We start from the raw sequence: 244,106 nt of genomic DNA, 5'->3' as shown, positions 1-244,106 counted from the left end.
TTGATGTTTTGCAAAAGTTCATTCTACAAATCATATACTTTGAAAACTTGCTTTATTTATTGTTGTTAATGAGTTATAGTTTTAGAAAAGTGTTGTTGTTTCAGCCCTCTTTACAACTTAAAGCAATAATGTGTGATTTGCATAAAGAATAGATTCTTATTTAAATGTTTGTTTTCACTGATCACATTATCCCATTTTAATTTTGAGCCTTATTATTGCAGATTCGTGTAAAATGACATGTTAGTAGTTTCACACAAGATTCACCAGACCTTGAAGGAAAGAAATATTGTATTCTTTAGTAGGCCCTATACGTCTGATCTTGTCCGGACATTGTGCAATGAAGATACACGTGTTACTACCAATGTGGCTTCTAAACTGGCCTCAAAAAGAAACTTATAATTTTTCACAAGGTCATATCTTAAAATCCTGTGTATAAAAATGAACAAAAATTACACACAGGATTACTTCAATACTCTACTCTAAACACATGTCAGCGGGCATGTCAGTAACCAAGCAGTTGTCCAACTGACACAACAGCAAAATGCACTGACATGGAACACCTTCCTGGACCACATTCACAGCCCAACAGATTTCTTTTGTGGTCCCGGAAGCTGTTCCGTGTCAGTGCATTTTACTGTTGTGTCAGTTGGACAACTGTTTGGTTACTGACATGTGTTTAGAGTAGAGTATTGAAGTAATCCTGTGTGTAAGTTTTGTTCATGTACTGGCGAATAATTGGAACCCAGCAAAAGAAATCTGTTGGGCTGTGAATGTGGTCCAGGAAGGTGTTCCATGGCAGTGCATTTGGCTGTTGTGTCAGTTGGACAACAGTTTGGTTAGTGACCAGTGTTTAGAGTAGAGTATTGAAGTAATCCTGTGTGCGATTTTTGTTCATTTTTATGGAGAGGATTTTAAGATATGACCTTGTGAAAAATTATAAGTTTCTTTTTGAGGCCAGTTTACATTGATCAATGTGGATATCCAGGACTCATTGGTACATAATATGCGTAGATGTGGCTGGAACATAGATGTATTTACTGATGACCAGATGAAAAAAAAAATGTTCACTCAAATATTAGGTCTAGGTCCATGACGATTGTGGGCAAGTATGTGGGCAATAAACGAGAGATTGCTTTTAGTTTGTCTCCTCCCTCATTTGTTTCTTCCGCATCATACTTGCCCACAATCGTCGTGGACCTAGGCATAATGTTTGATTGAACATTTTTCATCTACCAGTACTAGAATACGAACATGCCCCGGGAATCGTGTGCAATGTGTCTTGAAGCTGCTCATAAAAATCTTCCACCGCTTCATTTGAAGTTGATGTACACAGTCATGTATAATTGGTATTGAAAGGATGACTTCGTGGTCTCAGGGTGATAGTCTGTTGCTGGTTGGATTAAAGCCCATGATTAAAGATTTGGGTTTCCTGTTGTCCATGATTATATGCCATCACCATATGCTCCTTCGACCTAGTAGCTTTTTCCCAGTCAACAACATATTCATCTTCAGTTGCAAACGACCTTGATCTATTCTCCCATATAACCATGTTTTTGATACTGATGCATCAAGAACACGGATGTCTTGCTCTTCCTTGCCAGTGTGACAATCTCCACCTTGCATGCACTCCGTGAATGAGTAGCTACATGTATTATTGTTTTAGGTTTCCCCAAGTCCGTACTGATCGCGTACAGCCATTGACGTCCCGAAGCTGTTTGGCCTGCGGGTCCGGCCATCGGATGCCGGTCCTTCATGGGCAAGATATTGCACGCTCTGCATGCAGACAAGTGACAAAATGATGATTGTTTCAAATTACATACTTTAATATATTTTGACCAGAAACAACCAGCCCTACATGAAAAGTAATCATGGTTTTATCCCAGGAGCGAGTTCCTTCGTATACAGTTTGCACTATGTTGATGATTTCTTTATTTCGTACTAACGAATCATCAAAGTATTTCATCACATTCACTTTTCTGATGATTTCGTTATTTCATGTTAGGACTAATGTTCGTTATTAAGCTCCGTTATGTTTCATGTAATTTCATTATTGTTATTTGCAGGCTAAAGTGAATGTTCAGATATGTTTCTGGGTAACGATGGAATAAACGGACAACACCAGGCATAATCGGCAATTTAAATATGGCACAGTACTACACGGTTTCTTCAGCACAAGAACTGCAGTTCCACGTATCAGATGAATATGCCGAGTTGGCATCAAATGAGACTAGTCATGGGCGAATACATCTGACAATACCGACAATCTTTGCTCTAATTGGACAAATATTACTTATTATATTCAACATCGTTGGTAACACACTTGTCATTACAGTTTGTTTGACTGTCAAAAGCATACGAGAGAAACTTTTCAATTGGTACATTTTAAATTTGGCCATTGCAGATTTGCTGGTGACCATTGATATGCTCACAAATTTACTGAAATGGTATCATCGAGGCTGGCCTCTTGGAGGGGGTATATGTACCACTTTTATGGTATGTGCATACACCGCAATATACATGTCTGCATTGATGATCACTATCATGAGCTTCGATCGGTATCTGCGCATTTGTAGACCAATTAAATATAGATTTTATCAGAGTTCGACAACAACGAGAAGATTCGTCAAGATAGGGCTTGTTTGCACGTGGATACTTGTCTTCTTGTTTTATAGCATTCTTGGATTTGGTTGGACCGCCATGACTGGAGAACACCCTATCAAGTACGATACGATATGTGAAATGCAATACGTTGAAAACGTTACCATGAATATCGTGTCACTTGGAATTGAATTCTTTGTTCCCTTCATTCTCTTGTTATTTTTTAACATTAAGGTATATCTTAAGGTAAACAAACAGATGAAAGTATTTCAGCAAACCCATCCAGATTACAGGCATGATCAAGAAGACAGTAGTTACGCAGAAAGTCAAAGTTTGGCCGGGAGTTTGGCTAGTGGTTTGGACAATAGCCCAGAAGAGAGTAGGCAAAATGAGAGCTCACCGAGATTTAAAAGGAAGGTACAAGTGCAACATATACCTCTATCACATGAAAAAATAAAAAAGAGAATAAATAAGCGACGGGCAAGGGAGCTCCATAAATTGAGAAGATCGGCGTTATTTCTCGCCATGTATGTGGTGGTATTCATTTGTTGTTGGGTACCATACTATGCTATGATAATTGGTATCAGTTCCTGTACCTCATGTCACCCGTCTGTGAATACACACATAATAATGGTATACATTCTAGATATCAATTCTGTCATCAATCCGATCTTGTATGGAATAAGTAATAGACAATTCAGGCAGCATATTAAAGCTTTATTCTGTTGTAAAATACACGCATTCTGGAGAATTCCTGAAAGGGGGTTTCAACGTACCTTAAATACTTCAGATTAGTGAATGCAGTTCGGTTTTGGCCCCTTGTTGCTGGCTCATGACCGTATATTGCACAGTGTCATCGTCCCGATATCTTCATGCAAGAAATGATGGTAGTCCGAATCCACTAGGTCTTCAACAGCCACGCATGGCCAGTTTGTTCCGACCTATATAATAGTTTTGAGACTATGGACCGAGGGACCTCTGACTAAGGCTATTGACAATAGCCTTAGCTTAGTCAGAGGTACGCTTCTTTTCCACTACGTATGCGCGGCAGCTCCTCATGTCATCTGATTGAAGGATTCATTTTTGTTTTCAATACGCAGACAGAAGTACCATATTCTTTCAACATATATATTCAAGTGCAAGCCTTACAATTGTTTTTTATAGAAAACAAAAATAACGGGAGATATTCATCATTTTTTACCTCGGTTTTTAAATCTGAATAGCAGATACACCACTCTACGTCATACACAACTCGGCTAGCTCAATTGCCTTAGCAGGACAAGAGCGTGATCACAACCATTTAATCGTTCAGGTATTCTAGAGAGACAGTGAGGTACTGCTTTTTTATTGTCCCCCTCAACAATAGAGTTTTTATAAGGTAGTTATTATTGATTAGAAGCGAATTTTGGAAAGTCAACTCTATTTTGTAACTGGCGATTAATGGTGTAATAGCAGATACACGTGATTCGATACAGGGTGTGTTTACTAAAATCAATATTTACCTGGTTTTGACGCTGTCTATCGTCGTGATTTCAGCAAACTGACGAACTTAGTCCCTTATAACGTCGCACTCTATTGAAAATAAAAGGACCGGTTTCTAGCTATTTGTGATTCGTCAGAATGCGGTGATCAGGCCGGACGACTTACCGGGTATATTATTTACCAAGGTCCTTCAGCTACTCTTCCTGATTGTTGCGTAAAAGAACCAGGTCACGCACGCTTGGGTCACGCGATGCTGCGCAGCTTGATCGGCAAATGAGGTGCCAATAGGATAAACACATGATCATAATGATTCAATTACTCCGCAATCTCAGAAGCTCACGCCAAATCGTCCGACTGCTGAAGAACCTTGCCCAATCTATATTAAGACTAATAACCTGTACTTAATTGTACTTAATTATTTTAAAATAAGTACCGTATTTAACAAAGGAAATAACATTTCAATCGTGTGTATGTACGTGTGCAAGATTTTTACTGGATTTGTTTTAAACAAAGTTAACAAATGCTCAAGGAAGTGCAATTACCTTAATTCGTTATATTCGCGTAAAATTATTTTACAAAAACAAATGTACTTTATAGATAGCAGTTTATGTATTGTTGAATTTATTTTTGAAATGGCAAATGTCCTATATATAAAGGTATATTTTCTTACACAGTCCCTGATATCCAGTTTTACTACAAATAGTCGTAATAAAAATAAGAATCTATCGAGTCATATAGTAGTCAATAGTAGTCAATTACAACCATCATGTAATACTTCATCTTGGCGAGATAGTGACGTAAACGCGCTGAGGCAGCCATTTCTCACGCGCATCTGCGTACGATTTGAAGCGGCGTCCAATGATATGCATAATTATGTTTTGATGAATCCAAGTGTGTGTAAACACTGGATCCAACACAATGATAAAATTGGATGCTTTACGCCCATTATTTATTGGTCTCGCTATGAGTTTTAAAAACCAATAAATATGGGCTCAATCGATCAAATTTTATATCACACTGACGTCACTACCTTGCTGAGGTAAAAAATGGTATAATAGCCTGTGCCACAGCCTGAGAAATGTTGTCGACCTACGCGAACTATGTGAGAAAATAGATTGGTAACATGGTGTTGCTTTCTCAGGTTTTTAATGTGCTGACCCCATTGTAGATTTCTGCAAAGTGGCGAATACCAGCCAGGTTAGACCAGTGCAGCTCCGGATTTTTGGAAAGGGGGAATCAGATTCCCGGCGAGCGTTACGGTAAATGTCATCCTATTAGATAGATTGCGATTTCCATACGTACGAGTCGAACCATGGTGGTGAACGTACATGGAATCTATTCAATATCACTCCGCTGTGACAGGATTTTGAATAGATTCCACGTTCGATGCTACGTTTAAAAATTGCAATCTCTCATTGGCTATTCTGTGGAGCCGTAACCCCCTGGAGTCGATAAAAGGGCACACATTCGGTCAAAATCACCTACAAATTTATAAATCATAAGGGCGGCTTCGTGTTTTGGAAAGGGGGATGGGGTCACTCATAAACAAATTCCCGACGCGCATTATGGTAAATGCCACGATATTGGCCATTCTGTGGAGCCGTAACCCATTGGAATCAGAAAAGGTGCATAATGTGGTCAAAATCACCTACAAATTCGTCAATTCGTTAGGGTTTTTTTTTCGAGGGGATCCACTTTTGGTTAGCCCTACCTATTACATGTATTATGACAAAAACGATTGTGCACTCCAAACATTCGATAACGTCGTCCTCTAGCTAGAGACTGTTTATAGTTACCTGAGGGTTCGTCAATATTAAGATTCAAAATTTACATGTCGTATCTATCGAAAGTCAGGACGATTATGAAAACCCACTTTTGTTAGATTTTCGCATAATACCGAATAATAGATCGCTAAACCCACGGTCCCTAAAGAAGCGTACTGACCGGGAGAGCTATGGGAGCAAGTTTGCTCTGAATACTGGAACAAAATTGACCAAATGAACCTTGTCTTGTACAATCTTTCTTGTGAGTCACAACTCACAAGCGTTCTAATTTGGGCACATTCTAGTTAAAATTGCAAATATTCGCGTGCATTTGTCCCGGTTAAGTCATTTTAGTAGCGACTCAGCGGGATGATTGATGTTGCCCCTCCCGGCTCTGCGGCCCTGGTATATCCCATCCCATGGAATTGGAAGTGCATTGCGTGATTCGCCAAGTGCGAGTAGCAGCCAAAAGGTTCAAAAGGGTTGGCACTGTTCGGTACCGTCACCCTTAGTAATCAGAATACAAAATGTGGATGGTTTCTAGTTGCCTGATATATTCAATACTAAGCAATGATATCAAATGTGTATCAAATTTACATTATTTCAATCCAATTTGATTAAAAACAGGGAAAATATGACACAACATCCAATGGGGGGAGTAACATAAGACATATAAACAAAGTTAAAAACCCGACGTTTCGAAAAGACAAAACTTTTCTTTCTCAAGGGATAAAATGAGAGACCTGCTCATAGTGGAGACAAGCTCTGATCAAAAATCCAATTTGAGTCCGTAATCAGCTACTGCACTCTAAATTTTGCAACGGTTAATGTAGTTGTGAACAAATGGTTGAACCGTTTGTTGCACTCTCTTGATGCTATGTATTATACTTTGAGCATGCTTTGAATAAACCTGTGTACATGCAGTGCTTATAATATGATATAATTATCATTAAATGACCATGTGTCAAAGTTAGTCTTTTGGTAAAGGGATCGTAATTGTTAGAAGTCAATTTCTTTGCTCTTTATACAAATTACACCATGTATTTTCGGCACTAACACATATAGTTGTCCCGAAAAGTATGCGTTTGTATTTTCGGGACAATTATTATGTTAATAGCGCAATATAAATAGCCAAGAAATTACTTTTACCAATTACGAGCCCTTTCCAAAAGACAATTGACACCTATGACCGTTTTATTGGATTTATATTGTCATATAGGCACTGTATGTACACAGGTTTATAGTATCAAGAGAGTGCAACAAAGGGTTCAACCATTTGTTCACAACTAAACTCCTCAACAAAAGTTTGGAAAGTTTTTTCAAGCATCTGTATCTCAAATTATTTGTGACATATTCATATCGTGTTGCACATCAATGGATAGCTACAATACTCCCCTTTACAATGACACCCCATTGGAAACAATAACATTCTTCACGGCTGAGTACACGCCTTGTGAATGTAGTGGGGTCTCAAAAAGAATTTGCCAAATTGACCATTATTCTGTGCAGCAAGCTGCAATCCCATATCTTCACAATCTGGGACCTCATCATAAATGCAATCCTCCAAGATGACACCGCTCGCCCCACATAGCCACGGTAGTCAACGACTACCTACAGAATATGGGAGTAGAGAAAAAATGGTCGGCCATCCGGCCAGACCCGGGGGCCAGACCTCAACCCGATTGAACATTTGTGGGACCAGCTTGATCGTGCTGTGCGTGCCAGAGAAGCCCATATGCAACCACCGTATTGAATGACCTGCGACGAATCCTTTTTGAAGAATGGAATGCCACCCCACAGTAACGTAACCAGGTCGGTGAGCAGCATGAGGTGACTATTACATAATATCCGTTGCAAAATTTAGAGTGTGACCAATCAACAATCAGTGGTCAGTGGTCAGCAATCAGTGATCAGTCTTTTACACCTGCCGGTTGCCGGCGTGCCCTGTCCGGCCTTGTTGGTCGCGCACTGCTCATCATCCATCGGTCAATGATCGATCATCAGAATCCACAAAATTTGATACGAAAGATTCGCCGTAAAAGGTATCATGATGCGACGCTACTACTCCAATACATTAATTATAACTCACAATTTCTATCTACTCCTCAATGCAAAAGGGGGTTTTCACGTCCAGGCTTATTTTATTTTCTGATATACAAATAATAACTTTACAGAATGATGTCTGTGTATTGTTTTCAATCCTCGTCTCCTGTTTGAATTATTATATACATTAATTGTGGTACGTTATACGTTTGAAATACAATCAAAACCTGTCGCGAAGCCAGCGGGGAAAGAGGGAACAAATGCAAGAGGCAAGTGCCCCTTTGACAAAAAATGAACATGAGCAAATTGGGAAGGCAAAGGAAAAGGAAAGGGGCAACGAGCCCGTTTCTCACCAAAATTCACCCCGATCACGGGCCAAAGTAGTGTAAAATACCAAATGTTTACGCACGTCACATGTACATTGTCCCAATAAAGCCATTTGGAAGCTCACAGACTTATGTACAGTCTCTCTAAAAATACTTTCGGTTTTGCCCCCGAAGTTTTTATTTCCCCCGACCAAAGAAAGCTGGCTACGCCCCTGATCAAAACACTTTTGATGACGACTTAAAAACACAAAGCCAGAAATGCAGATTTCAAAAACTCGAGATCAACATAAAAAAAAGCCAGCGCTACAATGTTTTGCTTGGGTAAATATTGTCCGGTTTCCTATAATCGAGAGGTTTCAGATACGTGTCCGCTTCATGTTGAAATCCTGCTGTTATTTGCGTGACGGTGGTGGTGATGCTGTATATAGAAAACACAAAAGTCGATCGATCAATCAATAAATATATCAATCGATTAATCAATCAACCAACCAATAAATAAATATATCAATCAATTAATCAATCAATTAATCAATCAATCAGATAATCAAATTAATTAACCAACCAATCAGTCAATAAGCACAATCAATCAATATTGAAATAGAGGAAAGTATCCATTTATTTATGAGATTTCAATTAAAATGAAGTTCCAAAAGGATGATCTATTTTGACGGGTATGGGTAACAGCCACATCAATCATAATTATGTTCTTGTTTAGTATAATTCGCCATTTAGTTGCCGCATCTTAAAGAGGAAGCCCCACCAGAGCAGTTCTTTTGGGGTGAAGTAAACCTGGTTATCAAATTAATCAGTGACAAGTTTATCTCTGAATTTGACAGGTGCTAATTGATGTTTTAATGTTATTGCATCAATTAGCACCTGTCAAATTAAGAGATAACCTTGTGACCGATTAATTTGATAACCAGGCAGGTTTGGTTCACCCCAGAGGAACTGCTTTGGTGGGGATTCCTCTTTAAACCAAACTAATGAAACCAAACTTACTTGTATATTCTGTTATTACCACTGCATTACTTCCTCTGTCTCCTGAAATAGTGACGACGGAAAATGTGTATTCTGTATTCGCAGATAAATCTCTTATTTCAAGTTCTGTCATGCTTGTTTTGTGTTGACTATTGGTACCGGTTGTACAGACTACCTCAAATTTACTGTACGGTCCCTCCAATGTGTCCCACTGCAGAGTGATTGAGTTGGGTGTACTTTGTTTAACTCGCAGTCCTGACACTGGGTTTGGTACTGCAATGACAAAGAGTACGGCAACTGTTAAGTGACTGCAGCTGGTGTCGACAAGGCTGTTGTCGACAATATTGTCGACAAAGCAATTTTCCCGATTGTCGACAAGCATGGATCAATTGTCGACAAAAATTAATCATTAAAAGAATATAGTATACTATTGAAAAAGGATACAACATGATCATTCAAATCCTGCTCATTTTTCGCCAGCCCATAGGGCTGGTACCTATTTCTGAGATGGGATTTGTGTACACTAAAGATTAGCTAAGATTATAGCCTTCTTCTATTGGTATGAATTTTTTTTTTTTTTTCTTGTGGTGGAAATGTTTTTGATGTCTGCTAATTAGATTTGCAAGGAAAAGAAAGTATGTTTTGCCGTTTCAACGAACGAAAACGATTGAGTATTGCCAAAGTTATGTTTGAATTAATTATGACTTAAAAAATTATCATAGGTTAGGCCTACACATTTAAACACAAACTTGTTCAGCAATCACACAGCATATCAAAGAAAGGACATGGTCAACAATTAGTAATTAGCCGGGAATGATCACTGGAACGAGGTCATATCACTATCAGTGGATTACTGAGCATAGCATGATGTTTGGTTGCCTGTGAGTGCATAATTGATATGTTGATAACAGATCTAATAATGTTGTAGAATCAAAATCTTCATTATATGGACCACAGTCAAAGTAATTATCTATCCTATCCTGTATCGTTTTATGGATTGACTCAAAATGTTATTGATGATATTATTGCTATCTTTAACATCAGTTTTGTCTTTTCAACGGGAAAAATCTGATGGAAAATAAAGTTTTAGGGCTAGCTATAATATTGAACAATATATCCCATATTTTGACATGCACTTATAGAAAATAAATAAATTATTGTCTTACTTTATAAATTATAAATACTGTAAAATGACACATAACTAAAGTGAGGCCACTTTCTATCTTTTTTATTTGATTCATAAAATTACATTCAACAAAATGATTGAAGACTGAGAAAACACACAATGCAGACTATTACAGAATGGAGTAGGTAAGATGCCATGTCCATAGCTTTGCAGGAGTTTCGGACTAATCAACACATTCAAAAAATACAGTTTAAAAGTGAAGATTGTAGTGAATGATCAGTCCTTTATCATGTGCTTGCCACTATCTACTTTATAGTAAACTATACATTGCGAAATAATATAAAATCATTTTAAAATAAAATGTGCATGCAAGTTGAGTTTACATAGCGAATTAACTAACAACTGCAGTGTATTTCTTGATTTTAATAATAAGCATGGGTAAAAAGCAGTAAAGACAAAAATACAGAACAATTTATGAATTAAAGAGTTGACAGGAGTTATAGGAGTTAATGCTTTTTGCTGTTCAGTGTGCATGTTCTCACCATTGATGGTTTGGTGAACTGTCATGTAACATGGATGTAAGCGTGATCCTAAAAAATGCCTTTCACGGTGACCCAAACTATTTACAAGACCTCTTCTGCATTAAGGCTGGCCTTCCCTTTTAAAGGGAATTTTTATTATGGTCTTGTCCTCTGCACCTTAGGGGTCAGTTTAAACCGAACTGGTTAGAACAACTTTAGGCTACTCTTCATCTTCTAAGTTCCGCCCTTCTTTCCTTTCACATATAGGCAAAAACCAGAAAGGGGTTAGGGAAGGTTAAGATTGGTCTATTTCAGGCGATTTTTATTTGCTGTCGAATGCTTACCTGCGTAAAAGCATTCAACACCGAATAGTCCTACAACTACTATGGATTTTTTTTTTATAGAGTGTACATGTACCAGGCCAAAAATGCCACAATTGCAACAGAGTTAATACAATAATATTTTACACTCTCGGTAATGCATAATTTTGTGCTGGTATTATAAGGCCACCACCTGCACATAAATACGATGTTTTGTGATGAAATTTTACTATAAATCACATAATTCAATTACCACAGATACATTCATGACCAATTTCTCACTGCATTACAAACCTGTGGTTACAGTTGCTGTGGCAAATTTGTTGCCCGTCGTTGTCACGCCAGTTACGTTGTAAGTTTGCCCTGGTGTCAGACCGGTAAAGGTGTAAGAGTTATCTGCCTTATCAGAGAGTACAACATCTTTTTGATGGATTCCGCTGGATGATTGTAAAATGATCTTTGGTTTTTGGTTTGTAAGGATGTCGTCAATGCGGGCGTCAATGTTCCAAATAAGTTTGATAGTAGTGTTGGTAATTCTCCTGACGATGAAATCGTTCTCTGGTATTCCTGGAACTAAAAGTTTAACAATAAAACAATTAGAACTGAACTACCAATCGATGAAAAAAACATTGGATGAAACCAAAATTCGACCAGCCGTCCGGTTGCGGCCGGTTTCTATTCTAAACAATGGAACGCGGTGCGGCCGCCGGTAACAGCCGGTCAACCACTGGTCGAGTTATGATTTCATATGAAAGTAGATTTCTTAAAATAATAATCATTATTTTGACATATTTGACAATTTGTTTTACTTACAAACTGATTAACTCGGACAAAAACCAATACCTGTAAACGTCCATGATACTGCGTTGCTCTCTGTCCGTAACAAGTAATCCATTCCAGAAAAAGTCTTGACTGTTACCATGTAGTCCTTCTGTCCAGCATCGAGTCCATCAATAGTGACCTGCTGACTAGTTTTATCTACTTGTATGGGAGAAGTTTGATGACCATCGCTGGGTACATACGCCACCAAAAATCCATCGTATATACCAACCGATGTAGGTGCTCGCCATTGGATTGATGTTTGGGTTATTTTATTCATTGTGATTTCAGGCGTCGCGGCGCTGACAGATTCAGGAGGGTTCGGAACTGAAATAGAATTGCATTAATATCGGATATTAATAGCCAATCCTCTTGGCCCTTGCATCCAGTACGATTTTACACCTCTCCCATTGCAATAGATATGCTTTACTACATTTCATAATCTTTCTTTGCTTACTATGCTAATGTTAAAATTGTTTTAAAGAAGAAACTTTTTATAACGGTTATATTTCAGCACATCTCATCAAAGCACCCATTTGGACGCACCGGGTTCCTTTTTAAAGGATTTTTTACTTTACTCTGCAAGTACAGACGCACTTCATTATTTCTACGTCTTGATTCACAGAAGCATCCCACATAGACCCCCTACCCCCTACCCCGGGCCCCCACGAAATTGGAGAACTTCCAATCGTGCAATAATGAAATTCCTCATTCATGACATTGCAGGATTCGGAAAATGCAGCATTTAGGCCTATCATTCTTTAAACTCCTTCAACTCGTTAATATCGGGGGACAAATCGGAGGAAATCCTGATCGTTTATACCCTGCACATAAACAGACTAGTATAATAGTAACCAATAATTAATTCCACTCCCGGGCTATTATATACCTGTTCTGGCGTATAAGACATCAAGTAATGTTGGGTTTTCTCCACCTGGAAGTTTGGATATTTGAATACGGTACAAAGTTCCAGGTACGAGATTCAAAAACATGTGGTGTTCGACCTCACCGTCAGGATTTATATATATATCAGGACCAGGTAGTTCCACAGTAAACCTGCATTGATAATGAATGCGAGAACATTTTAGTATGAATGGAAATAATGGAATGCATTGAATATTAAGTACCACATGTAGTATACAATACATATCATGATACTGCACGGTAGGGGTAGGCCTATAGATTGGTAGGATAATAACAATTATGAAACAAAAAAGTCTAAAAAACATGAACGCAACTATTGAAACAACAATTATAATGACTTTATATATAATAACAACGACACAAGCAGCCATATTAACTATACGAAATACAGTAACACCTATTCCTTACTGTAGGTTCTTCTCGCCATGAATTTGAAGCCACAGTCTTTCATCGGATTCAGGCAAACCAACAGTTATAAAAGCGGTGTTTATTTCTCTTGTTTGCAAAAAAGTAGGATCTGGAAGAGAGTGAGAAGATGAAATAAAACGATGAAAGACGGAATGCCCCGTTAAATAAGCAATCTACAAACAAATTTTACTATAATACTACTACGCACAATTAATACAGATAGCCCAAGGTCCAAATCGCGGTTTATGATGTATAAACAATAAGGGTCCCAATATTGAACCTTGAGGCATACCAATTTTCATAACAACTCGAAGGAATGAATGACAAGTGAACAGACTACCTGCAAACAAATACACAAACAATAAACGCCAATACACTCACGTGTCATCACCCTCTCAGTACCCCGAGGCTTGCTTGCTCTGTTTCCGCTGATCGCTTCAACAAAGACCTCATAGTCGGTTGTTTCCATCAAGCCCAAGATGGCATAATCGGTCACAGACCTAGCAACCAAACCAGCTAGAATGATGTCGTTGTTGCCAGCTGCCTTGTAAGTTATTCGATATTTGTGAAGGAATCCTTCAGATGCCACCCAGCTAATCCGGATAGATTTCGAGCTAACCTGGTTTATTGTAATATCGCCCGGTTGATTCGGTACTGTAATCAAAGTGTAAAGGTATTTAATAGTTTTGTTATTAGCAGCAGATAGTAAATTTACTATTAGCAGTAGATAGTAACTTTGCTACCCGCAGTTTAAAGTATGTTTGTTACCAGCAGTAAACAGTAGATTTAAAGTCCCATTCAGTGATCCCAGCGAAAATGTAAAAAATACATTATAAAATTGTTTATAAATTGGTTAAAAGTGAAGTCATTCAAATTAATTAAATAAGTCATTCAAATTGTCATTTGATAATTTTGAAATGCAAAATTTGGCAAAAAGAAAAAACGAAGAAAATACCACCATTAACCTAAGTTGAAGTCCCATTCAAATACACGTATAGCTAATTTATATACTGTCAGTATATAAATTACAGATTCATGTAAAATGCCTTTTTTTTGTCTTAAATATACGGCTTTCGGTTGAACCACTAGCAGGCTATGTTAGCACATGAGCAAATCACTGAATGGGCCTTTAATATCAGCAGTAGATAGTAAATTTGCTATCAGCAGTAGATGGTAAATTTGCTGTCAGCAGTAGAGAGTAACTTTAGCTAACGTCGCTGCTATAAGCAGTAGATAGAAATTTACTACTAGAGTAGATAGTAAATTTGCTATCAGCAGTAGATAGTAAATTTGCTATCAGCTGCAGATAGCAAATATGCTGTCAGCAGTAGATAGCAAATTTGCTATCAGCAGTAGATAGTAAATTTGCTATCAGTAGTAGATAGTAAATTTGCTATCAGCAGTAGATAGCAAATTTGCTATCAGCAGTAGATAGCAAATTTGCTATCAGCAATAGATAGCAAATTTGCTATCAGCAGTAGATAGTAAATTTGTTATCAGCTGTAGATATCAAATATGCTGTCAGCAGTAGATAGTAAATTTGCTATCAGCAGTAGATAGTAAATTTGCTATCAGCAGTAGATAGTAAATTTGCTATCAGCAGTAGATAGTAAATTTGCTATCAGCAGTAGTAAATTTGCTATCAGCAGTAGTAAATTTGCTATCAGCAGTAGATAGTAAATTTGCTATCAGCAGTAGATAGTAAATTTGCTATCAGCAGTAGATAGTAAATTTGCTATCAGCAGTAGTAAATTTGCTATCAGCAGTAGTAAATTTGCTATCAGCAGTAGTATATTTGCTATCAGCAGTAGTAAATTTGTTATCAGCAGTAGTAAATTTGCTATCAGCTGCAGATTGTAAGTAGATATCAATTTGGTATAGCAATATAGTAAGTTTAAAATCAGCAATATCGTATATCAAATAGTAAATTTGATGTCAGCAGTGGATAGCAAATTTGCTATCAGATGTAGATAGTAAATTTGCTATCGGCAATAGTAAATTTGCTATCAGTAGTAGTAAATTTGCTATCAGTAGTAGTAAATTTGCTATCAGCAGTAGTAAATTTGCTATCAGCTGCAGATAGTAAGTATATATCAATTTGGTATAGCAATATATAGTAAGTTTGAAATCAGCAATATCGTATATCAAATAGTAATTGATGTCAGCAGTGGATAGTACAAATTTGTTATCAGCAGTAGATAGTACATTTATAGCAGTAGATAGTCAATTTGCTATCAGCAGTAGAAAGTAAGTTTACTACAAGTAATAAATAGTAGCAGATGATAAATATGCTGTCAACAACAGATAGCAAGTTTGCGATCAGCAGTAGATAGTAAATTTGCTATCAGCAGTAGAGAGCAAATTTGATATCAGCAGTAGAAAGTAAGTTTGCTACCAGTGATAAATAGTGAATTTGCTATCAGCGGTTGATAGTAAATATGTTATCAGCAGTAGATAGTAAATTCTCTATCAGCAGCAGATAGTAAATTTGTATCAGCAATAGAAACTAAATTTGCTGTCACCAGAAGATAGTAAGTTTGCTATCACCAGAAGATAGTAAATTTGCTATCAGCAGTAGATAGCAAATTTGCTATCAGCAGTAGATAGCAAAGTTGCTATCAGCAATAGATAGCAAATTTGCTATCAGCAGTAGATAGTAAATTTGTTATCAGCTGTAGATATCAAATATGCTCTCAGCAGTAGATAGCAAATTTGCTATCAGCTGTAGATAGTAAATTTGCTATCAGCAGTAGATAGTAAATTTGCTATCAGCAGTAGATAGTAAATTTGCTATCAGCAGTAGTAAATTTGCTATCAGCAGTAGTAAATTTGCTATCAGCAGTAGTAAATTTGCTATCAGCAGTAGTAAATTTGCTATCAGCAGTAGTAAATTTGCTATCAGCAGTAGTAAATTTGCTATCAGCAGTAGTAAATTTGCTATCAGCAGTAGTAAATTTGCTATCAGCAGTAGTAAATTTGTTATCAGCAGTAGTAAATTTGCTATCAGCTGCAGATTGTAAGTAGATATCAATTTGGTATAGCAATATAGTAAGTTTAAAATCAGCAATATCGTATATCAAATAGTAAATTTGATGTCAGCAGTGGATAGCAAATTTGCTATCAGATGTAGATAGTAAATTTGCTATCGGCAATAGTAAATTTGCTATCAGCAGTAGTAAATTTGCTATCAGCAGTAGTAAATTTGCTATCAGCTGTAGATAGTAAGTAGATATCAATTTGGTATAGCAATATATAGTAAGTTTGAAATCAGCAATATCGTATATCAAATAGTAATTGATGTCAGCAGTGGATAGTACAAATTTGTTATCAGCAGTAGATAGTACATTTATAGCAGTAGATAGTAAATTTGCTATCAGCAGTAGAAAGTAAATTTACTACAATTAATAAATAGTAGCAGATGATAAATATGCTGTCAACAACAGATAGCAAGTTTGCTATCAGCAGTAGATAGCAAATTTGCTATCAGCAGTAGATAGTAAATTTGCTATCAGCAGTAGAGAGCAAACTTCATATCAGCAGTAGAAAGTAAGTTTGCTACCAGTGATAAATAGTGAATTTGCTATCAGCGGTTGATAGTAAATATGTTATCAGCAGTAGATAGTAAATTCTCTATCAGCAGCAGATAGTAAATTTGTATCAGCAATAGAAACTAAATTTGCTGTCACCAGAAGATAGTAAGTTTGCTATCACCAGAAGATAGTAAATTTGCTATCAGCAGTAGATAGTAAATTTGCTATCAGCAGTAGATAGCAAATTTGCTATCAGCAGTAGATAGCAAATTTGCTATCAGCAGTAGATAGTAAATTTGCTTTGCTATCAGCAATAGAAAGTTAATTTGCCATCAGCAATAGAGATTTACAATTTGGTACAACAATAGATACCATACTAACTGTGCTATCAGCAGTAAATAGTGAATGGTAAATTTGCTGTCAGCTAATTTGATATTAGCAGTAGATAGTAAATTTACTGTCAGTAGAAGATAGTAAGTTTGCTATCTGCAGTATATAGTAACTTTGCTATCAGCCCTAGCTAGCAAATCTGTTCTTAGCAGCAGATAGTCAATTTACTATTAGCACTAGATAGTAAATTTGCTATCAGTAGTAGAAAGTAAGTTTGCTACCAGTAGTAAAAATGAATTTGCTATCAGGAGTAGATATTAAATATGCCGTCAGCAGTAGATGGTAAGTATGCTCTCAGCAGAAGATAGTAAATTTGCTATCAGCAGTAGAGAGCAAATTTGCTAGCAGCGGTAGATAGCAAATTTGCTATCAGCAGTAGAGAGCACATTTGCTAGCAGCGGTAGATAGCAAATTTGCTATCAGCAGTAGATAGCAAACTTACTATTAGCAGTATAGATATCAAATTTGTTGTCAGCAGTAAGCAGTAGATAGTACGTTTGTTATCAGCAGTAGATAGCAAATATGCTATCAAGCAGCAGATAGTAAATTTGCTAACAGCAATAGTTAGTAAATTTGCTATCAGCTCTAGATAATCTAGTAAGTTTCTTATCACCAATGGATATCAAATTTGCTCATTAGCAGTAGATAATAAATTTGCTGCTCTAATTAGTATAGACGATGAATTTGCTATCAGCGATAGATATTTTAATTTGCTATAAGCAGTTTGCAGTAAATGTGCTACCAGCAGTAAGTTTTCTATCAGCAACAGATAGTAAATTTGCTATCAGTAGCGATAAATAATAAATTTACTATCAGCAGTAGGTAGCAAATTAGCCCTCAGCAGTAGTTAATAAATTTGCTATCAACAGTACAAAGCAAATTTGATATCAGCGTAGTAAATTTGCTTTGCTATAAGCTAGAGTAGAGAGTAAATTCGCGCTATCAGCAGTAATATATAGTTAATGTCATTTGTTATCAGCAGTAGATAGCAATTTGGAATTTACTACCAGCAGCAGATAGTAAATTAGCTATCCGCAGTAGATAGCATTAGATAGTAAAATCGATGCTATCAGCAGTAGATAGTTAATTAATTTGCTATCAGCAGTAGAAAGCAATTTAGTTGCATGCTCTCATCAGCAGTAGATAGAGTTAGTTCACAAGAGAAGAGGGGATTGATGGTGCAATTATTGTAAACCAAAGATACTACGAGTAATTTACCCTGGTTTATACCTATAATGTTGGAAGTAGTTTTTCGTATCAGGTATAAGCGACTCACAGCTGTAGTTTTCACCAAAAGGAATTGTGATATTCCAGTTCAATCCCATATGCATTATAGAAGACTTGGCCCTAATCTTCCTCACAGGGGCTATGAATTTCAAAGGGGGTTACCTGAATGGGAGGGGTCCATTATTTTATAGTCTACACCCTCGTTAAACATGTTCAACTGTAACTGACTCAGCTCCAAAAAGATAAATAGTAACTTGACAGGAAAAACATTAAATTCAACTTAGGGATGAAATCAAAACTCGACCGCGGTTATCGGCTGTTGAACCGCATTCCATTGTTTGCAAAAAATAAAATTCGGCTCCAACTGGACGGGCCGCCGGTCGAGTTTTGATTTCATCCCTCATATTTCTTCTTCATACCCACCTGTTCGCACAAAACCAGATATGCCTGCTACCGATTCAGAGCTAGACACCACAATATTATAGCCATAACCAGGAGTCAATCCTGTCAGATTGTAGGCTAAGGCACGGAGTCCACTTCCAGCCGGTCTCCTCGCGGCATCAAGATAGGTCTGTCTGTCACCGTATTCATCTTCAGTATAAATCCCGTAAGAGACATCTATTGTTGGACTTACGTCGCTTAATACGGCCCATGATATGAATAATGTTGTTGATGTGACGCGATCTACAACGATTTGGTTTGGAGGTCGACCTGAAAAAGTTTTTGTAAAAGTTTATCAGTTTTTTGTTTTGCTTTGTTTGTTTTTTTCATTTTGAAAAGTCTAATCATAATGAATAATTCTGTCACACGTTAATAACAAATAATATTCGACTTGTAAGGTTATTGATACGAAATTCGATATTGTCTCATTTATCAAATTTTAGTCGCTCAACGCTATAACTGAAGTATAAATTCAACATCATAATTACCACATCTTACCTTCTGCCTCGACTGTAACAGTGAAATTACATACAACCTCATCCTCCTCGGCGTAGGTCACAACCGTAGTCTTCCCCGCAGGAAAGGTGTCGCCCGATTTATGACTTCTTGCCAGCCCTCTCAGCTGTCGTGAATTTTCGTTCCAACTGACTTGGATCTCTGATTGTCCGATACTGGCACGCCCAGATTGATTGGCAGGACAAGAACTAGCTGAGAAATCTTGATCTAGAGCGATAGTAAATGGTAAAGCGTTTTACGTATAGGAGAAACTCAGCAAGCTGGATTCTTAAAACATACATTCACGAGTGGGGCCTAAACGAAGCAGATAAAAAGGAGGTGGAGGTGTGAAGATGTGAGAAGTTTAATAAAAAAGAGGAGGAAAAAGGAAGAAGAGGAGGAAGAAGAAGAAAAAGGAAAAGGGAAAGAATAGAAGAAGAGGAAGAGGAAGAGGAGGATAGAAGAAACGCTCTTTCCTCAGCTCAGCGGGTCTTGTGGTTCTTGAGTTAATATGACTTTGTGTCAATGGTACTTTCAAACTGCACGTGCAATATTTGAATTCATTGATAGATTATTTCATCTAAGGTGCACAGAGCCATTGTAAAATATCTTTATATACATCTTAGAATATCATCAAGAACCTGTCAAAAAGGGCGTTTTTATGATTAAATGCCTCCTTGCCTCCGACTTACCGTTGAATCCTGCATAATACACAGCTAAAACTATCATGATGAGAACCAACAATATGACAATTGCAACTAAACCTAGGATCCATCGTTTGGACCGTCCTGATATAAACGTTGGCATCAGTTCTGATAAACGTCTGAAATATTCTGTCATACGTTGCGATACACGTCTCCAACATTCTGTCACACGTTCCGATCTTGAAACATGTCTATCATTAGACTGGAGAACAGGGTCTTGGGATGGATTTCTTGAATCGTTTGAATAAATAGCGCCTCCTGATGTGACAAATTCTGAGTATTTGTCATCACCAGATTCAAGGTCAATATATCCTCCTGGAGCTCCCACTATCCCTGGGGGATACCTTGTTCCTTCAAATTGATTGGGTTCGGCGTAAATATGACCACTTGGTTTTTGTGCCTGATTTCTGGTCAATCCTTTGAGGAAATTACGAAATTTCTCTCCAGAAGAGTTTCGCCCTTTCTTGTAATTGGTGCCACTTGGAGCACCCTGAACATTTATTTGTCTCGGCTCGTCATAATCTTCGTCACCCGATGGCCCCGCAATTGGGTGTGTCGAATATATAGCGGAATTCGATGGTGCCACTATTTGAATGGGTTCCAAGTAACCATCATTAAAGTCAGTTGGATGGTCTTCATCTCCGCCACCAATTCCTGGATTCAAAATTTAAATTGATTTATTTTCCATCAAAAACAACAGACTTTGTCACAAGAATAACTTTAGAATATGGAATCCACCGCAATCTGAATCCCAACTCTGACTGAAAAACTTATCACAACATCAAAATCATTATGTTCATTCTCATCCCAATCCTTTTGCTAAAGCCTCAGAAAATATTTGACTCGTGTTCAGAGCGTGTGAATTGACGAAAGAGAAAATTTTTCGAGCAAAACTAGGCATTGTTCGGTTAGGGTTAAAGCAAACTTAAACCATACAAGTTATTATCATTAACAGCTATTAAGGGGGTACTACACCCCTGTGGTAAATTTGTGACTATTTTTGTATTTTTCTCAAAACTAATAACACACTGGTAACAAAAGTTATGTATATTATTGGGGCAATGAATCCAATTACTACACTGAAATTTCAGTGACTCAAGACAAGCGGTTCAGTAAATATGATAGGAAATGAGGTACATCCTAGTGGTACCTCATTTCTTATCATAAATAACGAACCGTTTGTCTTGGGTCACTGAAATTTCAGTGTAGTAACTGGATTCCTTGCCCCTATAATATACATAACTTTTGTTACCAGTGTGTTATTAGTTTTTGAGAAAAGTGCAAAAATAGTCACAAATTTATCGAAGGGTGTAGTACCCCTTAACGCTCCTGTCAAATATTGAATTTTAAAACTACTTACCAAAATGAGATATTATGTAGTCTGAAAGGTAGAAAGATGCACACGGAAATATTTTATGCCGAATTTAGTCAGCTATTTTGACCCCAACACTCAAAGAAATAAAGGTACTAAATAGAACCTTTTTTGTCCTCTCAGGAGAACTCTCCCTCTTGAACCTCTCAAAAAGTTCTTTAATTTTAGAGAACCCTTTAAAAAGGTTCTCCAAAGAACCGAAAACGGTTCTGTATCACATCACTGAGAGGACAACTTTAGAACATCTTCAGAACCTTTTCAACCATTCCCACACACCTCCACATACACCCCCACACACCCCAAAATCTCCCGCACTCTTAATTAAACATTTTCTTCTTACCAAGCCTAGGTTCATCATATACTGGTGACTGGGTGCGAGTTAGTGAAAGCTTTTTCGTTGTATCTTTCACAGGAAGAGCTACTGGAGGCTTCTTCTTCTGATCCATTATTGTGTCTTAACTTTATTTGGAAATGTTGTTTATTATACTTTCAATAAATTGAAAGGCTCTTCATTCATATATAATAATCATGAATATAAAAGTTAAAGCGTTGGTGCCCAATAAATGGCTGCCCAATGGTAGTGGTCCCGGCTTGAAGGTATCTTTGCATTATCAGGGTCATTATCCTTCGGTTTTAAAACTTGGCATATTTCTCATTTATAATTAGCAAGTCCAATATCTGAAAAGAGAAAACAGATTTTGTTTGATTTTCTAATAAAAAATACATAAAGCAAGTCAGAAAAAACACCACCCAATAAATCACATGCTATGCACGCTATGCTATGCACGCTATGCACGTAAACCAAACATCAACTATAATAAAAATGAAAAGACTTTTGTTAAATAAATTCCATAAATAGAATAAGGAACAAGAAAATGCAACTCGACCTGCATAACTGTGTCATAAACATTATTGAGGTTGAATGGAAAAAAAAAAAGAAACAATAAGGGATTCATTGCCGACTATGCGTACAGGGTGATTCAAAATGAAGTAAACTCATGTTTGTGGCGCTTTTGTACGAAATCTAGAAAATAACCGCTGTAAATGAAAATATCATCGAAAAGAGCAGATTCTGAACGTCTAAATTAAAATATGAATTGTTATGTTTGCTTACACCAAACTCGAGTTTAATATACTTATTTGAATAAAACCAACCATTTTTGTAGCTACACACGGTTTCACTTACCATGCGTGCAGTGATTGGTATATACATTATTCAAATGCAAAATCCACGACGGTGCTCAAGTTTGTATGGATACCACCTCGTATAACCATGATAACTCTTATAACTCGTGCAATTCAAAGTCTTCAGGATGGTCCGACTTAAAACTTGCTTGGGAAATGTTGCGAAAAGGGGGTTGCCCCTTGAGCTGCTGATCTTAGGGTCTATTTGCCTAGCAATGCTTACTTGTGATCTAGTAAATGCTTTCTCCTTTTTTGTATTGTGCTAGAAACCGATCAAAGAAATAATGTCGCCATTTATCAGAACCAAATGCAGAACCGAATAAAATTTAGAAGCCTAGTTTTGGGAATATTTTGGAGAATCTTGTATAACCGAAAACTGTTTTGTTATGTTCGATATCTTGACTACATACATTATTTCTCAACTTCCTGCCACTCACTATCCCATTTCATTTTCACTCCTAATTGAAGCTACTGTTGCAAAAACGAGGTTTTTCGCCATTGATACGTCCGAAATTTCAGAGGCGACGAGCTTGTTTATCATATCATCTTTAATGACACTATTCATATAGACAAATCCAATTTCACGCATTCCTATACCTTAATTGCTGCCAAAGTTGGGTCCCCGTCGGCTCAATCTTACCTAAAATGTGACATAATGCGGCCTTGGAGGGTATTTTAAACTGCATTCTATCACCCGTGTTACACGTAGACAAAAGAATGATGACAGTTTACAACACAAAAGAATCTAACATCGATTTTAAGCGGCTTTTTGGTGTTGCGGGGACCCAAAGATGGCCGACCAAATCCTGACCATGACTTGGCTCGTTGGATTCGTCTATAGTCGCTTTGAGATCAACTCAAACTGTTGAGCGTTGAATATTGGTTACGGGTTCGAGTCCCTGTGTGGTCAAATTCCCATTCATTTCCTTCTTTCTTTCTTCCCTCATTTTTTCTTTCTTTCGTCGGCACTTCTTTCTTTCCCTTCATTCTTTCTGTCGGTCTTCTTTCTTGTTCACTTCTTTCTTTTTATCTGATAGAATCGTGACTGCAGTGATTGTTTCCCCAGGTTTTTATTATTTAATTCAGAAATTATCCCAAATTTGATTTAAAATTAATAATGGTTGTCGGGTTTATTATTGATGTTGTAGTTATTGTTGTATAATCAGGTTAATAACAGCATTGATTTATTTCACCAAAGAAGATATCACCCAAGGATAATTTTAAATTTGAAAAGTTAAAAAATCACATAGCAAAATTGCCGAAAAACGGCTGCCATAAATACTGCTGTATGCACGGGGGTAACTTAGCAGCCTTTGTATGTCACTTATGATTCTATAATTTCAAATCTATATAGGTCTATCAGATACTGATTTATACTTTCAAGCAAAATGATTCCGTATCTTTCCAAAGTAACCCTTGCATATCGCCGTTTATACCCCTTCGGAATCCCCTTTTACATTTATGTATTTCACATACGCGTAAGCTACAATAATTAACCTCAATGAACATAGAAGCCGACTCAATTGCGTGTCAATTTTTAAGTGAAGAAAATGTAGACTAATGTAGATAAGGACATATATAGATCAAAAATATTCCTTAGTTATTATGATTGTTATTCAACATGACAGCTCGACCAAGTCAGTACAAACAATAATTCGAGGGTTGACAAACAGAAGGCCTTAACTCAAAAAGTTTTTATGAGAAAAACGAGTAACATAATATTTTGCATTTGAAATGTGACCAAGTATTATTGTGCTATAGATGCAATAGGAAGTTGATTGAGTTAAGGCTTTATGATTTTAAGAATTTGTGGGTATTACAGACTATTTTGGTACCAAAATCTCAAAATGGCCAAAAGTGAGTTACGGGCCTTCTGTTTGTCAACCCTCGAATTGTACAACATCAAGCAAAATGATTCCGTATCTTTCCAAAGTAACCCTTGCATATCGCCGTTTATACCCCTTCGGAATCCCCTTTTACATTTATGTATTTCACATACGCGTAAGCTACAATAATTAACCTCAATGAACATAGAAGCCGACTCAATTGCGTGTCAATTTTTAAGTGAAGAAAATGTAGACTAATGTAGATAAGGAAATATATGTATCAAAAATATTCCTTAGTTATTATGATTGTTATTCAACATGACAGCTCGACCAAGTCAGTACAAACAATAATTCGAGGGTTGACAAACAGAAGGCCTTAACTCAAAAAGTTTTTTTGAGAAAAATGAGTAACATAATATTTTGCATTTGAAATGTGACCAAGTATTATTGTGCTATAGATGCAATAGGAAGTTGATTGAGTTAAGGCTTTATGATTTTAAGAATTTGTGGGTATTACAGACTATTTTGGTACCAAAATCTCAAAATGGCCAAAAGTGAGTTACGGGCCTTCTGTTTGTCAACCCTCGAATTGTACAACATCAAGTGTTCTGTGGAAGGTAACTGTGGTTGGGATTACATCTAGTATAGGGTTAGTGTTTAGGGTACGACCAGGGTACGACTAGGGTTAGAGTTAGTATTACTAGGGCTGTGGGACATACATTATATTGCTATATGCCTACATGATATACATGATACAACCTGTAAAGTTGTACTATGGCTAAGACTGGCGCTCTGCGTAATCATGGTAATTTAAAAGTCGTTTAAAATAATAATTGTGCATGGTTACTTACCTATTAAGCTTATAAAGTAAATCCAATCACAGCCCCCAATACGTTGGTTACTTTCGATCGTAGTATTATCAAATTTACACAAACCATGGTATATCGTTTCATTCGATGAGTTCTGTCACTATGATAATAATTGCAAATGTTTACTCTATTGCTATCTAATATCTACAGCAAGTACCGTGTCTGCTTCGTCCTTCGAGTTGCTGAATATCTTTCACAGTGTCCAGTGGAGCGAATAACTTAAAGTTCAAATGGCCCATGAACTTCACAAACAAATTAAAACGATATTGTGCCATCTCATGGTCGCTATTCAGTCATGATTTAATATCTTTTCAATGTATAACTTCCTTGTGAGTGACCCGACTCACATGAAGGAAACTCTTTTCAAATATGTTCAGATCCCAGATCCCGGGGTTCAGATAAAATACAAAGGAACACCAGACACGCCAAATTGCATTATGAATACGAAGAACGTCCTCCTGATATCAAATCATCATAAAAGACTTTTCATCCCAGCTACATACAATTAAAGCACATATCATTAGATTTGATATAGTTTACTTCGAGTACTGTTAAATGTCTAAAATGTAATCTTTTAATAATTATATTGGGAATTTCTAAAAAAAAAATCCAAATTATTTGATACCATCAGGGCATTCCTCGCATTCAGAATGCAATTTGGTGTGTCTGGTGTAAAGGTGGGTGACAGATCCTTTAACTTTACATAATTTGTCAAATTTGTTGGAAGATTGGACGGATCTTAAGTTATGAAAACACGAATAGAAATTACAGACCTACTCAGTCTTACAACTTATTATTATTATTATTATTATTGTTGTTGTTGTTGTTGTTGTTGTTGTTGTTGTTGTTGTTGTTGTTGTTGTTATTGTTATTATTATTATTATTATTATTATTTTATTATTATCATTATATATAATATCAGTAAATATGTTCATTATAATTTGTATTTTAAACATCTTACAAGGTTACGACATGTTTGGTTTTTCTTTCCTACGTTGAATTGAGTATAGGTCTAAATATGTTTTGGAAAGCTATACCGTTTCATGCATGTGTAATTTTTTTTGCTAATTTTGCTGAATAAATTAATATTAAACTTCAACGAGACTTCTGACCTTGACATTAATTACTTAAATTAGTGATCAGGTGAATGGTTAAGAACGACTCTACCTGAGTCGCGTTGACAATAGATCAGTACGTTGTCCTTTTACACCGATTGCAAAGGGCAATTGTTATGTGGTTCACTTTCAACTGAAAAGAAATGAGGAAAAACATATCTTAGACAGACTCAAACATAAAAGAACCCCACTACAATATGCTTAAACCTATAATTAGACCCTTAAACATATTTTAGTAGTTAGGCCTACAGAGTGAGTTTAAACAAAGATGTTTGTAAGCGCCGGAGTAGTAGCTATTGTTATTTAAAATGTCAATATCAGCATTTCATAGCTACTTCGTCAATACCAATATCAGAAGTAGATAGCTGCTTCAATAATACAAATGTCAGCAGTAGATAGCTACTTCATCAACACCAATATCAGCAGTAGTTGGCTACTTCATCAATATCGACATCAGCAGTAGATAGCTACTTCATCAATACCAATATCAGCAGTAGATAGCTACTTCATCAAAACCAATATCAGCAGTAGACAGCTACTTCATCAAAACCAATATCAGCAATAGATTGCTATTTCATCATTACCACTATCAGCAGTAGATAGGTACTACTTCAATACCAATATCAGCAGTAGATAGGTACTTCATCAAAACCAGTATCAGCAGTTGATAGCTACTTCATCGACACCACTATCAACAGTAGCTACTTCTTCAATACCAGCAGTATATAATTTAGTTACTTAATCAATACCAATATCAGCAGTAGATAGATTCTACTTCAATGCCAATATCAGGATAGATAGATAGCTATTTCATCAAAACCAATATTAGCAGTAGATAGCTATTTCATCAAAACCAATATCAGCAACAGATAACTACTTCATCAATACCAATATCAGAAAAAGTTACTTCATGAAAACCAATATCATCAATATAATATCAGATAGATAGATAGCTACTTCATCAATACCAATATCAGCAGTAAATAGCTACTTCATCAATAGCAATATCAGCAGTAGATAACTACTTCACCAATACCAATATCAGCATAGATAGCTATACAGCAGTAGATAGCTACTTCACCAATACCAATATCAGCAGTAGATAGTTACTAAATCAAAACCAATATTAGTAGTAGATAACTACTTCATCAACACCAATGTCAGCAGTAGATAGCTACTTCATCAAACCCAATATCAGCAGTAGATAGCTACTTCATCAAAACCAATATCAGCAGTAGAGAGCTACTTCATCAAAACCAATATCAGCAGTAGAAAGCTACTTCTTCGATTCCAATATTAGCAGTATATAGCTACTTTATCAATACCAGCAGTATATAAACTGAGCTCAAAAAGAAACTTATAATTTTTCACAAGGTCATATCTTGAAATCCTGTCCATCAAATTGAACCAAAATTACACACAGGTTTACTTCAATACTCTACTCTTAACACATGTCAGTAACCAAGCAGTTATCCAACTGACACAACAGCAAAATGCACTGACATGGGACAGCTTCCTGGACCACATTCACAGCCCAGCCCTGTTTCATGAAAAAAGTGTATGGAAAGCAGAAAGCAGCACCGTTTTATCATCTGTGCAAGGATCTTGTGTACATTCTCAAAGATTTTTTGTGATGGGTGCCAAATGTTGGGCTGTGAAAGTCAAGGAAGTCCAGGAAGCTGTCCAATGACAGTGCATTTTGCTGTTGTGTCAGTTGGACAACTGCTTGGTTACTGACATGTTTTTGAGTAGAGTATAAGGGTAATCCTGTGTGTAAGTTTGGTTCATTTTGATTGACAGTATTTTAAGATATGACTTTGTGATTCACAAGTTGTAAAAAATTATAAATCCAATATCAGCAGTAAATAGCTACTTCATCAAAACCAATATCAGCAGTAGATAGCTACTTCATTAAAACCAATCTCAGCAATAGATAGCTACTTCATCAATACCAATATCAGCAGTAGATAGCCACTTCATCAATACCAATATCAGCAGATGATAGCTACCTCATCAATACCAATATCAGCAATGGATAGCTACTTCATCAAAACCAATATCAGCAGTAGATAGCTACTAAACCTAAATCGGTAGTAGATAACTACTTCATCAACACCAATATCAGCAGTGGATAGCTTCTTCTTCAAAACCAATATTAGCAGTTAGCTACTTCATCAAAACCAATATCAACAGTAGAGAGCTACTTCATGAAAATCAATATCAGCAGCAGATAGCTACTTCTTCAATGCCAATATCAGCAGTATTATACAACTATTTCATCAATCCTGAAGTTTTAAATTGCTGTTCCTTCTAGTATCATACAAATATCATACACATTCCACACACTGATTGTTTTGAGTAAATATATTTATTTTGTTCTTTTCTTTTATAAATAATTTGTTTAATGGTATGCACCTGTTACGCTTAACTGGAAAGAAAGAACAACTTTCGCACATTAATTTACGAGTAATTTACGTTTGCATATCTCAAAATATCAATACGGGAAAGCTCTGGCTATATTGTTTATGTGCCAAAAAGTTCTTGCAGATCCATTCGCTTGAAAAAATATCTTCAAATTTGTATTTATACGTTCTGGTTAACAGAAATATCAAACACGGTGCCTATGGAGCAACGTAATACACATAATCATGCATAATTCGCAAACACCAGTTCGGGGGCACTGCTAATTCAAAGACGTCTCTGATATCAAAGACTCTTCAGTGCCGAGACACCTGACAGTATCATAATTCAGAGACGTCTCATAAATCACATACTCCCTAGTCTCAAAACCCAGCCGCAAACGATATTAGTAAATGTTGGTGAACGTGAACCGGCGCAGCGGGAATAATTTTGCGAGTAGGCCTAATCAGGGTTGTAGCTAGCCCAAGTTGAGTGCCTGCTAATTTTACTATCCAATTCATGAATTAAAGCACAGGCTCGGGGTACACTCTTTATATTAAACGTGCGAAATCGGGGAATGCTAAAAGAAATTTTGTTGCTCTTTTTCATAACTTTGAGCTTAAATGCTGCAGAATAACTGTGCTTCCTCGACGACATTTTGCAGACTTTCATTTCTCCGTACACATCAAAACTCAACATGTGGTGATGAATGCACCAAAACTTTTACATTAATATTTCATAGAGTATTTATACTTGAACTGCAACATTATATGGGGAGTAGTAAATTAATTGTTCAGGCCCCGACTCATGGAAACAATTTCAACCAATTCAGTATCGAAGTTACGTAATGTTACTATGTCAACGGGATCACGCGCTAGAGTAATGAACCACGATCGAAATGATCACCACATAAAGTATATGGCACTCGAAGGCATACCAAAGTAGCGTGATCCGGTAACCAAGAGAATTACGTAACCACTTCGATGCTGAATACCAAGAAGAAACTATATAGAAACATTTTTATTCACTATTTCATTAATACATTTTTATTTCCCAAAATTATTATCATCGTTATTATTTACAGGGCGTTTCTAGATTCCGAGACCGCCGGGGGCTGAACTGAACAAAATTTCAAAATGTTAAACATCGGCGTGGCAGCGCCGCTAGGGTTGTCTGAGGGGCGATGTGCCCCCTCACCCCTCCGAATTAGACATTTTTTTTTTAATGTGAAGGCCCCAATAGAGCCATTTGGTGCAACATGTTTATTGGTTATTTTCGGAGCATATACTTTTTACAGATTTCCAACTGAGCTGCAAATTTTAGTGAATAGGCCTACTTGTGCTCAATAACTCCTACAATTCAGCCTAAGTGTAGCCTTTTTTTTTGTTTAACGCAAGGGGTGCTTGAGGGGGATCTGCTATAATAGGCCTATAGGCATATATCTATGAAAGATAGGCCTGTAATTCATAACAAATTTCCTGCGGACCTGACTTCTGGGCCGCAAATGTTATGGGTATGAACCTGCTCAATTAGGCCTATATGGATACTTGCAAGTTAGCCTTTTCTTTTTGACGGAGAAGGGTACCTGAGCGAGGGGGATGTGCTCTCTCAGAAGTTGGGGAACTTTTCAAAAAATTAATGAAAGACACAATAAAGTCATTTTGTGTAAAAGTTTACACTTATTTATTGGTATTATTTTCGGCATAATAGATTTCAACGGACCCGAGTTGTGGGGGGGGGGGGTATTATCCTCAAACTAAAAGCCATTTGGTGCAACATTTTGTTAACTTATTTTTCCGACCATCATGATTAAGCATAGCCTATAGGCCATTATAATCATGTCATGCTAATGCATAATATGTATTTTTAGAACGGATTTCCAGTGGATGCGATTTCCGTGTCACAAATTTCAAGCATGAACATATGATGCGCAATAACTCAGATCGTACTATTCTTCTTTTCTTCCTTGTTTTCTTTCCACTTTTCTGCCTTTCTTTTGCCTAAAAATGCCCGGACATTGAAATGAGGCTGGGTGGCTGTGGCAAAACAAAATTTTCATCCCAGTTTTGCTAATATTTTGTGCCGATTTTTGTAACATTTCCGGTATTGGTATTATTTTATATTTGTTTTCAGTTTTCGGGATATTTCTTTCTTTCAATTTTTGGGAAATTAGACCGAAAAAGTAGGCCTTTTCCTTTTCCCTCCCTTTTCCGTCCCTTCGATTTTTTAGGGGGCACTGTCTGTATACCTTACTGCCCCACTGGCTTTGCCCAGGCCCGTACGCAGGGGGGGGGTGCAGTGTGGCAAAAGGGAAAAAATAGGTTTTTTTATGCTTTTTTAGTCAAAAAAGTCCAAAGTTTTGGGTAGAAGGTCCACTTTTTACAAAATCGCACCACCCCTGGAAAAAGGTCCCCTTTAAAATCAGCACCCCCTAAAAGAAATAATGCGTACGGGCCTGGCTATGCCACTGCTCTGTCCCCCCCCTTCCTCTTCCCACCCGCTCTTCCCTCTCCCTTCTCTCTCTGTCTCCCTCTTTTTTAAGAACCGGGGGCTGCATGCCACAAAGCCTCACCCCATGGGTACGCGCCTGGTTTACCGTAATTTGTTGATCTATTTTGAGCCACCTGATCATAACATAACCCCACCCTTATTAATAAAATACAAGTGTCCATATTTATCCAAATTCATCCCATGCATGTGTACCAGAGGAGTCAGGCCACGAGGTTAGGCCTGAACGTTTCCGTAGGGGCCTACCATTTTTCCCCAAGTAATTTTTGAACATATTTTTGAAAAGGTGCCGCCAGCGTGCCGCCACAATACGTGCCAAAAATCGCTCCCTTCCCCTCGTTGACTGGCAAAAATTCCTTGTCCCTCATTTTTGCCTTGCCAAAATATTCACCCTCCCCCCATGAAATGGGATTTTTTTACTTCAAAACGTTGAATTGGGCCGTAAATGGCTCGATTTTGCAATCTAAGTATTTTCTGAGACCATTTGTCAGAATTTGCACAGATAGATATGATGTTTGCACAGATAGATATTTCCTAAACATAGGAAAGCATGTTCTGATACATTCACCTTCGTGCCGATGTGCTGCATCTAACGCCGAACTGTCAAAAAAGCACGACGTATGTGATATCACAGACCCCCGTATGTGAAATCACTGACCCGTCTTTGATATCAGAGACGTCTTTGAATTAGCAGTGCCCCCGAACTGACACGGAAGTTTTATTTATCGGAATAATTTTAGTATGTACGAGGTATAGCCAAAAAACATGCACCAGACATACAGAAATTCCGCAACGGGGGGGCGCAAATGTTTTTGTGAGCTAGGAAAGGTTCATGAAAATATATATATAAAACATTGAAGCTTAAATGGTCAAAGTATGAGATTAATTTCGTCAAAATCACATGAATACAATCGTTTCTTTTCTACCTTTCTTCCATTTCTCTTCTCTCTTTTTTTTTTTACCAGGGGCGCGCGCCCGTTTAAAAAGGGCTATACGCTACTGCCCCAGTGTTTTAAAAAAAATTTTTATACATTTTATAAAACCGAAACGTGATCACTCTATTGCTCAGTTCAGTTCAGTTCAGTTCAGTTCAGTTTATTTCATCCATTCAAAATACATGTTAACATAATACAGAATAATATTTTCTTGTATAAAACAGTGTGGAACATTTTAAATTATATGACAAAAGTATGAGAAACAGAGGATGAGGATGCCACCAAACGCACAGCGTGATGACGTGGCACCCTATACATAGTGTTTCAATTTTACAATAAGCAAAACAAAATTTAATACATTAGGAAAAAAACGAACAAAGACAAACAAGCCTTGTAAGTAGAGAAAATACAAGATTTACCAATGCAAAATTCAAAGTATACAATGCATATTAAATAAGAAATAATTTTATAACCAGTAGGCATATCTAGAATATTAAGTCATTTTAGGCAATTTCCAAAATATTACATGAAAAAGATTCATTATAGCTGTTGATAATACTAGCGTTTGACAAATGAGTGAATGTTCTTAGTCATCCAGTAGTTTCAAACAAGTTTTGGAATTAAATCTAATACTGGAAAATACTGGTGACCAGTCCAACGGGTCAGTTGCCTGATGAAGTCTGGTGGTTCCAGACGCAACGTCGCAATAGTTGCAAAAAGTAAGTTCCAGTATTAGATTTAATTCCAAAATAATAGCGTTTCTTTTGTGGAAAATTATGATGAATATTGGAACGTAGTTACTGGTGTTGCTTCATATGAAAAGATGTGAATTAATAAAGTGAGATAGTGGTATATAATAGGTATATTTTTCTAAACGAAAAATTCGCAAAAAAGCCGTATTAATCAAGTTGAAGCCACATTTGTCTTTAATACTCGGCCTTTGGCTTAACCACTAGTATTTTATATAGTATGTTACTGTTAGCACATCTATGACGCTAACAAAGTTGCCGAAATCTGAATTTTGATCATTTTTCGATCATCCGGATCCGGATGAGCAAATCACAGAATATGTCTTTAAAGAAAGCCTCACACCATTCTTGATACTTGCAAACAAAAATATTATAGTACTCTCATTTTAATTTAGAGTTTAACTCCAAAGTTGCAAATGCCCCTTTAAACAACTCCTTTGATATTCATTTAATTTAGATTTTATAACTTTAAAGTTCCGAATACCCCTTTAAATAAGTCAATCAACGTCTAAAGCGCTCCTCAGATTTCCGAGTATTAGACGTACAATATTGTATGTAACATATCTACGTTATTTAATCTATTGCCATTCTATTTCCAGTAATGTTTAAGTTCTAACGAATGTTTGATGACGAAAAATCAATAATATGTTACATATGATATCTAGCAGAAATATATTATCGATTTTACGTCATCAAACATTCGTTAGAACTTAAACATTACTGGAAATATAATGGCAATAGATTAAATAACGTAGATATGTTACATACAATATTTTACGTACAATAAAAAGTCTGCATACTGCTTTACACCTTAATGTTCCTTTAATAAAGATTAACTAAAGTTGCAAATGGCCCTTTAATATTCGTTTAAAGTTGCGAATACCCCTTCAAACAAGTCATCAGCAAGTTTGTAATCCATTCAGTAATCAGCTCCTGACTACCAATCAGTAATCAGGTAACCATTCAGTTATCAGCTACTGGACGATTAGTGATCAGTCTAGTGAACAATCAGCAATCAGCTACTGATCAATCAGCAATCAGCTACTTATCAATCAGCAATCAGCTACTGGTCAATCAGTAATCAGCTACTGGTCAATCAGCAATCAGCTACTGGTCAATCAGCAATCAGCTACTGGTCAATCAGTAATCAGCTACTGGTCAATCAGCAATCAGCTACTGGTCAATCAGCAATCAGCTACTGGTCAATCAGCAATCAGCTACTGGTCAATCAGCAATCAGCTACTGGTCAATCAGCAATCAGCTACTGGTCAATCAGCAATCAGCTACTGGTCAATCAGCAATCAGTTACTGGTCAATTAGTAGTCAGCTACTGGTCAATCAGCAATCAGCTACTGGTCAATCAGCAATCAGCTACTGGTCAATCAGCAATCAGCTACTGGTCAATCAGTAATCAGCTACTGGTCAATCAGCAATCAGCTACTGGTCAATCTTCAATCAGCTACTGGTCAATCAGCAATCAGCTACTGGTCAATCAGCAATCAGCTACTGGTCAATCAGCAATCAGCTACTGGTCAATCAGCAATCAGCTACTGGTCAATCAACAATCAGCTACTGGTCAATCAGTAATCAGCTACTGGTCAATCAGCAATCAGCTACTGGTCAATCAGCAATCAGCTACTGGTCAATCAGCAATCAGCTACTGGTCGATCAGTAATCAGCTACTGGTCAATCAGTAATCAGCTACTGGTCAATCAGCAATCAGCTGGTCAATCAGTAATCAGCTACTGGTCAATCAGCAATCAGCTACTGGTCAATCAGCTACTGGTTAATCAGCAATCAGCTACTGGTCAATCAGCAATCAGCTACTGTCAATCAGCAATCAGCTACTGGTCAATCAGCAATCAGCTACTGGTCAATCAGCAATCAGCTACTGGTCAATCAGCAATCAGCTACTGGTCAATCAGCAATCAGCTACTGGTCAATCAGTAATCAGCTACTGGTCAATCAGCAATCAGCTACTGGTCAATCATCAATCAGCTACTGGTCAATCAGTAATCAGCTACTGGTCAATCTTCAATCAGCTACTGGTCAATCAGCAATCAGCTACTGGTCAATCAGCAATCAGCTACTGGTCAATCAGCAATCAGCTACTGGTCAATCAGCAATCAGCTACTGGTCAATCAGCAATCAGCTACTGGTCAATCAGCAATCAGCTACTGGTCAATCAGCAATCAGCTACTGGTCAATCAGCTACTGGTCAATCAGCAATAAGCTACTGGTTACAATAGTCAGCAATAATTCAGTGATTAGTCTTTTATACCTTTTATATAAATATATAATTTATATTATTATTTTATTAATTTATATTACACGAATAAGGCTATCATGATGAGAACCAACAATATGACAGTGACGACTAAACCCAGGATCCATCGTTTGGACCGTCCTAGTGCAAACGTTGGCAAACATTCGGTCATGCGTTCCGATTTTGAAACATGTCTATCATTAGACTGGAGAACAGGGTCTTGGGATGGGTTTCTTGAATTGTTTGCATAAATAGCGCCTCCTGATATGACAAATTGTGAGTATTTGTCATCACCAGATTTAAGGTCGATGTATCCTCCTGAATCTCCTACTATCACTGGGGAAGCTCCTGTTCCTTCAAATTGGTACGGTTCGGCGTAAACAATACTTGGTTTTTGTGCCTGATAAAATTTCTCCCCTGAAGAGTTTTGTCGTTTTTGGTTATTGGTGCCACTTGGAGCACCCTGAACATTTGGTGGTGCCACAATTTGAATGGGTTCCAAGTAACCGATATTAACGTCAGTTTGTTGTTCTTCATCTCCGCCACCAATTCCTAGATTTAAAAAAAAGTTCAAAAAGAAAGTTTTTCAGGCGAAATCGGCATTGCTAACAGTTGTAAGGCTTTGCATGCTTGAGGAAAACAAGAAGGCCTTTTTATACTGAATTATATACCCTCTGTATAAAATTATACTTGAACTGTATACGTTCTCTACTAATGTAATTAGTTATCGCTATTATAATTGTGCAAAGTAGAAAGTCAAGATAAATTAAGGGCGTATGTTAAACGAAATTAAACTTTTTTAATACTATAAATCCGGAATTATTTATCCGCAGTAGAATGGGTAGACAGCAAACACATTCAGCAATGAGCAGTAAATTTGCTATATAACTTTTCTATCCGAAATAGAGAGTAGGCTACGGCTTTTGCTATCAGCAGTAGATAGTTAATTAGCTCTCAGCGGAAGAGAATAAATTTGCTATCAGCAGTAGAAAGCAAATTGGTATTTGCTATAGGCAGTAGCAATTACCATGAAATCTCAAAATATCGCATACATTATTCCATTAAGTTATTTATCATCATTTACGCTCCTTACAAATATCAAATTTAACAAAATGAGATATAATTTGGTCTAAAAGGTAGAAAGAATCAGAATCAGAATCAGATTTTATTGACATTCATCTTACAACAAGATATGGTCAAAACATATATAATAATATATATAATACAAATAAAATACAAGAACAATAAAGTTTACAACTATAAAGAATATAATATAAATTAACTAGGCATAGGCCTAGGCCTATTATTTAAATCCCGTTTTTCAAATGCAGTATAAATGAAATTGGCAACTACATTGGTGGTGTGAAAATCATTGGCACCTATGATAAGAAGAAACTTATCATTTTCAGTTGAATTGTTTGTAACAAAAAATATCATATATTAACGTCATAAATCTATTACGGATATCGTTATATAAGGAACATTTCATAATGAAGTTAAATTCGTCCTCAATTTCATTGAGATTACAATATTTACAGATTCTCCGTTCTGGAGGCAATTTAGGTGAAACATATCTATCCATTTCAATCCTTAATTTATGGCAACTTATTCTTAATTTACAAAAAGTAGATCTATGCTTACGTTTTTCTAATGAAAATGAACGTTTGAATTGACAATAAGTTCGAAATTTAGTCTGATGGTTTTTATAACATTTAACCATGAATTATTATAAACAGTTTTTCATTACGTTTGGGTTTTGGAAAGAACCTTCTGTTAAATCATGCATGACTCAATTACAAATCTCTACATCCCTTTCTTCTTGTCTATTGATATTTTGAATAGTGTTTATCTTTCCCTAATAGATAGCGCCCTGATCGATTCTTCCTGCATGTCAATATGTTTCATTTACATTACATTACAGAGATCGGACACTAATCCCTACCATAACAAACCATGTATAGACTCTACATGCAAATACAGGTGATATAACAGGTCTATATTACAGGATTAGATTAGTAAACTATGATCTATTTGCAAGTATTATATTGATTGAGCAGTAAATATTTGTATACTATTTTTTTTGTATAGTAGTCTAGTTGCCGGCGTCAGGTATACATAGAATTTTTTTTTATGATGATGACATGTATATGTCATCATCATCCTTAGGCCCAACTCATAGGTGTTGTGCGTTTCAATTGCTCAAATACCTCTTTTCAAATATGTGACCATCCATCTCAAACCGCTCGTAAAGTCGGCAAATTGAATTTCGAGTTACAGTCCAAAATGTGCATAAAGCTTGTATTCATAATGTACCTAATAATTGTCCTACAAGTTTCTCATTTCAGTCCAGTCATATACCAATCTTTAATCCTATTGTTGAAGAGGATAATAAGCTTATACTTATAGTAAATAGATTTAGTCTTTTAAAGATCTCAAGGCTGATAAAACTATCTCAATTTTACCTGCTGATAAAGGCAGAGCCACGGTGGTGTTGAATAAACAGGATTACATAGACAAAGCTCAGAAATTGCTTGATGATCAGAACACGTATGAAAGGCTTACCAAAGACCCTACTAGCCAGTACAAGACTAAGCTTGTCACTATACTCCAAAGACTCTTAAAGGACAATGCTCTCACTTATCCTGAGAAAAGGAAATTGCATCCTACATCTGCTGATATCCCCAAGTTCTATGGGCTCCCCAAAATACATAAGACTGAAGTCCCTCTTCGGCCCATTGTATCATGTATGGGATCTATATCCTACGATGTCGCAAGGTTCATCGCGGATATTATTGGTCCCCTAGCAGGGAACACCCCGTACCACCTCAAGAACTCTCAGGAGTTAGTTGAAAAGCTGAGCACAGTCACGATTGAGGAGGATGAGGTTTTAATTTCATACGATGTGTCGGCTTTATTCACCAGCACGCCAGTCGATCAATCTATTGACATCATTCGTGCTTTGTTAGAAGATGATGACTCTCTCTACGAACGCTCAAACCTGAACCCGGACCAGGTCATTGAACTCTTGACTTTCTGTTTAAAGACAACATACTTTCAGTTTAACGAGTGTCTTTATCGCCAACGTGAGGGGGCGGCCATGGGCTCCCCCGTCTCACCCATTGTTGCCAACCTCTTCATGGAGGATTTTGAAGAGCGTGCCATCAAGACAGCGCCCCATCCACCCAAGATCTGGTACCGCTACGTGGATGACAGTTTCTGCATCATGAAGCGTGCGCATGTAGACGAGTTTACGCATCACATTAACAGCATCAATGGTGCCATCAAATTCACCACAGAGTCGGAAGTTAATAACTGTATCCCTATGTTAGACACTCTAATCACTAGACAGCCAGATGGGTCCTTCACGTGTGGTGTATACCGTAAACCTACCCACACGGACCAATATCTTAACTTTGGTTCACACCACCCCTTGCAACATAAGTTGGGTGTTGCCAGGATTTTGACCCACAGAGCCAACACGATCATTACCCGCGACGAAGACATACAACATGAGTTGAACCACATCAAACAGTGTCTCCACCAGTGTGGTTATGAGCCATGGGTTTTCGCTGTCAGTGATAACAAAGAAAAGGACAAACAGAAAGCTAAGTATCAAAACAGACCACCGGCCAAAGGTAGTGTGGTGATCCCCTACATACAGGGGACTCCGAGACTGTTGCTCGCCTATTCCAAGCCAAGGGCATTCGCACACACTACAAGCCGGTTAACTCCGTTCGTCAGAACCTCGTCGCTCCCAAGGACAAGACAGCAACTGAGCAACGCTCCGGAACTGTTTATCACATTTCATGTGAAAATTGCCCCGCTGCATATGTGGGTGAATCTGAACGCACGCTTAGCACTAGGCTGACGGAACATAAACGCAAGAGCAATGCCTCCTCGCCGGTCGCTCAACACGCTCAAGCCGCGAAACACACCATCGCGTGGAAGGACGTGAAAGTGCTCGATCAGGATTCCAACTGGTTTAATCGTGGTGTAAGGGAAGCCATCAACATCAGACGCCACCCCAGTTCACTCAACAAGGACAAAGGCCGCCACCAGCTACCTCCGGTCTATGAACCTGTTCTGTCACATGACATCGTCAGCTCGTCATGTGACATCCCAGATCAATAACTCAATCACCATCAGTTTGAAAAAGACACAGAGTCGTCGTGTCGAAAGCTCACGTAAGTGAACAATTTTAGTTGTGTGTATAGGTTTAAACTCTACCAATAGATTTAGTCTTTGTTTGCTTTGGCTAAATCCTGTTCAAGTGGTGGGTTAACCAACAATTAACAATGAGAGGACATTCCTGAACCTCGTTGACTTGGGGATGATTTGAAGTGACCGCCAATTATGACCATTTGATATTTAATACCAGCAATGTAGAAAAGAGATATATTGTAGCACCAAAATAATGTACCTTTTTACTGAAGGAGCAAAGTTTAACAAGCAATAACTCCACTTCTGGATATCGTTTGAAGTCAAATGATATATCATTGTAAAGCTTATGATATATATTTTCTAAACATGAAAGAAAACAAAATTGACCAGGGGCCGACTTTACGAGCGTTTCGATGTGGATGGTCACATATATCAAATTATTTACATAAATAAACAAAAATAAATCAATCAATAAATAAACGAAAAAAATAGAACAAATTGTAGCGTAGCTGGCATTGCTGGCAGGAGGACTCGAACCAACGATATTGACATTAGCAGTCTGATGCTCTACCATTGAGCTATGACAGCATCTAGTGATGAGAGTCGAGTTTTTAGCTTATACAGTGTTTGTCTGTGCCGCCTCGTGAAAGAAAGAAATATAAAATCTCAATTTTTAATTTAAATTTATTTGATAATTTTCTAACCTATATTTTCTTTAGAGCAGGGACAAATATTTCCCCTTTTATCCAATTTGACCGCTAAATAAGAATCTATATACTTCTTTTATTACTAATTTAATTCCGCGATTTGTTCCATTAAGCAATATCAAAGATTAATGTCAAGCATCGCACAACAGATATTTAGTTGGCTTAGTAGTCTTGCACAGTGCTTTTTAACCGCGAGGTACCGAGATCGATTCCCACCGCTGCCTGCAATTTTTTTTAAAGACTGGGAAATAATAACGTGACATTCGCCGCTGACATTCGTACTGCAGAAGCGGAGTTATAACTTGTTAAACTTTGCTCCTTCCGTAAAAGGGTACATTATTTTGGCATTACATTATTTCTTTTTTTCCACATTGCTGGTATTAAATATCAAATGGTCATAATTGGCGGTCACTTCAAATCATCCCCAACTGAACGAGGTTCAGGAATGTCCTCTCTTGAACAGGATTTAGCCAAAGCAAACAAAGACTTTTAAGGTTTTTACTAATGCTATACATAAGTATAAGCTATCCTCTTCAATAATAGGATTAACTAGACTTAGCTGTGGTCTAAGACCACGAACACAGCCGTGTTGTGACCCCTTAGTGACCTTTGACCCCAAAATCTACGAAAACCCCACAGGCATTGCCTTATGTCAATGCATGTGTGCACATAGTATCACTCTGCCATGTTATTTGTGACAGGGATATTTTGAATGTTTTTGTCCTGGACCGGAAGTGATCCCTTAATGACCTTTGACCCCAAATACAAAATATCACATATACATTGGTTAAACATAATTCATGTGTGCACATACCGTCATTGTCCTATGTTTTTCTTAGCTAATAACATTTTTGAAGGAATTTGGTTTTATACCGCAAGTGACCCCTTAATGACCTTTGACCTCAAACAAAAAATACCATATATACATTAGGTAAACATAATTCATGTGTGCACATACCGTCACTCTCCTATGTTTTTCTTAGCTAATAAACATTTTTGAAGGAATTTGGTTTTATACCGGAAGTGATCCCTTAATGACCTTTGACCTCAAACAAAAAATACTACATATACATTAGGTAAACATAATTCATGTGTGCACATACCGTCACTCTCCTATGTTTTTCTTAGCTAATAAAATTTTTTGTAGGAATTTTGGTTTTATACCGGAAGTGACCATTTAATGACCACTGACCTCAAATCTGTGTATGATTCATAGACACTGTGTAATAGCAATGCATGTGCGCAAGTTGCATCACCGTCCTGCGTAATTTGTGGGAGAAGTAGCATTTTGAAGCTATTTCGTTTTATACCGGAAGTGATCCTTTAATGATCTTTGACCTCAAACAAAAAAATACCACATATAAATTGGATAGACACAATTCATGTGTGAACATACCGTCACTCTCCTATGTTTTTCTTAGCTAATAAAATTTTTTGAAGGAATTTGATTTTATACCGGAAGTGACCCCTTAATGACCTTTGACCTCAAATCTGTATATGATTTATAGACACTGGGTAATAACAATGCATGTGTGCAAGTGGCGTTACTGTCCTGCGAAATTTGTGGGAGAAGTAGCATTTTGAGTTGAAATCACGTTTTTGACCCCTGTGACCCCTACGTGACCTTTGACCCCACGAATTTCATGTGAGATGTAGGGGCATGGTCAGTGATGATTGTGACCAAGTTAGGTCAAAATCGGTACATGCATGAGTTTGCTAGAACAAATGTAATGGTCGGCAGAAGAAAGAACTAGACTTAGCTGTGGTCTAACCCACGAACACAGCCGTGTTATAACCCCTATATGACCTTTGACCCCAAAATATATGAAAACGCCCATAGACATTGGCTAATGTCAATGCATGGGTGCACGTGGCACCACTTTGCTATGTTACTTGTGGCAGAAGGGGAATTTTGAAGGTTTTTCGTCTCAGACCGGAAGTGACCCCTTAATGACATTTGACCCCAAATAAAAAAAATACCACATATGAATTGGGTAACCACAATTCATGTGTGAACATACCGTTACTGTCCTATGTTTTTCTTAGCTTATAAAATTTTTTGAAGGAATTTGGTTTTATACCGGAAGTGACCCCTTAATGACATTTGACCTCAAATCTGTGTATGATTCATAGCCACTGGGTAATAGCAATGCATGTGTGCAAGTTGCGTCACCATCCTATGTAATTTGTGGGAGAAGTAGCATTTTGAAGGTATTTCGTTTTATACCGACAGTGAACCCTTAATGACCTTTGACCTCAAACAAAAAAATACCACATATACATTAGGTTAGCATAATTCATATGTACACATACCGTCACTTTCCTATGTTTTTCTTAGCTAATAAAATTTTTTGAAGGAATTTGGTTTTTACCGGAAGTGACCCCTTAATGACCTTTGACCTCAAATCCGTGTATGATTTATAGACACTGGGTAATAACAATGCATGTGTGCAAGTGGCGTTACTGTCCTACGAAATTTGTGGGAGAAGTAGCATTTTGAGTTGAAATCACGTTTTTGACCCTGTGACCTCTACGTGACCTTAGACCCCACGAAATTCATGTGACATGTAGGGGCCTGGTCAGTGATGATAGTGACCAAGTTAGGTCAAAATCGATGAATGCATGTAAATGCTAGAGTAAATGTAATGGTCGGCAGAAGAAGAAAGAAAGAAGATCCTGTAAGAAAAAAGACACAGCCGTGACTAACGTCACGGCTGTGTAAGAACTAGACTTAGCTGTGGTCTAACCCACGAACACAGCCGTGTTTTGACCCCTAATGACCTTTGACCCCAAAATATATGAAAACGCCCATAGACATTGGCTAATGTCAATGCATGGGTGTACGTGGCACCACTTTGCTATGTTACTTGTGGCAGAAGGGGGCATTTTGAAGGTTTTTCGTCTCAGACCGGAAGTGACCCCTTAATGACATTTGACCCCAAATAAAAAAAATACCACATATGAATTGGGTAACCACAATTCATGTGTGAACATACTCGTTACTGTCGTATGTTTTTCTTATTAAATAAACATTTTTGAAGGTTTTTCGTTTTATACCGGAAGTGACCCCTTAATGACTTTTGACCTCAAACAAAAAAAAATACCACATATATATAAGATAAAAATAATTCATGTGTGCACATACCGTCACTCTCCTATGTTTTTCTTAGCTTATAAAAATTTTTGAAGGAATTTGGTTTTATACCGGAAGTGACCCCTTAATGACCTTTGACCTCAAATCTGTGTATGATTCATAGCCACTGGGTAATAGCAATGCATGTGTCCAAGTTGCGTCACCGTCCTATGTAATTTGTGGGAGAAGTAACATTTTGAAGGTATTTCGTTTTATACCGGAAGTGACCCCAAATAAAAATAAACCACATATACATTAGGTAAGCATAATTCATGTGTGTACATACCGTCACTCTCCTATGTTTTTCTTAGCTAAGAAAAATTTTTTTTGAAGGAATTTCGTTTTTACCGGAAGTGACCCCTTAACGACCTTTGACCTCAAATCTGTGTATGATTTATAGACGCTGGGTAGTAACGATGCATGTGTGCAAGTGGCGCTACTGTCCTGAGAAATTTGTAGGAGAAGTAGCATTTTGAGTTGAAAACACGTTTTTGACCCCTGTGAACCCTACGTGACCTTTGACCCCACGAATTTCATGTGACATGTAGGGGCATGGTCAGTAATGATAGTGACCAAGTTAGGTCAAAATCGATGCATGCATGTAAATGCTAGAGCAAATGTAATGGTCGGCAGAAGAAGAAGAAAGAAGAAAGACTAGACTTAGCTGTGGTCTAAGACCACGAACACAGCCGTGTTGTGACCCCTTAATGACCTTTGACCCCAAAATATACGAAAACCCCACAGGCATTGCCTTAAGTCAACGCATGTGTACACATAGTATCACTCGGCCATGTTATTTGTGCCAGAAGGGACATTTTGAATGTTTTTTGTCTTGGACTGGAAGTGATCCCTTAATGACCTTTGACCCCAAATAAAAAATATCACATATACATTAGGTAAACATAATTCATGTGTGCACATACCGTCACTCTCATATGTTTTTCTTAGCTAATAACAATGTTTGAAGGAATTTGGTTTTATACCGGAAGTGACCCTTTAATGACCTTTGACCTCAAATCTGTGTATGATTTATAGACACTGGGTAATAACAATGCATGTGTGCAAGTGGCGTTACTGTCCTGCGAAATTTGTGGGAGAAGTAGCATTTTGAGTTGAAATCACGTTTTTGACCTCTGTGACCCCTATGTGACCTTTGACCCCACGAGTTTCATGTGACATGTAGGGGCATGGTCATTGATGGTTGTGACCAAGTTAGGTCAAAATCAGTGTAAGCATGTCAGTGCTAGAGCAAATGTAATGGTCGACAGAAGAAGAACTAGACTTAGCTGTGGTCTAAGACCACGAACACAGCCGTGTTGTGACCCCTTAATGACCTCAAAATCTACGAAAACCCCACAGGCATTGCCTTAAGTCAACGCATGTGTACACATAGTATCACTCGGCCATGTTGTTTGTGACAGAAGGGACATTTTGAATGTTTTTTTGTCTTGGACTGGAAGTGATCCCTTAATGACCTTTGACCCCAAATAAAAAATATCACATATACATTAGGTAAACATAATTCATGTGTGCACATACCGTCACTCTCCTATGTTTTTCTTAGCTAATGAATTTTTTGAAGGAATTTGGTTTTATACCGGAAGTGACCCCTTAATGACCTTTGACCTCAAACAAAAAATACCACATATACATTAGGTAAACATAATTTACGTGTGCACATACCGTCACTCTCCTATGTTTTTCTTAGCTTATAAAATTTTTTGAAGGAATTTGGTTTTATACCGGAAGTGACCCCTTAATGATCTTTGACCTCAAATCTGTGTATGATTTATTGACACTGGGTAATAACAATGCATGTGCGCAAGTGGCGTTACTGTCCTACGAAATTTGTGGGAGAAGTAGCATTTTGAGTTGAAATCACGTTTTTGACCTCTGTGACCCCTACGTGACCTTTGACCCCACGAAATTCATGTGACATGTAGGGGCCTGGTCAGTGATGATATTGACCAAGTTAGGTCAAAATCGATAAAAGCATGTAAATGCTAGAGCAAATGTAATGGTCGGCAGAAGAAAGAAAGAAAGAAGAAAGAAGAAGATCCTGTAAGAAAAAAGACACAGCCGTGACTAACGTCACGGCTGTGTAAAGATCCTGTAAGAAAAAAGACACAGCCGTGACTAATGTCACGGCTGTGTAAGAAGAAGAAGATCCTGTAAGAAAAAAGACACAGCCGTGACTAACGTCAACGGCTGTGTAAAGATTGGTGCTTGGCTGGAATTACGTGCTAGTGTCATTGGTTATTGTTAAAAGGCAATAAGGTGTGTAATTGCAATATCTCCTCTGAATAGGAAAGACTCTCTACATCGAACCATGGATGCTGATGGTTCGCAATACTGATATTAGCTGTTATTTAGGGGAAGGTATCTTCCAACCCCAAATTCAAATGTAGACTATCTACAATTAATGTGTTCAAATTAGCCTTATTAATCACGGTAGGTCTATTACATTCATTATACCGGTGGACCAAGAAAAGGTGTTTAGTTTCCTGTTATCAGTCAGAGCCTTTGTTACAAGAGAGGTTGAAAGATGCACACGGACATGTTTTGTGCCGAATTTATTCTGCTACTTTACCCCTCCACCACCACTTCCACATACACACACCCATCCCACCCGCAATCGTTCGCACAATTTATTTCTTCTTACCTAGCCTGGTTGCAAAAACTGCATTATCATATACTGGTGACTGGGTGCCAGTTAGTGCAGGCTTTTTAGTTGTATCTTTTACGGGAAGAGCTACTGGAGGCTTCTTCTTCTTCTTCTTCTGATCCATGGCGTAAACACTTACACTTGGTTTTTGTTCCTGGTTTCTCGACAATCCTTTGAGGAAATTACGAAATTTCTCGCCTGAAGAGTTTCGCCCTTTCTTGTAATTAATGTCATTTGGAGCACCCTGAACATTTGCTGGTGTCACAATTTGAATGGGTTCCATAGTTGGGTGGTCTTCATCTCCGCCACCAATTCCTAGATTAAAAAAAAATCAAAAAGAAAGTTTTTCAAGCGAAATAGGCATGATAGGCAAAATGAAATTTGGTCTAAAATGTAGACAGATGCACACGGAAATGTTTTGTGGTGAATTTATTCTGCTATTTTGACCCCCACCACTCCCACACACCCATCGCACCCTGCAATCTCTCGTAGACTCGCACACTTCATTTCTTCTTACCTAGCCTGGGTGCATTAACATGTGTTCCAATATCTGTGGTGCGAGTAAGTGCAGGCTTAATCGTTCTATCTTTCACGGGAAGAGCTACGGGAGGCTTCTTCTTCCGATCCATTATTATGTATTATGGAAATGTTTTTATTGGACTTTCAATAAAATGAAAGGCTCTTTATTCATTATAATCATGAATATAAAATAAAAGTGGAAGCGTTGGTGACCATTAAATAGTTGCAAATGGTGGTGGTTCCGGCTTGATGGTATCTTCAAAGATGATAAAAATAGGTTTGCATTATCAGGCTCATCATCCTTTGGTTTTAAATCCTAGTCTATTTCTCATTCATAATCAACAAGTCCAATATCTGGAAAAAGAAAACAGATTTTGTTTGATTTTCTAATAAAAAATACATAAAGTCCGAAAAAAATGTGAGTATACGTCTTAAGAAACTTTCATAAATGGGACCAAGTTTAAAAAAGGGTGAAAAGCCACACAGGAAAGATTTTTAAAACTTTGTCCCCTTTTTACGTTTCGAAACTTTTTTGGTAGATATAATATACATGATATGCTTGATATACTATACAACCTGTTAAGTTGGCTAAGGCTGGTTCTCTGTGTAAGTCGTTTAAAATAATAATTGTGCATGGTTACTTACCTATTAAGCTTATAAAGTTATAAATTCAATCACAGCTCTCAATACGTTGGTTACTTCGATTGTAGTATCATCAAATTTACACAAACAATGCTATATCGTTTCATTTCGATGACTGAGTTCTACCACTAATAATTGCAAATACCGTGTCTGGTTCTTAGATAAAAGTAAAATTCCCCACATGACATCGCATGATAAAAATATTTAAAAAAATGAACGATAGGCCTGTGGTGATGTTTAACGTTGTTTTTATTGACATAAAAATATATAATGACGTAATGTGACATTTCGTACTAAAGTAAGCCTACTTTATCAAAGTGTCTGGTTCGTGTTGCTGAATATCTTTCAGTGTCCAGTGGAGCGAATAATTTTTAGTTCATTAAGGGATGGGGTATGAACGTTTGGACAGTATTTATTGTGGGACATTAGAGTACATCAAACATATCCAATTGCATTCTGAATACGAAGAATGTCCTTCTGATATCAAATAATTTTGATTTTTTGAAATTTGAAATGTATTACAAATTTTATGGCAAATCGTTAAAAATTGATATTTTTGATATTTAACAGTACTCGAAGTAAACTTTATAAATCTGATGATTTATACTTGAAGTGTATGTAGGTGGGATGACAAGCCGACGACCAATTGAAAATTTAGACATTTCGTATTGAAGATATGGATTTTTTTCCCAAAACACCCACAAAAATTAGGTCTTTTGGGGAAAAAATCCATATCTTCAATATGAAAGGTCAAAATTTTTAATTGATCGTCGGCTTTTTTTAAGAATATATCATTAGATTAATCAAATTTACTTCGAGGACTGTTATATATCAAAAATGTGAAAAATATCAAATTTTAATAATTTGTCATAAAATTTGTATTATATCGTAAATTTCAAAAAATGAAAATTATTTGATATCAGAAAGACATTCTGCGCATTCAGAATGCAATTCGATATGCCTGATGTGCTCTCATGTCCCACAAAAAATACTGTCGAAACTCTTAAAACGCTCATTCCAGATCCCTTTTAATGGCCCATGAACTTCTCATGATCGCTATTCAATCATGATTTATAAATATTATATAACTTCCCTGTGAGTCATCCCACCCACATTTGAAAGTAACTCTTTACAATTATGTACAGATAAAATAAAAGGTGCAGCAACCTTTGCAGTAGGCCTATTTTTTTGTGGGACATGAGAGCAGATCAGGCACACCAAATTGCCTTCTTCAAAACCAATATCAACAGTAGATACCAACTTTATATTCAATACAAATATCAGCAGTCGATAACTACCTCTTCAATACCAATATCAACAGTAGATAGCTACTTCATCAGACCAATATCAGCAGTAGATAGCTACTTCATCAATACCAATATCAGCAGTATATAGTTACGTCATCAAAAACAATGCCAGTATTAGACAGCTACTTCATCAAAACCAGCATCAGCAGTAGACAGCTACTTCATCAATACCTATATAAGCAGTAGACAGCTATTTCATCAAAACTAATATCAGCAGTCGATAACTACCTCTTCAATACCAATGTCAGCAGCAGATATAGCTACTTCATCCAAACCAATATCAGCAGTTGATAGCCACTTCTTCAATACCAATATTAGCAATGAATAACTACTTTATCAAACCAATATCAGCATAGATAGCCATTTTATCAATACCAATATCAGCAGTAGATAGCTACTTCGTCAATACCAATATCAGCAGTAGACAGCTACTTCATCAAAACAAGTATCAGCAGCAGATAACTACTTTGTCAAAACCAATAGATAGCTACTTCATCAAAACCAGTATCAGCAGTTGATAGTCACTTCTTCAATACCAATATCAGCAATGAATAACTAATTTATCAAACCAATAGCAGCAGTAGATAGCCATTTTATCAATACCAATATCAGCAGTAGATAGCTACCTACTTTGTCAATACCAATATCAGCAGTAGATAACTACTTTGTCAATACCAATATCAGCAGTAGATAGCTACTTTGTCAATACCAATATCAGCAGTAGATAGCTACTTTGTCAATACCAATATCAGCAGTAGATAGCTACTTTGTCAATACCAATATCAGCTGTAGATAGCTACTTTGTCAATACCGTTATCAGCAGTAGATAGCTACTTCATCAATATTAGTACATAGCTACTTCTTCAATTCCAACAGTATATAGCTACTTAAAGCCATATTATAACATTTGCTGAGAAGAACGCCCTCAAAAAATTTTAAATTCAGGTTTTTACACGATTGTAATGTACTCGATTGTAATGTTGATCATAACACAGTACTACGAACACGGCGTGCGGGACACACACGCCAGAGGATCGTACTGTATTACAACCGCCGGAGTAACATGCATTGGCGCTAGTAGTAAATTCCAATTTTCTTTGCTTTACCTCACTTGTGCGGCTCAAAATTAAAAGGGGACATATCTGACAGTAAAAGCTAACATTTTATGGAAAATAAATACTAATCTATTTTTAAAGAAATGTTATAATATGGCTTTAATCAATACCGACATCAGCAGTAGATAGCTACTTCATCAAAACCAATATCAGCAGCAGATAACTACATCAGCAGTAGATAGCTACTTCATCAAAACCAATATCAGCAGCAGATAACTACATTAGCAGTAGATAGCTACTTCATCAAAACCAATATCAGCAGCAGATAACTACTTCATCAATACCAATATCAGCAGCAGATAACTACTTCATCAAAACCAATATCAGCAGTAGATAGCTACTTCATCAAAACCAATATCAGCAGTAGATGGTTACTTCATCAAAACCAGTATCAGCATTAGATAGCTACTTCTTCAATACCGACATCAGCAGTAGATAGCTACTTCATAAAAACCAATATCAGCAGCAGATAACTACTTCATCAATACCAATCAGCAGTAGATAGCTACTTCATCAAAACCAATATCAGCATTAGATAGCTACTTCTTCAATACCAATATCAGCAGTAGATAGCTACTTCATCAATACCAATATCAGCAGTAGATAGCTACTTCATCAATATTAGTACATAGATATTTCTTCAATTCCAGCAGTATATAGCTACTTAATCAATACCGACATCAGCAGTAGATAACTACTTCATCAAAACCAATATTAACCACGGATAACTACTTCATCAATACCAATATCAGCAGTAGATAGCTACTTCTTCAAAACCAATATCAGCATTAGATAGCTACTTCTTCAATATCAGCAGTAGATAACTACTTCTTCAATACCAATATCAGCAGTAGATAGTTACTTCATCAAAACCAATATCAGCAGCAGATAACTACTTCTTCAATACCAGTATCAGCAGTAGATAGTTACTTCATCAAAACCAATATCAGCAGCAGATAACTACTTCATCAAAACCAATATCAGCATTAGATAGTTACTTCATCAAAACCAATATCAGCATTAGATAGCTACTTCATCAAAACCATTATCAGCATTAGATAGCTACTTCATCAATACCAATATCAGCATTAGATAGCTACTTCATCAATACCAATATCAGCATTAGATAGCTACTTCATCAAAACCAATATCAGCATTAGATAGCTACTTCATCAAAACCATTATCAGCATTAGATAGCTACTTCATCAATCCTGAAGTCTTTAATTCCTATTTCTTGTTACTTTAGTATCATTCATATATCATAGACATTCCACACTGATTGTTTTGAGTAAATATATTTATTTTGTTCTTTTCTTTTATAAATAATTTCTTTAATGGTATGCACCTGTTATGCTTAACTTGAAGAAATAACAATTTTTGCACATTCATTTATGAGTAATTTAAGCTTTTTTTTCAATCTGAAGTTTTTTAAATTATTTAGTCACACACGGGACAGCAAGGCTGTGATATTTTTCAACAATACTTACACAAAATAAAACAGTTATAGTAAATTTGGTTGATTTTTACTTATATGTTATTTTCAATATATGCTTTTTGAGGACAAAACAGATGGTTCAATATCATCAGGTAACAGGTTATAGTCGCATCTTTAAGACTACCACCAATGGGGGGGAATAAAAAAATAGGAAGAAAAATCACACATGATGAGCATATTTTGGAACAAAAAAGCTAATGAAATTTAAAGACATCCAATTGCCACCCCTCCACTAAGTCGCATCACTAAACACCTTACCAGTTCCGAGAAATTGCACTTGCAACCTTGGACGGACGGCATGACGGACGGACAATCAGGAAACATAATACCTTTGGTGGAGGCATAAAAACAATTTTAGTGAGGATAAATTCAATTATTGCTGTGTGCAGTTCTTAGCATTTGTCACCCATAATCCATGCATGTGTATTCTCTCTGTCAGTGATACAGGTATAGTTTTGTTCTAGTGCAGGCAGTGACATCAACCCATCGAGTAAATGTGAGCAGATTAATAAGCCCAATCGCCATTAAAACTTCCCGTTTTTGAGAGAAGTTTTGGGACAATTTGACCTCTGACATATCGGGGAAATTGCTGTAATTATTATTAATTAATTTAATATTCTCATAATGTTATCATTAAAAATATTTAAATAAGTGTTTTTTGGGTTTGTTTTCATTCTTGTAAAACATTTTAGATTATATTTTGAAACCATTTTTTTAAATTTTCCCAATAAGTCAGAGGGCTAAGTGTCCCAAAAGTGCAAAAACTGTCCCACAATGCATTGCAAACTTCCAATGCCGATTTGGCTTATTAAACATGGGCATGTGTACGACAGTGCTTTGAGTAAATGGACATGATTTGAAGATGTCGTCGGTTGCAACACATAGTGGCGTACGTGAAGGACAAAATACGTTTCCGATCAAAACATTTTTGAAGGATATGCTACTAGCAACGAAGTCGATACTCCTCCACTGTTATCTCTCAGTGGCCCGATTCCATTTGTAATTAAAGTTTAAGGTTCAAACTATTAAACTGTATCTTTAAAAGTTAACAAGGAATAACTATTAAAGGATAATAGCTAGCTCTAAACCTATACGCCACTATGTGAAACAGAAAATTTTGAAAATCACTCTTCGCCACTATGTGTTGCGACCGACGATGTGCATTATGCAGTTTGCTCTGATGTCGCTGTCTGCACTTGGCAATCACGCCGCCCCTTTGCCCTGATATCAGATGCAAACTAGTCTTTTTAGCTGGTTTATTTAATGCTCTGCTTGCTAGCCATAAGCTTCGACATGAAAAGTCAAAGTTTTGAGAATCAAGAATCACTGAATCAATTGTACTCATTTTAATGCACTTTTCATGCTGATTCCAAATATGGTCATGAAAATGTTCAATTCTGAAATTTTTGAATTAAAAAAAAAACATTTGAAACTTGTTGCCTGCAGTCGACACCCACATGGAGAGAGTTAAGTTTGAAACAGCTGCATAATTATGATACATGAGTATCAATGTTTGCTTTTGTCCATTTGTCTTTGGTTTGTATTGGTCAGCCATGATCCAAGTACTTGTATTCTGTCTGTGAGTGATGCTGGTATAGCTTGCCCAGCATTAGAACACCATTTCTGTAGTACAGGATGCGATAGGCTTGGTTTGGCTGCAGATAATTGGAGAACCGCATCTGTTGTATACAGCTGCACACACAGGGGTACTGGGAAAATAACAAGCCAATATGAGTGTGTTAAGATTACGTAATTATTCAATCTCCCTATATCGTCTGCTCAGTGCCAGAAGTGGGCAAGTGCAGTAGCTGCCATGTGTAGCTGCCATGGGTAGTGGAGTGCAATATACTGTGCATAAATTGCCGAAAGGTTCACAGAGCAGCTATTGCACTTACCCATTTCTGGCACTCAGCAGTCGATATGTACAAGATTTAAAAAAACAGTCCCTGATGTTCTCCCATTTATGGGAAACTTGACCAACTAACATTCCATGACAGCGACATAACCTTTGACCACCAAGTTCAAGTTTACAGTCAAGCTACTGATGACTACATCCTCTGAATTTCATTAACAAAAAATGACATACAGGGCAGTAAATTCCTTTTGGGGAAGAACATTACTTGTTTTAGAATGGTCATAAATAGTTGGGTTGCTACGTCATCATTTATTCTTATTATTACTATCTCTTTATGTTATACCAGTGTGATCTGATAAGATGCCTTCTCTGGGGAGTTTGCTTCAGTCTTGGAATCTGTTTCTACTATGTAAAGTCCCAACTTTATTTAGATCAGGATGTTATTGAATGGAATAGCAAAGTTTGACTCGGAAAGTCCCTTTCATGTTGCTTTGGGTCATCCACCAAACCTACTTTATCAACTTGTGTCACTTGATAGTAGAAGTACAATACAAAAGAGTCAAACATTTTATTTTTCCTTTCATTTTTTAAATTTAAATTTGGGCAAATCCCCCTAGATCCACCATTTACTGCAACTAACTGGTGGTGGTGTACATGTTATCAGCCCCAAATCAATCTCAAATGAATGAGCTTAAATTGTGACTTTTGTTTATTGTTAACAGCATCTTGGATGTTGGGCTATTCCAGTTGAAATCCATCAACCCCCTATGGAAAATATTACCTTAATCTCCTACACAGGGAGTGTAGCTTTCAAATGGGAGTCACCCATTCAGGTACATGTACATGTAGACCCATTTTGAAATTCACACTCCCTGTGTGAAAAATTAAGATAATTTTTTTCAGAGAGGGCGGATGGATTTTAATTGGAACAGCCCATTGTTAACTTACTGATATTAGACGGTTGCTGTAGGACGGCTAACAGCATCTTCATCACTTCACTCACAGACTGCTTGTTCTTTTTCAGACCAAGAACACCAACATTGGCTGTATGGAAAGAAGCACAATTAATGTACAATCCGTTTCAAAACTGATTTTTTTTTTCATATCTGATGCCATCAAGCAAAATCAGTCGAAACTCTGAAATTTTGACTTTGAGATATATCCAAACAAAGGAAATAATTCCTTTTGTTTCCTATTGTTTTGGAAACTCTTTAATCGTTCATATCTTTGGAACTGGTTATTTAATTTCAATGGGGTTTCTGCAAAATGCAGGTTTGTAAATGCTTTTTACTATCCTATAAGAAACTGAAAATTTAATATATCTAAGTTCCGACTGATTTTGCTTGATCGCATCACATATTTGTAATGTTTACACATGTCCCAACTTACATCTAAATGAAATCTGCCAAATTTGTTGTGTTTGTAGTTCAGTAGAGCAATTATACTTTTAGAATTCCTTGTTAAACGGCCAAAATAGCCAATGGGGTTTCTTTCACTTCACCATGTTATTTAAGCTTAAAATGGACAGAAAGCCTTCCCGGCAGTTATTATTAATATTGTTTCAGCATTTTGGGTAAAGAACACATAAAACTAAAATTTGATGGAAATCGTACATTATGGCTTTAACATTAACACATATTTTCACAGCTAATAAAGATTATTTGCAATGTGGAGAGAACCATGACCCATTCTTTAGTGGCATGATATTTATGTGATATTTATTCCATTTAAAATCCACACTACCCCTGTGGATGATTTTGGAAATATATTCCACAGGGGGAATATGAATTTCAAATGAAATAAACACATGAGACAGCTCTGTTTAAATTACAAACATCCTCAGAGAAAGATTCAACTTGAATTTTCCTCAGAGGGAGGGTGAGTTGTAAATGGAGCTGTTAATGTGTTCATTCGATTTGAAATTCACACTCCCCTGTGGAAGACATTTCCAAAATCTTCCACAGGAAGAGTGTGGATTTTTAATGGAATATCCCAATCATCCTGCATCTGAATATTTTAAATTCTAACTTTACAGTAATTATTCAAATTACCGAAATAGCCCCCCCCCTAAAAAACTTAAATAAAGTTTGATTAATTACGTTGTTCTGGTCCAACAAAACAACAGCCATTGAGGCTACGGTCTTACCTATGATTTTCATAACCAAGCACGCTGATCCGTTCTTGATGCCATTTTCAGAGCGCAAACCTACAGTCCATTTCTTGAGCACTGGCCATAGATGTTCCCTGATCAGTACGTCATTAGTCCATTCCCACCCCATGACCACAGCTAACAGTTCCATGGCTTTACTTAACTCAAATGCCATCTGACTGAGTGTTGGATTGGGATCATCTGAAATGTAGACAATTCACACAGCAAATTAGTACACATGGTAGGGATATCCATGTAAGTATGCAAGATCTACAGGTTAGCAGGCCTCGAAATAAGGAGGCAAGGACCCTCAAAAATTAGTGAGGGCCCGCAAAAGATACATCCGGCAGCCCAAAAGGCCTGCAAAAAATTTACCATTTTCCTCACTTTTTTATGGGGTTCATAGGTTAAAAAAAACCAATGGCCCAAATTTGGGCCCACACAAATTTGTGAGGGCCCTCAAACATTTAAGATCAAGGGCCCAAATGGCCCTCAGAAATTCTGGATTATTTCAAGGCCTGCCTGCAGGTTAGGTATTTGTCCAAAAAGATGAACACAAACATACTCACACATTTCAGACAATTAACAACCAACATCACCCACAAAGCAGTACAGGGTAAATAGGTAGATCCAGTACAATATATGATACAAGTTGTTAACATGGTTAAGATATTTTATGTTTAATGTTGTATATATACATACATAAGTCTTATTAGTAAATGTAACCAGACTCTTTGGATAAACAGTAGAGTCTTACATTTACCAGAGAACTCATAACCACAGACCTGCCAACCTATCAATGTCAGAAAGAGGGACAATGAGACCAAAACCATGTACATGTACACAAACCAGGTACCGACAATTTCAATGATTTGAGGCGTGCAATACTTTCAGAATTCAGAGGTTTTGCAGGTCTGTATTTATTATAATAGACTAAAGAGAATGCTATAGCAAAATTTTAAAGTGAAATTTGCATCATTTTCTGCTGTTCTTACATTTAAATTTGCCATCATTGAAATTTTCAGAAAGCAGGACTGTCCCTCATCTTCACTTTGATAAACCCCAAATGTGGGACAGTCCCTCAAAATGAGGCACAGTTGGCAGGTCTGTAACCAATACAGAGAGAACAGAGATGACCCCAGCTATGAAAAATTCGCATACAGGAGACATGTAAACAACACCTACTCAGCCTCGCCCAAAAAGTTTTGGTCTTTCATCAAAGCTTGAAAGTTGATATTGTGGGTATTCCTACCTTGCATAAAAGAAGGGAAGCTTGAGTCTTATAACAAACAAAAGACATACTGAATTAACAATTTAGATCAGTGTTTACCCTAGAGAAACTGCACCTTCCTTGCATGCCTGCTTTGAACAACCCCATTATACCCAATAATGAAATATCAGTTGAGGGTGTTAGGAAATTATTGCAGGAGCTAGACCCTAGTAAAGCTTCAGTCCCCACCAGAATCCTAAAAATTGCTGCTGAGGAAATAGCCCGACCTTGTTCATTATTTTTCAAAAACCATTCGATTCTGGAGAAGTTCCATAATCATGGCACTGGGCTAATATTACACCCTTGTTTAAAAAAAGGGATTGCACTTGTGCCTAAAATTATAGGCGCATTACTCATACATGTAGTTGTTCCAAACTACTGGAGCACATTGTTCATTCTAGTATCATGGCCAAGTTTGATATGTACTACATTCTGACAGACAAACAACATAGTTTAAGAAGCAAACATTCTTGTGAGAGTCAACTGATTCTCACTGTCCATGATTAAGCTAAATCTCTTGATAAAAAATCTCAAATTGATGGCCATTATCGGATGATTATGGCCATAATGGATTTCACAAAAGCTTTTGACAGTGTTCCCCACAACAGGCTCTTATTTAAACTCAAAAGATAATGGAATTCACAACCATAGATAGATTAGAGACTTTCTCACACACCATGTCCTAAGGATCGTAGTTGGTGGCAAACATTTGACCTGGACTGACGTTGTTTCAGGCATCTCTCAAGGCATGGTGCTGGGTCCGTTGCTATTCCTCACATCATTAATCATCTTCCTGACAACTTACATTCGTCTGTACGTCTGTTCGCAGACGATTGTGTTTATGAATGAAATCAAAAATGACATAGGTTCTGAGGAGCTTTAAGAGGACTTTTAAACACTCTGCTTAAATGGAAAAAATTGGCAGTTATGCTTCAACCCATCCAAATGTTATGTAATGAGTCTAACTCATTCTAGATCTCCAAAACACTGTGAATACCAACTGAGTAACTCCGTTCTGACAGACGACCACCCATACCCGGGTGTTCATATCACCAACAAGCTCACTTGGAACAATCATATTCATCAAATAACCTCAAAAACAAACCAGTCTCTTGATTTCATCAAATGAAACCTTATTGCTGATTGGTTCAAGAGTAACAATCTTACTTTAAATGCTAAGAAAACCAAGTTTATGGTCTTTGGTACTCGTCATATATTAGAAAAGTTCAAAAATGTTCACATATATTATAATAATGATAACATTGAGCGTGTCAAGAATTTAAGTACCTTGGTGTCACATTTGACCCTATCTTGTCTTGGTCAAATCATATTAATAAAATGTCTTCTTGTATTTCCAAACGTTGTGGTATTATCAGACGTATTAAATATTTTGTTCCAAAAGATACTCTCATCATGCTTGCTAATGCACTTGTCATGCCAAACTTCGATTATTGTAGCTCTGTTTGGTCAAATTGTTGTGCTGATCTTTCAAACACTCTTCAAATTCTGCATAACAGATTAGCTCGCATTATCCTATCTGCTGATATTAGAACACCTGTTAATGATATGATGAGTATCTTCCAATGGAACAAACTAAATGATAGATGGTCTAACCAAATGTTGGTTCTAATATTCAAATGCCTTAAAGGTATGGCTCCAAGTTACATATCATCTCAATTTAATTTCATGTATAGCATGCATTCTAAAGGCACAAGGAGTCAAACCAAATTTAATCTCCACGAAGTGTCATGGAATATTAATGCAGGGAAAAGGACTTTTAATTCATGTGCTGCTAAAATTTGGAACAGTCTTTCTGCTGATATTAAATGCAATTATGAATCCATGAGCCTCTCTCAATTTAAGCATAGGATTCATTCTTCATAATTTTGTTTATTCCATCTGCATCATAATCTATTTGTGTGCTCATATGTAATTTTAAGTTGTATCGTAAAATAATTTATATATTATTTACATGTATGTACAGTATTTATATGTAATTTTAAATTTGTTTTAACTTAAGAATGTTGTACTTTTTGATGCAGGGCCTCCTTGGAAATCAGTGTTTTAGCATTGAAGGGCTACCCTGCCTAAAGAAAGAATAAATAATAATACTCCTGTCCAAAGATCACCAAGGAAGCAGCCTACAAATCTCTTTTCAGATCCCTGGTTGAGTATTCATCTGCAGCCTGAGATCCCTACACCAAAGACATGTCAAATCAGATAGAAATTATCCAAAAAAAGAGCTGCACACTTGTCTGCAATGATTATTCATCTCGCTCACCTGGTTCAGTCACCAATAAAATCAACTCGCTTGAGTGGGACACATTGTCCAACAGACGAAAGACTCACAGATTGGCTATTCTTCAGCAAGCTCGTTTAGGTCACTTATCCCTGCCAAGCGGAAAACTCCTGCAGCTCGTCCAACCTCAATCACAACATCTACAATCTAACACATATAATTATTCTACCATCCCTACAAGTAAAGACTCCATGAAATATTAATTTTCCCACATACTGTTTCTGATTGGAACCAACTACCAGAACACAAAACTACCATTGAAACAATACCCAATTCAAGCAAGCTGTAAGCCACCACATACGTCAGGACTAGGAATGTATCCTTGCGCACACACTTCCTGACCTTCTCAATCCATCAGGATTGTTGGCCAGTACCCCAACAAGAACAAGAACCCATCTTGCTTGCTAATTAGTATGCCTATACTGGGACAATGCACAGGCACAGTGGAGCAAACAGGTTAATGGCTGAGAAAAATGTCTTTTGAATTTAGAGAAAGCTAATAATGCCCTCTATTTCTAATGCTTTCTATTACGAGATCATGAATGAATTGACAAAAAAAACAGTGTGTGCATTTTACAATGTGGTCACTAAATATGAAAAATTATAATCTATAACTGATTCAAATTGCTATTGTATAGTAAGTTTATTGAGTTTGCTTGCTACATGTTTGTACTGTTTTTTAGTAAATATGTTTTGGCTTTTGTTTTTTGGTAGTATTTTTGTAAGGTAGTATTTTTCTCAGTTTTGTATAGGGGGTCAACATTTTGCAGCCTTATTGCCTTTTGTTGTACCGCCTCCATCTTATTGTATTTTGTATGTTTTTTAATGATTTAACTATGAACAATGTAGTGATTGGGTCACATATTTATAGATGCAACAATCTATTAAACATGTTGCGGTTTCATGCTCGAGTCATGCGATCAGTGTACTTGGTCACATACAGTCAAGCTAACATCCAACAAGTGCCCGGCAGAAGAGCGTTTAACATTATCTTGCTGGATGCCGTCAACTCCAGAACCACTGTGAGATTTGCCCATTGGATATGTGCCATGGAGAACCATGAACATGGGGGTGTCCATTTTCATAATGCCTTTCAGTTAGATCGCCAGCAAAGATGGCTTGCCATACGCAATCACATAGATGATATCCACAAAATTAAAGTGAATGCCACAGATGAACACTTCAATTATTACAGCCCATGGCGCTATGCTGTAAAGGAACATCAACAGCCTCCTTTTTCAGACGGTCATCCAGACCTGTTCATTGCACCACTGTGTACAATGGCCGCGAACGTTGTCTAAAACACGGCGAACAGAGCGTCTAAGGAATTTGTCTCCAGCATTATTATAAGTAAAGGAATCAAAAAGTTATTTAGAGCTACTTGCTCTATCCAAATTTCAAAAAGACGTTGGCAAATATGACCTGATGGAATTCATCATGAATAAAGGTAGATTTCATGATACAAGATAACATTCTTCTGAATTTTCAAAACATTATAATTCTTAAAACCAATGGAAAGAATCTTCTGTTGCAGGGCGGAAAGCGGTAGAGGAGATCATACATACATCATGGCATATAGAGCGGGCACCACAGAGACTGGAAAGAGCTAAAATGGAGCTCTCAGACACCGGAAGAGCTGTGTGTTTGCGAGGGATGTGGCTCAAATTATATGGCTACAAATGTTCTGATGGAAAACAACATAGAGCGCAATACCTTTGCGTAAGCCGTGCAAATGATGCTGCTTAATGCGCGCGTGGCAAGTATCGCAACATTCTCTTGACAGGTCCAGCAAATTGCATGAAAACCTTGTTATCATCTACAAAACTATAATGGGAAGAATCTTCTATATTTCAGTGCAAAACGCGGTGAGGAAATTATACACACATCATGAGATATAGAGCAGGCACCACAGAGGCTGGAAAGAGCTAAAACAGAGCTCCTAACACTTTTGCCTCAGGCACCGGAAGAGCGTGTGTAGGCGAGGGGGCGTAGAGCTCAAATAATATGGCTACAGATGTTCTGATGGAAAACAATATAGAGCGCAATACCTTTGCAAGCTATGTAAACGATGCTGCTTAATGGGTGTGGCAAGTATCGCAACATTCTCTTGACAGGTCCAGCAAATTGCGAGAAAGCCTTCTTGTTATCACCATTAAGCAAGATTTTCCAATGCTTCCAAAACTCTGCAGAAACATTGTTTCCATGGCTTGGTGCAGACTGCAGAGGATGCGTATTATTGTCCTTAATGATTTTAGGTGGGCGCAAAAGGTTAGTATTTGGAAATTATAGATCTAGAAATTCATACACATTTTGCGACTGGCAGGGGTTCTATCCCTCGTAACATCCTGGTCACCAACTTTGAAACTAACAATGGAAAAAGCCCACGACAGGAAAGAAACCAAGTATGCCCATTTTATCCACAATCTCAATGATAAAGGTTACAAATGTCAGCTGTTTTGTATTGAATTAAGCAGTCATGGCCTCGAAACTCATGAAAACGAAAGTCTGAAATCCATCTTACAGACTAGCACGGAGAAAGTCAAACCTGTGAAGAAGGAGGTCAGTCAGCTAGCCCTCCTTTCAAGCTATACCATCTGGAATGCGTGGCACAATGGTATTTGGGAGAATTGCTCCTACATAATATGCTGAGCTCCTTTGAAGGATTTCTCTTTCTTCTGCTTCATCCATGCCCTTCCCAGGATTTCAGGTTATCTATTTGTTCTTTGTTTTTTAATTGTGTTTTAATTGTACTGTGCTGTTGTTTGACGTAAACCCTGCATTGGTTTGGGTCTTCTCTGTGTTTTTATGAATAAAGAGTGATTTAATGTAACTTAATTTGAGTAAATTACCAAAAACAGTGAATATTATTATCTTAATGGGAATGTTGAATATATGGACAAGTGTGTTATAGTTGTAAGACCAAACAGAAAATCATGTTACAGAACCAAAAGCGAAATTTGGCGAGGCAGAACGGCATTTCGCAAACTTTATTTTCTTGGTTGTTCTTCACTTTCACACTAAACTTAACTGTTTACCTTACAAGCAAATGTTGATATTTTTCATTATAACTATACGGTTCATTATATTCTTCATTTTGACAGACGGATCGCATGGAAGGACCTGCTGTTGTTTCTGGAAGGCGAACCTGTTCATCTTCCAGCACCAAAAAGTCACTTCACTACAGATATCCTGTTGGACAAAGATACACCAATTATTGGAACATCCAAGCCAAGCAATAGCTCTTATCCGGGGAGGACAGACAGATAGCCAGAGATGTACAGAGGGAGGGTGACACCCTGTGCAAAGGGTTTTCCAGGATTTATCCTCGATTGAATCATAATTGAATGTAAATGATAATTGGTGGATGTTAAAATCATTGTGTGGATAGGTTTGACTCAATCACTTTCGTGAACTTGTTGTGCTCCACTGGCTCCCCATACAGCATCGCATCATTTTCAAAGTCCTCCTTTTAGTCTACAAAGCTGTCTCCTTGTTACATCTCTGATTTGCTTCAGCCACAACCGGTTCGTAGACAACTGCGGTCATCAACATCATCTCCTCAGTTTCTTGAACTCAGAACCCATAGTGTGTCATTCGCAGATAGATCTTTTTCATGCTTTGGACCAAAAGAGTGGAACAAACTTCCCATCCATATTAGGAATGCTCAGACTGTTGGCATTTTTTTCAAAAAGCTGCTAAAATGCCATCTGTTCCAACAAGCCTATCAGACTTGAATTCTTGTGTCTGCCTTTCAGCGCCTTTGAACAATTGACTTTTTGTATATTGGCGCTTTATAAATTTTTGTTGTTGTTGTTGTTGTTGTTTGTGCCTGGTTTAGGCTGTAACTGGCCTACTTGAAGCGATCTGATTGTTTGTAAACTTGACTTAGAAAGTCTCCTGACCCCAATTGCAAGTTTGAGAATGACTCAGGTTATGACCCGTTGCCCACAGTAGATCCTTGTAAGTTAACTGTTAAAGAGGAAGCCCCACCATAGCAGTTCTTCTGGGGTGAACCAAACCAGGCTGATTATCAAATTAATCAGTGACAAAGTTATCTCTAAATTTGACAGGAGCTAATTGATAAAATAACATTAAAACATCAATTAGCACCTGTCAAATTCAGAGATAACCTTGTCACTGATTAATTTGATAACCAAGCAGCTTTGCTTCACCCTAGAAGAACTGCTCTGGCGGGGCTTCCTCTTTAAGGGTTAATATCAAATGAGTGGGTAAAAGATTCTGTGAAGTTATTCCCCTACACCAGTCTCATATAACAGTTTTGATGAAAGCTTACAGGTCTTACAGATTTTACTTAGCAACACTTTGTGAAATTAACCCCAGGTATACTGAATGAACCGGCGTGGTGGCCTAGTGGTTAGATCGTCCGCCTCACGATCGGGAGGTCGCGGATTCGAATCCCGGCCGGGCCATACCAAAGGCTTTAAAAATGATACCTACTGCCTTCTTGCCAGGCGTTCGACATTGAAAGAATGGAGTAGGGAAAGTTAAACACATGGCTACCAGTGGACTAAACCCCTGCTGTAGCTTTTCTGCTTGCAGACATGTGGCCTAGGGTTATGAAACTGAGATATGCGCCGCCCAATGGGCCGAAAGGCTTGGGAAAGATTTAACTTTAACTTTTTTGGGAAAGATTTAACTTCAACTTTTTTATATTGAATGACTTACTTTCATTGATTAGCTGGGTATAGATGGCATCTTGTACCATAGCAACCAACTGGTGGGTGATGTTAGTGATGGTATCAGCTTGGTGTTCCTTCCAGCCACACATAGCTATCAAAGCTTTCTGAGTCTGAAATCAAAATGAAGGAGTAGCTATATCATAGATGATTTGTCTATTTTATTTATTTATCAATCGGATATCACATCCGCAGTGTCTCTCGTTTTCTAATAGAGTTTTCATGTTTAACAATGTTTTATCACAACTAGTTCAAAATTTTCCATAATGATACCACAAAATACCACGATGAAAACCACTGCATATGCATGAATCCCAGGGTCTCAAGATTATATGCTCAAGGAATCGCTGGGGGGGCTGGGGCTATGGTTCAATCCTGGGGTGCCAAGTGACTTCTTCCTTCAATTTCTCTCCTTTTTCGTTTCTTCTTTAACTTCTGATAGCAAAAAGCAGGGTTGGGTGCAAGGGTCAATCGGACTGACATCAGATATCGCACAATTGTGCAAAATTAATATTATCATGGTAGTGTGAGTATACAATAACATTTTTGGCAAAGTTCAATGTCAGTCTCTTGAAGGCAGGCTATTGGACTGAAAAAGTCAAGCATGTGCAACTTTTCAGTCATGTCTTCCAATCTGAGAGCTGTTTGTGCTTTCTTACCATTTCTTCTTCAGGCATTATGGACAGTCTCTGCATCACAACAGCCTCTATCACAGACCCAACAGGGGATGCTTGAATACTCTCCTGTCAAGTAAAACAACAACGTTGTTATTTATTGAAGCTACATTCACCTTGTTGTGGTTTTAACTTTTAAACTTGCTATAAAAACATTTACTAATTTGTGAAGTCCAAAAGGTCACATGAGTAGATGTTTCATGTATCAAATGTGCCCACATTTTGTCCAAAGTTTTAACATATAATTCTTTTAACATAATACCTGTAACTTACACCTCTGTTTAGCTGCTCAAATTTTTCTCGGAACAAGTGGCAGTGATCAAATCATTTCAATCTCTGAAACTCATTGTGAAATGCATTTAACCCTTTTGGTTGCCACATAATATTCTACAGCTTGGTAAAGGGTGACCAGGGCCCAATCAAATTCAGTGCTTACAAAGTGAACTATACACAAACTGAACAAGATATAATAGAGTATGTACACGCATATACCTGCTTATATAAGACTGTTGGCCAAGATGATGCGACAGCCACCAGGAGACGTTCTAAACAGGCATATTCATTACGTAGTAGGTCATACACAAACACACGCGCACACTGAAGATTGTCTGGAGAAAAAATTAAATGAGATACATTATAAGTTCTTGGGTGAGATCAATTCAAATGATTGGTATTTAGTATCACGATAGAAAGCAAGAAGTTGAATCTTACACTACAGATTCTAAACATGTACTTAGCTTTGTGCTTCTCTTGTATTATTATATTGATCATGAATGAGTTCATGTTTACACACCATAGCACACTTACTTTGCTTGTGGGCTAACAAACAATTAATTTTTTTGGTCTAAAGCATCTTGTTGCTACATATAAATTAACTTACAAAATGTTGCACTACACACCCGCTACCTCAACAATGAGCTACTCATTCAACAACACATATCAACTGCTCAGTGCCAGAAGTGGGTAAGTGCAATAGCTGCCATGTGTAACTGATATATGTAGATGAGTACAATATACTGTGTGTTAATTATCAAATGTTCACAGGGCAGCTATTGCACTTACCCACTTCTGGTACTGAGCAGTCGTTATATGAGCTTAGATTACTTAATGAAAGCCCAGTATTTATCTTACCTGTCTCAAAACACAGAATTGTGTAGAGTCGACAAAGTGTGCTATTTATAGCAAACTTTTTCTGTGGTGTAATCTTAATCTTATAACCAGACATCAAGGTTGGCATATCTATGACTTGACGCAAGTATGCCAGCAGGAAATCAATTAGTGTCGTCTGAGAAAAAAGCAACAACAAAATATTGGTAAGCAGACTACCATCGCACAACAACATTTTTCAAGATCTTGAGAACCCTCGTAGAGGTAGCATTTTCAAAAGTTACATGTACATTTTACACAAATCTGTAATTCCTTTTATACTTAAGTAGAGAAATTAGCTATGATGTTTTTGAATGGGGCTACAAGTTTGTCAATACTGTTTTCTTCATTTTTTCCTCCCAAATAAAAAAAAAAAAAAACACCTAATGACAATTTGAATGACTTTTTCTTTACTCTTAATGCAAATTCTAATTTTGTTTCACTTATGCTGGGATCACTGAATGGGCCTTTAAGCATCAAAATATGATATCTACATTTGTCCATACTCGGGATGTTCTACTCAAGTGAGTATTACTCGCATACAGAATATTGAAAATAAATTTACCTGCAAGAATGGCCCAGCCACCTGTCAACCATTTCCTGCATAGCGCATCCATTGGGCTATTCCATTTAGAATCCACCCTACCCCCTGTGGAGGATTCTGAAAATATCTTCCACAGAAGGAATATGAATTTGAAATGGAATTAACAGATTAGCAGCTCCATTTGAAACTCACTCTCCCTCATGGGAAGATTCAGGTTGAGTCTATGTCAGAGGGTGTATGAAATTCAAATGGAGCTGCTAATGTACTCATTCCATTTGAAATTCATACTCCCCCTGTGGAAGATATTTCCTAAATCTTCCACAGGGGTAGTGTAGATTTTAAATGGAATAGCCCAGGTTACAGCTAGTATACTTACACAGTTATTCTTCTTTGTCCAGTCTACAACTGCTGTGATGATTTTATCTTCTATAGGTGTAAGTACAGGTTCTTTGGAGGTATTCCCAGCCACACATCGGGCAAACACTACCGGCAGCAGGTCTATGGCATTGAACTGGAAATTCTGACATACAATAAGAAATGCAAATGTCAACAAAAGTGGGGAATACTGTAGGTATGCCTAGTTGCCCATGGGTCAACGATATTTCATACACTTCCTATATCAAAGCAGCCAATCAGAAAAGCGGTTAGAAAAATACGAAACATGCATTGATTGTGTATATTGTGCACTCTGCATACTACGCACAGTGTTTCTTGCGCGTTCGCGTCGCATAGGATTGATTAATTTTTCGGGCGGGTTGATGCATTTATACTCGTTCCTATTTTCCAACATTTTTAGTGAGAATACGTCATAAAAACAGAAAAATAATGTGTTTTTTCTTCTTGTGTATGAAATAGGTTAATAAACTTGTATTACTTGTTGCTCGAGAAATTAGACAAAATAATACACTTGCGCTGATGTTGATGCGTCTAATGCACTCCACCCTTTGGGGCTCGTGCATTAGACTCATCAACATCAGCGTGTGTGCATTATTTTGTCTAATTTCTCTCCCGACAAGTAATACGCGTTTATTAACCTATAATTGCAGGGTTCTTTAGGGAACACAAAAATACCACAAATAGTGTGAAAAGGGAGTGGCGCATAAGCACTGACAAGTTGAGCGCTCACAGACGTGCGATGTCACCAGGTCAAAACACTGTAACAGTGTCAACTGATTCAAGCATGATCAGAGGGCACAGGCATCGAACTCTTCAATCTACAAAAATGTATGTATTTAATAATCTAACATTTTAACATTTAACATTATAATGAGTATAGGAAATAATTGATGTACATCACAGACACAGAAATAGATTGGAGAAGGCAGATTTACTTCCATGTGAAACCTAGATGAGAAAATCTGCCCTATTGTATTGTCATGAACAGGGGTCAAATAGTTCACATTAGGCTGACACTTACGGATAATTGGCATCTGAGGACTATTTGTATACCATGTTATTTGTAACATTGCATTGCACTCTGAGTGTAAACAATCACACACCAAGAGCAAGGTTTTCATCACATGACAAAGCAATCAAAAGACGCACATGTTGCTCACTTATAGGCAGGAGGTGAATTTGATATCTTACCATTACTGTTGAACATGCAGAGTTTCAGCTAGTCACCTGTCACTTTGGACAGACACTTTGCTCCTTGGACAGGTAAAATTAATGCCAGTGACATGCTAAAGTCTAAAAAATAATGCTTGAATAAATTATGTAAACCAAAAACAAGACCAGACAACAAATCAAGCCTATTACAATAGTTATTTGAACTGACTGAACCCCCCAAAGGGGCAGAGGTCTGGTGTTTGTTGTCAGGGTCAAAATTTGGATAGACAGTTTTGGTGAAAATGACAGGCACTTGTCAAATCCTAGCTAAGATCCTGCAAACATGTACTTACATATACAATTCTCTTAGCCAGCCTAGTAGCATTGGTTCCCATCCGATACTTTGCAATCATTTTTAAGGTGTCTTGGACATGGCCATCGTTCACTTTGTTCTGTTCCTCTCTCATTGGTTTGGTATAGGGCATGGTTGTACTGGGTGTGTCTGATTCCTTGAAGGATGGATGGCAAAAAGAATTACTTGCTTCAATGATTATTCTTTATATGAAGAGCTTATTTCCAAACCGTGTTAAGTCCACTATCCCATGTTTCTGATTTCCTTGTGTGATGTTGCAATGTTTTGTGATGCTAGGTATTATAATTTCAGTTGGATGCACCATTACAAAGCAAACAGTGGATGGACGCACAGTGACAATACTGGTGAGGCCTTTGTTTCCCAAATGAGAACAATAGTCTGCATATTGTTATGTAGCATTGTTATGGTAATTAAATAACGGCTTGTTGATGGTACAACTCATTGATTGCTAATGTTAAACTTGTCAAAGTAATTGTGTATCACACAAGTAAATGAGACACACAGGGTTGTGGACTTAACACGGTTTGGAAATAAGCTCTTCATATAATGAGTTTAAACTAGAATCTATTCATGAGTAGGATTAAGTAAGTCATGAGTAGAATCCTACATTCAGCAAGTCAACTGTGACTAGGTTTACACAGAAGCGATATTATACTACAGGTAATAAAATTCTCTGTACCTTTGTAACAATTTTATTGTTCATTTTTCATTCTTTACCATTAAAGGTGGGAAACCTGATTGACAGCCTCACCCCCCCCCCCACACACACACTTTATCCCCTCAAAATCAGTGGCGTACCGTGGCCGCTCCTACCCCGGGGGGCTGAAGAAAATTCAATTTTGCCGTCCCTTCCTCAACAGCCCGAAAAAGTTGACCCAATTTTTTTGGTGGTTTCAAAAAGTGAAGAGCAAAAATTATGTATAATATAATTTTTTCTAAATTTTTTATACTTTTCAAATTTTTCCGCCCTTTTTCTCTACTGAATTCTTTTTGCCGCCTTTCTTCTTCCGCCGCCCGCTCGCTTTGCCGCCTTCTTCTACCACCGCCTTTCGTTTTGGCACCCCTGCTTTTACCCCGAGGCTGGCGCCTAAAGCCCCCAAAATATGCGCATGAAAATGCAGATTTTGGTATGGGTGAAAGCTCATATTTTTCTCATTAACATATTGAAATTAGGTGTTCCAAATTGGTATATTTCCGGAGAAATAATAAAAAATACTGTCGAATTAGTCTCAACTGTGGTATACCACGTTTGAGACAAATTCAACAGTTTTTTGTTGATATCTTAGGAAATACACCAATTTGGAACTCCTAATTTCAATGTGTTAATTAGAAAATTAGGATCTCTCATATTAATTTATTACATGATCATGATGATTACCATTAATAAAAGAACTGTAGACAACCAGTATCACGCTGTATAAATTCCATAAGGAATTAGTCACATTTACGTGTTCTTTTTGCATGAATGCTTGAAAGGGACAACATTTAATGTTATACGTAAGTTCAAGTTGTAAAGAATTTGATTTTCCAAATATATCAGGTCACCTTCTGTTCATTATTCATGTCATGATGGATGGGTAAAATATTAGTCCAATATCTAAAGCAAGAATGTATAATACACTAGAAATTACATTTTAATGAACACAGCTGTCAATAGCATTACGATGTACACTGTGTGATGAACACCTGTGTGTGTGGCGTGGAAATGAATCCAACCATGCCAACTCACTTGTGATTGGTTAGTATTTTCATTAAGGTTGTGTGTTTGTGCTGTACTTTGAAATATGCACAGATGCGATCGCGGTGGGGTCGTGTACAGCTGTTGGCAGCTGTGTTCATTCAAATGAAATTTCTACTATTAATGTCACTCTTATGTATGAGATAGCCCTACCTTGAATTTCTTTTGTTTGGCAGCAATTTTATCCGGCATTTGCTTTTTTCTTCTTCGAGATGCCTCTTGCTGATCTTCTCCACTCACAGTAAAGTCTCCCCAGGCAGCGGCTACACCCCTTCCTCCTTGCTTTCTCTGCTCCTCTGATCTATTACCAGTTTTATCATCATCACTAATTGCACCCATCCTCTTGTTTCCACTATGTGCCGTCTTGCACATAGTGTTTTTCTCCGTCAAAGATTTCCAGACTTCAGTGGCCTCTTTTTGCATTGCTTTTTCCGACTTCTTATGATCCTTGGCTATGTTTCCCCATAGACTGCCAATTTTGTTGGCTGATTTCTGAGCAGTTGTGGTAGCTTGTGGTGTGGCTGGATCAGTCTCACTGGGCTTAACTTCTGCTTGTCCTTGAGACACATTGGGCAAATTGGTGGCAGATATACCAGGAGAGTGACTTGCTGAACTTCCTGTGGCTTTGCTAGTTGACGTTGATGATTGTTGACACCTACTTGAGGAATTGCTGTTATTTTGAAGTGTGGTAGATTGTTTAACTGTAGAAATTGCCCCGCCATGGACTGTAGCTGAAACTGTATCACTACGGTTTAATTGAGTTGATACAGAGATAGATTGCCCCTCAACTACACTAGATGAATTGGTATCACTGGTGCTACTTGATTGCACTGATCCCCATTGCTTGTTACTTTCATTCACCGGTGTCACACTATGTTTCATTGAAGGCTGCAACGTCTCCTCCTTAACAGACTTACAGCTGGATTTCTCACTGGAGTTAAGTGCACCCTTTCCTCGTTTCATTCTGAAATTACTATCTTTTGGTGGTGAAATAGTTTGGTTTGTTGATGCGACTGGGGAAATACCGGCTGCTGTGGATGGGGAAGATTCATCCATTAGGTGTGATGTCACTTTGATGGCACTTGCACTTTTCTCTGCTTTGGTGACTACAGATGAAGAATTTATTACTTTCATGTCACTTGCAACATCATCCCCTTCTTTGGTTCTTCCACTATGCCCTCCAGTTCCAGGAGACATACTGGTGACCTTCAGTGCTGACATTTCTGCTGATGGGAATAAGCTACTTGTCTCCTTGGGTTTAACCTCGGTAGCAGCAGCATTATCAATTTGAGCTTTATTCACTTCCGATGACCGTCTTTGCCATGACCGTGATCGTTTAAATCCCGACACCCTCATCTCCGTTGCTGGATCATTATCGCAGTTCGTTTTGAAGATGCTAGAAGATTGCTACATGGTTTTGTACTTACTTTATGCTTGACATTTTCTGATTTAGATGCAGTTTTTGACATCCGACTTTTAACATCATCATCATCCTTCTCACTTGTGACGACGCCTTGCTTCTCCAGTACTTCTAGTAAATCTTGATTTGTTTCTGGTTTTTTTCTTGATATTTTTGCGGGTTTAATTGCACTTTTCCCCATCTTTTCTTTCTTAACCTTATCAGGTTTAACACACTTGACCACATCTTCATCTATATTGCTTTCTTTTGTTTCATCTTTACCACTATTTGTCCTTTTCCTTGATCTCATGCCAGGTGTTACACCACCATCTTCTTTCGTACGCTCCTCTGGTTTGACACACTTATCTAATCCTTCTTTGGGTACATCTTTGTCTTCTGATGAGGAGGTATGTCTCATTGACCTAGTGCATCTTTTCTGTGGTAGACCATCTGCACTTTTACCATCTTTTTTAATGTGACTTATTCTTCTTCTTCCTCTTGTCATGATCAATGGTATTGGATCTACATCATTCTCATCCCCATCTTTAGTGGAGATATCAACATTTGCAGACTCTTTGTTGACACTGTCTTTTACTTGTTTATGCTTTCTTGCATTTCCTCTTTTCTTTCCTCGTTCACCATCATCTCCCCCTTCTTTCTCTGCATCCACAGTTTCTTCATCAGTATCCTTGTCATTAACAGCATCTTGGTAAGATTTTATGGGTAGGGTATCAAAAGTTCCATCATCTTTATCTTTCTCAACTGAGTTGGTGTCTTCTTTTTGCTCGTTCATTTTTGCCTGCTCCTTTTCCTCTTCTTTTCTTTCCTTGTTCATCACCAACATTTTCTTGATCAGCATGCTCATCATGTTTAATATCCGTTCCCTTGTGGCAAGATTTTACAGTTACAGTACCAGAAGTTTCATCAGACTTATCTTTCTTGACCGAGTTGTTGCTTCCTTTTGCTTGTACATTTTTGCCTGTTCCTTTTCCTCTTCTATTCTTTCCTTGTTCATCACCAACATTTTCTTGATCAGCATGCTCATCATGTTTAATGTCTGTTCCCTTGTGGCAAGATTTTACAAGCACAGTACCAACAGTTTCATCAGACTTATCTTTCTTGACCGAGTTGTTGCTTCCTTTTGCTTGTTCATCTTTGCCTACTCCTTTTCTTCTTCTTTTCTTTCCTTGTTCATCACCAACATTTTCTTGATCAGCATTCTCATCATCTTTAATATCTGTTCCCTTGTGGCAAGATTGTACGAGTACAGTACCAGAAGTTTCATCAGATTTATCTTTCTTGACCGAGTTGGTGCTTCCTTTGGCTTGTTTACCTTTCCTAGCCCCTTTCCCACTTCTTTTCTTTCCTTGTTCACCACCAACTTTGACATTTTCTTGATCAGCATTCTCATCACGTTTCACATCATGGCAATGCATTGTGGGAAGGGCATTGGTGGTATTTTGATTATTTTTCTTCTCAGTGTAGACTTCATCAGCAGCATTTTCTTGCTTATTTTCTGCATCTTTTTTCTTCCAACTTTTATTCTGCTCTTGCACGTCTTCTTTGGAAGTATCATCCATCTCTGTTTTGACCCTTTTGTGATTCTTGTTCTCATCTTTATTGTTTAAAGAGTCACTTTCTTCAATGGGACTTATGTTCCTCTCAGTCACTTGTCCTTCGTCAGATAGCATATCTGCATCATTTGCTTTCATATCTGGAGAACCATCACCCTGGCTTTGTATGACAGACATATCTTGCTCAGCCGAGGCTTCAATGATTGCATCCGCATTTTTAACATCATAATTGGAAGCACTAGTGTTACTTAACCTCTGATTGATCTGTGATGAAGGCACATCTCCAGTGTCAAATGACATCCGATTGTCTTCTGATGAAGGGACCTGACCAGTGTCATCAGACATTTCACTGTCCTTTGATAAAGGCACTTTAACATGGTTACCTGAATTGTCATTGTCTTTTGATGAAGGTACCTTGCCACCAGCCCTGCTACCCTTTTTAGCAACAGTATTGATGCCACTTGGGCCAGCTATCTCCCCATCCTCTTCAGTAAAGTTATCTGTAAGACAGCGTGCAGCCTGAAACAAATGTCCTGTTGGATGCGGCGGAACGGCAACTGCATGCCTCGGGGCTACAGCATGAAAGTTCCTTGGAGAAGGAATGAGGTTAAGTCTTTGTTGAACAGTATCCATGCTGTCATCGTCTTTTAGTGGTGATATTGCATCTGGCATAGGAGGAGTTGGGAGAGGCGATATAGCACGTGGCGGAGGAGTAGTCAAGGGTGATACCATTCTAACTTGGTTTGACAATCTACTGGTGCTCCTTGTCAAGAGGGATCTCAATGGACTTGGTGGCAATGGAGTTACAAGTGGCGGCATTGGTGGTAGATCAGGTAGACTCAATGCAGACAATGGTCTTTCCATTACAGGTGGGGTTTCAGATGGTGAAATTGGTAGTGGAGATAACGACCTTTCCCCGTCAAAATTTTGAAAAGGTTCTGGCAGAGGGGACACGGGCGACATATGACGATGTGCATCTCGTTCTTCAAATAATTGTGGTAGTGGAGACACTCTTCCTTGGGGTAAGGCATAATTCTGGAATGGTTCTAGAATTGGTGGGTCAGGGGCATTCAATCCTGGTGATGGTGTGTTACTCCTAGCTAGTGCACTCTGGTCACCGAGTTCTTCATGTTCATTATCATCATGATTGGAGGCATTTCCTGCTCTGTTTTTGAATGAGCAAGTTCCTTCAGACTGGGCATTTTTAAGCTTTTTGACTACTTTTCCATCTCTACCAGAATTGTCTTCATTCTTTGACCTCGTTCTTTTGGTGTTCAGATTCCTTTTATTCTTGTTGCCATCTTCAAGATTGTTGCAGTCTTCCCTTGGTCTTGCATTGGATGTATTACTTCCACTCTGTCCCGCATTGGTGGTTGAATTCTCTACATTTTGATTAAGTGCTTGCAATCTTGTTATCCTCTTACCAGGGGCAGGATTCAAGGGTTTTTTCTTTGGTTTGCCATTAGAGTCCTTGTTAAAATCTACATTCTCACTATTAAGTTCCTTGTTCACCTTTCTCAAATCTGCCTTCTCACCATCAAAGTCCTTGCTTGTATTCTTCATATCTGTTTTCTTACCATTAAATTCCTTGCTTTTCTTCTTCAGATCTGTTTTCTCATCATCAAATTCCTTCTTTATTTTCTTCAAATCCACTTGTTCATTTACAGATTCCTTTTTCATCTTCTTTAAATCTGCCTTACGTGGTTCCGACATGGATCTCGTAATCCGTACTTGTTTTGGAGGATCCTGCCGCCGAGCTGACATTGAGCGAGTTCTTCTTTTGGGTGCTTCTACGCTATTCGAATCAGTCGTACTTTCCAGAGAGCTTTGTTGCTCAACAAAATCCGACTGATTTGACACGTCTGAACATGATGATGTTGATGACATTGATCTTGTTCTTCTTCTATTATAAAAACTTCTAGTTGATATAGGTTCTGCAAACTGAACCTCCTCTTTCACTTTTGTATTGCTTTCCACTGAGGTTTCACCAGTTTGAGCAACATTTTGGACGTCCTCATTATTTTGATTCTTTTCTGCACTTGTTTCTGATTTCTCTTCTTCACTACTCCTGCTATCTGGTCTTCTTGATCTTACAATCCTGGGAAACACATCTGCTTCGTCATCATTGTTTTTAACTTGATTTTGAGCCAACTCATTGTTATTTTGATTCCCTTTCTCAATGTCTAACGGTATATCATTGGCACTGTCATCTGAACTTTGAGACTGCATTTTTGTCTCAATCTCTGTATTGGTTACATCAAGCTTTGTCTCAACAGCAGATCTTCTTTGCAACTCCGAACAACTAGCATCGTTACCAGAAGAATGTTGATGAGAACTTTCTAAGGAAGAACTATTTCTTGTTTGCACATCTGCGCCATTGACATCAGTACTGTCAACATCAGGCTTTGCTTTAGCAGCAGATCTTGTTTGTAATCCAGAACAACCAGCCTCTCCTTCAAGAGATTCCTGGAAAGAACTTTCTAAAGAACTACCTCTTACGGATTCAAAGGATGCAGACAGATTCTGTATAGAACTCCTTGTGGATCTTACAGGAAAGAAAGGATTGGTACGGGTATCTCCTGTAGGCGTGTCATCTCCAGAACTACTGCTGCTGCTGAGCTTCTTCCTCGGAGAACTGCGTACAGGCGATATTGGTTTTAGAAACTTTTTACGGAATGCTGAATCATCTGGTGAGAGGGCAAGATTTTCTGCTCTGATGGGAGGACTTGATGGAATCTTCAGGAGGACACTCAAATTGGATTGCTTATTATCATTGGCTGATTCTGTAGGTGATAGAGATGTTGTCAACTTTTCTCTTTCAGATGGTACTCCATGCTTGGAGTCACTTGTGGATTCCTCTTCCTCATCAAAAATTGATGTGGGATCACTTCTTGCACACTTTTCCGATTCTTTGGTCTGTTCATCCTCAGATTCATCAGACGAATCGTTCAGTTTCTTTGCTTTCTTTACATGTTTCCTAAAATCATATTTTTGCCTGTTGTGTGTATTGAGAGGTTTATCCCCATCACTGTAAAATGCTCTCGTTTGGACATCTTCATCTTCTGTTGTTTCATCTTTATCTTCTGTTGTTTCATCTTTGCATCGTTTTGGCACTCGCTTTGATCGGCGAGGATACCGTTTTGTTTCAAACTCTGTGTCTGTATTTCTTCTCTGCCGTGGTAACATCTCCAGCGCCTGTGATTTCTTATCTTGAGCAGAATTGCGTGCTACCTCATCACTCTCAAGTTCCTTCTTAGATGCCTCCTTTCTTGTTGAAGGCTTATTACTGGTAGCACTCCCTTCTTGTTCATTAGCTTGCCAATCATCGTCTGATGAATCACTCAAAAAAGCTTCATCTTTACCAGGTGCTTTGTCATTATTTTTTCCTGCACATGTTTCAGCTTCATCCTCATCAGATGTGCCGCTTAATGTTGTTTTGATATTTGTTTTCACAGGAACTTTTTCATCATTTGGAATCTTCTTTTCATGTGAGTTGTTAACTTTCCCCCTACGTATGACTTTTTTTGTTTTACCAGTTTCCTCCTCTGATGTGTCACTCAAAGTTGCACTAGCTTTCATGTTCTTCTGCATAGGACCTTTGCTATTGCTTGATGGCGTCTTTTCGGACCCGCTAGTACCCGACTGTGATTGACTTCTCGTCCTTGGAGGACTCTTCCTTGATTTTCCTCCTTCATCATTAGAAGTATCACTGTCTGTGCTTGTCTCATTTTTCTTAACCGATACATTCTTTTTCGACAAATGTTCTCTCGTCGACTGCCTTCTTGAAAACGACTTCTTTGATTTAACAAACCGTGTAGTTTTGTTTGCTTTAGTAGTTTTGTTTGATTTAGATACAGTGGATTTATTTTCAGGTGATTTTTCAGTGCTACTGTGACCTGATTGAGATTGAGTTCTTGTTCTTGTCCTAAAAGCAATAGATGCCTTAGCCTCATCATCATCAGATGAATCCATGTCTGTGGTAGATGTTAACCTATCACATTGTTTTATGTTCTCTGCTTTCCCAGCTGGTTGCTGTCTTTGGGAACCCACATTTGTATTTGGTTTTGCCACATCTACTACCTTCTTCTCTGATTCATTCTTTCTTATACCTCGCTTAGTTCCTGTTCCTCTAATCTCCTTCATTACAGGTCTTGCATTGGTGCTTGCAGTTTTTCTGGATGTCTGAAATTTTCTTCCAACACGCAAGCTTCTTGTTTGCATATCCAACGTCTTACCACGGAGGGCAGATGTGTTCTTTGTATCTTCTTGATGAGGTTTGCTGTCACCTTGTGACTCTGTCAACTTGAGTTGTGCATCTATTTCATCTGCTACATGAGACATCATCTCGGAACCACTCAGGTTGTCCTCACTGCTGCTTTCTTGTTTTACCTAACAAGTAAAAAGTCAAAAGGTTATGAAAAGAACATTACAATTTTGTATTATGAAACAGCCAAGTTAAACATGCCCCCAGCCACATGTATTGTGTTTCAATCGGGGTACACACAAGTAACAACCGGGGACACTATTTGTCTACATAAGTGGGGACATTTTGAATACACACTTCATATTTTTTGGGTACAGACAAGGAGTTGGTGTCCCTGGTTGATTTTATTGCATTTTTGAGCTTTTCTATGGGTAGTGTGTATGCAGAAATAGTCTCTACAAAAGGGGGACGTCTCCAGTTGATAAATGTCCTTAGTTGTGACGGTGTTTACAAGCCCACCCACACATTTGCAGACATGCATCCATGTGAATTGCCTTCCATTTACAACAGGAGGAAGCAAGTGCGGACTGTGTGTATCAATTACACATCAACATGCTGAGGAAAATATCACCCATTTCTTGTAGCAAACACTACTACACAACAAGCAGCTGAGTACAGGGCCTTACAATGGCGGATGTAGCGCTCAAATGCATTGCAACAAATTTGTTATGCCATTACAAATGAAAAGAAATCATGGAGCCTCTCTGTAGCAGGCATGATAACATGTTTCAGACTTGTTTGGTAATACTGCAAACCAGCCTGTACAAACTTACATAGCCACACATACATTCTCTATATATGTGACATGATCAAGGGGAATGAGTCACATGTCGACCCTGGTCGAAAATGAGGTTTACATGTTTCTAAAGAGGACAATTAGAGCTTTCAGAAACTGAAAACCCAATGTCGATCACGGCTTTTCTTTGCAAAGTTACGCAATTTATCAATCGCTGAAAACAATATAAAACAAAAGAATTTTAACACTTTCTTTGCCAATATCTCAAAATCAATATAAGTGACATCCGACTCATTTCCCTTGATCGTGTCACATATATGCATACTTTTGATTTATCATATCAGAGACTACAGTGATTTTACCTTCCTCGAGTCAGTAACAACAGTGCAAACATCAGTGATCACATCATTAAATCGTTTGAATTTAATCAAAGCACTGGCGTATAGACATGCGCGTTTGAAGGCGGTGCGTAAATATGTACGCCAAACTACGCCAAACTACGACCTGCACATTCTGACGTCACTGACTTGAGGAATACAAATAGACTACAGCTACTCACTTTCTGGCCAATGACTCCAGTTTTCCTTGTCAGAGGCAGCGGTCCGTTGGCAGCATTTCTCCTTTCTAGTATGCTTTGTATCTTCCTCCCATATGGGGTGTCATGCTCCTCCTGTATGTTCACTGGAGTTTCTGGTTTTTTCTGAGTGTTGACATCATCATCTACATCACTGACTGACTCCATGCTCACTGTAAACATAACAATCAAACGATCATTGAATCAATGAATCATACAATCCATTATACTCATCTAATCAATCAAAACAATCATTCAAAATCATTACTTGATATCAACCATCAATCAATCAATATCCAATCAACCCATCACATAGACTTCTCCATAGTCCCACTTGCTCATCGTTCATACTCCAGCTATTGTATTATACATAAACCCTGATTTGTTTTAATTTGTGCACTTCAGCTTTAATACTGTAAAACACTTTAATTTTGTGGGTACTTAATTTCGTGAATCGCTAAATATTCGCCATTTTCGCGAGTACTTAATTGATAAATTTTCCACATCTGATATTTTCAGCAACCATACTACCTCCATTTGCTGGCTCTCGGACTTTCATTTGATTTTTGCTAAAATGCTTAACATGGGTGTTAATGAAAAAGTTATCCCAGAACTGGGTCTGGCTTGTAATTGGTCATCCAGATCACAATGATTTAAAACCTCCGGGTATATGCCATAATTGCCATTACCCAAATCGATTTATGACAGTCCCAGGAATATACCTGGTTTTCACTAACTACAGTGTACACAACTATCTGTGGATTTTGCGGTGCTTTTGAGTTGGCGCGAAAGTTAAACTCTCACTTGATACTTGTGCTAGTTAGATTGGACTAATACAAACCGTTTATGATTATTTATTGAATACTTTACTTGTGATAAATATTTGTATAATTTCTAGTTCAACTGAATGCGTTCATTGAGACTAATAACACATTTTCAATATCTCAATAATCGACTATGGCATATAGTCCGTCTTGTCTCAAGTTGGATTTTGCAGTGGCAGATTCGAATTGCGCACACTAACCTAATCCAACGGGGTGTATAAACACAAATAGAAGCGCTATTTGTCCGTACGCTGGTGGTGCAACCGCAAAAATGCACTGATTAGAATCTGCCAGAGTTCCCACAGACCTTCTACTGTAATAAGACCTATTTACAAACTTGAAGACCAACAGATAGTACACTGTACTGGAAATCATCTTCTAACCACTCCTCACCAAGCCAGCATGACTGGCTCCCTTCTTCCTGAACAAATGCTGTAGTTTTCATTTTCATTTACAAAAATGAGTCACAGACAGACACAAACACACACACAGGATACTTACCATCAGAGTTGTCAGCCATCTCCTTCACATCACCTGCCTTTTTGGGTAAGAACTGTGGAGCCATACGAGGCACACTTATGTTATGCTCAATCAAGCGAGTCCTTAGCCGTAGTATCGTTGCCTACAAGTAAATCACATCAATAGTTTGAGTAATGCTGAAGAAAGGTACAAGTCCTCAAATAATTGAAAGATGCAAGTTTCGGTCTATTTGCATCAGATTTTATGTGAAAATGCTTAAAATCACACTCATTCATGTTAAACCAATTGGAAACTTTTGTGTGAAAACTACAAATTGATTCTATACAGCTGTCAAGAAAGTTATTATTATTAAAGCTGAATTAATGAAAAATTGCTTGAAACAGAAAATATGTAGTGAAGCCCTGGAAATCATCTCTTAAGTTTACAGCTAATAACAGATATTAAAATAGTGGTCCATGTTGCAAATTGGCTTCAACCAATTAAACCAAATGAGAATATCAGAAATAAACAATTACAACAACTACAAAAACAATGCTATAGCCAGATTAGGCCCAAAAAAATTGTTGTGTTGCCCTCAGCAACCGACCCTAAATTTTTTTAATGATGATTTTTACAGATATGTTTTTAAAAAAAATCGATGTTTTCACTTAAAATTAATATTTTACATACATACATACATGAGAGCTTTTGTTACACCCCATTTCAAAAGATCACAGCGTGAAAAACCAAAACATATGCAAAATATATACAAGAAACAATTGAAAAACAAAAGAAAAATGAAGCATGAAGCAATCAAAATTATGTTTGCGGAAACAGGTGGGTTTTGAGGCCTTTTTTAAAGGCAGAGACTGTTTGAGCACTTCACACAGATGACGGTAAATTGTTCCAGATCAGAGGTGCATTGTAGGTAAATGCCTTGTCGGCAGCGGATTTAAAAGTCCAACTGCGTATGATCGGCACATTCAAACGTGTGCGATCTGAGGCGGATCTAAGACTAGTCTTAAATTGATTATCTATCCAGTATCCAGTAGTCAAAATTGACAAATGTCCCTTAAAAGCATTACTTAATATTTGTGAGGATTTTAAAACTGAAGATTAAAAAAAAAAGGATAATCGACCGAATCGAATCCAACTTTCCCATTTTTCCCACTTGAGGGCAACACAACAATTTTTTTTGCCTTAGGCCTGATAGAAAGTCTTTGTCAATTTTGAGGAAATGAATCTTAAGACTTGATTAATTACCTTTGCTTTCTCAAGGCTGGTTGCCATTGTTCTCGTCTCTTTTTTCACTTGGGCAATCTCATTTTTGTGGTCTTCTGAGTTGACTGTCAATACAACAAAATATACACTTGTGCAAGTAATTCTCATATCACACACACACAAAAGCCATTCAATAGTATCATTACTAACGATACACACACATCCCGGCAAAGCCATGTTAGTAGCGGGTCAGCGGGACAGTTTTGCAATTTTTCCAACCTTGGAAATGTCCACTGATAACAAGCTACTATGACAGCGATCAAGCACGGATATATCACAACCAAAGTTCCACATAAAACAGAATGGACAGGTGCAGCCTGTCCTGCAGACTCGTTGCTTTTTGCCTGAATTTTACACACTGCTTGTAGTCTTTGCACAATCACTCCCAAATGTTTGAATACCAGAGATTCGTCTCATCAGTGATTTTCAAACACCTGCTACTATGCTACAATATTTACCTACATGGCTACCTATAAAATTAGCTTAGTTCTAAACTTTCTCTCAGCATGTAACTTGCAGAGATATTTTCTTTCACATAAGACTATAGCTTAATTTTAATTCAGTTAATGTAAAGTAAATCTGACTGATATACACATGCTTCTAGTATATATATATATATATTTGGAAGAAAACTATTTTCAAGAAATCTTGCGGATATAAAAGTTACTTACATTTCCTCTTGTCTAAAATTGCTTGCAGGTTTTTCACTCTGTTAAAGAAAAAGGAAAAATAAAGGTAATCACTATAATCAAATTAAGTAATTCTTGGCCAACACACGCGAATATAGCGTGGTACAGAAGAAAGTATACACGCGCCTTACACTGCGTACACGCTTAGTACACTACATGGACGAAACGAGCATGTTCCAGTTTGGCCAAGAATTACTTAATTTGATTATTGTTGGAACATCCAAGTGAATGAACGAATGAATAGATGGATGGATGTACAAATGTATGAATAAAGAATGACTAAGTAAGTAAATAATTGCTGTAAGTAAATGAAAGAGCAGTCTTACTTGATCTTAGCTTCTGCCGCTTCTTTCTTCTGCATTGTCAGTGTCTTCTCCAGTTCATTTATCTGGATCCTATATTGTTGAGTACCAGCCTGCAAACAAAATCAATTTAAGTACAAAATTTATCATGAAATTTGGCAAATTTCCTCTATAATATGCCCTAACTACAAAACAAATTTTGTGTTCTTTTTGAAAGTTTATTTTCAAGACTTAGGCCTAGGACCTGGTGTGCCATACAAAAGTATATTCCAAGGAAGATACTGTGAACAATTTTTTAAATGCTTATATCATAATTGCTGATTTTTGCATTATGACGAATATCACTTTGCTGAGTGCAAGTAGTGATCAAGGCAAAAACAACTTTCACTGTTAAAAATATTTGGCAATGTTGCCCTGTTTACATAATAATATAATAGCTATGGATTTGGATTCTATTCATCAATATACCTTGATCGCAATTATAAAATACTTAGTAGTAAAATCCAAGATAGATTTAATTTGTTGACAATGGCATTCACTTATCACAGAGATGCCAACATTAACATCCAGAAATAACGCTTTCAATCCCATCAATTGAAAAACCAATTTAACCCCTGCAGAATAAATGCTGTGGTCCGGCGCGTTGGTAAGGCCTATTGTGTGAATTTGTGTACTGTTGCCAAGTCACGTGGTACACAGGCGATGTTTTGCATTCCGATCATTTCTTGTTTCGTCATTATTTTGTCAGATTCAACAAGACTAGGTTGTGTTTAAAAATTTTCTTTTCGGAAGTTTTTAGTTTGCATATTTTTACAATTTAACCATCGCTCATAAGTAGTAATCCCAGTAGCTTTATATATTAATTTGGAAGTGTATTTACAACAATATTTTGTATGTGGACCGTGTTTTCATTGATGGTTTTCGCCGGAAAAATACAACAAAATATATGCGGGCGGTTTGGAATTTCAAGAACTTTGAGTGGAACATTGGGAGAAAAGGAGCCTACCACCAGCTGGATCGAATTTTATGTATATTGCGCTATCACCGAGAGCATCTCGCCAGGTGCATGGCTGATAATTCATCAGTTATGAAAGTACAAGTGCGATCATAGGCTAATGATATAGTCCAGTTTGGTTCCCTTACGATTCCACAGTCTTTTTTACATGAACGGAAAATCGTTGTTGAATTTACGCACGAAACAACTAGCTGCAGCAATCAAGTAAAGTCATCAATATTATCATAGTGATGGTATTGCGGCAAGTGGAAATTGTGACATTGTCTGGGATTCTCTTAAATATTTTATAAAATAAACCCGAGTGATAGAGAGGCGAAGTTGCTGGTATTTTAAATGCGGAATGTGACAATTTTACGTGAACGGGTCACCCAGCGTCGGGCGTTATCCGGCAGCGGTGTTGAGAGCAGTCAAGATGATGAGTTGATTCGGTGAGAAATTTGCTTTTATAATCAATCCCGGTTTTAGTAGCAGGCCTAGGCCTAAAGCCTAAAAGGTAGAACACATTTGTAAAAAATGGGCATTGGAAGTATAAATAACATTGGGTCGAAAAGCGATTTATTTTATAATTTCACTTGACACGGTTTTTAAGTTTTTCAAACTGTGATATTCACACAAGCAGAACGCAAAACCCGGGCGCAAAACCAGGTTGCCAAAAAATTTCTGCTTGAATTGCTGGCCAAATAATCAAAAAGTCTCCAAAAATGTTTTAATTTGGTTTAACTTTATGGGAGCCAAATGTTAAAAAGTCGCAAAAATTTTCCTTAATCATTGGTTTTTTGAGACCAGGAAATTGTCAAAAGTCGCAAAAATAAATATAAAAAAAAAAATTAATAAATAAATAAAAATCGAAATTCGCCCAATTGCGTAAATTGTTTACCGTCAATCAGTCCTGGGGATTTTGCAAATAGCCAATTTCTGTATGCTATCAACAGATTATTGATCAACCCATTTACGAGAAATTACATAAGTTATTTATTAATGGAATGACGCTCATTCGAACATGTATCACATAAACAAAGATATTTACATTGTTGAAATTATGATATCAAGTTGTGTCCGAAACGAAATTTGAGTGCCAATAAGGAGCAGTTATGATTAAAATGTTTATTATTTAGTTTAATTATGGGTTTTCACATATAATTTGCATCGCTCACATAATGTATCAACTTAATTGAGAGAAAAACATCGGACTTCTGCAGGATGAAATAGGCGTGTGTATAGGTTGCAGAATTCACATGCTTGATTTTATCGAATCCATGGACGGAAAGATCAATGCCTGGTTAAAAACACATGTGTCAGTAACAGCAACCATGGGATATGGGTTTAAAAACTAACTGTATTGTTGTTGCTGCAATAAATTCCAGGGCATTGCAGGGATTATAAAATAATCCCAGGGTTTCAGTCCTGAAAAGGTAAAGAGGCGGAGCCATGCGAGATGTGCTGTGACTCCTGCTTTGCATAATGCCCCTGCTTTGTCCAATCGTGGACAGGAGTCATTCACAGGCAGCGCTTTTGGGGCGCTATGATTTTCGGTAGTTAGTGTCGGGAAAATTTACAAGCAGTTTGTATTCCCATCCGAAGTTGAAAATAATAATAAAATAAGATAAAATCTAGCCAAGATATGGCCAAGAGATCGTAAACAGGTGTTGGGCGATATGCAATATAGTAACATCGCTTGTGGTGCATTAGTGATGCGCGGTATATGATATCCTGATATTACAAGTGGGATATTCGTGAATCATTTAGTCTGATTAAAGAATGTTAGTGGCTCTTGGAAAAGCTTGAATTACTGGAAGTCAAATTTTGGTTGGATTTTCATGACAATTCCTGGAAAATTGTTTAAAGCAATCGGTAAGGGTTAGGATATGTGAACAGATTTCCTTTCTGGCATAAAATACTAACATCGAAGGGCAGCATTATAATTTAACAATTTTGGAGGTCGTTTTTCTGACAGATGCAAAGGTTGTTGGATTTTGGTCATTCAAGGCAATCGGTGAAGGTCAAAGTTAAGAGTCCTTCGTATGCAAATTACAGAAAATATTAACAGTGAGTAGCAGCCCTATAATTTAACAATTGGAAGACCGTTTTATGGGTTTTCTGACATATGCATAGGTGTTGGCATTTAAGGAATTCATAGAAGATGTATCATCAGGAAAGCAAAATTGTAGAGTCATCTGATGTAAAACAACTAAACAAGTTTGGTAGATCTTGGTACGATTCCTTTTACTTGCCCAAATTAACTCGCATAGTTTTTACTAGATTTGGTTTTACTACTTGGCAGCATCTTTGTGAAGCTCGCCTAGATAGTGGGAACAGAGCACACTGCCTTTCCACTTGGACCTTCTGGCATATTTAAAAAGTTGAAAATAAAATAAAGAGGTAAATAAATAAACAAAATAAATGGAAAAATAATCATGTTCAAGATCAATTCAATTTTCAACTCCTTAGTATATAGTAAGGTAGTTTTATTAAGCTTAAGCTCAGTTGTAGCCAAGATATTCAACAAAATGATTCTCAATAGGATCAGGCCTGAAGTAGACAAAGTGCTTAGGATCAACCAGAATGGTTTCAGGGTAGGCCGAACAACAGTAAGCCACATACTGGCCCTAAGGAGGATCATTGAAGGAGTGAAGGCCAAAACCTGCCTGCAATAATAACTTTCATAGACTTCAGGAAAGCCTTTGATACCATTCATAGAGGAAAGATGCTGCAAATTCTCAAAGCCTATGGAATCCCTAATCAACTTGTGGAAGGTATAGCAAGAATGTATGAAGATACCACAGTAAAAGTAGTTTCTCCAGATGGAGAAACTGATCTGTTTGATATACTTGCTGGTGTACTGCAAGGAGGCACCTTGCCCCATACCTCTTTGTGGTGGTTTTGGACTACGCATTGAGGGAGGCAGTCGAAGGCAGAGAAGAGCAGCTTGGATTCCAGCTGGAAAAGAGAAGAAGCAGACGAATAGGACCTGAAGTGCTAACAGATTTAGACTTTGCAGACGACATAGCCCTACTTTCAGAGGAAATCCACCAAGCACAAGAGCTACTGCAAAGGGTTGAATCATCTGTTGGAAAAGTTGGCCTCAAAATGAATGCTTCAAAAACAAAGTTCATGTCTTTCAACCATAGTCAAGAGATATCTATGCAGACAAACAATGGCACCAAACTAGATGAGGTGAGCGACTTCAAGTATCTGGGTGCATGGATGGCTAGCACGGAAAAAGACGTAAAAACACGCAAAGCAGCTGCATGGAGAGCATGTAACAGCCTCAACAAAATCTGGAGGTCAACTCTCCCAAGGAAATTCAAGACTCGTTTATTTTCTGCTACTGTCGAATCTGTACTAACCTATGGATGTGAAGCATGGACCATGTCTCCCAAATTATGTAAAGAACTTGATGGTTGCTACACAAGAATGCTTAGAGCAGTTTACAACATCAATTGGAAGCAGCACATCACAAACAAAGAGCTGTATGGGGACCTACCAAAACTTTCACAGAAGATCAGAGAGAGGAGGACACGCTTTTGGCTGGGCATGCATACAGAAGCAAAAATGAGCCTGTAGTAAGCTGATCCATTGGACACCAAAACATGGAAACAGAAAACCTGGCAGACCCCCTCTAACATACGTGGATGTATTGAAACAGGACACTGGACTGGATGTTATGGATTTGGGAACGGCCATGCAGGACAGAAGGGTTTGGCGTGCTGTTGTAGTTCGAGGACACCACTCATCTTAAGCAAGTAAGCAAAGTAAGTTTTATTAATAATCAGGCTTGTATATATGCAAAAGCCTTTGCTTGCACAATTTGCTTCCCTTTTTCTGTTTTCTTCATTGCAGATTATATCAGGTAACAGGAGGGAAGACGGTTGCTTCAACTTGCTTGTCGTGGAGACTGGAGATTTGTTTATGACCACAATAATATTTGACGGTGATCTCTTCATCAAGCATTTACCTATAATCATGATAATGGGTTTACTTCAGTTAGACATGGAGCCACGTAGCAGCTACATTGCAGCAATCAATGACTTATATTTGCACATTTTGAATTAACACTGAATGTTGTACGTTGCTTTATCTACAAACTACCTAAAATGGAAGAATCATGTCAAGTGCTTAAAAAAAAACATAAAATGGTGTACAATCTGGTAAGAATCACAAATCACGTACAATTGTACGCCGTCGTTGTCTTGTGGGTCATAAGTAATATGACTGACCTGGTATTGTGATTTAAGAGTGTTGTTTCAACTCTGCCTGTCCAATCCAAGATGTTGCATGTTGAGCATTCACAAGGGACAGTCTATTTGGTTTTTGAATGTCATCTGACCAATAGACCTCTGTTCTCAAAGCCCTGCAGTTGCTGCAATCAATCTTCTGACATTCTGAACATTTGAGAGGTATGTACACTTGTACAGCGTCATCAATTATACTTTCAGTTGTTTACTCAAAATTGTTTAATGAAAGTATGCATAACATTTGGAATGCACACTGAATATGTGCACATGATATAGTGGATTAAGGAGATGTAAATTTAAGGCTAAGTACAAGAACACTTAAGAATTCAATTGTCAGATTGGTATAAGTTAATAAGCAAGGAACGTGTCTAGTTGCTGCTTCAGAAGCATGAATGTTTGTTTTGTTTTGTTTTGTATTGTTTTAAACGATCATCTTGTTCAGAACCATGAATTGCTCTATTGTATTTTATTTAATAAATATTTATTGAAAGCCGGGTCTAGCATGTGGGATTTGATCGATTAAGTTTGTTAATACTAAGGAAGGAATCAACTCCAGGTTGGCATGGGATAGCCTAGGCAGGGGCCAAGTACTATGCCCTCAAATTTTTCTTGTTCAACAAAATTCAAAATCAAAAAAAAAAAAAAATTGTGTTCAAGTTTTTTCGTGAGGTTGCGCAGCCGCCTAGTTATCACGTTGATTCAAGAAGTATGTTGACCTATTGTATTATAGAATAGGCATGTTATCCTAGTTCTCTGTACACTTTTATAGCATGGCACACTTCTCGCTTGGATAACAAACATGGTGCGGGGCTTAGATGTACCAGAAATATAAACAAGTGGCACACAAAATTTGTAGAGCAGAGTTAACGTGTCATTACCCACAGATATAGTTCATCCAGATATGCGTAATATTGACAAAACCACTATGGGTAGGGGATTACACTCACAGTCACCGTTTGGTCTCCTATATATCAGGCAAAAGAACATCCAGAGAGCTTCCCATATCCCCCAGGCTTAACTGATGAAAATTAAAGAATAAATAGAATATGTTTATAAATCTGGGGGGGGGGGATTGGGAAGTTTATTTCTCATTCAGTTCTTGCATGATCCATTAACTTCTTTGGCAGAGATTTTCTAATTTGAAACATATATCTATTTAAGTATGGATAAGAAATGCACACAAATTAAAGTATGTAGACATTTTAGTATGGATCAAGTATCCAATTTAACCTGTCAGGGATTTCCCCTATATATATGAATGTACGATTCCTGGAAACCATCTTACAGGAATATATATTATATATTTTGCATGCACAAATATTGTTAAAGGTTTCTGCCCATATCATTTTATATTACTGGCTGTGCTCTTTGTTTGGATATTTATAATCTCCCCTTTTTGTAGTTCACTGGGGATGTGATTTCAGATAGGTCATCTGGGGTGCTATATTAAATATTCCTTATTTTATATTTATATTTTCTATTAACAAGATATTATTCAGCTCCCTCTGTAGGGGTCACGAGGGTGGTGACTTAAGATAGGTTTCATCTAGGTCCTCTAAAATATTCTTGTTTATTTTAAGATATTTATAAGCCCTTACTGTGTAGGTCACTGGGGTGGTGACTTTTGATAGGTCATCAGGGTCCTTTGTAAATCTAAATATCGCTTTGCTAATAAGTCCAGGTTTTGGGTGCTGATTCCTTATATGCATGCTATATATTTGTGTTACATACTTATTGCAAATAAATCATATATGTCTGTTGAACGTCTGACAAAGGCGCAAATCATTGCTTCCAATTTCATTATTTTGTCTGGGGTTAATAACGTTTTCAATCCCATCAATTGAAAACCAATTTAACCCCTGCAGAATAAATGCTGTGGTCCGGCCCGTTGGTAAGGCCTATTGTGTGAATTTGTGTACTGTTGCCAAGTCACGTGGTACACAGGCGATGTTTTGCATTCCGATCATTTCTTGTTTCGTCATTATTTTGTCAGATTCAACAAGACTAGGTTGTGTTTAAAAAAATTTCTTTCCCACCCACCACTCCCTTTGCAATTTTTCATATTGAGAGTATGGTAGTGGTGGTGCGGAAAAATTTATAAAGAAAATTTTAAGTTTCTATATTAAAGTTAAAGAAGCAATTCTAATGTAATTGATAGAGCAAAGATTGGGTCACGATATTCGTGATTTGATGATTGGTTTGGTGCAGTCGCCTAATTCCTTTTGAGAGCGTGTAAATTGCTCAAATCATGAAACTCTTGATAGGTGCCTTCCTTTGCTATATCAATCAAGAACTTCCTGCGGATAGTTGAACTTCATCGTAAAATGTACATCTCGGCGAATCTCTCTCCTTGGGCTAATAAGCATATAGTTAAATGTTATCTCATATGTTATAGCTTTTTTTTTTTTTTTTAAAAGAAAAGGTAGAGATAGCTGTAGTTGATTAAAAATACACACGTCTAACCATGTCATTTGAAGTGAGCAATGCTAAAGCATTAGCATCAATTTAAACAAATTTAAAATCCGCTGGCAGAGATTTTCTAATTTGAAACATATATCTATTTAAGTATGGATAAGAAATGCACACAAATTAAAGTATGTAGACATTTTAGTATGGATCAAGTATCCAATTTAACCTGTCAGGGATTTCCCCTATATATATGAATGTACGATTCCTGGAAACCATCTTACAGGAATATATATTATATATTTTGCATGCACAAATATTGTTAAAGGTTTCTGCCCATATCATTTTATATTACTGGCTGTGCTCTTTGTTTGGATATTTATAATCTCCCTTTTGTAGTTCACTGGGGATGTGATTTCAGATAGGTCATCTGGGGTGCTATATTAAATATTCCTTATTTTATATTTATATTTTCTATTAACAAGATATTATTCAGCTCCTCTATAGGGGTCACGAGGGTGGTGACTTAAGATAGGTTTCATCTAGGTCCTCTAAAATATTCTTGTTTATTTTAAGATATTTATAAGCCCTTACTGTGTAGGTCACTGGGGTGGTGACTTTTGATAGGTCATCAGGGTCCTTTGTAAATCTAAATATCGTTTTGCTAATAAGTCCAGGTTTTGGGTGCTGATTCCTTATATGCATGCTATATATTTGTGTTACATACTTATTGCAAATAAATCATATATGTCTGTTGAACGTCTGACAAAGACGCAAATCATTGCTTCCAATTTCATTATTTTGTCTGGGGTTAAATAGGAGGATTCAAACAAAAAATAGGGACGTTTTCAAAATTACATGCAACTTCAATGGCACATAACTTGTCAGAAATAGGGAGATTGCCAAATTTGGGTATCAAAATGGACAAAAATGTTTCCAAAAATAGGGAGCCTCCTAAGGGAGGGTTGGCATCTCTGTTATCAGCTACATCCACTGATATGCTTTTTTTTGTCTTTCTTTAAGAAATATATATGTAATGATCCCACTGCAATAGCACAAATTGAAATAAACTGAAGTAACTGTATACTAAAAGCATATAGCACTAGACTACGTACGTGATTGGCCATGAGGGCATCCTGAGCTGCTGCTAATTTTCTCTTGTTGTTTTCATATTCATCCATGAATTTGGTCTTTTCCTGTAGAGAAAATATCATAATCAGTCAAATTAGAATAGAAATACTCAGAGAGACATCACCATAAATCTTGTGCAGAATGATTGCAAATATACGATATCCTATGTTTGTGCCACCAATAAAAAAAGGTGTTTTGATATTGGGAACCATGAATCTTGTTCTTTCTGTAGGTTTTGAAAATGAGATTTTATATATATTTAAGCATGAGTTATTTGTGGCAATTATATCCAGAACTAAATGATAATCAGAATTCAACCAAGTTTACACCTTGTCCGCAGAGTACTGGAACTAAATGCTTTGAAACAGGGTTATCTGCATGTAAAAATGTAGGAGTGTAATTGGATCTGTTTTGGTGATTTTGTGCAATAGTGAAAGTGCTGTTATCTCCTCTGCGATCGCTTCTTCCTTATTAATTTTTATCATCTTTGCAAATTTGTGCTAACAAGGAAACCTGATCAAGCAAAATAACAAGAAAATTGATAATTCTCAATTTTGATTCTTGCACAGAGAAGAAAAAAAGTATTTTTAATGATTGAACCAATGTCCACCAAAATGTGAGCTGAGACGCTCAAGTTAGAATGTCAGCTGTTGGAATGAAACCAAGAACACAATGTCTTTAAATAACTTTTTTACAATGGCTATATTCCATTTAAAATCCACACTACCATTGTGGAAGATTTAGCTTAAGTCTGCCACAGAGGGAGTACCATTTTTGAATAGAACAGACAATTTAGTAACTTCCATTTGAAATACTCCAGTTATGGAAGATATAGGTAAAGCCATAATCAGGCATGGGACTACACATTTATGAAAAAGTCTGGAAAAGCTGGAAAAGCGAGTAAAATTGGCCAAAAACACCTGAAAATGGGCTGAAAATAAATAAAACTGCGGGAATTTTGACATCAAAAAAGACTGGTTCCAGAGTTTTGACTGGAAATTCTCATACCTGATAATACAGAGGGAGTGTGGGTTTCAAAATGGTTGACTCTGACCTATTACATTTGAAAAACATACTCCCCCTGTGGAAGATATTGCCAAAATCTTCCACAGGGGTAGTGTGGATTTCAACTGGAATAGCCCATTGTCCTCATTTCCCTTAATTGGGTCACCAGTGTCTTACTTACCCTTTTCCATGGTATGATTTCTTTGAGTGTCTTGGCAAGCTGCTCTTCTAATAATTTGCAATCTCTGAAAACAAAAATAAAGTATCTGATAGTGTTATGTCATAGTCCCAATAAACCACATCACATTAGAAAAGAAAAACGAGCAAGGTACACCAACTTGATGTGGGGAAACATGTAAAATACAGACTAGATAATTATATGCAGGGGGGGGGGGCAAAACCAGCAAATGTAGGCATAGTAAGTTTGATAGCCAAAAATTACCAGTTCCAAAGCTCACAAAAGTGCTAAACCTGCAAAAACAACAAGGATCAATGATGTAAATCACTGTGCACACTCGGTAAACCAAACAACCAATGTAGGTACCAAAGCAGGCAAAGTTCGATGGCCAAAAATTGCCAATTTCAGAGCCCACAGAAGTGTCAGCAAAACAGTACAAAATAACCTGGAGCAGACAAACAAAACCAAACAGACAAAAACAAACCCGATGTTACGAGCAGATAAACTGCTCTTCTTCAGGGACAGACAACAAAATATAAAAGCAAACAACGAAACTACATGCTGTAGTTCAATTAGTCCATTTTTGTAAAGGATGGTTGCCATTATCGGGCACAAAATTGGAATTGTAATAGTACCATCTTATGTTTAAAAGTAGATTAAATTGATGTAGTTTATTGGGACCATGACGTAACAGATTATGTTTAACATAATACACACTTATGATTTAAGGTGGTACAACACCCCTTGATAAATTTGTGACTATTTTTGTATTTTTCTCAAAAAATAATAGTAACACTGGTAATAAAAGTTATGTGTATCATAGGGGCAAGGAATTCAGTTACTACACTGGAATTTCAGTGACCCAAGACAAGCGATACATTATTTATGATAAGAAAAGAGGTACCGCTAGAATGTACCTCATTTCTTAACATATATAATGAACCACTTGTCTTGAATCACTGAAATTTCAGTGAAGTAATTGGATTCCTTGTCCCTATAATATACATAACTTTTGTTACCAGTGTTTAGTTATTTTTTGAGAAAATGCAAAATTAGTCACAAAATTTATCAGGGGGTGTAGTACCACCTTAAGCATGTAAAAACTTCGAACGATTGTAGCGCAGATTGATAACAATACTACTTCTGCTTACGTGTCTTCTTTTGCCCCAAACAAAAGTATACCTCACTCATACATGCATACCTGTACCTACCATTTGCATAAGTACATTTTACTTTCAATATGGCTAGTCATAGAAGCAAAGGGGTTGATGGGATATGTAGACTATTCTGTGCCCACGAAATGATGATACCATGTAAATATTGTATCTGAAACCTCTAGACTTCATCAGGCAAATGACCCATTGGACTGGTCAGGCTAGATAATAGTAGTAGATATTGTGCTTGATGGTCCGGTTATAGTGTAGTCCTTCCTTTTTGTTCAGAGATGGTTGCTCAATCGCTCCCAGATAACTTTTTGATGCCTCTCTATGTCTGTTACCGTCACATGACCAGCCCAACAGGTCAGTTGGCTGATGAAGTCTGGAGGTTTTAAGACACAATGTAGCAAGTCTACAAAAGGTTAAGTTCCGGTATTAGATTCATTGCCAAACTTTGCTGATTTCAACTACAGGATAACTGGGAACATTCACTCATATACAAGCAATATGTCTATAAGATTGATAAAGGTTCTTTTTCAGAGCCAATAAAATGATACTACTCACTCAGAAATATTTCAATTCCTATCAGGAATCTTGTTCACTCTGGTACTGGTGTTTCTAGATGTTTTTAGCACCGGCAACACTTCTGTCTGGTTTTGATGACGTCCACCAAACTTTCTTGTTGCCGGTATTTATGACCTGGTCATAAATTTTGTCCAGTCGGTAGGCCCCCTCGTCTTTATTCATAGTGTCTTTTCCTCTACTCCTGATCCAGATTGCTTCCTTTAGCCAGCGTGTAGTTTTGTCAGATTCTTGATCAATAACCAGGTCATAAATACTCGGCAACAAGAAAGTTTGGTGACGTCATCAAAACCAGACAGAAGTGTTGCCGGTGCTAAAAACATCTAGAAACACCAGTACCAGAGTGAACAAGATTCCTGATAGGAATTGAAATATTTCTGAGTGAGTAGTATCATTTTATTGGATCTGAAAAAGAACCTTTATCAATCTTATGAACTATGAACGATCCTGATGAATCTGTTTCAAGAAGCAATGTGTCTGTGGTTTCATACATACCTTTTAGATGATGCAAGCTTACGTGTAAGTTCTTCCACCTTCCTCTGTTGTAGATCATACTGTGCTAAGAAGTCAAGGAATATCCTACTTTATACAATCATATATATGCGCTAATGCATATAGTTGTGATATTGTATATTTGTAATAATACATGCAAGAACTGGGCTAGGTAGGATGCCACCCAAGGGTCGCGCTAGGCTGTGTTTTTGCGTCCCGGACCCACCAAAACCCGAATCTCACGCATGAATATTGCAAAAGCAGTGAGTTATTGCGTCCCGTCGTACGCAACAAAAATTCCCACATGTTGTTTTGTAAATCCAGGTGTCATAAAACTAGGCTCAAAAGTTTCCTCAACTTGCATTATGCACATCATTTTCGAAGCAACTGAACCCCTGAAATACCAAATTATGGCCTAATTTACTTCAATAATTAATATTATGCACAGTAATACTGCTTTGTGAGTGAAAATTTTGACAGCAAAACAGCCGTGATATCAAGAAAATACGGCGAGATCCCTGTGTTTACATGGTTGACAAGTACCTGACAATAGAGGGCTCCCAAGGGACCCCTGAGCTTTTGGACCTAGCGCTACCCTTGATGCCACCTTAACAAAAACATGATGGTGTGGCAAATTGGACTATTCCAGTTGAAATCCATATGCCCCTATAGAAGATGTGACCCTAATCTCCCACACAGGGGGTATAGATTTCAAATGGAGTCACCTATTCAGGTAATCCCAATTTTTTTTTTGTTCTAGCATGGGTCAATATCCATTTGGTCACATAAACAGCCAAACATTTCTATGTAATGTTTGAATACCTCTAAATCAAATGAAGTAAGTTTTGAACAAACTCATGCACTCTTTAACTATGAAACAACAACAACAACAACAACAACAACAACAACAACAACAACAACAACAACAACAACAACAAAAAACAAATACAAAAAACCCCAGATAAGGCCATCTTAATTAATAGTTCGTTTCAAAGCCTCGCGCGCATTAGTAAAATCACCCGGCTTTTGGGTGTTATTCTTTTTTTCTGCTTTATTTTTTTTCAAATCCACCACGCAAATCGTAAATCTCAATAAAATTCTTCACCTTGACCACAGTGAAACCTCCTTGAGAGATGAAAATGTGGTCTATTCTTGTCAAAAGCTTGTTCCACAGATAAAAAAAAGGTTTTTTTAAACTTGGGTAGGACTTTGAGACAAACTATTAAATCTAAACAAGCTACCCCAAACAAAATAAATACAATGCACAAACGAAAACACTGTCAATACAGCCTTAATTATATATATATAAAAAAAAAAAAACAATATTGAAGTACCGTACCCAGAACACAAATGTATCCATCACCATGCCTTACCTAAACTAATATAAAGTACATGATTCCATTGGAACCACTTACAGTAATACTAACTACAAACCTTGACCCACTGGATATGAAACACTTCCTTGTACCCATTCAATAAACTGTACTACTTAATCATTGTTGTCTACATGCACTCTACAGCATACCACAAATTATTTAAAATGTGGGAAACAAAATGAAACATAATAACAAACAATAACGAAAAGGATATCTTGGCATTTCGTGGTGTATCTTCGGATCAAGGCACTGAAATGAAAGAATAACAAAAATTAGCATTATTTCAATTGATAGATTCAAATATTATCACATCAACTGAAATCAAAATGTATGACACAAATGGCATTAACCAGGAGCTAGCTATTCCAAGCTTACCAGTTCAAGCAACTTGGCTTATACATGTAGTGCCCACTGCCTTTCAACCATGACTTTGTTTACTAATCATCATTTTAGACCTACCTAATGCACTTGTTAGAAATCATTTATTGATAAAGCTGAGACAGTTAAGGGGTATTACACCCGTGCCCAATTTTATGCCTATTTTTGCATTTTCTCAAAATTATAGCGCATTGGGGACAAGTAAGATATGTATATTATAGGGGCAAGGACTACAACTACTGCACTGGAAATTTTATTTCAGCACAGACAACAGTTGTGGAGTTACAGTTAAAAATGAGGGAAAACCATTATTTGATCAATAAATCAATAACTACTTGCTTTGAGTTGCTGAAATTTCAGTATAGTAGTAGTTGTCCTTGCCCCTATAATATATACATATCTTACTTGTCACCAATGTGCTATAAGTTTTGAGAAAAATGCAAAAATGGGCACAAAATTGGCCAGGGGTGTAGTACCCCCTTAAATCATTTATCTGGATCCATATTAAAGGTCCAGTGTATAATATGTGTGGTAGGGTGATTCACAAAAAATAAAATTGGTATTTTTCAACGGGACACCCCCTCATTTTGTTCATTTTGGTAATAAAATTATACCTGCAAAATATGAAAAAAATTCAAAAAAGTTTAGGGGTGCTACCGGTCAATGAACTTTTGTACACAAAGTCAATGGGATTTTTTGTCAAAATTTCAAACGCTTATTTCAGGGCCTAAAAAGTCTACCAGGCTTGCAAAACTGAAGTAAATGTTCAATGATATACCTAACTTTGTGAAAACATGGGTTTTACCAAATTAAAGTTCATAGTTGACTGTAATAATAAAAAATGTTTCAAAAGTGACAGAGGGAGTGTAGCTCAAGAAAAGAATACCCTGGGATATCCCCTGGAATCCCACCAGGCACCCCAAATTTATACATTATTGAACTGAACTGTTGATAAAAAAAAGATTAAAATTCTTCACATATTAGTTTACCCCAATGGTGATACCAGCTTTTGAAATCTTATGTAATAGTAACTATCAAAATCCATACATCTGTATCAGCATGATCAGGGGTGGTCATTATGGCCATACCTGATGAAGATTTGTATTGTTTGAATTGAATGACCACAGGAAGGATTAGATTCCCCATGGTTGAAAAGAAATGTATATAAATTGGGGTCACAACATTGGATAGTGGCCAGTTCAAAACTACACCTTGTGCAAGGTACTTGTGACAAGAGCTAGAGTGGCTAAGACATATTTACTACTGGATTACACATTAAACATTACACTACACTTACATAAAATTACAAACCTACACACATTCAACACTTGAATAACATAATTTACAGTTACAAACCTACATACATTTAAAAAAAGAAAAAAAGAACTAGAGCCCCATAAACACAACTTTATATGAGCCAAGTACAATAATATTTTGGCTGTTCCAGCAACTGCCTTGCCCCAAATGTAACAGTTTTCACAAAAATGCAATTTTCTGGAAAGCGGGTTAACATTTTACAATTTTCTTTAGCATTTATTTTAAGGACATTACTCACACTATGATCAAATATTTTTGGCACAATCAGGGAAAATTAACATGGCTTTTTTGTGTTGTAAAGAAAATGGCTCATAAATCTCATTGACTTTGTGTACAAAAGTTCATTGACCGGTAGCACCCCCTAAACTTTTTTGAATTTTTTTCATATTTTGCGGGTATGATTTTATTACCAAAATGAACAAAATGAGGGGGTGTCCCGTTGAAAAATACCAATTTCATTTTTTGTGAATCAACCTAATGTGTGGTGTATAATATGTGTAGTTCAATATTATTGCATGCTTTTTCCTGATGCGACAAACGATGTGGTTTCAGTTTTATTTGCTGTGATTTTGATCATGCAGAGATTTTCTGTTGAAAAGATTAGCTTTGTTTGGTACTTCCTTGCTTTCACTGATGTTGTCAATGCTGATGTATTTTTTTTTTACTCTATATGATGCTACGTTTGTCACAATATGCATACAAAAATCGACCAACTGTAAATGCAACTTACTCAGTTAGGGCTATCTTCTTCTTCAGATCAGAATAGAAAGCTTGCTCCTTCTTGTATGCAATCACTTGCTGCAAAAATCAATGAACAACATAATGCAGAAGAATTTACAGTTCCACATGTCTTGCATTATCTAACAAAAATTATGCCCAAAGTGGCACAAAAATGTTTGCCTACCATTTAGTCGTTTTATTTCGCAAAGGGGGATACTGTTTTGTTAATCTCAAGAAATTATGACAGGATTTGTCTGGAATCGGGATTAGATAAGATAATTATATACAATACACATTCATTTTCTGTACCATTTTTTACAAGAGCACCAATGGTGCTGTAGCACATTTGTTATGGGTTATGGTCTAACAAAAATTATGCCCAAATTGGCACAAAAATGGATTTTGGATGATTTCATATAAAAGCACATCTCAACAATGATACCACCAAATAAAATAAAGGTTTTGGATATTTCCAAAATCTTCCACAGGGGTGGATATTTGTATATTTGAGCTATACCCATCTTGGCACTGTGGTCTTATGAAATGGTACCCTATAAATACCTTATAATGTACAATACATGTAAGTGCACCAACTTTAAGCTTGTAGTACAAATCTGCTATGTTAATGCATTTTGAGATAGGGCAGTGTAAGATGGGGAGTTTGAAAAATACCAAACTGTGTTTGAACCTACTTGCTGTAGCTGATGACATGAATCACAGCCATCTGGAGCAGATGTCACCGCATCAGTTGCCATAGTGATAACCACACCCGTGCTGCCTTCCCCATTGGTGACTGCTGCTGCTGGCAACTCTGTACTGTTATTGGTGGTCATCCTTACATCTTGGGATATATACAAACTGAAAACAATAACAATTATGCTCTCATTTTATGTGATAAACTTTAGTTTTTGATTGGTTATGAAAGTGCACATTTTTTAAAAACAATTTCAGAAGTCGATAGGTTACTGTTAGTTATTGAATATATATAGAAAATACTCTTACTGGAGAAGTCTAGCTTTAAATTTGCACATGATTGTTGCGCATTCAATGCTAGAGTACGGTGTTATTGTTTTTCAGTCAATCAGTTTTTACATTTTTGCAACGGATGTTATTTATCCTGATATCATTGAAATTTGAATGAATGTTATTTTGATGAGTCAACTGTATCTTTTGAGTGAAGATTGCCTATTTTGAACAGCCCAAAATTTTGTTGAAGTGCAATATAAGCAACATTTTTGATGCGCCCGTTGTGATCAGCTGAGTTTACTTCTGAACTTCCATTATTTTACACAGTGTCATGCTTCAGCGAATGCAACTAGATTTTGAATACAATGGTCTCTAGCCTTGAATGTGAAGCTCATCGGTGAGCAAATTTCTGGCTAGACTAGCGATCATGTTGGTGATCAAATTTGTGGACACGTTTTTAAAAATTCGGACACAAATTTCAAGTATTTTGCATCCATGTCATATGCATGTGGATGTAGACAAAACTTCAAAATTAAATCATTAAGGGGGTACTACTCCCATTGCATTTTTTTGTGCATTTTGTGAAGAAATGAGAAAAAAAAAAGTGGTACAGCTCAACTTACCGTACTTTTCCTGACCAGACAGTCCATGCCAAAATTGTTACTACACCTTTACATTTCATTGAATCTCTTTTTGATGTCTGTCATTTTGAACATCACACTTGAAAGATGTATGCTATGTAGAAACTTTATTTTGCAATTTCATAATTTGCATATTATTAGCATATTTGCATATTATTAGCATATTTGCAAGAAAAAACATGAAAATCAATAAATACCTATATTTTTCACAATTTCAATATTTTATTAGAAATTAAGCATGTAGGCCGTTTGTTATGATTTGATGAATAAAGCTGTTAAACAGATTTTGATATTTTTGCTTATTTTTCCTTTTTTGCCCCAAAATGTGTAAAAATCACAATTTTTTGGATTACCTATATTTTCTTTGAATATTTATAAAAATTTCTTAATTTAGGTATAATACAGTGCAGAAAAAGATGTCAAAAAATCTGTTAAACAGATTTCAAAAATAAATTGTTTCATTTTCCATTTTGGGTTAAATACTCAATTTTCATGCGGGATATTTGAAACATAAAATGAAAACATGTCCATTGCACTTTTTCCTCGAGATATACTATAATATCAAGGTTACGGATATATTATAATCCATTCTTATCTTCACTGATCCATCATATACCTATTGTTATGAATGATCAATGTAAAGGTTCAGAACTGGGCTACCAATGGTCTGTCAAGTATCTATAGTTATTTTCATGACTGTGTCAACTCAAAAATCATGAAAGGTCGAATGTAGGAAAAGTATGATCAGTTGAGCTGTATGCAAAATGAAGGGGCAAATCTTCTCATTCTATTGGTGGCATCGGTATCAATGTAGCTTACATGCTTTTAATTTAAAGGTAGAAGCCAAAAGGTGGTACATCACTGATGTTTTAAATTCACTTCATTTTGGAAAGCTTACTATCAACGGATTTCGTTAAAATTTAGGATATGTGTTGACTGTTGCTAACACATTAGAAATTAAACAAAACAAAAAAAACCCTAAACTCCGTAAATGATGACTGGACTCAAGTTGCACCCTATTCGGTAATTGTACCTACATGTAATATTTTGTGAAGAACGAAGTGATTTTGTGAAGTGGGGGATTAAACCTGTAATCGCCGTATACAGCGATACATTGACTGTCGCCCTTTGCGGCAAGGTCACCTGGTTGAGCGAGGTTTACCAGGTTGCCCTATCGAGGGCTATCCCCGACTGATTGGTTAGGCTAATGAAAGTTGATCCCCAGTTTCCCGTTACATAGTTTTTCATGACTGGGTAGGTGACTGTTTCATTATTCATTATTCATTATTTTCAAACTTTCATTATCGGTGCAAAGTTAATTATGGAATGCTATGTTTTGAGGCCCAAATAAAATAATAAAGTATAGTTAGTAATGACCATGCTTCACTTCAAAACAAATTTTAATTAAGCACATCTTCTTTGGAATCTTCAAATTAACCTATAGGTTGTGCAACATATGAAAGCACCAGAAGTCCATGATAGTCTTTGGAGAACCAGTTTTCCATATAAATACACTGTGTCTGTGTGTTCTATTGCACACTACTTTTTACAAACCAAACTTACTCTCCACTAGCACATCTTTGGAAGCAATATTTATACGGGAATTAGTTTGTCTACTTGCACAAACTGGAGGTTGCTGGTAAAAATCATCACAGGGTGCACGTGTTAATAATAAAACAACCATGCAAGAAATTGACAAATAAATCATTTTATTTATAAGTTTATTTTATTAAATACATATATTTGTAAGAAAAGCAGAATAAATTTGACTTCAAATTTTATTTATTTTATTTATTTTGATGTTGTCTATATATAGCGCGCTACATAGTGCACGGTAGAAATGCTTTCATATTTGTTCATACGCTGGTTCACGCGAACTTGGCTGCCTCTCTTTGTGTTCGGTCTATCCATTTAGTGGTAGGAGAAACTTAGATGCAGGGAATTGCTAGTCTCCAGTAAATGCGCCCTACGATATCGCCATTTTACCACATAGTTTAACCCAGCGTTTGCAAAGCCTATTCGGGCCGGTCAGGGTCGGCGTAAAAGTGCTTAAAATACGTGTCGGACGTGAAAGATGACATTAAAACTATCCTTTTTTCTTAAAAACTTGAAAAATGTGAAATAATGAAATAATGGAAAATAATGAAATATTTGATCGGCATTTTTTTCTGACCGGAGTCGGGTAACGGGAAACTGGGAGTCAACTTTCATTAGCCTTAGCATTAATATCCAGGCAAGTCATGGGCAAGGTCAAGCTGTGCATTTTTGTTGTAGTTTGAAATACACAATATAGATTGCGGTTCTTGTAGGTTTACTGTCCTACCCCCCAAAGTCGGGACTATAGCTGAAATAATAATTTCTCGATCATGAGAGCTTTTAAGCTCTTAGCTGACGCAATTGTCATTGCGTGCCTAAAATAGGCACGCAATGACAATTCGTCGGCGCATCGACATACCTACCACACGCTTTGGGTAGCGCTGCATTTCCTATGCGTGCACAATCGATCGGGCTATCTTATCATTCCACTGAACTTGCAACATTATGCTGTGCACGCAGTACATTCAAATCTGGGTATGCCCTAGGCCTGGCATTTTCGGTAATTTTGTACCCGGGTACCAGCGCGCATTTTTCGGCGGGTAAACCGGCACCAGTGAAAAAAAAAAAAAAAAAAAATATTTTTTTTTAAAGTTTTTTTTTTTTGGTTTTGGAGAGTCCCTGGACCTAGACCTAGGATCATTCATGGTTGACCTAAAAAAAAAATATCAAGATGTTTTGTATTTTTAATATGAAAATTGATAATTAGCTTGAGGTGCATTTTCCCCCACAGGTGTCATTCACTCTATTCAGTAAGCATTAAAGGTGAACCTCATTGAAAATAAAGTTATATATCAATGGAAAGCTTATGATGTCAGGAAGCAGAAAAGAATATTTTTTATTTGCATAGCGTACCAGGCTAGACATAATCTCCATGCAAAGATTGGATATTGGCACCCCCTAAATTACAAAAGCGAAATCGTTCAAATTGGGCGCTTTCGTTGATGGCGTCAGCCAGGGACACACAGTTACTTCCGGGTTTGATTGTAAACACAATGTCCGTGTATTACTGTGGCATGCATCGGGCCAATGCACCAATTCAGTCATTGTCAACTTACTTTACATGAAAAATATCTTCAATAAAATGAAGGAAATATCATGATCAAATTAAGAATGAAGTTCCTGAATAAAGTGTGTGGATTTAAAAATGGGAAAAGTGCTGGCCGGGGTGATTTGGGATAGGCCAAGCCATCCACGATATGCATAGGGAATATTACAGTAAAGCACGCGAAGCGAAGATTCGCCAAAGAACCGGAATGAAAACAGATTACAAAAAAATAACTGCTAGTGCTACCAGTACAGATCGTCACACCAAGTTGAGATGAACTTATCACAATGAGAAAATGAAGGAATAGAATAAGGTACATGTACAGGATTTTTAATTATTTCTTAGCTTTACAACCGGTCATGTATGATAGGCGAACTCGTATATAGATACATACGGGATGAGCTCAGTGACTGACTGAGTCTCACTACGCCGAGTGTTCAGTATCCGCGACTGTAGGACTGTACTTGCAGACAAAATGACCAATTTGATATTCACATTCTGATATTTCCAACTTATTGCTACTTCATCAGCAAAATTTATTCCTGTAAATGTTCCAAATATAAGGGAACGATTGATCAAATTTGCTGAAACACCCCATGAAACACGGAGGACGAAGCCCCGATGCGAGTCGCTGTGTTTGTGCATATCCGTCCCTGCACTTCAGCAGCAATTTACGCATCGTGTTCCGTAATCCATAAAACATGAATGTTTCACTTTTTCAGTACCGTACACTGATTGTACTATCATTAAAGAATCATGACACAAGTGACAATATTTTAATTTTATTCAGATTTCAGAATTCCATAAAATAACGGTCTACTAAGCCTAAATTGTATTTACTTTATAATAAAGTATCTGCCCGAGTATCTGTTTCTTTCAATCGCGATTGTGTGGAAAGTATTACCGCAATACGCTAAATATGAAAACCTTTATATGGACTGGATTTGATGAAATTGGCGTTTTTTTATTAATTTTTGGATTACTGCAAGAAGATTTTTTTTTTTTAATCATGCATTTTACAATGAATCAAGAATATATAGGGAATGTCACAAACAAGTATTTAATTTGTTATTCGATCATGTTTATTCAGTCCATGACATGAACGGTAGCAGCAAGCATTTGCGCATGGGACTGATCCCAGCGCGAAATTCAAACTCAATTACCCAGTTATACCCAGCCAGTGATGACTGATTTTGTCAAAAATTTACGGAAAATTTATGTGTTGACAATAATTTTATTATTTCTAATATATATAGAAGGAACCAGCAACTTGAAGATTCCTCTAATTTCAAGCTTTATTGTGAAAATCAGACTTGCCGGGCAGCTTCCAAAGTACAGGAAGCAAGTCTTGTTTACACGTTTCCGAGTAAGATCACGTGATCAAGTAACCCTGAGCTTACGCCACGAGCAATCCCAAGGTCATAGACGATTGATTTGGGTGCTTTTTGGGCGCCTTAAAAAGACCAAAAATTCAATCATTTTTTAATTTTTCAGCTTTATTGGCCATCAAAAAATCGGAAAAATAATTTTAATATCCTGACATCATCAGCTTTCCATTGATATATAACTTTATTTTCAATGAGGTTCACCTTTAAAATTGGCAATTCATTTAGAAATCCTTGTGATGTCACCGGGGTTGGCGGCATAGCTAGAGCTTGGGGTGCATTTGCCCCCACAGGTGTCATTCACTCTATTCAGTCAAGCATAAAATTGGCAATTCATTTAGAAATCCTTGTGATGCCAAAATTCAAGATGTTTTGTATTTTTAATATGAAAATTGATAATTTGTATTCATGTCATAGTCTATTAATGATTTCAAAATGCATTGAATTTGAATTTTTTAGGTCAACCATGAATGATCCTAGCATTTAGGTCTAGGTCCACCCAGGGACACTACAAAACCGAAAAAATAAAAACTTAAAAAAACAAACAAAAAAAAAAAACAATTTTTTTTTTTTTTTGAATTCGGTACCGGGCAGGGTATTTCCTGCCCGGTATTGTAATCTCGGCGGTACCCGTTACCCGCCTCAAAATGCCAACCTTAGTATGCCCTGGAGGTGAATTTAAATTTGCCATCAAACTGCATCATTTTATATATCAAATTAAAGCCCTTGAGTAAAGAAAGCCAAAACTGAAAACCTTTTGCCATAGCACTTTCCGTGGCAAAGTTGCATCTTTTCAAAGATTGACTTTCATCAAAAAGATTCTGCTAGCAAAATTCCCCAAAACAGCATTACGGGGGTGTTTCTAGATCTTAGTCTCATGCAGGGGCAGTGCCACAGGGGGGGGCAATTGCCCCCCCTGTGATTTGCAAAAAAAAAGAGGTAAAAGGAAGGAAAAAGAGAAGGAGAAGAAGGAGAGAAAAAAGGGAGGGGAGAGAAAGAGAGCAATGGGCAATTTTTGAAATTTTCTGACTGAAAAAGCATAAAAAACTTTTTTTTTACGCTCGCTTACGCTCGCAAAGTGGACCTTTTTCGGCTTTTAGTGATGGAGGGAGGCGACTATACCTCCCGCCACGCCCTGATTAAAATATTTCCAGACACGCCCCATTCATATCATTTTATCGTGCCTATGTTAATATAAAAAACGGCATATCATAATACAATGCAACTTAACATAGTTGCGACCATAAAGACGTAGATCGCGGGGTGTGGGTTTTGATCCCCACCCAATATTTTGATAGGGTAGATGGTCCATACAATCATTCCCCAATGTTGACGCCTGTATGTGGGTTTCTGACCAAAGTAACCTCATATGTGGCCATTTTAGCCTACAAAGTGCCAATTTTTGCGCGCTTTGCGCGACTTTATTTAACTTTTCCACCATCACCAGTTTAGCTTCAATATTGCGCACTTCGTGCACATTTGTACCATGAACTTATTCTGTTGCCAAAAGGTGCTAGATTTACTACATAATTGAGTAGGTCCATGCCTAAAACCAGCGGGCCGAAAGTCGGGCCCATGAATGAAATCCATAAAAATATGCGGTTGGAGAATAAATTTATAACCCAAAAAAGGGTGAAAATGGTGCATCAAATGGCTTCATTTGTGCTTTCATTTTGACAATTTTCCAAATTCTGAGGAATTCTCAGACACCCCCTGCGTCGCGCAAGCGCGACGGGCTGCGCTGTCGCGCCACGTAACAAATCTCAAAGTTTTATTGCCCCCCCTATCAAAATACCCTGGCGCCGACCCTGGTCTCATGATGATAGCAGCTTTTTTTAATGGAACTGCTATCAAAATCCCTCTAAAATTCCATTTGTGAGTGTCTCATCACCATAAAAAATCATATATTTGGTTCAAGTGAAGTATAGAAAACATATTTATGTAGGTTTCCTTGACCGACCTGTTCTTGAAAAAAAATTGAAATTTCTATGTAAATATGTATTGTGTTTGGTCCCCGGTCTAGGCGAATTTCGCTGACTAGCAAATGTGTAGTCCGAATAATCAGACCCAGAACAAAATATTAATTTCTGACATGATCGTGTTCTGGGTCTTGCACTGTTTTCATTCGAAATCTTGATGGCAAAGTGGACAAAAGAAGCACATGGTCCCACTTCACAGTTTTTTAATCCCCTATTCATGTTGCGTGAATCACTCTATTCACTATGTGGACTATCCTTTTGATACTTGAGTATTTGGACAAGCGGAACAGTTTTGACAGGCCCTTTGTCTACCTCACTGTTTGTAAACAAACGAGGAGGTCGAAATCGTCCTCCTCGCCGAATACGAAAGTCAGCGTAATAGTACGGCACTAGCAAATGTGTTAACTAAGGTTTGCCTGGCATACCTACATAATCTAGGTATGCCAGGTGAATTTAAATTTGCCATCAAACTGCATCATTTTATATAACTGCATCATTTTATATATCAAATTAAAGCCCTAGCTTGAGTAAAGAAAGCCAAAACTGAAAACCTTTTAGTCATAGCACTTTCCGTGGCAAAGTTACATCTTTTCAAAGATCGACTTTCATCAAAAAGATTCTGCTAGCAAAATTCCCCAAATCAGCATTACGGGGATGTTTCTAGATCTTAGTCTCATGATGATAGCAGCTTTTTTTAATGGAACTGCTATCAAAATCCTCTAAACTTCCATGTGTGAGTGTCTCATCACCATAAAAAAATCATATATTTGGGTCAAGTGAAGTACATAGAAAACATAATTATGTAGGTTTCCTTGACAGACCTGTTCTTGAAAAAAATGGAAAATTCTATGTAAATATGTATTGTGTTTGGTCCCCGGTCTAGGCGAATTTCGCTGACTAGCAAATGTGTTAACTATTAAAGCTAGCTAAGGTTTGCCTGGCATACCTATAGTCAAATGCAGCAAACCTTTGACGAGCGCGACTACCGTGATTTTGCAAATTCGGCGCTAACAACGCACAATCAAACTTGCACCATTTGCACTGTACAAGAGAACACACCAGGTACCACCACCATCAGACAGGGTAACGTTATTTCTATAGATCTGCTGCGCATTCAAATTGCATTGTATTGCATCGTAATTTCATTTGTGTCTATGCTAATTATGTTTACACAACATGAACTCACATGTTTTCAAGCAAAGTCGCCGATAATAGGTGATCAAAAGCGATCGGAATGTTACAAAAGTACAGATCGCATTCATACAGCTTACTTCATATGAGATGATCCTTGGAAAAATACGGCATAATTTGTCTTGGTGTTTGCGGAATGCCATGCAGTAAAATATTAATACATTGCGGCAATTCATGATTGACAACTAACAATCGGCGTGTCCTTTGTATCCTCCACTGTCAATTTCTTATCCACTCACTAATCCTCACAAAAGCTTTGTGTTGATTACGTAATGTGTGGAGGCAAATTGCAATAAGTACAATGAAATAATGAGTAGGGCGGGCTCCGAGGCGGGTTTCTTCTTCATCTTACGTAACAGTATTGTTCTCCAAAAAACCCGGAAGCTTGTCGTTTGGAGCTCTAGCTGAAATACAGCAAGATAATGTAAGATAGTAAATGTAAACCTGTATTTTAGCTAGAGTATCTCGAGCTAAATAACCACCATGATGATCAATTGCACAGTTGGGAAACCACCAACCAACAGTACACACAGAGCTGTTCACATTACAACCCCATGCACTGAACTGACCAATCAGGTGCATGGATTTTCAAGAAAATGTGTTCTGGACTATGAAAAATGCTCATGCATATTATGTTTGTCCATCAACATTTGACTGTCTCCACTTGTACTTCCTACACAAGTAGCTTGAATAAACCTTAAACTTCCAGTAGAAAAACTTTGAAAATTTCCAAAAATTTTTTTACAAAAGGCCTTGAAATTTGAGTAATGTTGGTTCCACTTACATCAGTTACATGTATTTAAATGGGATGTAATTTGAGCTGGTGATGTCATTGGGTTATAATGAGCTGTGGTTGATTCATTTGCATAAGTTGAATTTGTACAGAAGTTTGCTTGTGCAACGCGTACGGCGCACAGTTCATTCATAAATTTCCACTCAGCAACAACATATCGCCTTAGCAGCCAATCAGAGACAAGTGCGCAGTAACGCAGTAAATACGCTGATGTATCCTTACAATACGCCATACGCTCAAAGGTTTACTGCATTTTAGTATGTAATAATACATAATCGCATGATCGAGAAATTATTATTTTAGCTATTTACGTACAAGCTTGCTCGAGAAACACTAGCCACGAATTTGCTCGCATTCGTGGCTAGTGTCCCTTCGCCCGGAATATCGGTCGGTAAACAAATTACCTAAGCTTACCGTTACGTAATGTCATTGTAATAACAATAGGCAATTCTGAAATACCCTCTAAATACCTCCTTGTACATAGCTTTACATACCAATTTGTTACTATGCGTGTTGTTGACGTAATTCTCAGTTCTATGTGTCATTTCAGGTGCATTTAGGTAAATATTTCATTACTATTTCTGGAGAAATTGCTCCAATATTTTCCGGCGATCGGCTAGCTTCACCATTTTGTCAGGAAGTAATTCAAGTAAAAGGTCAGAGAGATGCAGGTGGTGAACGCCGTGCAATCTCTAAATTCAGTAAATTTCCTTTGTCAGCCGTGTAATTGAATGGGATTATTTTGAAATTTAAAAACGCTTAAAATATCACAAACAAGTAGGCCTATGTTAATAAATATTAATAAAAGCTAAAACCGTTGAGGTAAAATTTGATTATTACTGGATGAGAGTCACTCTGACGTAATTCGCCGTATTGGTTAGGCTCCGATCACTCAGTGTGCAAATTGAATGCCGCGTACCAGTGATCACGGCAGCTGCGAAATTCATTGCACTTGTGTGGAAAGTGCCATTATGTGCAGTGTGCATACGGCTGAGCAGTTTTGCCGTCTCTCTCTATCATGCATGTCATCCGCCGCCTGACTGAGGGCAGCAATCTAAGTCACGTCAAGTAAGCTCACGTGGTAATAAGATACTCTCATCTATAGAATCTGTTAGCCTATGACCTCCCAGTCATTATTCATGAATATTTACCTGCATCAAATGCCCCTACAGGTTGAGGCTAAATTTCTGCCATCTTTTCGTCGGCTGTGCAGTCAGCAAAAATCAGCTTATAATTGCTTCCAATTTTTAGGATCGTAAGTATCGAAAATGTAAAAAGGTAAGGCGTAATACATGCAATAGAATAAAGCTTATAATGACACGCTTATGAAGTGTGTTTGTGAACTTTGAAGCATGTTTACATCCCGGTGCAATTTTATGAACCGGACTATGCACAAGTCAAGGATTCCATAGTAGCCATCTCTAACAGCAATGCTAAAGCATTGCGTGTTAGAGAATACATGTATGCTCGAACAAGTACAGGCTACAGCTGTTGAAAGCTGCATTCATTTAATTGGAATTCCTGCTATAGGTCCAGGATGCTATGACATGTTTTTAATGATCATTAATTTCATCATTCATATTTCATTGGTTTTTGCATGCATTTCAATTTCATGCATGCATGAATGATTTGTTTTGATTTCCATGATTTCATCATCATCATCATGAACTCGCATTCCCCGAGACCACATGTAAACAGACACGAGTTAAACACTGCCAGTGCAAACGTATAACACTTCACATTCAGCAAAGCTTAATTATTAAATTACACAAATACAGACTCACAAATATAGAAAAAAGCAATAAAATACTCACGTGCTTTCAACGTTGTTTCCGATATTTATTTTCTACACACAATGACCTTTGAACTTTGACAGCTAAATCACAAGCTGATGATGTAATGTAATGCTAAGATATAGCCAGCCAAGAGTGAAATAAGAATTATAAAACAAAATATTATAGCATTAATTATAGTACAAATATTTTGCTTAATTAATAATTAAAGGTTAAAAAATAAAATTGTACTCTTATTTTTATTATTTTGTATTAAAACTGAAATAAAACATCCGAATCATATATATAGCATAGTACATCAACTGCGCGTCATAAAATAAATGGCAGGTAATTGTGAAAATGGCGTCTGCTTTCAATTTTGCTAGATGTTTACAAAATGTTAGGTGTAGAAATTTGGCAATATCTCGACTATCGGCCACTCTTTCGCCGAAAAGATTATACTCGTCTAATGTTTGTATATTAAGTGAACAAGATTTGTGGCATGAGTACAACGAAGTTAAAGGATTTTGCGAAACCTACGGTAAGCTTACCATGATCATCATGTCCACGCAATCACTGCAATTGCAAATATTGAAATAAACAAAACAGGCATTCTTTTACTGTAAATGTAATAGCTGCCTCCTGGGCGGGTTAGGGTTAGGGTTATAACACTGTACTTCCACAAGGCAGCTATAACATATAGAATAAAAAACCCTAAAGTAACATGGTAAAGAAACGCCAATAAACAAATGGGCAGTGCATGCCATGAGTGATGGGATACATCACAATGGCAATGAATGGTAATTCTCTAACCAAGCTTCAGTTCTTTCTGCGTCTGGTGTTCGGTCCCATCGCATTTTTATTTTACATCAATGATTTGTCCTCTAACATCACTTCACAAGTACGTTTGTTTGTTCGCGGGCGACTGTTTGTTGTACACAGCTACAGAGGTGGATAATATCTCGCCCTCTCTTCAAAAAGATCTGAAGCAGCTTGAAAAATGACAGGATGACTGGTTAATGTCATTTAACCCAACCAAGTGTGTCACCATGACGATTGGGACCAGACATCCTCCGAAGCACACTTACAATTTCTGTGGACAACAACTTCAGTCAGTTGATTCGCACCTGTATCTTGGAGTTTGTTTTAACAGCACTCTCACCTGGAATGATCACATACAAGAAATCTCTAAAAAAGCTCAGCGTGTTTTGGGTCTAGTCCGGCGTAACCTATGGGGATGCAACGAGAAGGTTAAATCATCTGCCTATACCACCTTGCTCGAGAACTCTAGCCAATAATTTGCTCACCGATAGCTTCACATTCTAGGCTAGAGACCTTTGCATTCAAAATCTAATCGGATTCGCTGAAGCATGACACCGTGTAATTTGGAAGGTAAGAAGTAAACACAGCCGATCACGACAGGTGATTGCATCAAAAATGTTGCTAAAATTACACTTCAGCAAATTTTAGACTGTCCAAAATACGCAAATCTTGCTCAAAAGATACAGTTGACTAAAGCTTTGTGTTGATTACGTAATGTGTGGAGGCAAATTGCAATAAGTACAATGAAATAATGAGTAGGGCGGGCTCCGAGGCGGGTTTCTTCTTCATCTTACGTAACAGTATTGTTCTCCAAAAAACCCGGAAGCTTGTCGTTTGGAGCTCTAGCTGAAATACAGCAAGATAATGTAAGATAGTAAATGTAAACCTGTATTTTAGCTAGAGTATCTCGAGCTAGAGTCGCGGGGTCATAACAAGAAACTTCGGCAGATCTGCTACAAGACCAACCGTTATGGAGACTCATTCTTTCCTTCCACAATCCCCATCTGGAACAACCTGGCTGCATCAGCTGTCAACGCCGTTACCTCAGAAGCCTTCAAGAACCAAGTCACCAAAGTTTACGTAAACTAAATTAAAATTAACATGAAAAGCATCCATCCAAGTTGTGCTCGTTAAATCTAGGTTGGTGATGTTACCTGACAAAGGAGACTCTACCGACGTGACAAATACAGATACAGATATATCGTATTCATTCCAATAAGCACCCAAGCAGAGGCTGAAAAAATGTTTTTTTCCCTGCAAGCAATCCAGAATTTCCCTCCAGTTTTACCAAATTTCCCTCCAGTATGACATACTTCCCTTATGTATTTCTTTATTTTTTTGGTCAAAAACCAAAAATTTCCCAGCAATGAGCTTCCCGTATTGCCCACTTTTTCCTGCCATGCGTGACCCAAGCCAGGGCCCTTAACAAAGTCATTTTGGGTGGGCGCTTATTTTTTACCTGGTTTACCTAATTTTTTCTTAAGGGGCGTTTATTAGAGACAAATTTATGTACATTATAAACAGTAAGATTTGCGAGAATCTTTAGTTTCACAGGTCTTACTTTTTAGTTTCACAGGTCTTACTTTTTTCTCTTTAGTTTCACAGGTCTTACTTTTTTAATAAAATAGGGCTTAGGTCTTGTAGTTTTGTTCTGGTCTTAATTTTAAAAGTCCTCTTAGTTTTGCAGACATAAGGATCAGTTTATGGATTTATGGATTTGACTTTATATCTATGGTTCCACAAGGTTCAATCCTTGATCCTTTTTTATATGTTTTTTTTTCTTTCTCATTATACAGCTTCTAAACATGATATCAATGTTAACTCAGCCATGATATTTGCCAACAATGAAATGAACCTATCTGATATCCAGGTATATGGATTTGACTATGACTACACATTAGCATGTTATAAAGATGCTCTACATAGACTTATATATGACCAAGCTTTGGAAAATCTTGTGGGTGAAAAGAAAGTAAGTGGAACATTGTTTATGAATAATTGGTAACAACTAACAATTTATGAGAACAGAAAAGTTTGTTCTGGTGAACTGACATGTAAATTGAGAAAGTGTCAAGTGAACAAATTATAACAAAGTGGTGTCTTGGGGATCGAACCAGCACACTCGATTGTGTTGGGTTCAGTGTATAGCTGTAGAATTGAAGGATCAATGATTTAATTTTACTATCAAATGTCTCAAGCACATGCTCTGAGTCAAGGAGTACTTTTATCTATTTTTACTGTCACCCAATTATTCTACACATTACAGCCAATGCAATACTGTGTACAGCTTTCCTTAGAAGATCGTAAAATCATGGAACTAGCTTTCTACCTTTTATTTTACATGTAATTTGAACTAAACATTTGTTTTATCATGTTAGGTTTCTTATCAAATTCTTATTGGCCATATTGAGGTTTCTGTAGTATTCCTCAAGGTCCTTCAGCGGTGCCATCCTTCTCTTCCTGATTATCGTGTAAAAGGGACTATGTCACATGTTGCTACGCAGCTTGATCGGCAAATGAAGTGCCAATGTGATGATGATGTGATTCAATTAACCAATCAGAACCCCACTTTCGTCATTTCGCTATAAACATCGCCAAATCAGTGACTGTTAAATAACCTTGTCGAAAACTACAGTAGCCTCAAAAGTTACAGCCTGATATAATTGGTAAATTCCAGTTGAAATCCATACATCCGCAATGGAAGACATGACCTTAATCTCCTACACAGGGGTGTAGATTTCAAAATATGGAGTTACCCATTCAGATAACCCCATTTGAAATTCACACTCCCTGTGTGGGAGATTAAGGTCATGTCTTCCATAGAGGTTGTGTGGATTTCAACTGGAATAACCCAATTTGTTTCTATATGCTTCAGTTCCCAGCAGGTATCAAGGGCATGCCATATAGACCCGAGTTTGGAATCAGAGGATTACATTTTGACCGACGGAAGGTATGTAGGATATTATTATTTTTTTGATATTTCCTTTTACAAATTAAGCGTACTGCCAGCAGTCCAGCGCGCATTATTTTCCACAAGGTCCTATGCACACGCTTGACGTCGCGTGCATATACGCGATGGTTAACACATAAAAGGAACCTTGCAACAGATAATACTAATGTTCAAAGTTAAGACTTATGTTTCGCTTCATTTTGTGATGGTTCAAAAAACTTCCGGACATCACACTTTAAGTTTGATGGGTCTTTTGGTTCTTGGCATGTGAATCAAAACAATTTGTAAAGTTTAATGGGTCTACTGTGATGGTTCTAAAACTTCCAGACATCACACTTAAAGTTTAATGGGTCTTTTGGTTCTTGACATGTGAATCAAAACAACTTGATAGTTCAAGACATTTATTAACAGCTATCCTTCTAATTGGGCCACCATATAATAAATAATTAAGCTGCATATTCCAACTTTGAGTATGACATTGTTTTCTACTTCTTAGGGCGTGTTGATGAAGCTTGACACATTCAACAGTATACAGATGGGCACTGTTCATAGGTAAGATATTGTAGCTAAACATTCTACCAGTACATTGAGGGGGTTTGTATGTAATATATTAACAGAGAGAAATGATGGACTCAAATTTGCTATTGAAGCATGGTGGCCTAGTGGTTAAAAGGGATGTGCTACCGTGTTGGGGTACCTTTTAAGCGATTTCGGTATATTGATGGGTGTGTTTTCAGTGGAGACCAATGCGCCCAATTGCAAAAGTGACCCTAAAAGCGCTCAATTAGGGCAGATTTTGGTGGTTTTAGGTGTTTTTTTCTTGCAAAATTGTTATACTGATGGGTGGCAGAAACAGCAAAATGTACATGTAGGTATAGAGAAAGTCATCATTTTAAAGTCTGTGTGGCTCATTCCCGTACAAAATTTGTTGAAGACCCCCTTCCCCCGGAGTCACATCGCAGCTAATATGTTGCATCTTTGGGCAAGGCACTTAATCCTGTTTACTTCACTCCACCCAAGAGGGAGCTGTTAGGATAGTCATACCAGCATTGTTGTTGGCAGCTGCATGGTGGGATATGTTAAAAGTGGCAGCAGAATAAATGCATGTAAAGTCCTTTGATCTAATTGAAAAGTAACTGTAAATGTTGACATGCTAAATATGAAATGTACCCATGTATCTACATCTAGGTGTATGATTGGATTTGTGTATTTGTGCTGTGTTCTGGTACAAGTTTGATAAATGTGGCAATCCCTACATGTGCAGGAGTTATTACTCATTGATTTCAATTTGTTAACCGTCTTCCTTATCCAGGGGTCTAAATCAATTATCTGATAAAGAAGTAGTAGAACTTTATGGTGGTACACACATACCAGATGATCATCTCAAACCTGACAAAGTAAGTACCAGTCAAACGTATCCTGCAATTTTAATAAACATCTCAGAAAAAGAAAGTGGTATTTCAAAGATTGTTGAAATCACCCAGAAGTGAAGGAGCTATCGATGAAATTTTGTAAGTGTATCATTGGTCCTTGTACATTATGGTGCAAAAATGTAAGTACCGTATTGTTTGTAATAAACGCTCCCCCTCTAATAAACGCCCCCCTCCAATGTTTCTGCGAAAATTGACAAAAATGCGAACATTTCCATGACATATCGTGTAGGTAAGCTTAAAACTTGCATCAGTCATGTCAGTCACGATCGCTAAATTGAATGGACAAAACCTATTATGACTCAACTCCCATCCATTTCATTGCCTAATTATGGTAGAATTTCACTAATTCCATGCACTTACAGGTGTAATTTTGTTGTATTCCCCACGAAAATATCATTTTCCGTGGGCGCCGCCATCATGTATAGTGTAAATCCCTCCTTTTAATAGGAGCACCATCGGGAAATTGAACACAATTTTTAAGCTTATTTCACTGACAATTCACTTCCAATAAACGCCCCCTTTTGGAAAAATGCAACGCCCCCGGGGCGTTTATTACAAACAATACGGTATGTTTACTTTCTTTACAGGTGGCGCTAGATGTCAGTAACATGCTGCCCGGTTAGTCGGTTACCGCACATAACCTATAAGATGGAGAAAATTGAGGCATGCAGCGTGATCTAAGATCCTGCTTTTGAAGGGTTACAGTGCCTAGAAAATCTATGATGAAATGAAAGATGTCTACGGTGGTGATTGTCAAATGGCACTGTTGCTTTTTGGAAAAGGAATTTCCAAACTGGGCACATGTCCCTCACAGATGAGCCAAGAAGTGGACGTCCGTCACTTACGTGCCTCAGTTTTTCCTTCTTGCTGGTTTAATATGTGGTTACCGAGACAGGTTACTGACATTTAGCGCCACTGTAAAGAAAGTAAACATACTTATGAGACAATTTTTGTACCATAATGTACATAAGGACCAGTGATACCTTTTTGATACCCCTAGTACATGTTTAGTATGTAGTCAAGTTTTTCATCAGGAGAGGTAACAGTAGACTTATTGGGACACTTGGCTATCATGTCATCTTCATATGTAAAGGTTACAGTTCTCGGATCCCACTTGAGTTTGCCATGCAACATCAGTGTATACTGTGTAGCATTGATAGATATGCTAGTGTTATGTAATATGTAGGTTTTGTTTCTAGAAGCCAAATTTTCTGCTGGTCGGTATGAGAGTGTATTGCTGGTGGGTTTAGTAAAATGTGCATTTTTTGTTCTGCAGGAACTGTAGTCTGAAACTGATCAAAACACCCAGTACCAATTCTTACTTAGCATATCTTCTGTTTGTAAACCTTGCTTGAAGCGTGAATTATATGTGTGAGAAAGATACTGGTAAGAGTTAAATGCTGTCTCTTGTACACTATGTAATCAAATAGTTGTTTGGTTTAATAGTCATGAGAGTGCATGGAGGCCAGGAGATGTAGCAGAGATGTTTAGTATGTAACAAAGCATCTCATTGGTCCTGCTGTTAGACATCACAATCGCTGATTTCTCAGTTAATTGACTCTTATCTGTGATAATGTTATTGGATCTTGGATGTGACATAAAGTAATGACAATACATTTATTTTCAATACCCAGTGACAACAAACATTTTTACCAATTAAACTTTGTAACTTAGCCTTTGAGAGATTCCGCTAAAACAAGTTATACTCTGGTGTTTGCTCATCGTAAATCAACACCTGTTCTTATCAGTACATAATACTGGGTACATATTGCCCACCATCATGTTACTTTTGATGGTTTAAATTTATCCAAAGCTTAGTACAAGTAACATATATGTAGGTTAAATGCCAAGTTTCCCATTTTAACAGTGAAAATCCATTGAATATTAATGAAAATCAGTGAAAATATGATAGGCCTACACATACCAAGAATACATGTGCTGATGTAGACTGACCCCTGCCTTACCCTGACAGTGAATATCATGTGCTATCTGGAGTAATGCATATCATGTTACAAACTGATTGAAGAGTATATTTATTTTATTATCAATTTTTTGAGGACTCTTCTTGTTTTAGGTACTTTATAGGTGAACTTGGTGAATTGCTACAAGAAGTCACCCAAAAATGTTATTGATATTCAGAGTTGGGCAAGGAAAGAATGCTCAAAAAACACATTTGTGACCAGGATTTGCACCTGTTACCTCTGGGACTCTCATGAGCACTAACCTAATGATCTATTGATGTTTTACAGTTCTTATTTCTCACAATTTTGATTACTTACCAAGAGAGGAAGCTTTCATCCAGTTTACTCTTGGACGCCATCAGCCCCAATATCTGACATGTGATCTGTTGATGCTTTCTGTTTGTAGGATGATTTCCACATCAGTCAATTAATGGATCTCTTCAACATCCCTGAGATGACACTACTTTGTAATGTTATTCAGGTAAGCATTGGATAGATGGGCATCCTTTTAACTATTATCAGTTTCAATTTTCATGACATACATTTGTGACCTGCTACCACGAAATCAGTATAAAGTCGCAAGGTGTTAGTCACTCAAAACGCCCTGGCTACTGCGTTGGTGTTCACTCACCTGTTAAAGCCAATAAGAATGTCTCTATGTCCTTTGTGAATGGGGGCACAATGGGCCATTCACGAAGGATAATACTACTGGCTTGTACAGGTGGCGGCAAACAAAGAACATCAACTTAGTCAGACCAAATATCTCGAAACTACCAACTCAATAAAATGAGCATAAAGTCGCGGCGATTTTGTGGTAGCAGGTCACATTTGTGGCCAAAGTATTCAGTGGAATGTGACTTTGAATCAAACATGGAGCGAAGAAGATTATTGGTACTAAACCTAAGGATAGTTGGTCATCATGAAATAATGTTACATGGTAGCACTGTATATTCATGAGTCAGTGCACATCACAGTCAGTGGCCAATACAATAGACCTGATTACAGGTGACTTAGAGGTTCAGCTGTACCAAAATTGCCAAAACTGTCCCACAATACATTAGGAAATGTGATGCCAATATTGCTTATTATAAGAAGAATCTTGCATTTAACTTGTGTACATCATGGAACATTCAACTACGCTTATTACCCCACGAACAAACAACGTAATACACGAGGGTACAACGCTACTCTACGCTTCCATATATGCGAGGTTATCTGCGTACTATGCACAGCCATGCTAAGAGTATGTTCCACGATGTACACAAATTACAAATTGAATAATTTGTCTGTAATAATAGAAGTTACAATATTATAACATCTCACCCTCCAACGTCAACAAGTAGAGTTCAGAAAACCAACTTGGAGAAGAAATAAGGAATACGTAAAACTTATGACAACTTTTTATTTAAACAAAAGTAGTTTTGAAACTTTCAGCGAAAACTAACCTTGCTTAACATATTGTTTGTTTGTTTTTTTATTTCACAGTATTTAATTGATCATGAAATTGATTATGATCCAGAGTATCTCTTTAATGACATCAGGGTAAGTGTGTGTTTGGTTTAAAGTTTGTTGTATAGCAGGGAATCATGTCCTCCCTGCACATCTTATTGAATTCAGAGCTGCCTTTTATATAACCCACATGTAACTCCAGAGAAGATATCTTACACTTCCCACAATGCATTTCTTCCATTTTCTGATTTGCTATTTGGTGCAACATGGGCCGATAGTGACAAGAAATACCTCAATTGAAAGATCTGGTTGAGCTCTGTTAATTGTAGTTTTGTCACTATCGACCCATGTTGCAATGGAGAGTAAATCAGTACAGAGAAGAAGTGCATTGTGGGTAGTATAATATATCTTCTCTGACATAAACCCATACTTTTGAAAACTTAAGATAATTATTTTGACAATGCTAATAGTTTCAAGATGTGGAACTGACCTTTGACCTTGATGTATTAACTCAGTTGCTTGTAAAACACTGTGGGCAGCAGATTTGATGATCTCTTGTGATGTTGTATTGTAGTGAAATTGTGGGAAGACAACAGAAACTGCAATCAGATTTTAAATCTAGTCAGGATGTTGTCAGTGCACATTATGTGATGTGATCTGTGAAAACCCTTCACATGCCGCAGTATGCTATTTGTTTATAAAGAGAATAAAGGCAAAAACTCTTGACGATTCATTTTTGTTCAATTCCTCTTTGCTCATGACTTTTGATGAATGAAGTTAAAGGTACAAAATGAAAACAGTTTTGAAAAGAGCTATAAATTGCCATATTTTCTTTCTAAAGAGATCAAAATGGTCAGTTTCATCATGTGAAGACTTTTCACAGATCACATCACATACGAGGTAATGGTTTAGCCCTGACAAAGTCAGTCATGACTTTGATTCGGCCATGACTTGTACATGACTTAATGATAATAGAGCATCCTTTTAGATTTCATAATTTTTCACATAATACCACTATACTATTTGTACACAAAAGTGTTAAATCCAAATAAATTTGTAAAGTTGGTTCCTGGATCAAAGCAAATAAGCTCTCATTGAATGTCAGCAAATCATTTGATTTTGGTATATAAGGAAAAGTGATACGCTACTCATCTCTTTGGTAGAAAACCTTGTGGCTCATATTGTTGTGATTTCAGCATGCTGATGAATATAGATTATTATTATACCTCATAAATATTCATGAGCAAATCATGTAACTTTATTGGTCAGTCGCAAACGGCACAACCTATTTCCCTATCTATGACAACCTTTTCCCCACAGCTAAAGTCGGTGTGATAAAACAAATACTACATGGTTTATATTGGGGAAATAGGCAATTGTTTTTCCCAAGGTACTGGTTACGGGCCAATCACCCCCACCCTCCGGGTTTGGGGTGATAGGCCCTAAGCCAGTACCTTGGTCAAAAAATGTGCCCTATTTCCCTCTAACCATGTAGTATTTGTATATTATAATGGTCCCTTAAGCTATATAACCTGTGAAGTGTGTTACTTGTACATGCGATTAACTTAACATGCGCAATTCAATACTGTGATCAGCAAAATCTGCAACAAGGTCTTAGCTAGCCACCCGTCTGGCTGTCATTTTAGACGGCCAGTTTGCTCATGGGACGGGCAAAATTAATGCCTTTGACAGATGCTATATTATAAATTGTATGTTTTGAGAAGCTAATTGCCCTTTTTAGTAGATCAGATTTGTAGAACAAGGTCATATCAGCACATATTTGAACTCTTTGAACCCCAAATGGGCTATAGATGTCTGGTAAATGTTTTAAAGGTCAAATTAGGACAGGCAATTTTATTCAAATGACGGGCAACCCTCAATTTCTAGCTAAGACCCTGATCTGCACCTATGTCACGTGAGCCAAAGGCATATTTGATTTGTCTGTTATGCAGTAATCACAAGAATAATGATATTAACCCCATGGGTACTACCTGCTGATTGGTTACAAGAAGACTATTATGATTTATTGAGCCAATCAGCAGCATGGTTAGAGCGGTGGTAGGGCTGAACTGGATTGAGCTTAAATATTTAGAAGCTGTATTTTAATTGGTCACTCAAATGAATTTATATTGCATTTAATTGACCAATCAGAAATGCTGTTAGATGGTTGTTCTTAGGGGGTCAAATGACTAATAATAATTTGTTTGTTTTCACAGAAATCTGTCAAAGATGTCCATATATTTGGGACCATGCACAGGGAGGTAGCCAATAATGTTGGTATGTATACTACATGACAACGATTTTATAATTGGTGTTTCATTTCAAATGTATTCGATAAAAAGTCATGTAAATATCAGTTTGACAAAAACAATTACCTTCAAAGTGAGAAATTTGTCAAGGTGATTATTGACAAATTTCTTCTACAGAATATCTAATGGGAATAACCTGAAATAACAGCAAGAGTATTCAACACTTCTCATTGTGTGATCTCAGTCAAGTGCATGCCTCGACAAGCGTATGCGACCACGGTTGTCGATCACCTGATAGACAACACCCTGAAACCAATTAAATTTGATGCTTACCAGCTTAACCACACCCACTGATTAAGAATTGTTGGTACATAATGATAGTGGCAGGTTTTCAAAAGCAGGGAGGTTCTGGTCTAAATTCCCCCGACTGTTCAAAATTTCTTAACACGCTTCTCTTCCCGTAATAGCTAATTCACATATTTTCCCCCGACTAACTGAAAAATTGTGGTGGCATAGCGGTACGGGCTCTACCTCACAATCGGAGGGTTGCGAGTTTGAGCCCCGGCCATCGTGTACTTGGGCAAGGCGCTTTACCTCACTTGCCTCTCTCTACCCAGGTGTGAAAAGGGGAGCTGATAGGAATATTGACCATTAAGTGCCGCCCAAAGGTATGAGCATGCCTTGGGCATTATATGGCAACTGACATATTCTAACGACAGCGGAATAAATGTAAAGCACTTTGATACATGCGAAAGGGGCTGTATATATGTCAACATTTATTTATTTTATTAAAAAAATGGGGGCACGGGCACCCCAGCGCGCCTTTGCGCATGCCACTTGCATAATGATCATCTGACCATGACTGCTATCAAAGGATTATGACATTCCATCATGTCTTATTCATGTTTTGTCATCCTTTCTTTTTACAGAAAAATATCTTGATGCAGATAAACAAGTGGCAAAGTTGATTAATAAACTACACAGTAGTGGCAAGAATCTTTTTCTCATCACAAATAGCCCATTTTGGTTTGTGTAAGTATACTTTTGTTTTGGATTTTTGTCCCTGTTTGTTGCCTGTGTGTATGGATATATGTGTGTGTGTGTGCAAAAACAATGTTAACTGTGGCCTCTTTTGATGATTTCTCCCACATGCTTTGATGGATTTCAGTGGGACCAGGACATAATGACCCTTGAGTAAATAATATGTGACCATCCATCACAAATGGCTGTAATATCAACAGAGCTAGTTTTGACATATATGTTCCATTGAACCTTTAAAAAAACAAGCAATAGGAAACAAAGGATTTTTCAACCCATTTACTGAATTTTTACTATCTTCCAATCAAGGAATAAAGACATGTAATATATCATTGTAAAAGCTTTTTTGAGAAGAAGGTTCCTCTCCAATATTTTCAAAATTAACCAAGTTGTGGGGCGAGCACTCCGTGGTAAAAACATATGTCCACAGTAAGCTAAATAAAAGTTAATGTGTGTGTCTGTAGTTGGATAGTGAAAACTTAAAAGTGGTGTATCCATGGTGTTGGGGTAGTTATGCCAACAAACGAGGACACACACATAACATAGGTATATTCGTCTCACGGGGCCATCCTCTGTTTGGAGGTGTGCAAATGGCCACAATTGCATGTATAATGTATTTGCGACACACTGATTACTCCCTCTGTATTGTGCATTAAATATACCGTCTGCAGTTGCAAGGTAAAATAATTGTATCTCATACACATACACACAAAACATGGCAGAAAAGGTCCATGGTTTGTCGATTGAATGCGGTTTCAGATGTCCGCGTTTGCGTAGTCCTAAACTGTGTCCACGTTTGGAGGCAAACACCCTTAGGTATATGTAGGGGTGTGACCTAATGACCTAACAAGAGGTATGTTGTGGTAGTAAAAATATGTACAAAGTTACATTATGGGCATAAATGGACTGCATGGGCACACACCCAATATGCAGCCTCCTGCCAATGGCAATCAAGTGGGTAGATAGAGCCTTAAAAACACACCCATGGGGTTTGATACAATTTCCCCCACAACGTTGCTTCCTACTAATAATACACCCACAATATTGCTTTGTACATATTGTACATACACCCACAATGCACATACAAAAAATACCCCCATAATGTAGCTCTTGTATAGGTTAAATAAAACAAACGAAGACGGGAAACAGTTGTACAGCAAATTTTCGGTACTGGGCGTACCTTCTTCAGGCTTTATTACATATGAAATGATACAAGAAAACAATCTAAAAACAAGCAAGAAAATTAATGCGTAACGCGTAAAAAACAAGCATAAAAAGATCGCGACTGAAAAACAACGCAGTGTGAAGGCGCATCTATAAAAAAAAAAAAAAAAAAAGAGGGGGGGACCTATTCAATAAGATTAAGGCCTTTGGGTTGAAGGGAATGAAGTTTGTTGATCCAGAATTTCTCGCTGCTGACGCCTAAATTTGGATTGGCGACCAAGTGATTCAATGACCGGGACTTTGACATCATCGATGCTATGATCTGGAAGGGAAAAGTGCACGGCAACTGGCTTGTCTGCGTATAGGTATGTATACATGTGCATGTGTGCATTTTGTTGCTTTGCCTATTGAATGATTAGTTTTGTTGGTTTTTTTTCTTTCAGAGATAAAGGTATGCAGTTTTTAATTGGGCCTGACTGGACTGATATGTTTGATGTGATTGTATCCAATGCAAGAAAACCTCTATTTTTCAAGGATCAATCAAGGTAAGGTGTATGAATCAAAAACACAAACCATTGATGGGTGTGTAAAATAACTAGAAAAAATACAGGCTGTTAATAGAATTCCATCGGATGGACATTCAGGTTTTTGCTTTATCTCATACTCTTAGTTCCCAGACCTGAGTTAAATTTGCATAATAGTAGCCCAATATTAGAGTGAAAACTGTTTGGTTGCTACTTGCATTTTGGGACGGCTTACTATATAATGATCACCTCATAATAGGCCAGAATTATTTTGGTTTTGTTTTCAGGATTTTCTACTACATTCTGGATATTTCACAAGCTTTGAATCACACCCTGGACTATGATCATCCACATATTTATCATACCATAGCCCCATCTCATATGACAACCTAATCTTTCTTTCTCTTTTCACATTTGTGCACAGACCATTTAGATTTATCTATCCAAAGACTGGCACACCTGCATGGTCTAGAGTTACAAAATTGCAAAAAGGAAAAATATATATAGAGGTAAGAACATTTGGGTGAAGTACCATGCCTATAACGAGTTGCTCAGACAAGAACCAGTTTTTAGGGTAGTTTGTTAAACTTTTTCATTGTTTTTCTTTTAATTTACAAATATATGTCTTGCAAATATTTGTAAATTAGAAGAAATGAAAAAGTTTTAACTACCCTAAAAATTTGTTCTTGTCCAAGCAACTTCATAATAGGCACTATATGCTTATTAATGAATTTTTACAGTAGTACTAAATACTCTTGTGTTCAGAAATGAGCTTTCTTATTGTCAGCACAATAGGCACAAACATGACAGCCATACTTAATCCAGCTTCACTCTATAGACCTACGCATTTACTTTGATGAAAGCCAAAATATACAACAGAATTGTCAAAATCATCTGATCCCATGGATTTGTTCATTCCAAGAAAGCTTGGTTCAAGGACAAATGTCTTACGATAATGTAATAAGATACCATGTGATAGGTATTCTGCAGGTAGGCAAAGATTGGCAAAGTGCGGAAAAAAGAGACACTGTGAGTAACCACATTGCGGCGTGGCCCGTTCAGTGAATGATTTACTGATATTTCATAATGTCCTTCAATTAGACAATTGGGACTCCTGTTCCATATTTATGCAGTAAGTAATATATGCTGATACTGGGTGTAAGAAATATTTCCCTAAACCTGATCCTTGACAACACAAGTTGAGAAAGGTATTCTAAAGGTAGGCCATCATTTGGTTATTCCATTTAAAATTCACACTACTCACCCTTGCAGAAGATTTAGGAAATATCTTCCACAGAGGGAGTATAAATTTCAAGTGGAATTAACACATTATGCAGTTCAGTTTGAAAGTCATCCTCCCTCTGTGGAAGTTTGATTCAGATTGAATCTTTCTCAGAGGGTGTATGACATTTATATTGAGCTGCCAAATGTGTTAATTCCATTTGAAGTGCATACTCCCCCTGTGAAAGATGGTTCCAAAATCTTCCACAGGGGTAGAGTGGATTTTAAATGTAATAGCCCATTATTTGTATCATGCAGTCATGATGATGATTATGATAAAATTGTATTATTCATAATTAATAATTGTCTTTGATTTCTAGGGAAATGTGCAACAATTTACCAAAATGACATCATGGGACCCATCTCAGGTACTTTACTTTGGAGATCATGTGTACAGTGATTTAGCTGATCCAGGACTCAAGAATGGATGGAGAACAGGTGGTGTGATCCCAGAATTGGCGGTAAGGTCGAATGGTACAGGTGTATTCAGCAGTGTTGTAGGTCTCGAGACCGGCCTCGGTCTCGAGACCAGCTAAGCCTGGTCTTGGTCTCGGTCTCGGTCTCGGACCTGCTGGTCTCGGTCTTGGTCTCGGTCTCGGCCCTCCTGGTCTCGAGGTCTCGGTCCGAGACCGGCTTCGAGACCAGTAAAATAGCACCATTCTGGTCATTTGGCAGTAAAAATTTAATCATAAAAGATTTAAACTAAATCTCCAATTAACATTCTCATTTTTACCTCAAGATCTACTCAATTATTTATAATTAGGCCCAATTATTAATTAAATATTCTATAAATTCATCATAAACAAACTCTATCTCGATGCCCAGAATCCTAGATTATATTTACAGCTCCGTTAAAATCTATTTTCAGCAAGACCTCATATTTCTTTGCATTTGCCCAAATGGTTTTTGGTGCCTTGCTTGAAAAGAATATGGATTTTATGGCCCATCTTGTACCAGTCACTGAGATAATTATCAATTTATCATTCATTATTAACATAGGAGTCAGAAGCGGGGATGAGGGACGCGCCCCCTAAATATTTGCAAGGGTAACGTCCCAACGTCCCCTCTAAAAATCAAAATATAAGAAAAAATAAAGCAGGATTTGCCCTGTGTATCTTATTTTTTATCACAAAAAACACTGTGTTTTGGGCCCAAATAGGGTGAAATTGCAACATTTTCTGCGTAATGACCCATCAAAACACACCTTCATTAACGGCTAAAATAGTCTGATATTGATTTTTTAAAGTCTCAATACTGAAAACCGACCAAAATAGGCATATGATTGTTCCCAACTGACCCCCCCCCATTCTAATGTTTGCGGCACCACTGTTCATTGATATTACTTTCAAGCCCGGTCTCGATCTCGGTCTTGGTCTTGGTCTCGGACTGCCTGGTCTCGACTACAACACTGGTATTCAGGGCATAATATGTGACATGATCAAGTGGAATGAGTGACATGTTGAAAATTTTCAATTAGAAGTTTTTTACATTATTATCTTTCAGTTTACAAATGCTAAGTTTTAATGCAAATCCCATCAAAATCAGACATCCGGTATACCGAGTTATGAGCAATTTATCAATGGCTGAAAACAATATAAAACAAAGGAATTGAACATTGTTTTTGCCAATATCTCAAAAATAATATCAGCGACACTGGATCGACTCATTCTCCTTGATCATGTCACATTTAGCCGGTATATATTCACATCACATCACATTTGGCTACATGATCTAGCCTAAGTTCAAAAAGCTACAAAAATACCTGTATCTCAAAATGGCTTTTTTGCACATAGGGCTATCTGGTACCAAAATAATCCTTACAACACTGGGCACCTTATGATTGTTTACCATAAACAAGTTATAGCCACAGAAACTGTTATCAGTGAAAATGTAAAGCCCTAAGTACAACACTAATGCATGAAATGTGTGAGGCCCTAAGTACAAAAACGCCTGTATCATTACTGGGTTTTTTGTACTCGGGCCTTTTGGTTCTGACCCCTCGATATATAAAACCACAAAAAAATGAACACCTCTAAAATATCTTGCTATTAAGCTACTTGCAGTTCCGCCATTATGCACTATGTGCGGGAGAGCCTCGAACTGGCAGCATACATGAAAGGAAGAATTATGTAACCTTACACAGAACGTTATGACTAGTTCAATTCCCATTCATGTATGCTGCCAGTTCGAGGCTTCTCCTCCGCACATAGTGCATAATGGCGAACTGCAAGTAGCTAATAGGGTAGATGGCTTTGATTAGCATCATAACTAGACTGTGATTGTGACACACTCCAGCGCTCAACCATGATCAAGGACTTGAGCTCCCTTCATTATATAATGCCCTAATCCGATCAATAGAAAGGACATCAAAGGTCGAGAGCAGGACATTCAACTCCATCAGTTCATCATGGGAGCCCTCCTGATGAGGAATTGAGGATGTGTGTTGTACCATGGAAATAGTAGATAAGATCTACTATTTTCATGGTTGTAGACATTGAAATATTGAGGTAACTATCTCAATATATGTTTGTGTTGAATGACAGTTTAAATCTACTTGATCTAATATGATGACACTGTTGCAACTCAATTGTCTGCAAAGTCAAAATATTCTAACCTTGATAGATTTCTTATCTTTTTATACAGTGTGTATTTAAATAATGTTTCAATCTTAAGACAAAACACTAAAGATATAGGGGCTCTCTTTGTTTTCGCTAACTCATAAAATATGTCTAGGAAGTTGAGATGCTTTCTTTTACCTTGCTAATATACAAGAAACACTTTTGGAAGGTTTTAAGATCATTAGGAGGGGCCTACCACTCAGAACAACAAAATAAAAAAGGCCTCCTCCTTTTTCCAAAAGGCCTCCTCCTTTTTCCAGGCATTATTGTATACCATAAAAGTATGGGTCCCCTTTTCCTCCTTTTTTTGACAACCTGGACATGAAATATGTTTTCTTATTTTACTTGGCCTTAAAGGTACCAGTTCCTATACAAGACTGATGGCAAATTCATCATCCTATCAAGAAACTGGAAATACACTATTGCATTCCTTTCTTTAAACTTAAATACATTTCTGGCTGACACTTATTATGAAAAACCAGATAAATGAAAACCTATTGTTATCTCACATCATGGGTTTTTGTTTCCTCTTTCCTAGCAAACCTTTATAAACAAATAGGATCAAGCAACTTGATACAACCAAAAACAAAAGGGTCATGTATTGACAATGGAATTGATTAACAATATAATATAAATGTAGGACAGATTTTCCATGGATTAGCATGTGTCCCTCACGGACCAAGCTGGGTAAACAAACATTTAAACAGGATCTTGATAAGGTGTTGATTTGATTTGGACTAATGACATATTTTCCAACTCTATCCTGTTGGTGACAGAGATAAACTATTCCATGTATAGACTGCCCTCGCATGAAATGTGCATATCCCTGAATTGCATTTAAATGTTGGCACAATGCATTGTACTGTGATTTCTAGATTTGTAGATGTGGATATTATTATCAATATTGTATACTTTGTATTTCGCTATTTTGCACACTGTGTTGCAGGAAAAGGTGTGAGTTCTCATGATGGGTTGTGATTACTCTTAAAACAAAAACAAATAATTGGTTTGAGTGATGAAAATTATATTAATTGAAACATGTATGAGATAAAAGATGCACAAGTTTTTATCTTTGTCAGAGTATTTATCTTTGTCAGAAGTACAAATGTATAGGCAGGTCCAGTATTTTGAATGTAGTGGATGCTGGTGCAATATTATGTGGGTGTGTGCAGGGTTTCACCCTCAAAATTACCACCACAAAGTCCTGCTTGATCTAATAAAATTGGTCCGAATTGCTGTATGCAGAGAAGAAGAGTATGCAATATTTTCAAAATTCACTTTGATAACAGGCCAAAATTGTGTAAAATTGCAAATTTGTGCCCACTTTGCATGCAGTTTGCCCCAGTTAATTTATTTATTTTTGCCACCCCTTTCACAGGGTGACCCCAGGGACACCCTTTGCTGGTGCATTTCTGATTTAAAAAAAAGTCAACCAGGTAGTACATATATCAGCTAGTCAGTAGGGAGTGTTAATTAGGTGCTTTAATTAATGACATTCTTGCTCATTAGCATGGAATCCTATTACACATTAATTACTTCCCATGACTACTCAATTAACATGTCAGTTTGGGTGCAAATCAACCACATTCTGATGATGTAACCAATTCTTGGAACTCTTGCAAAATAATTTCATAAACAAAACAAACATGTAGAGTATCACAAAAAGTTGACTTGAATGAGTTTGAAAATTTTGATGGTGGAAGAAATCAATGACATAGTGGAAAAAATCAACACAAACAAATCAAATACAGTAGTAAAATTGGTAATTTGCATTGTGTGTGTAGTATGGGGGGATGACAAAGGGGGACATTGCCCCCCCCCAATATTTTCTTGCCCCCCCCCCAGTTACATCCTCCAATAAAAACCCAAAATTACTGAAATTCATTTTGATACCCCAATGCCTCCCGGCAAAAATTCATGGGGACGCCACTGCCAGTTAGGTGGTAAATAATTGTCTGTGGTTAATACACAATGCTTTACAGGGTTTTTGTGGGTGTGTGTGTCCTCGTTTACAGGTGTTTATAAATACACCCCTCCCTATATATACCTGCTCAATATCATTCTTCGCTATGATATTGGTTTACAATACAGCTTTGCTTTCACCATCAGGATACACATTAGAACTGACTTGACCGAACCCTAGCAATGGAAATGGGCTGTTTCCTGACTAACAATATTAACAAAGATGGTGGCTTAATTGATTTGGGTTACCTGTAATATCGCATAAATTATTGACCAACCTACCCTGGTGGGTTCAGTCTTCACTGACAATGGGTATGCATGATGGTTCCAATTAGGGGTACTTTTCAAGAAATAGCCGCGAATTTTCTAGGACAAAATTGTTTGCGATTGTCCAAATTAGGGGTGTTTTGAAGCAAAATTGTCCTTGAAATGAAAAATAGGGTGTATTTCTAGGACTTTAGTCTGTGTTTTACCGCTCTAGTTTTTGTTTTTTGTCTTTTTTCTGTCCATTTTTTAGTAGTTCCACACAAAAATTGATAGGGTATTTTTTTTGAAAAAAATTGTCCTCATTTCCTCGTGAAATAGGGGGCAAAATTCAAAAGCGTCCTTGAAATGGTAAAAATAGGGGTATTTTTTTTGGAAAAATGTCCTCGGTTCCCCATGATAAGGGGTGAAATGAAAATGCATCCTCAAAATGATAAAAAATAGGGGTGGTATTTGGGGGCAAATTTTCCTTGATTTCACGCAAAAATTCCTCGTGAAATAGGGGGTCATTTTCAAATCCTGGAATGGTCATACGTCCTATTTTTAAATACAAACTGAACCCACCGGGCAACCTATGCAGTATTGCACGTAGTCTGCATACATAAGCATGTCCAGGAACCGGCTACCGGGTGGGGGAGCTGAGTGGCGAGTGATGTGCCAAAAATAAGCTCAGTGTTTCTTAGAAATTGACCAACCTACATGCAGTATTGCACGTAGTCTGCATACATAGGCATGTCCAGAAACTGGCTTGGGGGGGGACTGAGTGGCTGATGTGCCAAAAATAGGCTCAGTGTTTCTTAGAAATTGACCAACCTACATGCAGTATTGCACATAGTCTGCATACATAGGCGTGTCCAGAAACTGGCTTGGGGGGACTGAGTGGCGAGTGATGCAGGGGCTATTTTAGGAGAAAAAAGTCACTGCACGTTGGCAAATGTAAAGTTTCAATGATCAACCAGCAGTGACGAGCTTGCGGGGAGGGGTGGAGGGCTGGTCCTTCTCCAGCTTTGGCGATTTTTAAAAATCATGCATTTTAGTCATTTTTTACTTTACCTGATTGGACACTTGACACTCATCATATAGCAATACTTAATCTGCAAACAAAAGTGCAAAATAGGTCTGAATAAAATTTGAATAAAAAAGCAACTTGGCGAAGGTCTAACATATTGATTTTAGAGGGAAAATACTGCAGTCAAACGCTTTTCTCACTTGTAGGGCGTTTAGGACTATTTTACTGGCAAGTTATCAATGTTATTAGCTCAAGCGGGTGGGGTCCAAGGATCCACCTTAGATCCTTTGGTGGAATCCATCGTCAAAGCCCCTTGCTGGGGCAAGGAGTAGAGTCTCAAGCTCACAAGTTTTTTAAAGGCCTTTTTTATTAAGTTTTCATGATTAACTTGGAAAGCGTTTTCTTGAAGTCGTTTAATAACGCCTTCGAGATTTACAAGTTCATCATATCATACGATATTGGTGAGTGTAGACAATAATTTGGTTTAATTCATTGAGTTAAAAATTATTTTATTTTATGACCACTCAAACAGTAAGAACTTTCTTCTGTTGAGGTGTTTATTACTGACAACATAATGCCCACTATTTTGTTTCCAAACCACGCACAGTCACATCACGGAAGAATACATGGATTTGTGCACAAAAGATCTAGATCCTGAAAAGAAACCACAGGTAACCTACTTTTAGCCTTGGTTCAAGGCGTTAGGCTGTTTTTTCACACCACTATTTTCTTTAAAATTGTTTAGTTTATTCACCATGGTCTAAATGGCTTTACTGCTTAAATATTGTTAAACTATGTCAAACCATATAGTCGGGTTGGGAACATTAGATTTGGTCGGGAACCTGGAATCGGAGTATAGGCCTAATTTCAATTTTTTTTTTTTTTTTTCTTGATTATTTTTTATATCAGCCATCTTAAAAATCGTTTTTAAGACCGTAACCAGACATCTAGATGCTATTAAAAAGTTTTGACCAAAACCAAAACGCGTTTATAGCATATGTTTAGAACGTTTTCAAAACATTTGACCTATGTCTCAATGTCTCACTGAGACGAATCCAATTTCACGCATTCCTACACCTCAATGGCAGCCATAGCTGGGTCCCCCCTTAGGTCTATTCCACCTAAAATGTGAAATGATGTGGCCTTGGCGGGGATATTAAGCTGCATTCCATCACCCGTGTTACACATAATAAAATTCACCATCGATTTTTAAGCGGATTTAATACCGCCTAATTGGGCAGTAAGAACACAAGTTTTGTGCAGACGGGACCCAGTAATGGCCGATTGAATTCTGAACTTCACTTGGCTCGTTGGATTTGTCAATATATCTATTTGCCGAGATATGGGTTAAATTTGCTTATTTTAGAGATATTTCGACTCAGTGACTACATTGCAACTGTAAAGAACTATGTAACAAATACACAGCCTTCTGCTTTTCCATTTTAAAAATGTTACGTCCATTTCACAGTGTTTTGGTAGGCTTTGAAATTACTCAATGATGACAAGCGAGTCAAGGTCCAGAATTTCATTCTAAGACAGTGTCAGAGGATCAGGACCAACAAAGGAATTGCAACGATACTATAGCCAAAATATTAAATTCTCGATCATGAGAGCCAACTTGGGTACGCACAGTTATTTGCGCCGAGCGTACTACGCAAATACCGGCGCTTACGGCGCAAACACTGCTTTTGAGAATTGACCAATCACACGGTCGTTGCTAGGCAAGGTCAAGGTTCGGTCATGCAGGTCGCGCGATCGTGTTATTCTATGAAAAGTACGCTGACACAGAAGGTACATCCTCTCATGATCGAGAAATTGTTATTTTGGCTATAGCGATTATAATATTTATAACCTTTTTAAAAATCAAAATTAACGATTACACATTTTGGATTTTGTTTACACATTTTTGGCCCTAAAATTATTCTCATAAGCCGTTTAATGTAGATGGCTACTAGTTACTGGGAATGATATATATTTTAAGTAGCGTAGGCAGGAAAAAAAGTAACAAATACAACCATCTTACATGACTGTTTTAAATACATTTTTAACTAATATGTCTTTTGGGTTATTTTTGGTCATTTTGGTGCCCCAAAAGAGGATTTTGTAAACATGTTAATGTCATTTATTGACTGGTATCTACAAAGAGTAAATTGTGACAATCGAAGCGAGAAAAACATTGAAGGCAATATGATTGTATTATTATTTTCTCAATTTAAGGGGTACTACACCCTTCGATAAATTTGTGACTATTTTTGCACTTTTCTCAAAAACTAATAACACACTGGTAACAAAATTTAAATATATTATAAGGGCAAGGAATCCAATTACTACACTGGAATTTCAGTGGCCCAAGACAAGCAGTTCGTTATTTATGATAAGAAATGAGGTACTGCTAGGATGTACCTCATTTCCTATCATATATACTGAACCGCTTGTCTTGAGTCACTGAAATTTCAGTGTAGTAATTGGATTCTTTGCCCCAAAAATATACGTAACTTTTGTTACCAGTGTGTTTCTAGTTCTTGAGAAAAATACAAAAATAGTCACAAATTTACCACATGGGTGTACATTGTAGTACCCCCTTAAATTCAATTTGAGTAGTTTTTGGTAATAGGTGATATTTCTCAATATATCCAAAGCCCAAACTTCATCATGTTCACCAGGCTACGCCAGTGAGTCAGAAATAAATTACTAACAAACTAGTAAGGAACTATTACTACATTTCTGGTCCTTTTGGCCAAATTTTATCTCTAAAATGAGTGTCCTAAGCATTTTAATGCTATTTGATGTTTGATTATCTACTTGCAGTAGATGTGGTATACTTAAAATCATGCCCTTAATCGAAAGCAATTACCATTGGGTAAATGTCAGTCATTGTACATGTAGTCATATTTTAAATAGCTCAGTAATGACAAATTGGCATGTCGGATTTTATGTCAGGACATGTCACGTCAGAGAATCAGAAACAACAAGATAATGTAACTATAGACGAATCCAACAAGCCAAGTCATGGTCAGGATTTACTCGGCCATTACTGGGTCCCGACTGCACCAAACTGGTGTTATTACTGCCCAAATGGGTGGATTAAATCCGCTTAAAATCGATGTTGAATTGTATTGTGTTGTAAACTTTCATCATTCTTTTGTCTACGTGTAACACGGGTGATGGAATGCAGTTTAATATCCCCGCCAAGGCCACATCATTTCACATTTTAGGTGGGATTAGACCTAAGGGGGACCCAGCTATGGCTGCCATCGAGGTGTAGGAATGCGTGAAATTGGATTCGTCTATACTGCAATTCCACGCTCACCTCAAATATCCCCTGACTACGGGGTTGGAAAAATGTCTTGAAGTACAGCGAATCCCGCACGTTTGACGACATAATATAAGTTTATTAGTACAAATGCGCACGCAAGCCTTGAACATTTTGCTATATTGAAGCTAAAATGGTGAAATATGGTGCAAAAGTAGAATAATTTGAATGAAGAGCGCAAAAAATGAGCACGAGGATAAAATGACCAAATGAGATTAATTTGGACAGAAACCCACATACAGGTGTTACGTCAACGTGGGGGTGATTGTATATACTGTGCCCTTATCAATTTTTGGTAGTTGCACACTCCAACCCCATTTGCCACGCAGGTTGACAAAATGGAAAGTTGCCAGAATTTTTTTGATAGTAAACACTATATATCATGACTATCGTGAGCAAGGCGTGAGGGGAGCAAACTATGTCTATAATATGCATGAGGCCCTGTGAAAATTAAAGAGTTTTCTAGAAACATGAGAAAAGGGGTAATGAAGTGTAAAGGGCAAGGGCGGCCAGCGCAAAACCTTTGCCATTTCATCTGAAAATGACCATACGGTAGATGCTATATTTAAAGCATCCATATTGAGTTTGTCGAATAGCATAAAAATATTTTAAGCACGGATTTTTAATTCTCACTGCACAGATTTTTAATCTCACTGCACAAACGTGCCAGGAGGCACGTTAAAATAGCCCCTGGAGTGATGTGCCAAAAATAGGCTCAGTGTTTCTTCGAAATTGACCAACCTACATGCAGTATTGCACGTAGTCTGCATACATAGGCGTGTCCAGAAACTGGCTTGGGGGGGGGGACTGAGTGGCAAGTGATGTGCCAAAATAGGCTCAGTGTTTCTTCGAAATTGACCAACCTACATGCAGTATTGCACGTAGTCTGCATACATAGGCATGTCCAGAAACTGGTTGGGGGGGGCTGAGTGGCTGATGTGCCAAAAATAGGCTCAGTGTTTCTTAGAAATTGACCAACCTACCTACATGCAGTATTGCACGTAGTCTGCATACATATCGGCGTATCCGCTACCGGGTGGGGGCTGAGTGGATGAAATGTGCCAAAAATAGACTCAGTGTTTCTGAGAAAACCTGGGAGGCTGAAACCCTCAGAGCCAACCAGGACATGTCACTGGTCTGCAAATGTTTCATTCTTGATTGCTCATATTTACACAGAAAATTATTCATTGTCATTAACTTTAAATTTCAATAGTTCCAATAATTGGAACTCACGGCTCCGACTGGGAGTTCCAAGGAGCTATGTGTATGTGTCGCCGCAATTTAGCATGCATTCATCACCATATTCACATGTACATAGTCGTGGAGTGGACTTTTCGCTGCTCATAAAAATCACTCAAAATCATCTTTTTAAATATTTCTTTGGACAAAAGCTGATGTGTAGAATAAGTTGAGCAATCACAGATGACATACATCAGTGACACAGGTTTCTAAAGTGAGTATTTTACTTGATATACTAATGCGAACTTGCCAAAATTAAACCCTGGAGGCACCCTACGGGAGTACCTACAACTTGAGAACAAGTCCTCAAACGTTCGAAATTTGTAGTTACTACAACTAAATTTCAATATCTTTTATACATCAATTTACAATACCCTTTATATATATTGCTAGAGGGTGAACATTTGCAATTACAAAAAATCTTACTATCATGATGGAATCAAGGTGGTACTTTAAAACTGATAGTGCTTTAAAAACAGTTCAAACAACTTCAAACTATACCATTTTGTTTGACATTTAGTTAAAGTTCTTTGTTCATCTGTAACTGCCCTTTGTACCCATGTTGGTTTCATAGCATACACATATTACAAGTTGGTTGACCTAGTTGCAGCATTATCATGCACTTGGTATTGATTATTCACATTGCTTCCTGCATTTGGTGGTATGATTTCTTGTTTCCATATAAATTAGCATAACAAAACATTGAACACACATTGTTGGTGCTGTGATCATAGACCCTAGAAAGGATTATGGTCTATGCTGTGATACAGAAGGTGGAAGTTGAGCTGTTTTATAATAAAAATCCCTTTAAAAGGGATGTGCACTTGTGCAATGATAGAGATTTACATAGTTTTAGTAAATTGACAAATTGACTTTTGAGCACTCCTATAGTCCATTTACCTTCCTCAAGCCAGTAACATCAGTGCAAAATACCGTTATCGCAGCATTAAATTGCACACATTGAATCAAAGCAATGGGGTACAGACACACATGTTTATTAAGGTGTGTAGATACGCAAGTGAAACAAGATGCATGCGTTGACATCACTGACTTGGGGAAGGCAAATAGACTTTTTAATCCAACATGACAAAAGACTATATTGCTAAAGCTTAAAACGATGACGATGACTTGCAGGATGGCTTGCTTTTCTTTGTGTGATATTAGAATATATATATACAGTGGGAATTTTACAAGTCCAGATTTTTGAAATAACAGAAAGCTTGCAATTTTCAAATTATTTTTTAATGTGGTATTATGCAATGAATTTGTTATTTATGTATGTATTTATTTACAGCATATATTCATAGTTAGTCTACCTATTGAATTGAGTGCTCAATCCCAAGAAGGGAGAGCGTATAATTTAATAAAAATTCAAAGTTTAGACCTTCCAGAATAGAAGTCATTACTCTGAGTCATTTATTTATTTATTTTTTCAGGATGAAATAACAATTTGTAACTCAGTGCCATTCAAGAGAGCAGTAACATGGCTAGTAGCTCTGCAAGATCTTATAGAGAAACATCAGGTATGTACACAGTACCACAATAAACTTGTTGTGGCATAGCTTAGGAGGGGTGGAGAGGGTATGCTATTTAAAAGACCAGTAACATGGCTAGTAGTATAGGGACAGAAAAATGGGTTCCCATTAGACTAATGAGGGGAAGAAGTTGTGAAAATGTTCTTTTGTACTTTGTAGGGTGCTGCCTCAAAATCACTAATTTATTGTAAGATCAGTGCAGAGTAGGTTAGATATAAAAATGGAATTACTATACACCTGATCCGTGAACTGTGTCTTTTTGAAAGACTCTTCTTGTTTTGTCTAACCTTGGGAAATGTGGGGATCTCCCATGGAGTTTTTCATAATGGCTACCAAAATACCATTAAATGACATTCGAAGCCTAGGATATAAGATCATACATGGCTTTAAGAATAATAATAACCAGGCTTGGAAAATGTGAAGAATTCTAGCTACTATAGATGGCGGTTTCAAAATGGCTGCCAAAATACAGTTAATTTTAAATGATATTTTAGAGCTCTAGAAAAGTCCTTTACTAGTATATGCCGACTGATTTTGTTCTTTATTGGTATGTGGTGCTGAAAAAGATTTTTGTAGGTCCAACTTTGGGAAATGTGGGGAACTGCTGTTAGAGGGCATTTTTCAAAACTTGCTTCCGTAGTAAATTAGTTTTATATTGAATTTCTTTTAGGTTCACAATAATGCAGCGTGTCAAGCTGTTGTACAAGAATGGCTAAATGAAAGGCAACAACTGAGGTAAGCAATTCAAATGAATACCTGAGTGGAAGAAGGGCCCAACTCCAATTTTTTACAAAAATGAGTTAGACCCAGCATTTTATTGTCAACAGACTGTTCTTCCTTGTGTATGAAAGATGAGCCAAAATCCACTCTCTAAATAGTCTTCCACGTACACTTAATCATGGTTTTCGTGGAAGAAAGGCCCAACTCCATGGAGTTGGGCCCTTCTTCCACAAATATAGGGTTAAAGAGGTATTTTGTTCATACATGAAATCTGCTTTTCACTACAATAAACTTTCTTGCTAACATATTACATGAGTTCTACTTGTGCAATTAATGGTGATTACCTAATTTCTGTAGCTATTTATAACACAGAACTGGCACTTGCAGTATATTAGTGGAAGAAGGGCCCAACTCCAGCTCAGTATTAAGACCTCTACCGTTGCCATATATAATTTCGAATGTATGTACTATTGTATGTTCATGTAATAAAGGTCCCCTGAAGATAAAAACGTTCTGTCTATAAACCTTTTCCAAATATTAAGTTTTTTCTTAATATCTCAAAAACAGTTTTGATGGAGTTGGGCCCTTCTTCCACTCAGGTATTCAAATGTTATTGTAATCTTAGGTCATTTTGATACTAGGTTAAAGCTGGTGTTATTTTAATGCAGGGGATAACCATGTAATAAAGAAAGAAGAGAAGAATAAATGTTTGATCGAATATGATTTTATAAAACAAACTATAGTGATAGTATTCTTGGCTATTACAGGCGACAGTCTCTTTGTGTCAGTAAGTCGTAAATGCCATAGAAATTGGACATACCATTCCAGAGATATGATAAATTTTATTCTTGTGAAAAAAATTAAATACAATATTCTTGGCTGTTTCAGGCAACAGTCTCTATGTCTTCCGAAAATGCCATAGAAATCGGACATATGATTCCTGAGATAAGATAACTTTTATTTTCCTGAAAAAAATGATATACTTATCAAATTGAATGCGTGTTTTGGCCCTGTCAGAGTCTCAAAATCTTTGTGTGTTCAGTCAAATCACTTTCATGGATGACCTAGCAAGGAACGGAGCCTCGCCTCATACATGCTCATCTCTCAGTGCATGGTTTATAATCCTGATATGCTTGTATACTGATAAAATGACCTTTGCTTACACTGGATACAAAACTGTATACTCCACAACTATTTTGGGTATGATTTTTGAAATGGGGGCCAGGGGGTTCTCAACTTTGGTTTGGGTGGGGATGTGGTCACGTGCGGCTGGGACTCAGAAAAACTACCCGACTTGAAACCAAATTTGACATAAAATAGACCAAGATTTATACAATTTTTGAAAAACTTTCCCAAATTTTGAGAATATTTTGAAAAAGTACTTTGTTAAGCTACATTTTCATGAAATTGAGGACCATCAATAAACCGAAATGGCTAAAAATGCACCTGAACCTAAACTAAATGGCCGTGAACATGCACCCTGAATCTACCGCACATCCCCGCACTTATTTCCACCGAGAAACCCAACCCCGAATTGGGGTCAGTAAATTTAGCCATTAAAATGAGATTTGACCATAAAGATTATACATTGTGTGAATTCTAGGGACCTGTGTTTGGTTGACTGACCAAGCATGGAAGTATTAGTTGTCTTGTATCTAATATTTGAATAAGAGAATAATAGATACATGTCTGCATGATATATCTTATTGTTATAGCAATACAATACATGTACACATAAATCAAAATACAATTTGATCCCAAGTTTGTGATCATAGTACAGGGCTTTAGATAATACTCTACTTTTTTACAAATATTTTGTTTACAAATAGTTTCCTCTTCCTCTAAATCCATGTAAAGTTTTAAATCTATTTTAAATAATTCCTGTTTTTTTTCTTCAAAACTTCTTATTAAAATTCATATACTTGCTTCAAATGGAATGCTATTTGGTTAGTGAAGCTGAAAAAGTATAACTTAAAGGCCTATTAATATAAATATACAGCCTGTCTCAAAAAAATTGTGCAAGTGAAAAGCGCCCTCTTTTGCAATTAGAAAATACCGTTGTGGTATGGACGTAGTCTTAGCTCTCAAATACCATTTGTTCTGTTCAATTTGCTTGTTTTAGTCTCGAGATATGTTTAGTTAACAATGAAAGGGTAAAATCACAATTGTGCCACTTTTACTAGGGAAGAGGGCTGTACAATCAATGATAGGACTGGTGGATTTTGTAATGTCTGAGAGGGGTTGTCATGCACGGTCCCATATACTGATATACTACTCACCGAACAAGTGCTACAACACATTGGCAGTTTTCTTTTATTCATTAAAAGTTCATTGTAGTGGGGTGAATATTGACTGATTAAAAACAAGACTGTCTGGAACATACTTACCAACCTTGAAACCTCATTAATCATTTACACAGTGTCTGGCTAGACCAGCAGTGTTGCCATAAAGGCTAATAAACCACATTTATATAAAGAAAAACACATTTAAAATAGACTTGGTGATTTATTAAAAGTTTTACCAAGATTTACCAAGTCTATTTTAAATGTATTCCAGCTCCCTTCTTGGTTGAGCACTTTACTGTGGATGATTTACCTTACTTGGATTTATTTATAAAGAAAAACATTAATTTTTTGGTGAATATATTGACAATGACAAAATTACTTGTCAGTCTATTTCAGTCTGACATGCTTTTTTTTTTTCAATTTATTTATGGAAAATGAGGCAAATTTCCAAAAAATTATCTCTACTTTTAAATAAGTTTATGAAAACCTAACAGAAAAAAATTCTACTCCAAAAACTTGGGGTAAAAAAAGTGTATTTTTGGGGAAAAATCTAAATGTAACCATATGATTCCTGGACTTATTTGTAATATTTCCTTTCCAAAATCTGGATGTACTTTGGAATGAACTCTAGAAATAATGAAATCAGAAAAGGTCACAAAATGAGGTCACATAATAATTGTGGCAACTCTGTGTCTATGTCTGGCCTGTGACCTCGAATGACCACATCCAACCATGAAGCTTTTACTTTTCCAATAACCCCAACAACATCTGAAGGTCTAACATGATTGGCCTATTCAACTGGCTGGCTTTATACAGGAAATAAATGCCAACAATTGCAAAATGTTACTAGGATTTGGGCAGGTAACCATGTCCTTTAGGGGCGCACCATTAGATTTCCAGGGGGGGGGGCATGGGAGTTTTTTGAAAAAAAAAAACTTTGCCCACTAGTGAGAAAAAAAAAAAAAACTTTGCCCACTAGAGAAAAAAAAAAAAACAAACTTTGCCTCACTGATGAGTAAAAAAAAAAAATTTCACCCACCCAACTTTGTATAAAAATGTACATTAAAATTGAAAAAAATCTTACAACCGGCGCTGTAAAAAAATTTGGTGCTCTTGGAGGCAAAAAAAAAAAAAAATTCCGCTGCCTTCGGCGGCGAAAAAAAAAAATTCTGCCTGACCCAAACTCCCATGCCCCCCCCTGAGAATCTAATGGTGCGTCCCTTATACAAGTTACATATCACAATGTTAATAGATGGTCAGGACTAGCCCTACTAGTAATAGGGCCTTTTGACTGTGGTGATCCAAAACCATGCTATCAGAAAACCTGGCTATATCCAGAGAACTGCTAAACCCAGTGACTGCTAATTCTTGAGAAATTTGGGTGGAGCTGCTAGCTGCTGTTAGTGGGTTTTTACAGTTCTCGGATATGTGTACATCCATATCAAAACGATGCACTTGTCGGCTGCTACATGTGTCTCATTTCGCATAATAGCTAGGAATAAATACCAGACTCATCTCCGAAGTGGAGGTCACTTCAAATCATCCCAAGTCACATGTTTTAGGAATACAGAGAACATTCCTTATACAATTTGACTTGTGGATGATTTGAAGTGAACTACACTTGATATGCGACTGATATTTATTCTGAGCTATGTGAAATGAGACACATGTAGCAGCCGACAAGTGCATCGTTTTAATATGGATGTAGGCATATATTGTGTTTAAAAGGCTCTATAGATAGTAGGGCTAGTCATTTAAATAATACCTTGTGGAGTTGGACACTTTTATTATCATGGATTATGTAAAATGCTGAGCTTGTGTAACACTCAATGAATAAATCCAGTTATGCTGTTAACTTGGGTGTTTAACTCTTTAAATTTTGATGTTTTAATTATAATTATATATTTTATTTTGCTTGAGATATTACAAATTTACAGAAGCTTTTAGGCCATGAAAAAAAACCTCCCTGTTCTACAGGCCAACGGACATTTGAAGTAGGAATGGACAGGCAGGCTTTTTTTTATATTATAAATACTGTTTCAATGGTAGGCCTCATTCCAGAACATGCAAAATGGGACCATACCTTGTAATAACAAGGTGGTTTATTTGATCATGTGTCTGGTGGCTAGTAGGTACTTTAAATGTTTGATTACAATTTAATAGCATTGGTAGAAATGTTTGAAATTCAACGTCCATGATCAAATTTGTTTTTGAGGTGTAAAAGGGAGTTGGTCGCTCAGTGTGGAGACATGCTTGGGTCCTGGCCCGCCACCGCACTTTGTGCATCAGCGGGTATCCGGGTGGGGGGGTTTGGGGTCACTCCCACTGTGGCCTGTGCACCATCCACGATAATCAACTTTTGAAAAGCACCCTAAACAAGGATTTAACCCTGGGCTAAAATGATATCCTAAACAGGTAACACACGCCCGTTTCACACCCTAAACAGGGATTTTAATCCTTGCATCAAATTTCATACCCTAAATTTCATTTCCGCGTATTAAAAATTGCAATTTTGCTACCCTTTTTTTTTTTTTTTCATGTTTTTGACACCCAAAACATGATACGCGCGTATCGTGCCTACCCACGAAAAACTACCCTTTTTACGCGTTTTTATTATCGTGGATGGTGTGCAGGCCACAATGGGAGTGACCCCCCTGGGTTACAACAAACAAGCAAACATACGATAACAAACACAAGTTATCTTTAATACAATTAAAAGCATAGTCTGCATTTTATCACCTATGAGATGGGTTCAAGTTCATCATGGTTTGTATCAAGTTCATAGTAACACATTATACATTACAACATAATTATAAGTGTGAGTCCATAGGTAGGCCGACTTCCTCATCCCATTCCATGTACACACTGATGTATGTATATCCTGACCCAATTACATTTTATATTGGATTGGTGATGCATGATGACTGTCATTTAATTGTTATCAAACTAAATATTGACAAAGAAGATAATGCATAACAAAGCATGAACATGAAATGCTCAGGCCATGAAGTGGCCTGGATTTTATGACCTTTTCCTAAATAAATTTGCTTACATCTCCATTCGGCTTTTACCTTTTCAGACTATATTGAATGGTTTAAGGGGGTGGGGGTACTACACCTCTGCCCAATTTTGTGCCTATTTTTGCATTTTTCTCAAAATTATAGAGCATTAGGGACAAGTAAGATATGTATATTATAGGGGCAAGGACTACAACTACTGCACTGGAAATTTTATTTTAGCACAGACAACAGTTGTAGAGTTACAGTCAAAAATGAGGGAAAACCATTATTTGATCAATAAATCAATAACTACTTGCTTTGAGTAGCTGAAATTTCAGTACAGTAGTAGTTGTAGTCCTTGCCCCTATAATATACATATCTTATTTGTCACCAATGTGCTATAATTTTTGAGAAAAATCCAAAATGGAAACAAAATTGGCCAGGGGTGTAGTACCCCCTTAACATGCAAAAAGTATGGTCCTTTTCAGTGATTGTTCTTTATAATTTGGATCTTCTTTAGTACATTTCGAAGCCTTCAAAGGGAGCTGCTAGCTGTTTAGAGCATTTACAATAGAATGTAAGGAGAGAATGGTTAACTAAGGAGAGCTAAAGATCACTCTCCTATATCATATTTAAGGAGAGCAGTAGAGAATTGCTCTTGCTCTCTTCAAAAGGTAGTCCCTGAGAAGGGGTGTTTCCAAGTGATAGGATGCGTGATCAAAGTATGGCTAGAATACTTGGTGTGATGATGATGTGATATGATTGGGTTAGAGGAGTCTAGCATGTATGTGGGATCTAGATTTGCAATAAACATGGTAAATGTCTAACCAGAATATCATAAATATTAGTCTCTAAGGGGGTTGCCATTTTCTCCTGGAAGGGGAGGGGGGTGTTTCTAAGTAACTGAATGTGTGAAGATGATGTGATCATACTTGATGTGATATGATTGGGTTAGAGGAGTCCAGTGTGCATGTGGGATCTCGATTTGCAAATAAACATGATAAATATCTATCCAGGATCTGATTAATAATAATCTCTAAGGGGGTTGTCATATTCTCTTGGAAGGGGAGGGGGTGTTTCAAGTAACAGGATGTGTATAGATGATGTGTTATGATTTGGTTAGATGAGTGTAGCGTGTATGTGGGATCTTGATTTGCAAATTAACTTGATACATGTCTAACCAGGATCTCATAAATGACATTCTCTAAGGGTCTGTCATTTTTTCTTTGGAAGGGGGTGTTTCCAAGTATCAGGATGCGTGAAGTGAAGATGATGTGTTATGGTTTGGTTAGATGAATGTAGCATGTATGGGATCTGGATTTGCAAATATGATAAATATCTAACCAGGATCTCATAAATAATAATCTCTAAGGAGGTTGTCATTTTCTTTTGGAAGGGGAGGGGTGTTTCCAAGTAACAGGATGTGTGTAGATGATGTGTTATGATTGGGTTAGAGGAGTCTAGCAATGTTTGTGGGATCTCGATTTGCAAATAAACTTGATTAATGTTTGACCAGGATCTCATAAATGCCAGTCTAGGTTGTCATATTCTCTTGGAAAAGGGGGGGGGGTGTTTCCAAGTAACAGGACGTGTGTAGATAGTTGTAGATGATGTGACTGTGGTAGTTGAGTATAGCATGCATGCCAGATCTTGATTTGCAAATAATTGTGACTAACCAGGATCTGAATGCATTTGAATATTAATGGTTTCTGAAGAATAAAATTTATTTTGAATTTTGCACTTATTTGAATTTTGAAATTCTGCACGCCTCAATCCCTGCCGAGGAACTAGAGCCTAGTTCTAGTCCAATGCTGTTAATTTAAGAACTATGCTAAGTAAGGATGGTACAGAAGAAAAACGCCTCTTTTACTGTGAAATCAAGCTATTTTATAGCACAGAATGGCCACGGATCTGTGCGGATACATTTTTATTCACAGGGATACTTACAGGTATTTTTTCTGAGTGCCCCCCCTGGGAAATAAGGTCATTTTGGTCATAATGTGACCAGGATGTTGGGTTCTTGGATATGTTTTGCAAATGATACCAAACAGTTGTAGGATATGGTTGTAGCCATGGTTACTAGACCAAACGCATCACATTCATGATATATAATATATGCAGTTCCATACGAAATATATTATCAGTAGGGACTTCTCAATGGCAAAAATTAGAAAGGTGCTAAAATGCTAATTGCACAAGAACCGGGCATAAAAAGTGCTAAAAGGAAACAGTATTGGACACATAAAAATAAAACTACAATAAATGGGCAACCCAAAAACAACCGCTACAAAATTGTCTGATTCAGCATTTACTGAGCTGTCAAATTGTTTTGGTACATGTATAATTAGCCCTACACCTGTACTATCAAAGAGAAGTAGTCCTATTAGGCCAAGTAAAAAATAAAACATGTTTCACGTCCGGGTTTTCGAAAAAAAAGGAGGAGGAGGGGGCTTTTTATTTTCTATTTTTTATCGCAAAATTGGTGTAAATACCCATACTTAGAGCTGTTTTAGCGTATACAATAATGCCTGGAAAAAGAAGGAGGCCCTTTTTTTTTTGTTGTTCTGAGAGTTACACCCCCTCCAATGATCACAAAACCTTCCTAAAATGTTTCTTGTATCTTAACAAGGCTATAGAAAGCATTCCAACTTCCTAGACATATTTTTTGAAAAGTTATAACTGAATTTCAAAAATAAAAATATATTGAGGAAACCTCAAAAAAGGAAGCGGGAGGGGACGTGAAACATGTTTATTTTTTTATTTTGCCTTAACTTTTCTTTTAGTGTGTGTTCCTGCCATCTGAGGTGGGGTAACATTGATTAGAGAATGCAAAATCAGTAATAATATTGTGTATTGTAGTTTCATATTCAACTTGTATTGTGTTCATTTGAAAAGTTGTATGCATATACATATCTTGTGGGGTAGTGTGATGTGGAGGGGCATAGCTAGAATATCTCTGTGATAAAATACTAAGATCTTTTTAAATATTGGTAAATGAGCTGGGGGCGCAAAACACTTCTCCCCTAGGGGGCTTATGTCCCATGTTGACTGACAGGACTACATATGTACTACCATATAGTGGACTGAAGGTAGGCTGATGTTAAAAATCGGAAATTACTTTCTTTCAAGTTTCCTGTATTGAATTGACCAGGCCCGTACGCAAGGGGGGATTTTGAAAAGTATGCAAAAAGTCCCAAAATTTCAGAATTTGCAAGCATAGCGAGCAAAAAAATCAGTTTTTTTACGCCTTTTTTTTGGGGGGAAGAAAGTCCACTTTTCACAAAATTGCCCCCCCCCCCTTTGAAAAAAGTCCACTTTTTTCAAAATCAGCACCCCCCAAATGAAATCCTGCGTACGGGCCTGGAATTGGTTTTCAAGCTTCCTGTACTAAATTATTTGACAAGTGTTTGTCGATTATATTGATAAGGTTCACCTAATACATTGTACAAAGCAAAATAAAATGAAGGTAACCCACGCATCTATATTCAATACAAGTCAACAGACTTTTCTTATGGTGTGATCATTGAATCATGCAGGCTTGACATGGCAAAAGCAGAGAATTATGAGGTGATCAAACGATATGAAGCATTTGTCGCCGAACTTGGTTATCAGATACAGCCACTTGTAGCGTTTCATTTCTTTTGTATTTTATTGTTTGCAACAACTTTAAAATAATCATATTTCAGTAATTCAAAGACTTAATTTGTATGAGATTTTGGTAACTTGAGGTGTATGCTATGGGAAAGAATGTTGGAGTTAAAAATGAAAATTGACCTAACTGCACAAATGAGTTATTTTATTTGATTGTTTTGGTTTACTGTCCAGGCCCCATGTCTGGTTTGCATGCATGGCTCACCAGTCAGGGTTACCGTACCTTTGGTTTACCTGGATATTTAAAAGACAAGCTCAGCATGCTCAGTGGCCCCATGAGAAATATGTAAACAAGGGTGTGAGCTGAAAAGACCTGGGAATAAAGCCCATGCAGTGAAGGAAGAAGGAAAGAAAACACAATGAAAGAAAGATTAGTCTATGAAATGAACAAATGAATAAAGTTAATTCTAGTCGCCACAATACAAGGATAAAGATAAGCCAAACATTTTCTGCTTTATGTCAAATTCTGCTTTCTTCTGCTTTGTAAATTTTGCAATTTTCAAACTTTTTACTTTGTTCGCAAAAAGTTTTACGATTTTGGCCTGATGTATTAGTCCATACTGTATGGTAAAACATTCTTTATTGTGTTACATTTTGAAGTTGATTTTAATATATCATTTTATTGATAAGATTGTTCATTATTTCGTTTTTTGTGGGGTTTTGATGTTTCTTATTCTTTTTATGAAAACTGCCTTTTCTGCTTTTCATCGTAATTCTGCTTTTTTCACAGAAAATCTGCAATGCAGAAAACTTTGGGCTTTAGATAAAGGTACAGGGCAGTAGCAAGTGGGCAGCTGGGGAGGCCATGGCTTGATATTTGCATTTCATCCCACATTTTACAACCTTGCTAAGGCCCTGTAAAGTTATGTTTTATGCCATTTTTACAGCTTTCCCCAAATTTTTAGTGAGGAAATTTTGAAAATTTGAGTACAGTGAGGCAAGATTTTACAAAAATTATGTAAAAAAATGATAAGGGGGTCATTAGATAACATGAATTTTCCTAGATTGAAGCCTATGTTAACCCTAACACCCATAAATACCACAAAATACCACAATGAAAACCACTGTGCATGCGTGAATCCCAGGGTCTGCGATAACGCAATCACCCTAAGTGCTACATTTGTATATGCTCACAGAATTGCTGCCCTTGGTTACCCGTGTGGCTACTGGTCGGTGATCGTGTGCTTGGCATGCGAGGGGTCTAAGGTTCGAATCCCGGGGGTGCCAAGTGACTTCTTTTTTCATCTTCTCTCCTTTTTCATTTCTTCTTTAACTTTCGACAGCAAAAAGCAGGGTTGGGTGTTAGAGTTAATATACCAAATGGCCAAAAATGCAACCCACGTTTGTGTCACATCCCTGTATGTTCATTCATACCGATTATCCCCCTGAAATTGCATCTCATGTACCATTCTTTTTTCTCTTCATTTCAGAGTGACCACCAAGACACTATTCAACCCTCAGTTTGGAAGTATCTTCCGTACCTATCACAATCCGTCCTACTTTGTCACCCGTCTGTGTCGGTTTGCTGATGTTTATACATCATCCGTGTGCAATCTTCTCGACTACTCACTGACGCATACTTTTTATCCACGACGTTCGGCTCTACCGCATGAAATCAGCTACAGTGCATTGAGTGCAATCAGTGCGAGTCGGAAAATTTCCAGTTAATCAGTGGCGTAGCCAGGATTTTTCCAGAGGGAGTGGAGGAAGTGACTTAAGTATCATTATGCTTTTGAAGGAGATGAACAGGGGCAGAAGTATCTTAAGAATAATTTTAAGAACACAAGTACCAGTACACAAAATTGCCAAAGACATGCTATATATTAATCATTATTCAAGCGTAAATATTTTGAGATTCTCAGTAAGAAATTCTTTGCTTTTCCTGCTACCTCAAATGGGCAATTCCAATTGAAATCCACACTACCCATGTGGAAGATTTTGGAAATATCTTCCACAGAGGGAGTATGTTTTTCAAATGTAATTGAAACCCATACACTCCCTGTATTTATATGGCTTTACCTATCAATTATCTTCCACAACTGGAGTGAGTATTTCAAATGGAAGTTACCCAATTGTCTATTCTATTATTATTGCCCCAATTCCCTGATTGCCCTTAATTAAGGGAATGGGTAGCAATGTTTGCTCAGTATTTTTTGTGAGACATGTGAACATGAGAGTGCATCAGACATATCAAATTGCATTCTGAATACGAGGAATGTCCTTCTGATATCAAATAATTTGGATTTTTTTAATTTGCAATATAATACAAATTATTAAAAATTAGTATTTTTGTAATTTTTGATTAAAAAAGTCTTTGAAGTAAACTTTATAAATCTAATGACATGTACTTAAAGTGTATGTAGCTGGGAGGAAAAGCTGTCCATCAATTGAAAATTTTAACCTTTCATATTGAAGATACATATTTTTTTTCCCCAAAGACCTAAATTTTTTAGAAAATTTAAATTTTAAGAAAATATTTTTTTTTTTTTTTTGGGTTGGTTGAAAAGCGCAATACACATTCTTTTAGGCCTAATGTGCACATGTGTTCATATTGAACACATCATTTGCAATGAAAAACATTGGAAATGTGGCTGTAAACATTTTCTTATACATTCCATGATGCACTAGTGGTAAGTTAATATTGTTGGAAAAGTTGTATGGTGCAATGTGTGACAGTGACTGCCCACTGACAAAAAGTGAAAGACAAATGAAAGATAAAAGTGTCCCCTGACAAAAAATGAAAGAGAAAATTGGGAAGGCAAAGGAAAAGAATAGGGGAAAGAAGCATGTTTCCTTCCAAAATGCAATGCATCCCAAGCATGGGCCAAAATATTATACCAATTTTTTACTCACATTGTCCCCCCATGGTATGTATATATCCCACCGATAATGCAAATGATGCTATGGTTCCATAGGTTGTTGGTTCGAAGCCCGGTCTCTGGTAGAATTTTAGATCTAATATATTTTGTTTCTTTTTGTTAAGTAAGAGGAAACAACGCAACGCTAGTAAGCATTCGTTAGGTGTGAAGCACTCTGGAGTGCTTGTTAGGTCCTTAATCAAGGCGTGCTAAAGTGTGACAATAAACTGCTCATACAGTATTAAAGTGTGCCATTGGAAATGGAATGTAAGGTGGACAACTGGTTCAGTGTGTTTTATATTTTACATGTTTTATGTGGTATTCTTAATCTTTAATATTGTAAAAATGTATATCATTTTGTCTTGAGTTGTAATAATTAGCAGTAGGGCTGTCGTCGGCAAGCTTTTGGCTTGGCGACATGTAGGGAAAAGTCAATCCCGACGTCGACACGTTGTTGACAAAAACAAATCAGATCAACCAAATTGACATACAGGAATTCGCCCCTGGAAACCATGGCAGTGCAGGGATAATAATCATTCAAGATTTTGGTCACGCAATGCTTGCTTATTAACATAAAATGCGCTCGCAAATAAGGGCAGTTTGGAAAAGATGGTCAGGGGAGACAATGCAGTGTTCTATTTGCCGCTATAAATATCTTGAAAACACATTAAGTTGGGAGCTGTACAAAGTTTGGTGGTATAGAGGTGAACATTGACTTGATTATATTTTAAGCCTACTTAATTGGGTTGTCCTTGAAAGTTTGCCTGGTCAACTGGATCCCCTTTTGTAGCTTATCTATAGCAATCATTTTGTGATGCTGTCATGCTGGACCATACTGCTACATGCCTGGTAAATATTTTTTCCTTCTTGCTTGTCGACAATTTGACTAGTATTGTCGCCTGACGGGGTGCCTTGTCGACAACATTTTTGACAAAGGCCTTGTTGACGACAGCACTAATTAGCAGTATTCTCTTTGTCTCAGGTTTGTCAAGTACTATTGTGAAAAAGATTTTAAAATCATGTAAGCACAAAGTAATGTTTTCTGGTAAAATCACTCCTGTATTCCTAGCATGCTATGAGCAGAGCTGCCAACATTTGAATCTTGAAAAAAGGGAGATTTCCTGTTGCAATCAGGGAGATTTGTCAAAATGTGTACATCTTAATGGACAAAACCATTTCCTTTTCAGGGAGATGACCAAAAATTAAGGGTTCTGAAGGTTTAAAAGTAGGGAGTCTCCTGCAAAAAGAGGGAGAGTTGGCAGCTCTGTATGAGTGATACAGTACACAGAGGGTCTCTACAGATTGTTTAATATTGTAAATTATATATGTGTGTGTGTAGGGGGGAGGGACTAAAGGAAAGAGCTGGGCTAGAACTAGTTCAAGTTCCTCGAGGGGGGGGGGGGTGCATGAAGCTCCGTGCATGCGGCATGCGGCCAACGAGGCGCTAGGACTGGTGGATTTTGTAATGCCAGAGAGGTTGTCATGGTCCCATACAGGCACTGAACAAGTGCTAAGCTGGGCACCAACTGATCTTCCTGTAAGTAGCTGTTGGAAGCCGGGCACCAACTGATCTTCCTGTAAGTAGCTGTTGGAAGCTGGGCACCAACTGATCTCCCTGTAAGTAGCTGTTGGAAGCCGGGCACCAACTGATCTTCCTGTAAGTAGCTGTTGGAAGCCGGGCACCAACTGATCTTCCTGTAAGTAGCTGTTGGAAGCCGGGCACCAACTGATCTTCCTGTAAGTAGCTGTTGGAAGCCGGGCACCAACTGATCGTCCTGTAAGTAGCTGTTGGAAGCCGGGCACCAACTGATCTTCCTGTAAGTAGCTGTTGGAAACTGCTTAGGCCAAAAAATAAAGGTTTGTCTCATGTCCCCTGCACGCTTTGGATTTCTGATAGTGAAAACGTTCAAAAATAAAATTTCATTCACAATTTTTATTTTTTCCCAAAAAAATTAAGACAAATTGCATTGGCAAAACATATTGGCCCAAACCGGTACGTTTTCAAGGAGGTAACCCCCATGAAAATCTTGATTTATTGATAAAATTGTTAAAAAACTCATACCGCATTTGTAATCGTTTGGAGACATGAGACAAACCTTTTTTTTTTGGCCTTATCCACAAAAATGGCCTATGTAGTATTTTTAAATAGAATATGTAGTATTTTTATATTTATTAAAGCATCTCTCTTTAATATTTTAGGGACATTTCCATGCTTTGAATGCAGTTTTTGACATTGAATGGAAAGGTCTGTTACTGTTAGGTCATAGCAGTGGCAGATGAATTTGACCCCCTGAGCACTACCTGACGATCTAACATTGCCTCTGATTGGTCAATTACATGATATCTTCATTTTAATTACCAATTTTAATTACCAAATTTTTGTGTTGTGAAATTATTCTAACAATGTTGCTGATTGGTCCAATTGAGAATGAAAACTTCTTTTTGGCCAATCAGCAGGTAGTTCTCATGGGGTTAAAACATGGTATAACATTTTAAAGTACTTGCCTGTAATTATTCAAGTCAGTGCAGAATTATTTGTATTAAGACTTCTGTAATTTAGGATGGATCATATATTGGTCACATCTTTGCAAAAGAATCTTGCATCAAATTTTAATTTGGTCGTAATTACAGCACCGTAGGTCTTCGGTTTCCAATTTGTGGACCTCCCCCGGGGAGATCACTCACATAAATGGTCTGTACGCAATACGCATGCATGACCAAAAAAAACAAGTAAAAGGGGGTGGTTTTTTTAGGCAAGGCAAACTACGCGCGTGACGCGTTTAGGGTCTAAAAAACAGTGATTTTCAAGAATAAGGGTAGTTTTCTGAAACTGGACAACTTGTTTAGGGTACCTTTTCAAATCTGTGCTAAATTACGAGTCCAAAAAGGGTATATTTGTTGCATTTTCACCAGCCAAAAACTCATTAGGGGGTAAATTCTACACTAAATTACCTTATTAACCTTATTAAGGGGCTAAATTTGCCGGGAGGGTAAAACTCGTTTAGGGGGTGTTTGAAAAAAATTTGGTCACACATGCGTACACTGTCATATTTGAGTGCCCCCCCCCCCCGGGACCTCCTCTTGAGTTAATCTTGCAATGATTATCATGATCATGGCTGTCATGATCATGGCTTAAAGATTCAGTCCACGTATGGTTTCAGCACTTATGGTTTCAGCCATACAGCTCTATGGGTTCAGCCCTGCCCATACGTTTAATCACAGATTCTATGTTTTATATGACCAGTAAGTCTGTGGATGTAACTTAAATAAATACTTGGGACCCAGCACCTACCAAGCCAAATGGGCTCTAGATAGCTTTGAGAATAGGTTGAACCATACACAAAAGCCCCCGGATAAACCTCATCACGGAGGTAATCCATATCTCCCATAGGAGTGGTAATGAAATAATTACTACAGTAGTGAACTTCGTACGGTATTATATGTTAAAATAAAAATGTGCACAATTGATTTTAGTCATGTTAGTATCTCGGACTCGAATATTTTTATATTTAAAGCAAGATGAAAGTACTGTTAATTCAATGTGCAATAAATTGCCAACATGTGTTCAGATTAAAAACTTTTTATGTGGTGTGACTTTATGTTGTGTAAAAAGGTAAGGTAGGTCCATTTAAAAGTTTGGCCAGTGGCATAGCGTCATGCCCCCCCCCCATTCTAAAAAGAAAAGAAAAAGTAATTAAAATTGTAATATTTTTGACAATTTTGACCCCCATTTCCAGTCCCGAGTTGTTTCTTCTATGTCTGGCGGGGGGAGTAACATTGTCAAATATTGTGCCAAAAATTGCCCCTTCACCATAGATGATTTAGGGAATCCGGATCTGGTATCCACTGAGCCCCACTGGAGACTGAATTTCCAGTCTGTCCTGCTGCTATCATCATCCGATTCAAGAGATTCTGAAGTAGAGGATCCGGGTTGTCCTTCAATGAGATAAAGACCCCGTTTACACAGAGAGAAGTCGACTTCAATTGCGACATCGAATTCAGATTGCGACTAAGGATTAGCATAAATTATTTCTTGACGGGGTGTTTACACGGTAGTCGACTTCAAAACAAATTATGAATTCAAATTTTATGCCATCACTTGCTCATGTTTCAAATTACCATTATGAAGTCGACTTCTAATTCAGGTGTTCGTTTACACTGCAAAAGTCGAGTTTGAAGTCGACTTTGAATTCGACAAATGTTGATCCGTGTCATCATTCGAAGTCAACTTCTGAAGTCGAGTTCAAAATGCGACGACCCTGTTTACACACAAATGAAGTCGAGTTCAAAGTCGGCTAAAGTCGACTTCAGGCTCTGTGTAAACGGGGTCTATGTTATTTGTCTTTTCTCTACATGAGGCAGAATTCCAGATATTTTGGCATAAGGCCTATACTCTTTCTGGGCTATACTCTGTCTGCATTATTTCATGTTGCTGAAGTCTAAAATACGTTCTTTGCCATTTTGACATGGGGGATGGGGTTGAAAAAAATTCTTGAAGTCGGTGAATCCAATACCTTTTGGCGACAGAATAAAATGGTACAAATTCACGAAAAAGATTTTGCCATATTGTAGCTATTGGCGAAATATGGCGCAAAAGTGGAATAAATTTGCGCGGAACGCGCCCACTTTTTTGGCTAAAATGAGATTACTTTGGTCAGAAACCCACATACAGGCGTCCACACCGGGGTGGGGGGGTGATTGTATGGACCATCCCCCTATCAAAATATTGGGAGATCTATCCCCTATCACCCACCCAGGATTTCTACGCCTATGGTTATTTGCCTGTTTGCTAACCATTTGCAGCGTACATGTACTGTCGACAATTTGCAAAAATGTTAAATGGGAACAAGCACTGTCTTTAAAAATGACAACACCACAAACGATTATTGCGTTTTATAATTTTGTACGGTACTAAAATTTCATGGATAACACTTTTTTGAACACTTATCAATATTATAAACATGTTTATTTCTGTACTTCACATGTAAAAGTATACGAGGCGTTGCTTCATACGATTAACACTATAATGCGTTTACATGGGTATGTTCAGTGGGGTGCGCAAAGGGCTCTTGTTGGTGATTCGGCGGAAAAACATCCAAATTTGCTCCTGATCAGACTCCATTCGGGGGAACTGAACAACATGGCCCCACCACTTTCAATGTGCTGCGCACGCCACTGGGTACATGTATTTTATTATCCTTACACCCAAATGTGTCCGAGGCAGTAAAAATGTAAATAATGGGTATGGTACACACAAATTTAAAACCAAAATTGTTAAAATATGAAACAAATGCATGAGCCTGATGCGAAAATTTATGTTTAGAATGAATGTGGTTCAATTTTGGCCTAAATTAGGTCAGAATTGATCATTCATATGGATAACATGCTGGGTGATTGCATGGACCATCCCCAGGGATTTACGTGCATCGCCTATCATATGGGGAGGATGCTTTCGACCCAAATTTAAACACAAAATTTTGAAAAATGATACCGATTTGCAAGTGTAAGTAAATTTTGTGGTCAGGTGCGTGTACTCATTAGGCCTATACACTTGTGAAAATATATTAGAAAGTACGAAAGTTGCAGTGGCGTAACTCCTATGGGCTCAAGGTGTGCAAACCCGCGGGCACCCGAGCTGAGGGGGCACCCAAAGGGTGCCCCTCAGCTTGGGTGCCTGTTGGTTCCAGCTAAGATTTCCCTTATCAGTGGGGCACCCAGCTATTAATGCCCATGGGCACCCAAAACCAAACTTACGCTACTGGAAAGTTGCATGCTAGTCAAAGACTCTTGAATGCACATCTCTTTTTTTTTTGCAGTCCTGCTGTCCTTTCTTTGCTTCTTCGGGCTGAAAAAAAGCGAAGATACCACAAATGGCCCAGCTAAAAGCAAATTAAAGGTACCTTTTTTTGGGGCCCGTAATAAGCAAATCGACCTTTGTGGTTCCGGAATAAAAGAAAAAACATACTGTAACATGCTTAATGCCGGGGTTAATGAGTCCGTAAAAATGCAAAGCAAGGATAGCGACGATTTCATATTTTTGTGGCCCCTGAGAGCACATCAAACATATCTGATTGCATTTTGATAATTCAATAATTTGCCATTTTGTATTATATCATGAATTTCAAAAAAATCAAAATTATTTGATATCAGAAGGGGCAGAAGGGGGGAGAGGAGGACATTCTTCGTATTCAGAACGCAATCGATATGTCTGATGTGCTTTCAGGTCCCACAAAAAGTACTGTGCAAACGTTGGAAAACGAGATCTTATAGTTGGCCTGTAAAAGCAAATCGGATACTCTACTCTAAAGCATGTTAAGGTATCTTTTCTTTATTTTTGGCGGCCCCCATAAGATCCCTTTCCTTTGTTTTTACGTGGCCATTAGGGTATATTTTCTTTATGCCCCAAAGAGTTAAGACCCTGGGTGTAACGCATCTCTTAATTGTTGGCGGTACTTCTACTAGAAGGGGCCTTATACTGTACAATAAATGGAAGCACAAGTCCAATAAAAAATCCTAACAGGTGTGATACTTTTGTCATTTTCTTTATTTTTTTTTAAATCTTTTTGTTTTAACTTTTTTTTACACAATTACTTATTACACAATACATGTTCATAGAATCATAATCAATAGACAATAAGTTTGCTTATACTTTGTTACATATATTACAATGTATACAAAAAGTTCTTTGTGCATTCTTTTTTCGGTACAAAAATTATATCAATTAGAGCTTTTTTTGAGAATGTATTAATGACCAGGATACATGTACAGGATTTCCTCTTCCCCTGGAACTTGCCATTAATACAATATTAAATAGGAAAGTTGATGAAGATCCAAACTGCTGATTTAGCAAGTCATGAACGAACGCACGCTACATTGTATGTTAGTGATGAAATCAAAACTCGACCGCCGGATGAACCACATTCCATTTTTTTTAACAATAGAAACCGGCTCCAAATGGACGGAACCGCGCGGAACTGGTGGTCGAGTTTTGATGTCATCCCTTTTACTAACAGAATAATTCATACTAGTCCAAATTACAAAATTACAATACCGGTACCTATCTCAGGAGCTCTACAATGTATTCTGTACAACCACTTGATAAAATAATTTGTCAATGAATTTTGTTGCAAACATAAATTAATGTAAACAAATTTCTAATTTAATTAGATTTCAAGTTGAATTGCATGATTTGAGGGCAATTTTTGTTTGTTTTGAACACAACTTCATCATGCTTACTGTACACATTGTAGCCCCTACATGTACACTCTAAGAAATAAAGGTTTTAAAAGGTTCTAAAGTTGTCCTCACAGGAGAACCCTTGGGGGGTTCTCTAAAGAACCAAAAACCATCGATAATATGGCCCCAGAAATGTGATACAGAACCGTTTTTGGTTCATTAGAGAATCTTTAAGGGGATAAAAAATGTTCTATCTAGAACCTTCATTTCTTAGAGTGCAAACTGTTTAAGCAACAATCATCATTATGATCATGTCAATTGTCATGGCAAAATTAAAACTTTCTTATAAATTTCAGGCAGCCAAAACATGCTCCACATTAATGGGTATTTTCCTGGGTATGGGCAGCATCAGGTAATTTATTCAATGCAAGTTTATTGTGGTGGAAGCATTAAAATTTAGTGAGGGTGCAGATTTTACTGCAGGACAACATTTTGCGTCCGAATAATTATGTTAAAAATACCAGACTATTTCGGCACCAAATAAAGGTTAATTTGGTTTTTGCTGGACCACTGCGCATAGCCATAGAGTGTGTTAAAGTGTGCAATTTTACATAAATTTTGGTCCAAAACAATGTGTTAACTTTAATCGGGTTTCTCCGGTAGACCGTGGGCGTAGCCAAGAATTTAGTAAGAAGAATGCTATATAATTCAATCAATATTACAATAATTTTCTTAATTGCACGTTCCTTCTTCCTCCAAGATTATTGGTTTCCCATCAAGACAATCACTTAATAGGATGCACCAGTTCAACTCTAGTTGGCTACATCCTGGACTGTCCCTTTAACAATTTTTCTCTCAATTTAATATGTATACAATGTAGGCTATACCTGTGCAAAGAATTTGAGTAATTTTCAAGAAAATGAAATTATAAAACATGTACGAAAACAAATAATTATACATCACGTTTGGCACATTTTACCATACAGTTACAAATACAAATTAGCACCCTTAATTTATGAAAAGATACTTTTGTGACAGTCTTTTGTTTGAATTATATGTGACTCTTGTATGAACCCTGTGTGAAATAAACTTCAATTTACCAAACCTTAAACTGTCTAAAATTAAATGATTCGTCAAAAAATTGATTTACAGTGCACTTTCTAAAATGCCTGCATATAAACCAGGGAGTAGTGCCACTTCAACCCATGCACACTTTACAGAACAGAACTATCATGATGTATAAAAATAATTGAGATAAAAGTTTACACAAGTTTATACACTGAAATACCAGTCAATAAAGATATTGATCATTGTTTAAATTGAGCAAGTTTGAACAATGATAAATGATTGTAAAGATCCATCACTGACCTTGACCTGACAAATACGTGAATATGTCAAACCATGGACCGCTTATTTTCTGGGAAGTAAAAGATTTCTACAGACCATGGTCGAACTTGTTTTCCATCCATTCTTTCAGTCTCATCATGTTTGAGTAGAAACTTCAATAAAGTTTTCATGTTTTAAAAATGTCATTCCACAATAAATTAGATGTGGCACCGCACAAACCAGGTTTGATATGACCAAATAAAACACTCAAATAGTCAATATTTTGTTCATGAAAATGAACTGTTAAGATAGTATTTTAGATAGAATTTTAAATTCAAAATGTGAAGAAAACAGGTGTTAAACTTCGAGCTTTGGGTATAAAATGATCTGAGGAGGGTGACCACCAGCATTCGATTTACTTGGTGTAGCAGAGCAAAATGCTCTACATTTTGGACAACCTGCTACACAAATTTTAGTTTAAATATCATTTTTTTGCAACTATTGTAAACATAATGCAAGCTAATTCTAAAGAACATCACCTAAATTGTGTTTTCGCTTAAAATTGCTATGCAAGTACATTGTAAATCGAGCCCTAGTGATCACTCACCACATTGATTGCATCATCTGCATCAGCAGTTATGTACATATTGACCTACAGGTGGGCCTAAATAAATATAAAAGACCTACATCATACATGTTTTAAGGCCTTGCTTGGATAGCAACGTTTTCACATATTTTTGTGGTACCCGAGAGCAAATAAAAAAAATTGATATTGGAAGGACATTCCTCATATTCAAATCAAAATGCAATTCGATATGTCCGATGTGCTCTCAGGTCCCGCACAAAAAAAACATGTAAATGTGAAAATGTCGATCCAAGACCTTAATGAAACTTTCCCAAAGAATAGTCTCAGAAATCTCAATGAAAGCCGAAATAATGAGAAACACATTTACTTGGTCAAGCTTTCATGTCATGATTTTAGTAGTATGAACTGGTTTTCTTCATCAACCTTCTCTTGACCTTTTAGTATTAGACAAAACATGCAGATGATGATGCAAAAGTCATCTCTAGCATGTGAAAACAGAACATAAATTTATATATAACATAAAATACATCAAATAAAATCTTATCACACACAAACAACATAAATAAATTGTACAGTTTCAACGACTGGTAGAATATTTCACCAATATCCCATCCTGGACACCACATTTTTTACATGGAGAATGCTTTGGGTCTGATGCACGATTGGTTATCACCGAGTTCTTCTTGATATTTAGTGGTCAATGTCTTCGACATATCTGTTAATTGTTCCAGTACAGTGAAAAGTCCGTGCAAGTGTTCTCTAAATGCTTTGGCGGTTGCTTTTTCTAGTTTCTGATCCGATTTTGGAAATGAGTTATTTTCGTCGGTTGTTCCATCTTCTGACCCAGAGTCCATAAACAGACCCTCGTCATCTTCATCATCTGAGCTTGGTCCGCGTACAAGTTCGGTTTTCACTGCTTTTAGCATTGAATAATAAGCATGTAAACTTGGTTGCTGTTCTTGAGATGTTGAAGATGGAACTAATGGTAAATCTTCTGTAGTTTGGTCTTCTCTCGACACAGGACTAGGAGTTGTTGAATCTGATTGCATGTCCATCAGTCGACTTGGTATAAGGACAGTTTCGTCCATGTCATTCACAGCATCGATGAAATTTTTCATCACTCCAAGGATGGACTGGTTACGTTGGTTCGATTTCTTATCGTTAGGGACCGTTCATTATTTATAGGGGAGGGGGGGCCGGGAGGATTTCAAAATTGAGTTCATAAAGTTACACAACCCCCCCTATTAGCAGTATCTAAAATTACATAACCCCCTATTGCCGCCAAAAAAATATGTAACCCCCCCAACATCGAGAAATACATTTTGCTGGTATACCATGCCCGGATTCACCTTTTGATGGCCCCTGGGCATGGCAACATGATTGCCACCTCTGGCTCTTCGTATAGAAGACACCCCTCTCCCCACAATTGTAATCCAAGTTTTGTCCCAAGCTGTCCCCAGAAAATATGCTATTTCAATGCTAAAATTCAAAGAGAGATGTATCGGAGTCACCGAGCCGGGGGAGGGGGGCAAAATTTCCAAATCGTCCCACTGATCTGCTACTAAAAGAACATTACCTGGACAAATGCGCTTGAAGCGCGTGAAAAAACAGCTAAAATGAACAAACTTGAGGACAATATGTGGCCTAAAATCATTCTAAAGGATGATGCATATAGGGCTTTCACAACTTTTGGTTAATTTAGTCCCAGTATACAAGTTTTATGCTGTTTCCAAGCATCAGAGGAGCTGCCCTAGCACTCATATTTATGAATTATAGAATGGATGGAATTATACATTGTAACTCTCATTTTGAGATTCGTGTTCAAGTTCAAGATGAAAAAACACCAGAATTTACAAGGGCACGTACGTCTCTCAGGTCTACTCAGAGAATGGTTTTTCTGAGATAAATGCACGCGAAGCGTGCGGCAATTTGGCATTTTGATACTAAATGGGGTTAATTTAGGGTCTAAAATAGACCAAAAGGAAGATGCAAATCATAAGTTTTGTCACAATACATCTGTCGACTGATCAGGGAGGGACTGACTTGCCACCCTGCCATATGGCTAATGTGCTGATGAACAGTGGCGTAGATTTCTTTATGACATGAGGTGGTTGTAGTATTTGAAGTATTTTGAAGTATTATGTGAATCCAGCACCCGTTTTTTGGTGAGAGAATAAGTTTATGACACCAATGCGTGCGAAGCGCACAAAAATGTTGCCATATTGAAGCTAAAATCAAAATATGGTGTAGGAATAGATTCGCGCGAAGCGCGCAAAAATTGACATTTTTGTGGCTAAAATGGCCAAATATGAGGTAAATATAATCATAGTGAATAATTTAATATTAAATTTCACCTGACCCCCCTATCAGGAAAAATAAAATCACATAACCCCCCTGTTTGTTAAAGTGAAAATCACATACCCCCCCCCACATTTTTCCCGGCCCCCCCTCCCTGTAAATAATGAGCGGTCCCTTATCGCTTAGTTGAAGCTCCATCGTCATCATTTCTTCCAGCAATTGAGTTTCAGAATCCTGCATATGAACCAAATATAGCTAGTTTAGCTAATGTTCACTGACGGTGTATATTTGATATAGAAAAATATGGCAAACTGAGGCATGTGTACGCATGCATCCAACTTTGATCAACTCTGTCTCTTTTCCACGGTAACCATGCGATATTTATGCCGCTTGGATTTCAATCGTCCACAAAATATATGATTTGTTCTTGCTTGCTGATACATTGGTGTGCCCAATAAACAGGATTCGGTAAACTTTTGATGAATGTAAATAGACCCAACGATGCCGGTTGTAGCATGCACTACCGAGATACCAGGAAAACACACATACACACAGTGTTGCCAAAACTTTTCAGTGTCAAGGCGCGGCGCATTGACTCGCCAGGCCGCGGTAAATGATTCTCAAGTAGCCCAATTTTTTAAGCTTCCAAAAAAGCGCCCAATACCGGATATTTGGGCGGATTTGCCCGAATTTAGAACGCAAAACACCCAATTGGGCGGAAAAGCACTTGACTTTGAAACTTCCGGTACTTACTGGGAAGTTACTGACCGATCAATAAATGGTCACAACAAATCCCATTGTAATTTCAATTTGGAGCTTCAAAGACTCAAAACCTTTATAAATCGGCTAAATTGAAAGGAAAATACATCAAATTAGTGCCGCGGCCTGAGACTGGCAAAAGTAGCCCAATTTTAGACAAGTAGCGGCATGCTTTTTTGAGTAGCGGCAAGTGATCGCCAAGTAGCCCAATTGTGCGCCTAAGGCGCGGCGTTGGCATCACTGCATACACATCGATCAAAATTCACACAGCTGATTAAGGTTCCATAATGTGATAGTTCTCCTTTTGTGTGCAAAAAGTCGTCACAAAGACACAATGATGAAACACGGGAACCAGCTAAGTTGTATCAAAGAATCGGGCTAGTGATGACGAAATACTAATCATACGATCACGCCAGGTTCCAAGTCACTGATTGGCTAAGAAATCAGACCCATAATGTTATTTGCATATCCACGATAACAACATGCGGGCACCCTTGGCCACTCGTCGCAACACGCGGCCGGCTTTAAAAATGTATGCAGTAGGGTATGGACAATTTAACAAACCGGGGACCAATCCAACCACACAGCGTGCGATTTAAATGCCTGACTGGGTGCGACGGTAAACTATAAAATCGGATGTTGCATCAGAAAGTTTGTTGACATCCAGCCGGTCAACAAACTTTCTGAAATACTGTGCGTTATAGTCTCCTTCGCAGCCAGGTTTGGTTACGCGGCTCCAGGCTCCACGCAATCATGTGTGTGTGGGATCGGGAACCAAACTGGCTGCTGTGGAGACTATGTTCACTATGGCAGACAGGCGGCGGAAGTGGGGGTGGGGTCATGTTTTTGCTGTCGAATTTTTTGCAAGGGGACGGTCCCCTTGAAAAATCAAAGGCTAGGCCCGGCCGCTTAATTTTTTTCTGCAACCATAAGGGACCGTTCATAAACACTTGTAGGTTTGTGAATACGTAAGGGACCGTTCACGAACACTTTCACGAAAATTACAGACCTCGAAAATTTCAGGGCCCCCCCTTTTTGACATGAAAATTATCGGTCAACCCCATAGAAAAGCATATAAACTCAATTTTCCCAGAAAAATTTGTGGCTATTTTTTCAGGCCCCCCCTAGGAGGGTCAAAAATTTTCAGGCCCCCCTTTTTGCATCAGACCCCCCTTACAAGTGTTTGTGAACGGTCCCTAATCATGCTAATGTCCACTTTTTACATCAAAGCCAAATTGTACGGAAAAACAGGTCTACATTTCCAAAAATCCAAACGCCTGTAGGCCTATGCCATTATTTATCGCTACCCAGTAAATTATTTTCCATTATTTGAGGGCAAAAATAAATTAAATTGCCCACCCAGTAAATTATCCTTATTTACCTCCCTGACCCATAGGAACACATAGGAAAGGGTTAGGGTTAGGGTAAGTGTTAGGGTTAGGCTTAGGGTTAAGATTTAATAAAATTTGCAGAAAAAAAATTTACGCGGCCCGGCCCCCTATTTTTTTGTTTTTTTGTTTTGTTTTTTTTTGCTCTTTAAAATAAACAGAGCATTTATTATCTCTTGCAGATAATTGTTAATTTCTGTGATAATTGATAATTTCCCCACGTCAAGTTGGTATAGGCCTACTTTTGCTCTTTTTTTTTTCCATACTTCGAACACCATGTTAAAATTGTTTAGGTCTAAACGTTTTGTGTGTTTTTCTTTAACTTTATTTTAAGTTTATCTTTAGTTGCAGTTTGTTTTATATTTATAGTTGTATTTAATAATATGTAAAGTTTTCTGTGTGTTACTTAGTATTTTGTAGGCCTATGTTTGGTATCAGTGAAGTTTGATCAAACTTCATCTAAATCAATGCAAGAGGGAGCTATTCAGAAACCCAGAGCCCTGCCCAGAGCCAGACCTGCCCAGAGCCTGAGCATGCCATGCCTCAGACCAGAGCGCAGCAAGGATATTGACGGACCATTTGATATCAGGAGGGGGGACTGGGTATAGTTGGGGTAGTCCGACGAGTAGGACCTGTTTTTTCTTAGTTTACCAACTATACTCTAACTCTGATCGCTCAAGAAAGATAAACCACAAAAGTCCACTATCCTCCCGAAAAAAATGGGGGGCGCGGTCACTGGACTTTCGCGATTCGTCTTTCTTGCGCCATGTGAGATAGTGATCATAGTGTGAAAAGTGTATAGTCTGGTAACTTGGAAATAAAAGGTCCTACTCGTCGGACTAAGTTGGGGTTGTGACAATTTTTTTAGCACCTTGATGAAGCAAATTCTTTTTTTTTTTTTTTTTACTCCTCGGTGAGATAACCACCTAAATTTTGTGTGGCACGAAAAACACTTTATTTCCAGCTTTCTATAGGGGACAAATTTACCATCAATTTCATTATTTCAGGAATTGTCTTCATGTTCGGTTGTTTGTGGTACTTCGGGCATTTTCATCCATCTTACTATAATTCATCAGAATCTGTTTGTTTGTTTGTCTGTTTGTCTGTCCGCCTCTTTTGAGACTAGCAGGGGTCGTACGTTCCTCAAACTTGGTGGGTGGGTGTATCTTGACCCCAGGCAGAACAAGTTTGTAGGCTATTGGTTAGTGGGTCAAGGTCACCCAAGGGTCAAATTAGTAAAAACTGTTTTTCTCGGAGACTGGGGGTCGCACGTTCCTCAAACTTGACGGGTGGGTGCGTCTTGACCCGGGACAGAACAAGTTTGTATTGGTTAGTGGGTCAAGGTCACCAGAGGTCATCTAGGGGTCAAATTAGTAAAAACTGTCATATGGCATGGAACTTGGTGGGTAGGTGCATCTTGACCTAGGACCGGGCCTAGACAGAACAAGTTTGTATTGATTAGTGGGTCAAGGTCACCCAGGGGTCATCTGAGGTAAAATTAGTAAAAACTGTTTTCCGCCTATTTTCTCGGAGACTAGGGGTAGCACGTTCCTCAAACTTGGTGGATGGGTGCATCTGGACCTCAGACAGAACAAGTTTGTTTCAATTAGTGGGCCAAGATCACCCGAGGTCATCCAGGGGTCATCTGAGGTCAAATTAGTAAAAACTATCGTATGGGCATGAAACTTGGTGGGTACAGTCAACTTTTATAGTCAAATTTTTGGAAGGTCATTTTGGGGTCATCCAGGGTCACCCAGGGGTCATCTGAGGTCAAATTAGTAAAAAATGTCGTATGCGCATGAAACTTGGTGAGTTCAGTCACCTTTTAGAGTCAAATTTTGGAAGGTCATTTTGGGGTCATCCAAGGTCAAATTACTAAAAACTGTCATATGGGCATGAAACGTGGTACAGTCAACATTTAGAGCCAAATTTTGGAAGGTCATTTTGAGGTCACAAGGGGTCATCTGAGGTCAAATTAGTAAAAACTGTCCTATGGGCATAAAACTTGGTGAGTACAGTCATCATCAGCCAGGTAATCGCGACAGCCGAGAACCGCCAAATACGGGTAACCGCCTAGTAGGCCTAGTCATAATTCACAGGAGCTAGGAGTTTTTTCATGGCTTACATCTCTCGGGTGAAAAGGCAAAACAAATTCATCAATTTGACCCGGTTTTTCGATGGGATATAGGCCCTATGTACCGTACCGTTTTAGAGAGACTGTAGGCGTACACTACATGCCCGGTGTAGGCTACATGATTATAACTCTGCTAGGGGCTGTGCAATAATTATGAGCCCCCGGGGGGGGTAAAATTTTCGAACGGCTCGCCAAAACTTGCTTGCCCCCCCTCTCGGCCTGCCAAAAATCGCTTGCCCCCCCTTTCGGCCCGCCAAAAATTCTTTGACCCCCTTACACATGCCAAATTTTTGGGATCCCAATTTGCAAACCTTATTGTCTTGATATAGGCCTAGGCCTATGTTGCGAGCGCAGCGAGCAGGAAAATGTGCATATTAAAGCGTTTCCGTACTGTTTTTCTAAGCCTTTTTAGAGCGTTTTGTGCCAAATATCGCTTGCCCCCCCCCCTCTCGGCTGGCCAAAATTGCTTGCCCCCCCCTTTCGGCTGGCCAAAAAATTCTTGCCCCCCCACCCCCAATTTTACCCTCCCCCCATGGCTCATAATTATTGCACAGCCCCTTATGACTATGTGCGCGCGTAGCGGTCAGAGCTCAAGACGCAGGGTGTCACTCAGATTATTTTCCCTGATCAAAATCAAAAATTGTAGGCCTACATAATATCTATAGACTAGGCCTACATGGATGTCATAACATCATTTTCATTATTTTGTAATTGAAAAGAAAAGTATTTGGGTCTTTTATATAATTACAATAGTAGGCTATTTTCCGTCCCTGCTTTAAGGGATCCAAAATGAGCGTTTATTGCGTTTCGACAGTATTTTTGTGGGACATGAGAGCACCTCAGACCTATCGAATTGCATTCTGAATACGAAGCATGTCTTTCTGATATCAAATAATTTTCATTTTTTTAAATCACAATATAATACAAATTTTATGACAAATTATAAAAATTGATATTTTTCAAATTTTTGAGATATAACAGTCCTCGAAGTAAATTATATAAATCTAATGCTATATTCTTAAAGTGTATGTAGCAGGGAGGAAAAGCCGACGGTCAATTGAAAATTTTGACCTTTCATATTGAAGATATGGATTTTTTTCCCAAAAAGACCTAATTTTTTTTGGTGTTTTGGGAAAAAATCCATATCTTCAATACGAAAGGTCAAATTTTTCAATTGATCGTCGGCTTTTCATCCCACCTACATACACTTTAAGTATAAATCATCAGATTTATAAAGTTTACTTCAAGTACTGTTAAATATCAAAAATATCAATTTTAATGATTTGCCATAAAATGTGTATTAAATTGCGAATTTCAAAAAATCAAAATTATTTGATATCAGAATGACATTCTTCATATTCAGAATGCCATTCGATATGTCTGATGTGCTTTAATGTCCCAAAATAAATACTGTCCAAACGTTCATACCCCAGCCCTTAAAGATCTAAAGATGATAAGCAATCAATTTAGTCTCCTCCGCAGCCAGTTTGGTTACGTTCCCTCCACACAAACATTTGTTTGGAGGGAGCGTAATCAAACTGGCTGCGAAGGAGACTACAATCAATTAAGCTGAGTTTATATTTTATCGCTAAAGCGACAAGCGATCCGCATTTGTCCAATGAAATAGCGCACTTTTCCCAACGCAACAAAAAGCGCTCTATCTCATTTGCTAAAACTAATCGCTTTTGCTTAACGATGTAGTATAAACTCAGATTCAATGATAACAATATAGAAACACACTTTGTTTACCATGTCAGCGGCTGATCAACAAATCGTGGGTTAAAATATCGTGGAATTTCCTGTTGTTGCAACCTTTGGTCTGTGAAATACCCGCGTTTCGCAATGAATTCGTACACTGGCGGGTTGGCAAGAAGTGGGAGATCGTTAGAGAAGAATCAAGTGAGACGAAATCCTCAAAAAAATACAGCGACAATTCGTCAAGTTTCGCTTTCAGGACGCCAGGATCGGGAGAGTCATGAGAGTGGAAGAGGCAGACTGCAGGCACAGAACAAACGAGTACAAAGTGAACATGAATCAAGAATAGTGACTATATCAGATTTAAAGCTAAGTCATGTAAGTGATGGTGGTAGTAAGCTTACAAACCCAAAACAACAATCTAAAACCAGCAAAGTTTTCCCATCAAATTATAGAAACTTTAATACAGATGTGAGTACAAAATTTGCAAATAGGACTGATCAACCAAGTAATTCAAGAACTTCATCCAACTCGTGTCGTAGAGGCAATATGGCATCATCATATTCACCAAACTACAGTAGCAATGTGCCTAATCGCAGACCTCCAGCCTCAAGTCAGTCAACTGGAAGGCCTGTTGGTAGACCAGCCTACAGGGAAATGCCAAATGCACCACCAGCAGCAGAGCAAACGCCACCTCCTAAGGCCGGCTACAATGCGTGAGTATTTTAGTTAATTAGCTGAGGTACATACTATATATCCATACCTCTGTCATGTCCCACATCTTCATCATCCCTATATCTTTGTGTTAAAAATTGCTGTGATAGTAGTAAGTACAGCGAATCCTCTCGTTTTTTAACAGCTACGCATCGCGATTTTGTTCGAGATAGGCCGAGCGACTCAGGCTAAGCATACCATGACTGTCATCAGTGCCGTACTATTACGCGGACTTTCGTATTCGGCGAGGAGGACAAATTCGACCTCCTCGTTTGTTTACAAACAGAGAGGTAGATAAAGGGTCTGTCAAAACTGTTCCGCTTGTCCAAATACTCAAGTATCAAAAGGACGGTCCACAATAGAGTGATTCACGCAACATGAATAGGGGATTAAAAAACTGTGAAGTGGGACCATGTGCTTCTTTTGTCCACTTTGCCATCAAGATTTCATATGGAAACAGTTCAGACCCAGAACACGATCATGTCAGAAATTAATATTTTGTTCTGGGTCTGATTATTCGGACTAGACTATCATATGAGATACCACAGCGTTTCTATATTCTACACATTATTACGATTTGTGTATGCTCTAGTACCCCATATGATGTTTCTATTACAAGAAAAAAAGTTTTTTGTTTCCAGTACACTCACTCGAAAATCAGTACACTTAAGTGGCATATTTTCTAATTTCCTGCAGACGTGAAAGATGAAGGTCGGCCGCCATCAATAATATTTTGGGACATTGATAGGTTTTGATAACACTTTTCAATCACGACACTAAAAAATTCTCTGGAGCCCCCGTTAAAAAAATATGACCACCCCTAAAAATCGCTCCAAAATCACCTAAAATATGTTTTAAAAGCAGTTTTCATCACATTTCCAGGAAATATTGTAGGAAATTCCATAATTCAACAGGTCCCAAACAAATTGGTATTGAAAATACATATATTGGTGAATCTCCTCACAAATTTGCAGAAGCCAGCAATTTCATTAAGGTGGATTTTTCATAAACTCAATATAGCCATATTTTCAAAATGTCGAAAATGAGAAAAAAATGCAAATTTTACCTAATTTCTAACTTAATTATTGCCTTTATTCAGGCTGAGTTTGATATAACCTTTTTAGATAAACATTTCCCATCCTTTGCCTATAGAAAAATTCTTTCTCTATTGTGGTATCTTTTTCCAATTTTTTTTAGGGTCTTTAAAATATTGCATTTTGCATTAGTTCGTAAATCAACAAAATCAAAATGAGCATGTTAATATTGCCTAATACTATTTACAATGTGTATTATTAAGAAAGAAAATATTATATAACATCAGTATGTAGATTATTAATAACAACTGAGTACAAGTTTTTACCTAGAAGTGACTTTTTAATGTCCAAATATCCCATTTTTGGCTGTATTTGGTCAATAATTTACATTCATATATATGCCTATATACATACGCCGCCACCTTACGGTAGCGCTTGATTGTTTGAGACAAAACAACAGCGATATGGCCCAGCGTTTAGGACCGGCTGATTTACGTGAGGATTTCAGTTGGAGAAATAATGGTATATGATGAAGAAATAGTATAATATCACAAAATGTTCTGTGGTATAAGCGTGGTTTTCATGAATGAATCCCTAATAAATTAAATTTGATGTGTGAGAATTTGTTAGATTTTACTACATCCACTTGGTCCCATTATCATTTGGTACAATAACCATTTGCTTCTATTTACCATTTCGACCAAAACCCAATAGTCTAAGGGACAACTGTGCAGGGAAATTTTTCGGGCCCGCCTTTACAGACCTCAAACATTTCAGGCTCCCCCTTTTTGACATGAAAATTATGGGTCAACCCCATAGAAAAGCATATAAATTCAATTTTCCCGGGAAAATTTGTGGTCATTATTTTCAAGGCCCCCTCCCCCCTCCAGGAGGATCAAACATTTTCAGGCCCCCACCTTTTTGCATCAGCCCACCCTCCCAACAGTGTTTGTGAACGGTCCCTAATAACCAAAAAGTCTAAAACCATTTATTCCAATGAACCATTTGGTCTAATCCCGGGGCGGGGCACATAGTCGAAAATTTTTGGTGGGTATGCTCCCCGAATTTTGAGGTGGTGGGTCTTTGGGAGCTGACGGCGCACTGCAAAGGGGGTCTTTCGAGCTGCGAACCGAGCTGTGAACAAGTAAAATGGGGTCTTTTGGAGCTGCGAAAAGTCAAAATCAAGGGTCTTTCTTGGCTTTTTGGTTGAAAATCGCCTGAAAAAACAAGAAATATGAGGAATGAGCAATTTTGGGGTCTTTTAGAGCTGAAATTATCAAAATCAAGGGTCTTCGGAGCGTTATTTTGGTCAAATATAGGGGTCTTTCGAGCTGCGAAACCCCAAAGGGGGGTCTTTCCGGGAGCATACCCGTATGGTCATTTGTGTTGAGTGCCCCCGGTCTAATACCCATCTGATCTATAACCATTAAGTCTAATAGCCATTTGGTCTAATATTACCCTTTTGGTATACAAACCATTTGGTCTAACAAGCATTTAGTCTACTAATTAATTGGTCTACTAACCGATTGGTCTAATAGCACGTGTGAGGCTATGTAGGCGCAATGATGCTACTACACATGATGAGGTCATAGGCAAGTTACCGTGGTCGTATAAAAAGCAGGATGCCTTTGCTTGTTTCATAAACAGGGATTATATAAACAGGCCTATAATACATGTAGTATTCCAACTCTATGCAAATGACGTAAACAGGCAAACCTATTTCGCTTTTAATGTTTGGAGTTGCAGGTAACTCAGTACTGGCCCATGTCCCATGCCTGTGGCACCCCGGTGATGCATGATGAGTCCAGTGTCGGTTATATTATTTATATACCTTGTAAAGACCAGAAAAGAAGCACAAATAGCCCGGCAAAATGTAACTTTCAATACATGCAGGCCACATGTCTTCTTCTTAATTTTTGGTACATTATAAACAATAATAAACAATATTAATTCTGAGAATTCCGAGGAATAATGCATAAGTTTTGATGAATGTAGTATGTTTATACACATGCTCGTCTCATTTACATATATTTACAGCCCATAACCAGTTGTAGACGAATTTTTTGGCAAATACACGACATAGTATTAGACTAAACTGGTTATTAGACCATACGGTTAATAGACCTAACGGTTATTAGGTCAGAAGGTAATTAGGCCAAATTGTTCATAATAAAATATTAGACCAAATGGTTATTAGTCTATATGGTCAGTAGACATATTGGTTATTGGACCAAACAATATTAACTAAATGATTATAGACTATATGATTATTAGACGTGGTAATTAGCCTTTCTGGTACTAGACCTTTTGTATTATACAGACTTGATATTTAGTATGGAATATTTTTTGCAAAATTCCAAGACTGGCCTGGAAGGTGTCTGCATAAACCGCACAGACTAAATATTAATCAGGGTGTGTCGGGAGATGGTGTAACATAATTTTTTGACAGAAAATGTGCTTTCCAAATTCCATTAGTTTACATTATGGCGCTCATAATGTAGTGAATTAGTCTAAAATGGCGGTTTTAAGGAGGCTGAATTGGATTTTTGTGGGGGTAAAATTTCTGAATTTGAGCAACATTATTGTCAAATTTATTGAGGTTTAAGGTGATGTTTACTGAACCTTAATACCAATAAGTGTTCATTAGAACTGAAATGCACTTGTAATTTACCCGTTTGAAAGTGGAAGTAGCTTTAAAAATATGGCTCTTAAAAGTGGTACGCACCCAGAAAGTTTGAATGCCCCCCTGGGGCCAGATGAAATGTTATAATCTTACTGTACACAAAGAAGCAGCGTGAGTTCATTGGACAATAACAAAACAATTTTGCATAAAGTCCGAAATTCCAGCCCAGTTCTTGAATTTTGTGAGAAAATATTCCATACTAAATGTCAAGTCTGTAGATAAAATGGGTATTAGACCAAATGGTATTAGACCAAATGGCAATAGACTTGATACCTGATAAAGTCCCTGAATGCGTGAGTTTCACACTCAATGAGATATTGAGATATTGTAAACGTACATCATTACATGTACATATTCAGATTCAATTTTAGACCATGCTTAAAGTACCTGTACATGTTATTTGGTAAATTTGCCTTTGAAAAGAAATGAAAATTCCATTGCATTGGTAGTAGATAATATGATGTATGGTGTGGTGTTTGTTTTGTTTTGTTATAAATGGTTTTTTTTAACTACAGATTAGTCTATTTTATTTAAAATATGATTTATTACCTAAACAGTGTAATGTTTGTTGCAAATGAAATTCCACTTTCGAAAATATATTAAAAGACACAAATTCCTTGGAAAAAACAAATTCCATTAACACAAAACAAACACATTCTGTTATTGGAAACATATATTTCTAAAATCATTAATTAAAATAATTTATTATCATATCAATCTAGGAAACCCAAGTTTCATATCATTAGTTTGCAGGGAGATTCATATGCAAATTCCATGAACATTAACAAATTCCACTATAATAAACGAGCAAAATCCACTTGAAAATACTTATCAAACTCAAATCAATAATAACCTTGGTTGAGAATTGAAGCCGTATTGTGAATGTAAAATAATTAGTATGTTTATACAATCGAAAACGTTAATTAAGTCTACAAAAAAACAAGCAAAAAACGGAAAATCCACCAAAATCAACAAACTCCCCTGCAATATAGGAAAAAAGTACCACGCTAATTTAAACATATTTCAGAAGTACAACATGTTGGTTATATTATCCAAAAGGTTTGATCCAATGTTAGCCTGAATATAGCAGAAAATGTGATTTGAAAATGTTCTTTTTTCGCTGCTTTCAAAATTATGAAAAATCCTGTTTTTGCCCAAATTCCACCATGATTTTACGTAATTATATCAAAAGAATTAATTTTTTCTGAATAGGTCATCTTATAAAGCATGGTTCAATTTCAATATGTTCAACTTTCTGTCAGACCCAGGTTATTTCAAAGTACATTTTCATGAGTTCAAATGTTGGGCATTTTTAAGCCATATCAATTCTGAGGCAGGTCAAAAGAGGGCCAATTTTAGGGGGTCATGGAATTTCCCCAAGGGGTCACCTGATTTTTTACTATCATAGTTGTGAACCATCTGACCTAACTAGACTAAGTACCAAATACCATTGGATTTGGCTGACCTTCATCTTTCAGCTTTGTGTACAGGCCACATGGTGCTTAGAAAATATGCCACCAAATTAGCGGGGCCTTGCAGCTTGCTGTGGATATCTTTTACTGCATTTTTAATGTAAAAAATTTGAAATCCAATGTAAAAATTGAGATACCGTATTGTTTGTAATAAACGCTCCCCCTCTAATAAACGCCCCCCTCCAATTTTTCTGTGAAAAATTGACAAAAATACAAACATTTCCATGCCACATCGTGTAGGTAAGCTTAAAACTTGCATTGGTCATGTCAGTCACGATCGCTAAATTGCATTGACAAAACCTATTATGACTCAACTCCCATCCATTTCATTGCCTAATTATGGTAGAATTTCACTAATTCCATGCACTTACAGGTGTAATTTTGTTGTATTTCCCACGAAAATATCATTTTCCATGGGCACCGCCATCATGTATAGTCGTAAATCCCTTCTTTTAACAGGAGCACCATCGGGAAATTGAACCCAATTTTTAATCTTTTTTCACTGACAATTCACTTCTAATAAACGCCCCCCTTTTGGAAAAATGCAACGCCCCCGGGGCGTTTATTACAAACAATACGGTATATTTAATTTTGAGAATGACATTTATACTATAGGTATAAAGGAACGCTTTAGCCCATCCAGGTGCACGCCACTAACACAATGCATATGTAAACTTTCTTTATCTGTGTCAATAATAGAATATTGATTTCAACAGAGTATTGAGCTGTATGGAAAAAATATTTATAATACAGGGGCGGATTTAGAGGGGGGCGCAGCCGGCGCGCGCCCCCTCTATTTTTTGACTAGCAACGGGCGCCGGCCTAACTTAAAATACAAAAAATTAAAGAAATTAAAAAAATGAACAAATTCGCCATGAACAGCAAACAATGGGCCAAAACCGTTGAGTTTTCGAGGGGGTAACCCCCTTAACACCATTTTTTTTTTTTTTTTCAAAAGGCGCCCCCCTCTATCAAAAATTCCTGGATCCGACCCTGTAATACAGGGTGTTGACACTGTGTGTCCGCAACTACGATTTCCACTGACTATTCACATCTTTATATGGTGAGGAAGGTGCAACTACAGTAGAAATTTCATTTGAGAGTAAACGCGGAAATGAATACAACCCCCGGGACCCAACTCACACACTCGATCGTGACTGGTTATTGTATTTTCGAATTTTTTCGGGTTGTATTTTGAAATATATGCAATTATACGATCGTGGTTGGATCTCATATATATACAGTGGTAGAAAGCTGCATCTTCAATCTTCAAATGAATTTTTACTGTAGTCTGGGGCCATGATGTTTGCTGACTGCACGGACCAGGGTCTTAGCTAGAAATTGAGGGTTGCCCAGTCATTTGAATAAAATTGCCTGTCCTAATTTGACCTTAAAAACATTTACCAGACATCTATAGCCCATTGGGGGTTCAAAAAGTTCAAATATACAGTTTATGGCCTTGTTATACAAATTGGGTCTACTAAAAAGGTCAATTAGCTTCTCAAAACATACAATTTATAATATAGCATCTATTCTAAGGCATTAATTTTGCCCGTCCCAGGAGCAAACTCCGGCCAGACCGGTAGCTAGCTAAGACCCTGGCATGGACCATGGTTGCAGCCCGGGGGTTAACTGGAAAGGAATAAAAACTAGTACACTGATATAATTCGTTGTCGAAGTGACATAATAATCGGATTAACTACCATAGCAATGGATGAATACAATTTTTGACTATCGCCTTGTATCTTTGAAAAGAGCGGTATTGTATTCAATCTATGATTGCAGACCACACCACTCCACGCCATACATAAATTCTCCCAGTCACATTTCCCCAATATGAAATTTTTAAAAAGTAAAATTTTAATTTTAATTCTTTTAAATTTTGTCAGAGGCGGGGATCGAACTCACGGCTCACCGCTTTGGCTAGTATCACGTGATACCATACGTCCAGCGCCTTTAGACCGCTCGACCACGAAGAACTTGATAGTGTCATCGTGAAAATTTATACCTATAATATTAATAAATCGCAACTTCATTACTGCATCATATTTTGGAATTTTATCTGCTTAAAACATTAATGTGTATTATAATAAAGCTACCATTATTTATATTGTTGAATTCTCAAGCGCATAGAGACAATTAATACGAGGGTCCTATGAATAGGCCTACATACACAATACATAAAATCGATTTTGATATCGGCCATGTGCTCTGCTGTGCATGTGGTTCCCGCTGTGGCGGAAGTTGTATTACGAAGTGCATCCGAACTCCATTTTGAAGCAAATGATTTTGACAAGGCATTGGATTGTTCCAGTTTGCATCCTAAATCCACATTAAACCCCTAATTTTATTTACAAAATCAAAAGATTAGATTATCATAACAACAAAACGATAATCTTTTGTCGGGTCTAATGTGAAAATTACATTTAAAAAATGCAGTTTTTACAGAATTAATTTTCACTTAATTCCAAAAAAAAAAAAAGGCGATATAAGATTGAAATAAATTCTCTACCTTCTATACTAGATCAATTGTGACGCAAGTTGTTATCAAAAATTGTTGTGATAGATGTACAGTTAATATTCATATTATCCATTACCTATCTGATGGTACAGTTTTTACACAGAAAATATTTATTTGAAAAACCTGCCACTCGGCTTTTTCCGAAAAGGTCACAGGGTCGCCGTGACCTGTGCAATAATTACAATTAAAATTTTTCTTATTCCAACAGCAAGCGTTTCTAGAATATATTATGGCGAAATGTGGTGTAATTGCAGACATACACAGGTGATGAGTGTAACCTGCTTGTAGTGCAGGGGGATATATTCAAAATTGTATTCATCCATTGCTATGGTAGTTAATCCGATTTATTACGTCACGTCGACAGCGAATAGCCATGATGTGTAATTTGATTTTTCAAAGTGAAATGCTAATTTCACATATTTCAGTGCATCCATTCAGTGGCCGCCCTCTCGGCCCGCCAAAAATCGCTTGCCCCCCCCTCTCGGCCCGCCAAAAATTCTTTGCCCCCCCCCCTCTTTTTTTTTCTAGTTATTTATATAATAAATATAGCTTAAATGTTTACTGCCCCCCTTGATAAATTTGTGTCTATTTTTGCATTTTTTCTCAAAAACTAATAACACAGTGGTAATAAAAGTTATATATATTATAGGGGCAAGGAATCCGATTACTACACTGGAATTTCAGTGATCCAAGACAAGCGGTTCGTTATTTATGATGAGAAATAAGGTACCGCTAGGATGTACCTCATTTCCTATCATATATACTGAACCGCTTGTCTTGAGTCACTGAAATTTCAGTGTAGTAATTGGATTCCTTGCCCCAAAAATATACATAAATTTGGTAACCAGTGTGTTATTATTTTTTGAGAAAAATGAAAAATAGTCACAAATTTACCACAGGGTGTAGTACCCCATTGCTGCTTCCGTGCCGCTTTCCTAAGCCTTTTAAAGCATTTTATTAAAAGGTGCCCGTGAATGCGTGCAAAAATCGCTTGTCCCCCTCTCGGCTTGCCAAAAATTGCTTGCCCCCTTTCGTCTCGCCAAAAATTCTTGCCCCCCAATTTTACCCTCCCCCAGTGCTCATAATAATTGCACAGCCCCTTACTAACCTCACAAGAAACTTTCAACCCCTTAAAGCCATAATGTACGATCTTCGAACATGAAATTGGTTAATTTTCTTAAAACCTGATCGTGTACATAAAAGTTTACACATGTCCCAACTTGCGCCTAAATGGAATCGGCCAAATTTGTTGTCTTTGTAGGTCAACATAGCAAAGTTCGACATATTATCATAATTTAAAAATTATGATAATATGTCCTCCCATAGAACTGCGTGTTAAATGACCAAAATAACCAGTGGGGTTTCTTTCACTTTTTACTTTGTTATTTCCACCTAAAGTGGACATCAACCCTCCCCGTCAGTTTTTACTGATATTAAATTTCAACATTTTGAATAAAGAATAACATAATCAAAATTTGATGGAAATCGTACATTAAGGCTTTAACCCCCCGCCCCCGGCCCCAAAAGAAAATTGCAACCCTCTCTACCCCAAATAGTGTGAAGTTGAAAATTGGCAAAGTACACACAAAATTTAACCTTTATTTTGGGCAAAACCAGTGTAAAATTGAAAATTGGCCTGGTAAACGCAAAATTTCACCTTAATTTTGACAATTGAAATATCCTGATGCATGTACATCACTGAACATGTAAAATATTTTGACCCCCAGAAATTTTTTTTAAATGACCACACTCCTAGCGACTATCATGGGCGACAATCTTGGGGGGCACAGGGGCACGTTTTCCTCCACCTTTTGGTAAAATGACAAATTTTTTGTTCGTTTCAACCACTTTTTGATAATTCAGGTTGCAAATGGCCCCACATTTCAAGAGGGATTGTCGCTAATAAAGACTAATATTATTGACGATTTTTAAGCAAATAATGACCAGTTGTTATTTTTCTTTCAACAGACAAGGTGGCTATACCTTAATTCATCCAAACCAAAGTAAACGAACAAAACTACAAAACCGTAAGTACATGCATGTGCTTTTTTTTTAATCATCTGATTTAGTAAATTCTATCAGGGAGACTAACTAAAAAAGACAGTTATCAACCAGGATTTCTTTTTGGGGGCTGATTTTGAGAAAGTGGACTTTTTCTTCAAAATTTAGACCTTTTTGACCAAAAGGCATAAAACCCCTATTTGTTTGTTCAAAATGGGACTTTTTAACCCAAAAAGGGCACTTTTTGGGCATTTGGTTAGGCCTTTGGGTGGGGGGGTATCTTCCCCAGCTACCTAGTTATGGTATGAACTTTACTAACAAAACTGAATTTTTTTAAAGTTTCCAAGCAGCATGTTTATGAAGTGGTTATTTTGTTAAAATTGTGGTCTTTATAATTTGGACCTTCTTGGGAACAGTTTTACATTTTCTCCCTGAAAAGTGGCCTTTTCCCCCAATATGGTGTGTGTGTGTGTGTGGGGGGGGTGGCTATTGGTCCATAGAGCCTAAAAAAAATCAGGGTCTATGCTGTATCAGTCATTTGGTGAAAAAGTGGTCCAGTGAAACCTTGTTAATTGTTCTTTATCATTTGAACCTTTTGGGAACAGTTTTACATTTTTCTCCGGAAAAGTGGACCTTTTTTTTCTCTTTCTCTCTTTCGCAAAAAGTGGACCTTTTTATAAAACTGGGGGCCTGTGGTTATTGTCCTTTGTCACAAAATCAGTGTTGATCAGCAGGTCATGTAGGCCGACTAGTCCCTGATAATTGAGTCACCCAACTCGACAGGAGTCATTGAAGTGTCGAGTTGAGTCGAGTCATTAAAAGGAATTGAAACTAGATTAGAGTCAAAAGTCCTAAACTGTTGAGTCAAGTCCACATTGCAAGTCTTATTGACAGGAGACAGTCCGGCTCAGTTTTCTATAAAGTTTAAATCTCAGCATACATGTACATCTCATAATTCATGTCTTAATTGTTTATTCTTTTAGAAGCTGCGAAAGAAGAAGCAAGTTATAAGAAGTACAAAGAGCAGCATCGTGTCAATCATGTGTCCATCACCCCGGCAGCAGTTGGTAAGACTAAATAGCGTAACTACTTGGGTTTAATACCCCAGATACATGTAGGAGGTTCAAACTCCAAAAAGGGTGTTGAGCTGGCATACACCCACCCAGCAACAGGCTATATGCAGATCCTTTGATATGAGTTAAAACAAACAAGCCACCAGCCCTCAAATTTTAATTTTTTGAGGCACCTGTTTCACAGACCTGGACACAGACAAAGAAGAGCAAGGCCAACCAGTGATGAAGAATATGCTTTGAAGTTGACAAAGATCTGGGGCATCGTATTTAAACCAATATGAAACAGTAACCCGAGTAATTGGGGCTTGCTTGCTTGCTTATTTCGGGTGGTTTTCCCGAACCACAGGTGGGGCAGGGGACCTAATTTATGTGAAATCAGCCCATTTGGTTACTCTGTCCCCTTTAACTGGGACAAAGTTTTCAAAGACCTGGCTTCTGGTCTGTTGAATGCCAAGGCTGCTAGTGTTAAGCACCTGGCCATTTAGCATGTTGATGAAAATGTTAAGTTTGAGTCCTGCTGTTATGTGGTCTTAATTTGGTAAAATTCAGTGTTCCATGAAGGGAGATAGATTTTGTTGTCATGTAATAATGATACACTATACAAGAAAGCCAGTGAAAAACAACAAGTACTTTTCTTTTTTTTTCTTTCAGGTGGAGGGAGAACAAGTCAGTATGAAGCCAGGACGAGGATGCAGAGGGAACAAGAAAGTAGGAAATATGAGAATATTGTGAGTATATTTATAGTGATGGGGTTGTATTATTACATTTGTAGTCTGTATACCTTTCTCAAGTCAGTAATTTAGATATTGTTTTTTTATTGTATCACTAAATGTAATGATTGATGAGACATTTATAAAATATACATTGTTTAGAAAGGAAATTATGCAAGGAATCCAACTAGAATAACAGATTCCTGAAAAAAGGTTTTTTTTTGAGAAATGTTATAGCCATATTATTTTGATAACATAGATCCCAGGTATATCTTTAGTATTTGATGCTTCATTTTCAGAACTGTTGTAGCAAGAATTTTTACAGTTATGCAAACATTGCAGAATTGACTTCTCAGCATTATCCTGATTTTGGTTTTAAATTGATACAGGGTCTAGGTGTTAATAAAGAGAATTAGGCCCAATTCCAGTTAATATCCCTGAACTTATAAGCCTGAGCACTAGTGGCTGCAGAGTTACCCAGGGATAATATGAACTCACTGACTGTCACAGCTCACAGTGTCAAGGAGGATCAGTCCGAAAGGATATACTGGGATTGCATGAAGATAATACCAAGAGGATCATTTGGAGAGTGGCCCTGGTGGACGGGTTTATTGCTCATCCTACAGGGCTCATTGCTAGGGAGTGGTAGTCAGAAAAGTGACCCAAGGAGCCCATGGGCTCATCCCATAGTGCCAGGAAGAGTCAGTCAGAAAGGTGATGCAGGGAGTTCAGTACATTGTCAGAAAGATTTAACTCATAAGCCAGAAAAGCTAACCAAGGAGCACATGCATGTCAGTCATGTAAAGCAGTTCAGTTAAATCAATTGGCAAGGTGCTCGGCTCTCATTTGTGATGGTAAGAGTTTGAGCCCCTCAGTGTCAATTTCTGTCCATGTGGAAAAGTTGTGGTTCTGATGAACAAAGAATTGTTCCTGTCTACCTGTACGAAACACCAAGAGCTGATCATTGCTGTGATGGTTAATCGATTCATGCTTGGGCTGGTCTTGAATAGTGCATCTCTGGAATGAAATGATTTGGGTCACCGATCATGGTCAGAAATTTCTGTAAAGTGTGCATCCTTCCTGGGCAGCCTTGTGGGGTATGGCAGTAAAGATCATAGCCGTGAGGTTGGCTCACAGAATATGGTGAACAATAAATCGAATGAATCACTTATTTATTTTTTATTAATATTGTACCAATGCTATTGGACCAGTGGTAAATATAAGCCCTAGGTGAATATATTCAGTCATTATTTTCTTTCATTGCAGAGAAAGAGGGAGCAATGGGCCCGGGAGAAAAAAGATAGAGAAGACAGGGAATATGCTGAGAAAAAGGAAAAGGCAAGAAACCAGGCAGAGAAAAATGCAAGAAATGCAAAGGCAGAAGAAGAAAGGAGAAAGAGGATGAATGATAGAGACCATAAAAGGTTAGACTTTTAATTGGACCCTTACAGATCTTGAGTCTTAAAATCATGGAATTAAATTTTGTTACCTATTTTTCTGATGATCTGTATTTTTTTGCATCTTCAGCACAATCTGTTCATGTTGCTAAATCTATATAAATCTGTATTATACTATTAACTCTTTCTCGAGGTTGATACCAAATGTTGTTGCAGGGAAAATGAAGCATTAATGTGACTTGGCCAATTTTCCTCATAATCTATATTTTTTTTGCATCTCCAGCACGATCTGTTAATTCTTGTTAAATCTATATAAATTTGTATTAATATTTGTATAATACTATGAACTGTTTCTTGAGGTTGATACCAAATGTACTATTTTCTCCAGGGCAAATGAAGCATTCCTAAGGCGATTTGAGAGCAAGCAAAGGACAATGACTAAAGGTAAGGTAACATGTAAATAACTGAACTGACTTATAAGATATATATTAGACTTTATTTCAACACGGAAAGCTCAATTCAACAAAAGTTCTTCTTCCCTGGGGCCATGCAAAATCATTTTGTTTGATTGAAACAAACTGAATTGAAACTGAATTGATCAAATTTGATGAACAAATAAGTTGTAATTGGTTTCATTCCTGACTTGTCAGATGTGATACAGGAACTTGATTCACATGAACCACACAGCATGTGCATATTTTGTTTTTTGTTTTAACTACAATCTCATAAATCTTGTTCAAACATGGTTCACCTGTTGTCTACCCCTGTCCAATGTTGGAATGCACAATATGCCTGCTCATCACCATATAAGATATTATAAATCTTAGTTACAAAGTGACTCAAATAGTAAGCACAGTGTGGTAAGAAGAAATGCAAATTAAAGCCATATTTAAAAGTCTGTTTTTTACACAATTGTAATATACTTTATACTGTGCAAAAATAAGAGTTAGGTGCTGTAGTTTTGTCAAAATCCAAGATTTTGAATAAAAGGCAGGAATCGTCATTTACTTATGCTGGAAATATTAGTCTAACATGTATGTGATGTTCAGAACACAGAACATACATGGCCCAGCAAGTTACAACAATTGGAATGCCCGGTTGGAATGCTACATATGAATGAATTTTGATGTTTCCATTTAAATTATTTTGTCTCATTATGTTTTATATAGATCAGTATTACTAGTCACTGTTATAAGGGAGGAACCATGGATGACATCACCATACCAAACCATTGGGCATGTGTAATAAAGAAATCAGCAGTTGGTGAAAAGTAGGCCAAGTAAAATGATGTTGTTGATGCCTCTCCTATATGTCGAGCACCTTCCTATTAAACTGTTGTATCAGTGGCTTGGAAAACACCATGAAACACTGGTGTGTCTTTGTTGAGCTCAAGATTATGTAAAGTGGATTTACTTCTCTGCTGCAGGCTCCATTAATGTACCATATAGATATACAAGTTGCCTAAAACTCATATAAGGTGCAAGTCAATCCATCTGAAACAAAGGTGTCTGATACTACATTCGTCCCTATAGTCCATCTAGTTGAGAGTAACGCTGTGGTAGATTCGAATCGGTGTGTTAACATCATCATCTGCTCTTCTATTAGCGTGTTTCTATTGAGTCCCCTGCATTTTACCGGTAAAACTGTTCGCCGTCAAATAGCGGTGAAAGGCGGATAACGGTCAGTTTCCATTGCACGTTGTTTACCGGTAAACACTTGATGAACAGCGTCAATTGACACACCTTTAAAGTTTGCCGGTGAAAGGTCGTGCACTGGGGTCAATCCCGGGCCAATCGCATAAAGCATTGTGGATTTTAATATTGTAGTATTTTCTTAATTGTTTGGCTAAAAATGAGGTAGCAAACATCATGAACATGAGAAAAGAAGACTGAAGAATAATGTTTTTTATTAGCGTTTTCATTCGTTCTCGTACATCAAATTACGCCATTGGGAAATCCCCTCAGTGATATCGACGTGAGTACTCAGTATTGTTATGCCGCAAAAAAATAGGTCTTGGAATTTCATCTTTCACAGTTTAATTTCAGTTAATTCTTTTTAGCGAATAGTAACATCGACAACATAATATTAAATTCATGAAATCTTTCTAATTTTCTGAAGCACACACCGCCGCGGATCCGAGTTGATTTCTATTTTTTTTTTCGCATGCACAGCTGGATTCATCCGCTGATGTTGTTGTTGTTATTTTATTTCATGGCTTTTACTAGGGTCATAAATCATAACTCATGTTAAATATTTAGCATAATATGTATAATGCAGGGATAATGCATATTGAATATTTCTTCCATTTACTTAATTTATAGCAAGTGAGTCAAATATTTGTATGTGATTAGGCCTAAGAATTTTTGCGAACGGAATGGTATAAGCTAGCTCATGATGCAGAGGTCAATTTCGCGACTCAACTTCCGTTTTCTTCCCTGTATGCGCATTCAATCGGAACGGAGTGAGTTTCTATTGACGTTATCGGTAAGCGTCCCGCTATTTTCCTTCCTCAAGAAGGAAAACGTTACCGTAAAAACTTCGCCCTGTTTACCGGTAAATAGCGGGAAGGTCAGTTTCTATTGAGCAGAAATAATCCCTTTACCGTCTTTTTACCGGTAAACGGTCCCAATAGAAACACGCCTTATGTGTGTACGGCCTGCTGGATTAGATTAGCGTGCATGATTCGAATCTGCCACTGTGAAATCCAACATGGCTTGAGACGTTGGGTCACATCATTTATGACAATCAAGTTATGCCATTGTACATGATTCAGGTTTTGAGATAAGGGAGAGCAATAAGTTGCCATAGTTCTCCTTAAACTATTATAGGTGGAGTGATATACAAGTTGCCTAAAGCTCAGGTAAGGCGCAATTCAATTTGAATCGCTTCCCAGCCTCAGTCAGGTCTCCTAAACTTCAGCCATGGCTGATCTGCAATTTGTAATGTTTGCTACAAATGTATATCTACCATGTTTCACCCTGAATGTATAATAGGTACGTAATGACTAGGTTGAAATGAAAGAAAGAAACGGAGGTTAGGGCTGGTAGTATATTACTGTGATTCAATTAATGCAAGACTTTTAAGATTATATATATTTATGTACCTATTTGAGCCCTGTGTATTGTGTGCTCTTCTTGATTGAAATACTTGATTTGCAGCTGTTTTCATTTGAGCATTATGTTGAATAATGTTACCAACAGCAGACAAGTAAAATCAGTGTCGGTAACCTTCATGTTTGCTATATCTACCATGTTTCACCCTGATGTGGCAATGACATCAGTGCGCATTTTTTTGGGAGTAGCTTCAATTTGCTAGCATTTAGTCAAAGCGCTGGTGTTCACACACATGCGCTTTAGAAAGCAAAACGACTGTCTTAACTCGTTGACGTCACTGCCTCATCGGCGAAAAATGGTAGCGTATGTGTCTCATCTCAAGTTGAAAGTAACGTTATGTTGGATTTGGTAGTGTCAGATTCGAATTGGTGTATTTATGTGGTTGGGTCACCAGTGTATGGACAAATTACCATTCTAGGTGTATGTATATGCATGCCTTGGGATTAGGTTAGCGCACGCAAAGTCAAATCTACCTGCCACTACGAAATCCAACATGGTGTTACTGTCAACTTGAGCTGACATGGACTGTATATAGTGCATAAAAATACAGAATATGGCATGATGTATATTTGGTATGGGATGCTGATGATTTACTCTCGGCAACTTAGTTCTAAAGCAAGCTTTTATATACTTGTATTTGAATGGTGGATGAAAGCAAGCTATGTATTACTAAGCTAGGGTGCAGAAAGTTAGGTTGACAAAAAGTTAGGGTCATCCGCTTTATTTTCTCTTTTCTGAAAATTACATAAAAAAGTGTGGGTGGCAATTATTTTTGAATGGGTTGGGTTATGGCAAACAAACTATTTATTTGTATGTTTAATTAGTGATTTAGTTTTCTTAATACTGACAAAAAGACAGATTAATCAAGAGACTTGTAGCTTGAAAATCACATTGTATATATTACAGTTGAATAATTGGGTTTGTATTCATTGTTTTATCATTCATACTACATGTATTCATATGGTTTTATTTATACAAGTTGTCAGTTTTCTTAATTATAAAATTATTTTACTATTTGAAGATGTCTTTCTTTATTTTAGAAATTTATCAGTGCTATACTATAATCTTACACAAAAGCATTTAACTTCTATATTTCGAATTTTATAATTTGTTGTTTATGTTTCTCAGCGATGACAAAACATTTCAAAATCATTCACAAAAGGTTAGGAGATTATGTACATACCTACATATTTTGAGCCCTGTATATTGTGTGCTCTTCTTTATTGAAATACTTGATTTGCAGCTGTTTTTATTTGAGCATTATGTTGAATAATGTTATCAACAGCAGATGAGTAAAATCAGTGCCAATAACCTTCATGTTTACTATATCTACCATGTTTCACCTTGATGTGGCAGCGACGTCAGTGCACAATTCATTGGGAGCAGCTTCAGTTAACTAGCATTGGGTCAAAGACGCTGAATAGATGCACAAGCAAAATGACTGTCTCAACTTGCTGACGTCACTACCACATCAGGTTGAAAAATGGTATAGTGTATAATCTGAAGTTGAAAGTAATGCTATGTTGGATTTTGCAGTGGCAGATTCTTTGATGTATTTATGTGGTTGCGTTACTAGCATTACAAATTGCCCGTCTATGCATGTGTACACATTGCGGGATTAGGTTAGCATACACAATTCAAATCTACCTGCCACTACAAAATGCAACACGGTGTTACTGTCAACTTGGAGACAAGATGGACTATATAGTGCATAGCATAAGAAATACTAGAATACGCTATGATGTATATATGGTATGGGATGCTGATGATTTACTCTCGGCAACTTAGTTCTAAAGCAAGCTTTTATGTACTTGTATTTGAATGGTGGATGAAAGCAAGCTATGTATAACTAAGCTAGGGTGCAGAAATTTAGGTCGACAAAAGGTTAGGGTCATCTGCTTTATAATCTCTTTTCTGGAAATTGCATAAAAATGGGGGTGGCAATTGCAACTATTTGTATGTTTAATCAATGGTAACACTTCAGACACCTATCTGTTTAGTTTTCTTAATACTGACAAAAAGACACGATTAATCAAGAGACTTGTAGCTTGTAAATCACACTATATATTACAGTTGAATAATTGGTTTTGTATTCATTATTTTATCATTCATACTATTCATATGGTTTTATTAAGACAAACTGTCAATTTACTTAATTTTAAAATAATTTTTAAAGGTTTTTCTTTATTTTGAAATTTATCAGTACTATACTATAGTCTTACACAAAAGCATTAAACTTCTGTATTTTGCATTTTATAATGATGTAGGTCTAATTTGTTGTTTATGTTTCCCAGTAATGACAAAACACTTCAAAATCATTCACAAAAGGTTGGAAAAGGGTAGCAGATTATATATTTATGTACATATTTGGAGCCCTGTATAATGTGTGCTCTTCTTTATTGAAAAACTTGATTTGCAGCTGTTTTTATTTGAGCATTATGTTGAATAATGTTACCAACAGCAGATGAGTAAAATCAGTGCCAATAACCTTCATGTTTACTATATCTACCATGTTTCACCATGATGTGGCAGCGACGTCAGTGTACATTTCATTGGGAGCAGCTTCAATTAACTAGCATTTGGTCAAAGATGTTGAATAGATGCACATGCAAATTGACTGTCTCAAATCGTTGACATCACTGCCACATCAGGGTGAAAAATGGTATAGTTTCTCATCTCAAGTTGAGAGTAATGCTATGTTGGATTTCACAATGGCAGATTCGAATTGATGTATTTATGCAGATGGGTCACCAGCATTACACATGTGTACGCATTGCGGGATTAGGTTAGTATATGTAGTTCAAATTTACCTGCCACTACAAAATCCAACATGGTGTTACTGTCAACTTGAGATGAGACGGACTATATATAGTGCATGAAAATACTAGAATATGTATATATTTGGTATGGGATGCTGATGATTTACACTCAGCAAGCTTTCATGTATTTGAATGGTGGATGAAAGCAAGCTATGTACTAAGCTAGGGTGCAGAAAGTAAGGTCAACAAAAAGTTAGGGTCATCCACTTTATTTTCTCTTTTCTGGAAATTACTTAAAGAATGGGACTGGCAATTATTTTTGAATAGGTTGAGTCATGGCAAACAAACTATTTATTTGTATGTTAAATCAAGGGTAACATTTCATATACCTTATCTGTTTAGTTTTCTTAATACTGACAAAAAGACAGATTAATCAAGAGACTTGTACCTTGGAAATCACATTGTATATATTACAGTTGAATAATTGGGTTTGTATTCATTGTTTTAATCATTCATACTTCATATGGTTTTATTAAGACAAACTGTCAATTTACTTAATTTTAAAGTAATTTTACTGTTTGAAGATGTTTTTCTTTATTTTGAAATTTATCAGTACTCTACTATAATCTTACACAAAAGCATTAACTTCTGTATTTTGCATTTTATAATGATGTCGGCCTAATGTGTTGTTTAAGTTTCCCAGCAGTCACAAAACCTTTTCTAAATCATATGCCAAAAGGTTGGAAATGGTTGTCAGAAACGCTTTCTGGCAAAAATGTCAGGTTATATAAATAGTATAAAATGCGTTAATAATTAACATTCACAAACATTTTTGAAAACTTGCTGCAAAAAATTCTAACATAATGTTATTTAAAGGTTGACAAACTATTTTGCAAAAATGATTTTACAATAACATTTTGACATTTTAAAAATGATGTTGTATTTTTTTACTTCAGAACATTTTAAATGCTTTCATGATATATGATAACAGAAACTCGTTATTGTGTTTGCTGGGAATGTTACAATAGGATGGTGATAGGTTGTTTTTTCAATACATGCCCATGATGTGACTTGTTATACGTAATTTTAGTTGATAAAATGCCCTTTTGATGCAAAAGAGAAGATATTTCATCTTATCATTAATGGTAATGGTATGTGTACCAAACTTATGTTTGTCCATATATAAACAGTAGTGTGCTAGCACTCCCAGTACCTCCAACAAGCTCATAACTCTGAAGACCTTTCACAAATTCAGCAGCTCTAGTTTGCGTACTGGAATCATACATGGCCATAGCAGCGTGACAGAATGCACCCCAGCCGACATTCACAGGCTTTAAGATGGATTGGTCTATCAGATCTGCTCCAGGAGCAGACCAGGGGTCATTGGCCCATTCACAGATATTCTTAACACTTGCAGCCCATTCCTGTTTTTAGATGTATAAAAAACAGTTATTACACTCTTAGAAACATGCAGTCATTCTGAAAAGATTTGCAAATGACAGTGGCATAGCTACTTTTTTCGTCAATTTTTAGTTTTCCTATGGGATTTTCTAAATTTTTTAATTGGGGACGGGGTGGGATGTGTCTCTATGATGCTACACCACTGAGCCATGAACATTGCTTTTTAATGTTTGAGCCACAAGTAGCGTGAGGTCTTTGTGGATAGGTGCATTTACATTGCTTGTGTTGTTTACAGTTTTTTGGTGAAAACCTCACTACAAAAATAGCGTCAATTGTTTTTCTTTGCTGAACTATGACTGTGTGAGTAGAGCATTTCTACTAATTAACATACAAGCGTGAAGTGCTGAGATTTTGGACGCACCAAATGCATGAACCCTGCAGAGGCTAGTACATCGCATTGGAGTGCTGCATTTCTCAAGCAGGGAGTAAAATACAATATAAATTTTGTAGATCAAAGGACTAGGGGACACTAGTGTATCTGTAAATTAGTTTGCCCTACTCTAGCTTTCATTCCATTAATTTATATATCCATCTACATTCAGTATGTTACATGCAATCTAGCCCATGATGTACTATAAAGTCCTATTATGTGCAGACTTTAATACTTTGTTGCTACTACTGACATACATTCTGGAAAAAGCCATTTACTATCATAATGGTGCATGATAGTAAATGGCTTTACTCCTGGTTATTGGAGTAGCAATTAAAAATGTTTTGTATTTCATTCTTTTATTCTTTCTTTCATTCATTCATTCTTTCATTCATTCATTCAACATTAATTTAATTTCACACAGGTGTGAAAATGATGCTTAAGGAATCGGATAGCAATGTTTGCAAAGTATTTTTTGTGGGATCTATAAGAGCACATCAGACGCACCAAATTGCATTCTAAATACAAGGAATGTCCTTCTGATATCAAATCATTTTTTGAAATTTGCAATATAATACAATTTTATGGCAGATTATTAAAAAGTTATATTTTTATATATTTAATAGTCCTCAAAGTAAACTTTATCAATCTAATATGTACTTAAATGTATGTAGCTGGGAGGAAAAGCCATCCATTATTTGAAAATTTTAACCATCTGTATTGAACATAATACATTTTCCCCCAAAAAAGGTCTGCTTGGGAAAAATGTATATCTTCATTCACTTTAAGTACATATCATTAGATTTATAAAGTTTGCTTTATGTTTTTACTATTTATTAATTTGTATTATATCGTGTATTTAAAAAAATCAAAGTTATTTGATATCAGGAGGACATTCCTTGTATTCATAATTTGATTTGATGTGTCTCATGTGCACTCATCTCCCACAAAAAAATACTGTGCAAACGTTGCTATCTGATTCCTTAAATGCAAAATTGAGGTTGAAATGTAAAATAACACACATGATTGTTATGATTGTCAAAATGCATTAAAATTACTTTTTAATATTTTTGTTACAGGACATAATTATGTTCTTAATCATTTTAAACTTACCTGGTCCATATAAAGGTATGCAATTGAAGTAATAGGTATAATTTGAATACCTACTAAACATGCATGGCGCATTGGGAATTCAAAGGGGTCACATGGCCAATTTAATGTGTAATAAAAGATGGCATCTTCAGCAAATTGACCTGAATGTAAAAATTAAAAAAAAACACCAGAAAGTACATACTATGTATAATTTGTAGTTGTATTAATTTATTAATTTATATATTAATTTATTACATGTATATCATGTTGATAGCTAAACCACAGCGCATAGCACGTTTTTTTAAAGTCGTTGTATGTAGATCAATTATGGTCTAAGGCCTTTGAAACTCGATTTCCTGTTTCCCATCACCTGTGTGCATTATGAAATTCGCCCTCATTTGTGAACCAAGAATCCGACAAAATTCATTATTTGGTAAAATTGTACTTTAGAATATTTTTTTCTAAATATTGTAGTGTTCTTTGAAATGAAAAAGGGCCACAAAATTATTTCTGAAGCAGAGAATAAACAATTCAGTTTTTTGGGTTTCATCCCCTATTCGCTGCTGTAATGCACGTTAGTAACCATTGGTTACTGGTTCAAGGCTAGGCTTATACACCTGTTCCGAATTTTGATATGCCATAGGCTTTGTGTTGTGATCATTTCGATTAGTGGTTCGTAACAAAGAAAGTGTGAACCAATTGACCTAGCAACGGTCATATTCTAACATACAATACAACAGCAAATTCACTTCGTTAGCTTCAAGTGTCTCGTTTGCGTACAATGCGTATGTATGGGTGGCGCCAAAAGGGTTAATTTTTGTAAGAAATGGAAATTGCCAAAATAATGATGAATAAGGAAAACCTTGCATCATTATGAGCTGAAAAAGTGTCAGGAAACAGTAAATCGAGTTTCTAATACTACCGGTATTTTAAAGGTGGTCACAATAATTTATTTGGTGGTGGGACATTAGCTCACCTATACAGCCATAATCCTGGATGTATTGTGGAAAGATATCTCTGTTGTAGCTCCTCACATGCCAGTAATGACGAACTGATCGGATTTCTGTGGCTAAAGTAATTTGGCCAATCTGTGTCATAGTGACGTCACCAAGGGCCCAGCCAAGAGCAGCCAATCCATGGTAACATGCTATGGCCTAAAATGAATAAAACATCACAATAATGTGACTAGTGTGTCATAGTGACATTATGAAGGGTATCACTAAAGAGCATTTAATTATACTTTATGTTGCATCCAGCTTATATTGTAATCAGGCAGCTACCAGTGTCTCTAGGTGGATGACCCGATTTCTAGGCCCCACTTTACCCCATCAAAAATAGTTTTCTTGTACCCCATTCAAATTCTGGGTCAGGGTACATTGCCTTTACATCATATCATCGTGATTACTGCATACAAATCGCTGGAACGGTTGAACTCGAAACAGGGACTAATATGTAATAAGAATTTGTGGAAGCTCTCTCAAACCTTTTGAATATTTTTAATCAAAAGATTCATTTTTTGCAAAAAATCGTTTTAACTAATAATTCACTTGAGTGATTTAAATTTTTAATCAAAGTGAGTGATTCTCAATCTTTTAGCGAATGAAGTTTGGAGCAAATCTTTTCCGATTGAATATTCAGTCGAAAGGATTGATTTTCATTGTTTTTCAATCTTTTACCAACTGAAGTAAAGGACAAATCCTTTCCAATTGAAAAAAATAAAAATTGAAAATAGTCATATATTTGAAACCTCATTCCGACCATATGCAATACATGCCATTTGGCGGTAAAAGTTGATCCAAAAATCGTTATCGTTTTTCTTTTAGATAAAAAACAAAAGCATTATGCAAATGTTCAGGGCCATCGGTACCTATCGGGGTCACCGATAGTGCTACAGGACATTGTACCTAAAGCTTTGCCATTGAACGGTTTTTAATCATTTTTTATGCAACCTTTTTCAAAACCTAATAGTAGGCATGTCCACTAAAAATTGAAGTACTTTTAAATTGATTCAGACCTAACTTATTGGATGGGAATTGATGAAAGAAACATTTTGGCATTTAAATAATCTTAATCGGACGTTTCATTCCAGAGATATGGCCTTTCGAGTGTCACGGTTTTATATAGGGCTGCTAGAACATGTTAAAAAGTTAAAAGTCCAAAAAGGAATACTAACAGAAAGTGCAACTTTAAGGTACTTTTTCTTAATGTATTTATTAACTATCTGATCTGGAACATTATATTTGCTTGTAACAACATGAAAATAAGATCATCCTGAAAATTTTATCGATTTTGTTGACATACAACAAAAATATAAGACCTCAAAACCCATGGTTTGTTTGGTGAAACCTCAAGCATGATCATAGATGGCCGCCATGGAAAATATCTCCATAGAGGAGATGAACAATAAGTGCATTATTTCAAATGAAAAGCGGTAGTCTTAAACATTGTTCAATCTTTTAAGGTCAGCACATTTTATCTTCAAAAATTATTATATTTCATCATGGCATAAGTTTGGTAACATTAATCACTACCAATTTTGAGAAATTTGCTCCAACTCAAAGGTTATCTTTACTACATTGAGCAATACTGTGTGTGCATGGAAGACATGATGGTCCCCGGTTTTATACTCCCTATGAAATGGACATGGTAGTGAGAAGTGCACGGGGAAGTGCATGATTTGAGATGGGCGGCGGTAGGCTTAAACATTCTTAAATTTCTTAACATCCTACACATTTTGTCTTCATAAATAGTTAAATTTTATGAGTATGTAAGTTTGCTTGTCTGATTCACTCCAAATTCGGAGATAATTGCGTTTGAACACCTGATGCACGGAATGGTGTCACTTCAACCTGTTGTAGTTCTCATCTCATTAAATTTTTCATTAAAAAAGTTGATCTCTTCATGCAGGAAGGTCCTCTCTATTTACTGACCAAACAGGAAAAAGTTTGGTTAATGTTTTCTGGTGGAATCAGGAATTTCTTGAAACACCCTGATATAGGCCTACATTTGGATCAAAACAAGTATGTACGCCATTTAACAGGCCTGGGATTTCTTGTATCGATCAGTTTCTCCATAGACAATACGTGTGTGAGAGCACGCACACAGTAAATGAAAAATCGTTCTAGTTGAAACTCTATTGAGAGTGGGCATCCCTACTAATAGATTACAATGATTTAATATTAAATTTTCGGGCCATTCTGCCTTGAAGTGTAATATGTTACTGTTGTCAATGGATAGCCTATATATATTTAAATAAGACAATACCTCTGTTGACGATTCTGCTTGTCTAGCTCCACCGATAACACCTGTAGCCCATGACATTCCCATAAACCAATCCTTTTGTCTTACTGTAGGAAAATACGCATCTCGCGTTGACGGATTGCCAACATCACGAGCAATAGCGTAGATACGTTGACGGGTATCTAAATAAAAAGTAAATTACAAAATTACAAAGTTGGCTTATTGCAATGTTATAATATCCACTACAATGATTATCATTTCAAATGACCCTACCAATTTTTATTACCAAAAAGCTATGCACTACTTCGAAGTTTTAAGACTATTTGTTGAAGCTTGCGGCCTTGATATGAGGGGGGGGGGGGGCAGGGTCAGCAAAAAAACATCAAGGCTGCAATGCAAGTCCGGCAGGGCTGAGGTCCGCAAATCCGATAGTGAGGACTTGCAACTAACGGAGTTCTAATATAGAATGACCCCGCAGGGCCAGAAAGCAATTTTTGAGCGCTTATTGTTTTTTGTAGAACAAATATTGTCTCTGAGCACTATTGTGTTTTTTTACGGCCGATACCTCCACAACCTTCCCCATACCATATAGAGAAATTTTACTCATCAAATCACTAGTTTTTATATCTGTCAAAAATTCTTCAAAACGTTGCATATACCCGCAAAATTAAATTAATAACAATAGAGGACGCTATCACTTTTTAGGTATCTTAAACTGCCGTATATGATTAGTTTAAGATCATGTGTAAACTGACTATATATGGCAATTGGGAGACCAGAGTGGTACCGGGGTTAGGTATTCTATAATAATCATGAGATGGCATATGGGTCCTAGAGCGTAAAGTTTTTTGAAGTTGGCATGTGCATTCTAGACTGTCGACTAAGTCCAGATTTGGCGTATAGATATATGTAGACCAAATCCAGATTTGTCTGGCAATGTAGAAGAGATTGACAGAAAAACGTCTTACCACCAGCACTGACCCAGGCCGGATAGTAGTAAGCATAATATCCCATAGCATAGAGGAAGTAACCAAGATGGAAATGATGATCACTGTATAGACCAAATCCAAAGTTTGCGTGTGGATCCAATGGCTCGCCTTCTTTAGCTCCAGAGATGAACATACCGCCCCACACTGTATCGTAACTAGAAAAATAAATCATCCGTCAGTCGATAAGTGTGCTTTCTCTCATTGATTGAATCACTATTATCCTTGACTAGTTGTGTCATTTGATTAACCGCATTAACATCCGTAATTGACTGTTTATTAAAATAACATTATATATTCATGAATTTCAAATTTCGCAATTGACATTACATTAAAATTGAACCACCATTTTAGGATTCCCATAACTTACTCAAATTGGTTCTCTACTCCTAAACCGCTTTTGATATTGAGCCAAAGATCAAGGCATCTCTCAAGAGAGGTGTCAAGTGTCTTGTAGTGATTTGTCCCAAATGCTCGAGATATGGAGGCAGCTCTGGCAACCATAGCAATCTCTTTGCCGACGCCGTAACTATTGCTGTACACACAGATATCATCTAAATTCTGTTGGGATTCATCCTTGTCTAAACCATCTAGAATGTCCTATGTTATGCAAAGAAAATAAATGTAGACAATGAAAGATTAATGATATCGTCTTGATTTGCACATACTGATGAATACCATAGTTACTATTAACCGTCCTGTCCATTAATTAGGCCAAATGTTAATTAATTGCTCGAGATATGGAGGCAGCTCTAGCAACCATAGCAATCTCTTTGCCGACGCCGTAACTATTGCTGTACACACAGATATCATCTAAATTCTGTTGGGATTCATCCTTGTCTAAACCATCTAGAATGTCCTATGTTATGCAAAGAAAATAAATGTAGAAAATGAAAGATTAATGATATCGTCTTGACTTGCACATACTGATGAACACCATAGTTACTATTAACCGTCCTGTCCATTAATTAGGCCAAATGTTAATTAATTGCTCGAGATATGGAGGCAGCTCTAGCAACCATAGCAATCTCTTTTCCGACGCCGTAACTATTGCTGTACACACAGATATCATCTAAATTCTGTTGGGATTCATCCTTGTCTAAACCATCTAGAATGTCCTATGTTATGCAAAGAAAATAAATGTAGAAAATGAAAGATTAATGATATCGTCTTGATTTGCACATACTGATGAACACCATAGTTACTATTAACCGTCCTGTCCATTAATTAGGCCAAATGTTAATTAATTGCTCGAGATATGGAGGCAGCTCTAGCAACCATAGCAATCTCTTTTCCGACGCCGTAACTATTGCTGTACACACAGATATCATCTAAATTCTGTTGGGATTCATCCTTGTCTAAACCATCTAGAATGTCCTATGTTATGCAAAGAAAATAAATGTAGAAAATGAAAGATTAATGATATCGTCTTGATTTGCACATACTGATGACTACCATAGTTACTATTAACCGCCCTGTCCATTAATTATATGTACCCGCGGGGTGAATTCTCAAAAATCGCCTGCCCCGTTTTTGTAGTGCAAAAGGGGAAAAACTCTTTTCGACACATTGTCAATGTCAAATCATATCATACAATGCAGACAATTTTGAGAGAAAGTATTTTCGGTATCAGTTGTCAAGGCTAAATACCGAGACTTTGAGGTCCAAGACCGAGATAAGGTCTCGAGACTGAGACTGCAAAAACGTGTCTCGAGACTGAGAACAGGTCTCAAGACCTACAACGCAGTAATCGGGATATGGTTAGATGTCTTGGGAGCACTGTCGCTGTTGGAATAGATTCTTACCGTGCGAAGTTCTAATAGTCTCTTACCTGCAGTTTACTAGGATCAGCTTGGATGTCGTTAACCGCTTTAGAGTCGGGAAGCATTGTTGCTGGTGGAAGATCTTCTTCCAGTAGCCAAGAGTCTCCAACGAAACCATGAAATCCGAATGGCGTGTTGATAAGTGTACCGGATGGTTGAAGTAAAACGTCCTTAAGTATCAAAGTGATTGAAAAATTGTAATGAATTAAAAAGAATGGATATTTAAGAAGCATAATATGAATATGTGAAGAGTAAATTGATGTTGGTTAATATTAAACTCGGTATTAATTCCGACCTGCTCAGGCATTGTCAAGGTCACGCAATAGTAATATAAACGGTTTCAAGATCCCATTGCATGATACCTGTATTTTTAATGGAGCAGGATCTCAGATTAATGGAAAATGTAAAAGCTATTTGGCTAATGTTTTACTATAAGGTATGCCAGGGGCGAATTCACATATGAGAAAATCCCCTCAAAACATAAGAAATTAAGCTTAAATTGATAAAAATTGGTCAAACATTTTTCGGATTAATAATGACCCTCCGGACACACGGTCTGTTTCCTCACGGGATCTTACCTGATGCGGCATTACTGTCATTAACAGGTTCTGCGCAGGATTCCACCCTCCTGCCATATTAGCCGATTTCTTATTCCATTCAAAGTTAATGTAACCGTAATCGTCTTGGACACAGTAGCTCGTTTTTGGGCTATAACTGTACACGCCAGCGTATTGGTCCATATAATCTGCGGCTGAAAGATCTCCACGAGGTGTACTGCCTACATAGGCGAGCTAAAAGTAACACATAATTGAGATTATTATTGTTACAATTAAACACTGATACTACAATTATACATATACAATGTATATTATACATGTACTAGTTATTGTTAAACATAATTTGATTGATTGATTGATTGTTTTAGTCGGCTGACAAAAATCGTATTGTTTTATGCAAGCAGATGATTGACAACAATAAAATTGTCCAAGCTCTTTTCAAAAGGTTAATGAGTTTATTAAGTGACAACACATCGTGGGATACACCGATTATGGTTCTGTGTTTGATATGTTTTACGTTTGACAGTATGCGTCGACTACCTTATATTTACAAATTACGTATTTATAAATACGCACGTGACCACCTCCGCGCTGCCATAACAGCTTGTAGACAGTAAGTCTCGAAGTGACCCTAATTTCTACAAAGCGGGTGGTCTTGCTGTACATTAGAATGCAAAGTCGGGAGGCGGACAACACGAGACTACTGTGCAGCAAAATTATCTATTTTGTTCAACTTTGTGATTAAATTGTAAACGTTTTCGTCGGCAAATACTTTCAAAGTGTTGTTTTTAATAACATTACAAATTCGGAATTCCTCATGTGTAAGAATTTTACTATTCAATAAATAGTTAAATTCGATGATATTTATCTACAAAGTTCTTATCCTTTTCTGTACAGTGGATAATGGCATGAGGAATTGGTCACGCCAGCTGGTTTTGGTATACCTATGTCGTGCCCATGGGTCACGTGCGTATTTATAAATACGCATTTATAAATATAGCCGAAGCATACTGTTTGAAGATACTGCGTTAATGTTACTTAGAAGATTATGCTTACCTGCATTACACCAGTAAATTGTCCCCCTGCTGCTGGACTGAAGTAAGCGCCATCTGCCTGTACATCGAGTGTCATGATTTCAGAGAAGTAGGCCACAAATTTCCTCGTTTGACCCGGAAGTTTATCTCCTGGCTCATCGAGTTCAAAGACAAAGCGGTCGTCTGTCCATCCTGTACCTAAATTTGAGCAAGAATTGTAGGACCCATCTTAAATATAAACTGGGCGATGGCGTGTCCTTGGTTTTACGATATATATAATCATATATTCTCGAGAGATCACGACATTAAGTAGGACAGATATGTAAAGTTGTCTTTAAATTTACGGCGACGACGACAACAGAACAACATTCTTCATAATATTACAAGCTCCTCTGGACCTACCCGGTTGACCTACGTTGCCCTTCGCTCTCCTCCGAGTCATACTCCAGTACGGTCTGCCTAGCGCTAGACTTTCAACCTTCTGAGCATTCCTAAATCTTGACTAGCCTCACTTGGTCTTCCCATCTTGTTGATGATTGTGAAACTCGTCCTGATTATCTTGGGACACTGAAGTCAGTCTTTGAGTGAGATCGTTGTAGGGGCACTCTGACGACAAGCACGAACCATCTCATTATTATTTCTGATTTGGGCCATTATAGCCTTATCCCAAAGGATTGACCAGAGGCCTAAGTTCTGGAATCCGGACATCTTTCATAAGAAACTCCATAATAGGTTGAATATGCATAGAGCAACTATGCGAGTAGACTATGTACCATTTATATGGAACATTTGGTTTTTCTCGTCAGTACATTCTCTCGATGAGGTTTACCAAGATGTTATCCACTCGAATCTCAAACATTACCGTAACTTCCATAAGTGATTTTCTCCAGATATAGATGGTTTCGAAAGCTAGTAAGTCAACAAAGCTCCAGTGAACTTGGTATTTGTTTTTCCCTCGCCTTTTCTGTAATTTGACGACTAACAAACTCGGCATCTGTGATACATCATGAGCTTACTTTCGGAATATCCATTGCTGTTCCTCCATGACGTGGTCTTGGATATAGAAAATCTTGCAAAGGAAAGAAGATTTTATTTCAAACTCTAATGGTGACCCGCAGGTCAAATTGCTAGAAATGTACATTAAATACACCTAAACAGACACAATGCAATTTGCAGGCAGCAGCTTAATCAGCGCCAATATTGCAACATTGAAACAAACAACTATACAAACATCCAATCCAATGCAACCCAACATCCCCCAGTAGGCAATGAGGATAAAGTGCCTTGCCCAAGGACACAACACGTTGGCACGAGCGGGGCTCGAACTCACAACCTATGGATTATGAGTCGGGCGCCTTATCCACTCGGCCACACATGCAAAGTACCATCCATGTGATGCGACAGTAAGGTGATAACTTTAATTTAGCTATAGGTCTAGTTTATTCTTCTTCTTACATTCTGGGTCGTCGGGTATTTCCCCTTCTAAGCAAGCCGAACTGTTGTCTCAACTTCTCAAGTTGAAGAAGGCCGGTTGTTCAGACGTTCCTCCAATCTTGGCGCTAAACTCTTCTTCACAGGGTTGTTAAGGCTGTTCGGACGTATGATGTTTTTCGATGTAGCCGAGGGCGCAGATGCTGGTCATTCAGCTGCTCCCTCTGTTAAGTCTTGCACCCTCTCATATATTGATGCTAGTGTATATTTGCGTATTAAAGTGAGCATGTACACTATGGTCTATAGTAGTTGCTAGTCTCTGCTCTCAACACAATAATGAGGTACGTGGCTTAATAGCCATTGGAGGATTGGAGCCCTATGCCCCCTCTAGAGATACGCGATTTCTACTGAATAATAGGATGGAATATTCATCTTTGGTGAGTGCCCTGGCGTTCCAATTACATTCTGCTTACTTTCTGGGATGTACCACCAGTTTTTGCTTTATCCCAATCAAAATCCAAGTTTGAAGCCGAAATTGCCATTTGTAGGCATATATCAGAATACGTCGCGTGTTCACAGTTGCCGACTTCGAGAGTTGTCAATCTACCGACTAAAGGGTTTACAATTGAGTCGACGGTGAATTGAAAAATGCAGTCGGAGAAGCGCACGTGTTGCCACCCGCGGAGTAAACGATCATTATGTCACGGGAGATATGTGAACGCGTTGCAGCTCTAACCTTTCTAAATAACGCAAAGGCGACGTATTTCCGACATGTATTCGTCGAATAAAGGAATACAATTTTCTACTCGACTCTCTCATGCAAAGCTCCTTCAAGTTAGGCGTCAAAATAGCACTGTTTTCAGCCCGATTCGCAAATATTCCGCTCTTCCATTGGTTTATCAGGCCGTTTGGATCTCGCGTGTTACGATCGGGACCTGAACGAACATTGTGTTTTCACCGGCGTACGTGTCCAAAGTTCTGGCTATGCTTCTTGCATGTCTTTCGCTGCATACTCGAGTACCGAAATCTGAGGTCTTCCACAAAGACCAGACGATTTCAATCTTTGCACACCAATGATGCTTGTTCACTCTGCAGATTGTGCTCATTGGTACAAAACGCATACTTACGACATGAGATAGAGACTATGACTTACCAGGTGGATTTGTAGGTGAATCTGTTGTGGATCGGTTGGGTCTGGTCCTCCACCGCCACCACATGTATACGTGTACGGATGATTTATCCAATCACTGGGCATCACTATCCAACCAATTATGTTGTATGCATACCTTAAACATGTTAAAAGGTCATACGCATTTGCTAATTGTCTTCAATATAAAGTATAGGCCTACAGCAAAATAGGTCATCATCAATATGTCTTTAAAGAAAGTATATGGCAATCACAATATTATGTCTTATATGTTAAGCAAATAATTATCAAGCACGAATCACTCATATTGACCGTAAAATTGAATCAAAAAAGCCATCTCTTATCACGCGACCGAAACGGTCTGGTGCAATGACGTGCCAGTAATGCGATGAAGGCTGACGACAATCGAGCACAAATAACAATGATTAGACAATTTCGGCGCGGGAATTTTGAATATCCCGTGTTGAGAGCCGGCTCTTTGAATTCGTTTTATGGTCAATATGAGTTTGCGTTATTAAAACCACGTGATTCGGGCTATATCATTATATTTCTAATTATGTAAGACATAATTTTGTGATTGCCGGAGACATCCTTTAAGATGGATGCAAGATTATGAAAACAACACAATGTCTATCATGGTTCCGCTCATTAAGTTTAAGTTTGAACGTGACTCTTTAGCACCTGACATCTGGCGGTGTCAAATTCTAATGCATCAGCCCCTCTGTATAATAAAATGATATTCAAAAATATTGAATTCTAACAGAGAGATGTGCAGAACCACGATTCCTTAGCATTTAAAAGACATGTTATTAACAAAGAAAAATAATCGAGTATACAAATGACAATTAACTACATGAAAAGCAGCTTTGTGGTGCTTCACACTAGCACTGTAGTCAACATTGCGTGCTTTTCTTATTTATAAAATTAATAATTCACGTCGGGAGCCGGACCGCCCAAGTACCATTATGTCTGATAGGTGCATATTTATATTTTTGCACACGAGGATACGAATAAGATGTGGATCCCGCTTCCCCTGTAGTCACCCATAAATTTTGGACTGATATTGACCAATTTTCATAATATTGACAGTCGCGTTGGTAGGCCTACACGCGACATCGTAAACGTTGCCATGGTTGCGTAACGACGATATATGATGTAGTGACGAACCCTAATGCCCGGCTAGGGAGTTGTACCCCTAGCCCATCCACTGAGTACAAGCTGTATCGAAATGATTGGTACCCATCAGTTTTTATTAATAATGGATGAGCCTGACACACCAAATTTCAACTTAAGTTCCAAATAGTCTGTAGTGTAATTGTAAAACAAGTCATAAACTATACATTCTGGACATTTCAAGAGTATTAAGTGTTGTATTTGGAAGAGACAGGCTTTTCAATAAACATCAAAATGGATGGGTACCAATCATTTTGATACACCCTGTACACCGTACCACTGACATCATTGCAACCCTCCACCGTTATGTTTTATGCAGAAATGATGATTAGTCCATTCTTACTTGATATCTGCTGCAGGGGCGGTGGATGTGTAAGTCAAAGTGCGCATATCCGGAGATAAGGAACAAGTGGCAGACGTACAAGTTATCATTGGATGCGAACTGTCCCAATTGGCCGCACTGTTAACGGCAAACTGTACCTGTGGTATACAATAACAAAAATCGAAACCATGGTGACAGGTGCATAAAATTTCATTATAGAGCCATAATGGACAGCAGTGGACATTTTTAATTAGGGTATGTTATCTATTAAAATGGCAAACTTAACTGCAGATACTAAGACTTGAATTACGTTGTTGAGAATTTGTAGAAGTTGCGGGATTCCTTATCGATGTCATGCATTTATATAAGTTTGGATAGTAATGGATACCTTTTCAATTCCACTTAGTGGATCCGCATGTTCAACTACGATTTGTAAATTAAGTGAAGCGTCACAAGATATTGAATGTGTCACATCCGATGGGGCTCTACGCTCTCGATCCTCACTGTCTACGGTCATCTCTTCTGCAGAACGTTTTCCTTGGAAAAAAGAAAAGAAGGAAAATCATGACGATACTATTACTGTAAAATGTTTACGTTTAGATAAAGCCAGAAAGCGGTTGTTTGTATACCGTTTAAATTTAGTGCAATTATACCACTGTTTTTTATGTGTGTTGTGGGAATCAAATTTATCTTGCTTTAGGGCACGGTGTAGGGCACGGTGGCTCAGTGGTTACGGCCTTGGACTCATAATCTGAGAGCTTGCTTGATGTGCGTGGGTTCGAGTCCCCGTCCCGCCACCGTGTTGCGCCCTTGGGCAAGGCGCTTTGTCTCGCTTGCCTCACCCCACCCAGGTGCAATGGGAAGCTGTTAGGGATAGTCACAGTCGTTGTACTGATGAACCCTGCGCCATTTGTAGGCAGCAAACGTGGTTCCGACATATTCTAATAACGGCGGAATAAATGTAAAGCGCTTTGAGGCTGTTTACGGCATAAAACGCTATATAAATATCTACATTTATTTATTTAAACCAATCGTGCTCTGTCGTGTTTACTTTGGAATCTACTGGATAAATTAATACATCATATTTTATAGACTAAATACCGACACAAGTAGCCAATTCGGGGTTCGTTGTCCAATCCGACGGTAGGATATAACCATAGATCACATTAACAGCAAATGCCATGGTACCGGCTCCAGGTACCGTCATAGTAACCGTCTTGCCATCAGGACTTTGATTACAGACGCCGTCGTTAGGTTGACAGCTGACCATAGAGCCATGCTGATTCTGCCAATCGGTCCAGTCTTTGGCTGCCCATTGCACATTTGTGAGTTCCACAGCTTTAGTTGCATGAAGAGTAATTGTTAACGTGCCTCCTGAACACGATCCTTCTAGATAGCCTTGTCCACGATCGTTAGCTGCAAGAAAAGGATCGAATTCAACAAGATCAAATCCAGAGATCGAATGAATGGAATGTTACATACGTGTTGGCGGTAGACATAAGACGAATACGTTTAAACTGTGCAACAACACTCCTGTTTTATTATGTATGAGAGCACAAACCGACCCTCTCTGGACCCACTCAAATCTATTTTATACTCAAGTGAAATTTATACCTGCGTTTTTCATACTGAGTAATTCCGATAAAACCCGAAGCATGAAATAATTTCCCCAGTCGCGCGCCGGTCGCGCACGCATAAAAGTACCTCTTCAGCAGCATGTACAGTGCGAAGTTCCAATGTGTAACAGGCATCATAACTACGATGAACTTTCGATTGTCAATTTAGGGACGAGAGAGGTACTTTTGCCAATGATACTCAACCTGCAATTAAGCGTGTGGTTGTAGCGTTGTGTAAGAGACTGACTATGGAAGAGGTGATCAACGTAAACAAACACGTTCTGGAAAAAAATTTAACTGACGAAAAATTACGGACATTATCCATTTCTTTCCATTAGTATCTTATTTTGAAAAACCAAGTAGCTGAGGTGTTAGCTCAATATGCTAGGAAAATATTTCTTGCGATGACCCCATGTTCAAATTGGCTTAATAAGCTGTATTTTCGCGCAAAAGGGTGTCGTAATTCATGACATTTCTTGTCTGCCAGTTTGGGTACAATTTGACCCCCTAGCTTACTAAATAAATATCGCGGTTTTCCGAACTTTTCCGATCTTGATATGAAAAGGTCTATTGGTCCCACTAAGACCGTAGTCTTCAATATACTAGTATCACCCTAAACTGGAAACTGGGACCAACTGGTGCTGGGAGGCAGAGATCCATTCCACTTGAGTAAAGTCTGTATAATTTGTAAATATCCGATTTGTTTAAATCTTTACAAGATTAGAGTATTAGAGTACGGGCGGCCCCAGTAGAGTGAGGCCGGTTTGTGTTCTCATACCTTACCCGTGTCGACACCAAGGAGGTGGGGTCGGTTTGTGCTCCCATACCTTACCAGTGGCGGCATCAAGGAGGTGAGGCCGGTTTGTGCTCTCATATACCTTACCAGTGGCCGCACCAAGGAGGTGAGGCCGGTTTGTGCTCTCATACCTTTACACCAGTGATGGCACCAAGCAGGTGAGGCCAGTTTGTTCTCTCATATCTTACCAGTGGTTGCACCAAGGAGGTGAGACCGGTTTATGCTCTCATAGCTTACCAGTGGCGGCACCAAGGAGGTGAGACCGGTTTGTGCTCTCATACCTTAACAGTGGCGGCACCAAGGATGTGAGGCCGGTTTGTGCTCTCATACCTTACCAGTGGCGGCACCAAGGAGGTGAGGCCGGTTTGTGCTCTCACGCCTTTACAACAGTGGTGGCACCAAGCAGGTGAGAGATGAAGTCTCTTGTAACCTTGGCATGTTCAAAAGGTGATATGTTACAAAGATGACCAGCCTAACCTGATATAACTTAACCGTTGAAATGGACAACTCACGGCGGGGCATTTAAAAATGTGTTAACTCTTCATGTTTCAACTAGGGATTAAGTGAATATTGACCAACGATAAGAATAATGACAATTGATATTGATTTTCCCGACATTTTGACCCCCAAATGCATGAAAGAAAACGAACGTTCCCATGAGATCCGAGCAGATTTCCTTCCATTATACTGAATACATATCAATAGAATTTACTGCAACTTTCAAATCTTGGGTTACAAATCTTGGGTTACATTTATTTAAATGTACGCTGCGGCGTCAATATTTAGACAATTGCTATAAATGAGGTGTCAAAATGCGCAGAAATAAATTCTGATTCCAACGCATTTTACAGATTTGTAATAAAAAACCCCGTTTTTGAATAATGGCCATTATTTAAGGGGTTTTAACATGTTTATTTACCTGTTCGTTGCACTGGGCAGGTGTATGTAGCCCCTTGACCGTTGACAGCACTAAGACAATACGGATCCAAGATAGGGTTAGCATTATTGAAGATATGTGTCAAGAGGGACTCCCCTAACAAGAGGAGCTTCCATAGAACCAGATCCAGATTGCCATAAGAAGTTAGCGTATAGTTCACCAAAGTCCGTCATCTCTGGGTCACCACTGCCTTGAATACCAACTTGTATGCCACCATCTCCTAATGAGGAAGATAAATACCATCACAAGTGCATCAGAAAAGTATGTCCTTCTGATTTCCTTTAATTAAAAACACAATATTAAAAATTGAATAAAAACAAAGGTATTTCTTTTCTTTAATGAGCTGTTTTAGATATTTCTCTAGTATTATGGTTTTTTTAAATATATACGTAGGAAATTATAATAGAAAGAGTCCACCAACATGATGAATTTATTATTGGGGCATATTGTTTTAGAAGATCAGTGGACAACCTGTAAAGTGTGCTGAGGCTTCTGAATCAACGTCTTGGCGTTGTACCTGTGAGCAGCGGACTATTAATCACGGCGCTCTTTTGAAAAAGATATTTCCAGAGACACAACTAACTTGAGTTGGCAATTTGATGACAATATTGCATTGAACCAGACCCAGGAACCAGACAGTATATGAAGCTCAAAATATTACGGTTGGAATTCAACTCCATGTTTATTCCCTTATTGCATCATTGAGCTCGTCCATTTGAAATCCACAAAGGTGGTATAGATTTCAAATAGAGTCACCCATTTGAAATTCGCAGCGTGGAAAATTAAGGTCATTCTTCCATAGGAGGTGTAAGGATCTCATCTGGAATAGCACATCATCATTATTATATTTATATTGTACAAGTATACTTTTTGTGCTGGGTTGCCGTGGCAATCCAGCACTTATTGCTTGATTTCTGTTTTCTGTTGTTTCTATTAGTAATTCATGAAGAAAACGGAAACTTGTAAAAAATATTGCAAAAAAATTATCAAAATGGTTATGACAAACATGAATACTAAAATTAGCCTGTGCAGATATCAGAAATATTGTGTTGATTTTGCATTTTAAGGTAAAATAGGTATATGTTTTAGGAAAATAATATTTCTGAATCTAGACTAGGAAGTTTTGATGGTTCTCCACTAGCACACTGAGCTTGGCAGGCTATGGGTTCTATGGGCAGACACACCGGGTACCATACATGCTTTGTTGTTTATTGTTCAGTATCTGCCATGTATGGCCTGAATCTCTGTTGAGAGCTACCTGCTGAGTAGTGAGCAATGAATACACATGTTCCTTAATCTCTTCATGTAGATAGTGGTCTGTCTGTGGTGGTCTGTTATCAAATATATGTTGGATAATTTTCAACTATACATGTAACATGTTTGACCCTGCAACATGCAGCATAGTTATTTGAGGGAAGACCTGTGTTAATAAATAAACAAGATCACTGCTTGGAAATAAGATAGGCCTGTGTACATTTCCTGGTAACAAGATGGTGATCAAAAGTTATTGATGCACACATCACTTTCAAATATTTGGGTCTATTTTTTATGATGACACAAATGTCAAAACTAGAATGAAGCATTAGAGCATACGTAATGATTGGATTTTGTATATTAGTACGAATATTATCAATAAACATTCACTTATTGGCTTTAAAGGTGCTATTTTGGGGTTCAGTTTGTGTAGGCCTGTAATATATACTGGTACTTAAAAAAAAAAATTCTTGAAAGTTTGCTTGTTACTTTGTATGCTTAAATCCTCAAAAAACAAAAAGAGCTATGAATTAAAAATAAGGTGCAAACGTCGGTTCCAACTCATGCCATCCAAACCTGGTGATAATAATATTTGAGTAGGGGGACAACACATGAGTGGAGATATTTGATGTCAAAGGTCATTTAGTGGTCAAATGAGGTTATTGTTGATTTAGATAAAGCGATGGGGAAATTGCCCTCCTTTGTAAAAGTAAATTTCAATGTCAAACATTACCTAGGTGTAATAATCTGTGTAAGGGCCATCAAGTGAGTGAAAATGTTTTGAGGTCATAGGTCATCTAGGGATCACATTTTAAAATTGTTCGTATTGGGCTGTAAGTTAGTGAACGTAAACCTTAGGAGGAGTAACAACATAAAGAGCATAAAAGAACTGTTGTAAGGAATCCAACTGAATCATCAGTATCTGGGAAAAAGTGCCTGATTTTGAGGTTTGAACCAACCGAATCTTTGCACTTCAAATTATTTTGACTTTTTTTTTATAAAAAGAAATATAAAGTTACTCAATGTGAACAACCATGTCCCAGCACATCCCTTTTTAAAGGGATTTTTATTATTATATAAATAATAATGTTGAGGAAATAATCTAGGCCGACAAGGCCAGATGTGAATATCCCACTATAAAAAAAAAACCCGTTACAATCACACACAAAACTCATGCAAGATAAAAAAAAAAGATGACATAAAAACATGCAGACAGGACATGTTAGAGAAAACCATTCAATCATACTTGACTGTACACATGGTAAAAATACAATATTATTGAGCCATGCATTTTGCATGATGATCTAGGCTGATAAGGCCAGATGTGAATATCCCACACTATAAAAACGTTTAGTTACAATCACACACAAAACTCATGCAAGATAAAAAGATGACATTCAAACACGCTGACAAGACATGTTAGAGAAAACCACCCAGTCATACTTGATTGTAAACATACATGGCAAAAATACAATTGAGCCATGTACTTTGCATGACTGAGAAATGTCAATAAGATTTTAATCAATGATGACACCAAGTTACGAACTGGCAAGTATACTTCTTAATGATATGTCAGGTCAAGTGTTTTCAAAAACAAACAAAAAAGAAAAAAAAGAGAAAAAAAAAGAGACATCATTGAAACTAACTAAGTACGGTATGTTAAGCGCATCATAAGAACATCAGATGAACAGTTTTACTCATGATGCAGTCATGTCTACAGTAGAATTCATCTCGACCTTTGCAGGACTTAAACCCCATTAAAAGCTATTAAACCAAGATAACACTCATTGAAGCAGCTCAACTGATTAAATCAGATCTTCTCTGGTTGTGTACAAGTGTCTGTTTTCAATGTGCGACATCGCAATAAAGCTGGTATTACAGCTTCAGTTGGGTAACCGATTATAAAGGAAACGAAAGGAAACAATGGTATGTGTACCATTGTTCACGAAATGACACAAAGACCTGCTTTTTGTTAACCAGCATTCTTCAAAATGAGCAACATAATGATTGTTGACTTAACACGTTTTGGAAATAATTTCTTCATATTTTTGGTGTTATCTGTCGTTTACATATCCTTCCTAAAACACAAAAGTGCGACCCTCTCCAAACATCTAAATTAGCTAAAAATTTAGGACATTTTACAAAACTTTATTTTCTAGAACCTATTTAGAATAATTTAAATATAGCTTTTACCGTTTTTTGTGGCATCCTTCAGAAGTGAGCGGTCCGATACCAATATTTTCGGTCAAATCTCCATTCAATTAACACGGGGAGTTGGCTAGCTATGCCTTGCCCTCACTCATATTTTACAAAAGTGCGACCATTTCTGAACATCTAACCTAGCTGTAATTTTAGGTCATGTTAGAGAAATATATTTGCTAGAAGTTTTGGAGAATAAATAAAATATTGGCTGGTTATTTTCACACAGTGATGTTAACTAGGCAAGTGTCCATTCTCCCAACATACATCATTTGTTGAGGTCACACGTCAATGGTGAGAGCACTGTGTATTGTGTATAGGAAAACGGACAGTAACTGCAGTATGTCTGGCATTTGCGGTTCATAATTCATTAAAGCCTCTTTTGTTTCAATAATGCCATGAAGAGGATAGCGTTTCATCAGCTTATAAATTCCAGCAAGGAAGTTGTACTGACAATACATCAACATTTACATCAAGTATGAAAAATAATGGGCCCGAGAAAGAACCATGAGGTACACCATACATGTTATATATATATATTCCAAGTAGATATCTAACAATATTTGCATAATATGCATTTAGTGCATATGTGTAAAATAAACATAATATTGTTTTAATTACATTACTGTTGTTAATGTATAGTAAGAGATGGTGCCTATAGCCAATCAACTGATTTCATAACTGATCGCTTCAAAAGAACGTATTCAAAAGTCTCATCCACCTCACTCCTCCTACAGTGGTTAAGTGTTAACATAATTGAGTCTAGAATTCCCGCAATATAAGAAATCATACTTTTATATTCATATTTTGTTTGATGTAAAAATTATCTTCATATAATTGAAGACAGAGATAAAAAGACAAAAATACGTCTGACGTCACTGTCAATCAAATTCCCTACGACCCTTGATTAGTTAATTAGCGCGTAAAAGGAAGGACGATTTATCTGGTGCCGATCGGAGAAAAGGAATAGCAGAAAATGGCGAAATATTACGTACTTTTACAAGGCGAAAAGCAACTTTTCTAGGCATTGTTGACATGGTGCCTTCGGGAAAAAAAGTTTCCTACTATAAAGACTTAACTTTTGAGATGGCTTGTATGTTTGAAGGTGCAAAATTAACAATAAGGCGATCGGTTTTACCGCCGCGTTCAGCAACTCATCATCAAGACACACCTCGAGTTTGATCGACAGATGACGTCAGGCGCATTTTAGTCTTTTTATCTTTCTCTTCAATTATAGCAGTATTAATGTACCTTCAAATACCGCCATTTTGGATCCATCAGGTCCATCTGTAAGCTGTTTCATATTAGTACCAAGACTTATCACCTTATCCCATGGCGCTCCAACTACTGTTGGTGTTTGTTGTAGCATCTCATCTGATCTCTGGTCATCACTCCATCGATCCAATGTAGAGACATCGTAAACAATGCCTTCTGAGGACATCTCAGCTGAAAAGTGATATTCATAATAAAAAAGTTAGTAATTATGGTATTAATAGAGTTTGTGGTTTTCCACATGGTTTCATTCTCGGGCCACTATCCAACGGAGCTTATACTTTTCGTGGTATTTGATGAAGAGACATCATTCGCAGCTCCAATACCGATAACCTGTCCTTCGTTGGATAGCGATTGTTCAAGTTCACCTCCCGCTGCGTTTAAGGACCTCATGTTCAATTCTTAGGTGTCTTGTGCCCATTTGGACAAACATAAAATGTTGTTTCATTTCGGATTTCGAATTAAACAAAGTAGCCTACTAGCTACATTTTAGTTTTGGATTTCCGATGACTTCTCGGAGAAAATGCGAATTAATGCGCCTGCGTCAGTATTGTATAATGTTAAAAAGTACCCCCTCCATTTATTTACCAAGGTTTATAGATACTGTTTATTGATTATTTAATGGCTGATAGACGCTGTGTGTCGTTGCGGGATCTTGTACATTTTTGGTATAGACGAATCCAACGAGCCAAGTGATGGTCAAAATTCAGTCGGCCATTCCCGTCTGCACCAAACTGGTGTTGTTACTGCCCAATTGGGTGGATTAAATCCGCTTAAAAATCGATGTTGTAAAATTTCATTAGTCTTTTGTCTACGTGTAACACGGGTGAAGGAATGTAGTATTTAAACTGTGAAACTGTGGAATGCAGTTTATAAACTGTGAAATGATATGGCCTTGGCAGGGATATTGAAATATCCCCGCCAAGGCCAAATCATTTCACATTTGAGGTGGTATAGACCTAAGGGGGACCCAGCTATGGCTGCCATTGAGGTATAGGAATGCGTGAAATTGGATTCGTCTATAACCATTTGTAATTACCATTTAGTAACGTCATAGTATATATTCTGTTTAGAATGCATATCGTAAAATGGGGTATCTTTGGCAATGCAGTGCAGGAGTAACTTTGGCAACTTTTTGGCAGAAAATTCAGAATTGTCAAAAATTGGACTTTCTTTAGAAAGAAAGAAGTTTGCTTGAAAAAACTTATCTGATAAGATTTATATAGAGTTGGCCCATCATTTGCCATGCAAGTAAAGTGCTTCTGAATATCATCATCAAGAGAATAAAGAACAGACTGGAGCAAGAGATGTCAGCTGAGATGTATCTACATGATCTAAGGAGCAGGCATGATTTCGTAAAGGAAGGGGGACGAGCAACCAAATGGGCATATTACAGTTGAAATCCACACTACCCCTATAGAAGATTTTGGAAATAAGTTCAACAGGGGGAGTAACCGTGTTTTCCATTACTACTTACGGATGTGAATCTGGGGCTATGACCAACAATGACAGGGAAAGAATTAATGCTTTTGTGTTGTTACAGGAGGCTTCTGCAAGTAACATGAAAAGAGAGGAAAACAAATTCTTGGATCTTGCATGCACGAGATAGGTACAAGATATAACCATCAAAATTGCATCAAATTGGAGAGGCAGCTGAAGTACTTGGCCATATTGTTAAGAAACATGGAGGAGTACGAACATTTTTTTGCAAGGAGTTATGGAAAGTCGAGGTGGAAGGAGGCGTACATCAACATCTGGGACTAATGACGTGATTCTGGTTTCTAATCAAATAATGAATGATACAACGCACTTGGCATCAGATCATGCGAGCAAAATAAATTTGCCGTACACTCTGTGAAGACCACAGCAGCGCTCAACATCGCTACCTGACACATAGAGAAACAACTCATTTGTATAGATGGCGGATACCTATAAAATACGCGTAAGATAATACGCCTAACCTTAAACGCCTAATATGCAATCTTAGACGTCTAAGATGCAATCTTAGACGTCTATGAATTTCGCGGTAGACTTGAATCAACGAATCACACGGCCAGAAATCCCAAACAACCAATCATCTTACGCGTATTTAACTATTGACCAATGAAATCTTAGACGCCTAAGATTTTAGACGTGTAAGAATTTCTTATACGTCCAAGATTGACCCCCGGGGATTGACCAAAATAGCTTAATCGCGTCAAAATGTCTACTTACACGAGTACGGCATCAGTCTCATCGGCGTAGCCTTCTCTGTTTTAATTTGATTGGTTGCAAAATGTCCCGTAGGTAATGCCCCTTGACTACGTAGATTGCCCACCCAGCGCGGTCCATATTGACTTAGTCGAGAATCAGCCCCAAATATAGGAGACACATCATCCAGGGATAATGGTTGTTCGTCCAGATGAAGGCATCCTGGGGGTAATGCAGCTGATGTGAGGAAGATGAGATGTATCAGGAAGAAGCAACAAGAAACCAACCATCTGGATGTTACTGCCATGATGGAATAATGTTATGTTAACTCGGGGAAACACAATTTATTGTGACCTTAACAAGATTAGTGTTGATAATCAAGATAGCTGGGATGCGTAAGTTCCGGGGGGCTCAATAGTCAATAGATATCGGATGGGGCTGGGATGTCGATTATTGACTGTAATGGAATCACTAGTAAATGTAACATTACAAGTGAGAGCATTTTTGTAAGCATCCTTCGTATTCTGCGTTTTCTTATAATTATGGCAGAGACCGTCATGGTTGTAGTGGTAGCCTGCCGGTTGCTTGTGTCAAATTAATTAATGATGCATTGTTGCCAACTTTTAACAGCTAAATGTATTTCTATAGATTGCTGCTCTTAAAATTACAAATCATTAATGATTTGGAGAAAGTAAACCTTGCAATTCCTAGATTTTTCAGTGTCTTGGAAAATTTCTTATCTTGTGACAGACATTACGAAATGTTGACCTTTTTTAGTGTCAAAATTTGGTAAACTTTGATATTGTTCCAATTGTCAAAAAAGTTTTTACGAAATTACGAAAGGTAACAGAGAATGATGATTTTCGACACAGCAAGATTATACGTATATCAATAAGACATTTCTTGAAATAGAATCAAAATAGATTTTTAAGGGATATGTATTTTTGTCAAATTTTGATGACAAAATTAATTCTGTTAAGACCCCCGGCCCTGAAGATATTCTGATAATATGTTTTGTGTAGCATCACAACCATATGGTTAATTCTCACAGTATATGCCATGTAAAGATAAGAAATATAACGTCATGTGTTATTTTTAATTTATTATATCTGGGACCAGCTTGCATTCACATATACCTGAGTCATAATTCTGTTTTTCCATTTTCTGTCTGTTCCTTTCAATTTCTTTATTGGTGTATTTAAGCCATCATTTAATTTAGAGCTGTTTTAGTGCTCAGGCAGTTTTGGGTTCTAACCTGATCTCTATAATCTTGGTCGATTGTTATATATAAATGAATAATTCGAAATTCTTTTCAATAAACAGAGAAACTAAACAGGGTTGGAATAAAATCCGCGAAGCTTGAGCAAAAGTAACGGTTTTTCTCCCAGAACAACTTTCTTGGAACAAAGTGCCCTCGAAGCACGCAAAAATGCCATTTTAAGTTAAACTATGACGTGCGACGGAAGCATAGTAGGGGGAGGGGTTGAGCATATTTTGTGACGGTTGTGCTTGGACATTTGTGCTCGATGCTCGAGAAAAAATTGTCACTATTTTAGCCCAAAATTAAGGTGAATTTTGTTATTTGATGAATCAGTGCAAGCGCGCAAAAATGGTCAATTTTACCCTGTTTTGGACCAAAACACTGTTGTAAAAGTACTGACTAAAAAGAAAGACGCACATGGTAATTATTGCTTTGTTTTTTCTTCTATTAGGATTTGTATGCTAAATGTACAATTGAATTTATGAAAATCACTTTTATTGATGTAGATGAAAGGAAAGAAATATGAAAGCATAATACTTTCATAATTTAAAACAAAATTACTGAAAACATGTTGATTCTACTAGCATACATTGATTCTACTGTAGTACGTAATTTTGAAATAAAACAGTTTATGTTTTCTTTAGCGTTTCGATACAGGTAAATTGAGTGCATAAAGAAAACAGCAAAATTATATTCAATATTTTCTTGAATTTCATGAATCGTATCAATCCCTGCTTGATAAAACTGCAATCAGATTTTAATGTGAGGACCTAGAGGGCGTCTTCAAGCCCCATTAAGAAAAAGTCTGGGCTAATTTTTATCTTCCAAGTTTACTGTTTCATTATTTCCACATTATGCTTTTCGGTGTCAATTTCTAATAATATTATTCTGTCTTTGAAAAATATCTTGATTATTTCATTATATCGAGCTATGTCGGCCCACCTATTTCCATTATAAATGTTGCCACACTAGAAACTGTTTTCATGTTATATATCAAGTGAAAACACTCAGTATTACTGGGTAACCTACTACATAGGCCTATATTTATTGCCTGTCACATATTTTGTCAAATTGTATCTGAGCAATAAGATATTCAGTATGTGTGGCATTCTGTTAAAACTATGAGAAGTGAGTTCTTGTACACGGTGTAAATGCGGAACACTAAAGGTGCAGGAAATCTAAATGTGGACAATTTCTTAAAATTGTTAAAATTTCCAATGTACAAGTGATCAACAAGTTGATAACAAAACAGGATAGCACTATACAGTGAAATCGACAGGTGTGTGCTTCCCGGGAGTTCGTGTCTGTGCTATATTCCTTTAAAGACTTTCCAATTTCCTCTAATTTCTAGCATTTCAAAGGGGTTTAAATGCTAGGAGGGGTCCAGTTTCATGAACAAAATCTAGCACATTCTGTTATTTTTAAGTTTATGCCCATCAACAGTTATATTGTTTTATGTCAAATCTCTATAAACAAAATTTGAATGTAAAAGGAACACTTAAATTCCTTGCTAAACTTAAATTATGTCGTGTTCTATGCACCTTTTTTAAAACCAATATATCACTTTTAAATAACTTTTAAAAGTCATTTTTGATATGTTTTAGCTGTTCCAGAGTATGTATTTATTTGTTGGGACGTTTGTTTGTTTGTTTGTTTGTTTGTTTGTTTAAATGATCGCTTCGTGCGGAGGCACACTTGGGTCCTGGTGGGACGTGTTGATGAGTATACTTTAGATAATAATATGAAACATTGAATATTAACAATAAACAAAAATGTATTATGTACATGCACAATCAGTAACCGCCATTTTGATATATTCATGTACAGCAAGCAAATAAGATTCAATATAATTATACGTTGTGCCAACAACAGGTAACTATTTACCAAACGTAATTTCCACAAAAAATGCAAACAATAGAATCTCACCAGTCAAGGTTGGATCGTAACAATAGAAGAAATTAGTATGGTTCATTAATTGCCCAACCCTAACTAAAAGTTAACAGACGGTGACTTGGCAGCTACCTCTGGCAGCAAAAATAAAGTATCTACAAGCAGACGACACACCAGATACTTCGATTTGACTTGTTGGAGCAGACGGTGAGACTTGAACTTGGTTTTGTGCAAATTGGCGCATTGTTGTATGATCGGGGGCCGGCATCTACTGTCAGAATAATATATAGGTGTAAGATTGGAAAGAGGTGTTCGGTAATTCGGTGACAGTGCTGTGCTTTAGTAAAGATTACTGGTGCAGTGTTTGAGTGATACAATAAGGAAAAAAACCCAAAAAAACCAAAGCAATAATAATAAATAAATTTAAAAAAAATACAATCGGATTCTTCGCGCGTTGGGTTTTACACAAACTAAATTTTCCCGTAAAAAAAGGTTTTTTTGAGAAACATACCCAGTTTTTGCTGGTGAGAGTGCATAACAAATCTGGTCTTAAATCCTTCATGCGTACCTAAAAATAAGAGAGTGACCCCCGAGTGTACAAGTACATGTTAAATTTATTGTTGTATGATATACCTGAATTGTTAACAGGTTAAGGTGGATCCCGATTCTTGTAGGTCACAAAAACAATCAATACCATAATCCATATACCAACACAGTAAAATCGCACCGCCCTCACTTTTTTATCTAGTGCGTGGAAATACCAAACTTTGAGGAAATCGGTCGCAAGAAGATTACTTTCATAAACCAGGTAAGTGAGTCTCTTTATTTATAACTAACTTTATAAGAATCGTTAAAAACGCTTTACACATTGTTAAACTTGCAACACAGAAGTAAATGTGTCTCTTTTATAAAACGTTCTCTTATATTTAGGATGTTTAGAAAGCAATGATAACTTCAGAAACACAAAAGTATAAGGGCGGCGCCATCTTGGATTTGTGTGACCTTGTATTGAAAGATTGAAATAATAAAGAACTTTTGGAATATCTCATATTCTTTTTGACTGTAAAGGTTTATTCCCTGTGTGTTAACGCGCATGGCTTTTATTTGACATAATGGCAGGGATTTTTTTAAAGTAAATATAACATGACTTTAATCTACTCAACTTAAAACCAACTAGATTCGGTGCCACTGGTTCATTTAATAAATCGCACTTTCAAATCTAACCAAAGCACTACTTACAAGACGGTAAGATGTGATATTAATATACTGAAGTCTCCATCAATCATGGGACGTTACTTGTAAATTAGAGCTTTAATTAGGATGTTTTGTCTCACAATTTCTCCCGTAATTGTCTATTGTTTATCTGACATTGATTGTTTCAGTGAGAAGGTGACCAGCTGATTCACCATGATCAAATCAGCAGCTATCATTTGCCTCTTTCTATCTGTGGCATTATGTCCAGACTTAGTCTCGGCTCAACGAAGAACCGACTGGAATCGAACAGGTAATTTAAAGATTAGGTGATGTTTACATTATACCGATTGTTTTTCTTCCACACATTAAGACCCATCAACCAACATTCTTATTCCAAGTTGCGAGTAAAATATTGCTCCAGCGGTTTGAATTCTAAGCGCAAGAATAATGGCCATAGAACAGTACAACTTTCAGGGTATCCACCAAACTATGATACTTTTGTTCATACCGCCTAGACAAAACATATTCTTTGGGTCTAAAAAATTCACTGTGTACTGTATGGCTGCTGGTTACAATAAAAATCTGAGCTTTGACCTGATACCGAAATCAGCATTTTAAAAAGTGGGGAACGAGGCTGTCAATCGATCATTAATGACCTTATAAAGGTCATTGTCTTCCGCTTAGCCTTGTTTATCAGTCGTTTTATAATGTTCGTCTACCTTCCGTTACAGATCTTTCTGATGCTGCGTTAGTTGGTATCATAATCGGTGTCATCTTTTTTGTTATTATCGTCATCGCTCTCATCTTTATGTGCCTATGTTTCCTGGGCAACTGTTGGAGAAGTAATGATTACTACTACGAACAGCCTTACTATTACCCTGAGGCCCCTCTACCTCCACCATGCCGAGCACCAGAACCAGCCCAACCGCTAGCTGTTGTAGTCGCCAAACCAGAGAAAGAATCTCGACCAGTGTTTGTTGTTCAACAAGAATCAGTGCCTTCCCCACAATCTGTAAGTAATGATATATTTAGTAATAGGAGGGAGGAGGGCGTATAGGATTCGGCATTGTCTTGTAACTTTATAAAACCAGAACAAGTTTGACAATTAATTAAAGTTTATTTCAGATATTCAATATATGAAGAGCTTGGTTCTGAGCCATGATGCACCATTACAAGGGAAACAGTGAATGGATGCAGAGTAACAATACTGTGTGAAGCCTTTGTTTCCTAAATGAGAACAATAGTCTGCATATTGTTAAGCAACATTGTTGTGGTAAAAATGGCTTGTTGATGGTATAACTCATTGTTGCTAATGTCAAACTTGTGAAAGTAATTGTGATTGTATCACACAAGTAAATGAGAAACATGTGCTTGTGGACTTAAAATGGTTTGTAAACAAGCTCTTCGTATTCAATAGATATAGTGTTTGGTGTTAAACACCAGAAATATTTTTGCGCACAGGGTTAGATAACAGCCTTTAACTTCCGGATATACGACATAAAACAAAACAAAAACAAAAACAAAACAAAAAAAAACAAAACAAAACAAAACAAAAAAAAAAAAAAAAAAAAAAAAAAAAAAAAAAAAAAAAAAATAAATAAAAAAAAAAAAAAAAAAACAAAAATTTTTTTTAGATTTTAGAATATAATATAATATAATATAATATAATATAATATAATATAATATAATATAATATAATAGAATAGAATAGAATAGAATCTGAAAGGATCAGAAATATTGTTTTTAGTTAGCTTACGTCAAGCAAACTTTTTTTTACCAATACGGTATTAAGTTATGTTTTTACTTTTTGGAACAACCTAGTGATGTTCCCTTGTTTCGTGTGTTATTTAATGTCATTATTAACAACAATTGTTGCGTATTAATTTGTTTTTTATTTTCAGAGACGAGCCTTTTTGGTACGAACAGAGAGGGAGTTTAGCCAGTATGACCCATATGATTCCTATGATGAGCGCGGATTTAGACCACGTGTGCAGAGAGCTTCCTATTACTAAACCATCATTCACTTTTATTAGACTTCGATCAGTTCCACATAAGGGCCTCACGAGTGGACATTTCATTCTTTAGGAGTGAAAAGCACCCTAAAAAGAGTGAAATTTTGCTCCAAACGAATGAATTTTGCTTCAAAAGAGTGAACTGTCCACTCTTTAATGTATGATATAAGGGACAACACTTTTTGGAGTGGTCCTTTATTCGGCTCCTTGACGAGTGAAGTTGCATCCTTTAAGAGTGAAATTCACTCTTCTGGAGTGATTTTAACTCTTCCTGGAGTGCATAAATCCCCACTCTTTTGGTTCCTTCTTTTACAATCAGAGAGTACTATAGCCGAAACGATATCAATATCTGTTATGTGGAAGTGTCTTGGTGTTTCTTAATACAAATATAAACAAAGACGGATATCGCACAATGAGTGGGTATACATAATATATAAAGTAGAAAGCTCACAATGGCGGGCTATTAATTTTGACCTGGTCTTAGGCTAATAAGCTACAATAAGCACGTCTAAAAGGGTTTTAAAGGTCGAAACTATATTGGAAAGTTCTGAGTCCAGACGTCACTTGAAAATACGGTTGAACCAATGAAAATCTGTAAACTTATTCATATCAAAGAAATGACATGTATAAATGAAGACTGTGGAAGAAGGAGAAGTGTCTAAGTGTTCAGAAATAGTTTCTATGAATAAATGGTCCAAATCCTTTTGTACTTTCTATAAAATGATTTGTATTATTTGACACAAGAACTGCTATTGTAACTTTCAAAGAAAATGACAATTGCGATCTTTTGTTTGAGAATATGACAGCTTATGACCTATGTGTTGGTATACATATTTTCAAATATATATTTACACTTCTACAACTACAGGCTTTTTACATCAATTGAGGTAATTTTGCCCATTAATTTTGAGTGATAATAAAACTAGCAAAATAATATTATCAGGGAAAATTAGTGTCCAGTTTACTTAGTATATTGATAGCGTTTGTGGATGTGTGTTCCTGACTTTTGTCTAATTATCTTCAATATTGTGAAACATTCAATGTAACTGGGAATGTAACTTCTACACACATTTCTTCAGTGCTACTAGTTAAAAAGGAAGCCCCGCCAGAGCAGTTCTTCTGGGGTGACCCAAACCTGCCTGGTTATCAAATTAATCAATGACAAGGTTATCTCTGAATTTGACAGGTGTTAAATGATGTTTTAATGTTATTTCATCAATTAGCACCCGTGAAATTCAGAGATAAACTGATTAATTCGATAGCTCTGTTGGGGCTTCCTCTTGAAGAATGCATTTAAAACTCACTTATTACCGTTCTGTGATTTACAGCAACATTGTATAACGTTTTTATTGATGTTGGTTCAACTTTTGTATGTCTAATGCATTTATATTTCACAATAAATAAATAAAAATGTATGTATGTAAATTTGTATTTTAGGTGATAAGTTACTAATAAAGATAATAAATTAGGGATGCATACTGGTGTAAAGCTTATATTTCTTCTTCTTTCTTCTTCTTCTTCTTCTTTCCTCTTATTAGTTTTTTTTTCATATTATTTATTTACGTTAAATTAGATTACTAAGGTATCGATAATTAATTGTATGTTTTTATTATTAATTATTTGTTTAGATAACTCCATCAATGCACAATTCAACCGAAATCCAAATAATATGTTTATTAAGTCCATGGTATACCGAAAATACATTTTGTCATTTCGCGATTTAAGTTTGACACAAAATACATGAAATGATGTCTTCCTGAACCAATTGCAAACCATATCTAGAAAGGTCAACTCCTTTTCAAAGTAATGGTTGTGTTTCATATGCTATTTAATTTATTTGAAAAAGAAAAAGAAATATGTGAGAGAAAAAAATGAATAAATAAATAATATTTTTTAAAATAAATGAAACATTTGTTATAAATGTGTCTTTATTCACCGTTTCTTAATATATTAAGTTAGTAGCGTGCCTTTAGTGTTCCTTTCCCCCTAGCCCGTAAACATTTGATGATGTTAACAAAATATAACAGCTTGGTTCAAATATAAAATTAAATTCTTTAAGCCATTCCACTGTAGCCTTTTAAACCCCCCAAACGTGAGTCCAGTTGAGTGGTTTAAAGAATTTAGTTTTATATTTAATTATACCTGGATGAATGACAACCTTCACAAACGTATTACATCTTGGTGTTTTTAATACAAAATATAAACAAAGACGGATATTACACAATGAGTGGGTCGACATATTAGATCAAGTAGAAAACTTACAAATGACTTTTAATTTGGACCTGATCTTAGGCTAATGAGTTACAATGAGTACGCATTAAAGGACTTTAAAGATTGAAAACTTGTAAAATGTTGTGAGCCCAGACGTCACTCAAAAACATGTTTGAACCAATGAAAATCAAAGAAATAAAACGTATAAATGAAGACTGTGGAGGAAGACGTGTCTAAGTGTTCAGAAAATGTTTATATCGATAAAATGGTCAAATCCTTACGTATTTGCATTCATTAGACACAAGAACTGCTATTATAACTTTAAAACAAAATGGTAATGGCGTTTCTAATGGGCTATTCCAGCTAAAATCCACACGACTCCTGTGGAAGATTTTGGAAATATCTTCCATAGGGGGAGTATGTTTTTCAAATGTAATTGGTCAGGGTTAATCATAATGCCCTTCTATTATGGATTTTCCTTTATCTTTCACAACTGGAGTGAGTACTTCAAATAGAAGCTACTCAATAATGTCTATTCTATTCGAAACTAATACTCCCTCCGTGGAAGACTTTAGCTAAATCTTCCACAGGGGTAGCGTGGATCTTAAATGGAATAACCCGGGGAATAACTCAATTCACATCATTTGTTTGAGAATAATGATCTACAAAGTAGGTATACATATTCTTACATATAAATTTGCACTTCTACAACTACAGTCGATTATATCAATTGAAGAAAATTTTGTCCATTAATTTTGAGTGATAATAAAATTAGCAAAATTATCAGGCAAAATTATTGTCCAATTTACTATATGGATAGCATTTGTGTATTCTAACCTTTGTCTAATTATCTTCAATATTGTGAAACATCCAATGTAACTGGAAATGTAACTTCTACACACATTACTTCAGTGCTACTCGTTAAGAGTGCATGTAAACCTCAACTACTACCGTACTTATTTGATTCACAGCAACATTTTATAATGCTTTTGTTTGTTGATTCAACTTTTGTATGTCTTTGCATTTATATTGTTATAAAAAAGTGAATAAAAATATACATCTGTAAATTTGTATTTTAGGTGATAAGATACTAATAAGGTATTAGGAACTCGGGAATGGAACGCCTCAATGTAAAATATATAGCATTGTTATAGGTTTATTAATATTTTAATTAATCACACACGCATGAAATAAATATACTGGGTGTTTCAGCAGAGCTTCTTTTTATTCTTCATTTTCTAGTAGGGATTGTGAGGAGTGATGTAGGAGATGTGTAGGGTGGGATGGGGTGTGTGTGAAGGGTGCGTGTGTGTGACATAATAATAATAATAATAATAATAATAATAATAATAATAATAATAATAATAATAATAATAATAATAATAATAATAATAATAATAATAATAATAATAATAATAATAATAATAATATTTAAAAAAATAAATAATAATAATTCAACTCTGATTCATTATCTTGTTAATAAACCGAGTATAAAAAAATTAAAAAAAGATATGACCAATCAATTACCTTGGAAATGCTTTTTATCCAAAGATCAGGTCACGAAATTTTCAGAATAGTGAAAATTAAGGTTGAGTGTACTGAGACAGAATTTCAATAACATTGGCGGGTTAAACTATACCTGTATAATGATTTGGGTCAATGCTTTCAATAAAATATTTTGCTTATTGACAAAATAATGAATTGATATGTAGGGTCTCATTACAAACTTCATAATAATTAATAACTTACAATAGTTTCATATTAAAATGTGCGTTGAAATATTTTGATTTTAAATGATATTCGTTATTCATACAGTCTCTTCATGGCATTTATGAAGCACTTTAGCAAAACTGTGCCTAAACTTTGACTTTGCAAAATGCAAAAAATATGACCAGTTATACAGTTTAAAATCTTAAAAGAAGATATTTTAAGGGTTTAAAATTAATCCTTTTTACACCTATAACGTAAATAAGATGATCAACTATATTTCGAGTAAAAACCCCTGCTATTTTCGTAAAACAATCTCATAACATGTGTAATTCGGTGTGTGGTAAATATACATTCTGCCATACAGCAAAAGTGTATGGATATACGTACACAAATTGTATTGTTTGACGACGCCCTGTCTTAGTGTGATCGCTAGAAATTAAATGAACTTGAAATTGGTACTATTGACAAAACTTATTCAAGTGTACGATGTGAACTTGACGTTGATGTCAGGAGTGCTTTGTACATACGCCTTGGTAAGGTCACCTTAAGTTGGATTGGGAACCATTCATTATCGGCAACTGGCAAACAAGGGCGGTGAATTAAATAAGGTATGACAATTTTGTTTTTTTAATATGTAATAAAATCGTTAGATTTTCAGACTAACTAACGTGGCAAGACTAATTAATATATCAAAACTTGTTTAATTACATGAAATTGATACTCTAACATTTACAATAATAACTAATTTAGATCATTTTATATTACGTACTTTGTTGTATTGTACCGTGGTCGTATCATAAAATTACGCAGGTGTGATTTCGCGAATTTTATAATTAAAAGAAGAAATAAATAATACGAACAGGAGAAAGAGCAACAAATTTAAGGTTTATATAACCATGTTTCAGATTGGATATCGTAAGTATTTCTTGTACATGCTTATTATTATTAGAAAGCCAACTTGTTTGTTTTATATACTACCGTAAACGTTCGCCTATTGGCACACCTGGATTCCTTTGCCTTGGAGTAAATTCCATGTACAAATAGAGAGCTCCCTCCTCTAAAAATCCCAACAAGAATTAAGGGTATGTGTCCTTATTTGCTGGTGGGATTTGTTTTTAATGGGAGGGCACGTTTAGTTTGTTTCTAAAACCCAGTTATATCAAGGGATCCCACAGCGCCATTAGGCGATCGTTTACGGTATTTTTCTAATATGAAAACATCAAATAATTTTAAGGTTTATACAGATGTCTTTATAATCTAATGCTAAATATTTTTTTCTTTCAGAGTTTACAATATTACATGTAAATCAGCAAGAGAGTAAGAGAGCGCCATGATTCGCTCAGCGGCCCTCTGCCTAATTTTGGCAGCGGCCATTTTGCCTGACCTGGTAGCAGCCCAACAGAACAGCGATTGGAACAGAACAGGTAAACAAACTTAACATAATTGTGCTAATGTGAGGCATTAAGTATATAAATACTGATAAAACAAATTGAAAATCACACGATATGAACTATTGAAACGATTATAACAAAATAATTCAGGGCGGGAGAATACTTTTATCCATGATTGTCTGCAACCAACTTACATGACTTAAGCAAATCTTGGATAATTCGTCCTCTATAGGATACCAGGATTAGGAAAAACTATTCTAAATTCGTTTTTGTAAATCTTCATGATACATGTTTCGATTGTTCAATGCCGGAAGTGGGTAAGTGCAATAGCTGCCCTGTGTAGCTGCCATGTGTAGACGAGTACAATATACTGTGTGTATTTCGCCAAATTCACAGAGCAGCTATTGCACTTACCCATTTCTGGCACTGAGCAGTCGATTTGTGTATTTGCTTGTTAGTGGGGGTGTGTTTGTGACGGGGTGTGTTACTTATTGTGGGTGGGGTGTTTGGGGATAGTGGTGATTGCTCAGATTGATGCAATTTCTTTCTGACAGCATGGTAATAACTCGACTCCGTGTTGTATACTTTCAGGTCTAGAAGATGCAGCTCTTATCGGAATCATAGTAGCAGCCGTGGTGTTGTTCATCATTATCTGCGTAATCGTAGCCGTCTGTTGCTGCTGTTTCATGTGCCCGGGTACATTTGGTTCCTTTGCCTGCTGTGGACCAAGCTATGTGGATGAGCCCCCTTATTTTGAGCCACCGCCAACTTACTATCCACCACAACCACCCCCTGAGCCACAGGCATACCCTCTTGTTTTGTCTCAACCACAACGACCAGACCCAGAACCTGTGTATTATGTAAAACCAGACTACCATCATGAACCTAGACGTGAGGTATGAGACTAAACTTCTTTTGGGTTACTAATATCTTGTATATTACAACGAGGAAGTGTATAAGAATGGAGAGATTTATAAAAAAATCGATAAAGTTCAAAATCAGCTTCAATTTTCAATTCGCCCAAAATCATCACATTACTTCATGCTTTTGTTATGTTTCCTGTTCTGTTTTTATGATTTGCTACAAGTCCAGGCCTTTCTGCAGTAATAGTACTAAATTGATCCATTTTTCTATTTTCTATCACTTTGAACATCGCAAAGAACATACCGTAGTTTGTCAATACTAGCCAAGAGTTTGTTCTAGCCCAGATTTGTAATACTGTTGTGAGAATACCCTGTCTGTATACACATTATGTACTCTGTTGGGTTTATTGGATTTAGGCGAGGGATCTGCATGCTGAGTTAAGCTTCATGCAGTGCAGATTGCCTATATAAACACACACCAAAAAGTAATTGCCCCCCTTAATAAATGAACATTATTCAAAAACGATTGATTAAATGCCAAATTTGAGATATGCAGTCAAAGTAGAATTAATTTCTGCGCATTATGACACCTCATTTGTTGCAATGGTCCGCTGGTCGGCATATTAATGCTGCAATGAGTAAAAGATTTCAAAGTTGCGGCAAAATCCCATTGCCTTATCCATTGAAGATAATCTGTTCAGCTCTCAATTTTTTCTGACCAACAAGGTCCTAAATGGCTTACAACTGCAAGTTGCCATTTTTGTGGTAATGTCATGTTTTAAAGGAGTATTTCGTGATCCTAGCATCCTCTTTTTATGACATTTTCAGTACATATCCACGAAAAAAGCATATTCCCAAAATTTCAGTTGATTCCGATTTTGCGTTTGCGAGTTATGCATGATTATGTCACATACTGAGGTCAGAGGTTATATGAGGTCCACTTGTACGTTCATGTTTGGTTGAAAATACAAAATCTAGTCTCACATGAACAGTTCCAATTCAATTCAGCCAAAGCTGCATTATGGGAACTTTCATGTAATGATGGTGAACAAGGTCACACACTGTGGTCATCAAAGATCATTTGAGGTCAATTTCTAAAATTGACTTAAAGGAGTATTTCGTGATCCTAGCATAGGCTATTTATGTCATTTTTCATTAGATATCCACGAAAAAACATATTCCCAAAATTTCAGTTGATTCCGATTTTGCGTTCGCGAGTTATGCATGATTATGTGTATTACACTGCTCCATAGACAATACGTTGTAATTTCGTTCTGGTGCACGAGAACGAAATTCAAATTTCGCGATATCTTTGCTAAACGAATTAATCTGCAAGAAATATTTTGTACATAAACATTATGTAGCCAGAGTATTCCAGTGATATAAAAATCTCAACTTTTTTTGAGAAAAGGGGGGGGGGGATGAGGCTGTGGATCACGAAATGCCCTTTTAATATGGGATTAAGTAAACAATGACCAGATGTGAATGATGATATTTTCATTGATAATCACGTGTTTTGATCCCTCTAAATTCACGACACAAGAAGAAGAATGCAACGAGAGCCGAAAACATTTCCTTTCATGGATATGGAATACAAGGCAACAAATAGGATTTTGCTACAACTGTCAAATCTTGGGGTACTTTTAATGTGCGCTGCGACATTAATATTAAGATACTTACAACAACTGAGGTGTCATAATGCGCAGAAATAAGTTATGCTTCGACTGCATATCCCAAATGTGACATTCAATCAACCGTTTTGGAATAATGGTCCATCATTAAGGGGGCAAGTACTTTTTGGTATCTGTTTACATGTAGTGCAGGGCATACTGCAGTAGCGGACTGCAGTTACTGTCCATTTTCCTATACGCAATACACAGTGCTCTCACCATTGACGTGTGAGCTCTACAACCAGTGTATGTTAGAGGTATAGGACATTGCCTTGTTAACGTCACTGTGTGAAAACCCCGGGGGTGAAAACTAATCGGCCAATATTTTTTGTACTCTCTGAAATTCTAGAAAATATAGTTTTGTATTATGTCCTAAATTTTTAGCCAATTTAGATGTTTGGAAATATTCGTACTTTTGTGTTTTAGTAAGTAAGGGCACGGTATGGCCTGCATAATACCCTGTGTAAATCGAATACATCTTTTAGTGACTATCACTCATTTTGTGGACTGCTCTCTTCCGAAGGGCATTAAAACTAAACCACTTGACGGATATTTTTTGTACTTGCTGTCCATCAAGAATAATGTATACATTAGATGTAGGCTAAAAACTGAGTAGGTGGGGGCATTTACAAATGGTCGTACTTCCCTGATATGTAAATGACGGATAACAGCAAAAAACCTCCCAAATCTGTCCATAACTTTGGTCAGTGGAGAGAGTCAGGGGATTTCAAGTGGGTGATTATTGATTGGCAAATGACATATTTGGGCATAAGTGCAGCCAACCATATAATGTGGAGGATGGACGAGACTTTATCGATTGATTTTCCAATAACCAGGTTTGAGTAAAAGCAAAGGTCGAATCATGTTTGCTGTGCAGCAAAACTGCACTATGGGTACTCACATGTGAAAACATGTGGTTTAACAAAGTTTTCTATGGTTTATAGAAAGGCCAAAACAACATACAATCCTTTGTAGGGAGAGCGTGGCGCAATGGTTAGGGTACTTGCCTTTGGTGCATGAGGTCCCGGGTTCGATTCCCGGCGGTGGCGATTTGCTGGGATATTGACTTGGAAAAAAAAAAAGTCTGAAATTAATTGGCAACATCTGTAGATTAAGTTTAGACTTCCGCTCTCCCCATGGTTCATTTAGAATTGGGTAAATGAATCATGAAAGTACTCCGTCCTTCGGAGGGGACGTTAAGCCGTCGGTCCCGTGTGCAGAGAGCCATACCTGTACATGTATGTATCTCGCAGTCAGTTTCGAAAAGAGTAGGGTGTTAACCCCTGACTGTTCCCAACCCGTCCCGGTGTTCAAATGGACCCCAATGGAAATAAGCTTCAATAGAGGCTTTCTTGGGTTATCCAGGGTTGTCACAACCCGAACAAATCAAAAAAAAAAAAAAAAAAAAAAAATAAGCAGAAGAGTCATTTATATAGATCATGGTGTAACTAAGCAGAGTAAAGCAGCCTGACGTCTTGTACTTAGGCTATTTTTTATGACATTTTAATAATCAAATAGTTACCAAATTCCTTCTAGAATCATGTGATTTGTGTGCGATTTTGTCATTTTCCAAGAGCATTGTTTCATAAACAAAGTTAGATTCTTTGCTTTGTACAGGATTGCTTTTACCTTATTTTCTTTTTAGCTCTATATCAATGTTGTTTATCGTTTATTAACAACTTCTTTGGGACCAACATGGCTAATGTTTTTGCACATGTACGGGGTGTCTCAGAAAGAACTGTACAGTCGGTCTCAGAAAGAACTGTACCGTCGGAAAAAAATTATTTTGAATTATTGTAATGTCGCAAAGAAACAGAACAGAATAGTATATATGCCTATATGTTATTTGCATATTTTTGTAGTTTCAAAAATTGAAACAAACAATTTGAAAATCATACCTCAGTTTTAATCCATTCCACGAGTCAAAAAGAATGCGCATTGGACCATTACTGTCTAATACCTATAGTGATCAATGCTTGAGGTGCATATGGTTTAATACCACTAAATTATCACAGTTTTCAATGGGAAAATGGCTAATTTTGGGCGGATTTTCTCATCAATATCAGGTGAAACTAGATGATTTAGATGCCAAATTATTAAAACTCAACATAGGTTGACCTGAGACTTGTCTTGTTTTAACGCACGCACAGAAAACACCGTAAACACCTTAAAATGGAAGTGCGACCTCGAAGCTAAAAGTTACAATTAGCTATGGTGAATTGACTAAAAACCGATGCGCGGAGGAATTTGAGTAATATTATAACAAATATGTCATATAGTGAGAGAAAATAAATTATACCATTTCGAAGCATCAAAACCCAAAATGTTCTATTTTGGCTATATAACTTGATCAATTTCATTGATTTTGAAGCAGCCTGTTCAGATGCCACACAAACAAATAGTTCCTCATCTATTAGAGATATACAACCATATATCATTGACTGCTGTGTTGAAACCGTGGGAAGGATTCAAAACGAACTATCATAGTAAATGTTTTATATTTGAAGAACGAAGTAGTCAATTTTTAAAAATCAAAAAGTATATGAAAGCTGTCTTATTATACACTTTAATAAAATAACTAACTAACTAACTAACTAACTAACTAACTAAATAAATAAATAAATAAATAAATAAATAAATAAATAAATAAATAAAAAATCCGACGGTGCAATTCTTTAAGACTCTAAAAGTTCATTTATTTAAACTAACAATAATGTCGACAATGGGGTGCTGTCGATTCCATTAAAAAAAAATATTAACAAGTGGCTATTTGTGTTCATGTTGTATTACAGAGTCAGAGGGTATACATCGTTCGGGACGATTATGACCGCGAGTACCGTGATTATGGTGATGTAGAGCGTCGTGTGGGGATTCGTAGGCCCACCTACCATGATGATCACTACCATCATACCCATAGCCACGAACACGAATACCCTCGTCGCTACTATTCTGACTACCGTGGCCATCGATCATCATACCGCAGGAATGAAGGAAGTCGTTACTATTAAGGACAACAAGGATTACTCACTACCCTGGGGCTTAGGACATGCAGGAGGACGGCTAAATGTTGCAACTACCAATTGACTTGTTGTAATCGTGGTACCATCTTTCACGCTCAATTTACCGATATTTTGAATGTTCCTTTGGTCACATTAAGCTAACAGTTTGTCCCAAAGCTCAAAATTTAATTCGGGTTATTTAAAATTTTTCATAATATCAAATAATATTTGATTCACTACTGCTGGCTTGTATGCTACCCAAAATATATCAGAGCACAGGATCTGTAATCATAGATAGAAAATTTATGATTTGAATTCTGTTTTATGTTATACTGTTTTATGACATACAAGTAAGACACAGTGAAATTTAGGTCTATTGCCATTAGGTATAATACCATTTGGTCTAATTCTTGTTTAGTCTATATTCAATCTGTCTATTACCAGAAAGACTAATTGCCACTTATAGTCTAATAATCATATAGTTTAATGTCCATTTAGTCTAATATTGTTTGGTCTAATAACCAGTATGTCTACTAACCATATAGTCTGATAACTATTTGGTCTAATATTTCTTTAATAACCATTTGGTCTAATAACCATTCGGTCTAATAACCGTTAAGTCTAATACTCGTAAGTAAGTCTAATACCATTTTGTCTATTTATTAATAAACTAAATGCTTGTAAGACTAAATGGTTTGTAGACCAAATGGGTATTATACCAAATGGCTATTAGACCTATTGGTTATAGATCAAAAGGGTATTAGACTAAATGGTTATTAGACTAAATGGTTTTAGACTGATTGGTTGTTAGACTAAATGGTTATCGGACCAAATGGTTATCGGACTAAATGGTTAAAGGACCAAATGGTCAGTGGATATACACCTAATGGGCTTAGACGAAATGGATGTAGACGAGATGGATATTATACCAAATGATATTAGACCAAATGGCAAATCCCCGCAATTTATATCACAGACAACAAACAACTCTCCTTTTGTTATGTTTTCGATTTGTACCATTTAGAGCTGTTTAGGCCATGAGTTTCTTTGAGACAAATCTTTACCTAATGTGGCCTTACCACAGGCCAAGACTGGCCGTGATCATAGAGGTACTGTCAGGTACAGATATAAAAAGTTTAGATTTTAAAAGGACAAATAATTTCATTTAAAACAATTATCGACTTTTTTTACTGCGTTAATCTACACTATAATCTGTTTGAAATCAGGTATTGATTTACAACATCCACACTAAATGATTCGGCAAACCGATTTCAACTTATTTGCTTCCAGCTCCATTTTATTTGACAAAGTCTTAATTATTGGCATTTGTCTTGCCACACAATTCTGTATAAATAACTAGAAGTTAGATGTTGAAGAAGATACGAGGCTACATCCAAGGAGCAATAATATTAATGTAATATATAAATAATGTGTAATATTGTACAATCTTGCAAAAGGCACCATGGCTCTATTAAATACAGATTTAATATTCTAAGTTACACAAATGAAATATAATGGGAATAAAACTATGTTAACCTGGTTTTAAATTATGTTAGTCCGGTTTTATAAAACACACTTCTTTAGGTTTATGAAACATCATTTTATTGTCTTTATTTGTTACACTGTAAACATGTTAAATCGAATTGTTTAGAAAAATAAACACCTACTTGTGTTCCATTGTTAAACTTTTTAAACACTTATAAGTGTTTACCACAGTGAAGGTATATGCAGTTTGAACAACTAAACACTAAATTAAACATTTAAACGCTTGAATAAACACATACAAGTATTTAGATTCTAAAAATATATATGTGTTAATTTTTTTTAAATGATAAAATATATATAAATACTTCGATTTAAAGTGCTGGCGGTATACATTATAATAAATAGAAATATAAAATATTTATGTGATATCGTTATAATACTTAATGGTGTTATAATATTATTTTTGATACTGTATTTGGATATTACATATTTTATATTGTAGTTTTTAGCTGGTGCTGGGTGTAATGAAATAGTATAGCCTATTTGAATGAGAATGCATGTGTGAGGTTGTCTCGATCTGTGTGGGGTGTGTTTGTGGGGTATGGAGTGCGTGAATGGGCGTGTGTGTGACGTTGAATGTGTGGGGATGTGTGTGATTTTAGCTTGGTGGCATGTAGATAAAAATATAGTTATATTATTCGGTATTGCCGAATTTCCATTTTCATCAAATTGTTCGGACATTATGCAAAATTACCACAATCATCAGAATAATTCCACAAAATACTATTTAACGAGAAAGTTGTAACTTAACAACACAACGGTTTCGACTGTTTAAAATATATTTCTGTTTGAAAAATATTTGTATTTGCTTTAAGATACATTTTCTTATTAAAGGCTGTCAAAGGCGAATTGGAAAATAAAATACTTCTGTTTTAGTTAAAACTTGTTGTCTATTTTCTGGTTTTTGAATCCGCCTGTTGTAACAAAATATATATAGTAAATTTAATTTTTGTTGTCATAATGATCAAATACTTAACTACATACCACATACGCTTAGATAGCGAAAACCAATTTGAAAAAACGTTAGAAAAATGCCAGGAGTGTATAATTGTTTGCATTTTTAGCGGGTTGGTGCATATTGTCAACATTTTTAGTGTCAGTTTTGTTATAACAATAACAAAATCACGAGATCTTTTTTCTAATAATCACTTGTTGCTCGAGAAATTGTTCAAAATAATATATTGTACTGAGATGGTAATACGCCTATTAAAACTCCTAACCTATAAGTATTTACAATTTGTTGTTAAAATATTTAAATATAAATAGATTAAAATACTTAATCTATTTTAATGACTAAAGGCTATGTGAGTATTTGGATAAATTTTGGAACTTTAATTTTATAATTAATAAAAATTCCTTTAAAAAAGGAATGGGCGCCCAACTGTTTGGATACTTTTTTTTCTCTTTAAAACAATAATGTAATATTAGCATAGAAAGAAGTCCATTAATTTTGTATTTTAAATAAAGAATATACGCACAACATTTTATCCCGAACATATCAGAAAACAATAATAAAATCAAATCCAAGCAAATTGTTGTTTTATTTCTAAGCTGGGCATACTTTTAAGCAATACAGTTGCGAAGTAAATCTAGCAAGACCGAAATTAGACGCTCTTTGCAAAGTCAAGCCAAACAAGAGAAATGTGTCTGATTGGGGAAGGTGTTCTGACAATCCAAATATAAACTTAGTCCACCTCAAATGACCTGTAACAATTTGTGATTGACATTACTTAATTCACCTCGGATGACTTTGATCTGACATTCAACTTTTTCCAACTTCAACCAATCATATCCATAACAATTTAACTCTTACAACTTCCTGTCAACTCTCTAATTTAAAACTCTAAATTTCTGTCTGTTTGCCTTTTCTGTCTACAGTTTGTTACAATTATTATGATAAGCAAACATTGCTGGGTAGATAACAGGATTTAGTTATTTACTTAATCCAATCATGGGGTAGTATAGCTACAACCTTGGCGAAAAATGTTGCCACACCTGAGCGTTAATTGGCCAACATCCTTCCCCGCTCCCCTATTGCAATGTTGATTTGGACAAAATCGTCATCATTTCTACATTACAGTCTCCCAACATTGGAAAATGGGGGTGGGGGGTGGGGAAGGGGCAAGTGTAATCTGAATGTGCATTTGCAACTATTATACAAAATAGTACGGAACTATCCCATATTTAGCTTCGATTGCGTGCTTTTAACACCAGAACGTGCTGGTGTGGCCCTGGTGTGGCAACGAATTTCCGCCAGAGTTGTAGTAGGCTTACTACCTCCATGATCCAATCATGGCAATAACGTCAATTTTGGTCTTCAGTGTTTTAAAATACAACAATGTAGAACATGTATAATTAATATGCCGTGTTGTTTGCATACAGTTTTCCGCCCAATTGTGCCACCATATTGCAACTTTGGCAATAACCGCTATATAGATTCTATGGTAATTAGCAAACAAAAGCCATCAGTAGAGTCCTCGTTAATTGATCTTATCACTATGGACCACAATAGTCTCATCCCAATGGCATAGTCCAATAACCTCATTTACATAATCATAGTGCAAAATTTGACCTCAAGTTGCAGAGTATGAGTTTGTGTACCCAAATTTTCAAAGGATGAAAGTAGGCCTACAAATGTATTAGGGCTTAAGAACTGTTCCCATGATAGATGAGCATGTTGTGGATCCTAGTGTATGGTCAAATGTCACCGTCTATCGGGTTTCTAAGGCACACGGTAAACTGGTTGAACCCATACAAAGGTCAGGATTTATTTGGTGTTTTTATAAATCCTAATTTTGTATTTTAAACAAAGAATATACGCTCACCATTTTATCCTGTGCATATCAGAAAACAATAATAAAATAAAATCCAAGCAAATTGTGGTTTTATTTCTGAGCTGGGCATAATTTTAGCAAAACAATTGCGAAGTCAATCTAGCAAGAGTGAAATTAGAAGCTTTTCACAAAGAATCACAAAGTCATGCCTATATTTTGGCGCCTCCGTAGAGGGCGCCAAAAAATAAACTACATGTACGCGACTGAATATTCCATATTCCAGCAATGTAATAAATGAATCATAGATATATTTTGGCAGCTCCAGTCAGCGGATTGGAACATGCAAGGTCATGATGTAAGACATTAGGAAAGTCAAAAGGTTTGGAGTCTATGCACTGATTACCTTTAACAAAAAGTGAACAATACAAATAACGAAAAAAATTACCAGGTCAAATTTGTGATGAATATTTTATATACACTGCAAAAATATTTTACTCAACACTGAGTAAAAAGATCACAGCTCAACAGTTGATTAAAAAATACACAACATTGAGGTCATATAGGTCACAACTCAACAAATGAGTAAAATATTACTCAACATTGAGTAATTTTGTACTCATTTGTTGAGTTGTGACCTATATGAGTTCAATGTTGAGTAGTTTTTTACTCAACTGTTGAGCTGCGACCTTTTTTACTCATTGTTGAGTATAATAGTTTTTGCAGTGTACATGTAGATATTACACGGTTCATTATGTTTTGCTTGGTTGCACCTTGCACCTTCGTTAAAACAAGTTACAATTACAATTTTTGACTTAATTAGGCTATTCCATTTAAAATCCACACTACCCCTGTGGAAAATTTAGCTACTAAAGTCTTTCACAGTGGGAGTGTGTGTTTCGAATGGAATAGTCATTTGGATACCTTCCATTTGAAATACTCACTCCAGTTGTGGAAGATATAGGTAAAGCCATAATACAGGGGAGTATGGATTTCAAAATGAATAGCCCTGACCAATTACATTTGAAAAACACACTCCCTCTGTGGCAGATATTTCCAAAATCTTACACAGGGTAGTGTGAATATCAAAATAGCCCATTGTTTAATACAGAATTAAAAGGGCATTTCGTGATCCACAGCCTCATCCCCCCAAAATTTCTCAAAAAAAGTTGAGATTTTTATATCACTGGAAACCTATGGCTACATAATGTTTATATACAAAAAATTTCTTGCAGATTATTTCGTTTAGCAAAGATATCGTGAAATTTGAATTTCGTTCTGGTGCACTAGAACGAAATTACAACACATTGTCTATGGAGCAGTGTAATACACATAATCATTCATAACTCGCAAACGCAAAATCGGAAACAACTGAAATTTTGGGAATAAGCTTTTTTCGTGGATATCTACTGAAAAATGTCATAAAAAGAGTATGCTAGGATCAATAAATACTCCTTTAATTTCGTGACAAAATATAAAATTTTTGTTATTGATATTATATAGTCTAATATTATGTAGTTTGTTCATTTGCGTGTTGTGAGTAATGGATATTAAAACACGCAACCCGTCAACCCTCACACCCCCTGAGGCTCATGCACCTATATAGCTCAACAAACATTCAAACACCCACTCACCCCCGCCAACACGCCCACACAGATATTTATACACGCCGCACATATCCCACACTCCAACACTCGAGCATTGTGAAAAATCTAAATATTTTGCTTTGGACCTCCGAATATCACTCGGGGCTAGGGATATTCTCGGTTCCAAAGGCAAAATGTTCAGATTTTTTTCACAATGTCCGGCAAATAACTGATGCACATGCAGTTATTAACCTCTAACACAAACCACTTAGAAAAACAAATTTCAATTTTTACAATTATTAAAATCTGACTTTTTTCTTCAAGACAAATAAATCTGCACAATTCATAGAATACTAACTCATCGGGGTATTCAAGTTTTGACCATTGTTGCCAACTCTTTCCCATTGAAAGTCTCTTGGCCACCCTTTTATAATATTATGTTTGCGCGCGTCGCTGTTAAAATTGAATGTTAAAAATGGTAATCGTCACGCATACAAAAGGCGCTGTCAATCTCAAACTCAAAAAATACGCTCATTATTACGAAGAGCTGCACTTACCAATCCTTATTTTTGTTGAGGTCAAGACCATCGTAAGTGCTGCGTCTTGCATCCAACCCTCATGGTAAGAACATCGTAAACGGCACTTACGATGGTATTGCATTCAACCCTCATTTAATGCTGTGGGCAAGACCATCATAAGTACTGCACTTACGATGGTGTTGCACCCAACCCTAATTTTTGTTGAGGGCAAGACCATCGTAAGTGTCACTTACGACGATCTTGCATTGAACAGAAATGAAAACAAAAACTAAAATGCACTTGAGATGTATTATTTTAGCACCTGACATTAACTTAAAATACATTTTCAAAGTAAAAAATTCGCCATAATGTCACTTACGATGATCTTGCACTTTGCCCATTTACGAATCAGTTGGGACAAAGTGCTCCTGAAGATTAGATCAAAGGCCTATAATTGAAGACCAAATTAAAAAGACTAGTTTGCGTATGACGTCCTGTCAACCAACCCAAAAATGCCGTACTGCGCAGGTCAGCAACCAATCACGCCACGCCTTAGCCTTGACGTCAGACGCAAACTAGTCTTTTTCATTCGGTCTTCAATTATAATCACTCCGGAATTCAATAAGTGTGAGTTTACCTGTTTGTGTGGTCCTGAAAATAATCCGGTATCTCTTTCTGCCTTTCCTTTGAGTAATTCATATTACTTCCCATTCCAGAAAAATACAGGACTAATATTTTGGATTAAAAAATATTGTCCAGTTTTGCCAAATGAAACATAGCTAAATCCTAATCGTTTAGTTAGTTCTAACTGGCAAAAAAAAAGTAAAATTTTAATAGTTGGTTAATTTTTGGAAACAAGGGACAAAAACATGCGTCTTCAGGGCATTTTAAGTAAGCCTAAAGACTTGTACAAAGACTAACTTCAAGTTATACATCCTAACCTTTGGAAAACGTATTTGCTCATCTTTTTTTATAACCAATTATTAAAAATAACATAAAATATTAAAGGAACACTCTGGCAATCACATCATTATGCCTTATATGTTAGAAAAACAATTATCAATCACGAATCACCGGGTTTTATTTAAAACAAACCCATGTTGACCATAAAAACGAATAAAAAGCAGCCGGCTCTCAACACGCGATATTCAAAATTCCCGCGCCAAAATTACCTGTGGCAATTGACGTCATGATTATTTGTGCTAAATTGTCGTCAGCTTTCATTGTGTTACTGGGTCGTCATTGCCACAGGCAATTTCGGTGTTAATTAAAACCACGTGATTCGTGCTTGCTAATTATAAACAAATCAAAAAAAGTAACTAACCCCCCTTAAATAATGGCCATTATTCAAAAAGGGGCTATTGTATTACAAATCTGTAAAATGCGTTGGAAGCAGAATTTATTTCTGCGCATTTTGATACCTCATTTGATACGATAGCCCAGAAAACAATAAATCACCGGTGAATTTAATGTAGTGAGGTCCAGATTTGAAAGTTGCACTTATATACAAATTTTTACAATACAAAAACACTCAGACATCATTACAAAGATTTCCATCCATTACACTGAATGCAAAATCAATAGAATTTACTGCAACTTTCAAATCTTGGGCTACATTGATTTAAATGTACGCTGTGACGTCAATATTTAGTCAATTGCTACAAATTAGGTGTCAAAATGTGCAAAAATAAATTTTGCTTCCAACGCATTTTAAAGATTTGTAATACAATCACCCGTTTTTGAATAATGGTCATTATTTAAGGGGGGGGGGTTAGTTATTTTTTTGATATGTTTATTTCTAACATATAAGGCATATAAAGTTGTGATTGCCGGACTGTTCCTTTAAAAATGTGAGCCAACTGTTAGCCAATATTTAAGTTTTTGAATGCTTAGACTTGGGCCGAGTGTTAGATCTTGGTGACTACAATTGCAATTAGACTATTTTCCTTAAAATTGCAAAAATATTAAAATTGTACTTTTATTGCTAGTTAGAACTAAATAAAGGACTAGGATTAAGCTATGTTTCATTTAGCAAAACAAGATAATATTTTTTTCTATTCCAAAAAATTAGTGTTGTCATTTTTTTGGGGAATCAGGATCAGGTTAGCAAAAGATCTACCTGGTGGAGCAATAGTGTGGATTTCGTATGAGGTATCACAGATACAGTGTTTGTTGTATGGTAGATTATTGAAAAGGCAACGGAAATGCGTATACCGATACACTGGAATTTTGTTGATTTCAAAAAGGCATTTAACACCATCTGGTTGGCGAGAAGCACTGTAGAAATTGCACGATTCATCAGAGTAGACAAGATTCTGGTTGACCCCATTGAAAGTATGTACAAGCAGATGGCAAGATCACCGAATGGTTTGACTTAATAAACGTTGTGAGACAAGGTTGTCTCATCTCTCCAATTCTATTCAACATATACCTCAAATTTATGATGAAAGATGTCTAAAATATAGGTAGCATAATCCAAATGGACGACATACACATAAACATCACCCGCGATGCTGATAATAAGACCGGCGTGGACCTTATATTCAAAAATGCAACCATTCGCGAAAACTTGCAGGATATGTAGGGTGGATGAAAATAAGCTCTATACGAAATGACAACTTGACAACAAAACCAATGTACAAAGTGGAAGATTTTGTTTTTCTGCGTAGTAATGTGCCTGCGGTCGACATAGATGTAAAAATTAAATGTCAGATTAGTATCCTGAGCATTTAGACGACTAAACAGCACTATCTGGTGGAACCAAGAAATCACAAGGTCATTTGAAATGAGGATTTACAGAGTTCTTATCCTCCCTATTGGCACCAATGGAGCCGGATCTTGGACTTTGCGTAAATCAGGATTCAATTCTACAGAGTTGAATAGGCAAGGTAGTTACGACGAGATTTGACCCACTGTTAATTAGCAGTCTATTTCACCTTGGTAAGGTCACCTTAAGTTATATTTGAAACCATTCATTATCGGCTACTGGCAAACAAGGGCTGTGAATTAAATAAGGTATGACAATTTGCTTTTTAATATGTATTAAAATCGTTAGATTTTCAGACTAACTATTAAATGTAGAAAGATTAATAAATGTATCAAAACTTATACTCTAACATTTACGTTCATTTAGATCATTTTACGTACTTTATTGTATTGTACCGCAGTCGTATCTTATAACTGCGCAGGTGTGATTTATATGTTAAGTACTTCTTCGTGAATTTTATAATTAAAAGTAGAAACAGAAAATACTAACAGGAGAATGAGTGTACACAAAAAAGCAGCAAATTTAAGTTTTGTATAACTATGTTTAAAATTGGTTATCGAGAGTATTTTTCTTGTACATGCTTAATGATGCATATTATAGATCATGATTATTGGAAGACCAACTTGTTCGTTTTTATTATATTATTCTAACATGCCAACATAACGTAATTGTAAGGTTTATAGAGATAATCTAATGCTAATTATTATTTTCTTTCAGAGTTTACAATATTACATGTAAATCAGCAAGAGAGTGAGTGAGCGCCATGATTCGCTCAGCGGCCCTCTGCCTAATTTGGGCAGCGGCCATTTTGCCCGACCTGGCAGAAGCCGGCGTCATAAGTGACTGGAACAAGACAGGTAAACAAACTGAACATAATTGTGCTAATGTAAGGCATTAAGTACATACTGATAAAAAATAAATTGAAAATCACACGATATGAACTATTGAAATGATATCATGATATAACAATATTAATCAGGCAGAGACAATACTTTTATCCATGATTGTCAATGATGTCACAATGGAGTCACAATGGAGTCTTAGGAAATTGATCCTTTATAGGATACCAGGATTAGGAAAAAATATATTCTAAAATTCGTTTTCCATAAATCTTCATGATGCATGTCTCGACTACTCAAGGTACCAGAAGTGAGTAAGTGCAATAGCTACCATGTTGTGTAGCTGCCATGTGTAGATGAGTACAATATACTGTGTGTAAATCGCCAATTTTTCACAGGGCAGCTATTGCATTTCTGGCACTGAGCATTCGATTTGTGTATTTACTTGTTAGTGGGGGTGTGTTTGTAAGGGGGTGTGTTAGGCTGAAAACTGTGTGGGGGTGGGATTGTGGAGGATGCTCAATTGTGGGTGGGTGTATAGGGTAGTGGTGATTGCTCAGATTGATGTAATTTCTTTCTGACAGCATGGTACCAACTCGCCTCTGCCCCAGCAAACCCAAAAACGTTTTAAAAACGTTTTAAATAAGTTATATTTTGGCTTTTGTTTAGGTAAAAACGTTTTAATAACATTAAAATGTCGGGTTATATAAAAGGTAATGATAAGGTTTTAAAACGTTTTGTATGAAAACACACTACAACAATATTTTTAAATGTTTTCAAATAATGTTATTGTAAACTATTTTTGCAAACATTTTTGCCAAATATTGTGTCAATACTTAAACAACATTATGTTAAAATATTTGAACCCAGCAAACACAGAAATGTTCTTAAAATGTTATTTTCAAAACCTTTTAATAACATTTAAATGTCGGGTTATATAAAGGTCATGAAAACGTTTTTAAAACGTTATTGAAAATATTTTGGGCAAACATTTTTCGCAAAATATTTTTTCAACCCCAAAATAACATTTTGTTTAGAATGTTTTGTATCAAGTTTTCAAGAATGTTTTTGGAATGTTATTAAAACGTTTTTATACCCTTTATATAACCCGACATTTAAACGTTTTCTGTAAAACATTTTTGTTTGCTAAGCAGTAGATTATCAAAAAATGTTTTTTAAGGTATGAAAACGTTTTATACTCTTAATATACCCTTTATATAACCCGACATTTAAACGTTTTCTGACAACCTTTTGCGAATGATGTTGAAAACATTTTGTGTTTGCTGGGGCTGTATACTTTCAGTTCTGTACGATGAAGCTCTTATTGCAATCATAGTAGCAACCGTGGTGTTATTCAGCATTATCTGCGCAGTAGTAGCCATCTGTTGCTGTTGCTTCATGTGTCCGGGTAGATTGGGTTCCTTCGACTGCTGTGGACCAAGCTATGTGGATGAGCCCCCTTATTTTGAGCCACCACCACCAACTTACTATCCACCACAACCACCACCTGAGCCACAGGCATACCCTCTTGTTTTGTCTCAACCACAACGACCAGACCCAGAACCTGTGCATTATGTAAAACCAGACTACTATCATGAACCCAGACGTGAGGTATGAGACTAAACTTCTTTTTGGTTGTGTTATATTGCATTTAATTAAGGGTTGACGCGGTATTGTTGGTCGAAGCAGCCAAAATATCGATTTTCAATATCTAAATCAATATATTATTGAAAAATAACACTTTGATGTTTTGCAAAAGTTCATTCTAAAATCATACAATTTGAAAACTTGATTGATTTATTGTTGTTAATGAGTTAATATGTACGTTTTACCAAAGTGTTGTTGTTCCAGCTCTCTTTACAACATAACTCAAGAACCACAAGACCTACAAAAGTATATCTGTGATATTTGAGTTCTTTTACACACTAGCTATAAGGGGTGGTGCAATAATTATGTGTACCCCCGGGGGGGGTGAATTCTCAAAATGGTCTGCCAAAATTGCTTGCCCCCCCCTTTGGCCGTGCCAAAAACCTTTGCCCCCCCTTTCGACGTGCCAAAAAATCTTTTGATGTGCCCCCCCCTGACACATGCAAGATTTTGGGGACCCGAATTTAAAACCTTAAATTTTCTTAACATATAATGCGAGCGCAGCGAGCAGGAAATTTTGCATATTTGAACGTGTTCGTAACGTTTTCCTACGCCTTTTATGGCGTAATATAGAAACAGTGCCCAAAATATCTGTGCCAAAAATTGCTTGCCCCCCCCTTTCGACCTGCCAAAAATTGCTTGACCCCCCTTTCGACCTGCCAAAAAATGCTTGCCCCCCCTTTGGCCTGCCAAAAAATCTCCCCCCCCCCTATAATTCACCACCCCGGGGGTACACATAATTATTGCACCACCCCTAAAATGATCAATGCAATTTTGGCCAAAGCTCACTACCTACCATTCGCAAGATGCTGCGAACTATCAAATCGCACCAGTTTAAAATAGTTGTTAACATTAATCAAACCGAGGAGGTGTAATGTTTGATTTGATTTGATTTGATTTGATTTGATTTGATTTGATTTGATTTTATTCGGTACTCAGAAATTACAATGTTTACATATAAATAGACAATTAACCATAATATAAGATGTACACATTTTTAAAAACAACACATTAAGATGATAAAACATTATAAAACAGCAGAGCACCAAGGATAGCCCAAAAAGCTTTTCAAAAGAAAAGCTTATTTCCATTGGGGTCCTTAAACATATGAGGGGAGGGGGAATGCAAAGAACACTAAAGACAAAAAAATATGAAACACCAACACAAAATATTGCACATGAAGTGAGACCAGCTCACATTAATTAGCTTGACCAGCAAGGTGTTTTTTGACTAAAATTGTGAAAGTGTTGATTTTATTAACTTGCTTGATCCCCTTTGGCAAAGCGTTCCAATGATGAATAGTGGTGTTGTAGAATGTGTGACTAGCTTGACCTTTACAAAGAGGAACAACAAAGTTGTATGGGCTACCCCTGGTACTGTGCCTATGAGCTGCAGATATACGAGTAAAATACAATTTTAAATATTCAGTGGCAAGATTATGAAAAATCTTAAAAGCATGATTTAGTTTAAGCTGAATAACCCGACATATCATTGACTGAAAGCATCCCAACCTTATTCAACTCGTTTTGACCAATGTGGGAACGGGGCCCCAAACCCAAAATATATCTGACAGTCTTATTTTGCATGACTTGAAGTTTATTTTTGTAATGTTGAGAAATTAACGAATACCACGAAGAGCAAGCGTAATCAAAATGACATAAAATTAAGGCCGATGACAGTATCTTGCGGGTTTTCATATTAAGGAAGCCAGCCTGTCTATATAAAAATTGGAGTCTACCGCTGGTCTTCTGAATGACGTTTGCAGCAATAGAATCACCAGACAATGTGTTATCAAGAGTGACACCCAAATACTTGACAGACGTAGAGTTTTCAATAGTCTCACTATTGCATTTGACAGAGAAGTTATCAATAGTATTGAGCTTCCTTTTAGTTCCAAACAGAATGCACTCAGTCTTACCGAGATGAAGGGAAAGTTTGTTATCGATCAACCATTGTCGGCAAGACTCCAATTCTTGACTTAACTTATCAGCAACAATTTTTGGATCTTTATGTGAAACCAGCAAGGCACTGTCATCGGCATATAAAAGAAGTTTGCAATTGACACTGATCGCCATGTCCTTCACGTAACAGAGAAATAAAAGAGGACCAAGTATACTGCCTTGGGGAACTCCGCATGAAATTTCCAGTGGACCAGAATCAACCTGATTGGCATTAACAATTTGACTCCTACCACTCAAATAAGATCTAAACCAATCCACTGAGGAAACACCCATGGCCTCAAGTTTGTTAAGTAGAATGACATGGTTCACAGTGTCGAATGCTTTTTGAAGATCAATTAAAACCATACCAGTAAAATTGCCCCTTGAAGTTTGGTTATGAACATGGTCAGTAAGATGAGTCAAGCAGTTAATATTTTTTCTGACCAACAAAGATCCTAAATGGCCGACAATTGCAAGTTGCCATTTCAGTGGTAAAGTTATATTCAAAATTTCCCTGATTGGGAGGTGTTACCAACAAATGTACCCCTTGGTCTTTTTGGTCACAGAAAACATTGAACTTATTTGTCATGTTTTAATATGGAATTATGTAAACAACGACCACTGATGTGAATAATGACAGTTTTATTGATTATCACATGTTTTGACCAAATTCACGAAACAAGAAGAAGAATCAATGAGAGCCTAAAATAATTCCTTTCATGGACTGAATACAATGCAAAATAGAGGATTTTAAATGTAACTGAATGGGCATTCAATCAACCGTTTTAATAATGGCCATTCATTAAGGAGGAAGTACTTTTTGGTATGTGTTTACATGTAGTGCAGGGGCATCTCTCAAATGATGTGAATATGTGGTGGTCTAGCAAAGTTTTCGATGGTTTATAGAAACCATTATGGACCATTAATGTCTAATACCTATAGTAATCAATGCTGCAGATGCATTTGGTTAAATATCACGAATTATCTATTAATCTATTAATCTATTACACGTTTTTTAATGGGAAAATGGCTAAGTTAGGGTGGAATTTTCACCTGTTCAGAACCCTCACAGTTAAGCACCACCAATATCAGGTGAAACTAGATGATTTAGATGCCAAATGATCAAAACTCAACAAAGGTTGACGACTTTTCTTGTTTTAATCATGTTAACACACAGAACCGTAAACACCTTAAATGGAAGTGCGCCCTCGAAGCTGAAAGTTTAGCTAGGGCTAATATTTAATAAAAACCGATGTGCGGAGGAATTTGGGTAATATTACAGCAAAAATGTAATATAATGAGAGAAAATATATTATTTCGAAGCATCAAAACCCCAAATGTACTTTTTTGGCAAACTTGGTCAATTTTAGTGATTTTAAAGCAGTCTTTTCAGTACCATATATCATTGACTGCTGTATTGAAACCGTGGGAAGGATTCAAAACGAACTATCATAGTAAAGTTTTTATATTTGAAGAACGAAGCAGTCAATTTTTAAAATTCAAAAAGTATATTATCTGATTATACAATTGAATAAATTATACAATTCTGTTTAGGTGAGTAATGAAAATTAAAATAAAATAAATAAAAAATCCGACGGTACTATTCTTTAAGTCTCTAAAAGTTCAATTATTTAAACCTAACAAAAATGTCGACAATGGGGTGCTGTCGACACCATTTAAAAATAATATTAACAAATGGCTATTTGTGTTCATGTTGTATTACAGAGTCAGAGGGTATACATCGTTCGGGACGATTATGACCGCGAGTACCGTGATTATGGTGATGTAGAGCGTCGTGTGGTCATTCGCAGGCCCACCTACCATGATGATCACTACCATCATACCCATAGCCACGAACACGAATACCCTCGTCGCTACTATTCTGACTACCGTGGCCATCGTTCATCATACCGCAGGCATGAACAAAGTCGTTACTATTAAAGACAACAAGGATTACTCACTACCCTGGGGCTTAGGACATGCAGGAGGACGGCTAAATGTTGCAACTACCAATTGACTTGTTGTAATCGTGGTACCATCTTTCGCGCTCATTTTACCAATATTTTGAATGTTCCTTTGGCCACATCATGCTAACAGTTTGTCTCAAAGCTCTTCTGTCCTTCAAAATCTAATTCGGGTTATTTTTAAATTTTCGTATCAAATAATATTTGATTCACTACTGGCTATGCTACCCAAAATATCAGAGCATATCAGTGATCATAGATAGAAAATTTATGATTTGAATTCTGTTTTATGCTACATGCTGTTTTATGACATACAAATAAGACACAGTGAAAAAATTTGTGAAATTTTTTATCGCAGACCAAAAACTTTATTTTAATTTTTTCGATTTTGACAATATTTAGAGCTATTTAGGCCATGAGTTTCTTTGATTTAGGCCCAGATATTTATAGGTGTGACTAACTCGCATCATGGAAGTAGTAGACACTTCCATGCTCGCATGAACTGTCTAATTCGTGCGCGAGTTTTGAGACAAATCTTTACCTAATGTGGCCTTACCCCAGGGCAAAACCGACCGCGATCACAGAGGTACTAGAGAGCTTGCGATTTCCAAACGTATGTTTCAAACGCCCGTGCATCTATTCAAAATCACGCTCATGTGACGGGATTTTGAATAGATGCACGGGCGTTTGATACGTAAAGCAGTATTCAGACTTTTTATTGTACGTAAAATATTGTATGTAACATATCTACGTTGGTTAATCTATTACCATTCTATTTCCAGTAATGTTTAAGTTCTAACGAATGTTTGAGGACGTAAAATCGATAATATATTTCTACTAGATATTATATGTAACATATTATCGATTTTTCGTCATCAAACATTCGTTAGAACTTAAACATTACTGGAAATAGAATGGCAATAATGGCAACGTCTAATACTCGG

General features: G+C 37.0%; 9 protein-coding genes across 11 annotated transcripts; 4 read left to right on the top strand and 5 right to left on the bottom strand.

Moving 5' to 3' along the window:
* Window positions 1-7,699: 7,699 nt before the first annotated feature.
* On the bottom strand, window positions 7,700-25,576 carry LOC140155387 (fibronectin-like). Its single transcript, XM_072178217.1, has 12 exons — window positions 25,330-25,576; window positions 21,808-22,145; window positions 20,084-20,749; window positions 19,395-19,619; window positions 18,879-19,166; window positions 13,690-13,962; window positions 13,309-13,417; window positions 12,866-13,032; window positions 12,001-12,303; window positions 11,452-11,730; window positions 9,212-9,463; window positions 7,700-8,630 (listed from the first exon to the last, which is right to left on the bottom strand). Exons 2-12 carry the CDS (start codon window positions 21,911-21,913, stop codon window positions 8,605-8,607), a joined length of 2,694 nt encoding a protein of 897 aa, XP_072034318.1. The 5' UTR covers window positions 21,914-22,145; window positions 25,330-25,576; the 3' UTR covers window positions 7,700-8,604.
* A 9,805-nt stretch (window positions 25,577-35,381) lies between these two features.
* LOC140154512 (uncharacterized) lies at window positions 35,382-46,615 on the bottom strand. The gene is made up of 3 exons (XM_072177080.1): window positions 46,504-46,615; window positions 45,984-46,301; window positions 35,382-35,872 (listed from the first exon to the last, which is right to left on the bottom strand). Exons 1-3 carry the CDS (start codon window positions 46,613-46,615, stop codon window positions 35,382-35,384), a joined length of 921 nt encoding a protein of 306 aa, XP_072033181.1.
* Window positions 46,616-52,481: 5,866 nt separating this feature from the next.
* Window positions 52,482-109,410, bottom strand: LOC140154511 (uncharacterized). The gene is made up of 24 exons (XM_072177079.1): window positions 109,364-109,410; window positions 98,145-98,310; window positions 97,463-97,530; window positions 95,252-95,286; window positions 93,665-93,725; window positions 91,434-91,497; window positions 90,232-90,312; window positions 81,485-81,573; window positions 81,141-81,178; window positions 80,452-80,534; window positions 79,231-79,351; window positions 77,891-78,078; window positions 71,518-76,720; window positions 70,860-71,462; window positions 69,512-70,722; window positions 67,601-67,756; window positions 66,076-66,219; window positions 65,141-65,294; window positions 64,502-64,617; window positions 63,995-64,078; window positions 63,325-63,448; window positions 55,067-55,270; window positions 53,869-53,964; window positions 52,482-52,774 (listed from the first exon to the last, which is right to left on the bottom strand). Exons 2-24 carry the CDS (start codon window positions 98,283-98,285, stop codon window positions 52,572-52,574), a joined length of 9,267 nt encoding a protein of 3,088 aa, XP_072033180.1. The 5' UTR covers window positions 98,286-98,310; window positions 109,364-109,410; the 3' UTR covers window positions 52,482-52,571.
* A 264-nt stretch (window positions 109,411-109,674) lies between these two features.
* Window positions 109,675-148,810, top strand: LOC140155386 (5'-nucleotidase domain-containing protein 3-like). The gene is made up of 15 exons (XM_072178216.1): window positions 109,675-109,862; window positions 111,940-112,115; window positions 113,019-113,093; window positions 113,590-113,645; window positions 114,406-114,490; window positions 116,894-116,968; window positions 117,973-118,029; window positions 120,153-120,213; window positions 121,115-121,217; window positions 122,831-122,932; window positions 123,336-123,420; window positions 124,513-124,653; window positions 136,034-136,120; window positions 136,803-136,867; window positions 147,218-148,810. Exons 1-15 carry the CDS (start codon window positions 109,682-109,684, stop codon window positions 147,453-147,455), a joined length of 1,587 nt encoding a protein of 528 aa, XP_072034317.1. The 5' UTR covers window positions 109,675-109,681; the 3' UTR covers window positions 147,456-148,810.
* Window positions 148,811-156,377: 7,567 nt separating this feature from the next.
* On the bottom strand, window positions 156,378-158,891 carry LOC140155385 (mid1-interacting protein 1A-like). The gene has a single exon (XM_072178215.1). It carries the CDS (start codon window positions 158,849-158,851, stop codon window positions 158,363-158,365), a length of 489 nt encoding a protein of 162 aa, XP_072034316.1. The 5' UTR covers window positions 158,852-158,891; the 3' UTR covers window positions 156,378-158,362.
* Window positions 158,892-166,067: 7,176 nt separating this feature from the next.
* Window positions 166,068-181,208, top strand: LOC140154253 (uncharacterized). Its single transcript, XM_072176841.1, has 7 exons — window positions 166,068-166,723; window positions 176,400-176,458; window positions 177,416-177,499; window positions 178,157-178,233; window positions 179,482-179,639; window positions 180,001-180,056; window positions 180,782-181,208. The coding sequence occupies exons 1-7, from the start codon at window positions 166,155-166,157 to the stop codon at window positions 180,793-180,795; spliced, it is 1,017 nt and encodes a 338-aa protein (XP_072032942.1). The 5' UTR covers window positions 166,068-166,154; the 3' UTR covers window positions 180,796-181,208.
* A 5,323-nt stretch (window positions 181,209-186,531) lies between these two features.
* LOC140154510 (uncharacterized) lies at window positions 186,532-196,489 on the bottom strand. The gene is made up of 13 exons (XM_072177078.1): window positions 196,450-196,489; window positions 196,070-196,245; window positions 195,035-195,247; window positions 194,465-194,626; window positions 193,912-194,010; window positions 193,653-193,751; window positions 193,394-193,492; window positions 193,004-193,233; window positions 192,616-192,791; window positions 191,672-191,829; window positions 189,384-189,561; window positions 188,429-188,568; window positions 186,532-186,908 (listed from the first exon to the last, which is right to left on the bottom strand). The coding sequence occupies exons 1-13, from the start codon at window positions 196,487-196,489 to the stop codon at window positions 186,651-186,653; spliced, it is 2,028 nt and encodes a 675-aa protein (XP_072033179.1). The 3' UTR covers window positions 186,532-186,650.
* Window positions 196,490-214,184: 17,695 nt separating this feature from the next.
* LOC140155384 (uncharacterized) lies at window positions 214,185-217,022 on the top strand. Its single transcript, XM_072178214.1, has 4 exons — window positions 214,185-214,343; window positions 214,918-215,039; window positions 215,461-215,741; window positions 216,631-217,022. The coding sequence occupies exons 2-4, from the start codon at window positions 214,943-214,945 to the stop codon at window positions 216,739-216,741; spliced, it is 489 nt and encodes a 162-aa protein (XP_072034315.1). The 5' UTR covers window positions 214,185-214,343; window positions 214,918-214,942; the 3' UTR covers window positions 216,742-217,022.
* Window positions 217,023-221,121: 4,099 nt separating this feature from the next.
* Window positions 221,122-243,896, top strand: LOC140155383 (uncharacterized). Of its 3 annotated transcripts, none has more exons than XM_072178213.1 (4): window positions 221,122-221,270; window positions 221,947-222,086; window positions 222,645-222,949; window positions 227,379-230,012. In XM_072178213.1, exons 2-4 carry the CDS (start codon window positions 221,993-221,995, stop codon window positions 227,592-227,594), a joined length of 615 nt encoding a protein of 204 aa, XP_072034314.1. In that variant the 5' UTR covers window positions 221,122-221,270; window positions 221,947-221,992; the 3' UTR covers window positions 227,595-230,012. The 3 variants fall into 3 exon arrangements, with proteins under 3 accessions (XP_072034314.1, XP_072034312.1, XP_072034313.1); XM_072178211.1 differs by lacking the exons at window positions 221,947-222,086; window positions 222,645-222,949; window positions 227,379-230,012 and adding exons at window positions 237,490-237,629; window positions 238,915-239,222; window positions 242,924-243,896 and having other exon boundaries at window positions 221,155-221,270; XM_072178212.1 differs by lacking the exons at window positions 221,122-221,270; window positions 221,947-222,086; window positions 222,645-222,949; window positions 227,379-230,012 and adding exons at window positions 236,894-237,020; window positions 237,490-237,629; window positions 238,915-239,222; window positions 242,924-243,896.
* The last annotated feature ends 210 nt before the right edge of the window (window positions 243,897-244,106 follow it).

This window comes from Amphiura filiformis, chromosome 6 (assembly GCF_039555335.1).
Source record: "Amphiura filiformis chromosome 6, Afil_fr2py, whole genome shotgun sequence".
NCBI lineage: Eukaryota > Metazoa > Echinodermata > Ophiuroidea > Amphilepidida > Amphiuridae > Amphiura > Amphiura filiformis.
This window is presented reverse-complemented; position numbering and strand designations above follow the sequence as displayed.

Bases quoted from the DNA above. Each gene is read 5' to 3' on its own strand.
- LOC140154510 (XM_072177078.1), bottom strand. From the start codon at position 196,489: ATGACTCGGAGGAGAGCGAAGGGCAACGTAGGTCAACCGG. The intron at 194,627-195,034 runs GTAAGATCCCGT...TTGATACTTAAG, and splicing joins TGACAGTAATGCCGCATCAG to GACGTTTTACTTCAACCATC. The intron at 193,234-193,393 runs GTTGCTAGAGCT...TGCATAACATAG, and splicing joins TCGGCAAAGAGATTGCTATG to GACATTCTAGATGGTTTAGA.
- LOC140154512 (XM_072177080.1), bottom strand. From the start codon at position 46,615: ATGGATCGGAAGAAGAAGCCTCCCGTAGCTCTTCCCGTGAAAGATAGA. The intron at 46,302-46,503 runs GTAAGAAGAAAT...TTTTTAATCTAG, and splicing joins TGTTAATGCACCCAGGCTAG to GAATTGGTGGCGGAGATGAA. The intron at 35,873-45,983 runs GTAAGAAGAAAT...TTTTAAATCTAG, and splicing joins AGTTTTTGCAACCAGGCTAG to GAATTGGTGGCGGAGATGAA.
- LOC140155384 (XM_072178214.1), top strand. From the start codon at position 214,943: ATGATCAAATCAGCAGCTATCATTTGCCTCTTTCTATCTGTGGCATTA. The intron at 215,040-215,460 runs GTAATTTAAAGA...CTTCCGTTACAG, and splicing joins AACCGACTGGAATCGAACAG to ATCTTTCTGATGCTGCGTTA. The intron at 215,742-216,630 runs GTAAGTAATGAT...TTTTATTTTCAG, and splicing joins CAGTGCCTTCCCCACAATCT to AGACGAGCCTTTTTGGTACG.
- LOC140155385 (XM_072178215.1), bottom strand. From the start codon at position 158,851: ATGAAAAATTTCATCGATGCTGTGAATGACATGGACGAAACTGTCCTT.
- LOC140154253 (XM_072176841.1), top strand. From the start codon at position 166,155: ATGAATTCGTACACTGGCGGGTTGGCAAGAAGTGGGAGATCGTTAGAG. The intron at 176,459-177,415 runs GTAAGTACATGC...TTATTCTTTTAG, and splicing joins ACGAACAAAACTACAAAACC to AAGCTGCGAAAGAAGAAGCA. The intron at 178,234-179,481 runs GTGAGTATATTT...CTTTCATTGCAG, and splicing joins GTAGGAAATATGAGAATATT to AGAAAGAGGGAGCAATGGGC.
- LOC140154511 (XM_072177079.1), bottom strand. From the start codon at position 98,285: ATGACCACCAATAACAGTACAGAGTTGCCAGCAGCAGCAGTCACCAAT. The intron at 95,287-97,462 runs GTAAGTTGCATT...CTTTCATTTCAG, and splicing joins AAGAAGATAGCCCTAACTGA to TGCCTTGATCCGAAGATACA. The intron at 64,079-64,501 runs GTATATGCGTGT...TTTACTTGACAG, and splicing joins CAACAGTCTTATATAAGCAG to GAGAGTATTCAAGCATCCCC.
- LOC140155387 (XM_072178217.1), bottom strand. From the start codon at position 21,913: ATGGATCAGAAGAAGAAGCCTCCAGTAGCTCTTCCTGTGAAAGATACA. The intron at 13,418-13,689 runs GTGAGTGTATTG...ACTCTCTTCCAG, and splicing joins TACTGAGAGGGTGATGACAC to ATCCTACTTTTTTGCAAACA. The intron at 9,464-11,451 runs GTTTGTAATGCA...TTGTCATTGCAG, and splicing joins CACAGCAACTGTAACCACAG to TACCAAACCCAGTGTCAGGA.
- LOC140155386 (XM_072178216.1), top strand. From the start codon at position 109,682: ATGGCGTCTGCTTTCAATTTTGCTAGATGTTTACAAAATGTTAGGTGT. The intron at 121,218-122,830 runs GTAAGTATACTT...TTTTTCTTTCAG, and splicing joins AATAGCCCATTTTGGTTTGT to AGATAAAGGTATGCAGTTTT. The intron at 136,868-147,217 runs GTAAGCAATTCA...TCTTCATTTCAG, and splicing joins AATGAAAGGCAACAACTGAG to AGTGACCACCAAGACACTAT.
- LOC140155383 (XM_072178211.1), top strand. From the start codon at position 237,536: ATGATTCGCTCAGCGGCCCTCTGCCTAATTTGGGCAGCGGCCATTTTG. The intron at 237,630-238,914 runs GTAAACAAACTG...GTATACTTTCAG, and splicing joins AAGTGACTGGAACAAGACAG to TTCTGTACGATGAAGCTCTT. The intron at 239,223-242,923 runs GTATGAGACTAA...GTTGTATTACAG, and splicing joins ATCATGAACCCAGACGTGAG to AGTCAGAGGGTATACATCGT.